This window comes from Phaethon aethereus (assembly GCF_964289735.1).
Source record: "Phaethon aethereus genome assembly, chromosome: Z".
NCBI lineage: Eukaryota > Metazoa > Chordata > Aves > Phaethontiformes > Phaethontidae > Phaethon > Phaethon aethereus.
The window spans coordinates 65,644,627-65,932,984 of record NC_138577.1 but is presented as its reverse complement, the minus strand read 5'-3'; the positions used below and the strand labels follow the sequence as shown (position 1 = coordinate 65,932,984).

The window sequence follows — 288,358 nt, the reverse complement described above, 5'->3', positions numbered from 1 at the left end:
TGGGTCAATTAAGGGGTATGACATTGCCCCAGATCATGACATACAACTTGTAGGTCTTGAGGTCCCAATTCCCAGGCAAGAACCCCCTCACATTTACAGTAAGAGACACATTGGGTAAGGCTATCCTCCATTATCTTGTTAAACCTTCCTTCCTTCGTCCACTATAGGCTAATATTTCCATGGAAAGAGCAAGAAAAAAAAAAGAGTAACCTAGCATTGGAAACACTTCAGCAAGGTTGCGGAGATTCTGGGTTCTCCCAGGACTATTTACACACTTTGTATTGTACGGGTACAGGACAAAAGCAGCCTGAGGAGCAGCATGAAGACAGGTTGACCTGAGAAAGTGAGCCAGCTCTGAGGGCAGTGCAGTGTGCAGCATAGTCACAGCACTGTGGCACTGCCTGGTACTGGGCAGGTACTGAGCACTCTCTTCAGTACAGCACCAATTATCCCAGATAAGCAGCTTTTTTGCAACCAGAGTAAGCATCTGTGGCTTCTATTGCATAGTGCCCCAGTGGAAGGGAGAGGACAGGAAGACGGCAAGGCTGAATACCTTTGTATTTCAACTTATCCCCAAAATGGAAGATTTGCAATAGGGAGTTTGGAGTAATCAGCTCCTAATGATTGTACGAGAGGAACAATGGTTGCACCTTCACCGCCCTATTGCAGCATCCAACATGTCACAGAGACTGTGAGATAGAAAGCCACCCAGTCAGTACATACGCTGGAGACAGCCACCGCTTCACCCAGCCTTTGCAGTACTCTTCGCAATAGTCACTTTCTGAAGACAGCAGACTATTGCCTCCCTCCTGCGCACCACCTCAGAAGCACTCTTCACCAAATGAAGTGTCCGTGTGCCAACCAGGCTACACAACACAGGACAGGGCAGGACAGAGGGCTGGGCCCACTGTGTGCTTGCTATTGAATGCCTCAGAAAGGCTTTGGCCAAGCATCGTGAGAAGAACTGTATCCATCCTACAGCTGACACCCATCCCCTTTTATTTGGTGAGGCTCACAAAGTGCTATGTGTGCTTTCCCCAGCCTCCTCCTCCATGAAGGCTGGTCCTGTAGGGGCAGGTGCTGGTCTCCTTTCCTGATGGGGGCTACAAAGTGTGGAAGGCTGATGCTGGGCTATACTGCCTGTGAACGTTTCCTGATTTCCTAGAGGACCATGAGATCAGTGGCAAGGATGTGTGAGGGCTCCCTCTGAAATGCTGCTTGGTGGTGTCAGAGAAGTCAGGAGCAGGGCAAGTGCGGGAGAGTCTGGTGGGACAGCTGCACTGTCTGAGGACACTCCATGTACACAGTATGGATAGGGCTGGTCCCATCCGCATGCAGCTTTGAGACCTTTAGTGTGCATTTGTATAGGATGTCCTCCCTGGACTGGCACCCAGGAATAGACAGCTGTGTAGCTGTCATCTTCCGAGCCAAGCAAAAAAAAATTAGCTATGCCAAACACCAAGGAAAAGAGACAAATGAACTTCAGCTGAAATGGAATTGCAAGGAATAGTTTTTTAATTACTCCTACATGTGGAATAGTCTAATTCTCCTTTGTAAGATGAGTAAGGCACTGCAATGGTGAAGCTCAAAAGCTCGTACATCCATGTAAGATGCCCCAGAACTGCAAATAAAATATGAGGTTGAATCTGGAAGCCCATGTCAGTAGGCTGCTATACCTAATCTCATTAGCCCTCAGAGCAAGGCTCTTTAGCTCAGGATCAGAGCAAGGTTGACAGGGTTATGTCCTTTCTGGGACACAATTACTTGGCAGCAGCTGAGGGCTTTTTCCAATGCTCTCTGCTCTGGCCACTAGACACATCCTAGCTCAAAAATGGCAGAGCAGATAGAAACATCCCTGTAACAGTTGGTGGCAGAAGGTCAGCCAAGTGTCACCTATCTAGCTTTCATAAGACAAGAAACAAAGGAACTTCCACGGAAGATACAGAAGTAAGCAATTTAGAATTGAGAGAAGGAATTACAGTCTGAACCAAATCATAAGCAGTCTGAATACTTTCTACCTCACTCTATCAGAGAAACAAAGAGCTCAGTTGGATAAAAGTTAATTATAAAAATCTGACATTTTTTTCATAAATTAGATTATATTAGTTGTTACACTAACCAGAATGAGAATTAATACAGTATAGATTCATAGTTCATGTCATAATTAATGATTGTGAGACTTATGTTGGGAACAAACTTTTCCTATTGACATGTTAAACTGTGTAATTGGATTTGTGAAGGTCCTACATGTGTTCTTGAAGCTCCTAATCTGATCAAAGTCAAAGCCACCACTTAGCAGTGCAAGGTTTGTGCTTTTCCATACCTACCCAAGTTATCCACTAATTAGAACATTGAAGTTGAGGGTAGAGACAAGGGAAAAATGCTGCAGGGTTGCACAAACCAAGTGTATTATATAATTTCTGTCTTTATGACCAAAAGCGAGAATACATCACGTGTTACATTAATATGAAGCAAGGGCAGACTATTTGACTTGATAAAAGGAAATAATTTTTTCACCATGTGTTAGTGGTAACACACTAGAACAGGTTCCCAGAGAATCCCTGGGGTTGTTTCTGTGATTCAGAAAGGGCACTGCATAATTCTTTTCCACAGCAAGTAGGTTAGAAGGAAGACTGACATGTCCATCATCTGTTTAAGGCTTAGAACCTGATGACTTTTTGACTAACAGTTGCATTGTTATTGTACATTGCCTTCTTATTCACTACCTTGACTTTCCAGTTAAATAAATGTTGATTTAGAACTGCCTTCAGTCAAATGCAAGTCTTTGGAGGTGACTCAAATAAAAAAATCAAAGCTAAGCTTTATCCCTAGGAGGTGGCTCCTATGTCCGTTAGATATGTGAAACCATTTGAATACATTACCCTTACGCCACCTGCAGACATGCAGGAGCAGTAAAGATGGTTATGGTATCTTTATGGTGACGGTATTACCTACAAACTTGACTTCTAGTGGTGTACTTCCATTCTTGCTAGTATTGGCAGAAGCACTTAATTATGTGTGGCACACCCATTCTACTGTCTCTGAGGGAAATTACGAAAAGTATCTAATGCAGGAAAACCCAAGAAAGCAAGCCAAGTTACAGTAAGACACCTAGAAGTGTTGTTCACACACATCCCAGAAAAGCTCTTTCATTCATTATCTATATAACAGTCTCATTCAGAAGACCTAGAATGGCAGAGGAGAAAGTGTGTACTTGGTACTGAAGTTTTCATCTGCTTCAATGCCATTTCTGAATGTGCTTCCTGAGGGTAAGTTGTGTGAACCACCACTGATGGTAGCTAATTTAATGTATGTATTTTGCTATGCCTCAAATTCCTGTTACATTCATTTTACTGCATTAAAAAGAAGTCCTCAGTAACAACTAGGTTGTAAAGGCTAAGGATAATTCAGTTACAACATACTGATCTGGCACTCAAGGGCAAATTTCTCTTTATGCTATCCTTTCTTTTTACATGACACAATAAAATGTTTCAAAACAAATAGCTGATATATCTACTAATCTACTACACTACTAGTCCGGCCCAAGCAGAATTACAATGTGCAATACCTCCCAGCTTGGAGGACTGGCCACATCCCACCTGTAGTTCCCCTGCAAGCACAGTTTGGATGAGAAGTTGTTGATAACTCTGTCCAAGGCCTGCAGGAAGCTGAAGTAGAGGACACCAGCAACACCTAGAGTCCATTCCAGAAACAAACTTCTTCTCTAAAGGACTGAAGGAACCATGGTCTCAGTTATCACATAGCATGTTCTAACCAACAAATTTTCTTTTTGAGAGTAATCTCCATCCCTCCTCAGCTGGTACAGGCAGAACTGGGCTTCCAGACTCAGCTCTGTGCAAAGTGAGCACAGCCTTTTTTTGCTTAGCGAAAGAGAGCAGTCTTTGGAGCAGAGAGAAAAAAAAGATTCATTCCTTCCCATCTTCACACTCAGTGAAGTGCCCTAATCTCAAGGACAGATCAAACTTTCATTCAGCTTCATTTTTTTCCTGGTTTTTGCATTTTTGGCTTCAGAGGAGCTGAACTTCAACAGCAGAAAAATGTTCTCACCAAAGATGCCCATGGACTGGAAGTTTGGTCAATCTTCTGGTGATAGGATGCCGATCCCATTCATGCAGATCATAAGGCAAAAGGAGGTGCTACCATCAACACTTCAGTGAGCCTGGATCCAGAGCTGATGGGGGGCACTTCTTTCTGGATGTCTGTACCCTCAGTGAAAGGGACACACTGAAGTGGCTGGCTCCCTGAAAAAAATCAGTGTAGAAAGAAGGTGCTACATTAGGTGGGTTAGACACTCACTGTCACTGTGCAGAGCTCCAGTGCACCTGACATTGCTTGTCCCCACATTGCCCAGGGCACAATTCCCCTGGAGAGCTGTGCTCCGGCTGGAGAAGCCTCGCTGTCTGCACACCTGCCTTCCTCCCCCAGGGCTCTACTTCTATTGCTGCAACAGTGACCTCATTTTGCTCCTATCAGGAATTTTAGTCCCTATCTCCTTTACCCCATCTAGTCCCTGGCTTTCTTATTCCATTACATACAGCAGACTTTATCTATAACCCATGAATGGTTTTAGTCTTTTGATGTCCCCTTTATCCATCAGTGCAATCCATTCTACTTTCTACAGTCTACATTCTACATTCTACTTTCTACTTTCTACTTTCTACTTTCTACATTCTACTTTCAGTATTTTCCCCCTCACACGAGTTAATAAGTAAATGATTTAATGATCCTTTTAAAATTTATTTAAGAGATCCACCTAGGAACCTTTAAATTTATTTAAGAGATCCACCATTAGCCTGTATAATGATCTGCAAGAAATTCTTGAAGGAGTAAGATTAGATGAATAACCATATAAAGATGCAGTGTAAAAGAACAGGAATCAAAATGCCCAGAGATACTGACAGCATTTTCAATTCTGTAGCTATCATAACATTGCCATGTTATCAGCTCTGAAAGTCAGCCAGGCAGTGGAGCTCTTGGAAGTGACATTGGGATCATGCATATGTTTGTACACACACACGGTGCATTGCGTATGCTCACAGTCTAACCAGAAGTGTGAGAGCACAGAGAATAGGAAAATCTTTGCCAGATTTAATCCACTTAAAGCCTGTATCAGTAGCAGTGTCAGTACCGAGGGCTTCAGCATGGGCTAGCTACCCATGCTTTATGCAAGCCTCACACCCCCAAACCTATGACTGCTAATTTTTCTCTCTTACTGATATCAACAAATCTAGATTGCTGCCACCTTTTGTACAGCCATATATGCTGCAGTCACACACGATTGCTGTGCAGACATACTGTAGACACCAAAGAGCCTTTGAATGCAGGGTTTGCATACTGTTGCCACAACACATGAGCTCCATCTGCTGCTTTCCAGTAACTCATTATATGCTCCTGCTGATGGCAAATGAATCCTTCCATTATGGTGGAAAAGGGTGACCTAATGTAAGTAATCAGAAAAACAACTAGACAAAATCTTGTAATGGTAACACTATTTAAAAACAGTTGTTAGTTTGGCTGTTGAAGAATAAGAATTCAATAGGTAAAGAGTATATTAGAAGCACTACATCCTTGCCTTTCTCCCTAAACTATCCTGCAGATCTTCCCATCAAGAATGAAAATTACACAACAGCTAGTGATTAGCACCCTTATTTATTTTTTTCAATGCAGCAAGGTTTGGGGTTTTTTTTTTTTCAGATGAGGAATAATACATTTGTGGGTTTTGCAACTCTTCTTTGGAGCAGCTATGGGAACCCAAGGAAGTTCAAAGATCTTTACTAAGGGCTACACAACTCACTATGCAAAGTTCAAGCCTGTGTATGTTCAGGTCAAATTACTTTACAAAAGAAACACAAACAAACAAAGTCTCATTTGTGCTACCTTTACATGTGAGGATGAGAGCAAAGCTTAAGCATTTGGTAAAAAGGGAGCCATATTTGAAGTGTTTGAAAGAGGTAAAAATAGTACCCTGTTCTGAGGATATGAAGACACACACACACACAAACACACACAGAGCCCTTACCAAACCTGCACAAACTACCAAAACTCACTATCCTTCTTACAAACTGCCTTAAAAAAAAGGAACTAGAATTTTGCAACTTCCCCTTCCTTTGGCAGTATTTTAATGGTCCAAAAGCCCAACCTTCACTGATAGTATCTCATACAGGGAAACCGAAAGTCATGTGTTATTTCCAGTTAAACTGGTTATGCAAACTCAGTACATAAATGGACTCAGATCATCAACAGTCGAAACTACTGATGAGAAAGCTACCCTATGAGTGTTGACGCTTTTTAAACCCATTAGGCAGCGTCAAGATGAACTAAGTGCTTTCTAAACCTACAATGAGGGCCTCTTCACATGCAAGGAGTTCAATCTATGAAATAGCAAATGCTTAGGCTGCAGAGAAACACTATTAAGTATATAGCAACTTAACTACTGCTGTTTGTCAGATTCACAATAAAATGGAAAAAAAATTCTCAAAACAATTTTAACACAAATAAATACCAGGTACAGACAGAAAAGTAAGGCTTCTAATGGCCCTTACAACATTTCTGGGAAAACAGATTACATAAAAGATTTCCCAATCTTAGTATGTGAAATGAATGATAACTGGATAGGCAAGTAAATTGCTCATTATTTGAAAAAGGCTCTGTCCCAAAAAAATAGGTGAAGTGGGGAGAAGAAGAGAGAGGGAGAGGTAGAGAATTGTTTGAAGAGCAAGTGTTTACCATCCCTGAATGGATCAGAATATGCGTTTCCCATGCCATCTGTTTAATTCGTGATCCAGCCTATTAAAGCTATTGCAGTAAATCAGACTCTGAAGAACTTACCAGAATTTCTGTAGATCTGGTGCTGGTGTACTAGATGTTTACAAACATGTATAGTTACACAAACAGGTTAATTCCTTCCCCGAAGAATTTATGTTTCAAGATGAGACAGCTCAGGAGCTGAGAACATGAATTTTAATTACCTTACAACTAACTCTTCTGACATCTTGCAAAGTCATCCTAGGTTTCTCACAGCTCCTCCTAGACCAGAGAATTTCTAAAAACATATATAACATGAAATATTTCTAGAGAAAGCAAAACAACTAAAGAGCAAGGGGAAGCTCAGGAATCCAGCAGCAGTGAACTACTGACCTGCTCTTTATGGAAAGTAGTGAGTTGGACTGAATGTGCATTGCAATAACATTACCTTTTCATGAAACATAAGTAGATTACTTAGTTTATCTCTAATTTCTACTGCCCTGTATATTGTAACTATATTCTTGAAAACTAGAAGTTAAGGTTTAATCTTAATTTTTGACAGGAGAATACCACAAATTCTTATTTGTCGTGCTCAGAAGGCTACTTTGGGGAATTAATTGACTACCGTTGGAAGAAACTGAGGAAAAATTCTGTGTATGAACTCAGTAGTTCTTAACCACTGTGAGGCAGTGACCCCTTGAGCACATTCAGTTGAAAGTAAGGACTGAATATGCTGACTCCATAGACGTCTGACTGTATTACCGACACAGTAATGATGATGCTTTTACAACATCCATTCAGTAATCACAGAATCATAGAATAGCCCAGGTTGGAAGGGACCTCAGAAGACCATGTACTCCAAACTTTAATGGAAAAGGGAGCCTACATGAGATTACCTAACACCCTGTCAGCTGTGTCTTGAAAACCTCCAGTGATGGGGACTCTACCACTTCCCTGTGGAGGTTGTTCCAGTGATTATTCTGACTGGGAATTTTTTTTTTTAAATCAAGATGAAATCTCTCCCAGTCCAACTTCCACCTGTTGAGCCTTGTCCTCTCCATGTGGATCCTTGTGAAGAGAGAGCCTCTGTCCTCTTTGTAGTCACCCTTTAAATATTGGAAAAATGTCATGAGGTCCCCCCTAAGCTTCCTCTTGTTCAGGGTGAAAAGACTGAATTCTTTCAGTCCATCCTCATAGAGCAGGTTCTCCAGCCTAGGAACTAGGACCATCTAGGAACCTTCTGCTGTCATCTACAGACTGCTGTTGCAGCAACCTGAAGCAAGTACACCTTCAAGATGAGTGAGTCTTCAAGTCATATTAAAAACTAACCCAAGACATTCAAATCTTGTGTAAATGCTTTGTGAACACTGTGAGTTTGCATCCATGGAAGTAAAAAGAAATTATTTATTGTGGTTAAAGTGTATCCATGGACACTCCGGGTATACAGATACTGTGGTTTGTGCAAGTGCAACAACCATTATTTGTAAAGCCCAATGCTAACAAGGGCTAGCTTGGTTATCTCCTTACCCTCCACCTGAGATGAAGGGTGGTATATCAGAGCATGTGCACCTCTGACAAAAGTGTAATCTTTTGGTAAAAAGTGGGAAGTATTCTAGAATTAAATTGGAGGACAGGAATGGATTTCCTGACTAATCAGAAAGAATCGCATCAAAACACCACCAATGAATTACAGACAAACTGTGCATGAAGTAATAACTAAATGTTCAAAAAGGATAAGCAGCCACTGATCAGGGAAGAATGTGGTTTTAGAGTGACTGATAACTAAAATTTATAAGGTCAATAATGCAATGCTGGTGTTAAAACAGAAATAGCTTGTAGGAACATATTAGTGTATTGGCAAGTTTAAGAATAAAAGCCCGTAACTCTGCACTAACTGCAGTGAATTAAAATACACTGGAAGTAGTTTATTTTATGAATTAAGCAATCTCTTCTTGAAGATCTTCTACCCTCCTTCCTCTCCAGCTCCCACAAGTTTTCCATTAACTTTTATTACAATTTCTAGCTACAGAATCCCAACTGCAAATCAATTCTGCTGCATCCTCCTCTTCAAAAGACTCTTGGCCAGTAGTGGCGGTACTCCTCTGTAGTGGTGCCTCCTCCACTGAGGCACTGCAGGGTACATTTGTGTGAATGACCAAGACACCCAGGAGATCTAGCGTTAATTGCTGAAATCCCTGTATCTCTAAATGAGGGCTGACAAAATGAAGGAATGGAAGGAACTTCATGGCAAGTCTGCCTTTCAACATTTTATGGTCTCAGAAGTAAAAGCTCCAAGACGCACTGGCACCAGAAGCCCTTGGAACAGAGAAAGTGGCATGCCATAAAGAAGTTGAGACAATCATTAACATCTTCAGTGAAGAAGAAGTAGTCTACAGTTATTAAGGATGCAGTAGTTTAATATTAAGCAGACTGGTGTCAATATTGTCCAAGATGATGGATTAGACAACTTTCAATGATCGTAGCAAGAGCTCCTGTGACAACAGAATTATTTCATCTTCAGAGTAAAATCTAAATGAATTGTCAGAGTTAAACCAGGACCTCATATTTGACATCAAGCATGTTGTTACAGTGTATCCTGTTTTCAATGTTTTGGGGAAAGGGGAAAAAATGCTAGACCAAAAATTCCCCAGGAATTTACTGAAATGGCTGCCGTATGCCTGAGCAAGAATATTTTAATGGAGCAATGAAACTCACCAAGGGCCTTTTTCTTTCTGTTGTTATTCAAAACCACACAAAATCATTGAGAAGTAATGAAATACCATTTACTCTATGCCAGCACAAACAACTCCTCCATGTTAGGCAAAGAAAACACCATCTGTCATCTTTCCTCTTCAAGTTATAGAATAAAGAGCAAACTAAAACATTTGGGGGCATAATTTCAAGAGGAACTTTACCATGGTCTATGAGTAACCAATGCCACAGAGCAAACATCTCTGTTGCTGGAGAGGGTGCCTGAGCAGCTCTTGGCTGAGTAGAATTGGTCAACAAGCAAATCCTACTCTCTCTAAATCAGCAATCAATGGTCTACCAAGATCTAATATCCACAAATTGATGTTCACATTGGCCTGGTTTCACCTAAGGTACAAATGTTATGAAACTTAGAACAAGTGGCAAGGTATGTGATGTATTTATCTAGCAGACATAATCTTTAAATAAACCCTGGATATGTGTTCCAAAGATACAAGCATTAGTCCATGCAGAAGTACTGGCATATTTTATGTAGGTTAGACTGAAGAGGACACAGGAGAACTGAAAAAGATTAAGAGAAAAGCAAAAAAACATGTTAAAAATGTGTAGAATTACTTCTGCACAGGAAATAATTACGTGAAGGTGCTTCAGTGAAGATTTCTAAGTGAGGACTCTTCAGTCTGGAAAAAAAGAGACAACTGAATGAGGTATATGAAAGTGGTCAATAATACCCGAATGCACAAATGGTAGAAACAAAACAAGGATAAAAGAAATATTTGAAGCAATGGGTAATAGCAGTACAGAAAAAATAGATTAAAAATCCATGTACCATAAAACCCCACATGTCCCCTTAACATGAATGGATAAGATTTTGTCTACTGGCCTGTGTGAAGTGTGACCTTCAGTATTAACTGGATATATAATGTGGGATAGCAAACTCAGTTAGCTAGGTGTCTAAATCCCTTTCCATTTCTCTGGAAGTAACTTAAACTGCCATCTGTCACATTGCCAGTCACTTTCTGCAGGAATCAAGTGTTTCAAAATTTCTCTACTTGGAGATGGCTTGGGTTGTGTTTAAACAACACAAAAATCCAGAGCTGATTAAAAACTCAACAGCTAAGACTCAAAGAAAAATACCACAGATCAGAAGACTTACTATGAACATAGGAATTAATAAATCCAAGAGCTTCCATTCCATACTCTAGAAAATCATTTAAGAGCTGTGACAAGCCATTGACCTGTGTATGCAATTGCAATACAGCAGAATGAAATGTATCAGTCACAGAGGAGAGTTTCTACGACAGAGATGACTACAGTGGAAGTATTTATAAATGCACTTCATTTTTGTATACTGCATAGGGGCTAGCTGTGCCCCATGATGATAACCAGTCCATAGTCTGAACATGGTAACTGTGCACGTGGATGAAGGTGCCAGTTACACAATTTGAGCAGGTTATTTTTTGGCAAGGCAATGTACAGATTGCTATGGCTGGAATAAATTATACTGGTATACTTATATTACTACATTACTTTTGATCAAAATGTAGATCCACATCAAGAAACACACTCTCAAATTAGGTCAGTATTTCACACAACTTTTACCTATCAGGTATTAACTAGGCTTGCACCAGTTATAGTCTATTGTCTATATGCAGCTGTAAAAACTCAGTGAAAGGTTAAACTGTAGTCAAAGAGACTGAAAGCAAGCCATCAGACTTTTCCACTGTTCAAAAAACTATTTTCGCAGAAATGGATGTTAAGACTTGAGAAAATGGACAGTACAATCCTTTGAGAACATACTTCTATTTCAGAGAGTAATAGAAATGTCATAATGCTTCTAGGCTTTTTCCATGTAATTGAGGAAAACTACTTATAAAAATAATGTGTCATGTAGTTACTTCTGTTCAAGTCCAAATAGGTTAATGTTTATATGTCATACAGCTTACTCCATCTCTTCCATCTCCCATAAGACCAGTGCAGATGGTTTCTTTCAAGGCATTAGCTTTGAAATTATTCGGCTCTGTTCATTAAAAAACAAAACATGCTCACCTCCTCAATCAACCCTGTATGATTTACTTGCATTTTCCTCTTCTCACAATACCTCACCACAGGTATAAATAGCTATCTGCTAGCAACCTAATAAAAACACCACAGAAACAAAAGAAAAAATATACTAATAAGCTGGAAAAAGAGAAATATTGCACCTATTTTTAAAAGAGGTCAAAAGGAGGACCTTCGGAACTACTGACCTGTCAGCGTCACATCTGTGCCTGGGAAGATCATGGAACAGATCCTCCTAGAAGTTTGCAGATGACACCAAGCTGAGTGGTGCAGTTGACATGCCTGAGGGATGGGAAGCCATCCAGAGGGACCCAGACAAGCGCGAGGCATGGGCCTGGGTGAACCTCATGAGGTTCAGAAAGGCCAAGTGCAGGATCTGGCACCTGGGTCGGGACAACCCCTGCTATCAATACAGGCTGCAGGATGAAGGGATTGAGAGCAGCCCTGCCAAGAAGGACTTGGGGGGAACTGGTGGATGAAAAGCTCGACATGAGTCAGCAATGTGTACTCGCAACTCAGAAGGCCAACGGTATCCTGGGCTGCATCCAAAGCAGCGTGGCCAGCAGGTCGAGGGAGGGGATTCTGCCCCTCTGCTCTATTGAGACCCCACCTCGAGTCCTGTGTCCAGCTCTGGAGCCCTCAGCACAGGAAAGACATGGACCTGTTGGAGCAGGTCCAGAGGAGGGCCACCAAAATGATCCGATGGATGGAACACCTCTCCTGTGAGGACAGGCTGAGAGAGTTGGGGTTGTTCAGCCTGGAGAAGAGAAGGCTCCTGGGAGGCCTTATTGCAGCCTTCCGGTACTTAAAGGGGGCTTCTAAGAAAGATGGGGACAGACTTTTTAGCAGGGCCCTTTGCAATAGGACAAGGGTAATGGTTTTAAACTAGAAGAACGTAGATTTAGACTACGTACAAGGAAGAAATTTTTGACAATGAGGGTGGTGAAGCACTGGAAGAGGTTGCCTAGAGAGGTGGCAGATGCCCCATTCCTGGAAACATTCAAGGTCAGGTTGGACAGGGCTCTGAGTAACCTGATCTAGTTGAAGATGTCCCTGCTCATTGTCAGGGGAGTTGGACTACATGACATTTAAAGGTCCCTTCCAACCGAAAGATTCTATAATTCTATGATAAGCTCCATAAACACTTACAAAATGCAGCTTTCATTGGAACAGCTCTTCTGGTGATGCATTTAGGATTTATTTTCATGTTGCATTTTGCAATTGGTTTCTTTCTTCAACCATTTAACTGCTTAATGCTAGCAGTGGCCATGCCACTTTCAGCCTATTTGATACATCTGTGAGCATGAGCTATAAGCGTATTCATAAGCAAAACTTTTAATTAAATGTGATTTGGAAGTTTGATCGATTTTAGAGGGAGATATGGGATGTAGTTACCTATGAAATCAGGAGACTAGTATTAAATGGTATTTCTGGCTGTTCCTATGAGATTTAATTTATTGACCACTGACAGTGTCCAGCAGCTGGACCAGCTTGGGAAGAGAGTGGATGGGGTTGCTTGGACACTGTCTCAGGGTTTCTTAGCAATGTATTTTCAGAGTCACTTCAGGGTGAAGCGTCTCTGTGCATGAACAAATCCTACGTCTCCATTTCATGTTACAACTGCAGGCATTTTTCCCATCTCTGAGACAGTACAGTGTAGATTTTGCAGTGCACAGAAGCCACGTATGTGCTAATCACAGCAATTAACAAAGTGGAGCAGGCTTTGTCAGGGGAAAACCATGCCAGGTTTGACTGGCAAGGCTGCTGCAGCTGCAAGACCCCCAGGTCCAGCCTGCAGCAAAGATGAGCAAACATTCCCAGCAGGCACATGCATGCAGAGCACACAAATGCACCACATGTACACAGGTATACACAGCCAGCCACATAGGTGGGCACAGACACAGAGTAATTACATAAACATGGCACAAACAGCCTCATCCTGCTTTGGTTTCTTCCCTAAACAGCCCATAAGAAGTCCTCTGCAATCCTGAAATGCTCTTGCCCTAATGCATCCCATGTCTCTAGGCAGAAACCCTCCCCAACTGGAGCGGGGGTTCCAGGTTCTCCAGCCTTGACTTTTTGTGATGGGTCTCACGCCTGGGCCATGGGGCTACGGGTCTCCTGGCAGAGCCCTGGAAAGAGCCCAGACTGGATGCCCCCTCCTCTGAGCCCTTAGTTTGGGTTCCCGCCTGCCTTTGGGCCCCTGCGCTTCTCTGGGCACACTGAGACGGGCCTCTGACGGACTGATGGCTCCCGTGGTGGGCCTGGGAGCAGCCAGGGCAGGGTAGTACTGGGATCTTCCATCTGCCACTGCCTCGCTGTGGGTGTAAGCAAGGGTGCATTTAGCCTCACAGGCATGGCCATGGGACCCATGGGTCCCTTCAAGTCTGGATTACCTGGTTTTCAACATACGAACTGAGGTTATGTGAGCAAAACTGTCCTGTATATCTGGAGAAGCTGGCAATATGAAACTATGTCCAAGCTACCATGAGAGCTACCTGCCCTGTTCTCCTCTCTGATATGTCTAGTTTTTTCAGACAATGCAGCAGGAACAGAAGTTCTGTCAGGTAGCCAAACTATGGGGAGAAGGGAAGAGGAGAAAGGGAGGGAGAAGGAAATGGAAGCTATTCTAATCTAGGAGATGCACAGTGAAGATGTGCGGAAGTCAAAAAAGAAAAAGAAGAAAGTACAAAGTTATTAGTACCGTACTTCGATAAAATCAGGAAAAAAGGATGTAAAATCTGTGTCCATTAGTAAGAGTTTCCAGAATTCAAAAGCGTATCTCTAGAAAACAGAATGTGAATTCAGTCACACTTCAGCACAGGCAATTAGCATGCGTTTGATTAATTTTTACTTACATGTTTACAAAAGTTAAAATTCTCCAGGTACAGGCAGCATATACATCATAAAGGTTTTATAAGACTTAGTGCCAAGTTATACATTTTAACAAGAAATACTTTTGGTGTTGATTCCTAGGAAAGATGTTTTGTCTGCTTGTTTTAGATCACTGAACTTTGCTGCTATTCACATGAACTAAAAACATAAGAATTATGACTATACCATCTACTTAGCAATCACTTCACAGCTATAACCATACACTATTTAAAACACAGTTATTACTTTAAACCATTTAACACCATCCAAAAGCTGTGCCAGGTACTATCGAGCACATAAAATCACAGAATCACAGAATCATTGAGGTTGGAAAGGACCTTCAAGATCATCAAGTCCCACCATTAACCCAACACCACCATGCCTCCTAAACCATGTCCCAAAGCACCACATCCACTCATTTTTTGAACACTTCCAGAGATGGTGACTCCACCACCTCCCTGGGCAGCCTGTTCCAATGCTTGACCACCCTCTCAGTGAAGAAATTTTTCCTAATATCTAGTCTAAACCTTCCCTGGCTCAACTTGAGGCCATTTCCTCTCGTCCTATAACTAGTTATTTGGGAGAAGAGACCAACACCCACGTCACCACAACCCCCTTTCAGGTAGTTGTAGAGAGTGATAAGGTCTCCCCTCAGCCTCCTCTTCTCCAGACTAAATAACCCCAGTTCCCTCAGCCACTCCCCATAAGTCTTGTGCTCCAAACCCCTCACCAGCTTTGTTGCCCTTCTTTGGACATGCTCCATCACCTCAACATCCTTCTTGTAGTGAGGGGCCCAAAACTAACACAGTATTCAAGGTGCAGCCTCACCAGTGTCAAGTACAGCAGCACGATCACTTGCCCACTCCTGTTGGCCACAATATTTCTGATACAGGCCAGGATGCTGTTGGCCGCCTTGGCCACCTGGGCACACTGCTGGCTCACATTCAGCCAGCTGTCACCCAGCACCCCCAGGTCCTTTTCCGCCGGGCAGCTCTCCAGCCACTCCTCCCCAAGCCTGTAGCGTTGCATGGGGTTGTTGTGACCCAAGTGCAGGACCTGGCACTTGGCCTTGTTAAACCTCATACAGTTGACCCCCGCCCATTGATCCAGCCTGTCCAGATCTCTCTGCAGAGCCCTCCTACCAATATGCCCAATATTATCCCAAATATGAAAGACAGAATACCTGAGGAAAGAAAATGTACATGAGTATAGAGTACATCAACACTTTCAAGATGTATGTACAGAAAATTGTGTAGACAAGTTTTAAAATTCTCCAATATATAAAGATGAAGCTAGTAAAGTATATGTTATTGGGTCACTGGGCCAAAGCCAAGCTTTACTATTAAAGCAGAATATGTCTATCCACGTCACATCTATCGTACACTTAGAGTCGATGGATCCACCTACTCCTTCCTGCTATAAGCAGAATTAAATGAGAAGCAAACTAATGCAAACTGCTTCTCCCTCCAACATTTTTCTGTTACAGAAATATAGCATAGGAATTACCTATGGAAAACCCACATTAACACACAGTTCATTTCCCCTGACCTCTTCAGGAAAGAAGAGACCACTCTGGCCTTCTAACGCACCTTGCATTTTTAAACGTTGCACAGTGAAGAATATTGCTCTCTTGACACAGTTTCAGCCTCTTATTTCCAGAGCACTGCATAAAAGCATATATCACAGCATTCTTCAAACATATTAAAACACCTTGAACTCTGAGTAGAACCTTATTCAAGTTCTTCCTTGCTGTACACACAGGCAGTTGATGTGACTGAAGTCACTTAAGTTTTTGTCACCATTGGACGCTACACAGAACCTCTCTGACCTCTATCATGCAGCCTTTGTTACTGCTTGACAGGATTACATCCTTTTATCAGCAGACCTATACTCCCCAAATCGTCGAATAACCTCCTACTTCCAGTTGCCTACATTCATGGTTTCCTTGAACACTAATCTTGCTTTGCCTCTATGGGAACCTGGTAGTTTGCATAGACTTTCCTCATAAATTCTTTCCTGTAACTTAACAGGGTGCCCTAGCCACTGGATGAGCTTTTCGTTTGTTTTTTCCTTCCCCCTTGAAGTGATCTGTCAGGATTCCATCCTAGGACAAAGGTGGTCTTCCTCCTGGAAATGAATTATTTCCTAAAAATTCTCTACTGGTTGTCTTTGTCTCATCTGAGGCTGCCTCAAGGAGTGTCCCCATATTTAAAAAAAACAATAATTGTCTACAATTGTCAGTCTATGTTCTGAATTTCCTTGCCCATGCTGTTATTTTCTTCACATATCAAACCCTGAAGTATGTTTTAACAACAATCATCTGAAAAGACAAGACAGGCCTCCATGGTACGTAAGAAGAACGGTTTATTTAGACTATACCACAAGCTTGCACCAAAGCTAAGAAAACAACAGGCCATAGGGCTGAAGAAGGCTTTTAAGATAATCAGGTTCAGTCTTCTGCCATTGTCACAGCTAAAAAATAGTTTAGGTTTCTCGCCTATGCCTGGAAGCCTGAACCAGAACGACGTTGTTCTTTTAGTTTACTTACCTAATACATATATATGTAATTTATAACCAAGATAAAGATAAAATCCATGATGCTAAGTCTGTTTTGGACTGGCTGAGAAAATGGAGGCATTTATTATGTCCATATCATTAGCTGATTAAAACAGAATGTGTGTTAAAACAATTACATCATGTTCAATTCATTAGTCAAAAAGGTTTACTTATTTTCAACTGCTAATGCCATTTTGTCACAGGAAATAGCACAGACATCCAAGATAAATGTGTCTTACTTAACTGAAAAGTTGCCAAACATGCTTTAAGATCTCAGATCTCCAAGTTCTTACCCTGTAAGTACTCTAAGTAGTTTCCATTGTATGATGAAGATAAGGTGGCTACTTTTCTAAGAAAAAAAGTAACATTTAAGGTGTGGGCTTGCTTAAAGAAAAAAAAAAAGGCAGACTGAGAGCTAGACAAAGGACTGTGTGCCATACTGTTCTGTCATCACAGAGACAAATCATGACTTAAAAACTCCAGGGAAAAAGAATCCAGCTACAAAACCACTTCTGGGAAGCAAATGTAAGACATTTAAGTATTTCAGAGCATATACTGTACAGAAAGAAATTACTAAATCCAAGCATTTCAGTCTAGCCTGGAAGTGGTAAGGGTCAAAAGAACTCATGTTATACTTGAGAGTGACCATGACTGTGGTACAAGCAAATAATCTTGATGACAATGGCAGCCCTGTACATAAACACAGTTAAAATGGTAAAAGTGTCTGCAGATTTTGCATATTCAAATTGATTTGTAAAAAATAATACAAACATTGTAGAATCAAATGTAGCAGGAACATGGTTTCTAGTTCTGCTAATGTCAGGATCATACCAAAGCAGAGTAAAGTGCGGCCACAGGGGTTTTCAGGACGTATTTATGGGAAAATAGCACAAAAGCCTACAGTGCTGCCAAGGGGCATGGTAAATTAAATAATTAAAAGAGAAACCCTCAGAGAACATGGATCTGATATTTACTCATTACCGAAAGTGAATCTAATATTTACTCATTATTGTTTCTCTTTTTTGCCTGACCCATGGTTCCCTTAAACCTACAGCAGCTGAAGTCATGGACAGCTTGAGTGGGCAGAGAGTGAGCATGACACACTGCTGTTGATATAAGTCCACTGAGGGGATTGCTAGAAGTGAATGAAACTTCAGCTCTGGCACCATGTGGTTGCAGCAATCGGCTCCCATAACCTGTTCTCTGTCTTTAGGTGGTGGGAGAAAAAAGGGAACACAGTACAGACTAAGATTTTAAGAGTGTAATTGTAGAAATGACAACACACTGTGTTCCCACAATAATCCCAAAGTTGGAAATCTATGGATGGCTGGCAGGAAGGTTTCAGTGCAGCACATTTCTAGAAAAAAAGAAAAAAAATCAGCCTTCTAAACAAAGGATTCTAATTATTTCTGTAACTTCTCCCAGGCAAAGTCTAACATCATGGCACCCTAATATGTAGTACAGAGTCTTTGCTTTGGTCCAACACCTGCCTTTCAAAGAACTGACAGGTCCTGGTGGATTTTATGATTTAACACAAAGAAGTTACTTTTGTTATTAACAGGCTTCTTTTTACACCAAACTAGGAATTCCTCAACATGACCGAGATAGAGTTAGAACAGGCAGATATCCAGCAGTAAGGCCTGCTGATATTACTCCCACACATCACTACAAGCATAGCCTAGTCACAGAAAAGATGAAGAAGTGACTGCTTTAAATTAAGAGGTTGCTTTAGAGTAGCTGCCTGAGTCTGGGAGGAATCAAAACTGCTTCAGGTACAGCTGTCAATTTACCATGAAAAAACATTTCAATAGCAGAAAAAATGGGATCAGTAGTTCTCACAAATAAGTGCATTGTATGTAAAAAACATGAGTTACCAATATGGTGAAGATTTTTTTTTCAGTTAAACTTTTCTGCTTTTATTACCAGGGCAACTAAGTACACACAGACTGACCATGATTATTTAACTAGGCTGCAAAGCCATGAACTACGACTAATTTCCTGTGTGTGACAAAATTCTTCTGCATGCTGCCTCATGATCCTTGATCTGTGTTTTTGGTCCTTGGCCAAAAGACAGCTATTGCACCAGCAGAATGGTACACTTCTTGACCAGCTTGGTAAAGAAGTCTCTTTGCCATTGGCACATCACAAAGGCTGCCTGTCCTAGAAGCAAAAAGTGTCCTTGTTAAAAGGCAGATAGCTAGGAAGGCAGCAGCAAATGAGGAGAATAGGGATGGAAAGAAGGATGAAGAAGTAAGTTCCAAAATGGGTAAAACTAAAGAAAGCCCTTGAGTGTGCCATTGAAGCCTGGTCAAAACATGTACAACAACTGTTTTGGAGCTGAGAAACACTACTTATAAAGCCTTTTTTGGTGAGGGGCTTCCTGATTCACTCAGATGATTGAGTTGTCTGGAGGGGGCAGAGGGACTATTTTTATCAGATGCAGAAAGCTTTCTGGAACTTTAGAACAGGTACAGATAAAGTGAGGGGTTAAAACCGCATATGTCATTGGATATGGGTATTTTACTCAGCTTGCTACACTTGAGAGAACACTTAAAATCCACTAAACATCATTAACTACTATGGTAGGCAAAGTCTTCCTTGGGTTACAGTCAGTACTATGGGGCATTTAAGAGGATTTGTGGGCCAAGACTACCCAGGCAATTGAGAACTGGTCGTAAGATTCCATGTACATGGCTGTTACTGATACTTACTGCTCATGCGCTGCTACTAGACACTGTTGCTACTTACACCATGCTAAGGGTGCAATTGTGACCATTGCTTTTGAAAAAGGAAATGGGATGTTTTAAAACCCAGTCTATTAAGATTACACTGAAGGGACTAGTCAGGAGAGGAACAGAATTCGTTCATTTGAAATCTTCCCGTGGAAAAGTTTATAGCAGTTTCTTAGTATCGGATGACACTGGCAGATAAAGCACAAAGGTGATTTTAAGACACTTCTACCTTTTATTCTTCAAATCAAGAAGAACCAAGTCAGCTTTTGAATCTACTAACTGGTTTTTCAGTAAGCTTTGAGAATAACGTGAAGGTAGATTTTTTGCAAGGGCAGAGTTAGACGGTATACTAATAAAATATACAAACCAAGGATTAATCTTCATTCAGGAAACTCATGGTTCTTCTTCCAGATACAAAGAGACTTCATTCTGCATTTCATTTTCCTACACACCATATTCTGGTGGTATCCAGAATGGAAACAGTCAGGGCTAACTTTTTTACTTTCTGTCTATAGCAAAAGAATAGCCAATACTTGTCCTGACCCACAAACAGCAGATACGAGGAAGATACGGTATTATGGTTTAGTGCAAATCACAGTTAGATCACGCTAATTAAAGGACTACCTAACAGATTTAAAAACTTTATAAGGCTTTAGCAACACTTTAATAAGGAAAATTAGCTACCTTCTCTATCGTATTTGGTTTTAGACGGTACTTTCAAGTGCAGCTGCTCCATCAAAAAGTATTTATTTTGCTTTCCTGCCATCTTGTGGCTTAACCACAAAATTCACTTTAAAAAAAGGTATAACTGCTGGTTTCTGAAGAGATTGCTTTTTGAATACTCTTTGGCCTAAGCTGTCCTCCAGATCACCACTCCTCCTCCCTAAACAACATTGCAGTTTGCAACAGCATGGATTTTTCAGTCCAACGAGTTTCTCCAACAACTTGATCCCACAGAAGGAAATTGTGTCGACTAGCCCAGATCTCACCACAAAGGCTATGGGGCATTGTGTCTCCCAGCGACTGTTCCCTTGACCTAGGTCTGGCTAAGACAGTGACTGTCTTACTGCATTCACATTTCTTATTTAAATATAGCAGTTTGAAAGTGATTATGTGAGAAGTGAGCTGAATTCTAGTCTGGCTCACTCATTAGCAGAGGCGAATGCTACCAGTGCTATACTAGTAAAACACACAAGATTTTTAGCTATGATTCTCACCATCTGGAAAGTTGCACTTGGGAATATGTATGACTGCTAAGAATCCAGTTGTAGCCTTTTGGGTTTATTTCACATTTACAGGGAATGGTTAAGACAGCTGATTTAATACAGCTGATTTAATACAGCTGATATAAGGCAAACAAATATGAAATCCTAATGCCATTTCCACAGTTATATGTGGGCCAACTGGAAGACTCACTTTCCATCACCCTCTGATGGAAAAGCAGCATGTTGTACACTTATCCAAATACAGCCAAAGAAGTTAAATAACTGGCTGAAGATGAGACATGAAGAATATTAGAGGTTTTCTACAAAGTTTTTTTTGTTTTGGCTTATTTTTTAACAAAATCGCAAGAATCACTAGCTAGACAACTATCTAGAATGGCTCCACTGTCTGAACTGGCTAATAGCAAAACAAAGTTCTTCGTTTTCTTCATACCTGTGACATACTTCCATGAAAACAAAAGTATTTTGCCCTTGCTGGATTAGAAAGAGCCTTCTACTACAGATGTATAGTCAGTTATATTTAGCGGCTCATGTGACAGTGAGTAAATTAATATTTGTTAATATTTTTAGCAAGAAATAATCTCCTAAGAGTCAGGATTTCACTGGCTGATGGTCCCAGGGAGTCAGACTTCTCCAGTAGTTTTCCTGCCAGTTGAAATGCTATGCTAATCTGACTGGAAACACCAGGAGTGGTTAAGGGCAAAACACTTGTGCTTATCTATCATTTAGTGAGAAATTTTCTGGGACATATAATTTCAGATGAGTTGGTAGACAGTTTCAAGAAAAAAATGTTTTTAGTTACATATCAGGCCTGCTGTGCAACTTGCAAAATGCCCTGTCCAAGACATTTCAAGACCATGGTTTTCCAAAGCAGCTTCTTCTGGAAGTTCAGCTTCTAACTGTTCTGCTTATAGCTGAGTTACAAACCAGAATACTTGTATTTTATTTCCCTGACAGAGAACATGAATTGGTTGGTTAGAGAGGCAAAAAAATTTCTTAGGAGTCAACTGCAGGTGAAAAGTAGCTGCAGGATTTCTCACAAGATCCTCATAAAGAAGCTGAAGTACCAGCTAAATGAGCAGACACTGAGGTGGACTGAAAAATGGGTGAACAGATGGGCCCAGAGAGTGGTGATCAGTGGCACAAAGTCTGCTTGAAGCAGTGTGCCCCAACGGTCAATACTGGGACTGATTCTGTTTAAAATTTTCATTAACAATCTGGATGATGGGGCAGAGTGCAGCCTTAGCAAGTTTGCAGATGACACCAAACTGGGAGGAGGGACTGATACACCAGAGGGTCATGCTGCCATCCAGAGGGACCTAGACAGGCTGGAGAAACGGGCTGACAGCAACCTCACGAAGATCAGCAAGGGGAAGTGCGAAGTCCTGCATTTGGGGGGAAAAACCCCAGGCAACAGTACATGCTGGGGCCCACCCAACTGGAAATCAGCTTGGCAAGAAAGGCCCTGGATGTCCTGGTGGATGCAAGGTTGAACATGAGCAGGGAACAATCCCACTACTCAGCACTGGTGAGGCAACACCTGGAGTGCTGGGACCAGTTCTGGGCTCCCCAGTACAAGACAGACAGGGACATACTGGAGTCCAGCAAAAGGCCACTGAGATGATGAAGAGACTGAAGCACCTCTCTCAGGAAGAAAGGCTGAGACAGCTGGGACTGTCCAGCCTGGAGAAAAGGCGGCTCAAAGGGCTCTTATATAAATAGCTGATGGGAAGGTGCAAAGAGGATGGAGCCGGTCTCTTTTCAGTGGTGCCCAGTGCCAGGACCAGAGGCAGTGGGCACATGCTGAAACACAGGAGGTTCCCTCTGAACATCAGGAGACACTTTTTCACTGTGAGGGCAACCGAGCCCTGCATAGGTTGCCCAGGGAGGTTGTGGAGTCTCCATCCTTGGGGATATGCAAAAGCTGTCTGGATGTGGTCCTGGGCACTTGGCTCAAGGTGGTCCTGCTTGAGCAGAGGCATTTGACCAAATGACCTCCAGAGGTCCCTGCCAGCCTCAACCATTCAGTCATTCTGTGATTCTATGTGTCTGCAGTGAAGAATAGTTTTAAAGGGCTATAAATCCCATGAGTTTTGTGCAACACTGAAGACCTGGGTCTAGAAAGTCTGAATCTTACCATGAAGCTTGGTGCCTGTGCAAAGGCCCCAAACCTGCAGAACTCTGACATGTAGAGTGTTTTCTACTTTTCACAGTTAAAAGAAGCATCTCTGAAAAAAAAAAAAAGACGTTTTGAACTGTAGTCACAGTTGTAAGTACCTCCCCTGCTTGAAACTAATGAGATCTTTTGCATTAGTGGGCAGGTTCAAGTAGGTTCAACTCTAATGTCCTCGTAATTGCAGCTAATTTTTGTAGTTGCATAACTACTAAAAAAGTCTCAGGGTCAGAATAAATGTGTTGGACTACTTTGGTAATCACCCTGCACTGATACACTGTAGCCTATTCAAGAGAAAATAAATAGTTTAAAAAATCCAGCAAGAAAATGCTGCCTTTTCCTCAAAAGTGTTAAGCAATACTGTTATTCAGTTACATGTTCCTTCTCAAAAAGTTGTATAACAGCTCTTGCCAACCCATCAGTCAAAGGGAATGCAGATGCCCAAAAGAAAAAAGGATGCCAGGCCCCATTATCTCCAGACTTCTGCATGGGAATTCTCTGGCGCCTCTAATTGCACAAGCCTTAGTCAATGCTTGTACAAAGTAGAAAGCTCCTAATGAAGCAGAAAATTAAGGGAAAAATCCCAGCTTTTCAACTTGTCTGTAGCTATTGATTAGCTGGTAAAAAGCAGTTAGAAAACAGGAAGCTTGGTAATACTTATCTTGGACTGGCCTTTCCATTGCCAAAATTCAGAATTGATTCTGGAGAGCTGTATTAATTTAATTCTAAAGGAACATACTGTATCTCCATATGATCAAGCCAGCTCAACAAGCAAGGAGCAGCCTTTGGAGGACAAAATGGAGTGTATAGTGCCTATTAGACAGAACAGGCTTTCTCAACAACTTTCTCAGAGGTTTTTTTTTTTTAGTTTGAGACTTTTTTAAGTTTGAGACTATCAAATACATTATTAAAAACAGCCTGTTAGCTTTAGAATCATAGAATACCAGATTGGAAGGGACATCAAGGATCATCTTGCTATCTGGAAAGGGCACTAGAGACATTTAAATTTAAGAGAAATAAATTGTTCAGAATAACTTTAACAAGAAAACCATGTGCCATTTGTTCTTCCTCCAACAGCTGGAGTTCAAGTTTGATCCAGTAAAATACTTCAGTACTCTTTTGGATTGGAACTAGCCTGTTGAGTGTCATCTAGGAGCAGGCACGTTATATGTTAATGCTTCTATACCCTTTGCTACAACAGCAGAGCTTGGTCCAGTACGTTTGGTAAACTGCACACATTTTGTTATCTCTAACACACTTGCAAGTTGTTAGGGTCAGACATGTACTGTTCCTTATATTTGAAAACCACCCAAAGTATCCTCATTACTATTTGTTATGCATTTTACAGAGCAACAACTTCAGCAATCAAACCTGTCTTTAGGCATGGGTTAACTAAGATTAAATGTCAGTAGTTAGTCCCATGCTTCTCGATACAGTATTATTTCTAGGCTGAAATACCAGGCATTCTAAGACACCATTCATCCTCAGGCAGGTGAATGCAGTTTTCAGAATAAATTTGATTTTATCAAGTACGTTTAAGTTGGGTGACAGAGGTATTTTGGGCTTTTGACAGTGGTGATGGATCCCACCCATCATGATAATCAAAATTCCCCTGTGCAAGATGTTATATGACAAGAGGAACAGATGTTCTTCTGCAGCAATACTGCATACCTCAGGGGCAACACGGCTCTGGTGTAATTTGGGAGTGGTTCAGGAGTTACTGCTGCAGCGATGTGCCACAGAGGTCAGGAAAAAAGAGCAGCAAAGGCTCAGCTATGGCATGGTTAGGAATGTTTAACATTTGCCTCCTCGTAGCACTTTCCTCACAGAGGCACAAGTTCGAGCTGGTAGCACTGTAAGTACTGCTGTAGCTAGCGAAGGAACATAACCCAGGAAATGTATAGAGCATCACTTGCACATCAGTTATCTCAGGTGCTTCACTGACACTTCGCACTGCACAGCTGGCAAGCCTAGAAGATGTGGAAGTACCCATCTCACTGTGGTGAAGAACTAGTTTATAAGCCCTGAAAGCACCCAGTTGGCCCAAATCATAAAATTAATATTGAATATCAGAATATAGACTAGCCAGGGGCTTTACAGAGACTTACAGACTTCCTAGGCTTAAGAAACTTGCTGTATAAGCTTCCAGGGCAGCTTTCAAGAAACCAGGCAGCCTTCCATTGAAATCCGTCCAGCCCATGGAAACATGACACATTTCTACAAATGTGGTTTCATTAAAAAATCATTATTTTCCAATAAAAACTTGTTATTCCCTCCTTTAAGAAAAAGAAGTTTCCCTCTAAAAAAATGAGTAAGCTTACACTGGTGGTTTAAATTAGGTAACAGCCCATGGGGAAGGAAAGTCATACTCAAAGGCAAGAAAACACTGGACTTCAAGAAGTGCAACAGGGCAGGGAATGGAGAAAGCAGCCAGGGACTGGTCAGATGTACACATTTTCACTCACAGGAAGATAACAGACAGGAGTCTGAAGGAAGACAGGATCTCAAAACTGCTCTTTGGATTCTGTATTGTAAAATTTCAAGGATTGCGTGTAAGACACCTTCACTTTTTGTTTAGTATGCCCTTAAAAGCACAATCTCTATTTAGAGACCCATTTTCATTTAAGGAAAAATGACCAAGAGCTGTAAACTGCAAGGGGAGGTAGGGACAGTTCAAAAAGCCTGGTGTAAAGCCATGTATTGAGAACACAACCATGTTCAAAGCATTCATTCTGGGAGTCAGCATTGACAAAAATGAACAACGTACTACCACACAAAAATCTATTGTCCCAACACTCTTTCTAACTGCCTACTTTTTGCCCCATTTCCTTTTCTGCCATTCCAAGAGTTTGGCCTTTTTGCATGGATGTTGCCCAATGTGATACTGACAGACTGAGTTGGGTGAAGTCCAGTGAACATTGCAATTCTGCAGGAAATGTGCAGTTACACATACTTTGAAGTTTGTTTCAGCTGTGGGCTGACCACATGTGCTGCCTTACTCCTAATAAGAACCCGGTCTGCTTGCTGCTTTACAGAGTGAAGCAAAACTTCAATACTTCCTCAAAAGCCAGCTCAATCACCTTGCAAGCACTTCTGAGTGTAAGCGAGAGTATCGGGCTTTCTCACTGCAATATGTCACTTGCTGTGCTCTGCACTGTCTTAAGCCTTCCATGGCTAAAAGAAACATTTTGTTTTCAGTGTCAGCTGCTGTGACAACCCGGGAGCACCGACCCAGGGAAGATGCTCTTCACTGTCCCTGCTCACCACACCTCCAGTAGCAGGACAGGCCTCAGCTGCACAGTGAATCCACAGGACATTTCAACTGGAGAGCTGCAACCCTGTGTAAACCTTATGAAGTCACAATAAAAAGGCTTTTACAAAGCGACAGTAACAGGCCACACGTGAGAAGGCAAGCCCCGGGACAGGCTTTGCCTGGTGACTGAGGCTCGGCCTGCTTCCAAGCAGACACAGGGATGCTGTGCTCACGTGCTGTCGCTGCAGACGACCGGGGCCAAAGGCCCGTCCCGCTGTCCCGGCCGCAGGACTCGCGTCCTCGGGGAGGGGCGGGGACACGCTGCTGCCGCCGCGCCTCGCCAGGCCCGCCTCGAGCTGCCGTCGACCTCGCGCAGACTGCCCTGTGGCACTTATCCCCGCCCCCTCCCATCACTCCACTCCCTCCACCCAATCAGGGCGCCGCGCTCCCTCGCAGCAGCGAACGGGAGGGCGCCCTCCTTCCTCCGGCTCGTGACGACACGCCGGTGACTTGTCGAGAGGTCGCGTGATACACGAGAAGGCGGCCAGCCCCGCCTCCCCTGCCCTCAGCGGGTCGCGCCGCCATTGGCTGCCTTGGGAAGCCGGCTGCGCTCTCATTGGCTGCCAGCATCGGCCGTTTGGCTGCCGGGCCGGCCGGCAGTGCCGCCAGCGGGGGAGGCGGAGGAGGCGGAGGGCCGCTGCCTCAGGTGAGCGCTGGGCGCCGGGGCGTGCAGCGGCAGCGGGGGCTCGCACCCTTCAAGCGCTTCTAACGGCCGCGGAGCTCCAGGCGTGGCCTGGCGCCGTGGGGGCGGCCGTTGGCTCGTGGCCTGCGCCCCGCCGCGCCGTGAAGTTCTGTTACCCGCCCCCGCCACCCGAACCAAGCGGTGTGTGTGTGTGACGGGGGGGGTTGGGGGGTGGAGTGTCTGTGTCCGTGTCTGTGTCTGTGTCTGTGCGTGCGGGGAGCGGGGGCTGGTGGTGGTGGTAGTTTCTGCTTTCCCTGTTCAAAGTGCGTGGGTCTCAGTGGGTCGTGCTGTTGTTGACGTCCCTAATGCGGTGTCTTGTTTTGATGTGCGGGTCTGTGTGTATCTTCGCGCAGGAGGAAGGCAAATGGATCTCCTGCCAAATTCAGCACCCTTGGCAACGAAGCTGCGAAACACCCTGGTTCAGTACCACAGCATCGGAGACAGCGAATGGCGGGTTGCGAAGAAAACTGTGAGTGGTCTGGGTGGCGTCATGTGTGCGGCCCGGTTTGTTCTCTCAAGGAAGCTGTAGGTCACCTGTGGGCGGGAAAAAGCGTATTATGCCGTATACGTGTAACAGTTGGGAAATTCTTGCAGGACTTTCATATGAGAGGCCCTGTGAAACCGCTCTTCTAGGATAGTCTGTCTTTAGATCACAGAACGTGTTTTTTCCTGTGTGCAGACATACTGTGTCACCTCTTCTACCCATTTTCAGGGGAGTATCTCACAGAAGAATCCTACCTGTATAGGACTACCGGCTTTTCTTAAAGCAAAATGTGAGATATTCTTAGCACTAGCAGTGTTGCAAGATGCTCAGTTGTACTTTCAACAAACCAACCACAGCCTGCATGTAGGCTCTGCCGGCCTCTGGAATCTCTTTTGTCTGGAACATGTGAACCCGTCAGCTTCCAAATGTCTTCCTCTTAAATAAAAGCGAGATAATTTTCAATTCTTTCTCTCATATTGCCTCACGTTTCCATTGCCTTCAGAGACACCACATTATCATGTTTTCTTCCATGAAAGAGAATGCAGTTCTGGCTTTCTCCAAGCAGTTTGCCATACCCATCTTTTGAGCTGCTTGGCTTTTCTGAGTTCTGCTTCATCAAGCTAAATAGACTTTTCTGGTACATCAATTCTAGGGTAGGTGAATACTTTTTAGTCTTGTCCTGCACAGGAGGTAGAATTGTATTTTGGTATCTTGGTGTAGCAACATGGTAAGACTAGTGTGGTAAATTTCTATCTTTGCCCTTTTGTAACGATGGTTTGGGTGGGTCTTGTGGGTTTTTTTTCCCCCTTTGTGAGCAGACATTGATAAGAGAGGGTCAAGTATTCCAAATGTAACTTGATTATTTGCAAAAGTAACAAATTCACTGTCACCTCTGCTCTGCTAAATGCTATGTCTTATAACTATTCCATTGTTTTCTTTTAGGAAGTTACCTGAATCTCACTGTTTCAGATCACGTTACTCCCCAGATTTTACTCATGTAAAATTTCCAGTTGGACTTCATTCCTTTTTCCCTTTCTTCCCTTCCTTGCTTCTTCCCTTCCTTCCCTTTCTTCCTTTGTGTTTCTGTACTGTGCCATGTAAAAGTAATTTAGCGCTTTTGCTACCTGTCAGGAAGATGTGTTTTGCCCCTAAATATCTTAAACAGTTCTGGATGCAGTACCTACACTGCTGCTCTTTAGGAGATTTAGTCTTTTATGCTTATGTAATCATGATTCCAAATAAAAAGCTGCCATATGGTACTCTCTTTAACACCGAAATTCAGAGATTTTGTACAGAGATTCCATTTAAATCAGAATATACTGTTTTCCTTATTTTCTCTGGCTATCTTTAAGTTTTATTATCTATCACCATTAACATTATATACTGCTTGCAAGAGACTTCTAGTCAGACATCTAGGAGAGAAGGGTAACTTAAGCTTTTTTGTCTGCTGCAGTCGGCACTTCCTGCATGCATCTACTTGGTGATGTGTTACAGGAGTGCATGCAGAAGTTGTGTGGTCTTTTCTATCTGAATAGTGTCCAGGTAATGGCTTTCCAGTTGCCTTTTACTTGAAAGGCTTTACCTAGTAATGTGGCTTTATTATTCCATATGTTTTCATAGTAAACTGGCTTGGTCTGCTGCCAAGCCCTATTTCTGTGCAGACTTCTAGCATTTGGCACTGAGAAGTGCAATTGACTGATTTATTTTTTTTTAAAGAATGGAAACATCCTTTTCCAGGATGGAAACATTCCTGAAACATCTGCTTATTTCCTTAGGAAAAGTGTACAAAAGTGCCCAGGTCAATGACCTCTGTGGGGTGAACCATAGTTGATGGTAAAGTCATTTGCTTTCCTTCAGAAAAATTGAAGCATTTTCTGGACATGTTACAATTGTATGTAAGTGACAGTTAATGTCATATCTTCCTTTTTCTTTCAGAAAGATGCAACTGTGTGGCGTAAACCATCAGAGGAATTCAGCGGATACCTGTAAGTTTGTCTGCAGAGCAGATATATTTTTAAGGTTCCACAGGATGTGTTTTGCAGAATTTAGAAATTAAGGTTTTGGATTCTAGAGCCCTCGGCTATACAGATTCTCCAGAGGAGAAGCTAAGTGGATCATCTAGCGTGCCTGTACCATTTCTTTTTAGCATTATACTTTGATGCTTTAGCATTGCTAAAAAAACATAACAACAAACAATGAAAATTGTGGAACACACCACAAAAGTCCCATTGGCTGAAGTGGGCCGTAACATATCTTTTAGAAAGATGGTCTGCAAACCACAGAATCAAGTCCAGGTTCAGTAGGTCTAAAGTGTTACTGGGTGAAAACCCAGACAGTGCTTGGACTGCCACAGTGACTATGCAACTGCAACAAGAATGTAAGTCCTGTTAAATCTGCAAAAGCTGATGACTGTGCAGGGCCAAGGGAACACTGGCATCAACAGGTTGTGTTACTTGAACTGCTGCCAAGAGGGCAGTGGCTGCTGTGTGCAGATAAAAACTCCAGGGCTGCGTATACACATAGTGAAACAAAGGACACTTTGAAGAACTTTCCAGATACCTACCTAGAAGCCATTGGCATGTTCACTCTGTCTTCCAGTTCTGAATATAGAGCTGAGACTGGCTGCAGCCAGGTAATTATGAGTGAATATAAGTGAACTGCGCAAGTAAATAGATGAATCTGTTGCTTGACTAGGTACCTACTAGTAATAAGAACAGCTTAGTGACTAAGAAGTATTTTGAAAATAATGCTTCTGATGCATTCTTCCCTTTTGGAAGCTGGAGGCCCAATAACTCAAGTAAACAAAAGATCTGGTGTCTACTAAAAGTATCTGATAATAAATGAATGTTCTGTAATGTCTTATACCAAATTATTGTATTTGGTACTCATACATGCCACCAAAGCATAATGTAATTTCTCATTAGCTTCGTTCTACTACTGCTATTTCTAGTTTGTGAAAAATGTTTTTCCCATTTTATCCCTGCTCTCCTTTCTTTTTTCTTTTAGCATTACTTGTCCCAGCGGGACTCTGTTGCTTCTCTAACAAGTTGTTAGAGAAATGGACATGATGTTTTTTATCTGAGGAAAGAGTTTGCCATTTACAAAATAATGATTGCAGCATAAGGACGAAGTTTCTCAGAATAACATTTATTGCAGAGAAGAATAGATGCACCCCATAGGTCTTTTTCTGTATTGTCTTTCTGATACAATTGTTCACTGACCATAACTCCAGGTATCGAGGTATTATAGTAAGTATGCCTGTGCAAATTAATGGAATATGTATAAAGAATTTCTCACTTTTAAATGTAAACATATGTTTCTGTAGCTACAAAGCTCAAGGAGTGGTGGAAGATGTTACTAACAGAATAGTGGATCATATTCGCCCTGGACCTTATAGGCTAGACTGGGACAGCTTAATGACTACAATGGACATCATGGAAACGTTTGAAGAGGTGAAGATTTGTTTAGATTCTTAAGTGAAATGTGTATAGATGCATACATGAATTTAACAGTACAGCAGAGCAGTCATTCCAACAAATACTAACATTTTTCTGCCCGTTTTCTGCATGGATATGGGATATTGTGCACACATGCGGTGGGTGACTTCAGATGAGGTTTTCTGACTGCACAGTCCTATTCTGAAGTTTGAAGTTCATCTTTCCATCAATGCTAAAGATAAAGGCGTAAAACTTGGTCAGTCATAATTCTTTTGGACCTGGATCTCCGGTAGCCCCTGATAAAATTCACATATAGAGAGTTACAGTGTGATATTTTATATGCCAAGGCCTTTTCATACAGCTTGCTTTCTTCCATTCCACAACAAACTAAACTGTGGGTGTTAATAATGCACACATATAAAAGCTGCAACCTCTCCCTCTTCCTGAAAGGCTGACTTCACTGTGTGGTTTGTGCTGGAAGCCAAAATAGTTCATACTGAGAGGCAAGACTTGCTAAAGAAAGGTAGGTTTGAAGCTGATTACAGAAGAACTGGTAGCCTTCTTTTGGTTACTGGGGACATTCAGTATGATTTCAAAACCCTGTGAACATCTGGCTTAAACATGGGTTGTCTTTTGCTCTGGCTTTTAAGGAAGATTTATATAGCAAGGTATTCTTGCTTATTCTCTAAAATTTATACCAACTCTATTGTCTGATAAGAAAGCCTTTTTTGAAGAATTGTTTGCATTCTCTTTTGTTATTCACTTGGTGGATTAAAAGTACCTGACAGAGCATCTTAATACTGAGAGAGGCCTCTTGTAATTTATTGATTTTTTTTTCAGACTTGCTAAGTAATGGTTAAGCCACATAAAAACCACATGACTTTCTGTTCCCAGGCATGACAGAGTTCTGTAGTTTTAGTCAGTATAATTTAAAGGTGCTGGACATACTCAGCCCCTGCAGGTTCTCCGTTGCAGACTGCAAGGCCTTATAAACTTCCAGCATTTAGATGGTACAGCCCTTCAGACCTCACTGACATTGTTTGCACAGCGTAGTTGACAGAGGCTGCGACCTTTATCCAAAAGGTTAGCTGCTTACAAGCATAAATTTCCCTGTGTTCATCATACTAAGATACTTTTGTTTTCTTACCCTCCTTACTCTGTCACAACAAGAACTGCTGTGTTATGCGCTACACCACTGCTGGCCAGCTCTGGAACATCATAGCACCAAGGGAGTTTGTTGATTTCTCTTACACTACAAACTATGAAGATGGGCTTCTAACATGTGGTAAGGCACTGCTTACCTCTGATTAATTCTTATTTTGCAACAGTTGCTTGGCTTAATATTTGATCCAAATTAAGTTTAGTTCTGTGGTAAGCATTTGAAAGTGATGTAGAATGGTCTCCCACAAGTATTTAAAAAGTATTTTAAGATTTTAAAGATTTAAAGAAGTATACATGTTCTTAGTTTACCCATGAGCCATCCCTGTGTGCCAAGTTTCATTTATGACGATGTGGGACAGGAGTGGTGGAGACAAGTTGAGTGCTCTGACTCAGCTCTTACAACAAACTGGGTGGAGTAACAACTTTCTTGATTTACTAGTAAATGGGGGGAATGTCTTTTAATGTCACAATTTCTGCTTATCAAGCTCTGCTTGTCTGTTGTAGAGTTTGGATGAAGAGCAGGCAACTTCCATGTATGAAAGTACCCAGAAACTTGAAGCATGTCTGTCACTTCTACTAAATTCCCCAAGCAGAAATTTGTACATTTTAAATTCAGTGTACGTTTATTTTTTACGTCTCAGATTAATTTCCCTTTTTTTGTTTGTTTTCCTTGACAGGTATAAGCCTAGACTATGGAGAGGTGAGACCTAACTTTGTCCGTGGATTCAATCACCCTTGCGGTTGGTTCTGCATCCCTCTTAAGGACTATCCTAGCCACAGTCTTTTGACAGGCTATATTCAGACTGAACTGCGGGGGATGCTACCACAATCTGCAGTAGACACTGCCATGTCTAGTACCCTGACCAATTTCTACTCTGATCTCAAAAAGGCACTGAAAACATAGACAAAGAGTAACTTAAAAGCCCATGCGTTTCTTGCAATCAATTTATGTTGTTTAGCTTAGCATAAGTTAGCTACTGAGTTAAGAAGTGAGTAACATTGTTCCTGAATGATACCTGAACCTTTATGTTGAGGGATCCAAACAACTTTACCAAGTACGTTTTGATGTGATACTTAGCATACTTTCCTAATTCACTATGCGAGATTCTGTTTCTTGCTCAGCACTCTGCAGCTGTGTGAGGAGTAGTCTGAGTCTATAAACCCCTGGCTTCCTTGGTAGAAAACAAGATGTCTGTGTGGGCTTGAAGAATGCAGCATGAACTCAGTTCTCACCAATAGTATTGAGAGTGGAGTGCTCAGGATTTTGTGGGTGCAGGACACTGTACAGGCAGCATCTCACTGAAGATGTAATTTTGTAATATATATATTTTTATATTTGCTTAAATTTTTTGATTTATTTAGTTTGTACAGGTGCATCTGTAATTTGTTTTTTAAAAAAAACTTTGATTTATCATAGAGATATTACATAGCTAAGTTGTTAAATGATACTATTCGTAAGAAAGCTATTTGCTCGTTAGCAAAAATAAGTATTCATTATTGGCATTTCTTCAATGTTGTAACTGTAACTTAATTAACTGTTGTATATAACAGTCTCAGTGCATAAAGAAATGCCCTTACAGCTGATCCAAAGCTCATAAAAGTCATCAGGTGTCTTTCCATAGTTTTTAGTGGGCTTTTAAATCACACAGTTGTCAAAATAGCAGACCTCTAATGGATTGTCCGTGATACTCTGCACTTCTAAAGAATTTTTTATTTAAATTTGCATGTAATTGTGTGTGTATCGGGAGGGTGTCTTCCTTAACTGAAAATCCTGGAATTACTAAAGCAACAGAAAGGACCACTAACTTGGTTTACGTGTAGGCACTGGTGTAGTCACAAAGTCACATAATTCCAGTCACAGAACAGACTGGAATGATGCTGGTGCAGCACACTGGAGTGTTCTGTGGTAATAGCCTGAGACTGATCTTTGCAATAAATGAAATTAGCATCTTAAAACATGAGCAACTGAAGGCCAAAGCTCAAGCTGCAGGGTTGCTCAGGTCTGCTGGTGGACAGAGGGTCAAATGTTTAGCCACCCAGTGATTCTGACATGTGTAGCAGGGGCTTTCAAAAGATAACTGTCTGTGCTGCTAGGAACCTGAATTCTCTTTAAAACCTGACATTAAGCTTTTAATGTTGATATGTGTCATTTACTCAGGTGAGATTGTAATTATCTCTATACTTCACCAGAGCTAGCAGAGGCAAGTTTAGCTGTGTAGTAGTTAGGGAGAGTACCTTGGAGCCTTAATATTCTGGGACCAATTGTATACATACAATCCAAGGACTGGTAATTAACTCTCAGAAAAATAAAAAAAAAACAGATGAAAATTGTTCCCTTCCAATATTGGCTCTTTTGACACTGGCTACTGTAGCTGAACTCTGAACAGTGATGACTTTTCTTTCCCATTGCTCAAGCAGAGAGAGAGAAAAAACATGACACCAAATACAGTGAGGGCTTTTCCAATGTGCTTCATGTATTAAGGCATTTAGTACTGTTTAAGATACTTAAAAACAATGGCACCAAACAGCCTTTGGTGTCTTCATATGCAGAAAATGTCAACTCCCTCTTGTATTTTGTGTATTGTGCAGCTCCCTTTAAACTCTTTGGTTACTCTTCCCATCTTTTCTATCTTCCTTGTTTCCCCTGCCATACTGGAAGTTCACAAGATGATCTTTCACCACCAAGGACACTTAAGGAATCGGTGTCAGCAGACAACCTTTTTCCTAAATGCTAGCATCCACTCCTTTCTAGTGCTGGTACAGAGGCAAATATGAAAGCCCTAGCAATCTACTCAGTGGGATGAATGCTGATGTCATCATAGAGGAAGCTGTGTGAAGTGTACCCTATTTATTCTTCCCAGTTATAAAGACTACATGCATAGTGAATCTGCATATTCATGTCTTTTTATAAAACTACTGGGACGGATTAATTGAGGGGTTGTAATACAGACGTATATAGAGAAAAATAATCCATTGCTCCATAAAAAGCACAGTTTAAATCTACACAGAGGCACTTCAGCGCTGGAGGAATGGGTCAAAAGACACCTGGAGGATGATGTTTGTACACACTAGGCACTGAGAAAAGATTAAGAGGTCTCTGTTCCAAACACCTGTTATAAGGGCTCTAACACTCCTAGAGTATCTCCCCTTATTTAGTGTTGAGTGAAATGGCTTTTTATGCGTTCAGTGAAGGTCGGCTGATGAAGCACAGAGCAGTTGGAGAAAGAAGATGTGTGTTTAAAATGGAAGAAAATTCCTAGTGTATGATGATGTTTATTTAAAAATTTCTCCATGCAGGTTTCCTTTTTATCAACAGTTTTTTCAGTAGCAGGCCTAGAAGTGGAAAGATTTTGTGAAAGTAAAGTTTCTGAAAGCAGAGTAGGTCTTCTATTTTGCATTATAGTAATTTATTCCTTAAACACTGATTAAACCAGCTTTGTGTGTTTTAACAGACACAATGTGTTGCTTCTGCCAATGAGTCTGAACACTCAAGTGAATAACAGAATAGAGACTATTGGAGACAGAGAACAAGAGGCAGATTTCTTTTTTTTTTTTAATCAATAAAAGAACATAGTACAATTCTCCAGTTTTCAGATGAGGAGAAATCACAGAAGATGCTACAGATTGTAAGGATTTATTTTGGGGAATCTCACACTTCTAAAAATGTTTCTGATTTAGGAGTGCAATGATTGACAATGTATGCTGATTGTGCTGCTGAAGCAATGCATAGGTGATACCCCTACAGTCATTATTCCAAGCAGTTCAACTATAGACTAATACAGAACTAGAAGAAAGATGTCCAGTTTCATCGTGTGTTGTATTTATTTGAAACCAAACCTTATTTTTAAATAGCTAAGGATAAGAGGAGTGTTAGATCTTGAAGCAGAGCTATTCCTTAACCAGAATACATTCAGAACCAAGAAAGCCACAAAATAAAGTACTTGTCTGATCAGAATCTCTTTTCCCACTATGGCATTGTTTTCGTCCTAAGTTAGTGGACAATCTCGATGAAGCCAAGACGTTACAGCCAGGAAAGCAGATGAAAAGGCAGAGTGCAGGAGCCCAGGTTTTTCTTGTTAGGAGGTAGTGGGAGACAAAGTAAATTACCTAGTATAGATTTTTGTTACCTCACAGCACCAGAATTTCTGCAAGTTTATGAGATTTGCCAGTACTTGAGTTTAAGAGAGTTTCAGTTAAGCTGGAATATAGTTATGTGAAGGCAACTTCTGAATGAAGTGTCCAAGAATAGCAGAGACCAGGTTTTGCTAGGGGAATGGCATATAAATAGACACATGAAGATTATTTTTATATTGCTAGTTTGATTTTTTTTTTAAACTTACTTTTTCAGGGGTTTGGGCCATATGACAGTCTAATCTTTGGCACTTTACACACTCTGCTCTGTGTGTGGATGGAAAAGATGGCTAAAGATAAGAAAATTTTCATATTTGGCTTCTGTTCTTCATCTGAAACCTCCAGCATGGACCTTGCCTGTAGTTGTGCTTTTTATTTTACATATGCGGAAGATAGATAGAGAATGGTCTAAGTTCAGTTTGGGGGCAGTCCAATGTACTCTACCATGGCCTGCTGGGAGGTGGACCAGTACTTTGGATAGTTATTCTGGGAACAGCAGAAGCCCCGATCTCAAATTTGATGAATTGATAAATGTGAAACAAAGTCAAAATCAGTGTATCTTAACAGTGGTTTTAACTGTGTTCAGCACTTAAGAGAATTGTATTTATATTTTGTATGCAATTAAAGAATAAAATAAAACATGGATTCCAACAGACTCATGATGTAGCTTTTTCAGTACTTGCGTAGGCAGATGTAGGATTCACTTATTTTTGGGGGGGGTTATGTCTTATGATGTAGTTCATCTTCAGCTGCATGGTGATTTCTAATGCTATCAATTCGTTTCCTTAAATTTAAAAACCAAAAAGCCCATCTTTACTTAGAAACTTGACCTAGGCCTAGGAAGGTGGACAACTTGGATTTCTGCTAAACTGAAATCTCTTGAAAACTGTACAAATAGGATTTTTTCAAAGCCTAAATTCTAAAATATATTTAGTTTTTTTGCAATGACTCCATGATTGCTGTGGAAGAACTTTATTATTTTGTCTTAGTATTACTTACCTTTTAGCATGTTAAAGTAATGGTATATTAACCACCAAAATTAAGTTAATCCAAAACACATGAGCATGTAGCACCTTGTAAAAGGCATATAGATGTATGTTAGGGTTATAAAGCATGCTGCAACATGTATTTTGACATGTGTTTAATTAGCACTTACAAAAACAAAGGAAGAAAATGCCTGTATCTTATGTAGAACCTTTCCTTGTTTCTCTTACTAAGCCTGCGTAAAGACAGGAGAGTTCTGTGCTGTTTGACTTCAGAGCAGAGCGCAGCAGGCTGCTTCTGTTGCTGGAGAAAGGAGCTGTGACCTCTGAGATACAGCACGCTCCCATAAGGGCATGTATCATCACCCTCTGCAAAGGCGGGTAGGAGTAGGTACAGAGACCATTTCAGATCTTTGGAAAATTATTGAGGACATTAATTAGAATTGTTAAAAAAAATGGTGATGTTCAAACCCATTTCCTGGTGAAAGAATATGAAGATAGCAGAAATTAATAATAAATCTTGCTAAAGATGAAATATTCTCTGGGAAAGAATATATCCTGAAGTCCTAGGCCATAATTCAAACTTTGTAATGCATTCTGCCTTTTCCAGTCCCTGCTGAGCTGTGCTGGTGACTCAGTTTTAACAGTACAGGTAGGGACTGCTTATCGTGGGGTTAACCCTCCTCAGGACTGTGCCACTATCTGTCACTGATGATAACAGCACATGACAGGAGATGCCTGTGCACGTTTCACAGCTGACCCCCACAATAAGAGATGTCAAATCCGGGGGAAGGCACCCCAAATCCCAGCACGTTACCCAGAACTGTCTCTTCCAAAGTGACTTTCTTTAAAATTTGTCTTTCAGTGAGTCGAGTCAGGTCCTCATAAATGTTTCTTTGATACAGGCAACTTAGATGAAGCTACTAGAAGATCAGTTACCGCCCCAAGTGTCATCAGAAACTGACCTTGCTCAGGCCTTCTGTGGGCCCGTTGGCTGTGCCCTGGGGTGCCTGATAGACACCATTTCCTGAGCTCTGTACCTGGGCCTGCTGACCTGCCTGCCAGCACAGACCCAGCCCTGAGGCAGGTTATGACCTCAGGGAGCAAGTTACTATTCTGCATAAGATACCCTGTCTTTCTCAGGGTGTCTGTCTGAGAGCTGCCTTTAATTTTGATTCCGATCAGACAGCATTACGGCTAGTGTGTTGTTGTGACTGCTTCAAGCTGCAAGGCTCTCTTGGGATGCAGGGCAGTGCTCAAGGGCGTGCGTATGAGCAGTTGTGAACATGAGTACTTTGTTATTTGGGTACCGTACAACCCCTCCTCATCTGTTTGCCTAACAGGATTTTGAGCTCTTCACAGCTTGGAGGAAGGAAAGAAATGGCAGCATGCCTGTTAACTGGGTCATAAGGAATGTCCATACAAACCAGCATCTCGTATGCGCACAGGATTAAGCGTGGAGCTCCAATGTGCACAGCCACCTCTGCCGAATTTCATCGTCTCCCTCTCTCAACCAGTCAGGCTAATTTAAAAGATGCGGTTTAAACATGAACGGAAACGCAGCCCGTCAGAGTTGAGATGCTGAAGGTTTCCCAAGACCAGCAGGTGTAGTAATCTTCACCAGCAGAGCGTCGTGGATGGAGGAGGTAGTGGCCCACACCGCAGTTAACCTGAGCCGGCCCCAGCCAGGGCCGCGCTGGGCCGTGCGCGTTCCCTGGCCGCGGGATAAACTTGCCCAGCTAACGGCAACAGAGGAGCCCGCAGTACCAGTGGTTACACCCCCGCCGTGGCCTTCCCCGGCATCTGGCAGTGCAGCAAGAAGTTCTCGTGTGGACGTCCTTCCTGCTCAGTAGTAGAAATGAGAAGCAGTTTGATGAATGAAATGATGAATTTTTTTAAGAAAATCCTGTAATAGCTCGAATAACAAAAAACGGGTTAACCCTTCCATGGGCAGGATCGTTGCTCAGGAGGCCTGTTTGGTGCCTCACAACTCAGGGTTCCCAGCAGTTGAAGGGATTTTTTGTGTTATCTCTTTACAGTGTTAGGTCTAATAAATAGCGCTTTAAATGATACTTTACAGAGGCTGATTGCCTTTTTACTGGGATGGTAAGAAACCAACGCTTCCTGGTGCAAAACAGCAGGCAAGATGAAGAATCAAGTTTTGTATATGCTCCATGTGGGCAAAATATCTTTCTGTTCTGCCTATGACCCAGCCCGTACCATGGAAATAGAGCATTTGTGGAAGAAAAATTGAGGAAACCTGATGCCCGCTGCACGTTCTGCCTGCTACACACCTCTTGCCTGAAAAAATGGAAGTATGATAATGAAAAAAAAAAGTGAGGAAAAGGGAAGAAGCATTTCCTGCATTATTATTTTTTAAATGTCAAATAAAATTATAGAGAATTCACAATGCATGTAAAAATACTGAATAATTTCCAAAACCATCTGCATCCTTGGATATTTTAGACAAAAAGTTACTTACACATGTACAACATGTTGAAGGAAAAAGGTGTTTTAATTGCTCGGAAGGACATCAGAACTACAAAAACCCAGGTCTTGATAAAGAAGCAGACCGTACCAGGCATCAGCAGAAATGCAGATTTTTATTAGTTATGAGGCAGGATGGTTTTGTTTAATTCCCAGCTATCCTGACTTGTAGACAGTCTCTCTGAGTAGTTCTGTCAGGTTACAGACTTGTCAGTTCTTTCTTATGTCCTGTTTTCTTTGAGTTTGTCTTAAGATTACTATAAAACCAGTGTAATGTTATGCTGTAACACAAGCTTCCACTCTCTGTGTGATGTGATATTTTTAAGCGTTCAGTCCAAAGCACAAAAAACTTAAGCTCCAGGGGCAACTCGAAGTCCATAAGACCCAGCTCCTACATGTGCCATCCTTCCACTGTCCCTTTTCCACTCTGTTACGGAGATGGGAAGAAGATGATTTCACAAAACTGTAGTAGGAACCTATGCTTTGCCTCAGCTTGGGAAAAGATTCAGCAGCATCCATGGAAGTGCCAAATGAGACAGTTTTTCTGGAGCACTGTTACCATGCAGAACGTCTTGCAGAGCTTATAATTATTTCTTTTTTACATCCCTCAGAGGTTTTGAAAAATCATCTCCCTACAACGGAGTGTGAAGAGACTCTGCATTCAAGCAGTTTGCAAGTCTGAGGAGTTTTAGGTAGCGGGAATAAGCTGCACCAGTACAAGATAGTGGCCAGCTGGCCAAGCAGCCGTTCTGCAGACCCATGACAGTTGCAAGCCATGGCAAACTGGGCAGGAGGGAACAACCCTGAGGATTCTAAGTGGCAGTTATGGTAACAGAGCAAAGAAACAAAAAATAATCATTCCAACACCTCAGTCTTGCCAAGGCCTACACTTAGGTACTATGCATAGCTTTTGGGCTACATAGCTTTTGGCTACATAGTTCAAGACAGAGGGTAGTCAACTGCAGACAGAAAATCTGTATGCAAGCAAGAAGAGCAGTGAAAGACCTAAGGCACATAACCTGTGGGGAATGACTTGGTTTGTGCTGCTGAGAGAGGAGGACGCTGAACAAAGGAGTATTTTAATAAGCTTTGGGTTCATAAGAAATGGTTACAGAAAACAGATCACTATGACAGACAAACATTTAACTGCAACAGAAAGAGCTTTATAAAATAATTTCCAGTCATAAGAGTAGCAAAAAGATTTGGCAGATTGCACAAGGAAGTGTCAGTGCCTTCATTGCTGTGCATCTTTAAGCACAAGTGACACAAACATCTATCTCACATAACCCTCCCCAGGGCACAGGGATAGCTTTCCAGCCCCCTAGCTCTGTACTCCACCACTAGTAACAGATTTAGTTTGTTACCCAACTGCTAAGGTTTTCACAGAATCACAGAACCACAGAACCATTAAGGTTGGAAAAAACCTTCAAGATCAAGTCCAACCATTAACCCAACACCACCGTGCCCCCTAAATCATGCCCTGAAGTGCCACATCCACAAGTTTTTTTGAGTATTTCCAGTGATGGTGACTCTACCACCTCCCTGGGCAGCCTGTTCCAATGCTTGACCACTCTCTCAGTAAAGACATTTTTCCTGATATCCAATCTAAACCTCCCCTGGCTCAACTTGAGGCCATGTCCTCTCGTCCTATCACTGGTTACTTGGGAGAAGAGACCAACACCCACCTCACCACAACCCCCTTTCAGGTAGTTGTAGAACGTGATAAGGTCTCCCCTCAGCCTCCTCTTCTCCAGACTGAACAACCCCAGTTCCCCCAGCCGCTCCTCATAAGTCTTGTGCTCCAGACCCTTCACCAGCTTTGTTCCCCGTCTTTAGACACACAAAGGGAGGGACGATGAGAAGGGGAAATGCTATGCCAAGTTGAAAGTCATTCAAGACTGTGCTAAATATAAACAGGTAACACCCATCATTGCAACTCCCTATACTGATGACTATTGTTCCTTACCCTATGCTGAGCATTAGCTGTCAGCAAATAATAGATGTAAGCATTTCTAGATTTACTAGTTTATTTAGCATCAGATCAGTCATGCAAGCCACTTACTAAAAATAGACTTCCCCTCATCAAAGCATATTCTCATGGCTTATCAGCCTTTCCATGCAAATACACAAACAGGTACATTGGTTGCAAATACAATACAATGAAACAACAAAACTGTCAATTTTTTTTCTGGTTCCAGTTTCTCTCTGGTTCGTTTGCAGTATCAGAAAATTTACTATACAAACAGACTTAATCTGAAGTAAAAGTGTACAGTTAAACAAGCAGTCCCTAAATTTCTATTTAGTCGGTAACATCTTTGCTGGTGCAAGCAAACAGTGTTGACAGTACAAGATTTCTTACACGTTAAGCAGTAAAAGAAGGAGTCAGGTACACAGGACATGGAGCTAATTTGAGAAAGTCTAATAGGTATATGACATTTTTCATCGTTATTGTTGAGTCCAGCCACCATTGCTCTGAGATCAACAAGCTTCTGTAACAGGCTTATAAAATACTTTGTGTTACAAGTCAATAGCACCATTTGTCCGTTTTTCTTGGAAGCATCAGCACATATCCTAACCATGCAGCATACACTCCTCTTGAATTAACAGAAGCACAAAGCTCCCTGCTTATGGTCTGGCCCTCATCCAGCCTCAAAACCAAGGCCAAGCCAGACACAAGCCCTTAATGTATCACATATCTTCAGGTTAAAATCGGTTTAAGCTGATGAGCTCCTTCCTGTTGGTCTGGAGCAGCCAGCCAGACTCTGCTTGGTGCCTCCCAGGCTTGCAAGGGCATGGTGGTATAGTTCCTTGAGACTAACAAACTGCTTCCCCCATGTGAGACAGACTCAGTGACTCTTCCCCTCTTCTCCCACGCCCTTGCAATCTGGATCAACCACCCTTGCTGTTCTGAAAGACCGTCCTATTTATCTTAGTCTTAGGGACTAGGGTTCACCCCCCACCTCTCCATCTTTCCTTCTCCCTGAGCACGTAATCACTTCACATTTAATTTTCTCACAAGCATAGGCCTCTCAACACTGTGTATTCTGAAAAAAAACCCCCTCCAACCAAACCCTAAAACAATGTCCCTTATGGAACATTAAATGAGATTTCTGCTGTTTAATCAGAAGCATTAGCATGGCTTCTCATGTGGTGTGAACAAGGAAGTGGTTCCTGTTGTGCATAATAGCATGAAGACACAGCTGGGTTTAGCTCTCAGCAGCTAGTAGTTTAACTGTTCCTGTTTCTAATTACTTTTAGTAAAAAATCTGGTTTTTTCTAATTATTGTTTCCCTGCAGCCGAGATGGTAAAGATCTGAGCAGAGCAAACAAGTCACCCACAACTACACTGAGGGCACTAGATTGGTGGTGGCACCAGCCTGGGACCCTCTGCAGGTCCCATGGATCACTGTCATTCCCAAGGAAGATACTTCTCAGGGAGGACACTGCTGCAGCAGGATTTAGAAAATCCTTCAGGGATATTTTTTTCTAAATATGCATACAGTCCATTTGCTTAGTTTCATGAAATGTTTCTTGACAAACTCCTGTTCACCATTAAAGAGTAATCCAGGGCCTATAGCAAGATGAGGAAGAGACTGGGAGCCATATTAATAGCACAAACAAACCAGCTTTGGTGTCTTACAAAAGAAAAGTGGGGTCAGTAGTGAGGTTTTTCCATCTAGAGGTGGCTGGTGCTGGGTACATTTGAGATACTTTCACAAACATGGCTAATGGTGACTTCTGGAAAATAACAAAAATCAGGGAACCTGAGACCTTGGAGGAAACAGTTACAGACACTTTTCACCTTATTCCTTGTCCAGACAAAGCTAAGAAGTTCTCTTTGGTGTGCTCTGTAGAAAAATCATCTGGTGATTTTGTTGTGGGCATTTATTCTTTGGTCGTACTTAGGGATTTGTGGTGGTGGTTGTGCTCGTTCATGTAAGGTTAGCATTTCTAAGTAACACAATCACTCCTTGGGATATATTTTTATCCTAGATACCCTGGTTCTTGCAGGTATGGTACCTATAATTTCTCACAGTGCAACGCAGCTATTTGGAGCTAATATTTTGAGGGTTTTGTGTTTAATGTCTGTAAAAACTGTGCCTTAATCTGCAAAGATATTCTCACCCTGGTGCCTTTATTGCTGTTACTAGGCCAACTGATTTAAATGGACCTAGTCATTTTGGTTAACTTGAAGCAGAAGTGTAAGGTGGAGCTTAACAGTGATGTCTCAGATATATGGCTCTTAAACAGCTATGGGTCTTTGCACTTTACACTTCATACATCCTGTTTGGTCAGTTAGGTGTGGTAATTTGATCAGGCAATTTGATCACTGGACATTTGTAAAACCTACAGCCCCTCTGGCTTGTCCAGTGGGGAGAGAGAGAATTCCTTGGGCAGTATTAAAATAACATTATCCCATCACAGCTAACGTGGTGCCCAAAGCTATTGCTTTGACAGCGGTTGGAAGAGAGCCTCTCTTGGGGCTGTCGTGTCAAGGAGCCATGGATGAACAACTGTTGACTTCCTGCACAATTAATTTAAATTTCCTAGATTAATGAAAAAGCTTTCTTTTGGAAGGAGTAGCTCCAAAGGACAAGGCAGATGATATTGAGGGCTGATATGATAAAGCAGACCCCTACACACAGTTCTGTGGATGAATAAATACGACTCAGTGGCTTCTGGAGCATATTGTCTCTGTGACAGATCACATGCCATTTGTGTCTGTAAATGGCTTGCCTCAGCTTCTGAGTTACCAGAATAACTGCCTAAGGTCTACAACACAGAAATTTCATTTAGGAGAGCCATCCCAGACCCACTCAACATGGGGATAAAAATTAGTCTTTTTTCTCTTGGATAGACTTTCCCTGTGTGTATGTACACAAATGCAATGATTGGCTCCAGGCAGTTTTGTATTATAAAGTGGATCATTATTTACAGTTCCAGACAAAAAATAGGACCAGGTGTTATGAACTGACTTCGCTGTTTCTTCTTCCGACACTGTAAGTGGCAATGCTGCATAAAATATGATGCTAAGTATATCAGCTGGTATTAACTAACAGATATTAGGAAGATCATTGGTTATAGCACACACGATAATTTTCAGAGTTCCTAAGCCTGATGTCCCCCTTTGAATTGACCTAAACCACATCTTCTCCATGAAGGAAAAAGATGCCGTTGATGAAGGAGCTTCCTGGTGCTGAGGAACAGAACCTGGCATGGTGCTGGTCTTGTGCCACGTTGCTCTGAACCCCTCACCACAACCAGCAGTAGCTCATACAGCCAAAGCACCTACAGCAGCCCAGGTGCCTTCATTGCCTATTAGGAAGCTAACTCTAGGAGCTGAATTATTTTCTGGTTCTGCCTGGCATTTTTTGCACAGCACTGGGCTATTTCTGTCAGCCAGGTATAGGCTCTTGAGAAAGGAAACAGAAGGTGCCAGAAAACAGCATGAGCCTAGGAAATGGGGATGGAAAGGAGAAATGCCTCTTGCTGGGTACTAACTGGCAGTGACAAATCACACCAAGGGTGGCTCACAGAGGAAGGTATTTATACTTGACCAGTAAAACCCAGAGTCTTTTGGGAGCACAAGCAATTCAAAGAGCAGGAGTGAAACCATCTGACAGACCAAAGGGCAGCGGCAGATTTGTCAGAGTGGTGTAGCTGAAACCTGCCAAGCATCAGAGGGCTCTTCTCCCACTGACTGGCAGCTGACAGCTCTTCCTGGGTGCCCCATAGGGTCTAAAGCCAGGAAAAAAGATGAAACATAAAGGGCAAGAAATCAAGAAGCCATTTGGCCATGCATGCATGTTAACACTTGTTCTTGAAACCAGAGTTTCAAATGGAAAAACAGAAAGGATGCCTTTCTTTTAAGCTTTGCTCTTTACATATTGTCATAGGACGCTCTGGAACTCTGCAATTTCTCAGACAGAAAAAAGTAGCTGATAGTATGGGAGCAGCTCTATGGTATTTAACAGGAGCTAACACATGCTGTTTAATATACCTTGGCCAGTGAACATCTTCCTGATATACAAGTTAAGGGTTAGATTGTCAGTTCTTGGTCACAAGTGCTGTGGATGGAGTGTCGCTGGGGAGTGACCCCTGGTGCAGTTTAGGGCAGCTCTAACCCATCTCAAAATGCTGTGCTTGTGTTGTCAGCCCACTTTGGCCCATGTCCCAAGCATGCGAAAGGACGAGGGCACTGAAGCACTCTTTTCCCAGCTGTGTCTTGGTATGAAGGAGCCAGATCTGTACCACTGTGCTTGTTAATCTTTCATACCTTGATATCCATTACACTGAATTTCATCCAGCGATGATCCATGTACACAAGAATGTGAAACACTATGGTTTCAGTTCCAGTTGAGTAATGATGGCAAAGGGCAAAAAGTGGCTTAAAAGGTGACTGTGACCGTTAATGCAGACATGGCACTTAGAGACTATTTAGCAGTCTCTGCCTCTCTTTGAAAAATTTATGTATTTGTGTGCACATGTACATGTACATAATTTAATATATATTTATAATTTTACCGATGAGTTCAAAATTGGGCCACTTTGACTATTCCATTCTGATCCTGAGTCTGTACTATGCCTACCTCCACAATATCTGAATGCCTTCCAGCAACGACCAAGTTCCTGACTACATTCATGTTTTTTGTTCCACTCTGGAGGGGTAGAAGAGAATGCAATGCAGGGGAATTTTTTGCTTTTTCTGGGTTTTTAGTTATATGCGTGTACACCGTTCCATCCTTATATAAGTTAGAGGATTCACACTCCAAGGGACGCTCCCCATATTTGCATTGACCCTCCATCAATCTTTACTGAATTACTCTGACCAGAAGTTTTACCTTCCAGACATAAACCAAAATTTTGCTGATGTGGAGAATCTAAAATCTTGACAGTAAAAGCTTATACACGTTGTGGAAATAAGATCTTTACATGCCAGATATAACTAGACTAGCTAATTATGTTATTCTTATTTTTCTCCTCTTCATTCCTTATAATTTTATTTTCTTCTTGTCTTGCAATGCAGCTGATGGTTTTTGTTCAATGCACCATGGTATTGTGCATGGGCTTATCAGTGAAGCTAAATTTCTTCATACAAACGCAGAATCAACTCTCACTATTGTGGCTGTGTGTTTAATTGAAATTAGTCTGAAAGGGAGAAAAGGACATTCTTTGAGCTATTACTGTTTTATAAAGTAACTTTAAGGATGTTCTGAGCTGTCTTGTTTTTTACCTTTGGTATGTTCGTGACTTACTTGTATCCCTGCCAGTGTGCTCTAGGTCTAACTGTGCATCTTGCTTCATCAGCCTCATTCCTGCTTTTCTCCCATGTATTTTTTGCTACTCGAATGCCATGCCTACATAAGCTATACACTTATAACCTGAGCAGCAACAAGGTAGGCTCAGCCACACAATACTGAGTTCTTCACCGGGAGAAATACACAGCCGCTGCACAAGCCAGGTGTCAAGGCACTGTGCTGAGACTCGTGAGTGTCCGTCACCCTGTACGCAGGCAATATGCAGGACACTGCAAGGATATGTTGGGAGTCCTCCACTCTACGCTTTTATATGCCACTCTTAAAAATAGTCCTGAGAGGTACACTGCAGGGCCCTGCAAAACAGCGTGCCCCAGGATGTGTGTGGGAACGAAGGGACAGTTGCCAATAGTTATTAGGAAATGGGTGTTTATTCTCCAGGGTCCTCCTGCATTGGCTGCTCAGCAGATACTGCTGTTCACCTGCTAGGCTGGACACTGACAACGCCTAGCATCTTCTTCCCTTTGCCTGCGGCTGGGCTGCAGACAACGCAGTGCTGTCCTCACCTCCCTTGCGTGTCGCTCGCAGCACGAGTTGTAGGAGAAGGTTCTTTACTTGGTAAGTGCCAGGGCCCGGCTGCCAGTGAGCCGCAGCCTCCTCCAGCCTGGAACGCCCTGCTGGTCTGAGCCCCTTCCAAAAACTTTTGGGCTGCTGCTTTTATCCTGCTCTAGTACCACATGGCTTTTCAGAGCACTTTGCTTTATTCACCGAGGCATGGGGACCTTGCAAAGGGGATGCTGAAGGACATGCTGTATCACAAACTTTCACCCTGATGCTCTTCTGCATTCAAAAGTTTGATTATGGTGTGTCTGTGTCTTTACAGCATGCTTGCACAACGCAAAGTACAAACTTCAGCTAACAAACCAGCACCAGGCTCAGGCAGTGCAGTCCACCATGTCATTGGCAAAATCACAAGCCAAAGTGTTCGAAATGACAGGCAATGTGTTCTATTTTGGAGTGAATCTTTCTGAACTTGTAAAAAACCCTGTTGTTGTGCAAAGGCAGGCCATTGTTGGCCATTTAACAGCCATCAGATCCTCAGCCTAGCTCTCAATTATTTGACTTTGCTAATACCACAATCTGCCTCTAACAGAAAAGTTTTGCCAAATTCAAATACTTCAAAAAGGTGGCAAGGATCCCCCTTTTGTACTTGAAGGACTTTGCTAATATGTTGAACATTTTAAAAACTTAAAGCTTAGGATTTCAACAGAAAAGAGCATCAGTAATTTTCTACCTATTTTATAACCACAGATGTGGAACTGGCCCAATTCCAGTAGCTTTTGGGTGTGTCAATATTTTTCAGGCACAGTAAACTCCCAAGTTTGAATCATGGCAGATGCGAGTGGGATGTGATTTTTCAGACAAAAACAATGCCCGGAACACTCCTTTCTTCAGTTACATGCATACACCCTGGCGCTGCTCTTCCTTCTGCATTACACTGTCATACGTAAGCCAGGCATACTACTTCACGGAGTCCCATATTAGTAATCCATCCAACACAGACATCTTGATTGTTTCCTATTAAGCATAATAAAAGAAAACTAAGCAAAAACAACTGAAGCCCCAGAGCCTTTATGCAGAAGACTGAGCTGCCTCTGAGATTGTGCTGCCACAGAGAGGTCTCTGGTTGCATGGCATTGGTTCATATTTATGATATGCTATCATATAATTTAGCAAAGAATAAGATAATCAGCTGGGACCATTTTTCAGCTCAACAAACCATGTCTCAGATGAAGAAATTTCTGCCTGAACACTCATAGATGCAAAATGACTGTGCAGCCAGCTCCACTTCTGCAGATTAGAAGCAACTATCCTAAATGAAGGAGGAAACGCTACAGAAATCCAACGCCTCCTACCAAACCATCCCACTGACCCAACACAGATGTCTTCGCCACTGTAACCGGTGGCAGAGACCTGCGGCTGAGAAATGCATTCATTCTGCAATCACTTTTCAGGAGATAAGACAGACAATAAAAAGTGAGACAGGTGGATGTATCTATCACCTTCTCCAAAGCGATTAGTCTTGCTGCACTTGTTTTCAAGAGAAAATCTGCAAAAGTATCTTGTTGGCCTGTTGCTCTGCACCCAACCAGCTGTTTCAGCTGACCTCAAAGTATGTCACTTGGGAAAAGGATAGATGCATCTACTTTAAATTTCAACCGCGCTTAATTAGTAAAACTTTTTGTACAAGTTCAGAGGGTTATAAGAAATGGATAAAAAATCTCAAGTACAATACATTCATTGGCATGCATTCTCACCTAGTAAAGACAGTATCTTTAATCTTTCTTTTTATATTAATCTAGATTGCATTTTATTTATCAAACCTACTGTATGAATAAGATTGTATTACCCTTTAATTTCTACAGGAAATGTAGCTACTGAATGTTTTATTAATGACTTGTTTTTTCAATAGCTGATATATTTTTTCAAGGCAAATTGTGCAAGGCCTAACTTAATATAAAAACAAAGCAAAAGAGGAATGTTGAGTGTATTAGCATGTTAGGTAACTATCAGTATTAAAAAGTTTATCAAACACAAATGACATTGTTGTACATCAAGTTATTTTTGCCATTTCTGTAATACATCAATATCATTACGAAATTCATGTGCTATCAAAGTGATAACAAATGTAAACAGTCATATACACACTGATGCATGTTATTTCTTCAATTCCTATCAATTATGTTCAACAGAAAAGTCAAGATAGCTATAGAGCCTGACCCTAATTTTGCAAGCTGATCCATGCACACAGCTTCTAACTTAAGACACAGGAGCTCTGGGTGGATGCAAGGTCTGTGCTGGTGAATCACTTTAAAGGAGGGGTCCTTTGTTAGGAAAATCTGTACTAATTATACTGACAAGTGGAAACTGGTTACTCATGAGGTTAAACTATCTGGGAAGCAACTAGATGATGCTACTTGCTCCCAGACCTTGTATAAGAGTGTTTCCCGAGAGCAAAATCATTAAGTTGTGGAATAGCTTTGTTCAAGCATTTACAACTTGTATAATTGCAGATTATTCCCTTAGGCCCTATAAAAACATCTTCTAGCTGCACAGTTTAGAAATTAATGAACAAATATAATGGTATTTCAAAAATCTGCATCTACTCTAATCCTCTTTTAGTCTATCATTTTGTTTTGCTAACCTTTTACTAGAGAATGAAATGGCAGAAATCTGAGTAATTTTGGTTGCATTAAAATACTGTATATAAATAGGAAAAGTCAGAATAAGGCATTCTCAACACAAGCTCGAGGAACGTACATTTTCACGCCCAGTGGAACTAACATTTCAATTTCTTCTCAGAAGTAGTGGAATGTTTTTTGCATATAAATCCCCAAATACTTTTTGTAGTTTTACAGATAAAAAGCATTATTTTGTACATCAGTTTTAAAAGCATTGGCTTGGTATTTCCTTCCATTTTGTCTGCTGCAGGACTATGAATGTGGAAGGAAGAAGTTCAAAGAAACTCACAACATACAGAAGACACCTACTTCCATAAAACCAAATTATACAGTATTTTGCTTCAAATGCTATCTAGAAACACTGGATAGATGTATATGAAGTATACGCATTATGGTAGGTAGTTATTCATCCCCATGTTTTTACCTGCCGGTATTACTGTAAATAACACTGTTTCCATGACATGCCTTAAGGAACAGTTTACTATTTTCATAAGCAGTCACATGCATTGAAGGTAGGATCACCAGCCAGTGCATTTGGCACCCCAAAGCAGAAGCAGAGAGGCCAAGCTTACAAATCTCTCTTGCTGAATGACAAATTAGCTGGTGTATGAAATGACAGATCTCAGCTGAAACAAGAAAGCACATTGACCTAAGACATTTCTTCTGGAGATGCTTCTGCTTCCTGAGTGGTTTTCTCTTCGGATTTGCTGTCATGGACGGGAGACGGGTTACGGCTGGGCTTGTTGCTGTCGTGCACGCTGTGACTGCTGGCACTGCCGAGGCGAGTTGATGCCACCACAGCTTTTACTGCAGCCTTAAAAAGAGAGGATCAAGCAAACATTCTTTAAAGGACACAGTCTGTCAGCACTGCAGCCTTAGCATCATCCCACTAGGGAACAAAATTGCATTTAGTTTTCATGGTAGTGTCACATTCGGATACCTGCCTGGACCTGGGCAGATTTAGGAGGCCTGAAATACCAGATTTAACTTTAAAATTGCTGCTTTTACATGGTTACAAGTTGGCCATCATGAAGAGATTTTTTTTTTTTCAGATTCACATGCTGCATTTTTTTTTAGAAACTACTTTGCATCTCCCATGTTGAAATTAGATGGCAAAAAGCAAGTTATCTTCCATTATGATGATAACAGTATTATCACTGATTATTCCATGAAAGTTCACAAAGGGAAACAATGTTTATCAATATTGCAGTATTGCATACGCCAAGCACAATGGCGCAGAGCGCACAGGCAGCTTCCTATGTCTATATATATCTCAACATACATTGAGGACAGGCTCTCATATCACATAAAATGTCACAAAATGATGACATGCATTAAGACAGTTATCTTAGCCTTTGTCTTGAAGAATTTTATTGCCTGAAAAAACAAGCACACAGAGGAGAGGGAAAGAAACACTAATCTCTGTGTATGACAACTCTAACTATTTTTCCCTTTGCTATTTTTTTGCTTAGGCATCACAGAAGAAGCAAGTCTGCAGGAAGGGATGAGGAGTATAGCAAGTTTTGTGCATGTTTTGGAGAGGTAACCAGGCAAAAAAAAAAAAAAAGAAAACAGAAAAAGAAGATGCTAATGAAAAAACAGACATTATAAGCATTGGCAAGAAAGAAGAATCAGCTAATATAGAATTTGAAGTTGAAGTACAAGGGATGAGCCAATAAAAGTGGCAATAATTTTGAAAGTGAGATAGTGAGATTACAGATTACAAACAGAACAAGCCACTCAATGAGATATAATGTATAAAGATACTATAATTTACTCTCACTAATCATGTGGATATTTATAAAACAAATTCAACACAATCTATGAAAAACCAAATCATGACTGAGATCTTCAGAGTTATTCTATAAAAATAGATCTTTACATAAAGAAAGCCTGCTGCTGGACTTGTATGCTAGGAAAGAGGATAATTTTATATTTCTTTTATTAACAAAACGATAACTAAAGCGTGTATTCACTACCTGCTGTTCTGCTTTGTTCTTATTTTTTGGACAGGAATTAATTGTCTAAAAATTCAAGGTTGATTTTATATATATATATGCGTGTAAAACTATTACCTTTATAATAACAGCTAACTCCAGTTGATTTCCTTAATAATTGGAGATTTGATCATTTAATCTTTAATAGAAAAGCAAGGAATAACTTTATAAAAAGCAACAGCATTTAAACACAGAAGCATAAATTGGTTGACTATAGTGGCGTAAATAAACTGGGCTTCAAAAAAATCTTGTTGGTTACCAGAAGTGTAAAAATATAAAGAGAATCAAAATCAAAAGATGCCAAAATGGCACACAATTCTTGTGACTTCCTGGGCAGGGATTATAACAGTTCACTCAGAAATACTGAAATTTATGACTCTGCTCATGCTCTCAAATCATTTTGATATAACAACATTGCATGGCATCTTCTGTGAATACACAGCAATCCTGCTGCAAGGCTACAGAAGTCTTTCTGAAGAGAACAATGTTAATAGACACGTTTAGTCAATTCTGCATGGGCAAAGCGTCACTGCGTTATCTCTACAGTGTCTGAGAACTTTGTAAATCACAAAACTTTTTTCTTTGCCCTGTAGAGATTCTCTGTCACAGTTCCCTAATAATACTGAAAAAAATGCATGAAACCAAAGGTAAGGGTCACTGTTTGTGAATTTGGTTTTGCATGGGGATGTAAAGCTCTCAGACAAGATGTTTTTTATTCTTATTGCCCAGGGCTATAAAAGCATGTTCACTGTAGCTGTTGGTGGTAATTTCTGTCCTGAAGTATCCCTGGAAGTCTCTCCTAAACAAACATAAATCTTTAACAACTGAAGAAGGGACTGGGGGAGAAGAAAGTTTCCCAGTGTATGTCATTTAGATGCCCAGCTGCCTGCTTGCACTTAAAAATGTTTCCCTGCTTCTCCCATGGTAGATATGTAGACTAGATGTAAACAGGCATACTGGTGACTCAAAATCTAATGTTATTTTCAGCACAGGTCCCACCTGCACTCCTGACTTGCAGCGCTTTATTTCCAGGTAAAGAATGATATTGAACATTTGCTCTTAGAGGTACTTGGAAATGCATGTTTTGGGCCTGTTAATCTCAGCCACACATTTTATGGACCTACACGTCTGAAAGGCTGACTCTAGATCATACAGAAAGATGGCTTAAGCTCCTGCTTTGTATTGACTGGTATAGAAACTGAGGGTGGTTTACAGATCAAAATATGCTATAGTAGATTAAGTATCTTCCAGATTTATGGACGCTCATGAAGAAACTACTCAGAATTTTCTTCTATCTGGTCAATACTCTAAGGATGTGCAAGCGTTACAGGACAGATAATGGACAGAAGCAAGGAAGGAAGAAGGGAGAAGGGAAGGAAGGAATGTAAGGAATTTGCAAAAGCTGTGTACATTCTTAGCAGTTCTGTCTGTGTAGAAGGATTTTTCAGTCAACCTCACACATTATTTGTTTGACTGCAGACATCGACTAAATCAGCTTCAACTTTGTCATCTTCATCAGTCATCTTAAATAAAAAGCTTCCATACCACCATGGACTGTTGTCATGAAAAGTGTGTGCAAGGTTTCTGTAAGGCTACTAATGTAATTGCATGCTTTCATAGCCAAAGCAGAGACTATGCCCAGGGACTTGCCTTAAGTTTACGCCGGGCATTGAATTCTTGAAGTTTCTTCTGTGCATTATCCATATGTGCAAAGTTTGCTGCCTTTCCTGTGACCCATGGGTGCTGCAAAGCCTGTAGAGTGGTGAGGCGTTTTTTGGGGTCTAAAACAATCAACTTCTTAACCTGCATGACAAGGAAGAAACACAGAAGACTGTTAACCTTGTTCTTCATTTACATTTATTGAGCTTTGCATTTTGGGGCTTTGGTTTTGGTTTGGGAAGCGTGTTAGTGAAATCACTTCAAATGAACACCCCAGAACTGCCCACAGCATCAGTTTTGAGAGCCATGGGCTTAATCCTTATCTACAACTTGCTATACAGTGTCCAAACCTGAAACTCTGAGCTTTACTGTAGCAAAACAGTAGGGACCAGTTTGGACCAAAGCGGTCTATATACAATGAACTAGCAGCTTTGCTGCAGGCTGCTGTTTATCTGGGTTTTGATGACACATGGCAGTAAACGGTGTTTATTTGACCTTATAAAAACTTCACATCTAATACAACAACACAAAGTACTTTGAACTTCTACAGATGTTCCATTTGAGGCACCCTGAAGTACTTTACAAACACTAATTATGTAGTATTTTATGGCACGGTTTGTATAAGTAATATGGAGATGAGCATTTGTTTCTTCAGTGCTAATTACATAACTGAATTGTGCAAGTTATTGTTGACTAAAAATCCAACTCAAGCATACCTATCTTTGCAGATCAGTGTCTCAAATTTACTTTATCCAGTAATAAAAGAATACAGTGCAGTTAGCATGCCAGCTCTTGCATTTTGCTAATGAACAATATTTAAAAGTAATGAGTCATTCCTCACCTACTGAGAAAAAGCTTAAATGGACAGAATAAGGCTGTCAGCAAAAGTGGAGGTGAGGGGCTTCACTCCTTTTTATATTCTTCCTACAAAGTTCAGACTTGAAAACTGCACAAAATATAGAGCTTATTACTACATTCCCCTGAAGGTGGTTGCTCTGCAAAGAGGAAGGATGAAACCCCTCAGAGCTAGCATAAAAAACAGGCATACATGAACACTGTGACAGCTGCCAACAATCTGTGGCTTAGTTCACGGAAGGACTTGAACATCCATGGTTTTCAGTGCAAGATTACAGCACTGAACTAACAGGGGATATTTAACAGCACCATAACATACCAGAGGTAAGAATAAGAAAAGCAAGGACCCATAGGACCAATTAATTAACCAATTACTCTGCCCCCACTCTGAAATGGATTCTCTTTCTCAGCGCAAGAGATACTAGCCAAATACGTATCAGCAAAGATACTCCAGTCTCATTTTTGCTTTACTTACTAAATCCTTGGCATTCAGAGACACGTCATCCCACCAGGGGGACACAAAGTCATATTCACAGTTCAGGATTCTCTTAAACATATACTGATCCCCTCTTTCATCATAAAATGGTTCAAAGCCACAAAGTCTGCAAGGATAAAAAAGAAAGAAACTTATCAAAGATTAATTAGTCTTTGGCTGTTAGAAACACTTCCTGGTATTATCTTTCCCTACTTTGTGTCCTGTAGTCCACTTGGGAAACCAGACCTCAATGTGCTTATGAACTCCTACAGAGCAGAGAAAAATGTGGTCATAAGCATTCATAAGCACTGGAAAAAGCTGATCAAATTATACATTTTCCATTTTCACATGTCTGTAATTTGAACTATTAATATAGGGAGTAATAAAAGTAGCCATGCAACAGTTGATATCTGTTTACCTTCTACATGTCATTAAGTATTTGTAGCAGCTCTTCACTCTGCTGGTCTCAGGGGGAAGTCCCTTGGACTATTTAGTCATTCCTCAGTCTGAAACTTTGCTCATCCCTGCCCTCACAGAATGTGAGCCTTCTCCATTTGTGTTTTTTTTTGAAGTGGGTGCAAACACGATTCAGTGTGGGCAAACCACGGAGCTGCAGATTAGCATAATGATTTTTTCTGTTTTAATCTCCATTTCTTTGCTAACAATTCCTGACCTTGGCTCTGCTTTTTTGGGTTGTTCACAAGCACAGAGTTAACATGTTCATAGAGGAATTATCAGAGTCCCTGTAACTTTTTCCTGAGAGATAGGAATTAGCTGAGGAACCACACTTTACCTGTGAAGTTAGAAGTTTTTATATGTCCATTTTTTGATTATGTTCATCACTGTACATTCTTTCATCAAAGAAAAAATGTAAAAACCTTCAGCAGGTTTTAATAATCAGCCCGCATCTTTACTTAGGTAACCTACATAATATCAAGAAATTTTGTGACTGCATTTATGAATATATCGAATAATACAGATCCCGATGCAGATCCACACTGCTGGTCCTGGGGAAAGCAAAATCATAGAAGTGGTTTCCACTTATATAATGTCCTTTTTTGTTGCTTCATTGCATTTTAATCATGCCTGCACACATAATCAGATGTTTTAAAGTGAATTTACCATTCAACCAGTATGTGTTCTGAGCTAACAGAAAGTTTGTGTGCTACTCTGCCTCCAGAAAATGCAACAAGCAACAAGATGATGACAGGAAAAGAACATCAGACCATAAAGTACAAGAGAGCAACAAATCTAGAAAATTTAACCTTACATTTAAATTTGTTTTTATATTGTTAAACCCAATCAGTGTGCTTACAGTCCAGAGAAAGCAGACAGACATGCAAGGAAGAAATGTGTTTTTAAGAGTGGTGGGTAGGCGTGGGTGGAACAACTGCATCACTTTGCACTGCTGAAGAGGAGAAAACCTCCACTGTGAGCACATTCTGGGTACATTATTGATCTCCAGATCTGGCACAGATGGATTAAAACACAAGGATCCAACTTCCAAATACCGTGTGCTTCAGTAGGTGGGAGCCAGTCACAGTCCCTCTGCTTCTCCCCTCCCATTTTCCTGCCACTCCCACCAGCATTTCTGATCTTGCTTCAGGCCAGCTGTTATCCCCACGGAGCACCTTTGCTGACCATGGTTGTTGGGCCACTAACTTCTGAAACTGGCTTCTGAACACAACGTAACTGATGACATACAGTGAGACCACGCTTAAAACTTTATGTGACTGTGTTGGAAGTCTTCTAAATAATTCTCTATTACTCCTAAAAATATTTTCATCATCACTCACTACTATCTCATATTGTTGTCTTATTAACAATTTCTATGGATATGCATCTACCTAAAAAAAAATTCATTTCAGCAGACAGATTAGACAAACAAAACTAGAGGTGTGATTTCAAATTAGATAAATTAAACCAAGCTAAGTCCCAGCATGGCTGCTCTTGATTTCATTTAAACTAGGATTATGCTGATTAATTTCAAATCAATTACCTACCAAATAAAGCAAAATTAATGTAAACAGCTTCAAAATCAATTAGAAATCACAAGGCAATGGTTTGTGCCTTTTTAAGTAAGTTAGTAAAAAAACACCTTTAATTAAACCCATGCAATTTTGACTACGGGCAAAGTCTCTGTGTTTGTTGACCACTGTCTGCATCTCAGATGTGCAGTAGTGTTTCTAACCTGCTGCAGGAATACAAAAGGACTGGTCCTCTTTGCTGTTGAAACTATAAATGTGACTTCCTTGGAATTATGACAGTTATCATCAATAGGGCTTAATATAATTAACCTCAGGAATAATTGTTCTGTCAAAATATGTGTCAAAGTTTTTCTTAATTACATGGCAAGTCTGCTTTATATTGGTGAGAAGAAACAGTTTTATGCACGTGTCTTCTGTAGCATGGTAGTTAACTCTTAAATCCACTCTATTTTGGAGGCACATACAACAATGAATTTTTTTGACTGTACATAAGTCAAATTTACTCTACTAAATAAAGTACATTTACATCTACACACCCTCTACTAAACTATGAGACCGAGACATGCAACACTGTCCTTTAGGCTGCAGGATTAATCAGTTCGTTAGTGTACATGTACCTTTCTGGTCTCAGCTTCTAGCCCATCAGAAATGTTGACCTGCAAAGCTTTACACTCAGTAGAGGAGTTTTATTATTAAAGCTAAATGGAAGGCATGGCCAAGTGGATTTGACTAGCACCCTTTTTGCCTGGCTTGCTCCTATAGGTCAGATTGGACTTCGAGAGAGGAATCTAATTTGAAATCACACTTCTAGTTTTCAAGAAGGAGAAAGATGTAGAGGAGTATCTGTACTGGTGGTGTCCCACCTAGAGCAGGAGCTCACACACTTGTGTTTACACCAGTGCAGAGGTTTAACATGGCTTGGGAGCATCTCCTGAACAACTGGAAGGCTTTGAAAGGCTTTGTATGGCAAATGCCACTGCATATAACCAAACAGGAATTTGCTGTATGTTCTCACTTGGAGCTTGCCTACACTTGAAAACAAGTTCTGCTTAAGGAAGTCTCTTGATTTCAAGTACAACAGCTATCCCTCAGTTGTTGAACAACTAGGCAAGCCCATGGTTTCATCTACATACCTTTGTAAAGGGCCAACAAAAGGTACCTCTCCAATCGCAGGGGAGGCCCTGCTGGCAAATTTCACACCTGTCTGCCATGTGTGGACCACTAGAACCGATGAGAGATTATCACCTGGCAGGAAATATCTGAGATGTGATCTTCTACAGACTTCAGCCAGGCCTTGAGACAAAGATTCACATTTTAAAAGGAGCCAATAATGAAATAGGAATATTGTAGCCTATTCTTTACAGGCACCCAAAAGAAGAGCTGTGACTTATTTGAAACTTATGTACAGAACAAAAGATGTTTTCTGATATTTCCATCAGCGTTTATATATCCTTACAAGTACTTTTAGTATAAAACCTAGAAAATATAATTCTTTCTTTGCAAAAGACATAAAGAAAATAATTGTATTATTACACGCTGTACTTGCCAGACACAGTTAATGAGTTCTAGAATGGGAAAGAAAATGGGCCTAAATGTATAAAATCCTCCATATCTTTAAAGCATATGTGTAAAATCCCATTTTCTTCCCATAAAAGGCATCCTGCAAGTATCATATACAACTACACAAGCCAGCTTAGCACTGGTGTTGCCAAGGGAATAAATGAAGTTATTTATTCTTCCATAAAGAGAAGTGTCGATACGTCAGATGATACAATTTTCCCTTCTCAATAATATTAATTTGAAAGATTCCATTGATACAATAAAATAATTACAGTGCTTACCAACTGAATTAGGACTAGCCATATTAAGATACAGACACAAGTGCCTACCTTTAGACACAACTGTTTGAAAATTTTGGTCTATAGCTGCAACTTTAATTGTTTAAAAAATATATGTCCAGCATTGCTCACAGCTCTCTGTTAACCGTGTCTCTGGTTGTTTTGTAAGAAGTGGAATACTTAAACATTAATCATTTAACTCATCAGACTAATCTGAAGATAGAGTCTAGGACTGTCCCCTACCTCCTGGCTGAGATGCTGTGAGAGAGCAACACTGATGCTGCACGTGAAGCTGGAGCAGTGTCTGTGGCTGACACAGATGAGGCAGCTGCATTTGGGAATATTCACAGGCACTGTGAAACTACTGCAAGCCCCTTAACTTCTTGCCCTATCTGTAGCTGAGAAGCTACTTAGGATCATAGTATATCTCGCAGTTTGTGTGAATGAAAAAAACCCTATACGATGCTTTCTGACACTCATATGCTTGTATTATAATAGCATGATTCTGCACAGATCTCGCTGCTGTTCAGGAATAAGTGCTATATTTATCGAATATATAACCTGAGTGTTTTGCCATGATCCTCTAGGATTTGACTTATGTAAATAAGATTAGGAATATCATTATTTAAAGTTCACGATCTTGTTTTTTCCAATGGCACAGCTCATAATATCATAAAAACCTGCAGGTCCTTACAAATGAACCACTCCATGGCACTGTTTGCACTTACAGGATGTAGGTGATAATCCCCAGAGACCACATGTCCACCTCAGGGCCATAGGCACATCCCCGTAGTATCTCTGGTGCTGCAGATGATAAAACACTCGTCAGTAAGATTAAAGTTGGATGCAGAAGTAACAATCATAAAGTCAATTTAAACTCCATGCACACTCATGTCTTTTAAAAAGTTAAGGTCTACTCCTTTAAGCCCTTAATTAGGCAAATGATTTCCTTCACTGATTATAAAGCAACAGAAGTCATGTCCGAGCACAGCCAGAATAAAATGAAGAGCAGACTTTGGTTTCAAATTGCTTTTTAGGTCTAGGTTGTGAAAGAAACCCTGGAAAGCTACAGCAGCACTGGAACTGCAATGTGACAAAGGAGGTGGTAATTTACTTCCATATGTTATTTATTTACTTGGTACTTTATTTGGGATTTATTCTTGGTATTCTGTTTTAATTGTGAGGAGAGACAAGAGCATTTCAGGCAATTGCTTTTGCTGCAGTGCAGAGCAGGTGAAAAGGCCAGGCAGTCTCGAGGGACTCTGGCTCTGCAATGGTAAAGAGGAGTTAATCTCTGCCTGAGCAGCTTGACAGACATACCTCGAGGAAAGCTGAGCAGACCGCTGTACCCCTCAGACAGTATCTGTTGCTCTTGTGTGTAATTAAAAATGTACACGGTTCCACACTCAAACAGTGATGTGCCTATGTCATGCACCCCCGGCACCTGCACCCCCAGGGCTCATAGCTCTGTGCACCCTTGAGGTTTGCCTCTGACCTGGGCAAATCTCCCTGGGCAAAGCTCCTGAGGCAGCAGGGTGAAAATGATCCTTCCCTCCATCACCATTTGGCCACAGAAGTACCCAACTAATTTGGAAAAAATAATTACAAAGACACTGCTGAGCCATGGTTCCATGTGTCAGTAGACCTTCTTCTCAGCAACCATTGTATCTGTATTAATATCCATCAGACGTACAGAACGGTGGCACAGCCCCTGAGCCTACTGGCTCTACGATGCACGTGGGATAGCTGCCACATTTCTGGGGTGCGCTGGACCTGCTGAACATCAATGCTGCAGCACGTGTGCATCTCTTCACCTTTCTGCATTACACTTCCACAGCCATGAGCAGCAGGGACAAGAAGGGCTGGGGCTTCCCTAAATGTATGACAGCTCCCTGCTCAGCCTTTGGCTGCCCACCTGGAATGACCCAGGCTGCCGGCATGCTCCTGCTTTGCTCCCAGCCTGTGGGAGATCTCTGTTGGGGCAGCTAGCTCTCCCGGGAATGTGCTGCAACATCCCAGGAGAGCAAGGCTCCCCCAAGCATGATTTTAATCAGAGTATAGATTACTCCCTAATGGCCTCCAGGCAGCTGCCTCAGACTTCTTCAACTTACCTGAAGGATTTACCATGCAGGGAACACATCAAGTGCTTTTACAAAGCATTAATATAGAAGGCAAAGGACATTTATCACTAAGTTTGGTACATACCACTCATACAGCTGTCAGCTGGGCAAATGCTTGCCAGTCTAAGCACAGACTTTCCTTGCTTCCTTATTCTTCTGTTAGGTAAACTGATGAATAGAGAGGGGCTGTTTTTGAGAAGGGACACTAGATCCGAACTGATTTTAACGCAGGTCAACCCATAGCTAACAGGACAGCCTATGGGCAAAACAGCCATTGGCCTCAGAGAAAGAGATGGAGAGGGACCAAAAAAAGAGACATTAACAACCATCCTCCCTGCCATGTTTGTTAATTCCATGTAGGGGGTACTGAAGTAAATAGGACAGTTTTTCTGCTTAATGGCCAATATGCTTCCACTTCTAGAGGATGCAGTGTTTCTTGGGGATGTCTTCTTTTCTCCTCTTTCCACCTTAGTATTGTAAAATGGCCACAAAGGAGACCAAAGATTTGTATGTACAGGACTGCCTTGCTGTCTGGACTGTGATTACACAGCTATACATCTTGTAATTATGATTTTTTAGTATTTCCAGAAGTTTGCTTTCGGTGAATGGATTTGACTGATACTTCGCTGTTAGTTTAGGTTTTGGCTGTAACAGACTGATCATGAATCACTGCTCTGCACTGGCTTGTTTTTATGTCCTACTGTCAGAAATCACTTATGCCCTTGTTAAGCTCACTGAAAGCACAATTTCTCAGCAAGTTAAGTTCTTTGTGACCATCTTGCTTTCAGTCCTCTGCATCACTTTGCATGTTCCAGGGACTGTAGGTTGGTAAGTCTTGATGCCGAAGTATCCAGACTCCAGTATGTGTTTCTGTTGCTGTGTCCTTTCTGGAGAAGCTGCTGATAGCTGGGTGGGCAGGATGTAGGAGTTGGCAGCCTGTGACTATCAATTATTCATAGTTTAATTTGGCATTTCGACAGTATTCCTGCTGGGCTTCCTCTACTTCTGGAAAGTAATGCTTGAGTATTTTCCAGGCTCTAGGAATTCTGCATGGTCAGTTAACTCGGGTTGTAAAGCAAGGATTGCAGGTCCATGTCTGTAGGCACAAAGCTCCTTTCTTCGCTTCTCAGCACAGACATTCAGCCTCATCCCTCCTCACCATGGATGGCATCCCTACTCTGAAGGCTCTTCAATGGGAATAAACCTTATCCTATTTTTATAGTCTACGAAGACAGGCATAAAAAGGGCTAAATACTAAATACAGTTTTATAGAATTTGTAGTGTAACTGTCATGAGAGAAGACAACCAGAACATTAATAGCTAATATTTGAAGTACAGTTTTACAAAACTAAGCAGACTGGAATTCAGTGCTACTCTAAAGCATACTTGGCACCCCTGTGTGCTTGGCAGATAATGTCATACAAGCTAATGGACATGTCACCTGACTTGTATTATCAGCTGTGCTACAAGGTAACAGACTAAACTTATGGTCTTCTCTAATGTCCTCTTTCCTTTGCTTCTACAGTTAAAAAAGCAAATGCCAAGTGTTTAGTTTCCACATGGCTTGGCTCGGCTCTGTGTAAAATTACCTGAGATGCTACCACCAAGCACACTGCTAGAAACTGACAGCCTCTTGTAGGAGAATTCAGGATCTAGAGTTCAGCAAGAATGGCAGAAACAGGTTTCTCCACAAGATCACAGAATCACAGAATCATAGAATCAGTAAAGTTGGAAAGACCTTTAAGATCGTCAAGTTCAACCATCAACCCAATACCATCATGCCCACTAAACCATGTCCTGAAGCGCCACATCCACACGTTTTTGAATGCTTCTAGTGATGGTGACTCCATCACCTCCCTGGGCAGCCTGTTCCAATACTTGACCACCCTCTCAGTAAAGAAATTTTTCCTAATATCCAATCTAAACCTCCCCTGGTGCAACATGAGGCCATTTCCTCTTGTCCTATTGCTAGTTACTTGGGAGAAGAGACCAACACTCACCTCACCACAGCCCCCTTTCAAGAGCAATAAGGTCTCCCCTCAGCCTCCTCTTTTCCAGACTGAACAACCCCAGTTCCCTCAGTCGCTCCCTCATAAAGTTCTTTCTCCAGACCCCTCACCAGCTTCGTTGCCCTTCTCTGGACACACTCCAGCACCTCAGCATCCTTCTTGTAGTGAGGGGCTCAAAATACAACACAGTATTCGAGGTGCGGCCTCACCAGTGCCGAGTACAGGGGCACGATCACTTCCCTACTCCTGCTGGCCACGCTATTTCTGATACAGGCCAGGATGCTGTTGGCCTTCTTGGCCACCTGGGCACACTGCCGGCTCACATTCAGCTGGCTGTCAACCAGCACCCCCAGGTCCTTTTCTGCTGGGCAGGTCTCCAGCCACTCCTCCCCAAGCCTGTAGCATTGCATGGGGTTGTTGTGACCCCGGCACTTGGCCTTATTAAACCTCATACAGTTGATCTTAGCCCATCAATCCAGCCTGTCCAGATCCTTCTGTAGAGCCCTCCTACCCTCCAGCAGATCAACATTCCCACCCAACTTGGTGTCATCTGCAAACTTACTGAGGGAGCACTCGATCCCCTCATTCAGATCATCGATAAAGATATTGAACAAGACCAGCCCCAGAACTGAGCCCTGGGGAACACCACTTGTGACCGGCTGTCAGCTGGATTTAACTCTGTTCATATTTGTTGCTGGGGTGAGCATCCATCATAGGAAGTCCAGCAGGCTTGTCCTGGTGTAAACAAGATCACCAGCCTCCCAGGCCATTAGCTGGTTTGCTGACATGGAAGTGCCTTGCAATCATAGAACCTTTGAGTTGAAAGGGACATTTAAAGGTCATCTAGTGCAATCCCCCTGCAACGAGCAGGCACATCTTCAACTAGCAGGTTGCTCAAAGACCTGTCCAACCTGACCTTGACTGTTTCCAGGGATGTGGCATCTACCACCCCTCTGGGCAGCCTGTGCCAGTGTTTCATCACCCTCATTGTCAAAAATTTCTTCCTTGTATCTAGTCCAAATCTACCCTTTTTTAAAACTATTAATCCATGTCGTATCACTACAAGCCCTGCTAAAAGGTTTGCCCCTATCTTTCTGATAAGCCCCCTTTAAGTACTGGAAGGCTGCAATAAGGTCTCCCAGGAGCCTTCTCTTCCCCAGGTTGAACAACCCCAACTCTCTCAGCTGTCCTCATAAGAGAGGTGTTCCATTCCTTGGATCATTTTGGTGGCCCTCCTCTGGACCTGCTCCAACAGGTCCATGTCTTTCCTGTGCTGAGGGCTCCAGAGCTGGACACAGGACTCCAGGTGGGGTCTCACCAGAACAGAGGGGCAGAATCACCTCCCTCGACCTGCTGGCCACGCTTCTTTGGATGGAGCTCAGGGCACAGTTGGCCTTCTGGGCTGTGAGTGCACATTGCCGGCTCATGTCCAGTTTTTCACCCACCAGTACCCCCAAGTCCTTCTCAGCAGGGCTGCTCTCAATGCCTTCTTCATCCCCCAGCCTGTATTGATACTGGGTGTTGCCCCGACCCAGGTGCCGGACCCTGCACTTGGCCTTGTTGAGCCTTGTGAAGTTCACCCAGGCCCATGCCTCGAGCTTGTCCAGGTCCCTCTGGGCTGCATCCTGTCCCTCAAGGAATGAAGCGCAAGCAGACCGCAGAGGCAGCTGCAACCATCTTTGGCTGGAGGCCCTCCTTCTCTTGTATATTCTGGCACTGGAGGACCCATCTCTCACTCACTTTCTGGTTCTGGAATTCCAGGCAAGTCTCCAGGAGCCAGCTGTCCCTGCTCTGGCAGCGAGGCTGTGCACAAGGTGCCGCACCACTACTGCCAAAAGCCGCCGGGGCCTGCCCTGCTCCGCAGGCAGGCCGGGGCGGTGTCTGCAGGGATGGAGCATCCTACAGGCCCACGCCGTCCTCTCCGGCCTGGGGACGCTGCTGCTGAAGGACAGCCTGCTGTGTGCAGGGGACGACCAGGCTGGCCAGGCTGACCAGCTCCCGCCATGGTCCCGCAGGCAGCGCGGAGTGCTCCGGCCCCAGGACAGAACGGCTGCGGGGGCTCGGCAGCACCTTTTTAATTTTTTTTTTTTTTCAAGATCATTTGTACACATGCTTTCCCCCTGCTGAGGCTTGAATTCTGTTTTTAGAGTTTGGATTTTCTGGGGGTTGGTTTTTGTTATGTCCCCTTTGCATTACTGATACCTGACATACAGCACAGCTATGGCACCATTTGCCAGGTGCTATACATATGGCAGCTGTAGTGCTCACTCTCTGCCCCACTTAATGTCTCCCCAAAGCAATGGAGAAAAACCCCGCATTCCTAATTATTCATGGACTGTTACCAGCACTACATTTTTTCACCTAACAAAACCTCACTCTCCCATATGACAGTGAGGGAACATATTTTTACCTAAATGTGATTCTATGGAAATTTGTTCTAATTCGAAGTATCAGTGGTGGTTTTCTTGCATTGAAATTAGATGCCTTACATTATTAAAAGCTACAAGATTGAGAAGCATGAACCAGCTGTGATTTTCGAAAAAAGAGAAATATGTAAGAACAGGATAACTGAAATGAAACACGGTTTCTAGACTTGTGCACATCTTCCACAGTTAAACAAGTAGAAAGTGTCCTTAAAGGCACCTTAAATATAAACCCAACATCATTAAGTACGTAACTTCCTAATTTCTAAATTACTAAAGAAATTAAAATTACCATCCTTGTGTGATACAGTGCTAAGCTCATGAGTTAGATGTTTGCTCTAAAGTTGTCCATAAACTCATGTTTGTTGAAGTATTGTGAATGCACAGGAAAATTACTAATTTTGGTAAGCAGCGATTCATGCTCACTCTCACTCTCTTGGTAAAACTGAAGCAAACCTGTGATTTTGTTCTTATTTTGTTTACGAGAAAAGAGGATTAGTTAAAAGCGCCGAAGCCTTTTTACTGCTGAAAGAGATGACTAGAGCCACACCAGTCACCTCAGTTGACAAGATCTGCCACAAAGCGCTCCTTGATGCTGCACCCATAATTCTGTTACACAGATCCCACTCCCACACGGACCAGAATGGTCTGAGTCAAAGCTGCATTTGAAAGCATGTATTTACTGAAATGTTTTGGGTTTAGGGGATTAATTTATGACCCTACTCTAAGGAATAATTTGATTTCCCCTAGGTTAAAAAAAATAGTTCAAGGTAAATTCACTGTAAGCAATATTAAAATATTTGTAATTGTTATGAACTCCATAGATTTTTAGTGTTTTCCGTTATGCCTTTCATAGTCCAAATTTCTGCTGATGTCTCTCCAGGATTATTTTAGTAATTTCGGAATTTTTATGATGGTCATACTTATTTCCATGCAAGTAGTGAACTTGCACTATAATATATGTTTTGACTATTAAGCTTCAGTGCTAGAGAATATGACTTCAGAAAAATTTAACCCAGTGCCAGTTGTCAATTTTAGTTTTTTATTTCTGCTTTTTAGGAGCTTTTTGAATTTTGACTTTAGGAAGAAGCATTTCACCTTGGAAAGAGAACGTGTAACATCCTCACAATAAGTGCAGAATACTGTAAATAATAAAACAACATACCGCAGTACCCTGGAGTTCCACAAACTGTCTTCATGGTCACCTGATCTTCCACAATCTTGGAAAGCCCAAAGTCAGCTGTTAAGATTGTTTAGGAATATTAATGCTCTTACTTCCTTGTAAAATCACTTTTTTTTTTTTTACATTGTATAAGTAATTAAATGAACATTTATGCATTAAATGAAGAGTAATATCATTTCCAGAGGTGAGGATCGATTTAAAGAATCTACCCAGTCTGCAATCCAGAAGCAAAATTTGTCCATACAAATGAGAATTCCTGGCTCATGCTTGACAAAATGTAGCTTGTATGTTACCCTGAAGACTGCACAAAGCCAATAAAATGCGATGCGTAAGGGTGTACAAGCAGTGATCCAGAAATGCATTTTAGGTATATATTCAGCCTCCCCTCTGTGAGCAATCCAATACAATTAACAGAACAATCTTGGGTTAAAAAATTGTGCATCAGTGATTTCTTGGATAAGGGTCAGAGTACACAGTCCCGGCAAGACAAATTCTAGCAGTATTTTGATAGATGGCTTCTAGGGTCAGGAGAAGTACTGATCACCCTTTTTGCAGTGTTTCCACCCTGAATTACTACTCAGACAGCAAGAGCCTTCATGACGTTTCATGTCATACTTGCATGACTCATTTTTTAGAAGACATAAGAGTCTTCACAACTCTTTTAGTTTTCACTGAGAAATAAACTGAGCTTCTTCAAATTTAAATTTAGGTGATGACATTCTGGTCTTAACGCAAAATAAAAGTAATTTTGCTTTGTTACAGTGAATATAAAAGGGAATGTTTTGACTCAAGATCAGGATAAAAATATTATTTTATAGTATCATATTTTATTCTAGAAATGCAAATTAAGGTTTTCCTAAATGGAAAATGCTTCAGAAGCCTCTACACCACTCTGGCCATCAAACCAAGGCCACTGAGTACTGCATTAAACTATAATGTTACAGCTGTTTAGAGCCTCTTTTCCAGGAAAGATAAGAACTAGGATAAAATGTAAACTGAGATACCATCATCCTGAGATGCAAGACTTTCCTAGAAATTTATATTAAATTGCTTGAAAGTAGTTCATGGAAATCAGGCTCCCATGCTCCCCGGTAAGGGAGCACGAGGTGGTATTTCCAAACTGGTTACATACAGCTCAAGAGCACTGCACAGAACTCCTCTTTGCTCAGGCAAAAACTGGGCATACCCAGCATTTTTGGAGGTCATGCCCTTTCCAAGCATCTACCATCCCCAACAGAACTTGCATAATACATGCCCATTCAGGAATGCCTGGTCTCACCTTGTCCCTCCTAATCCACCCCTTGTGGTGCTGACTATGTTTCAGATAGCTTCCCTATGGTCATTGTGAAGATCACTTCTTTTTAACCCTCAAATATGCCTTCAAAACAGAAGTCAGCCTTTCTCAGTTTGCTTTCTACCACTTATCTAAGCAGTTGTACTTTCATACCAATGAATGTTTCCTCGTATAATACTAGTTTAACCAAAAAAAAGGGCACAGAAGTGGTGCACACAGCTGTACGCTGATCTCATGATCGTTCTTGTTCCTGCTGAGCACTTTATTCTCTGCCATGTTCTGCACAATTCTGGCTATAAATTCTCTAAGCAAGCATCTAGTTTTGTATTGGTTTTAAAAACACCATGCACAGCTGTGCTGCTGAAGAAGTAACATGTTCATCTGAGTGTAAGCATTAGCTTTGAATAAGGTGGTGGTGAGATGTATATACTGTAAACATCGGCACATACTATTGGTACAAAGGAATTAGGGCTGCATATATTTAATACTGCTCACCGATTTTTAGTGGTGCATCTGGTGCTGGCGTTGCATAGAGTAGATTTTCTGGCTTCAAGTCACGATGCACAATCCCATTCGCATGCAGGTACTAGAAAAAAAGAAAGTAAAAACAATTAAGTGGGAATAAGTTGTTTGGGTGAAGCATGAGTTAACAGCTTCCTGATAATCTATAGCAGCAGGTTAATAATCTGCCACGTGTGTGACACAGAGTCAATTAACTAATTTTCAGCAGCTTTTTTTCTGCAAACCTGCTCAGCACAGGATCCTTGGATGCATATTGTAATCTGAACAGGAAATTAAAATTTGGGAAGGCAAAGATAGCATCATGTCCATTTAGAAGAAAAACATCTCAGAAAGTGTTATTGACGTTTCAAATACAGTGATTGCTTCTAGGAAGTAATCTAATAGATGTTGAGATATCAAAGTCTGGCTCAGAGGAAGGTAGTTTCTGCACATTATAACACTCTGAGAGGTAAGAAAATGGTCATAAAATTAAATAGGCACCTTTGAGTAGAAAAGATGCAGTATGTGTCCTGTGCCAACTACAAAATCCTTGAGGACCCTGGCACAGATTTCTCAAGGGTTTTAAAATCACCCAATTGCAGAGTCTCAAAAATCCATTTGTCTTACTGAACCACATGCAGTACATGTGAATTCACTCACCACTCAATTCCTTTAAAGATGCTGTTTCTGCCTTGCACTAATGGAAAGAAGAGTTTCTGGAATATATGGCTGCCTCTTACACTGCTATAGACAGACATAGGAAATAATATACAATGGACAAAAAAAGATAAACTAATGAAACAAATTCTGTATTTCTTCTTGACAAAACATTCAGCAGAAACCTCAGAAGCCTTGGAAGAAAGATGCTTAAAGGCAGAATCACATTATCTTATTTGAAAGTCTCTTGGTCTACATTTTAGTAGCATCTCTCTCAGCTGTGTTTTCACTATTAAAAAAACAGTGTGTATGCATGGTGATGCAGCACATGACAAATGGTTGAATATTAATCTAGAAAGCACAGCTACAGGATTCACTTGAGTTAGCATCTGAGGTGAATTATTGACTGTGTATCTCATTGGAATTTTAGTTTGTATAAATTGCCAATGATTAACGTTAAGAAAGAATACATTACACTTTCCTTGGGCATCGTTTTAGTGACACTGAGTGCTTTATAAGTTTGTGTTTCTTACAGTGCAATATATGTTTTTTGTTGACTTTCTCTAAAACCCTAAGTGGCAGCATTTGTCATGACATGACTTGTGGACAGCCAAAGACTCTCGTCTCCTTTACTTCATAGTGCAATCTAAGTGCTTGTCCCAGCTGTGTTTTCTACAATGAGATAGCTAACCAGTTATCCAAAGTAAAAACAGGCAACAATATATGGAAACTGATGGATTGCATGTTGCTACATCATTTAATGCAGTCATATATGCGTGGCTACACACAATCATGTCTACCCTGAATAAAAATGTATGTTTATCTGTCAGTGTAGCAAAGATGCTCCCACAGCATAACACCAGTATGTTTGGCATGCAGAAGTAATAGAGGCATACAGGGAGTTCATCAAAAGCAATCAAGTTGGAGTGGACAGAAAGAGATGTCTGAACTGATCTGTGTTCATGTGCTGCAAATCAGTTTAGCTGACTCTGTAGGAGTGAGAAGGATCAGACATTTCATGATCGCTCGGTGGAAAGCAGACACTTCCAATTCATTCGTACAAAAAAAAAAAAAGGACAATTTCATGCAGAGAAATGTTCCAGACAAATCCGCAGTCTTTTAGCAGGTCCTTTTTTGCACATGCCCATAATCTTAAAAACATTTTATGGTGCGAGGCTGAAAATATTGAAATCGCATTTTTGTGGGCGGGAAATTTGGAGAAAACTTTTGGAGAAGCTGTTCAACTTTTCCTCCCTTTTAAGTTGTAAAGTGAGACTGGCTTGCAGGCATCCTTTTCAGACACAGAAAGAACCATAATCGACGACATCTGCTAACCATGCTTGTGCCTCATGACTGACGGATTTTTTAACAGATTTGTATTTTTCTGTATTTTTAACAGAACTTGCAGCATGGATTCTTTTTTTATTACAAACACCTAAGAGCCCATGTAGGGAAATTTCCCTCCTCTACCCAACCTGCCATTTGCAGAAAACTTGCAGGACAGGAGTGTCCAACAAACATGAATTCCCTCAATAACCAAGCCCATGTCTTTCAAAGATTGACACTGCAATACTCCAAGCTCACTCTCTCAGTGTCCCCTCCTCATAACACCCGCAGCTCCTGCCCTCTTCACCACACCTTCTCTCATCTCGCCAGCAGCCTACACCAGGATTCCTGCCCACCCATAGTACATACACTCTGACCTCTCCTTGTGGTCCACATAGATCTCGTCACAGTTTCTAGAATCCCTAATCTCAGTCCCTGCTGCTCTGTCTTCTCTCTCCTACCATTTCTTTTGCTTGACTTCCCATTTGGGCATGAGATGATACCTGTGGTGCTCAGACCAACCATGCATGCAGCTGGGGCTGCCTCAAGCTGCCAGGTCATGGGTTTAACAGACCTACTGTTGGCATCTCATACCTTGAGACCCAGCCTCCTGTCAAATTTTGTTGAGGTTGGCTGATAGGGTCAATAGTTTTGTTGTGAACCAACAGACAAAAGGGCAAAATGGACAAAAAAAAAGCCCTAGTGTTTTCACTGATGCAGAAATTCCATTCTTCAACCATGCAAAAGTACCAGCTAGCTTTGTGGATCCCCAGCCTTACAAGGGCAGAGACTGCTGGTTGGACTTCTCTAAAAGGTACCTGCCTCCAAACAGCCTTGTTTCTAAAGGTCTCCAGCACATGCAGTGACCTCCTGTACTCCAGTCTGAGCCACCTGTCATTCACAAAGCGCATGTCCTGCTCCACTACCCACTATGAATGGGACCTTCCAAGACTGTGTCCATTTTATGCATTGCTCCCTTACTTCATAAATATCCCAGAACTTGTTTGCAAATTTTCACTAGTCCCAACAACTCTGCTCCGCAAGTAGCTTAATAGCTCCTGGTATTGAAGACTACTTGGTAATTACATTATCTTGTATATACATGAACATTATTCTGAGTTAAACTATTATCTTGCTTTAGAAACAGATTTAGTCAAATTAGCACAATCCACTTTGTATAACACTTATTTCAATTTATGTATGCTCTATTTTGATTGCTCTTCTCTTTATATCACACATATTTATTTTGATAAGTGGCACGTTCCTTTGCAGGCAGTGCTTCTGCAGCGTAAGTTCAAAGATAATTGTTTCTCTCTCCCAGTTTGGAGTACAGCTTTGGGCGCTGCATACTCTCATTGTAAAATAGATAACCTGTGCTCTATTATTTATATGTTGTATCTCTTAATGGCTAAATGATGTGATTAAATGAGAAGATCAAGACTCAGGTATCAAGCCAGAGCAGTATACTGACTTACTTTATGACCTAGGCATTGCTGAATTACATCACCTTCCCCACCTATAAGATACTGATGAGACTTGAAAAACATTTGAACAGTTTTTAGATGCACAGTGCTGCACAACGGTTTAACATAGCATGCACATAAAATGTGATGATGACACAATACTCTTATAGTAGCTACAATGTCCTGTTTTCACTTTCTTCTGATTTTCAGTAGATAGTGCCAAGCACTGAAATAAAATAAAGGCAGGGCAGTTCTCTGATTGCAGCTTTGCTGATTTGTGTTAGTGAAATAAGGTGGATACAGAAAATTTATATTTACATCAAAATTCTGTATTTCTGGGGCGATATTAAATGCATATATTTAGCTCTAGTTATGTCCTGTAACATCTATGTACTAAAATGTAAGATTTACTTGTAAAATAACAGCGCTTGGTCTAGCCTGATGAGATGTAGATGGAAGAGAAGCCTCCACAGGATCTCACAGCAAGGCCCGTGGAAGAAGACCTTGTGGAAAAAGTCTTCTCCATGCATAGCAGTTTCATCCGAGCAGCTGGCCAACAGCATGGGAAGAGAAATTATGCTTTCTCATGTACCTCCTCCTCTTTTTTTTTTTTTTTTGCACACCACATCAAAGCAGGTGCTATATATAGGGACAGTATTGATTTTCAGGAACATATCGCTATTCCACTTAGTGAAAGAGAATGAACAAGAAAAAGCAAAATGGAAACACTAGAGATTCTGAGTAGTCTGTATGAAATTAGTGAATTTAAATGCAAAGGAAATAGAATAAATACTGAAAAAATTATTTGCACATCCTATAATCACCCTTCTTTTTCAATAGCTTTGGCCAATGAGATGTGAGTAGGCCAAGCGGGTGAAGCAGCTGTGCTTCAGGCACACAGTAGGGTACCGCGTTATTAGTGTAGAGCATCTTGGATAATCTGGGATAAATGTATTCCAGCAAAATTGAGTATGATAGTCTTATTACTCTTTAATAAGTGTTGAGGACAGACTCAGCATGACACTAGATAGGAATAACATACAGGCTCTTTTCTGAAAGACTTAGTGGTTAAAATAGAGGCAGCCTTCATCTTGGCCATCACACAACAGCAACTTGTGACTGAACAATTGCTGTGACTGTAATTGTGACTGCAGCAGAAAGATTTTTTCTTTTTCTTTTTTTTTTTTTAGGCCTCTTTCTAATTGCTGCATGAGAATTCCTTTTGCTTTTTGTTTTATCTTTTAATAACTCAGGTTCCTACCTAACTTGAGAGATTTTATGAAAAGAGGACAAATGAAGACTGCTTAAAATTCTGGCCTTTTTCTTTAATTTTAGTTATGCCACCTATTACACAGAAGGACGAGGACAAGGCTGAGGTACTTAATGCCTTCTTCGCCTCAGTCTTTAATAGCCACTCCAGGTATCCACAGGATATTCAGCCCCCTGAGCTGGAAGACGGGGATGGAGAGCACAATGTACTCCTCATAATCCAGGAGGAAGCAGTCAAGGACATGCTAAGCCACCTGGACACCCACAAGTCTATGGGGCCTGATGGGATCCACCCAAGAGTACTGAGAGAGCTGGCGGAGGAGCTTGCCAAGCCACTCTCCATCGTTTATCAGCAGTCCTGGTTAACAGGGGAGGTCCCAGAAGACTGGAGGCTTGCCAATGTGATGCCCGTCTACAAGAAAGGCCGGAAGGAGGATCCTGGGAACTACAGGCCTGTCAGCCTGACCTCTGTTCCAGGGAAGATTATGGAGCGGTTGGTTTTGAGAGTGCTCACAGGGCATCTGCAGAACAGCCAAAGGATCAGGCCCAGCCAGCATGGGTTCATGAAAGGCAGGTCCTGCTTGACCAACCTGATCTCCTTCTATGGCCAGCTGACCCGCCTAGTGGATGAGGGAAAGGCTGTGGACGTTGTCTACCTGGACTTTAGTAAAGCCTTTGACAGCGTCTCCCACAGCATTCTCCTGAAGAAACTGGCGGCTCGTGGCTTAGACGGGTTTACTCTTCGCTGGGTGAGGAACTGGCTGGATGGCCGAGCCCAGAGAGTTGTGGTGAATGGCGTTAAATCCGGCTGGCGGCCGGTCACGAGTGGTGTTCCCCAGGGCTCGGTTCTGGGACCAGTCTTGTTCAACATCTTTATAGATGATCTGGATGAGGGAATCGAGTGCTCCCTCAGTAAGTTTGCAGATGACACCAAGCTGGGTGGGAGTGTTGATCTGCTGGAGGGTAGGAGGGCTCTGCAGAGGGATCTGGACAGGCTGGATCGATGGGCAGAGGCCAACTGTATGAGGTTTAATAAGGCCAAGTGCAGGGTCCTGCACTTTGGCCACAACAACCCCATGCAATGCTACAGGCTTGGGGAGGAGTGGCTGGAGAGCAGCCCGGCGGAAAGGGACCTGGGGGTGCTGGTTGACAGCCGGCTGAATATGAGCCGGCAGTGTGCCCAGGTGGCCAAGAAGGCCAACAGCGTCCTGGCCTGTATCAGGAATAGTGTGGCCAGCAGGAGTAGGGAAGTGATTGTGCCCCTGTACTCGGCACTGGTGAGGCCGCACCTTGAATACTGTGTTCAGTTTTGGGCCCCTCACTACAAGAAGGATGTTGAGGTGCTGGAGCGTGTCCAGAGAAGGGCAACGAAGCTGGTGAGGGGTCTGGAGCACAAGTCTTACGAGGAGTGGCTGAGGGAACTGGGGTTGTTCAGTCTGGAGAAGAGGAGGCTGAGGGGAGACCTTATCGCTCTCTACAACTACCTGAAAGGGAGTTGTGGCGATGAGGGTGTTGGTCTCTTCTCCCAAGTAACTAGTGATAGGACAAGAGGAAATGGCCTCAAGTTGAGCCAGGGAAGGTTTAGATTGGATATTAGGAAAAATTTCTTCACTGAGAGGGTGGTCAGGCATTGGAACAGGCTGCCCAGCGAGGTGGTGGAGTCGCCATCCCTGGAAGTGTTCAAAAAACGTGTGGATGTGGCGCTTCAGGACATGGTTTAGGGGACATGGTGGTTCTGGATTAATGGTTGGACTTGATGATCTTGAAGGTCCTTTCCAACCTAGTGATTCTGTGATTCTGTGAACTGTGGAAAAGTAGGGCTGAAATGAACCTGAGTCATCTACTCCTATCTATGCTTCTAGGCAGCATCAATTACATCTACAACAGTTTGTCAAATTTATGTTTAAAGGCTTCTGATACTAGAGACTCCACAATTTCCCCAAGCAATTTATTACAGGGCAGCCCTGTCTTGACTGTTACAAAGCACTTCCCTGTGACTTACCTGGGTCTTGACAGGGGCAGATGAAGCCTATTACTTTGTTTTTTATATGCTGTAGAGGCAGAAAGCAGATTATTCATTTTTTTGCAACAGCCTTCTGTGTACTTGTTACCAGGTGCACAATCATTCTCTCTAAGACTAAAGGACTCTAGTTTGCTCAGTCTTTTCTTACAGACCACCCTTTCTAGACTCATGATCATTCTTGTTGCTCTCCTCCAGGCTGTATCGGCTTGCATCAATGTGTTGAAAATGCAAAAACGTATTTTGGTTGCAGCTTGACAAATTTTACAGGCTGTATTCACAAATTCATTTGCTATTTTTGCAACATATCCCACTCCTCTTTGCCTTTTGATCCAGTGTAACCTTCAGGTTCTTTCTATTTTGTTCCACTACCTTGTTTTTACTGTTGACTATTCAAGTTCATGCACAATTTTGTCCTTGACAGTACAGAAAGGTCATTGAATTTTACCAAAGTTATTTTATTTCTAATCCTACTCTCTAACATACTTGCAGTTTTTCCCAATTTTATGTTGTCCAAAATTTTTTTAAGTGTACCCTCTATTCCATCATCGAAGATTGTCAAGAAAAACACTAAAAAAGCAGACCAGAGAAGGTTTTTCCTGAACCTCCACTCTTGATATCTTTAGATACACTGATAGACATCCTCTCAGTTCAGACAACCAGTCTCCAATCAGCTTAAAATCAAATCACCATGACCACATTTTCCCAAGTTATTGTGAGACAGTCAAGTAAAACAAGTACCAAGAGCTTTACTTATGTCAAGTATGTATGAGAATTTCTGTTGATCCCCTAACAGCAATGTCTCTTATCCTGCTTGAGAAAAGAATTAAACTGATTTGTCATGGCTTTATCTTGACAAAAACTTGCCTTGCTGGTGACCTCTCTACTTTCTTATCTCTGAGGTGCATCATATTCCTTTGCTTCATTATTTGCTGCAGATTTTTTGGGGTGAGTTGAGTCAAAGCAGCTGGTCTATAACTCCTTCCTCTTTAAGTGAGCACTACATACATCTGCTTCTCTGCCCAGCCTCCATCAGATCTGTTACCTGTTAAATCTGTTTCAGACTTTAAAAGCTTACTCTTTAAAGATTGTACTATGAAGGTCACTGGGTGCAACCAATTAAAAAAGAACTAAATGATTTGAATACTCTCTGACTTAGTCTTTTCTTATTCTGGGCTCACATTTTGCTGCTCAGTCACCGCTGTTAATTGTGCTAGACATCTAATTATAGCCAAACTTTTGCTGAAAATTAGCGGGGAAAAAAAAAGACAAAACCACTCCTGTCTTCTCCTAGACATCTTTCAGTAGGTCTCCTTCATCTGGGTTTCTTCTTATAAGGATCATTTATTTTGCTACTTTTCTTATCTCATGCTAGATGCATCTTATTTTCTGCCCTGGCCTTTCTGATTTGATCTTTTGAACTCCTGCTATTCTTCCAGCTCAGGCTTAAACAACCTGATGAGTTTTCTGCTTTCTGTATACTTCAGGAATGTTTTTACTCCAGGATGTGCTGTCCCTGAGCACCAACCTTCAAGTGGACTGATGGGAAACCAGCCGACTCCTGACCGCATTGTTACGCTCCCAGGGTCCTGCACTCTGTCTGACAGGCACAGGGCCACTGCTGGCAGTGTTGCAAGTTCCCTTCTGTCAGCAAGTAAGGGAAAAGTCCTAAAATGCCTTTATTTCCACTTGTGAGTGCGATTGTGAGCTGCACAGCCTTTGGGTTTCATGATGTCTCCTCATTAACCAGGGGATTTTGATGTCAACTGGATCTCAACTCTGGGCATGACCTCCAGTGCTGCAATGAACAGAGTTGGTACAGCAGAGACAGCTCTGGCAGCAGCGAGTGTCCTCATGATTACTGTTGTGCACATGCCCTCACTTCTTTGTGGACCTGTCCTGTTCACTAGCTCTTGATCTGGCTTTCAGACCCCTCCTGCTGTGTATGACCCAGCTCCCTTGCGAGGTTGCATTAGACAATCAAAGAGATAGTTAAGGGAGCTCCACTTGCACCTCTTGTTCACACCCAGCTCACACCTGCCCTCCTGGGCATTGCTGTTTTTGTAGGGTACCGCACACTACCCCTCAGGTTATCGCTGAACAGCCACTGCTGTGGAAATGCTCTGGGTCAAGGACCTAGTGCTCCTTTTTCTCCTCAGACAAGATGATGGTTTTCTGTGTGCATTGGTTTAGCAGCAGGGAGAAACCTGTGGTGTGCTGTGGCTGGGGCAGTGGTTTTGCTGTAGGAATTTCTGTCCAGGATGCCTATAATATGACTGCCACAGTCATGAATACCAGATTCACTCACGTTTTCAAAAGGAAAATTTTTACCAATTTTATTACTCTACATAATATATTTAGGACTTCCATGTTGAATTTATTACAAAATCAAGCCTGTAGGGTCCCGAAGGGAGAACCAAAGCCACACAAACAAATTAAGTACTGGACATCTTCAGCTATAAATGCAGTCACTACATTCTTAAAAAACTGAAGCATGTTTTTTTCTCCCTTTTCAGGAATGTCTAGCCTTGTAATTAAGCTCTTCCTGTAGCACTTGCAAAAGCCCTTACAAAAGTGTGTCAGCGCATAATGAAAGCTACTGCACAGTAATTTAGTTTGGTTACAGCTATATACTGCTTGATAGAGATGTGGTTAATTGATAAAGTTTCTGAAGAAGTGAAGAGAAAGTTTAAATAAACTTTTAATAATCTAACAGGGCAAAGAAAAAAATATACATTCCTATTTCCAGTGCCTAGGAAGGTGATTGAGCTCACCTTATGTATGTAGAATGGCAAAGCCAGTCTCCGTATAACTTTTAGTTAAAATAACCATTCAGCACAGATCTTACAGAGTACGGAGAAACAAATAGGCATCATTCAAAATACACTCTAGTCATACACTCCACATTGGTGTAGACTTTGGAAAAACAAGACATATGCAGCTTGGGGGAATGGAGAGAAATCTAAAATTTCAGAGTTAGTGAGCATCTATGCCCTGTTATAATATTCTGCATGTATAAGCCAATTTATAATTCACATGTCCAATGACTGCACAAAAATTACAGATTGACATGAGGATATGATATGTGACCTGAAGGTACTGTAGTCTTCTAGACTAAACAATATAGTTCCTCTGCACCCCAGGTGCCACATCTTTAAAATTGTTGTGACATGTAAGCTGTGTTTTAGATGTCTGAGTGACAATAGCAAAAGGGGAATGGGGATATAGAATAATTTGTTGTATAAACTCTGCTGTTCCCACTGAATTCCATGTAAAATTTATTAGGAAAAATTTCTTTATGGAGAGAGTGGTCAAGCATCGGAACAGGTTGCCCAGGGAGTCACCATCACTGGAAGTGTTCAAAAAATGTGTAGCCGTGGCACTTCAGGACACAGTTTAGTGGGCATGGTGGTGGTGGGTTGGTGGTTGGACTTGATGATCTTAAAGGTCTTTTCCAACCTTAATGATTCTGTGATTCTGTGAAAATTCCACTACTTCAACCGATTCAGGCTTTATTTAAAAGCACAGTAATATGGCTGCTGTGAGCAGACTGTTTCTGTGCTTCCGTTTATCTCTCAGGCAGCACATAACTTGGAATGTAGGACAGGACCTGAAACCCTATATGCTTCAGCTTTGGGAGCTGGATAGTTTGATTTCTGCTGATTATAGAAAAGTGCATTTATCTGAGTTGGTTGCTTACAGTATAAACAGTTTATTTAGGGATTTTTTTTTTTTTTTACAAAATAGAAAACAATAATTGAAATTATCTTGGAAATGCGGGGATTGTTTTGATAAGTGTTGCAGAAGTGTATCTGAGAATTCTTGCTTGAAGAACTTTAAAAAAAAGACACTGTCAGCGACAGTGTCAGAACCGAGCTTCACAGGGATCAACAAGGTTTCAGTAATAACAATGTGAAATCAAGTGATATACATAGCATAATCTTCCTTCTGCCACTATTCCCTTACTGCAGACACATTGGCTTTGGGACTGAATGAACAGAATACCATTTTATCATTGCAGAAGACAAAACCAACATTGATTTCTTTTCTGGATATATTTCAGGAAGTTTTGCATTTTTGTATCTGGATAACAATAAAATAGAGTCTTAGAAAAGCATGAAATCATGAAAGTTTCTCCAGACATCTTGCAGAAACCCTATTCTTTGCACTTGTCTTGCTTTTACTGGTTGCTCTGGGAAATCGGAGTATGCCATTATGTCTACTGTTTGATACACTGACTTCAAAACTTTTCCATAAAAGTTCAATTGGTTTAGTTAAACTCATTTAACAGAATATTGCTTTAATGGAACAAAGAGTATTTGCTTTTGTACTTTGTGTAAGTATGCAGTAACACAACTAATTTGGTTTATGAGTTCAGATAATAAACCTGTGTATTATAAAAAAGTATGAAGAAAGGCATCAGCATAGGTGCATAAATCCAAATAAATTTTCTTCACTGGTCTGATAGATACCAAGTTATGAGATAGCTCAGAAGGGAAGTTCTAAATTAGGCAGTAAGGTTACATAAAGTTTTAACTGCAATCTCCACAGTTATTTTATTTCACATTTGGAAACAGTTTTATCTTTTGAATGTTCCTGCTTTTAGAAGAGTGCAGCGGCCTTAAGGATGACGACGCTATACCAGGTGTGATCACAGCAAATCATGTACCGTCATTCCTGTACAGTCTGACATATGCAGAAGAGGATAACGCACACACCTTCCCACACAAATCCCAAATGAGGGCTTTGTGCAGACAGCTAACTGTTTGCAGTGGCATGAAATTCTCTTCTTAAACTGTAAGTAGGTCACAGCATCAGAGTAGGTAAAAGAGCTTTGCTATAGTGGCTGCTTCTTAAATCCTTCCATAAGACCTGCCCACTTGCAGACTATCTGAATTCAGTGAAGGACTAACATACATTAACAATGATGTGCCTCTGCTTAAACTCTCTTTTTCGGCACGTCTGGGGTGCAGAAGACAAAGGTGGTGTTTCTCTTCCTGCAATTGCCCAGACCGGGGAACCTTCCCGCTGCAGTCTCCACACCTACTGGGCACCCGCCATGTGCCTGCACTCTGTCCGGTTGCTCACCAAAAAGCTGAAGGATGTATGTCCTTTTGGGTAACGCCACAAAAATGCAGTGGGCAGAACTTACTTAACATGTGTGACTTGACCTGTCGGAGCTGCTGAGGTGCAGTACACTTTTTTTTTCCCTCCACAAGGAGAAGTTGCAAAAAAAATAACAGGAGGACTAAAAAATAAGAACAACCCACAAACAACACCCTCCCCAAAACAAAAGCCAAAAAACTAGCAGTCCTGCCCTTGGTACCGGCACCCATTTCCTCTGTAGTTTTGCACAACTCACAGAACTTCTCTGCTTGACTTACAACCCTGCGAAGTGTGCCAAGGTTTTATGGTTTGTACAGTGGTCTGAAGACAAAAAAAAAGATGTGCACATTGCTATCACCTTGTTCCACTCACTCCCTGTCTTCAGCATTTGTTACTTTATTGACCATAGTCATGTTATAAACAAGTACAAAAAAGCCATAATAAGAGTTTTTAACTTCAACATACGAAAAATATTTTTAAAGTATTAGAGATACATTAATTTCAAGATCAAGCTAAAAAAACCCCTCAAAATCTTCATAAATCCACTGTACGTGCCTTTGCAAATCAATGCCACTATAGCAAATTTAAAGGCAGGGAGGAATTTTGCAAAATCAGGCTTCTTCCTTAATGGTGTAAAACTGCAAAAAGTATTTTAAAAAACTGTCATCCCTGTATAGAATACAAACTTCAGCAACTTTGCTATAGTTCTAGCAAATCTAAAAAAGGAAGTAGATTCTGTATTCCAAGCACATTACCAAAAAGCAAGTCATGTTTTTGCAAGCCAGTAAGGTCTTTGGTTTTGCTATTAGGAAATTAAAAAGATAAAAACGAAAACCACAATCTAGAACAGATCTAAGCTGCTGTCAACGATACGTGCTGCTAGCTCAGGCCCCGATAACTTCTGGCATTAGGGAGCCATTTAGCTGATGGAAAAGCTATTCCTGGCAGCGTTAAGGTTTCACTAACCACAGAGATTTGCTAACCATATCTCTATTATACCTATAACGGGGCCATAAGGTAATGCCCTACTTAGCTACAGGTGCACGTCTGTCCATTCTACATCAACATATTTCAGTTTTCTTGCAATAATTTAATTTTTTGTATTCTAATCAAAGCACTACATTTCATGGATTTTCTCTCCGTTTTTAAGAGGGGTATTTCATAAAATAATGTAAGTCTTAAATGGGTAGGTCTGAGTCTATACTACTTGCTTTTGAAGAATAAGGTGATTCTGTTCTGCCTATACTGTAGAGTTACACCATTTAATTAGCCCATGCCAAGGAGTGCTCCTGGGTGCTAAAAGTCAATTGTCTACACTGTTCAAGTTTTTAGAACAGTCTTGCACAATTAGCACTGACCAAAACAGCTCCCTGTTAGTTAAGCCAAAGACTAGTCCCACCAGGCAGTTTGAAACTGGCCATGTAGCTTTGAGGGCTGGCACAAAGATATTGGCGTATAGATGCTGGCTGTTGCAAGCCAGTTGGCATCGCAGAGAGAGGGTGACCCCAGCTAATTTAATAGCCTCCACAGAGATCTCATAATTAAAGGAGTGGGGTGCTAGTAAGACCGGACTGCTGGAATTTTGCATCAAGAGCACAGCAGGGCACAGAAAGCCTCACATGCCTGTTTTGGTAGGGTCAGACTTACAATCGTTTAGAAGGTGAGAATTCAGGGTAATAAACCAATGAAGGAGAATGACATTTCTCTTGCTCCTCTGTGAAACTCTCTTCCTGAACACATATATAAAAAGTCTATAATTTTTAACACATCATTGTATCTAATTAATACTTATATTTCTGCATTTTAATTCCTATTTATGCATAAATAACACACAGATGTTGTTTTGTGTTAATTATACCATTTTTCTTGAATTGTGAAACTTTTCCTACATGTAATGGCATCGCTTGCTAAGCCCAATATTGATCTTACATTTAAGAAATAAATGCCTAGACCATATGTATATAAAAAAAGAATTTCTTATTTTACTTTTTTTTTACAGATTTTTTACAAAACATAGTTTTGAACAGCACAGTCCTCAAGTTGACATGCACAGAAGTGTTTCCCTTTATTCATCTGCCAGAGGTGAGCCCTCATCCCGTGCAATACAAAGGCCAACATCAGTCTTACAGGTGACATTACACTAAGCCACAGCAGTGGTGTAGCAAACTTGGACAATATATCACTTCTGGCAGCAACACCGTACCTCAGGAACCTCCTCACTCAAGGTACACCTTGCAGGCTAGATCTGACAACTATCCTGCCCTTTCATGCTTTTGCAACACAAAATTTACACTCAAAACCAGAAAAGAAATGTACTGTAGCTCTACCATATGTAGCTTTCACTTCACCTGGGGAAAAAAAAAAAATCTTCATGGACAGTTATTTAGTATATAGTTACTTAGTATCCCCAAAACAGCTACAATTTGTAAGATCCATTTCCGTTATAGGTTTCCAAGCCTGAATTTGTCTCCAGGTGATGACATTAAGAGCAAACATTTTTGTTGTAGATGACAAGGTACCAGCAATTTTTGTGAAGAAACCATATATTTAAAAAATATTAAAATTGTAAAAATTAGCTTCGCCTGCAAGAACATAACTGGAAGGAGTTAAAAAATTCTCACCTAGTAGAAAGAGGAGGACGTCAGGATGATTAGGCTGTGGATATCTCTATGATGTAGGTGGCTGCTTCCTTTGAAAAGCTATCTCAGATTGCATACTAATATAATTATGAGTTTCCTGGAAGGGAATATTACATGGTTTGTGCAGGATCCTGAATGCAAAAGAACAACTCACATTCTACCAGGAAATGTGACGACCTTATCAAGGCGCTTGGCATTCACTTTTTGAACAACTGGAATTCTGAAATACCATGTGCCACCCAGAGAAATGCCAAATTGTAAGCCTGAATTTGCCATCAGCTCCTCTGTTTTCAGAAAGATCAGTACCGGATCAAAATGGGACGTTTACTTTCTGACTAAGAAATAAATATCCCTGTGGTGGTCTAGTCCAGAACTTGAAGCAACACTGACGATTTTTAAAACTTGCCATGTTACTGATGTCTAACGTACAGAAGGCTACAAATATTCTCCTTTATGAGATCCACTAATACTGGAAGACACAGTAAGAGATTTCATTTAGAATTTTATTTTTGTCAGTGAAAAATTTTCAGAATGCTGTTTCCACACATTTTTCCTAGTTTCTACATGGGTCTATCTCCATTTAATTCCAAACTTTACTTATTATAATGGAGATATCCAAAAGAACCTACCAAAATTAAATTCCTGATTCTCAGTTATTATTGTGCCATACTCTTACCAGGGTTTGGAAAAACCTTGTAAAATATTTGACGGGAACAAAACTGTTGTGCTAGGTAACATATTCTACCAAAACTCGCATCCATGGAACCGAGAAGGAAACCTTGGTATTTTGACTTTACTTTGTCAATAGAATGTATTCCCAATGCAAGTAAGCCAACCTTTTCCAATCTGCAATCCTCAGGGTTATTTCTCTAGGAGACTTACAATAATTTGTGACAAACTCGTGTAATACGAGCGCTTTCCGCAGTAAGCAGTCATAAAATATGGCTACGAACGTGCTGCGACCTCCGCTGTCTACCTCGGGTTCTGTAGTTAGAAAAGCTGCTGACAGCAGAGGAGCCTGGGGTGCAATTCTAGCTCAGGTGTAAGTCTTACAGACCACCGGTAAATAGTAATTTTCAGTGAGGACTTACAGCTAGAGAAACCATCAGCCACACATGACAAACTGCAGTGAATCCTATGAATCAGTGGAATGTTTCTGTTAATCTTCAAAGAAATCAAAGTGTGCGTGCTAGTTTTGCTGTTTGTACCGCACTACCATCATAATTCAAATATCTTTGTAGCCTTGATCAGCCTGCAGTCCACACTGTAACTCTCAAAGAGAGCTGAGGCCTTTTGTTTTAAAACTGTGGAGTCAAATGCAATGACCGTCACTCAGTCGCATGTTATCACAGAGACAGGGTGGCAACATAATTTTCTTTTTGTATTTTAATTTAGGATTGTGCTTTTCATATTGTGTACAAGAGACATAAAGATTAGGGACAGGGTTAAGTTTATTCCCACACTAAAAATTAGCCAGAGGATAATCAGGAATCTGTCTGATCCACAGTTTGACCTTCATTGACTAGTCTGGCAATCATTATGAGATATACAATGTATATACAAATTCAGTGGATGATGCTATTGAAACCTCGTTTACAAAAATTCTTTTACTCAAAATCTCAGTAAATAAAATTAAACCATGTAATGAGAAACAAGAATGTCAACTGGCATGAAAAACTTTTTATAGCACATCTCTGAATCTAAAATTAAATCACTGTTAACAGGAACAAGCTATTTTGGCCTCATTGAAGTAAACGGCTAATTTCCTGTTGATCAGAGTGAGAAAACAATGTGACTGAAGACCTATAAGGAGTCTGATCAAAAATTATGTCCCCTCCTGTCCTGGTTTCAGCCTAGAGCGAAAGCATTTGCCGGCTGGGGCTAAACCACGACACCTCCTAACACCCCAGCTTTCACCACCTCATTCTTCACAATGCCGTCGTTTATGGGTGTTTCTAATCATAGAGGCTTCTGAGTTGCTCCAGCCTGAATTATGAATGTGTAACATGATGAAGAAACACACAGTTAAAAATTCAAAGCCTTTCACTGTGTTGTAAGGTATAAATAAGCAAAAGAAGACCAAGCTGCTTTTAGCCTTTGCAGGTTATGGTTGAACAGATTTGCTGGACTAAAAAGTGCTAATGGAAGATAAATCAATGTTAATTTTAACATATTTCAGAACATGGGGTGCCACTCCTACCTCAGATGAACCTCTTAACCTCAAACCACAACTGCACTGGGCACAACAGCAGATGTGAATATAAACACCGATGCTGAAGAAGAAAGCAATCCTCTGCCTATGGACTATTTACAGAGCAAAAAATCCTCATCTTCAAAGATTTTGATCATCTAAACTTCATGCAACAATCACAGAAATTAATATGTCTGGATTTCAGTAAGGTGTCTGATATTACTTCAGATCAGTTACTGCTTTAGCTGATGGTTGCACTGAAGGAAATGGAGATTAGTAGGAGAAATGCAAAATGGGCAGGAAATTTAATCCAAGGGCAAAGCAGGTGAAGTATTTCCAGCAGGTAGAGGAAAGTACTTGGGGTGGTAAAACCTCTCCTGAAGAACCAGGGATCAATGGAGGAATGGAGAGGCTGCTGTGTGATGAGACAATGTCAAATGTGCTTTGTTCAGCAAGGCAAAGGTTCGAAGGAGGATTTGACTGCTGTCTATAACTACATCACGATAAACACCAGGCAGGGTGGAAGGAATGGGCTTAAACTAAGGGATTCTTGGCACCAAAAAACCCAACCAGAAAGTAGCTATGAATATCTTTAGGCTAGAAATGAGAAAAAGGCTCCTCACTGTGAAAGCTGCAAGTATTCAGGGCAACCTTCCAAGACGTGTGGGGAGGTAAAAGCGTGACCTGCTTCTAAGGTGATGTTCAGTGCAGTTATAAAGAAGACTACACGATAACGGCTTCTCTAAGGGCAGCAACTGCAGCTGAGAGCTGAGAGGGTATGTGTTGCCTGGGTCTGTGACCCTGCAGAGAGAACTCTTTCATCTTCCTTTGTGCGAATTGTCAAACCCAGCCAGATCATCTCTCTCAAAGCGGTCACCGGCGAAAGCCACCCAACCTTCCCATTCAATCTCAGGGGCTCAGTGCTGGGCAGGTACCTCTGCTCCCTGCCAGTGCGGCAATGACACTGACAGCCAGGTGCCCAGACCCCTTCTTGGGGGGCTCAGGAGGCTGCGACCTGCTTGAGACCAGCTGCCTATCCTCATTCTCTTCCTCCTCTTCCTCCCTGTGGTGCCTCTGCTCCTCTGCCCACCACAGCCTGCCCACCTGCCTGCTCTGTACCCCACTGCTCCACTGCCCTGGGCAGTACCTGGGCACCTAGTGGTGGCTGCAAAGGGACAAGAAGATGGGGAAGGGCAAGGCAGCACTTGGGAGTGGGACACAGTACATAAGGACAGGAGGCACAATGTCGCACTCTGGATGTTGAGATGTTGCTGCAGCTCGGTTATCTACAAAGGGAAATTTGCCTTTAAGGTAGATAGAGGTTAGGTTGCAGCAGTTTCTCTCTGAAAATAGTAATTTTCCATTTTTCCACTTTAAAGACTTCTTTTAGCGTGTTGGGTAATTTTCTTTGCCCTCCCCCCCTTTTTATACTACAGCTTTTTGAGTGGTTTTTAGTTGCAGTTTCTAGTGGCTTCTGTGGGTTGTGCTGCTTATTAGAAATAGGATTTGATGCATGGGTAATCTCACCCCATGCATGAAGTCCTATTTCTCAGGTAAGATCAGGCGGCAAGCACTTATGCAGTGTGACTGGAGGAGGACACTCAGGTTGGAAGTAGGAAGGCCAAAAGAGAAATTATGAACTAGGAGGACTTTGTTCCATCGATGAACTGGAAATGACAACTGCGTCCTTATTTAAGTATTGATCTCAGTTCAGTGCTTGCCAGGGTGAGCATCCTCTTGAAAGACGGTCTCTGCACAGCCAAGGCAGCAGTACACAAAATACTGCAAATAAGTAAGGGGAAACGATTTTCCTGTCTGCTCTGGAAGAATTTCAGAAGAGGAACATCATTTGTCAGGCAAGAACAGCTCGGGCTGCAAGGTTGTTAACAACATGTCAAAGGGGAAGGATTTAAGGGGTTGCTAGCTCCAGTTCAAGGGGGAATGTGGAACAGAGAGATCTTGGAGCTCTGATGAAGTGATAAAAAGGAAAGTTGCTGCTGAAAATGACATCTTTCAATCTGTGAGGCTCAGAGAAAACTGGCAAGCATATGTTTCACTCAGACTTTTGGCAAACACCAAAGACAGCACTGCAGACTATGAAACTGAGCTTCTGCACAGTTTTGTCTGTGACAAGTTCTCCAGTTTATGCACATTCTTTTGCTTGTGGTTTTAGTTTTGGATGATAAACGTTTTTTAATTTAGCCCTTATAATTCTGCTAATAGATTGCCTATAATACATCTTTGCTTCTGTTGTTGCCTTTTTTTTTTCCCCTAAGCTGGTTTCCAGGTAGCTTTTTTCCTTCTTTTTCCTGTTCTTCATCCCGTAGGGCAAAATACTCAAGCCATTTGAATTTTCTTCTGATTTGGGGGCCTGCCCCTCTTCTCTACTATGACAATGACTCTTTGGTTTAGCCTGTCCACCAGCTTCTGCTCAGGTCTCTCACACGCCCTTGTGCTGCTTCTGTTACCCAGATACTCTCAACAAGATCTGTATCAAGCACCAGCTCCCATCCACCTTTACGTATCTTTCAGCATCCTGACAGCACACCCTGTAATACAGACAGCTCTGCCACATCCCTCGCACAGCAAAGATAAATAGTTTCATGTGACTGCTAGAGATGAACAACATTCAGTACTGGCAGGTCCACTGAGGTCTGTAAAATATCAACGTCTCTCAAGGGTAGTAATCATTCCTGCTACTGGACATCTGTAGAACGTTGCTGAGCACACAGATGGGGAGTCATCAGCTAGAAAAGCAAGAGGAAGAGAGAGACTTAGGTATATTTATACACCACAAGAGGTACTACTACCTCCTAGATGTACCAGACGAACTCCTAGCATGATGCCATTTTTGCAAGAGACAAATGCAGTCCTTGAATGTAGCAGGAGAGGTATTCCCACAGAGAAAGGTGCTGCTGCACAAGGCTCTTGCTAGACCAGATGCCAAAACAGGCTGACGGCTGCGCTACCGTATGCTGTTACACCAAACTTCTATATTGAGACTTTTCTGGACTGATGAACAAGCAGGGATTTTTTGAGAACATGAAAATTCTCATTTTCTCAAGAAAAAAAAGTGGGATGTAATATTTTAAATTTATAAGGGGATATGTGTGAAGATAAAGTCTAGCCGAGTGATGAGGAGAATTTGTTCCATTTTGAATTATTTTACCTTGAGCACAGGTGCCTACAATTGTCTCTGGGATTGGAGTTCTCCCAGAATAGTTGAAATTAGGTTCAGAACTCCCAGTAAGAAATCTATTAACCCTGAATACCATGTCCTTATGAGCAGAGATTAAACATACAGGCTTATTTAGCTGAAGTTGTAAGCTTGGAAGGGAAGAAACTGCTGTTTGTGAAGACAGCAGGTAAACATCTAGAATGGAGGAGATGGAAGGAGGAATGAAAACCCACAGCTGTTCCCCAATCACTGGGATGAGAACAAGTTTTCAACAGGAATTCAGGAGCAAAAAACTGACTGGTCTTATGATCATGGCTTATCACTCTGTGAGAAGATATATATACGATGGCAACATCGCAAAAGAAAACTGTCTAAACTAGAACTATGGAGAAGATGGAAACAAAAGGCTGAATTTCAGATTTGAGGATACTCCCCAGGCTCCAAAACAGAGTCTCCCCTGTGAAAGCAGGGATGTTTTTTTCCAAGCTGTGGAGTCAAGAAGGCCAAACTTAACAGCTCTGCTCCACTGTCTTCAATGCAGCATTGATGATCAGCATGGATGAGGGACCCAATGACAGTAAAATTTGTACTTCTATGTGATGTATGCCTATGTTTCAGTATGGGGCATGTATTTTTTTCCCCTGCTAAATCAATGAACAGAAAGTCTGGGGCTTCAGATGGTAGTTACATGCAGTTAGCATTCAGTTTCCCTGAGCTCGCAGAGATGAGAGTAGCTGTGTTTAGACAAATATGATTAAACAAAGACTGAACAGTTTCAGATAAAACAATGTTGTCTCCAACCAAGGAAACAGACACTATCAGGCACACCATCAATGTAAGATTTAGCAGGAATAGCTCAAAAATATAACATCAATGAAAATGCCAATAGTTTCCACCATTAAAATGACATTTACTGCGGTTACCTCTTGGAAGAACTTAATTATCTTAACCTCTACAGTGTTTAAGCTATCTTTATCCCAGGTTTTGGAAGCTTTTATCACAGAATTGTTAACAGTATGCATATAAACTGTGGGGAAGAGCTGAATATTTTCCACACAAAAATATACTACAGAGACTACTGAGAGCAGCCAATGTTGTTATGTAATATCATGTTACATGGATGACTGTGTGCATATAAATACGTACCAGCTCATAGTACACACTGAGTTCAGCCAGACGTGTTTTTCTTAGAAGAAGGCACACGCATTTAACCAGTTATACTTAGCGCTAAATTAAGAATGTGCATCACACTGACATCCCTTCCACATGGAGCTCTGCATTTGTGCCTGGTGCTGCACATCAGCCCCTACTACAGCTGAGGGACAACACCCTCCACCAGTATTTTAAGACACCTTGTGTGGTAAGCTGTGACCATCTTGGAAGAGGACACTAGCTGGCTGCCTACCACATGGCTAGCCTACGCAGTGTTGTGAAAGCAAAGGGAGAGGTCATGCAATGAGGGATACTGTGGCTGCCAGGAAAGCATTACGTTTTAGCTGCTCTCTGCTGGCATGCCTCTTTTAAAAAACTCTGAAAAAGGGATGTGCAAAGATTTCAGCTGAGGCTTTATTTGCTTTCAGTGGCTGGTGAGACGGCACATAGGTTTGTATTTCCCTATTCAGAACATCTTTCTTCCCTTTGCATAACCCTTCATGAAACCGAGAGGGATTGATTCTGGAGGTATGATTACCCACTGTGAACTAAGTATGCCACAATGAGTTAATAAAATCCATAGGAAAAAGTGTAGCTCTTGGAAAATGCTTGCCAAACCCAAAAAGTATTCTAAAATTCAGGACAGGACCTGAAATCTTAGTCTAAAGGGCTCCAGTCTTCGAGACAGCTCTACTCGCTTCAGCCAAAGCCTATCAGTATATGATACTGAGGCTATACATATTGCATCTTAAAGACTGAATATACTTCTCTGTGCACTGCACATTAGAATATGCGAATCTGCAATGTCTCGGTCCTATCCTCAAGACAAGCTACATCTTTTCAGGAGAAATGCCAAAAGCAAAATAATAAAAAAACAAATAATAAAAAGTGGCTTTAATTCTAGCAGCGGAGAAGAACTATTTTTTGTAAATGGCTGCAGGTCATTTGCATTTATTTTTTCCAGTCATATCTGAAGGCATCATTTTCTTTGCTTTAAGAACATTGTCCTCTCAAGGAAAATCCTGGGTAAAACATTTCTGTTGCAATGGTGGTTGAAGGCAGAAATACGTAAGAAGAATTCAGACTAACATCCACTCTTACTGTGCTATTCTCTATTGCATGGCCTTTTAAAATATTCCCTCTTCTGACCTTCTCTAAATGGAAAGGAAACAGAAGCTCACACAGCCTGTGGTTGACAATTGCCTTTAATTCTACCAGTCAAGGCCAAAACAAGAGTTATATCCACTAACAACATGGAGGGTATTATCAGCCTTGCAGAGGTTTGGGGGTTTTTTAATTATTTTAAATCTGGGAAGATGAAAGTTTGAATATTTCTTTTCTTCTTTTTTATCAACCAACTGATGCCCCGAGAAACCCCCAAGCAAGGCAGCGTGCATGGCTGCTGCTCCTAATACTTGGCCCTTCTTTCTGGAGGGGGCAAATCCACCCCAGACAGATGCAGAAGTGGGCAGCAGGACGCTGTGGAGCAGCTGCTTAGTGACACCTCATTTTTGCAACAAGGTGCCTGGCATGCACACACTTCTGGTGGAGGAGTGTACTTTCCAGACTCAGAAAGGGCTCCAGTAACCCAGCATGGCCTCAGCTTTTTTACCCAGATTTGATGCTGGGTTTATTCCAGTTTGTCCAGGTCACATCTCACAACACATCTGTTTTCTAATACAGCCCTTTCCTCTTTACGTTGAAATAGGGTAAGGAAACTTAATCGAATGAAATACAAACAACTTTTAAAATAAATTTACTTCTAATATTGTATTTCAGTAGGTTGCATTTATTTAACACGCAGAATGCTTCGGTCTGAGCAGACTTATTTGAAATACAAAATGGAGCTGTATTGCTCAATCACATCAAATAATTTTCTAAGTTAATTAAAACACAAGTTCTATACACTCACAGTCAGTGTTGATGTCTAAGGAACAGAACAAGCCCACTAGTATTATCAACAAAATCTGCAGCTGAATTAGTCTACCTGTTAAACTAAACACACTACCTATTAGAAGGAACACTGGGGTATTGTTTGCTAGCAATGTTCCCCTGCTTAGAAAAAAGAAAATTAACACAAAATGCAGGGGAAACACAACAAAAGAAGACCTATGCTAGATCACAAGGAAAAGTGGCCAAGTTCAAAGTGCCCTTCCACACGGTTAAAGTACCTTCATTCACCAATACACTGCAACAGTTATCTTTAACTATTATGACTACATTACCTGTAAGATGAAATCTGCCCATAAAGTGATCATCAGAGCTGTCTGCCCCAGTGAAATGTCCCAGTGGCAGAAAATCCTCTAGGGTGCCCTGAAAATATTGTCATCTTGCTCAGGTCAAGGTTGTAAGGTCAATGACACTCCTGCACTGAAGTGCAGTGCCGATCAGAAACTCCTCCAAGCCTATGTGTAATGTCTATTATATTTACTACTTTCTGTAAAAAGGCTCTTTAAAGCTTCTGTAGTTTTAACTTGACACCTAAATGATCCTTGGTAATGGGGGTGGGAAAACCAGGGCCTTGTGGCCAAATAATAGGCAAGGGTAATGAAGGAAGTTTCAGTGCATATAATGACTTACTGGAGCTTCTTTCCCATCCACTGCAACAGGGATACCAGCTCTCAATTCAAAGCAAACATTACTAGGGATAGAAGGTAACCAGGGATTGAACCTCCTGACACTGGACAAAAAACATGCAAATTATCAAAGAAAGTCATATCTTTCACTTTGAAAAACATTAGCTTCCCCATAAGTTGCAAATGATGTGAGTAGTATTTTCCTGGGACAGATATAAAGAACAGCATAGAGGATTTCAGAGCTATCTCATCACACATTATCCTTTGGTTGCTGTGCATTAGTAAATCATTATTTAGTGAAAGCACACAATGAAAATCAGCCAGTCATTCTGACTATAAGGTCCCATATGCCCATGTCATTACAGAAACAGCAGTCCCTGAATCAAATTATCATGAAATGTTAAGTACAATTGCTTGCATTGCCAAACATCACAGAAAGAAGGGTAACTTAACAGCTTCTCAAAAGCACAAATCTTGCTTGAATATTTCACTCTTGTGTACTTCTTTGTTACTTTCAAATAAATTTTACACATTTAGGTATAAAATTAAGAGGAAATCACAATGGTTAGCAGCTGAAGAAAACTACAGTATGTAAGGTGCTACAGCTTATTCTGAAATGTGATGCAGTTACTCCCACTGCAAATCTCAACAGGTTTAAGGGCCTGTACCTGCAGAGGAAGGGAAGGACAACAGGTATAAAGTTAGATTCAATTTTGTTTCAGTAGAAAACATTGCATCCAGAGAGTGGCTCAGAGCCGGGTCTTTGATCTCCCAACATTTTAGACGCATACTTTGCAGTTCTCTGCTGGCATGCTGGACTGTGTGAGGAAGGGTCCAGACTTTTAGGAACTGGAGAGCATCTATGGTCTCCCATCCTGCATTTTCTTGCATCCCTTGATCAACCCAACAGCATGAATGCAGCTGTCCCCTCCTCAAGTTTACAGGAGGAATGACAGAGAAAGTCCACATGGTCTCTGATACCCCCAAGTACACCGGTGAAGGATTCTATCTCCCCGCCCCGGCAGATAACTTCCTTCCCCATGTGCAATTCAGAGATCAGAATATTGATAAAATACCAACTACTTTTTCTAATCAGAAAGAAGTCTGCACTCCTGAGTGCTGCAATGTTAACAGAACAGCCTTAAAATACAGCAGGAGAGCAAAAAACACAGCTGAGAAGGCCAGTGATGGACGTCTGCAGTCCCTGCTGGCCAGGGCACACTTCTGCGTACGCAGTGCTTTTCACACCATTTTTCATGAGCAGGTTTTTGTGGGCACTCCGGGGTGTTAAGGGTCTGATGTTTGAAGGGTTCCCAGGTTCTCTTCATCAGCTCCGGCTTCAGATGAGACTTTTGGAAGGGGCTGTGTCAGGGATGATTTTAGCTGATCTTTGGGGAAGGGCTATGAAAAAGGCTTTTTTATTCTTATGATTGCTGATGGGAGGGCCAGCAGGGAAGCATAAGGAACCTTACTTGCCTGGTGTAATTTCTTTTTACATTTCCAAGGCTGCATGAAAGTATTTCAGCCAAAGACCCTCGCCAAGCACGCAGCATATTGGACACGGCTCTGAAACCCCAACTCTCCAAGGAAGATTGTAAGTGTTTGAAAACAACAGCCTGCTGAATTCTTTCTTTTCTTTTGCTCAGCTGTGCCCTAACACATTAAAGAATTGAATTTTCCTTCCCTAGATCAAACACATCAACTCTATGATTTTAAACATATCAATCAAATCAAAAACTGACAGAAAGCTATGAACCAGTCCATGATTTTTCATTATTTAGATACACTGGTCTGTATTTCATGCGGAAAAAACAATTCTAAGAAACAATAAATGGAAAAGGTCACAACAGAAAAAAAAGTCCAGGAGGAACAGTAAGTAAAAGGTAACACAGTTAGAGATGAATAATTTACTTTTAAAAAGCCACATGCCCATTCCGTGTAACAGTTTAACTACATCGTATTGAGTACATCAAACCTGAAGGGTGGTAGCATTTCACGAATCTTTGCTTTCATAGATTAAAGGCTTTCTGGGGAATATAGAGTTATCTGAGTTACAGATCTAAACCTATCCAAATCCAGCTGGCTCTGGCGTTTGTTCCGTGGGGAAGCTGGCGGCAGGCTGGAGCACGGGGAGGCACGCAGCCCAGGGCTATGTCTTCCACATCTGTGGTGGGGAGACCAGGAGCGGGGGCCAGACTGCCAAAGCCATGCTGTGGCTGCTCGCCTCCAAAGCCTGATGCAGGACCTGAGCCGCAGAGCACGCTTACAGCACTGTCCTGCTTGAGAGGGCCACCAGGAAACAGCCCCAACACCTGGGCATTAACTTAGGTTCCTGGGTTACCTGCAACAGAACTTAAAGAGACCCCCAAAAGAGACAAGCTTTATTGGATATTTCAATAGCTATTTCTCAACGAATGCTCTTGCAGCAATGTTAGCCCACTACATCACTCTTCTGTTTACCTTACCTGATAGTTTGGAAAGTACCTTCATTATGTTATCTAAACATTTCTTCCTACCACTAAAACACAATCATAAATAACTGCCATGCATTCCTGAAACAGGCAGTCAAGGGTCTGCTCAAACAGATACCTGCTTCAGTCCGCTGCCTCCCGCAGAGCATTAGCAGAGATGGAGAAAAGGCAGCAAGTCTGAAAAGGAAGCAGGTCTGTATTCTGCCTAAACAGGGCATCCTTTGCAGACCCCTACTTTGAAATTTAGCTTAGGAAAGTGGCAGCTTGAACTCCTCCACTGACAACACTTGTGACGACCCAGCACAGGACAGAAGCAGCCTCACGTGGAAGTGAGTGCAAAAACAGGTAGGGCTGGAAATGGTTATTTTATATTCAAAAGTGACATACTGGAGCTGATCCTTACTGCAAGTTTCAGTGACCACACGGGTATTTAAAGGCAAAATACATAAGATTTTATTTTTGAGTTGGCTTCCCTGCATGTTACCAGATTTTTCTTCACACTGTCCAATTACAGAATTCAAATCTTAATAGCAAGTGGAGCTTTTAATATTATTTGCGGACTTACTAATTTCTTTTGACTGGTTTGTCCTTGTAGATATCCACACACACAAAATTATTGCAGGGAGTCATGCTTGCATGGAAAAAACAGATAAATCCTTCAAAGTAGTGAGACCATCTGTTATTTGTTAAGAGTATTTTGTCTAAAACTATGCTGTTCTTATCAACAAAACTCAGGTTATGTTCAGCTGTTTGATTCACCAATGGATAAGTGAGCAGCAGAATCCATAATTTTCAAAATAAATAGTGCCAAGACTTCAATTTCTGAGTAGACACTGAATCATTGCCCACCCTTTCAAATGTATTTCAACCCTCTTCGAGAAGACAAACCTCTCCATTACATTTCTCCCTCATCAGTTTTGCCACTGAATCCTTACATTCGAGCAAGGCAACAGGTGATGGTAAAACAATCCCTCACGACTGCTCTGTCCTATCGCAGATGGGTTACAAGCAACGTGAAGAGTTAACGCTTTGCTGTTAAACAGAACTGCAGTCCTTTTTTCTCTCTCTTATGAGAATGCTGCTGCCGTGGTTTGCTGCATTTGAGGGGCATACACGTGGCATTCGTCGCAGATGCACAGAAAGGAGCCTGCTGTGCTGCAATACCCAAGAGGGTTCATCACGGCGGAGACCGTTTGGACTGCTGAATATGAGCAAACGCTCACGTGAGCTGCGGCAGCCTGTTCTGCCCGCTCCTACGCTCTCTGCAAAAACACAAAGCCGAGTATAGAGTACAGTAGGAGACAGTAGAGGAAGGAAACCCTATTTCCACAGATCCATGACATTAACAGCATTATATTAATGTCTTCTAGCCTTTCTTTTCTGAGGATGAAGGTGTAAGGAGTCTGTCTGCTCCCTCCCACTAACAATTTTTCAGCCTAATGACTAACTCCAACTACATTTTTCATGAAATTAACAACTTTGAGACTTTACCAACCAACTCTCTCCCCAGGTTGAAAAAATTAAGCAGCCGGAAAGAGAAAAGGAGACCTTTTTAGTCCCGTCACCAAGGGAAAGACTACAAGACAAGATGCACTTTCAGTATACGTCTGAGTGCTCACGTGGTGCTCAAATTAAAGGTACATCAAAGAAGTGCGCTTGCAGGAAGGGAAAACTCTTATTTATAGAAAGCTCTTATTTATGAGATACGTGGAGCTGTTAGTTTCTCGTTTGCGAGTTTGTTCAATTATCCAACCTTCCAGACAGTCACACGTGCAAACTTATTCTAGGGTGTTGTGTCTGCACAGAAAATCATGTTGGATTTTTTGTTAGCAACAATGTTCCATAATATATCTTATCACATCATAATGGAATTTACATTAAATCTTGATTTTTCAATGAAAGATAATTTTAAGGTTTTTAAAATAAAAGTTTTTTATTCGATGGCTTTCAAAGTTTTTACAGCAACATAAAAACATGCATCAATGTGTCACATAGATAGAAGAACATCAGTGAAGGAGGCACAGTCAGGTGCAAGAAAAAGGATCAGCTTGCACCCTGATAGTTTATGGTACCTAGCTCTACAATTGCTAAATCTTGCACACTAAAATAAAATCCGGAATTTCCATATTTTATCACTATAAAGTATGGTAATACTTTATAGATGGGAAAACACAATGGTACAACAAAGTAATTTTAAAACACAAGCAATAAAAGAGTGTGTATGTTTACTTCCTAACTGACAGCATACTGATTTTCTGCTATTGCTGCTTATTAGACGGACTCTTGCTAAGCAGGGTATTTGGAAAAGCACATTCCAATAGTAAAATACATTATTTGTTTGCACTCTAGCTCCTGCCCATCATTACTATTGTGGAAGAACTTCTGTCAGAAAATCCACCAAAACTCCCACATCCAAGCACTGTTCATCAAACAAGTTTCTCACTGCCCAGAAATTGAACTACCATTGGCTGTGCACTACGTTCAGGCACCACGTAATAAATCTGTAAGGCCTATGCTCCTGAAAAAGCCCTTGATCACCCATTACTTGAATCGAGGAGATACCCTGGTTCTTACATATGTCCTCTCTCATTATTGCTAGCTGATGAAGTAACATGCACCATAATGCACTCCAAATCTACTGCAGTGACAAGCATGCAGTGGCATTGACTCCTGAAAACATCATCTTCATTATTCACCTCTGCTACAGTTTGGATCTTCAGACACAGGAGTCTATAAAAACCTAAATGGAAGAGAAGGGGTGTGTGCAATGTAAAACCAAGACACTCCCTGGTTTTGCTGATAGTTATTGAGAAACATTGAAAATGGAGGGAAAAGGGTTCAGAAAGCAACTTGCACATCCCAACAAACTAGTATGAGAACATCATGTAAAACAGGTCACACAAAGACATAGAAAGTGTCGGGAAAGAGTAAGTGAAAAAGGGAAAAACTGGACTCATTACAAGTTCCAAAATATCCACAGTTGCTGGCATTTCAGGGGATCAGTAAGGAATCTCAAGGGAGGAAGTAAGGAACCTTGTTTCACTCATGCCCTCAGGGCCACAGAAATGGAGCTGCTTATCTGAAACAATGACTGATGTATTATTATATAGTCTGTTTAAGAGTGGTAAATGTCAGTCAATCTTAGTTCATGTCACCCAGATTGGCACATCAGGAATGTCCCCTGAAGACAGCAGAACTTCTCTTAGCATTTCTTCAAACCACAAGCATGGAGATTTGGATAAGTTTCCATAATACTTAATGAAAAAATGTAATTTTATAAATAGCCATTTTGCTGAGAGCATGCTATCTAGTCAGTCCAGTACTATGAAATTGGAGACTAAAAATTGCACACAGCTATAATAGTACTATTGAGCAATATTTTTACAAACATCTTTCATTTCACAGGTTCACTTGCAATTTACTTCTGAACAATCGGTGTATTTTGATCCTTACCAGGATTACTGAGGCAGGAACAGCAAGACACAGGGAGACAAGCCTGTTCTCACTTAAATCTGCAGGCACAGCAGGCTTGGGAGACAGAAAAACACAGCCCTGTGGGAGGGGAGAGCTGAAGAAAGGGGCCTCCTTAGGCTTCAGCAAATCTTTTCAGGGATAAAGCACTGACTTCTGCAAAGGTGCTGCTACTCTATGCCAGTTTCTGAGGGAAGAAATTTTCTGCCTGGGTAGCATACTGCAGGGACGAGGGCTGCTCCTGTACTCTGGCTGGTGTCTGGGCAGGGGAGACGGGGGAGGCTTCTTGTACACAGATGTATTCAAGCCCTTCTCAGAACCACAGAAACACAGAATCTTTGATTTCCAACCTTTTCCACATTAAGGCTGGAAAAGACCTTCAGTATCATCAAGTCCAAACATCAACCCAACACCACCATGCCCACTAAACCATGTCCTGAAGCGCCACATCCACATGTTTTTCGAACACTTCCAGAGATGGCGACTCCACCACCTCCCTGGGCAGCCTGTTCCAATACTTGACCACTGTCTCAGTAAAGAAATTTTTCCTAATATCTAGTCTAAACCTCCCCTGGTGCAACTTGAGGCCATTTCCTCTTGTCCTATCACTAGTTACTTGGGAGAAGAGACCAACACCCTCATCGCCACAACCCCTTTTCACGTAGTTGTAGAGAGTGATAAGGTCTCCCCTCAGCCTCCTCTTCTCCAGACGGAACAACCCCTGTTCCCTCAGCTGCTCCTCAAAAGACTTGTGCTCCAGACCCCTCACCAGCTTTGTTGCCCTTCTCTGGACACGCTCCAGCACCTCAACATCCTTCTTGTAGTGAGGGGCCCAAAACTGAACACAGTATTCAAGCTGCGGCCTCGCCAGTGCCGAGTACAGGAGCACGATCACTTCCCTACTTCTGCTGGCCACACTATTTCTGATACAGGCCAGGAAGCTGTTGGCCTTCTTGGCCACGTGGGCACACTGCCGGCTCATGTTCAGCTGGCTGTCAACCAGCACCCCCAGGTCCCTTTCTGCCGGGCAGCTCTCCAGCCACTCCTCCCCAAGCCTGTAGCGTTGCATGGGATTGTTGTGACCCAAGTGCAGGACTTGGTACTTGGCCTTACTAAACCTCATGCAGTTGACCTCTGCCCATCAATCTAGCCTGTCGAGATCCCTCTGCAGAGCCCTCCTACCCTCCAGCAGATCAACACTCCCACCCAGCTTGGTGTCATCTGCAAACTTACTGAGGGAGCACTCGATCTCCTCATCCGGATCATCAATAAAGATATTGAACAAGACCAGCCCCAGAACCGAGCCCTGGGGAACACCGCTTGTGACTGGCCACGAACTGGATTTAACTCCATTCACCACATTCTCACTACACTGAATTCTCCAAAAGTCATTAAACCTCTATATGTTTCCTCAAATCTTGGAAAAGTTTTAGGGAATTTAATGTAACACTTAACTACATGCCTTTTAGCCCATAGCCAAATAAGCAATGTAATGTCTGTCCGCACAGGTATCACTTTATCAAGGTTGCACGGTTTGCATGAAGAGCAGTAGTTACTGGGGACATCCCTGCAGTGCCAGTTAGCATTTCTCCTCTGTCTATTCATGCACAGCTGGGTGCTTATCTACTTTGGTGTTTCCCCTAGGGTGATTTCTGAGGCAAGACCTCCTCAGTCTCCATTGGGATCTGCCATGAATCCTTCTCGACCCCTTCTGTAGCATCCAATTGCTGTATTTTTATTGTTTCTACACAGTGTATGAGGCTCTCAGGATGCTTTAGGAGCTTCTCCGGTTCAGAATCCTTCAGAGCCTTGCCAGGCTCCTGTTGTGACATGTATGTTTTGTAGATACAGACTGTACGCTATTTACATTCTACAGGGACAGATATTTGGATTCCATGTCCTGCATGACAGTCCGCACAATACATGCAATAAAAATTATAATAAAAAAAGAGCATTAGCAGCCTAAAGTCTGAGATAAAGGCAGTCTTTTTCCTTTACTTGTGCTTTATTATTTGTTGACAGTGTGGTCAGTAACATACAGAAGAGAAATGAGTGGCTCTCTAAAGCCAAGACTCAGACTTATGCCCAGCATCAGCATGGTTTGTTTCCTGTGCCAGGCCATTCCTCCTTTTGGAGAACTTCTGTTCCCAGTAGGAACCCACTAAAGGGGATGGCCGGGCCATTGCCAAATGATGACCCAAATATCAGTTAATCAGGCAGATAGACCTAGCCTTTGGACTGGGTCAGTACTCTCCTCACACAGTATTTTCAACAATCTATCTTATAAATGAAGGTACAGGCAAATCACCCATTTGCCTGAGATGAATTGGGAAGAGGTGAAGAGTCCTAAGTCAGTGCTTAGACAACAACTTCCCTGTAAATGTCAGTCTCTTGGAATAAGAATCAACTGCCAGCACTGGCTCAAAAACCACAGCATTTGGTGCTTTGTTTGCGGTGTGTTACGAGTTAAAACAAGAGCTAATTAATCAATTTCATTGCTATTTCCAAATATTCTTCAAAATTAATACTGTAGTAACTTCTTTCCAAAACGAGAGAAGTACACCTTAGTTAGATGAAAGTGTAATTTAAGATGGTAACAACTTAGCAAATAGGACCCTGACATTTTGCTGCACTGGACGTTAACTGTAATATAGTAAATCTGCAGCATGATCATTAGTGCTTGTTCCATTTCCTCTATTAGAGATAATGGCAAATACAATACCCTCATTTCCTTACTGCTGATGGCAGTATCGCCAGACGGTTTTGACTGTAAGTCGTCTTTTCTCTGTGTGCTGCAAAAGGAGCTTTGCACTCAGCTTAAAACAGGTCTCCAAAAATGTTTTTGACAAAATAATTCTGAATCAAGGTACTGACAAATCAGGCTTGTGTGGTAATAAAACTCACTCTATTTCCCTTCCATCAATTTAAATACATCAATAACAAGAAAAATTAATTTTAAATCTGAGAAAAACAAATGAATGTAAGCTAGCAAAATGGTGAAGCTACTCATTCAAAATGGCCTCACCCTCGAAACAGGTTATCCTATGTATGAAACCATAACTTAACATTGCTTCAGAAATAGCACATTTAGGACACAAAATGCATTCCTCTCCCAGGCAGTGGCAGCACTTCAATAGGTCTCCCATGTAACTTGATAGTTTACCTACTTGCTTATTTGTTCTTGACAGCAATGTGCTGGAAAGGTCTCCCTGGGACACTCACGAAGCCCGTGTTAAAATGTTGTCACCAAATGGAAGAAAAGGCCGAGACAATTTCCCAGCATCCATGGAGCCATCTCTGTATGCGATGTGTTAAATCACCCCTCCCCGAGCGGATTCACCTTCAAGCCTCGCAAACAAATTTTGAAGAAGTAAACGTTTTGTGCCTCGAATACACCAAGTGGCAATCATTTTTTTAATTAAAAAACCCCCAACAACAATTCCTTAGGATGGATACTGTTGCTTACAAGCAGGATCTTATCAGACAGTATACACTTCTCATTACAGAGACTAATCTCCATATTTTGTCCTGTGCTGTCATTTGCCTACATAAATATAATTTTATAAGTATAAATGTTTATAAATAGCAAAATTATAATTATGTCAATTCTCTTTCCTTACTGTGACTTCAAGTGGATGGTAAAATGCTTTGCAGTAAGCTACCTCTATAGCAGGATCCCATTTAGTCACTGTCTTGTATCTTCCTTCAGGACATGACTTCACAGTGAATTCAAAGTATCTGTCAATTATCCAAACTTTGTTAAATCAGCTAGTACAACCAGTGTATCTGCTGTGACATTCCTTGTCTTAATTTGCATAACAAAGGAATGTTCCTTTGAGACTTTTTGAAAGTCGCTTCACTTATATATCCATCTTCAGGTCAGACATCTCTTTTTAACTCATGATGTATAACTGTTATATACATAGTGATCATTACGACTACTATCACGGTGAGTATAATGTAATCAGAACGTATAATTCTGTCACATCCACAAAATTAGCTTGATAGGAGTAGATAAAACTGACATTATTGAGGCTTACATATTTGAATAAATTCTTCAGGACGTCTGTTTGACCTACAGTCAGTCATATACAAGTTAAAAGTGACTTGTGTACTAGGTAAGCTGCTTTGAAGCTAAAAAAGATGCAATACAAAAGAAAGCAATTCTGTTGTGTTGGTTATTTTAACTGAGATAGTTGGAAACCTATCATATGTTGATATGTGTGGATGCAGGGGAAGAGAGGAAATTTGGCATGTTGCATGTGATGGAGAAAAGGCAGGCAGCCCACTAGAGAAACCACCTTTTTGTAATTCTCCAGTCAATGTCACTTTCACATTTGAACAAAATGAATTACATTTAGCTAACAGGAACAAACTCTGCATATGTCCAGTCATGTTAATGTCTTATCATTTATTAATGTTTTCTAAAAATTGGGCTTGCTTAACATTAATAAAAAGTTAGCTTTTTAAAAGAAATTGTTGAGGAATGCAGCAGAACTTGAATATATTGTAATTTGAATTTTACTTTAGTTTGCTACAGTTATCTTTAATATAAATTCATTTGCTCCTAAAAACCCTGAAATAGAACAAATGCTGAAAGACTCCCTGTGCATTCCATTAAACTCAGTGACCCACTGGGTCCTATGTAGTTACATTAGCCTTATGACAAGCCCACAAGCAGGACCAAACAGTAATAAAAATATAAAAAAGTTACACCAAAAATTCTTCACATGTGCAGATTTCCAAAACAAGACCACAGAAGGCCAATGGATTACCCCTCAGAAGACATTTCTGAAAAAAGCATGATGGGGCCTGTTATGGGTTGCTGGACGCATTCGTTCCTTTTTCTTCACAATTTACATCCTTACCACAAAATGGGAAACAGCTCAAGTCTGAATGCACATGGGTGTTTACACAGCACTTGTGAATTTCCGAGATTAAAAGCCACCATGTTCTTCACCACTTTCCTACTGAACACTGGAAAGCAAGCATAAGTCCTAACCTTTGAATGCTATTTCAAAAAGACTTTCCTTGGTGTTTATCCTGAACAGGAGCCAACAGTGTTATGAAATTACTGTTGCTTCTTGGATGAAGAGCACACAGCAGTGTCAACACTATAGCTACCGCAAGCAATCCCTGCAAGCCAGGCTGAGTACATGGCTGGTCACACAGAAGAATATGTTTTTCTCTTTATCCTTTTCAACAAGCCAAGAGAAAATATCGCCCAGTCACAAATGGTAAAAAGGGTGTTGTGTTTTGTTTTTGTCTTACTCTTCAAGGTGAGAGGACACCACAGGAGGACAGTTCCAATTGGAACAGGTTCTTCTCCTTTCCATGTGGTCCAGGCAGGTTCAAAGATTTTTGTCTCCCAGTCCTCTTCCTGAGAACAGGATTGTCCAAAACACCAGCTGCTAACACTAACAGCTTCTATGAAGAAGCCCAGAAACATGTACAGTTTTGTACCTATTCTTCTGCTCTTTTCTCATGGTCTAGAGTTTTAGGAGACTGGACAAACAGCTAGGGAGCACACTGAACAAGGTTTGTTGACAGAAGCACATTGGAGAGCAAAGACTGCTGCTGAGTGAAGTTATGTCAGTATTTTTCCAGTGAGAGTTGCTGAATCGAGAGCAAACTAGCCGGCAAAGATGAGGACCATGTCAGAAAAACTGGTCAGGAGACAGGGTGTCCATTACAGCCTGTCAAGACTTCATGGACAATAAGGCACTCCATAATCACATCTTGTGATTCCTCCACCTGCAGCCTATTTGACATGACTGAAGTGTCAAGAACCACCCACTGTATTATATGACCAAGTGTAAGACAAACAAAACCCAACAACAAATATATAGGGAGAAATATGGTGGGCAAAATAATATATCCACACAGTCAGTTTTCCAGAATATTATAACTTATAATGTTATAAGGAAAATGTATACTAAGGACTTTGTGTCATCCATTAAAAAAAGGCACCGGATGCCCCAAGATAGTCTTTGCTACAAAAATCAGAATGAACAGGACAGCTCATGAACATCTTGGGCCACCGGCACCAACTGCTCTGAACTACTTCCAGCTCAGGGACACAGGTATCAACATCACATCTCTCTGAAGGTTCAAGTTCAGTTTCTGTGAGTAATTCTTACCTCCTAGGCAAACTTAAAGCTAGCAGTGCTCCATGCCCCCTCAGTGACAGGAGATAGCTGAAGAATTAACACAAAGAAAGCAAGCTGATTCAGTGTCTAGGTTTTCTACGTTGTGGTTTTCGCTGCATGAATTACCATAAAAGTAATACAGAATTTCTCCTGCATATTGACTTTTTTTTCTAACAAAGAGAACAAATACAAGCATCCCCATTATGTATTTCACCAATTACATTGCAAATGGTGCTTTTAACTGCAGATAGCTGCTGTGCCTCTTCTGAACTCAGTGTTCACCTGCCTATTCTTCCAAAACAGTGCCACGCAAATTTCCCAAAGTGAAGAATGTGCCAGAGTGCAAGTGTTAAATCTGAAAATCAACGATCTCTGTGCTTTTCTTCCCATTCCTGTTGTTGGGTTAGAAGAACGGCAAAAGCAGGCCATGCTGTCAGAGAACACGATACGGCATTATAATCCTTAGAACAGAATTGCAGCTGGAACAGCAAATTCCTTCTTGTCTTACAGTATCAAGCATTGGTCCTTTTACTAACAACTGCATATTCAACCAACAGGCTGAATCTGGCCTAAACCTGCAAGTTTCTGAAATACCACTTTTGAGCAAACATTCTGAAAATTTGATGAAATTTTACATTTCCCTTTCTTCCGGGAAGGAGAGATTGCTGGGTTTGAGTAGCTTGAGATCAGAACAACTGCTGTTTCCTTACTGTACCCTGAACAACACTTATGCCAGGAACAGACTCAGAAAAACACTCCCTACTGCCAACGGGAGAATGGAAAACATTCAGGGTTCATAAGGGAATGGGGAAAGAGCTGAAGGTGCAAATGCCTCCTCTATTAAAACGGAAATCTTTTGCAAAATATTCTAAAGAGAGGAAGTCAATGTTCTTCAATATTTACAATCATGCATAAGATTCTTCCTCATACCTAAAGTATTCCCAAATTTTGTTACCATTTTACGTAGGTCTTTATCCTGTATTCTCCTTTGTGGACTTTAACTTCATTTTCTATAGAATTGAGACCCAGGTTTCTTCCCTATTTGTCTCAATACATTTACTCTTCTTAACAGTGTGCCTTTTTAGGCCTGGCTAAGTATATATTGATAATGTAACACATTTGCCTTGTTCAAAATTTCAGAATTATGAGACATTTGTACCTTGGTTAAGTTCATCTCATAGCTGGTGGCTAAAATCCATTGTTCACCTCTACCTCCAGCAAGCACTAACTCAATGATTGTATAGAAAAAATTAAACCTTTTCTTAATCATTATCTAACGTCCACTTTTCTTTGAATGTTAAAACCCCCAAATATTTTAATAAAATCTCTTGGGTCTCAGCCACTCTGATTACCTCATTTGGTCTAAGCTCTAATTGTTAGACACACCACTGCCTCAGGGTCTATAAAATATACTTGCAAGCTGCACATTCATGATAAGTTCTTAACTACTATCATACAGCTCATTATTGGACAGATCAAAGTTCACTGAAATGAATAGAAAACTTTAATCTAGATTTTCCCTCTCAAACCTGCAAGTGGCTAAGTGCCCCCAGAATTTGCAATCACAGCTGAGAATTCAGCATGCTCCCTGTGAATTTAAGCTGACCAGGAACTGAATGGAAGTGCAGGCATACAATAAATCTGGAAGTGGTAGAAAATTGAAATAAAAAATAGAAATGAAAATCGAGGGGGTCTTACCTACAGCTTCAGGAAAATGTTCCTATCTAGACAAGATAATGGCCAGTCATAAGAAAACAACCTATTACAAAATGTGATGGGAAATTAACTTAGAAACTGCGGGATGAGTTCAAAACTACATATAGAAGGCATGCAAGTAACTACCCTAATTACAAAAAGCAAACTGTTAAAAATAATTTCAAATTTAAATATAAGGAAAAGAGTAATTTAACCCTCAAGCAGAAACCCATCATTCTGACACTAATGCAGAGTAGGCAAGAAAGAATGTGGTTTATTTTTAGTGTCAAATACAAGATTTAGAAAGTACACATTAAAAAAAATCAGTGTAATTTTCTTAAGTTTGACCAGCTAAAAAGTAGGTATCTCTTACAGAAAAAGTCTATATCTTTTTCTGACCAATATTTCAAGGATTATTTGAACTTTATAACATCATTCTGCAAGTCAGACAGTGAAGATCTGGCCTCAGGACATCTGCGTGTGGAAATTCATTAATTACACAAAACAGAAAGACTGCTACAAGAATAAGCATGCAAGGAAACCACACTGTGTACAACTGACCTTCTAAGAAGGAGAGAAGGGACAATAACGTGCCAAGAGAGACTGCCTTCAAATGCATCCTCTCGCAGGAATGAAATTCACCCTGTTCTGAGACGTCAGGTAGCAACAAAACCTCCCTGCGTGTTCTGAACAGTGCAGCAAAAGAGCTAAAAAGATGAACACTGGTTTGCCCTAGTTTTGTACAAGCCTTTTATCTTATGAATGAAGCAATCTCCCATCTTGAAGAACAATGGAAGAATAATGGAAAAGGCAAAGGTGCAGAAGAGAGAAAAAAGGGTAATCTGTTCCCACTAAGGGCAAATACAGTCATGAATTGGGAACCGTGGATCAGATGTATCCAGAAGAAAGAAAATCATGGAAAAGCGAAAAATGGATGCAGTGGTCTTCAAAATAATACTGATTTAGTTATTTTCTCTGTTCTTGGGAGGACAGATGTCTGATATATTTATGCTGGTTTGTGACCTGGAAGATTAAGATTCATCTTCTGTGTGCTACTCTGACTGCTTGCTTAATTCTTGGTAAGCCAGTTAGAGCTAGGCTTACAGGTACCCTGAAGTTACAAGAAACAGACATACCTAGAAGCTTTATGAGATGTTTTTTTAAGAGTATTAGTCCGTTTGGTTTAACAATTTCAAAAGAAATTGAACAAAAATGCTTAGGTGCTTTTAAAATCCCATTTTGCACTTTTGACTAAATCCTTTATAAGTGTTTAAAAAACCCTTTGCGAAATGAAGACGTAATACCTCCTCATGTCGATGACCCGCTGTGAGGACAGATCCATTAATACAGTAACAGCTCTTAACAAGGGATTTATAAAACAAATAGATAGGCTAGTTCAAGAGAGTTCAGCAAAGGGAAGGCTGAATGCTTCTCTTGCTAACAACAACTTCTAAAAACTGCAGAGGTCAAGAAGCCTACCTGGTGCCAGGAGGTATTCATTGGCATGGTCTATTGAGGGGACTGTACAGTTATTTGGTTTTAAGAATGATCTATGGATATAATTCCTTTTATTCTGGACAGATTACTCTGCTGGAGCAGTATTTTCCAGTTTCTAACAGCAACTCCCATTCTGCTCACAAATGCCATTCTGTTAAGTTTACAGCCCCAGTCTACCACAGTATTTCAGCTGGGCTGCAAAGATCCCAAGTTGGAAACTGCCACTTCCACAGCTTTCCAGCTTTGGCTTAGGTGTTCAGTGTCAGCTGTAAAAACAAAAGTCAATGCAGTCCATCCTAGCTAGGGACCTAGTACGAGGATCTATAAAAATCCATATTACTGCATGTTCATAATAAGGTTGGCTTTTTAGCTTTTGTACATCACTGTTCCATTGATTTCAACCAGGCTATGACAATTCATAGAAGCTGAAGATCTTCACCTGGTTTCTGGCTTTTAAGAATAAACAGCTGAAACACCTTCTGAAACATCTTTCAACAAAACCTAATCATCATTTTTGCAAAAGAATGATAAACAATATAGAACCATCTTAACTACGGTACTTCCACTGGAAGAAAAAATTGGTCTTAAAATAATAATCTAACTCAATTTTAAGAAGTTTATACAAATGCATTATGCTGTGCACTAAACAAATAATAATTTAGATTGCTTTGGATGAGAGTGACTTAGTAATCTTCAGATCATTCAGAAAGTAGCATGAAGTGAACACAATGGTCTTGCAGTATGTCTGGTTACTGCAGTAAACACCACTTATTTAGTGTGAACAGGCTTACAAGTAATACCAAACCATGATTTACAGGAGTTTTTCACAACGAGGTATTTCGCTACCACCCTAGGTAAATATGGCCAAGTTGGCCGGGTCCTTCTGAATAATTGCATTACTGCTTTAACCACACTAACTTTTCCTCACCTCTAGGTACCTTCCATAGATGTCAATCATCACCACCAGTCCTACCCTGAGGACAGCTCTTTTGACACTGCATCTCCATGGAAGATCTGTACAGATCCTGCCTCACCACTACCATCCTTCAAAAGAGCCCTTCAGTCTGACCTCTCTTTTTATCATGTGATCAACAGGGGTTTTTTTGTTTGAAAAGTCTGACAGTCTGGAAATACTGACTGACCCAAAGTCAGTCACGTCCCATCTGCACTATTCGCAGACCTCTGAGCACTTGTGTCTTCTCCAGGATCTTTGCAGTCTTTCTGCTACCTGCCTGCTTCACCCCAAACATCTGCTGCAGACAAGCACACAGTGCCACTGGACAAAATCCAAAGTATCTCCTGCTGACTCTGAAGTCAGACTGCCAGGCACAGCAGGAGGCAAAATCTTTAGCATCTATCTCTCCTTAGGCCTTGCTAACATCTTAGTTTCACAAAGTAAAATTGCCTCTATATTACTTTTTGTCTGAAATGCTCCAAGGGTCCCAACTGAACTGTTTTTTCTTGTCCAACGTGTCCCCTCTCTTCTGCACTGGAAGTGATCAGTGGTAGCGTATAGACTAGATATTTGACAAATTAATTTCTTAACTACTTTCCTAGCATGTGATTGCTGGTTTGGAGAACAACTGGTGTGAAATCACATGGAAGATCTACAAATGACTGAAAAATATGGATAATGTACAGAAATACTGTATGTACCCACAAGAAGCCTTCATCTTCTTGTCTCAAAAATTTTTATATGTTTCTCTAAGCAATAGAATGTGAAATAGTTATACAAAAATTCCAGTGTTTGAAAACCACACAAAATGTACAGGAAGACGGTATATTAGGAACTGTATAAACTACTGGTGCTAAACTTTTTTCTGATCTCTCTCAATATTACTGTGCATGTTCATGCAATGTGAAGAGCAGTGAGAATTTATTTTTGGTTAGATATGTTGTAATGTACACTATCCACTTTCCCAGTAGTCCACAATTCCTTGCAATGGACCTTGTTTGTGCAAATGCTCTGGCGTAGTGGCAATAACTGTGATGGGTCACCGTTAGGCAACAACTGCAAATGAAGTGTAACTATTTTCACAACAATATTTGGCAGGAGTCTCTGACTCAAATTCTTTTAACTCTTTATACCAGCTAACATGTTTGGCCAATCTATTATCTTTTTAAGATGAGAGGAAGAGTAATGCGTTCTCCTTTGTTTAGGGTTCCAAATAAATTACTGTGACATATTCTACAGAAAAAAGAATGAGAGACTATACAAGTGCCAGGGATTTTTTTTTTTTTAGGGCTAAAATGATCAGTGCTGAACTCCACGGGTTTTTGATATTGGACAGAGCATGCACTCCACTGTAACAGACAACTTAGAGCATTAAATGTATTGCTGACTGCCATCCAAAGTCACTTCTTGCCCTTCAAAGTGCCACAACCTTAAAAAAAATCAATACAAAATTAATTATAAGAGGGAACTTGTGTGGACTGTCTCCAGTGAACTCTGCTTCTTTCACACATAAGTATTTATTGAGCCATTATATGTGAAAGATTAGGTACTGAGCATATGATGCTAGATAATACTCACAGCAACCGCCTCCAGGATTTGTTTAACAGCATCAGCAGCATCTCGTTCACTGTAGTAACCCTTTTCCACAATCCTACAGAAAAAGCAGCGAGAGAAATTGTATTCAGGATTACGCATTAAGGTAAAAGCTTCTTCTGAAAAATGAGCTAGAAAACAATCAAATTTAAATATGAACAGGACTCTGGAGTACCCCTTAAAAAATAGAAAACAACCCTTTTGCAATTTAGGTTACCTTTGATTCCCAGTTAAATGAAAAACTGGAGATAAAATGTCAACTAGATAAGAAGCTCATAATATATACGCACTGAGTTGAAAGGGTTTGGAATTTATAAAAATTCAGGGATCTGAATTACTCTCAGATAAAACTAGGTATCCTTTAGGAGCTGCTTTTTTACTTTTGTATTTAACTTAAGCTTCACCCCCTCTTATTTAGTTAGTTAGCTATTAAACAAAAGCGCTGTGCTATGCACACACAGATCTGAATTATTCAAGAGAAAAGGCTGATGGAAACATTTACTAGCTTCAAATTATCCCTCAAATATAATGGGCTGAACAATTGTCTTTCCCCCCCCACACCAGTAGAAAACTGGGGCCTCTGTAGTCAAAGAAACACAGTTTCATTAAAATTAAAACTACTTTTTTCTTTTCGTTTTAGCCTAAATAGCAGTATACTATGTTTATTTTGTATAGATGGCACGTAATAGCTCGATTTTGTAAATGTGCTGACCATGTGCAGCTTATGGTGAGTTCAACTATATTTATGAGTTCTGAAGATCCTGAAAATCCAGTTTTCTTTCTCCCTTTGCTTTTATATCAGTTCAATCTTGTAAAAACAAACAAACAAACAAACCCCCAACTTTCTTCTTTAACAATGTTATTTCCTGGAACCTTACCATGACAAAGATATTCAGAAAAAATACCGAACTTTTCTGTGTTAAGGTCATGTTCTGAAGTGGTGTATTTCAACATGTTGTATGCTATCCTGCATAGAAATGGCAGCAGTGGTTAATGCAGATTTCTGGGTTGCCTCCCCCCGCCAAGCCCAGCTGTGCTACTGCAACTCCTTTAGAAGCACACCAGCAACGGCACAGGGTTTAGGGGTTGACTCAGGATTTGCATCTCATGTTCTCCAAGAACTGCCATTACAGAATGAAGCATTATATAAACGCACAATTCAGTTAAATAAAGTCATCAGAAGATACAGACTTGCAGAATGACATGTAAGAAGTTAATAAAAGGATCTATCATTAACATGTACTAATGCTCCATTTAAGAAACCCAATAGTCTTTATACTGTTGTATCAAACTACATACAGTATTTATGAACTACAATAGTTACCCCTCAGAGGGTTACCTTAAAGGGCAGACCTTTGACCTGAAGTTTTGATTTTTTACTATATTCATTTTCCAAAGCCCAAGAAAACATAGACAGATGTTGTCTGGAAACAGAACCTGTGGTGCCTGTTATGCAGTCTATAAAATGATCTCCTGCAAGCACACAGGCCAGTTTTAAAAAACAATGTCCTAAAATCCCTATGAAGTAGGAGAGCAAGAAGCCTATAATGTCTAAAGTCAAAAGTCATTGGAAAGACCTTCTGCTTCAGGGTCCAGAAACAGACTCTGCTTGTGGTGAGAAGGGTATACCCCTTTCTCCCCACTTCTCCTGTTTTCCAGTTTCTTTTTATCACTTCTCTTCTCCGAATTACCAGGCTGATATTGAGCTACCTTCAGTGGAACTCCTTACAGCTTTCGAAAAGCTGACAGAAAAGGTGTTGACTCATGTACATACAAAAAGCATTACTGCATACTCATTAGAAGATTAAGTGCAATAAGGAACAGTACAAAGAAGATAATCCATCAAAGACAGATGTAACAAGCATGACACTGCAGAAAATAGTCTATACAGCCATATTCCTAACCAGCTGCAATTACTTTACCTTAACACTCATTGTGTTCACAGATAACTAAAGTCTATTCATGTGGCATTGGCAACAGCAAGCAATCCCTCTCAAGCAGGAGTTCTATTTCACCAGGATTTCTTGGCTGCATAATTGTTTGTCCTTATTTCTAGAAGGTGTTTTCTTCTGTGAACCAGAAGAACCATATGCACTGCTTTACCTCCTTTACCTCCAGCCCTTCCCTTTCTTTGGTCATTTGTTTAAAACATCAGGGAGAGTTTTACTTGAACTTACCACCACAAGGGTAAAACAGTGAAGTTTACTCGATGAGACATTGTGTTAGGCTTTTAACCTCAAGTTTAGGAAAGAGGTTACAAAAAAAATGTAAGTTATGCAGTAAAATGCAACCTTATGTTTGAAAGTAAGATTCCTCCTTAGCTATTTCAGGCTGAATTACCCTCCTGTGGTAGATTACACAGTGATACCTGAGCCCCATTGACCCTCTTGCTTGGACCTTTGCTCCCCCAAAACATACTGGTTTTTCTTCTTCCTCATTTTTAATTCAAATAACATATTTAGTGTCAGCCAGCAAGTTCCTGTCTTTAGCACCCATAAGCATTTTTGAGAATATTGACACCACCCCCACCCCACCTGCCTCCTTCCCTGCTGGTATTTTGGGTGATAACTTGCTCCTCCCACCGTGGCACAAAATGCATGTTAAAACACCATCCTTGTTTGACAGGATTCCATGTATTAAAGACATTCACATAGTCATTCTGTTAAACTTACAATCTTTAGCAGAGCATGGGATACTGCAATAAAATTTCAAATTTGGTCACAAGGTAGTAAAACCAGGAAGACTGCTCTGCTAGTTTGACCCTCTGCTTTCAGATTGCCATCGATTTTGGAATATATGCCACAATGCACGACAGGAAAAAGACATGCATCATGGGGCTGCTGCTGTGGAAGTGCTGCACGTAGGCTGAGCTGCCAGGGGAGCGTTGGGTTTAATTCCAGCATCGTGCAGGTGTATGTTCCCTGGGAACAGGCCATCCTGCCCATGCCTTGAGTCCAACAGCTGCAGGATGACCTTGTGCACCTGACCTCAGAGACATGCAAGGCAGAAGACAGAAGGTTTTAAGATTTCAACAGGATTTGAAATTCTCTGATTTTCCAAGGTATGTGACTAAGATCAGGGAAATACAACAATACAGTTACAATTCAATTTACATTTCTCCCTTCACCCAACAAATTTCTTTACATTACAGTAATGAAATTACAGTATGGTAACCCAGTATTTGTTGTATCCTTTCTTTTTCAAACAGATAAACTTGGGGGAAAAAAAAGACATCACTTAAGTGCAGCTAACTTCTTTGTATTTTCCTCCAACTCAACAAAGCAAAGAAAAGATGAGGTTCTTATCTTTCTGCCAATGCCCGACCAATGCAGGAAAGAAAACCACCAGTTACCTGAGGCCTGGAAAGGAGAGAGATCAAAGGGATGCTCAAGACTGCCCTCCTAATCACAGCGTGTAGAAGACCAGCCCACCTTGACTTAGACAACTATATGTTAGTATGGCTATGACACTGCTCTCATTACTTGCATTAAACACATTACAGAAAGAAGTACATAGACACTGAAGATGAAGCCATTGTGAATTTACACTTTACCGTAAATAAATGTAATGAAGTGTGGGCCCATATTTCAGGACAGCAATAAAAAACAACTGTAGAATTATTGTGCAATGCACATGAATCATCCACTGATGTTACATGCAAATAACATGCACTTGCAAGCCAATTTCAGCTTATGTCACATGCAGTTAACTTGCTAGTTTTTCAGAAGTCTAAAATCCAGACTTATTGAGAATACAAACCTAATTATTAATTAATAATAATCTAGCAAGTTGAAAACCTAATCTTCTGTAACAGTAAATAAACAGAAAATAACAGAAATAAATGAAGGAAGACATACTTGCTAAAGATGAAAATTTATTTCTAAGGGTTTTTAAAACTAAAACCTGGCTATTAAGCAGTAAGGAAGAGTACTGAAAGAAGATCATCACATAGTTTAAGTCCTGTAACAATGCCGTGGGAACATTTGCATATCTATTTTTTGCTTCCTCCCTGCATTAGTTTACATAAGACAAATAGTAGGTGTGACAACTTGCTTTATTATAACAACACTCCTACCTGAGACCCATGAAGCTCCTTTACAAGGATTTTTCAATTTCAGCCTGCAGATTAACAATGACTCATTGCCCTTTTTTCTGCAGGAAACCTGCAGCAATGTCTTATTTTGTTGTTATGGAAGCAAAACCAATTATTTATACCAAATTTACAGAATGATCTTTAAGAAAAGCATTGATGAAGAAAGATTAAACCTTTGTTGAAAGGACAGAAAGATAGGAACAGTAACAATAAGGAACTAATTAAACACTCTCTTTGACATGCAAATGAAAGAGCCAGGTAGGCCAAAAGAGTGCTGGAGAGAAAAACTGGGAGGAAGACAACAGGAAACCCAGAAGAAGGGATACAGAAGGGCTTAAAGTCAAATTAAATAAAAATTGGAAAACACTGAATTTGGCATTGCAAAACATCCAGGAAATTCAAGACAGCGCTTCAAATCAAAGATGACATTCTAAAGGAAGCAAAAATGCAACATTGATGAAATAAACCATTCATATTCTAATCACATTTGTGTAGAATCACTTTTTCATGCTTGTGTGTACACATTTATTGAAATATGCCAATTCAGTTTTTTACACTCGTACACAGCCAGACATACATCTAACAGAGTACTTACTGATGGACACCAAGCTACATGTCTCCTAAAATACCACCTGATTTAATCGTATCTTTCCAAGCACATGTGAACATATTTGAGACAAATCTGCCTCCAATGAGAAGCGGGGGAGTATTTCCCAAAGGCCCCTCCTCACCCCTCCTTCCCACTACCGCTGGAGGTGGGGATACCCCTCATGTGCAGCCCTGCTCCCCTGTTCCACGGTGCACCCCTGCCTGCCTGCAGGGCCCAATCACCCCACAGAGCCCACCCCACTGTGCCCCCCAACCCAGATCCCATGGCTGTCCCACCAAAGCAATGACAATGCCCTCTCAGCTGCTGCCAAAGCTCAGAGGTGGAAAAGCCTTGTGCTGTCAGATAACGGAGCTACAAAAAATTTAGTTCTGAGCAAAACCACCCTTAGCATCAAACGGTCCCCAGCAAGCCCTTGGAAATGGTATAATGTATTTCTTGTGATCCATGCTCTCTTATACACAGCAGGTAATTGAATTTTGGCAGCTTCCATGTGATCATCAAGCACATGTACGCATTCAAGTGTTTAATAACTTGCAGTAATGCTTGCCAGCTTCCATCCAGCCTTTCCAGCATTTCTGTTTCTTGTGAGTACTGCAAGTTTTCTGGCAATGTAAATCCTTTAGTTTTGCAGACAGTTTTCAGTGTAACCTCTGGACATCCGCTCTTCCACTTTATCACAGAAGTGCAATGTTCCCTATGTTGCTTATAATGTTTCCATCATGCACATCTTCATCACAGTCTACATCAGCAAAAGCATAAAAATGAACCAGTGTTCACCATAATTCTGCGGCCTGCAATTCTGCAGACCATGCACTGGATTTTACTCCTTTTGGGACATTCTTCTTAGGACTTGGCACCGAATCTAATTACCAGGCTGTAGAGACACTCCAATTGCCTACACAAGAAGATTACAGAGGTTTTTAAGAAACAAAACCCCAAACCCTGGGACTCCAAGGATAGTTGAAGGATATTGCCTGAGCTCAGGTGAACAATCTGCCAGCTCCAGCACTCCGTACCAAACCAGCACAGCTATAGCTGCCATGAAACTTTAAACACATGCCCCAGAGCTCACTCTGGCATATCACTTACTTCCCAATAAGAGTGAAACAAATGGCCATCAAATTCTGAAACTGGGCACTGCTTGTATAACATACATTATGCTTACATCCCTCTATGTCACAATTCTCAAGAGTATTCATATTATCGTTATTCATTTCAGGATTATATCAGGTTCACCAGTTCCAGTCCTCCTTTGGTGGCTTTGGCATCTCTTACAGTGCATGGATGTGTGATATATCCCTTACTCCAGCGGCCAAAGTTCAACGTTGAACTGAGAAGCACATTATCTGAAAGGATTTGCTTTTCAGGCTTTCATAAAAAAATCAACTTAATTGTCATTTAGGACAAGCATTTTGGTTCTCTGAATATTTAGGATAACTGTACTTCTTCCTAAAACAGTTTGGCTTCCTTTTGTTCTCTCGTCATAATGTACATAGAAAAAGCAATGAGAAACAAAATGTACAAAGCACTCACATCCTAAGTGATTTTAGAATTTCAGGAAAGGTGTTGAATCAAGGCATAGAAGACACATCATTAATTCTTGGGTCATTCCGAGAATTCCTATATATATATCTATGTAGGGTATAGTTATACAGGCTGTAGGTATACATACCTTAACTTGTTACCTCCAGAGAGCAGTTAAAACCTCTCTGCATTTCAAACAAATATGAAAGCTAATTTTGTTAATAAATGAGGAAATCAGCTAATGCTCGATCAGCTTCCTATTTAACTTAACAGGTGTATCTCTCCTAGTTTGTCTGGCATCCAGACCATGTATTTCTTTATTACGGCAGTGAGGCTGTGGCAGAAAACTGAGAACACATGTCAAGAGATGCTCTAATCACAAGAAGTCTTGGTATTAGCAATACCTAACAAACTAAAGAGCTTCATAGGCACTGATGTGTCCTACTTACAAAGGGCTTGCCCAGTTCCCAGAGTGGGCTAGCAACATAGAGGTTGGTCCCAAATAAGACATACCCATTCCAACAATTCTTGCAAATTTATCTCGAGCAATAACCACAAAAGGCAAGAGGACATTTTAAATGAAAGTGTTTTAAGTGAAAAGCCTTCCACAGTAGAGTTAAGAACCAGGCAAGCTTTCATGTCACATCAGTTCACATTTAGAGAGTGGCAGGAAGCCAGCCAGTATTATAATTGCACCATCATCATTGTTTGAGTCATTTAATTGTCTATAAAGCCAAAAGTATATTCCCTCTGGTTCCTGGTGTTTCACCAATTCTAAGTTCATACATTGACCATACCGTAAGCAGTATCCTATGCACAAACATTTACAAAAAAACATTTGTATCTCTCATCTTGAAGAGAATATTGTAGTCGGTAGATAGTGACTGACTTGGAGTAATTCTGTCCAGTGACAGAAAGTAAGGCACTGACCACAAGAAAGTGTAAAGGCTTATTACAACTCTGTACAAGAAGGAAATACCAAATCATATTGGAAAGGCTATACATGAGCATTAACACACAGTTCTTTATTCTTATATTACTGTTTTTTATCATTACTGAAGCTGAAATCAAGAGACACTAAATGAGCTATTATGACATCAAGGAGCACTTTTACCACAGCTAATTTGTGTATTGTCTTCTGATTTCAGAGAATAGGGCATAGCTGGTGTAGTCAAGTGAGATCTTTTCTTTTTTTGCCAGTCCTGATTAAGGGGACTATAACTTGCTCATGTAAAATAGAGTCCAAAGGACTTCTCTGATCCCTGTTCAGAAGACAGACTCCAGCACAAATGAAACCAGAGCTCAGAAACACATAAAAGATGTCACTCTGCTGCTAGTTTATAAAAGACTCACAATTTAGTGACCGATTAATTCCTTGACTATTTTTTATGTCTGTTAGCAATTCTAATTTCCATAAGCAGAAACAAGAAGGTGTGCCTGAAGCCTTGGAAGGCTTCAAGAAATTTTGTCCATAAGAGGTAATCATTCCAGCATCTCTTAAAAAGGCAAGTTCTTTAGAATAAGTAATTAATATTTTTATTAATGTACTCTCCATAAAAGAAGATAGCATCAGCTTGAATCTGTATTTCAGAGGAAATTAGGAAATCTGAAATTGGAAGCAAGTCAAGAGACTGCCAGCTGTAAGTGGTATTTTTAGACAATGTTTGGTGCACTTAGTAATAAGGTGAAGGAAGAAACAGAAAAGTTTATGGTGAAGATGCCAAAGTACAGACAAGGAGAATGGATGGTATAGATTGACATCATTTGAAACTGAGAAAAGAAAGAGTCTAACAAAAACTATCCTTATCAATCTGCAGGTATTCTTGAGTAAAATGAAGCTAAAGTAAAGCTGACCTTTTTTGCTTAAATTAATATTTCAAAAACAAGTATATTGGTGATTTAGCTGAAAGGCAATAGATATTAATAAAATCTGAATGGATGTTGTGGTTCAACCCCAGCCAGCAACTAAGCACCACGCAGCCACTCACTTCCCCTTAGTGGGATGGATGGGGGAGAGAATCAGAAGACTGAAAGCGTGGAAATTCTTGGGTTGAGATAAAGACAGATTAATAAGTAAAGCAAAAGCCGCAAACAAAAGCAAAGCAAAACAAGGAATCCATTCACCACTCCCCATTGGTGGCGGGTGTGGTGGCAAGAGATGGCAGGTGTTCAGCCATCTCTAGGAAAGCAGGGCTCCATCACGCTTAACGGTTACTTGGGAAGACAAATGCTACCACTCAAAACGTCCCCCCCTTCCTTCTTTTTCCCTCAGCTTTATATACCGAGCATGATGTCATATGGTATGGAATACCCCTTTGGTCAGTTGGGGTCATCTGTCCTGGCTCTGTCCCCTCCCAGCTTCCCCGGCACACCCAGCCTTCTTGCGGGTAGGACAGCATGAGAAGTTGAACAGTCTTTGACTGCCTAGCAACAACTGAAAACATCAGTTCGTTATCAACATTATTTTTGTCCCAGATCCAAACCACAACACTATATCAGCTATCAGGAAGAAAATTAACACTACCCCAGACAAAACTAGCACAATGGAAAAGACCATCTTCAAAAAAAGTTAGCCCATAGAAGACAGATATCGGACTTCTCTGTGCTGCAAGACCTATTACTGCCTGTAACAATAAAAAGGTTGATTGTTAGAAGCAAAGGTAGATCAACAAAGTGACCAAGAATCTGATGAAATACACCATGCCTTACAAAAGAAAGTCAAAGTTAACAGTACCAAGAAATTACATTTAAGTAAAGAATGATGAAGGGAAAGAGGGCAAAAAGAAGAGGCAAGCGACAAATATAACTGAAACAAGCTTAAGAAGAATCATCATTATTCTAAAATGGAAGGACAATAAAGAAAATTGAGGAGGTAATAATCAGAGAGGATAACACAAAAAAGTGAGGCCACTGGCTACTTATTTAATCAAATCTTTGAACAGTCTAAGGTTTACTGATTATTAATAATAACGTGTTAAAAAAAAAGCAATTAGTTTGACAATTGCATTTTATATAGATAAATGAGATGAGTCTATTTTTTTTCCAAGAAAACTACATCAGTTTTTGTGGTGTCAATTCAGTCTACATTCCCTTACAGTCACTGCATTTAAACTCTTTTTTCCACTGTGATCTTCAGTTCATATCAAAATGTTTGATTCCATTTATTTGAGCTCAAATTCCGTCCCATTTATCTGAAAGCACCTAGAGGGTTAAATCCAACTCTGTCTCTAGATTTCTCTTGTTAAATGGAGAAGAGCTGAAATGGAGAGCAGCTTTCTGACTATAAATCTGCTTTTTAGTTATCCACATAAGGCTTATAACTCTATTCTGTATGCACAATATGATGTCATCCAAAAACCTAATAAAGCCAAATTTAATCACTCAAACTTCTCATGTAAAAAATGGTCTATGGTCTGAACTATGGCTCTGCAATACTCTTCATAAGAAGACAAGGTGAGAAAGAAGATGCAAGAGAGGAATGAAAATTGACCTTTGCCTGACACTTTTCTCCCAGTCCTGAAATTTCCTGTCCACAAGTGTAGTGGAAACACAGTCCTTTAAAGACTGTTCAAATGTTAAGAGTGGCCACTCTGCTGCGCCTTTGAACAGCTGGGCTGATTTGGGTTTTTTTTTTTTCAGCTAGCTCCTGCCTTGGTGAGGTCTGGTGTGATGGCAGCCTGCCCTCAGTATCGTGGCAGTGTGAGAAACGTCCGCATGCTGTTGGGTACACCACTGCTGGGACACTCAGAGCCATACCAGAGGGTCATCCCTGAGGACTCTGTCAAAACACTGCTGGTTTAAATGCTCTTCAACCATGCATGTCTGTTTTAAACACACAGGAATGAAAAAGGAGGGCCAAGCAAATGCCAAAGTCGTATGTGCCAGCACTGGGCTAGAGATGCGGCATCTGGAAAGAACTAGAATATCAGTTAATTTAGACCTACTGCAGTTTTCTCTCTGTTTTGGTCCGTTCATCCATTGGTCTGTCTTACGTCAAAAGCTCTTTGTCACTGCTCACTTACTGGGCTGGCAAAAACCATCATGCAAACTGGCAATAAATATTTTAATTTACACAAACTTCTCCAATTTAGTGTAGAGTTTGTATTGTATTTAGTGTATTTGTTGCGTTTGGGATGGTGGAATATCAGGGTATGACCTACAATGTGATTTATGAATTTTAGGAAGCAGATTTCTTTTTAAAAATACAACCAAACCCAACCTGATTTCAGCTGTATTAACTCAGATGTGTAGCTGATACTTTTGTTTGAATTTATCTCTTTTTGGGTAACACACCTGAAAAATTGTCATAATGAAAGCTCATTTTAGCAATAACATGGATGATTTGACAGTAATATTAAATATGGTGAAGGAAGTGAATAATTTTATTACCCAGAACTTCTATCTTAGAGTGGCATGAAACCAGCAGCACATCAACAATGCTAATAGGATTCTAGAAAACTAATCAGATCTTGGGTATTTATAAAATCATCTACAAGATAAGGGGAATATGTAAATGAAAGAACTTACTCATCTGCAGCTCAAATACTATTCAAAAGAAGAATGGACATCTGGAATGGCAGAAAACTAGAGTAATAAAACAGTTGATATAAAAAGTACTGGCATAATACCAGAATTAGCAGTAACAGTAACAGCAATGCAGATGTTTACAGTAAAGAGATCACATGTGTTTGTGTAACAGATCCAGTCATATCATCTACGGACAGCTAATTTGAAAGAAGCATGAGTAACTCCTCCAGGGTACAAAAGTTGCTTTGCTGCCTGTGTATGGATGGTGGTTTACAAAGTCACGTAGCTGTGCACCAAGCACATAAGGTCCTCCAAACCCTTGGGGTGGTCCCTGGCCATGTTGGGGTCCTATCTGCCTACACGCTCTCTGTACAGGGTCTTGTCTTGAGGACAACTGTAGGGTGGATCTCAAGACAGGGTCACAGCTCTCCATCCACATCTGACACAACCCCACTGCCCAGCAGGAGATTTTCCGGGGTCATTTTGATTTCTCCTGGGATGGGAGTCATGCAAACACAGAGGAAAGAGTGCACAAGGCCTCTCTGTAAGTCAGGTTATTTCCTTCATGCATGATAAAAAGATGTGTGGATTGAAAAAATTAAGCATGAGAGGGAAAGTCTGCCCTAAGGCAGAAAGCTGAATTTACTATACTGTGTGTACAGCACAATGAAAGTGTTAATCCTTCAGCCCATCTGAAAGAGAGGAGAGCAACTGCTAACGCTTAACTGGAGTGACAGTGCAAAATATCTTGGCTGCATATTTCTATTAAATTATTTTTGTTTTAAGATTGAAGAGTGAAGTAATACTCCTATTACTAGCTTAAGAGATGAAGATAGTTTTTTATGGTTTTTCTTTTTTCAAATCACAGATCAGAGAGAACTGCATTGCCAAAGTTTCCAGTTCTGTTGTATACAGAGAAAAGGAAGATGCCAAATTCAGAAGACCTCCATAGTATTAATGCTCATTTGTAGCATCACAACGGGGCACTGCAATTCTAGTCAGTGACTAAATGGCTTTGCTTCTTGTCAGGCAATGCCAGACAGCTCGTCCTAGCCAAACCACTGGATTAAACACACAATTTTTGGAAAAGATCAATCTGAGATCTCAAATCCCATAATCACTGCTGAGTACAGATTACAGAATGTTGAAAATGTCATAATATTGAATCCCAGTTCCATCAAATAATGCAATTCCCCATCCTGGATCCTATGGAGTCCTCAGTTCTATCACACAGATGGTTGCTTGCTCAGGAACCAACCATTCCACTGGCATATTTGTGTTTTCCCTTTGCAAACTCTTCTCATCAAAGCCTCCTGTAGACTATCCAGCCTTCCTGAAAACCACCCAATCTGAAACCACATGGATACATAAAGGGCTGTGTGAAAGGTAGGACATCTTGTGCAGGGTCCTCTCTAGCTCAGGACTGGGCGCTTGCTGGTCGTTTAACTTGCAGCGCATTTCTCCTGATTGCTCTAGCTGAGTATTGAGAGAGCATGCACTTTTCTTCTGTCGAACTAAAGATGTTACAGGAGGAGTTGGTTTTGGTGTTATTGTTCACAAATATTTCATCTCAAGGTTGTAGCTATGTCCATGGTACAAAAAAAAAGTATGCTTTTGTTTTCTCAAGTCCAAGATACTTTCAGATCAAGTCTTTGATGCGTCTTTGTATAACAGCCGTATAAAATATTAAACTTTAATCACAGAAGAAGAAAGATCAAATAACCTGTCCTTACATGAACTGGAAATCACCAAAACCAGTGAATTAATTGATTTACCCAAGCCAATATCAAATGCTTTTCATATCTTCTCTTGCTGTAAAATCCAAATCCCCATAAAACATTATCCCAACAGTATTACAGAATTATTTCGCTTTATGCATATGTACCTACACCACAAGCATGTGCAGCCTTATGAGCAATACTTTCAGAATTCTACCAAAGAGAATTTCTTTTTTGTTTCTCTGCTTACCAAATTATTATCTGACATAACACTATCCTCCTGGCAGGCTGATTGCCATATACCCTATTTTATGATGACCTCTCTGTGTGATTTTGCCAGTTTTTCCTCCTTTTTTTCTGCTCTAGCATACTCTGATGTTATGCACCTGCTGGGCACCTTCTTTCAATAGTGTATGCTCTTCAGAATTTACTGACAATTTCCTCCATTTTCAACTCATGTATCCTTTTAAAAAAAATCTCCTGATAATCACATTTCCAAACACATTTTAAGGCCAATTCCTACAGATATTTACTCATGTGAATAACCATATGCTGAGAAAAAAAATCCAATAATTACTAACGCTGGGATTATGTGCAGAGAAGAAATTTGGACTGTAACATCCCCTGGGAAAGTACCAAGCAAGATGTGTACAGGTAACTTACCTGTCAAATAGTTCTCCACCTGTAACCAACTCCAGAATAAGACTGATTTCTGTAGGGGTCTCAAATATCTCCTTCAGTTTTATCTGGTAAAAGATAACAAAAAGGATTAGTTTTGCTTATTTGTCTTCTTGCTGAGCGTATCACAGGGCCAGCAGCAGGAAACAGGCTACAGTCAGTAAAGCAGAGGATGGTACCAACTGAAGTTGGTGCACCATTTACCTTGCAGTTGAGCAAGTTATCATGCTTCTTCTCTCCCACACCCCTTTTCTTTTGCTAGCTTTACCTCCTTTGAATTATCTTTTTTCTTTTTTTTTTTTTTTTTTTTGTTATTTTTATGCTCCTCATGCCTCAACAATCTCTGTGTAACCCAGGAGTTTAAGGAGCTACTTTCATTAGTGCTTGTCAACACCTGTCTGCCAATCTTTCAGAGTAACTGAACGTAAGTCCTTACCCCACTCCAAGGACTGACAACACCAACTTCCCCTTATATTTACCAAGCTCCTTTTGCATAGTTTCTCACTCAATTGTCAGAAACATCAATAATTTATTTTAAAGCGTAAGTATAATTCAACAGTCTTCAATAACGAGCTGCTAACATGCTTGTTACATGAGGAGAACCCAAAGCTTTAATCTAAGACTCTCCCAAGTCTGTATAGGTGAACCACAACAGTCATCTCTCAAACACAGAAAGAATAAAAAGAAACCCCAACAAATAAACAAATGTGAAGTGAAAGAACAAGGCTAAACTTACAATATTTGGATGCGAAAGGCGAAGAAGAACTCCAATTTCTGTGCGGACAATTTTCTTGTCTACCTGGTTAAAAGTAGGGAGAGAAAAAGTGAAAAAATTATTTCTATGTTCACCATGGAAAATTCTTGCTGCACCACAGGGAAATACATATGAACAGCATTTCTAGATCTCCTAGGAAAATAAGTTGATGCAAGACACACAAGCCAAACATACTGTAAGGAGTAATTTTCCTTTAATATGAGACAGAAAAAATAACAGAAAAGCATCTGCATATAGCAAAATGATTACAAATATAAGTTACACAAAAAGTACAATATAGGAAACACATCTGAAAAAGGTGCTAAAATTCCTGTTTTAATTTACATTCTGCTCTTCTCTAACGCTACTTATGTTGGTTTAGTTTACACCAGGATAGCTTCCTTTTGACACACTGTTCAGCAGCTGTGCTGGAAAAAGGTTTCTGCACATAGGATGTGCACATCAAAGCAGTCTAACATACTGCTTAGAACAAAAAAGTGATGCAAAGGTCAAATACCCCCAGCCACAGACAGGATATAAGGTTTAACTTCAATTTGCTTCGGATATTTCTAACAAAATGGTCTGTTAATGCAAAAGACACTTTGGTTAAACCTCTGAGAGCATTAGCCCTTCTCCTTCTTTCCCTTCTCAAGTTGCAGTCATTAACAATCCAGGCACAACCTATGTCCTGTTGGGGGACATCGGTCGTTGCTCTCAAGAAATGCAGACCTAGGGAGTATTTCACTCAGGAAAGACAACTGCAGCCCTCCCGGAATGGGAGATGCTTAAGCAAGCAATAAAGGAAAATGCTCGTAAGCAAATTATACATGCTTTTATGTTGCTAAGGTAATTAATAAACTTATGAAGAAACTATCTGGTTTGCAAATATTCTTACAAACCAGAGAAATCCTACACTGATGACAATTATAAACTTACTTCTTCTACAGCACTCTTCATCTCAGGGGTTACAAAATGAATGAGAGTCAGCAAGTTAAGTCACTACCTGTTTCCAAACTGATGACACAGATGTTGTCAAGAGAACATTTTGAGGAGGGGTTGTGTGGGTTTTTTTAGTGGAGGCTTTTCATCAAACATATTTTTGTTTTTTTCTATCATATGGGAAATAAACAGCCATAATACATAAACCTTTAAAAGGGACATAAAACTACCTTCAAACTCTTATTGAGGAAGTCACATGCTTAAAATGTGATCCCTTTTTTTTAATCACCTGAAAGAAGAGATGTACTTCTCAGTATCTTATTTTTTCCAGCAACTACAAAATCCAAGTATCAGTCACATTCAGAACTACAGGATAGGCAGAATTTGATTCTCCCCTTGTGTCAGTCAGGAATGACTCCAGGTTAGCAATGCCACAGTGGAGAACTAGAGCCCTCAGGGATTTCTTGAAACTCATTGACAGCTAACCCCTTTTAGTGGCTCTGCCAGAAAACAGAATGAAAGAAAGAAAAAACAACTTTGTACAGATTCATGTATGTGAGAAGCAGCAGAAAGCAAAAATCAAAGAGGAATGAAATATTCCATTACCTGAACAAAGGTAAAGAGCATGGTCAATAACTAAACCTTCATAGGTAAATGCCCTCTTTGGGATGAAACACAGGACCCTTTAAGCTTTGTAACCATTACAGGCTTTATAAACTTTATTGCTTTCTACTCCAAATGGTAGTGTTTCTTTGCTCTTGCCCGCTACACTAATACTGAGCAGCAGGTTTGACGAATGGTCTCCTGCGCAGTTTTCCCAAAATACTGGGAGCACCAGACGGTGGTCTTACTCAGTTTCAACATCCCCTTGACATCAGTGCTGTTCTTCAACTCTGGGTTACTTTTGTGACTGCAAATGCCCAGCCAGGGGCTTCAAAGCTCACTGCTGGGTAGCAAGGGGCTCTTGATGATACAGAGAGTAACAAGTCTGGACTGTTTTCATATGCTTTGCACCTCAGAGAAGATCAGAAAAAACTCATGTACAATTTTGTAAGGACAGCCATCTCCCCAGGAGAGCTGTTTAGACTGAGCCATTTGCCTTACCCAAAAGCACTGCTACAAACTGAACAACCCACAGTTTGTTTTCTGCGGTTTTGAAAATGTTTGCGCATCAAGCGTGCCTGGCAACAAGCATGAAGGAGGCTGTCCAAACTCTAAAGATGCTTCCTTTTGACACTGAGTAATTACAACTGAGAAATGATAGAGGTCTCTTCTCATCTTGCCGGTGGCAACAAATTAAGTGAAAAGGTGAACTGAGACTCAGTTTCGAGTCGTTGCTTTCCTAAACCTGCAACGGCAGGCGAGTCCCTCTGTGACTGAGTTCCTGACCTGACACAAAACAGTAGACTTTCATAATACTTCCTCAGGTGGTGGTATGAGGAAAAGGTACCTAAAAATTCAAGGCGCTAAGATGCAATGGCAAGTATGCCACAGAGAAACACTTAGAAACGTTACATATTTATAAGCATCCTGGAAAATGGCTATTGGGATAGATTTTACAACAGAAGCATGCATGTATAAGTGATATGAATTGTTCCAGAGTAAAAGCATAAGCATATGTAGTCACAGCATGTTATTACAGACAGCCTGTTCCATCACTTTTATTTTCCTGCCTTCTCCTACACTTAGAGCTGTATCAACACTTACCTTGCTTCAGTTCCTTCCAGTAAAATGTACCTACTTATATCAGGGCCCAGCTTGGCCTATTTTTAGTTTGGGCAGGAGTATCAGCAATTCAACCACTTACATTCCTGACAAATTATTTGATAGGATGAAAGAGTCAGGCATTTCACTCCATAGTGTATGTTGCTAGAGTAAGAAATTTTAAAACTCGCTAATTTTATCAAAATATCCTCTTACCACAAATGTTTGGGCAAATTAAGTATGTTTGGTGAGATAAATACAGTGGTCTGATTCATGTAGATGTCATAACTGGCCAAAATGAGGCTGTGAAACTGTTTCTTTTTCCTCCTCCTCTTTGGATGCAATTTAAGTATGCAATACAATATGTAACAGTTTATCTGAGCTTTCCTCAAATTAACATTACTCACAGGAGCATCAGTGAGAACTTTGTGAGTATATCACAGTCAAGAATAATAAGGTCACCAGAACTGGTCTGTTTGTGAAGAGAAATAACCACCAAACTCCAACTTTCAGTTGTTTCCCGGTTCCACCAGTTTAGCCATTATCCTTCTACAAGCATCCATTATTCTTTGCTTTTAATCTGTGCTAAATGGACTAGAGTATGCTTTTGGTCAAACATTTCATTAGTATAATTCGATTTCTACTTAAAAGACTACTTTGCGGTAAATTTAACACTAATTCCATACCAGGTTGTGTGAATGACTGGTTGAGTGATTTTAACAGTGGTGTGATTTTACTGAGCTGTATTTTCTGTTTGCAAACTTTAAATTACAAGCAATCATGAGGTATTCGCTGTGACAGGCCTATGAAGCACCATTTTGCTGTCGTACACCCGTGTCAATTTGAGAAGTCATTTGCCGGGTAATCCGGAAAGGGTTGTTTACTAGCTCTTCACCGCTCACCCCCGGCAAGACGATTTCACTGCTGTCGACGAAAAACCTAAATAAAGTAGCTAGACGGCCTGCAATTATTCAAACCCACATCCACATCCCGCGGCTTGCCTGTGGGGACACGCACACGAAGCGCTAAAACGCAGCGCGCCGGCAAGAGCGGCTGGTGGGTACGAGGGAGCCCTGCCCCGCCGGGCGCTCCACCAAGCCGCTCCACCGGGAGCTGTGGCTGCAGCACAAGGAAGCACCCGCACGCTGGCGCTTTAATCTCGCTCGATAAGGGACCTGCAGCAGCCAAGATCCAGCCACCTGGACTTGGGAGCGAGAAGCCGGCGCGCTGAGCTGACGCGCCCGTCGGTGCCGCAGCCGGACGCGCGGCTTTGCGGTGTTACCCGAGGGCCGCTGGAGAAATGGTAGCACGCTGCGTGCACCCAAAAGAGCAATCGCACGTCCTGTTTACAGGCAGACAGACGCAGGATTAACAGCATTAACAGAGTGTTTCACAGAACCAAGGGCCAGGAGGTTAGGACAGCATTTGCAAGTGTGGGTAAAGGCTGAATTAAATCCACCCCCTTAATTTACATGAAAACATTTACATGAAAAAAAGTGATTATTCCTGGATTATTCCTAGTATTTCGTCTCTCTGGGTATTTCAATTCTCTAGAATTAGGCATTATCTATTTTATAGATATGTGTCTACAAACACTGTGTCTTTGAAATTTGATACTGGTCATGCAGTGAAGTAACGCTAGGTCTATAATCAGTCTATTTCTGATTTATAAATTTCAGACTATTTTGGCAAGGGAAAGGGCTGGAAAAATCCTTAATGAAAGCTGGGATTCTTCTACATTTCCATGCCCTGAGACGATGAGGTGGAGTAATGCTACAAACCCCTGAAATGTAAAAAGTGTTGCTTCTATCTGAGGTAAATGAAACAAGACAAAATGAACTGTCACTGTAAAGAGATTCGGCTGCTGCCTTGCAATATGGTATGCCATCCTGAAAACAGGTGTCCAACAGATGTGCAGACCCCTCAAACTTAGTAGAGAGCAAGAAGCAGAGCACATTCCTCATCCTGCAAATCCAGTGTCTGCTGCCCTGCTTCCCCCGGGCACTGTGGACATGGAGGGACACGTCTGGCCAGGTGTGACTGCCATGTAGGCTGGGTGACAACACTATGTCTAGGCAAGTGGTGTGAAACAGCCAACACAGCTCTCGAGGAACCTCACAGCACTGCCCACTTCAGGGAAGCTGTCCACCCCAGCTCTGCACAGCTCCTTATTTAATATCCCACCTATTGACTCACATGAACACCTCTAATTTGAGCAATGAATGCTTTATCAAACCAGCAGGTCAGGCACTGAGCATCTATTTCTCTGTACTTACAGGGAGCATGCTGCAAATCGTTATTGGCTTGCCAACACATTCTATTAAAACTGCTTCCAAGAGGTAATTTTTATGTCCATCTCAGCTAAAGTAACTGCTGTGCAGCCTAAACCTTTCAATATCTTATGGAGTCATTTGCTAATTACCATTTATAATTTTGCCATTATTTTGCCTTCGCACAGTTAATTGCCACAATTACACACAGGGCTGCTGGGTTATCCAGGTTGAAAGGTTTCAAGAACAAAATAAATTAGCTTGAATTCACATAAATCTTTACATGAAGAAGATTCAAAGTACATATTTTCTGTACAGTTTTAGGTTTTAGTTTTTAATTTCAGAATGTCCTGCATAACAGGAATTCCAGTTTCTGCCCAGCTCATACATCGAATATCCTCTCAGAAAGTCTTTCAGACAAGATATCAAGATTAAAACATTCTGAAGAAGTCTTATGAATGTGCTTTTTCATCTGTATAAAGCTGGGTAGTACCACTGAAAATCATGCATCTGCGCTGGCCTATGTATCAAAGCAAGGTAAAGACATCAGTCTTCACCGTAAGTGATAAGGAATCTTGGGGGATACAAAAAGTGGTATGACAGAAAAACCTCAGAACGAATGAAAATAGATGCTTTATATGTGATCCAGTCTATCTCTCTGAGTTACTCCGGTGTAATTCAGTAACCAGCATGGCAGCAGACAGTGCGTAAGAGCAAAATTAAAGCAAGCTGACCCTTCTGAATGAAAAGATACATCTTTGTTACAACTAGGGCATTTATTTAACAGCTACTTCAGGTTATTTGATTCCTTGCACGACCTTTTTTTTGAATGAAAGTAAGAGTTTCTCAAGTAAAGAATTCCTCCTGTTTTAGGGGCTGTTTTTGCTGTGACATTGCTTGACCTTCTCAGCAAGGTCAGCAGCTCTCTCTTTGTATAGGAGCAACCTTTGTACTCCTGATGGACTAATATTATCCCTTTGGAAAAAAAAAAAAGGTTCAAAATAATATTTTTTGTGTTTTAAAGCCAGACTGTTCTGGCTCTATCTCCATTCAAGCTGAACATGAGGCCCCTGAAGAATACATCAAATAATACAATAAAGCACAGCAGCAACTGCACAATCCTGCAGCATCCAGACAGAATAGCTGGATTTGTACAAGCATATGCTTTTAAAAAATGAAAGAGAAATACACTATCTGCATATGATAGTACTGTTAATTTGTTAAATGTCAATTGTTCAATCAACAAAACAACAACTCTGTTTCTCAAAAAGCACAGTACACTTGCAGGCAAACCATCAGATGGATAGAGATGATTTGTGGGACTGTATAAACTTCAGCACAGGAAATCGCATGCCGACATATCTGATTAACAGGCCCTGCATCTTGCAATATATGATTTCAGTGGTAAAGTTGACCAGATGCAACTAATATTCCCCCAAGACACAGAAGCCTTTGTCAATGGATTCTACTGCTCACCCATGTTAACTTGGTAGCATCATCAAAGGGTGAAGGATGGGTCCACAGGCACTTATAACTTGCACAGTTATGGCCATTTGCAATAATACATTTTATGTCAGGGTTCAAAACAAGTTATATGTTCATTAGAACAGGCCTTATTACATGCTATGGTCAAACTATCTGACTAATTTGGTTGTTATTTCTGTTCCTGACTCATTTATACACAGATTTCTGCAAATATGTTTGATAATTGTTGAACAGTTTATGCAAACAAATTTCAGGCTATTAGGTATTCATGAGCTGCTCATTTCAGCTATGCACTATTTATAGTGTGTTACTGCCATTGCTACTGTTCCCAAAGCTGGGTGGGGGAGGACACATTTAAGATGCAAGAACAATGTGTAAATCCAAAGGTAAGTACATTTTTTTTTTTAGTTCAAAATAGTCACATTTATAGGATTATTTAGAAAATTGTACTTGCCATTTTCTTGGCCATTCTTGCTTTTCACCTATACAGTTACAATCCAAAAATTTCCTCTCTTCTCAGTGAAAATTGATTAATCCAGCTTTTATTCTAAGTGATGTAACCAATTTTAGACATCTGGCATTATGTAAAAAGCTTCACATTCACACCATACCTCTGAACAAATAAATTGCCATATAACAATAGTAGAAATAAGTAGTCCCATAGAAATTGAGAGCGATTTGGTGATAGGACATTTCCTATCATCCTGCACAATATTCTATCTTAAAGCTACTTGAATTTCTTAGGAATCCTCAGCTGCATGATAAAGATCTGGAGTACTTTATGTCTACTTATATTATTAGCCAAGTGCAATGCTTGTTGCAATTTAAGAAATTGCACATAAAGAGCAAGCTAGTGTACCCATCCTTCTCGGAATTAACTCACACTTACAAATCCACGTGAACCTTCACTGTTACCCAATGAAGGTTTGATGCATCAGGGCTACTATTAATATTGTAATCTCCATCACAGATATCAAATTATTCCATGTGATCAATGTACCAGTTTTGGCTGGGATAAAGCTAATTTTCTTCATAATAGCTTGTGTGGGGCTATGTTTTGGGTTTGTGATGAAAACAGTGTTGATAACACAGGGATATTTTAGCTATGGCTGAGCAGTGCTTATGCAGCACTAAGGCCTTTTCTGCTTCTCATGCTGCCCCAGCCTGGGGGTGCACAAGAAGCTGGGAGGGGACACAGCTGGGGCAGCTGACCCCAACTGACCAAAGGGATATTTCATGCCATATGACGTCATGCTCAGCATAGAAAGCTGGAGGAAGAAGGAGGAAGGGGGGGACGCTAGGAGTGATGGTGTTTGTCTTCCCAAGGAACCGTTATGCGTGATGCAGCCCTGCTTCCCTGGAGGTGGCTGAATGCCTGCCTGCCCATGGGAGGAAGTGAATGAGTTTCTTATTTTGCTCTGCTTGTGCATTTACCTATTAAACTGTCTTTATCTCAGCGCATGAATTTTTTCACTGTTACCCTTCCAATTCTCTCCCCCGTCTCACGGGGGGCAGTGAGCGAGCGGCGGTAAGGGGCTGAGCTGCTGGCCGGGGTTAAACCACAACAATCAACTATATGCTGTACTACTCCATTTTGTAAGCAGTAATGTAGATGATGACTGGGGAAGGCCTAGTTGTGAGTCTGATGATCAAATGAGGCTATTTTGTTCAAATATTTCAGGTGGGATGAAATCTTGACGTCAGGTGCAGATTGAGTCTTGCATGTTTTCTCTGATGAACCACCCTGAATCTCTGGACCTGGCTGCTTAAATGACACCTATGCTAGGAGACTTGTAACCTGCTGATGCTAGACTATTCTTCTGGTAGGCCAGCCCCAAACACTGAAAATGATGGGTCCTGAAGTCACTTCAGTGCTGCTTGATAATATAGAACCTGTAACTCTATGCTTACAGGAACTGTATAAAAGACCCCATGCCCCAAAACTGCTTAAAATTTACAGATTATATGCTTTACACAGAAAACCAGTAGATCCTCAAAGGAAAGCAGGGAAGGAATCCCTGCAGAAACTTTTCAGGGACTGAAAATGAAAAATATAGTTGGAAAAGGACACAGAGAAGTATGTAGAGATGTTGAGATGATTAAGAGATGTAAACAGACATGTGAAAGGAAGAACTTATAATGAATTTAGAGAGCCCACTTCATAGATCAGGAACTGTGAGCTAAGCTTCTTGTTAGCGCTATGTGTCAACAAATAACATTAGAATTTACAGGACTGGTTTTACCCCTACATCTCTCCAGTGCCTATGGAGGATGTCTCAACCACATTAATGACAGCACTTTAACTTGCCTCCTCTGCCAGGACTTATGAGCTGTGCCAGAAATAAAGAACAAGTGTGACAGAGCAGGCTGAGAGCAGCAGGAACACACAGTGACTTCCCTCTCCAACAGATCATCCCAACCTGTGAATTCTGCACACAAGATCCGCAGGGTGCCTTCCATCTCGTGTTGATCTTGTGTTCCCTGACATTTCATACAATTTAGGAGTAAATGGAGGAAATGCTGAAAGTAGGCAATTGTAATCTAGGTGAACTTGAACCAGAACAGGTAAATACTTGAATTTTAGGGGGCTTGCCTATGTCTCCTTTTATGGCCACTGAATTCACATGCAAATTTGGCAAATCACACAGAATCAGACCTAAAAACCACCCCTGATGCATAAAGTGTGACTTGGGGTGCAATTTTGGTACTTAAAAAAAAATGCAACCCCTGAAGACCCTGTAAGTTCTTATGTTACTGCAGGTAAAATCTGTGGTTACTTCAGCTTTTGGTGAGGTCTAGATACCCAGTGATAAGAAGCTATCTGTGAACTTCAGCCTAAGTTTTTTGAGGTCCTTATTACAATTGCAATACTCTGACCATGCTGTTATAAACTTTGGGATTAACAAGATGTGTATGAATCTCAGTAGTAATAAAGCTGTCTCTCTTGGAATATATTTCACATATCCAGTACATGGGAGGAAGAAGACCTGGCTTAAAACACACAAGTTCTTAGGTGACATAACACACAAATTAAAAGATGACATTATAGTGTGTGTCTGCTATAGCCTACCTGACGAGGAAGAAGAAGTGGATGAGGCCCTCCACAGATAGATAGGAGCAGCCTCACTTTTGCAGGCCCTGGTCCTCTTGGGGAGCTTCAACTACTTCAACTACTGGAAGGACAACACAGCAGGACACAAGAAATCCAGGAGGTACCTGGAGTGCATTGATAATAACTTCCTGCTCCAAGTGACAAAGGAACCAGTGAGGAGAGATTCTCTGCTGACCTCATACTCACCAGCAAGAAGGGGTTCATTGCGGATGTGAAGATCAAAGGCAGTCTTGGCTGCAGTGACCATGAGATGGTGGAGTTCAGGATCCTGAGGACAGGGAGGATAGTGAAAAAGAAAGATCACAGCACTGAACCTGGGTTGAGCAGACTTTGGCCTCTTCAGAGATTTCCTTAGAAAGGTGACATGGGATAAGGTCCTAGAAGGAAGGGGGGGTCCAAGAAAGCTAGTTAATATTCAAGGATCATGTCCTCCAATCTCAAAAGCAGACCATCCCAGTGAGTAAGAAGTCAGGCAAAAATACCAGGAGGCCTGTGTGGATAAACAAGGAGCTCCTGGCCAAATTCAAACACAAAAAGGAAGCATACAGAGGGTGGAAGCAAGGATGGGTAACCTGGAAGGAATACAGAAACATTGTCCAAGCATCCAGGGATTAAGTTAGGAAAGCTAAACCCTAAATGTAATCGAATCTTGCAAGGGATGTCAAAGGCAACAAGGAAGGCTTTTATAAGTAGACAGGTGAGAAAAGAAAGGATAGGGCCCACCGGTAAATGAGGCAGGGGACCTGGTGGCGCAGGATATGGAGAAGGCTGAGGTACTGAATGGCTTCTTCACCTCAGTCTGTAATAGCGAGACCTGCCTTCAGGAATCCCAGTCCACAGAGAACAGCAGGAAAGGCTGGAGCAAGGTAGACATAACCTTGGTGGAAGAGGATCAGGACAGGGAAGACTTAAGCAAACTGAACTTGTGCAAGTCCATGGGCCCTGATGGGATGCACCCATGAGTGCTGAGGGAGCTGGCAGATGTCATCGCAAGACACATTACATGCTAAATAATCTTTGATTGGTCATGGTGACTGGGAGAAGTGCCCAAAAACTGGAGGAAAGCAAGCATCATTCATGTTTTCAAGAAGGGCAAGAAGGAGCATGCAGGGAACTATAGGCCTGTCAGCCTCACTGCAGTCCCTGGGAAAGTGATGGAGCAGCTAATCCTGGAAACCATTTCCAGGCACAGAAAGGACAAGTCAGTCATCAGGAGTATTCACCAAGGGCAAGTCATGCTTGACCAACCTCAGAAACTTCTACAATTAAATGTCTAGCTTCATAGTTGAGGGGAGAGCAGTGGACATTGCCTAGCTGGTGACAACATCTCCCATAAGATCCCCATAGACAAGATGTTGAAGTATGGGCTGGATAAACAGACAGTAAAGTGGGTTGAAAATTGGCTAAATGGCCAGGCCCAGAGGGTGGTGATCAGTGGCATGAATTCTAGTTGGAAGTCAGTAACTAGTAGTGTAACCCAGGGGTCAATGCTGGGTCCAATCCTGTTTAATATCTTCATTAATGATCTGGATGATGGGGCAGAGCACACCCTCAGCAAGTTTGCTGATGACACCAAACTGGGAGGAGGGGCTGATATGCCAGAGGGTCGTGCTGTCATCCAGAGGGACCTGGACAGGCTGGAGAAATGGGCTGACAGGAACCTCATGCAGTTCAGCAAAGGGAAGTGCAAAGTCCTGCACCTGGGGAGGAACAATCCTCCCCACCAGTACATGTTGGGGCCCACCCAAATGGAAAGCAGCTTTGCAGAAAATGACTTGGACATCCTGGTGGACACCAAGTTGAACATAAGCCAGCAATGTGTCCTTGTCCCAAAGGCAGCAAATGGCATTGTGGCCTGCATTAGACAAAGTATTGCCAGCAGGTCGATTGTGGTGATCCTTTTGCTTTACTCAGCACTGATGAGGCCACACCTGGCCTACTGCACACAGTTCTGGGCTCCCCAGTGCAAGAGAGACAAGGACGTACTTGTCATGGGGCCATGAAGATGATGAAGGGACGGGAGTGTCCCTCCTATAAGGAAAGGCTGAGATATCCGAGTCTGTTTAGGCCGGAGAAGAGAAGGCAGATTTTACCTGTGAAGTAAAGCATGCAGGAGGTAGTTATTGATGTGTCGTCGTACACATATGTGGTTCTAATTGCCTGGATGCAAATACTTTACACATATACCTCCTAGCCTCAGTACCTCATGTGCTCCTCATCCATAAAACACAGCAATGCTAACGTGTTTTCTCACTGTAGCGTTGCAATGGTAACACAGTAACGGCCCCAAAAGAATAACTGAAATTAGTTATAGTGGTGAAATGAATAATTTTCCTGCAGTTCTGATTAACAGAGTTTTGGCTTCTCATTTGTAGGAATTAGGGCTTTCATCTGCAGGAATTAGGACTTTTCCCACAAATTCTTGACAGCCATGTCACAGAGTTCTTTTGACTGTGTATTTTCTTGTATTTTTACATTCAAATCCTCTACCTTTTATGTTTGCCACTCAGTCCAGAAACCTACAATTATTATCATGTTATTTCTTCTTGTAGCACTATTCTTTTATCAGTGTATAAAGAGCTAAAACCTGTATGAGTGTTATGGATCCTGCAGAAAAAATCTAAATTTCTGCAGACTGATATTCCTGAGAGTACTGCTTAGAGGTCCTCAGAAGTTAGCACATCATGTAATCTTTGCAATTCTAAACTAAATTTGAAATCAGAATTCTCTCAAAAAAACTGTAAATGGAAGTGGCTTTGAATACCATAGGATTGAAATACTAAACAAACCATCTTATTTATGTTATTTCTTATTACTTATGGAAATATTTCAGCTGGTTACAACTACATCTATTGAAAACATGCCCAGTTGGAGTTTCAAACATTTGCTCATTCAATATATGCAAAGTATAATGGAATAGCTTCTTGGAAATGAACAGTAGCATTTGAAGGCTGCTTAAAACAAGGGGGAAGAAATAACAAAGAAAGTGGGGCAGGTTTTTTACACTTGTAGGAAAATATTTTATTAGCTATTTTTTATTTATTCAGGTTTTTTGTTGGTTTTGGTTTTTGGGGGATTTGGGGTTTTTGTTTGTTTGTTTGTTTGGGTTTTTTTTTATTTTGGGGTTTTTTTTTGTTTTGTTTTGTTTTGTTTTCTTAAGGAAGCCTTTCGTAAGTGATTTGAGCAGAGACCAAGTTTAATTTGGCAAAAATTTGGGATGATCTTCACCCATACACACTAGTCCTGCAGCCATCAACTATCACAATATTCAGCTTAGAAAGTTGTACTGAACTTCAGTTCCAGTCTTAAGAGATGCTCTGACCAGGTGACATATCTCATGGAGATCAGACAGTGATGCTGGCTTCATGATTTCTCAAAGAAGCTTCTGTAACTGGAACCCACAGGTTGTGCCTCTTACACAGTTGCTGTGTTAATTTCCACCTCTGCTTTTCCATTCCTCCCTACATGTGGTCAGTTTTTCTTGTGAAGGACATAGGGCAAAAGGAGACCACCTCAGCCAAAAAGGATGTGTTTTATCTTGAAATACACCAGTGTAAAGAATTTGTCAAGTGAGTACATGCTGATTACGGAGTTCTTGGTAAAACAAATCCTCTCTGTTATAGACCTCAGTTAGATTTGCCTTTCTGAGGGGCTACAAAGAACTCTGTTTCAGGCCAGAGGAATAAACACAGGATGCTACATTTTAAGTTGTACACTGTTCCTGTTTTATTCCAAGAGCTGAACTGCCAGTGTTGGAGAAGACACTGGGGTTTCTTATCTTTTGCCCTCTTCTCTTCATTTTTTATGCAGGCAGCCAGTTTCTCCCTTAATTCTTTGCTCGACAGCATAGAACAAGTTCAATCTCTCTTCCCCAAAATGAATAACTGTCACAACTGTGATGACAGGATCACAGAATACGCTTGTTGAAGACAACAACTTCCTAAAATGCAGAAGGAAAAGACTTTCAGAGATCCCCAGCACAAGTCTCACAGATGATCTATCTGTGCAGTAGCTCTGCTTTCCCGGCAGCACAGCTCCATCAAAGGCACATCTCCAGATTTCTTTAACAGGCTGTAAATAAAGAAGGGTTTCTAAAGAGGAGGACTACAAGCGCAGAGTAGCCTAATATTTACCTCTGCACCTCTGCTCAGCCCTTTTGGAGGGTTGCATCTTTGCTTTAGGCATTAAATATATCCTCACACAGCAACACATTTCATTCCTATTCCCTGTCTTGCCTCTCTACATTTATGTGCACCCTAGGCACACAAAGCTCCTCTAGGCTTGCTTAAAGCCATGGAGAAGACAAATCTCTGGAGGCAGGAAGAGAGCAAAATGTGCATGGATGGGTTGGTGGAAGAAAATGTGCAACTCGGATCATTTCACAAAGTTCCTGTTAAGTTATTCAAAGCTAAATGTGTGTCATTCTTTCCCCGCTTTTTTTTTTTTTTTTTTTTATGGAATTAATCATCTAAGGGGTAAGATTTAGTTCCTCAGAACTACTTATTCAAGGCAATGTATGCAGTAGGTTGAGCTTCCGTGAACCACATGAGTTGAGCTCTGTATGTTCCTCTTTTCATTAACTGATCTTTGTGTTTCTGAAAAACAAGCTGTGAACACCAGAAATGAGTGTTAGCTAATTACCTATTGTTGTGGTTTAGCTGAAACCAGGACACTTATAAATTAAATGCAGTAAGGAAAAAAGAGATACAATACATACATACTCTTTGTTCTTAAAACCTTAACCCAGGGTATGATATAGGAAGGGCACAGCAATTCAATCTAAATGGTGACAGGTAGAAAATATTGTTCTATGTTAAGTGATTTTTACTCATCACCTGCACTACAATGTGATATAATACAATAGAATCTAATGTAGATGACATGTTAAACAACTTTATGTGTGTAGGACAGGCTTTTTCAGCTTCAGAATGGGATTTTTGCCTTTTCTGAAGGTTGTCTTGTCAATACAGACAAAAACCACTTTTTGCTTTCCAAGGACTAAACCAGAATTTTACAAAGCTATTCTTCAGTAAAATTTCCACTTTGGTGTTTATTACACAGCTTCTGTAGCAAAAAACTATTGGTAACTTACTGCAGAAAAAAAAATAATTTTTCATCTCTCTCTTCTTTTGTAGAGCATTTATGTGCTATGAACTTTCTTGTTCTTCTTTAGACACTATCCATTTTACGGACTTAACTTTTACTTAAAAGCCCTTTCTTTTGTAAAGTAGTGAGTCAGACTGTGGAAGCCAGATTTCCCTTATAAATGAGGGAAAAATGGAAATAAGCAGTGGAAAACTCAAAGCCTTACTGCCTTATTTCTTTATACAAAGTAGTTTTGACCAAAATATTTCTTTCATCTTTCAGAAGAAACATAACAGAGTGAACTACACATGAATGAGATGATGACATGGATGACTAAAAATGACCAAACCAGGAAAAATAATGGAATCTACATATGTAATAGGTAGTATTGTAGATGGAGTGGTAATTAAGAAATTACCATTTCCTTATAATTACCAAGCACTGACATGTGTGGTATGTGTATGTATGTGTGTGGATGGATAACAGAAGAGAATCTGTGAGCTAGTTGACAAAAATATACTTTTTTAATGGTGAATACTATGTGCAGTTGTCTGTTTTCATGGAGAATTACGTATGACAATATTCGTTTTACTTTTTGAAAAATGTGAATAAAATGAAAACATTACAAAATAACACAATGTGTTAATTAATACCAGCTTTGCAAGGAAAAAAAAGACATTAAATATACATATACATGTAAATATATTCCAAACATTTGTAATCTGGAGAAAAAAGAATACTGTCATAGTACTTCAGATAAATTGGAGTATTATTTCAGGCTCTCGCTTTCTCTGTGGATCAGGTATGTCTGCTAAACTTCACCACTCTCAGATGTCAGTCCAATAAGTGCACTGACAATTACTGCACCACAGAATATATATATAGTCTTATTATAAAGTCTACAGAGAAACAGCCATAAAGAGGCAGGAATCATTCAAATTGTAAATCCTGTAAGGCTATGTGGCAGCAAATGGAAATTTTACTTTTATATCTATAAATATACATCTTCTTTTTCTCCAAAAGTCAATAAAAGATCGATTTACTAATTCTGACTATCTCCAAGGGTCCCCACCTGTGCTGTGGCACCTGCCTTCTCAATTAACTGGGGAGGCTCAACCAAAAGCAGCACCCCTCCAAGAAAACACATCAAACATTTGTATGAGCCTCTTTATTACCGCTTAATACCACCAATCCACTGCAACACAAAATTAAAAACCCATCCAGCTATACTCCCTGTATAGTTGGGAATATATAGAGTTTATAATATATATATATGTGTATGTTTTTGTGTGTATGTATATATGTTTGTATACATGTGTATATAATATATATGTGTATGTATACATATATATGTATATCCATGCAAACATGAATGCAAATGAGACTTTTTGTGTATGCCTTTATAGACCATTATAATCTCCTTTGGACCCGAACTCTAGATATCCAACCCCACTTACCCAGGAGGGAAGCCTGTTACTTTTACATTTGCTCACACCCCTCTCTGCTCCAGAGATATAAACAGTTTGTTGTTCTCAAATTGTCTAACTGACTAATACAACTAGATTAATCCCAGCACAACTATTTCCAGCGTATATGTGTTGCTTGAAAACTGTTGCTCTGTTTCTAAGCTGAGAAGAAGTTCAAGTGCCTGAACATTTGTCTGATTTTGAACATCAGTCGGTCTGCAAGAAGAATACTGCTTCATAAATACTGATTTTAATTAAAGTACTGAGGAAGTATTAGTTAAGCATCACAAACCCTGTGAGGGAGGACGAGAATTCTCCAAAATAGTGGTCTCTGTACCTGCATGCCTCATTGACTGAGACACAGAGGGCCTAATATTTCATAATAGTTAATCGCTCTTTAGGGGACAGTGCCTATCAGTTGAAACCTAGGAATACTAACTAGGCTATCCTTCAAAGCATTGCTGAGAAGCAAATCGCATAAGTATATCTTAGTTTTAGGGATGAGAAGGTTGAGACCAAAAAAAATGCCTCAGCCAATTGCACAGGCTGAATTGGGAATACACCGACCCGCACTCCAGTCGACCCAGCTCAGCATCCCGTTCTCCTTTCCACAGAGCATGTTGCTTTAACGCAATGGCAGCTCCCAAATTACTTCAGTTACAGTTGTTAGCACTTGGTAGACCTATAATGTAGGCAGGCACTTGGTGTCTATAATTTAGAAACCATGGAACAGAGGCCATCTGTTCTCCTCGCTATTTTTAAAGCAACTTGTCCAGGCGCAGATAGGAAATCTAAGGCAGAGGTGGATCTAATTTCTTGGAAGGCATTCACCTTGCCCAGACCATGAGACAATCTCCAGGCTGACCCTGGTTCATATGCTACCCAGCTTTCTCCAAAAACACCAAAAGGAGGCAAAGGTCTGCAGATGAGAGGTTTCATTTCATAAATAGCACACAAACATGTTTGCTCACTTCAAGAACCCTGTGTTCTTCTAATATGATCCATGTTGTTTGCAACAACTATTCCAGAATGACTAGTTGTAAATCTCACATAATTTTTAAGTCTCTGCTTAGAGTAGTAGCAATCGTGTTTGTAAAGTGTATCCTAAAGATACTTAATTTTTCCTAAGGACTGAGTCATCAAGCAGAGGTAAATTGTGTAGTGAAAAGCAAACCAACCTCATATTTGCAACTGCAAGTGTGAAAAAGTTCATCACTGTACTTTGCTCATTTGATGAGTTTTTCTGAAGTGCTATATGATCTGCTTTTGCTTCTTTGTTGCTTCATGAAATGGATTTCTCCACAAAGAAATTACATTATTCAAACCTTTATATTTGTTACCTGTGTGGAATTTAAAAGAACTGTTAAACATAGCAAAAATCAAATAGCACATATATAACACAATCCTACATTTCAATTATGTCAGACGCTGAGCACAAAGGTTGGATGAGCAAATCAAAGGAAATAATTTAGCATGCTTATTGACCTGTCCCATAGATGTTTTTTTATAAACATATTTCTTTTTGTATCTGTTAAGAACAATTCCAAAATTAATTTCTTACCCATTATCTGAGAGTTTTCTTCCCACTAACACACATATCAATTTTTCTTTGGACCTCTTTAGCCCTTCTAACAGTTGTCTCTTAGCTGCTTCAGAAGTTATGGTTCTAATTTGCCTGTCACTTTCCTAACTTTGACAGTCAGACACTCCAGTAGTAAGAACCACAAGTGTTCTTTGAACTAAATTTTATTCATCAAGAGTGTAACCTAAAGGATTCAAAACTACTCCTAAATTTGGGCTGCATTTGACAAAATCAAAACAAAACAGGGAAGTGAAGCATTCTGTTTCAGTGATTTTGAACCAGCAAAAAAGCACTTTTGTCCTCCTTTTGTAACTGTATAAAATTTTAATTAATGGTTAACAATGTTTAAACCTCTAAATTGAATTAAAATATTCCCCAAATATTATTTCATTTTATTGACCAAAAAAAGGTTTGTATAAACATCTTTACTCATGTTTCTCCTTATTGGATTAACTATCAATCAGCAAAAAAAAACCAAAACCAAACAATAGAACTGAGCAAATAATCTAAGAATACTATTTTATTAAGCTAGATGGTGAAGGAATACTAATTACAGAATCTCCTGAGAACTCACATCTCTCCACAAATGTGTATTTTCAGAACTGGCTGATATGTCTTACCCAAAATTTTATTTGCTCTTAAATGAAAATGCATTAGTCAAGCAAAAAGAAAAATAAATCTTATTATTTAAATGAAAGGAACAATGTTAGGCATTTTACGTTTCTTGCAGTCTGTTCCTAGCACAGTATTGCAGTCCAAAAGTATCACTCGTTTCTTATCTGAGCTGCTCCCATGGGACAAAAATAATAATTTCTAATGCTTCAAATTACAGTGCTGTAGTGATCAGCATTTAAAAATCCAGAGCTGCCAGTCAGCTGCCAGACTCATAATCACACATCACTTGCTACCACTTCCAGAACAATCTGGACCACCCTATCCCTGATCCTTGTTTTTACAGCCACTCTTCCTCGGCGAGTTAGTCTTGTTCGGTGTTGTGTTTAAAATCAGTCAGTCTGAATGGAAAAATCAGAGTATTTGCTCTTTTAACATCTTCCTTTGTCATCTTCTAATTTCCTGTGCTCTTCAGAGCTCCCTTATGTGCATTTAAGAAAGGAAATTGAAGAAATGGGACTTTGCATCAAAAGCAAACAGTCACAGTCGCTTTTTCTCCCATCCTTTTTCCTCCACTATTGAAGTGCCATCTGTTTTTTCTAACTTTAAAAAAAGCCAACAGGAAACTTAAGCTGATCAGCATTTTGGTATATGATTTGGCCCACACTTGGTTATTTTTACACTGAGATACTCTGAGCAAAGATCAGGCCTCCTGCTGTGGGAGCACTGTCACACACAGTTAGTTCTGTCTCTGTGATAATAATTACGTCTCCAAATTGGAACGGAGCTACAGTAGCTCATGGCACTCAGACACAAGCAGTGGCACATCCTTACAGTATCACCTCCCATGTTCTCAGTTATACAAATAAGCTCAGTTGTGTAACTGAATCACTTCTTCTCATAACAATAAACGATTACACAACTCAGTTGTGTGAATTGCTTAACCACACGGCTAATACAATCAAGGCTGCATTAAGCCAAGCAATTGCTGCTGTGCAAACAACTTACATAACCATATTCTTATATTCTTCTTGCTTGTTATTTCTCCTACACTTTTTTAAAAAAAATATGTGCTACAATAAGTCTGCCAAATATTTAAATTGAATAGTTTCAGACACAAATAGATGGATGTAGCATTAACGTGACCATTGTGAACATGAATTAATCTCCACAAGGGCAACAAAAAAAAGGCAAAGAAATGTTTTTAAGCAACATCATTCTTCCTAGTGCATCTCTGAATGACAATTATAAGAAAGTATACTCCTAAAACATTATGGGATTGACATAAAGAAAAACATCGACATAAAGAACTGATAAAAACTTAAAAATTTAAGTTCTCTGCATTTCCATTGGAAAGACCGGGCATAGGTTGCAGCAATGCAAACTCCTCTCATGCTCTGCTTCCTCCAATGCACCACATGCAAATTCAAAAGCAGCACACACAACTGAATTCCTGTGCCAGTTTAAACTTTGGCTTACTTTCAAAGATGATAAGTTAATGCCAACATTTTACTCCCACGAGCGAGTGGAACCCACTCGTTATGTCTTGCAGAGACCACCAGTTAATTCAGCACTTAGACACGTTTACGCCTACCCACCCATCATTATGTTGCTACATGTGAACATTCCTGAACTTTATGGAATAATGGATGATTTAACACTGGAATAAACTGAATCAAAACCACTCATGAATAAAAATAATGTCCATACCTCACAGATAGCTTGCTTCCTCTCAAACTTCTCTTCCCGTTTTAGGAACATGAACTGCTCTACCCTATACCCCACATTCTCTTTCTGCTTGAATTCTGTCAACCCGTTACTAGTCTTTCCTCTCTAGTCTCTCTTCACGCTTTCCACCATCTAGTTTGTAACACACACGAAAGTAGCTGTGGTAGAAGGATGACATACATGGAGCTCTAAAAATAAGTGATGTCTCAACTGGTTCTCTTGCAATTTTGCAGGGGGAAAAACCCTCCACAAAATATTTAATTTTACTTGAGTTTGTATTAGTGTTTTAATCAGTTTCTGAAAAAGATAAATCATGTAATTATATTTTTGAGCAAAACAATGTATTAAAGAAAAATGAAATCACAGAACATTTAAATCATTCAGAACATGTGTCTTTTCCATAGTGATAGCAGAAGACATTTTTGCCTAAAAAGTTTTGCCCAAATCTAAGTTTATATAGACAACAAGAGATGAAAGTACAAGCAAGACTTGTGGGGACGAAGCATTCCCAGAAGACTACTGTTACCTGTGAAAGCTGTTTTAACGATGAGGAGCAGAAGAAGCTTGGTCACAGAAAATATAAGCTTAGAGGGGTCCTTAATCTAGCCCGTTTCCCCCACATAAAGAAACTGCACCCCAGAAAAACAGAGGAAATCCCAAACACATCCCAAAGTAAAGCAAAGCAAAACAAAACAGAACGACTTACTGTCTTCTTCAACATTTTGACGGCGTAAGGTTTCTGGGTCCCTTTCTGCCTGCATCTGTAGACAATGGATGTAGCCCCACTAAATTTAAAAAAAAAAAAAAAGGAAGAATAGTTGCATATACGCCTCTTTGAATATGTCAATAAACACAGTTACCTAGCTGAAACTACATTTTCCACTCCTCACAGTTTGGGCAAAAATACCTCATTTTTCCCCACAGATGTAAAAACAGTGTAAAAACTGCTTTCTCTTGAACCAGTGAACCTCAGCAGTTATTCAGCCAACAGAATTTGCAAGAGCTCAAGATGCCTTTTGGTCACACCTTTTCTGGCTCTTGACACATCCTGGAAGTTTTCTCACAGTAACAAGGAACATAATCTGGCCCCAGACCTGTGACAACATATCTTGTCTTTGTTAAGGCAACCCATTGGCAACAATTCGTTGCATTGTGTTTTTTTACTAACCGTTGATGGCAGTAATGAGGAGTGAGACAGAAGAGAAGAGAAGAGACAATTGTTGTGCTGCTCCCTGCCCAGTTGCCCAAGCAGCCAAATGTGAGCAGGACTTTTGGTTAATTCAGTGGAAATTGGTGGGACTTGTTCATAGCAAAACTGAATTGGGCTTACATATTCTGGTTGCGTTCAAGGCATACTCACTTGAATGTGCTAATAACATAAAATTATGGCTCTGCTGGTTGGAAGGCACTTCTCTGAGTGGGAGGTTGAGCTAGACAGTCTCTAGAGGCAGGCTCAGCTGCTGAGGTTACTTGCTGTGCTCTAGTTGTTACTGTCAAGTAACTTGACCTGTACTCCATGAATTAGCTGAAGAGAGGAAAAACCTCCAACAAAACCCTAATGGTTACAAACAATTCAGATACCTTTATATTCTACCACATTTACTTTTAAGTGCCGCTGAGCAACCCAGTGTCAGTCACCATCAAAATGGATGGACTGAAGTGCTACATGTTAGCACTGCATTTAAGACATTTTTGAAGTCTCCTGTTCTCAGGAGATTTGTTGCCCACTCTAAGGCTCAGCAATTCTGAATAGCTGCAGATTTTTAAGCTAGAGGGGACTGCCATTATCGTATACAACTTCACGAATAACATACATTGCACAGCCACTCTGCAGTGAAAGGATTTCATATATACCACACACCAAATTTCACTGTAGATCACTCTGAACCAAAAGCAACCTATCACAGTATGCCTACAGGAGATGACCACGAGCTGCAGAATGACACAAGCAGCTTTGTTTTAAACAGTGAAATGGTATAACCATGTTTGTCTATATGAATAAATCTGTGACACAGGGTTTATTATTCTGGGTGCACTGCTGTACAAAACCACCATGCCTGCTCTGCCACTCCTCCCTCCTCAGCACAGGCACAGGTGCCCGATGATGCTCTGAGGAGGGATGTGTCCGTATTTTTATGAGTACATGAATGAGCACAAGAACTAGCATTTGAGTGAGAAGATTTATTTCAGAAAGACCTCTTCATCAGGAAGGGTCACCCATGGCAAGGGTTACGCAGCTTAATCATCTGAGGGCTTGTGTGCATCAAACACACGTAAAATAATCTTCACTTTACCTCAAATGCTAAAATTATTTGTCTCTCATAACAGCATATTGATAAATGTGTGGGAGTACTGCAAGCCTCAGTGACTCCCTGCATCATTACATGAATTTAATTAGAACTCCTCTCCTTGGCTAAGTCTCAAAAGGCTCTATTTAGCAAGAAGAAAAAAAATACACAACATTAAAAAAAACCCCTCTAATCTTTTAAGTACAACCAAAAATGTTAAAAGCTAAAATTCTACGGACCTGTTGTGATAAGGTTTATATCGCCAGTATTTCACTACAGCACTGTAGTGGGGAAGACACCACATAAACTGCAAATCATTCTCGTACCCTGCTTCACATATTCAGAGTGCAATATAAACATTAAACTCATTAGTCTACATATGCTCTTACTAAGTAGGCAGCAAACCTTCCAGAAATTATTTTATCTGGTTGAGACCACAATTAAATAAGCTGTGCAGCTGATGATCCAAATAAATAGATTACCATTCCTGTGCACATCTCCAGGAGTTCACTGCTGCTGCGGCGATGGAGGGCTAACACTGTCTCTAAGTAAGGCTTTTGTCAGTGTTTGCTTTACCAGTTTGTAACCTGGCTCTGCAAAGTCTTCCAGGTGAATAAAAACCTAGCCACTAGAACACCACTGATGATTTAACAGAACTGGCTTAGTGATGAGATGGATAGCTACACCAGCAGAGGTAGCATGAACCACCTTTAACAGTTAATTTGACTGTACCCAAAGCTGGAAGAGAGGCAGAATAATTCTTGAAAGAGGGATACAACAACCCGGAGACACAGGAATTTATGAAGGCATGTCCAGATGAGCAGTTTGCCATCAGGCTCGTTAGTCACGATTCAAAACACACAGAGGGTCTAGTTGAGAAGTTATTCTCTATTGTAAAGATTTCTGACAGCACGTCCTTGGAATGATTTCGGGAAAAATTATGACAAGATATCACAAGACCTGGGATGATTTTTAGAGAGTTCTCTTTTGGTTTATGTGCCTATGTCCAGCTCTGACAGACATGTTCCCCCCAGCCAGGAAAGCAATCACTGCTTTCCTCCTCCATGTGAGAAACCAGCACTGGGACTCAGGAACAGGATGGCAACCTGCCTACATCACGCCTGGTGCAAAGCTTCGCAGACAACTATTACTAGTACCAACCTGATTCCCTGTCTCTTTCGTGGTAACAGGATCTCTTTGCTTCTTCCCATTAAAAAAAGACAGGGGGGAGCAGCCTGTGGGTCTTAATGTAAATACTTGAACAGAACTACCTTGTGCAAATAAGGGCATTTTGCTTTGCTTATTTTGGCATCCTGATGGAGCTCAGTGAGCCTTCTGCTGAATCAGCACATACAGCTTTCCTGAGCCTTTATGACTTGGAAGGTCACCAAAATAATTGGAGAAATTCAAGTTTTCATCACCAAAGCAGAGTGGGAAGCTTCAACTGCAAATATCTCACGTGCGACTGAAAAGCTCAGAGAGCTGCTAATAGTAACCTGTTGCCCTTATCTTAAGTTCTTCAACACCTAACCTTGAGTGCCATCAGCCAGGCTCTCAAAACCTGGTCTGGAATTTGTATCAACTAAACATTTCGTTGATGCATTTGGTCAGAAAACACAAATATGCAGAAACCAAAAATTCCTGTGGCAACATGCCACTTTCTACAGGCATGAAATTTATGGCTAGATAGGCAGACCACAAGCCTTCTCAATGTCCCGTCCTCTGCAGGTGGTGTTCCACTTCATCTGAAGGATAAATATTAATGATGCTATAGAAAGAGATCACCTATACTCGGTGGTTAAGGCACTTATTTGATAAGCAGCAGATACCAACACTAGGTAATACGTAATCCTACAGCATGAACAGTTTCAACAGAAGAAACTGAGAAGACCATAAGCCCAAGCAGCTAATAATAGTTTGCAGAAGTACAGTGTCATTGACAAGCAACCCATTCCCAGTTCAGATTAGAAACCAGAAATTGTCTCCCATAGTCCAGATGAGTCCAATCACAAGATTACTCTTTATATTGTAGAAACATATTTAGAATTGATCCTGCCAGCTCTTACCTCTTTGTGGTTGGTGAATATGTGCATACATACATACATACACGCATATATATCTTTTCCTTCCTTCCTTCCCTCGCTCTCTCTCTCACTCTTTCACTCTCTCTTTCTCGCTCTCTTTCTCTCTTTGCATATACACAACCTGTTCCAGTGCTTCACCACCCTCACTGTGAAAAATTTCTTCCTTATGATACACTCTAAATCTACCCTCTTTTTAGTTTAAAACCGTTACCCTTTGTCCTGTCACATTCATCCATTAGTCAGATACCTGCATGAAAAATTTCTTCAAAGTTCTAAAAGTACCACTTAATATGTGAAATTAGACTAAAATTCAATGACTGATCTCTGCACATTGTTGTTTTCCACATAAATTTGAAAAATGTTTTAAAAATATTAAATATTAAAATATTAAATATTAAAAATATTAAAAATGTATGTGTAAAAGTTTTCGTACCCCTAATACTTTGTTGAGTATTCTGGATTATTTTTCTTATTATTATCCTCAGGTGTTATTGAATTCACAATTAGTTTTGAAGGACACTGTTCTAGAGATTGGGCGACAGCACCGTAGCGCTCTGCCTGCGCTAGGGAGTCCAGACCACGAAGCTGAGAGAAAAGGCATGTCAGCACAGATGGAAGGAAGGCAGAGGCCCCCAGGAGAGGTGTTAAGGAGGCAGAAGTGATCAGCAGAATTTGCACATAAAGGAGAAAATTGCAAGATCGGGCTGGACCCATGGTGGAGACTGGCAGAGGGAGAAAAGTCAAGGCAAGAAAAGACACAGAATTTGGGCCAGGATGGAAAAAGCCTTTTCTTTCCCACACCCACTAAAACCTTCTGCCTCTGAAACAGACAGACAGACATTTAATTGGTCACAGGTATGCAGGAAATGTGAATTCCTAGAGCTGCAGTTTTTATAATACAATAAACAAACAGTCTCTGGCAGCATTTTCACGGGAAGTAGGAAAATTGGTCCTTTCAAAAGTAGGTCAGCATGTCTATATCATGCCCACTCATCTCAGGTATTATACATTTTGAATAAACTCAGTACAAATACAGTCCTCAAGGTAATCTCCTGTAAATTTCATTTGGATTAAATTCCTTAAGTTCTGAATTGATTTTTGAAAAATAAATTAGTTTGTGCTTCGTGCAGTCAAAGAACAATTACAGAATCTAGTTTATCCAAACAAATCAGGTGAAAGAATGAATGGTCCCAAGAAAACTGTACCTATTACAGAGCCATGGAAACCTGTGCTGCCAAAACTGCAGTAACAGATTAAAGTCTAGTATTGGTTTCCATAACTGTACAGTTTACATATGTATAAAGTTAAAATACACTAATTCACTCTTTCTTATATATACAAGAGAAGGTCAAAATGGATTTATAGGAAAGAAATCACTGTTTCTAGACTTCAAAATTAAATGTCCTGTTTGAAGTTAAAGACTGGACAGAACAAAAAAATCATTAACAAACCCATTGACATACATAAAAATGAAAATTACATTTAAAAAGAATGCATATTCCATGGAATTACTACTATTGCCTTTATTTTAAAAAGCACATATATGTAAATTCAGAAATTCTCACAACTTGCATTTCATGCAAAAGTGTATCAAAACAAACTTTCTTCCTACAGTGAACTTACAAGAAATTCTTGATTATTCAAATCTGATCTAAAAGCTGCTTCTAAACATCAATATCTACATATACAGGACTTGCAGGCAATTGTGCACAGCTGCAGCCCTCTCTTCCCCCTCATTATTTCACAGCTTGTAAAAAGAATGGAAAATTTTGCAAGACTAACATAATGTAGGGGAAAAAAAAACACCTTGAACTCCCACATTCTGTAAGGAACACTGTAAACTTTGAGGAAGGCAAGACTGGTGGAAAAAACATACATGGTTCTGGAAAGGCAAGCTAATTCCATTGCATTCCAGAGTTCTGTCTGGTTTGATTTTGACAAGAAAAACATCCATACCTTTTCAGATTTTGATTCTATGACTTTTAGCTTCTGTGTTGATTTTCTAATGTTTGGGCTGAAAGGACTTTTTAGCAATCAATTCATGTTCAGGCTGGCCTGCAAAGGCAATGCTATAGACGAACAAGATATTTTCCATGTTCAGCCTTCACTGCATTCAGCAGACAAACAAAAGGAGACTTACATAAGCACATTCTCAACAAAAGACATATGCTGTTTTTAAATAAGCGGTAGTCAAACTAGTGCTTGCCAGTATTCTTGAACCTGTAACTTCCACAGATAACAATTTGTAGAAAGGTAATCCTTTAGAATGTGGGCCAGGTTGCAGGTGAAACACTAATTAAAATGCAGCAGCCCAAGCCACCCTTGCTGCGATGGCTGGACCAGTAGCTGCGTATTCCTGCTGGGACTGCAGCAGCATATTTCTCACCAGCTTCCAGTGGGGCTCTTCCCTCAAGTATTGCAGGAAATTTGTAGAAAAATACCTCTATCCCACAAGGAGTCTAAACACTTCATTACACCTGGCATTATTGCCTTTTAAAACATTCAGCTAGGGCTTAAATTAGCTGCATTCCATAATATCATAGAATCATAGAATCACAGAATCATTTGGGTTAGAAGGGACCTTTAAAGGTCACCTAGTCCAACCCCCCTGCAGTGAGCAGGGACACCTTCAACTAGATCAGGTTGTTCAGAGCCCCGTCCAACCTGACTGTGAAAGGGATGGGGCATCTACAGCCTCTCTGGGCAACCTCTTCCAGTGTTTCACCATCCTCATTGTCAAAAATGTCTTCCTTAGATCTAGTCTAAACCTACCCTCTTTTAGTTTAAAACCATTACCCCTTGTCCTAGTGCTACAGTCTAAAAGTCTGCTAAAAATTCTGTTCCCATCTTTCTTAGAAGCCCCCCTTGTGTGTTGAAAGGCTACAATAAGGCCTTCCCAGAGCCTCCAGGCGGAACAACCCCAGCTCTCTCAGGCTTTCTTCATAGGACAGATGAATAGCACCCATGTCAACATTCAATTATTTCCCTCACCTCAAATACTACTTCTTAAGTTTCTGTTTAGCTGGCGAGTAAACATGGAGGACCAGAAAGAGACCACCAACACTGCATGTCTTAACGCATTTTGACAAATCTGGCTTCCCTGCCTTTTGTTGAATGGAAGACTACAGCTGACACAGACTTACTAACAGAGGAGGAATCATTATCTCAGACCTTAATTTGAAAATATAGAAGCAAAATTTGAACTACTTTGAATTTCAGAAGTTACTGCTTTACTGTGTGTATGTTGCTCTCCTCAGTGTAACTCCTGAAATGGAGATATGAAGATCAGAGTACTTCATACAGCACTATGGAAGAAAAATGTATAGAAAATATATTCACTCTTTCTTCTTTTTCCATTAACCCATTTTAAAAAAACGGGCTAGACCGCACATAAGAACAACTGCATTTCTAAAACAGTAGGGGATTTTTCAATAGGAAAACCAATTGCTTTCCTACTAAGTCTAAAAAAAATCTTGCAGCTGAAAGTTAGCTGAAAATGAAATTCTAATAGTGCCAGGTTGACTTTTTGACATGAAGTTCTTGCAGTCCAATACATTCAGAAACTGATTTTGAATATTTTATTTAGAACAGTGTTTTCTTTCAGACTGATCTTCTCTTTTCAGGGACAGAAGAGTACTTACCTACTCATGTTTAGGGAGTTCAATGAAACAGGGAGAACAAAGAAAAGGAGGTAGAAGAGTACATGGAGTAAACTCCTATTGCTTCCAGCAGTATGCAGATTTTTGTCCTTGGTACTGAACTTTGGAAACACTGGGGCAAATTTTCAAAACCAGGTGCTTAGACTACCTGCGTAAGATGTAAGACCCAAGTCCTTGGATTGGCAGTCTCAGGCCATTTCTCATATTTTTGTAACAGTCAGAAAACATAATTTGCCATAATCATAACAATAACCTGCAGACTTAGACTTGATTGTAATTCTATTGCGATAAAAAAGCTACAGTAGAAAGAGGAAGCTGCAGCAGGGAGCATACTGATACTATACATAAAACAAAAAAACACATAACCTGACAAAATTAAGATAGCATTCTGTTAATATACTCTGCTGCAGGTTCTGTCAGTGGGGGGTCATTTCCATCAGAGCAATAAGTTTTGCAGTCCTGGTAAGTCTGATGACCAAACGTGAACTTACTGCAAGCATGGGGGAGGTACCAAGTCAGGTCTGATCTTCCAAAACTATAAAGCCCGACCTTTCTAGCTGGGCAGACTTTGTTTCTGGTGGCTAGGAAAGACCTAAGTAGGTCTAGCCCTTCCGTAAATGTTAGGTTTCCTCCATATACACACAAGATTAGTGCTGCATCATCCTGAGCTACCCCTGCCATGAGAGGGCAGCTGACCTGAGCTACTCTCTACCTACCACCCACCTTGGTGCCATGTCCCACCCTCCCCAAGATGCAAAGCGGGCAGGAGGCTGTGGTCACCACACTTTCCTTCTCAGTGTTATAAGAATGACATGCAGTCTTCAAGAAGGAAATCTTAAAGGCGCAGGAGCAGGCGGTCCCCATGTGCTGTAAGAAGAGCTGGCGGGGAAGGTGACCGGCCTTTTTGCTGGGACTCAGGGAAAAGAGGAGAATTTATCACCTCTGGAAGAAGGGGCAGGCAACTCAAGAAGAGTACAAGGATCTCGTTAGGTCAAGCAGAGACAAAATTAAAAAGGCAAAAGCCCAGCTAGAGCTCGATCTGGCCACAGTCATAAAGGATAACAAAAAATACTTCTACAAATATATTAACAGCAAAAAGAGAGGCAAGGAGAATCTCTATCCCTTACTGGATACGGTGGGGAACATTGTCTCCAAGGATGAGGACAAGGCTGAGGTACTTAATGCCACCTTTACCTCAGTCTTTAATAGCCAGACCAGGTATCCGCAGGGTATTCAGCTCCCTGAGCTGGAAGACAGGGATGGAGAGCACAATAACCCGCCCATAATCCAGGAGAAAGCAGTTAAGGACATGTTAAACCACCTGGACACCCACAAGTCTATGGGGCCTGATGGGATCCACCCAAGAGTATTGAGGGAGCTGGTGGAAGAGCTTGCCAAGCCACACTCCATCATTTATCAGCAGTCGTGGTTAACAGGGGAGGTCCCAGACGACTGGAGGCTTGCCAATGTGATGCTCATCTACAAGAAAGACAGGAAGGAGGATCACGGGAACCACAGGCCTGTCAGCCTGACCTCTGTACCGGGGAAGATCATGGAGCGGTTGGTCTTGAGAGTGCTCACAGGGCATGTGCAGGACAACCAAGGGATCAGGCCCAGCCAGCATAGGTTCATGAAAGGCAGGTCCTGCTTGACCAACCTGATCTCCTTCTATGACCAGGTGACTCGCCTAGTGGATGAGGGAAAGGCTGTGGACGTTGTCTACCTGCACTTCAGTAAGCCTTTGACAGTGTCTCTCACAGCATTCTCCTAGAGAAACTGGTGGCTCGTGGCTTAGACAAGTTTACTCTTCGCTGGGTGAGGAACTGGCTGGATGGCCGAGCCCAGAGAATTGTGGTGAATGGTGTTAAATCCGGCTGGCGGCCAGTCACAAGCGGTGTTCCCCAGGGCTCGGTTCTGGGGCCGGTCTTGTTCAATATCTTTATCGATGATCTGGATGAGGGGATTGAGTGCTCCCTTAGTGAGTTTGCAGATGACACCAAGTTGGGTGGGAGTGTTGATCTGCTGGAGGGTAGGAGGGCTCTGCAGAGGGATCTGGACAGGCTGGATCAATGGGCCAACTCAACTGTATGAGGTTTAACAAGGCCAAGTGCAGGGTCCTGCACTTCGGCCACAACAACCACATGCAACGCTACAGGCTTGGGGAGGAGTGGCTGGAGACCTGCCCAGCAGAAAAGGACCTGGGGGTGCTGGTTGACAGCCAGCTGAACATGAGCCGGCAGTGTGCCCAGGTGGCCAAGAAGGCCAACAGCATCCTGGCCTGTATAAGAAACAGTGTGGCCAGCAGGAGTAGGGAAGTGATTGTGTCCCTGTACTCAGCACTGGTGAGGCCGCACCTCGAATCCTGTGTTCAGTTTTGGGCCCCTCACTACAAGAAGGGCATTGAGGTGCTGGAGCGTGTCCAGAGAAGGGCAACAAAGCTGGTGAGGGGTCTGGAGCACAAGTCTTATGAGGAGCAGCTGAAGGAACTGGGGTTGTTCAGTCTGGAGAAGAGGCGGCTGAGGGGAGACCTTACTACTCTCTACAACTACCTGAAAGGGGGTTGTGGCGACATGGTTGTTGGTCTCTTCTCCCAACTAGTGATATGAGGAGAGGAAATGGCCTCAAGTTGAGCCAGGGGAGGTTTAGATTGGCTATTAGGAACAATTTCTTCACTGAGAGGGTGGTCAAGCATTAGAACAGGCTGCCCAGGGAGGTGGTGGAGTCACCATCTCTGGAAGTGTTCAAAAAACATGTGCATGTGGTGCTTCAGGACATGGTTTAGGGGGCATAGTGGCATTGGGTTAATGGTTAGACTTCATGATCGTGAAGATCCTTTCCAACCTTAGTGATTCCGTGATTCTGTGACTGTGGTGGGTTGACCTTGGCCGGCTGCCAGGTCTCCTCAAGCTGCTCTACCACTTCCCTGCCATCAACAGGATGGGGAGTGTAGAAATATATGATGGAAAAGCTTGTGGGTCAGGAAAACGACAGGGAGATCTCTTAACAGTTACTGTCAGAGGCAAAACAGACTCAGCTTGGGGAAATTAATTTTAATTATTGCCAATTAATAACAGAGTAGGATGGTGAGAAATAAGAACAAAACTAAAACCAGCATCCCACGCCCCTCCCATCTTCCCAGACGCAACTTCACTCCCAATGCACAGAACTGTAGAATCACACAGAATCATTAAGGTTGGAAAAGACCTTTAAGATCATCAAGTCCAACAGTCAACCCAACACCACCATGTCCCCTAAACCATGTCCTGAAGTGCCACATCTACACATTTTTTGAACACTTCCAGTGATGGTGACTCCACCACCTCCCTGGGCAGCCTGTTCTGATGTTTGACCACTTTTTCAGTGAGGAAATTTTTCCTAATATCTAAACCTCCCCTGGCTCAACTTGAGGCCATTTCCTCTCTTCCTATTACTAGTTACTTGGGAGAAGAGAAACTGTGGGATGAATAAGCACTAGACGGCAATGGACTGCTCCAGCATGGGCTCCTCTCCACGGGGCTGCAGCTCCTGCTAGGAACCTGCTCCAGTGCAGACTCTCCAGGGGGTCACAGCCTTCTTCAGGGCATGTCCACCTGCTCTGGTATGGGATCCTCCATGTGCTTCGGTGTGGATATCTGCTTCACTGTGGACTTCCATGGGCTGCAGGGGGACAACCTGTATCACCATGGTCTTCACCATGGGCTGCAGGGGAACCTCTGCTCTGGTGCCTGGAGCACCCCCTCCTTCTTCACTGGCCTTGCTGCCTGCAGGGCTGTTTCTCTCACATTGTTCTCACTTCTCTCTCTCACTGCTGCTGTGCAGTGTTTTTTACCTTTTCTTAAGTATATTATCACAGATGCACCACCAACGTCACTGATGGGCTCAGCTTTGGCCAGCGGTGATTCTGTCTTGGAACCAGCTACAACCGACGGTGTCTGGCATGGAGGGTGTTTCTGGTGTCTTCTCACAGAAGCCACCCCTGCAGCCCCCCTACCAAAACCTTGCCACATAAACCCAGCACAACAACCCTGAGGGAATCTCACCAGGAGTCAAAGTACACCATATTTACCATGCCCACCTTATCCCCTAGGCCATAGACACTCTGCAAAACAAAACACAAAGCACTCACTGAATCACACACAGACTCAAGCCATGCCAGTATTGCCTCTCTCTTTCTTACTGCTCTCTAAGCTCTTAAAAATTGATCATTTAATAGCTTCTTTCAATATTTCTCCAGGTATTGATGTGAGCCTTACTGAACTACAATGTACGGACTCAATCACCCTCTATGTTTTTTTCACTCACCTCTATTTTGCTTTTTTCTGGACTTTTGGGACCTCATCTGCCTGTAATCACTTCTCAAGGATAACAGCTGAGGATTCAGGTTTTCCTCCAAAAAGTTTCCTTCTTCAGCGTTCTGGGGTGAATATCACCAACTCATCACTGACATCAGGACTCTGGCTTACCTAAATACTCTCACATCTGCTCTAATTGGGCCTTTAATATTCTACTAACCTTTTACAAAGATCCCAGCTTTCTCTACACAATGTTTTATTTGCTTGTCTTCCCTCTTAAGTAAAAGACTTAACTTTTTCTTCTTTTTCCTCTTCCCCCTAGCATATTTCTCAAATCTCTTCCTTGGTAAATTTAAGCAACCATGAACTTTTAGCTTTCTCCCTTCCCAGAGCTACTGCTGTGTCCTCTGTTCCATGATGCTTTTTCTGCTTTTTGTGAAATTCCATTTTTTATCTTCCTATTATTTGACAGCTCCTGATGCAGGTATTTATACCTACGGGAACTTCAAGAGGCTGTTCAGAACGACACAGAAACCATTCTTAGTGACAGCGATGACAATATCCTGGTAACTAATGACAGACACATTCAAGTGTTAGGGTTAGGGTTAGGATTCTAATCACAGAATCATAGAATGGTTTGTGTTGAAAGACACCTGAAAGATCACCTAGTTCCAACCCCCACCCATGGGCAGGGACACCTTCCACTAGACCAGATTGCTCAAAGCCCCATCCAACCTGGCCTTGAACATTTCCAGGGATGGGGCATCCAGAACACCCCTGGGCAACCTGTTGCAGTACCTCACCACCCTCACAGCGAATAATTTCTTGTACATATACAGTAAATTACATTTTCAAGAAAGCATCACCACTACTCAATGCTTGAGATGTGGGAGCTCTTTTCTGTAGTTATGAGAGTGAAATTACTGTTTCCCAGGAGAAGATCCCAGATTTTCTAGTCCATGAACATCTTTTATCTTTCCTTAAAGCTCTCTATACCAGCCACGGACCAAGCCACTGTTTAATCGGGTATGTTAGAGAAAAACTGCAGTTTCCAATGACTGCAATTTCCATTTTTAAAGGACTGAGGCTTTTTAGCTGTCAGAGCTACTCTGTAATCCAGGACAATGATTCTAATCTAATCTATGTCAGTCCGCACTCCTGTACATAAAAGATTCAGCACAATGCTGTATTAAAAATTTAAAAATAAATTAATTCTTTCATATTTTCCCCATTGTGGTGAAATTTCACACAGCATACTCCAACGACATATCTGAAGACCGGCATTTCCAACCTTTATTAGAATGTGAAATAGAATCACAGTTAAGCAACATAGTCTGTATAGGATTTACAGATTCACGAATTATTTTTTAAACATATTAAAAAGAAGTTCCCCATGTACTTTCAGAGAGAGGCTTGAAGTAAAAAGCATGTGGTCAGTTAATGCCCATGCACTGGTTCACGCGCTCACAAGCACCACTTGGGTTACAGCCATACAATTAAATGTCGATGTAAGGAAATAGCTGGTGTGCGTCCTGCGCAGCGCATGTCCTCTGCAAGGCATGGGCTTCAGCAGCCACATCAGCCACAGCCTGATGCCACCACACCCGTGGAAAGAGCTGCGATGCACAAGCAGGGAGGAAGGCTTTGACACAGACTTCCATGGATCTTCCTGAGGCTGCTGTCAGACAAGCAGGTTCTTTGAGAGGGCTGACCAACCGTGCTGCGCAACACTTTGTGTCCCACATGGAGACGATCAAGCGTTGCGTTCATGTGCCGAGCATCTTCCTCTGAATAAGAACCAAATAGTGGAAGGTATCATATGCCCCTGCCACACCCCCTCACCATTTTTTTTCTTGATGTTTAGAGAGAAAATGCCTTTAATGAGATCTTATGTGCTGCCAACTACTGAAGTCAAACCCTGCAAACTTAGTGAGCTTTACGTATGTCGAAATGCTGCTTCTGAGATGGGACTTTGTGAGTCTCATTTGCCAAAACTCATCCAAAATTGAACAACAATTCTTGTTTTGAAGATTTAACAGAGTATTTACAGAACTCATCGTGATCAATAGACCATGCATCCAGTTTGCTTAATTATGTATTTACAATATTTTCATATGCAGTGCAGGTATCTAGTTAATAATGTTTTTATCTTGCAAAAGATATATCACAAAGTTTTAGCATATGTCAGTTACGTAATGAATTTTAGTAAGGTCAGGCTCTCTAAAGCTTTGGCTTCAAAAAGGAAGGCAAAGTGTAATATAATTTTAAATTATTTCATACATCCTGGGGAAAAAATGTATAATTTTTTGAGGTTCACTATAAGGCCGAGAAGTTTATCCAGGTATTCATTCAGAGATTCTTTCCTTATACCTCCATCTGTAATCTTTGAAAATATCTTTTTTCCCCCCACTGAATAATAAGCCTGCTGGCTATCGCATTTGGGAACTCAGTTTTTATTAAAACAACGTTAATGCTTTTTAAACATTGAATACACTGACAAACTTGAAAAACTGTTGCAAGCACACAGATCACAGAAATTTGTCCTGACAATAAAGCCAAGTGGTTATGGCTGACAAAACATTAATGATCATGGCTAAATGCAGCTCTCACCCTTTAGTGCGAGCAGTTTATATTACATTTTCTATCAAGGCCCAAGAATCCAAAAAGTGTTGTGCACAATGCAGACCACAGTCTCAAGGACACTGAGTGCTCTGCCCCTCTCCTTCTGCAGTCTTCTGCTTCTTCCATTTACCTGCTGGAGCTATCACCAGTTCTGTAACTTACTACCCACGATTCGTACTTGTCTCTGCTAAGCATCTCCATACTTAGGGAAGACTGTGCACCATTTATCTCAGTAACTCTCCCAATCCTTGTTAGGGTCAGTTAGTAAATTAGGTAGGTAGAACGTGAACTAAAATGCCTCATAGTAAAAATGTTATAGCCTTAGGTTACACTTAAAAGTCTATCCTTTCCCTGGTTATATCAAAAATGTGGTTCAGAGTGATGGAAACTAGGGTATATGTACAAACTAATTCAGGCACTCAGAAATGTTTAGCCATAGCAAAAGAAAGCGATGAACATAACCTCAATATGACTTGAGGGAGATGGAGGGATTATGCACACAGCCATGGGGCTGTGATTTTATCACAGGACACTGGAACATGCACAGCATATAAGCTGATGCTAATGAGAGTTAAACACACTTCACCCATCTTTTTTCCCCTGGTAAACCCCTACAAGAAGAAGACAACTGATTCAGAGCTATCTTGAATCACATGGTACCACACTGAAACCAATAACACTGGCAAAACCCCTAATATTTTCCGTTTTCCTGGGGAAAAATTTTATGGAAATAAAAGAGACAAACAGAAACATCAGAAGGACATCATTAAGACGTTTTTCTAGTAATTACAGGAAAACAGAAGTTTTCAATAACAGCATTACTCTTGGACACCATTTTCCCCGTAAAAGAGAAGTTTAGCACTCTCTAGAGTGGACAGACAACCTCAAACGCATTCTGCTGCTGCTCAGGAAGGTTAGAAACACCCTACATCTACTTTCAAAGACAGCAAAAAGTTGAAGTAGGATATAAAGAGTGAAGAGTAGCTGAGTTACACAATAGCCTTTCAACTGTGCACATCTGATGTAGGTCTGAAGACATAGTTTAGGTCAGAAGTGGGACATGGTGATGTCATGCAGTTGTATGTGTAGACAATGACTGCACAATGTGGAAAAATACGTCAGTTAGAAAAAGAACGAAACACACTCAAAGCAGGCCAATGTTAAAAAACCTAGAACTGGCATTCCAGGGCATAGAAAAACTAAGTATCACCTGTCTAGCTGTATCTATTATTTTTTCAGATACATAAGCAATAAATCTAATCCAAAGCAGATGTTTCTGAGAAGTGTTTCCATCTGTTATATACACTTGTTCTTACACAAAGCTAGTTACAGGCTATTGCAAGCCACTTAGGAGTTTCAGGTCATATATTTCAAATTAACTGCCTCATTTCTCATTTCTGAATAGGCGTCTCCAAAGCCATTGTGTCAGTCCCCTCAGGGAAAAACCTGGTACCTGAACAACACGCTGCTGTCCTACATCTACCCCAACATCTCTGGATTTCCCCCTATGGCTGCACTTAGCCAATTAGAGTACTTTGGAAGTCCCTCGTCTTCGGTAAGCCCTTCTGTATCATCATGAATGCAAAATTTATCTACAGGGGAAATTTGCCATCAGCAAGAGAGTAGTATTAGGACCTAACTGCAATGTTGTAGTGCAAAATGTGTGAAGATGAGTAATTAAAGTATTAAATTTATGCCTTTGTTGCTCCAAAAGTAAAGAGCAAAAGACACTTCCCTTTAGTGGCATCAGTCTTCTAACATGGGACTACTAAGGCCTTAAAAATAAAACAGAAAAGGGAAATTAAAAAGAAATGAGACATGTAGTTCAGATACCTCTTAGCTTTTATCAAAGGGCAGAAAAACCTCCTCAACATAGACCTCACAAATAGCTCCCATAAGACCTAAGCATACTGTGGGGGTTGTTTTGCAGTGCTGTGCTACAATAATAGAAAATTAAGTAAATTTCCCAAATTATTGCCCAGAGGCAAAAACTGTCCGGCTTGTTAAAATAGTTTTTGTGCCAGTCTGTGCCAGGGATGTGATTATCTGAGAAACTGACTTCCAGGTCCTGCATTATTCTTTCATCTGAGTTCTTGAGGGAAGTTAAGTCAGACTAACTTCTTAACAAGTGACCTTTTTGAAAGGTAAAACCAAGGTGTTTAAATATACATGTGTTGCACCTCCTGTGAAAATCGCTAACTTCTGACATAGTCCATCTGCTAATCTTTCAGCGGGGTGGGCCTGGCTACAGGCAGAGAAAGCAAATGCTGCTGCTGCTTCTGCAGAGATGCTGAGGTAGCCTGGCCATATGGTGAAACTCCATAGAGAGAAAGAGGGAAAGAAATCCTAAAAAGGTCAACCTGACTCAAAAAATCCATATTTCTCTGGCTCATTCACTTGGGTCATGAAACAGCTCTTAGTTTTGGTCACTGGATGGCTCTCAAGGGATAAGCACACAGGGCAAATATTATGAAGTTATACTCGGCAAATACTTCAATATATTGCAATTCCAAACAACGTTCTTGTTATTTATTGCAAATCCTCCCTCTCCTCTCAAAAGGAAAAAAACAGGACAGATGGAATTAAGATATTTCTAGTGCATTTATCAGCAGGAAAACGGAAGTACATTTACAAATATCCCTTTTGCCAACCACATGAGAGAAGATGAACTGTATTACTTGTATCAAACCAGACATTATCCTTTTGTTGAAGTGGTCTGAGACCGTATTGCCCTTGCTTGGGAATCCACTATTGGTTGACTGTGCTTCCACTCAATTGTTCGCTGCCCATGAACTCAAATGAATCCTCTCCACTTCGCAGAGGTACAGTCAAGAGCAGCGAACACAACGGTGAACTCCAAACACTGCAGGAAGTTGAATCCATTCTTCACTGCAGCGTGGAAGTTAAAACATCTCACCAACACACAAGGACTGGAGGCAGCACTTTGCTATCTAGGTCCATGATTTTTAGTCAGACACTCTTTCATCCTACATTTACGAGAAAGCAACGCACGCTACATTGCATCACCAGGCTACAAGTGGAACAAAACTGCTAGTGTGGGCCACAAGAAGGTGAGAGAACAGGAGAGTACTATTTATGGAAGTAGAACGAAGTGCAACATTCCCAGTCAAAGTGCATTTTTTTTACTCATTTCATTTGCACTTTCAAACACTGAATTATTCCCCACAAAAGGTAATCTAAAGAAAACTTTCCTTTGCTTTGTTTAGTGCTAGTGTTTTACCATCATCATAATTTCTAGAAATCTGTTTGATTTCCTGGACATTGGCATTTTCCGCAGCCTACTGTGTCCTAGTAAACATAGAGGAATTTTTATTGGAGAATGTCCCTTTTCACAGCAGATAACATCTTACAATCTCACGCCCTCTCATGGATAATTCCTCAACCTCTGGTAATTTCCTTATGCCAGAGTGTTAAAGTGTTGTAAAAGAATACATGTTCTGCATAAAAGAGTTTTCTCTGAATGCAGTTTCTAATCAGTTGTATTCTTTCTCCTGCAAGTAAAACAGAATTATCAGCCTTATCATACTACCACCTTTCACTTGTATTTGCCCAGTATTTGACATTCAAAGGAGAAACAGATTGCCAAACCTAGGCTGCCCTTAGGACCAGGCAGCAAATCGTGCTACCAGAGGGCATGGCACAGCCACACTGATGAGTCCTCTGACGAACAGAGGATCTCCGAGGCTTAAACACCCACCCACGCTCGGGCACGATACTCTTCTGTGGGAAAAGAACACCATGCCCACATGGCTCTTGAAATTGCTTGTTCTGACTTGACTCAACCTAGGCAGTAAGTTTTTGACTGTTAAGAAAAGTGGGCAAACAGGAAGACATCTTTAAAGGAAACTTAGCAGGCACTCAGACAATAGTATCAAGATACCAAATATTTTAATAAGCCATGGATGGCAAGAGAGAAAAATACATGGCAAGTTGATTATTATTCGCAAGGAAGCAGAGATAAATATTGCACCTAGCTTTACAAAAAATTAAAATTTAAACAGGAAATCCCAACCATTCAAATCTGAAGAAAGATATATTTGCTGCTTGTTCAAAGGCACCATCACAGAGATAAATGATCAGAATAACCAACTTCTGATAATACTGTTAACGTTATTCAGGACCTTAATGAGCTCCAAGCTTGTACTTCACAATATGATTTTTATGATTTTACCACACATCTGACATATTTTATACACAGTTATTGGCAACAGTAATTACAGAAGTTGTCCTAGATTTGTACACTATGGCTTAAATGTATTACTTGAATGTATACATTCACTGCAGTCATACCGCAATAACACAGGCAGCAAAAGTAATTTCCAGTTATGGGGAGCTTCTAGTCTCACTTGTTGATTTCTGTGAAATAGCACAGATTTTGTGAGGGAGGACAGAGAAGACTTCATCATTCCAATTCTTTTTTTTAAGCAAACTGTGATTGGAAGAGACTTTGATTTCCAGTGTCTCACTAAATGTCCTTAGCTTCCTGCTGAAATGAACAACTATTGCGAACCTACTACTCAACATGATTTTGTAAGTATTTTTAATTAGGATAATTGTTTTATATTTAAATATTAAATATTTAGATAAAATATTATTATAAGTATTTATATTAATATAGTGTATATTATTTGTATTATAATCTATAATTTATATATTACATAGAAGAAAAACTTTATACATAAAATATATTATATATTTTATATATAAGAAAACATTTTAAAATAATATATTTTAATTATAACAATAATTTCAATACAAAATATTTAATATTTGTAAATATTAAGGAAAAAAATAAACATAAAATCAGCAAATTTCCCATTTAGTACATCACGCAACTAACCACCTCAGTTCCATCTTCATTCCCCTTCTTCCACCAATGGCCTATGCAATTTTGTAAGAGCGTCACATTTTGTTCCCGAAGGTGGAACACAGCATTCAGCACATTTTCTACAGTTATCAGAAAGGTCTACTGCCCGTATCATTAACAAAATCCAGAGTTTGTTTTTCTCCCCGCTCGCTCTAGTAATCTCCCTGACTAGAATTTAAAGATGTGAAATTACTGCCCTAAGTTTCAAATCTACTCCTATCAATCATAATGGTAGAAAGTCAGAGCTTCATAGTTTGTCCATCAGAGTGAATTTAATTTGCAAAGAGTTAACAGTAATTACCCATAAACAAAGATTGATGGGTCATTAGTTTGGGTGCATAGTTTATAGCAGTGTAGTTTGTCCAATAATGAAAAACACTGGCTGTGATTAATGAAAGACCCTTGCCTCTACTAAAGTAAAAGAAAGGAGGACATTAGCAAAAGAAGAAGTCTGGTTTTGTAATTTCATTACTCCATGATCAGAAAGATGCATCCATTAGTCTGAGACAGGAGCACTGCCCTAAGAGACAGCATCTGAAGAGGAGGGTGAGCTCACGTGAGAAGCACACTCTGCCAGCTCCCAGTGCAGAGAAGCGGAGAGGAGATTGTGCAGTGGCCAGACCCAGGGAGGTCCCACTGCCCCCCAGAAGGCGTGGGACCATGGCGGGCAGCCTCCTGCCCATGGAAGGACTGGAGCTGCAGGGCTGCCCTGCCTTACAGGCAGCGCTGCCACTGCCACCAGTGATGACGAGGGGCAGCCTTCCCATCCTGCAGCTACCACTGTAGTGACAATCCCCAAAGCGGACCTTCTTGGTCTCACTGCAAGTTCACTGCTACATGGACCATTTGTAAGCACAATCACTTCAGTTACAGAAACTGCAGAAAACACAGCTATTTACAACATGGTTGCCTATAGCAGGCTCACAGACTTTTGACTGGCGTTTGTTTTTTGGTTTTTTGGTATTTTGTTTTTTGCTTTGGGTTGATTTTCAAGTTTTGTTTTGGAGGTTTGTTGGTTTTTTTTTTCCAATCTGTCCTCAAAAAGTTAATTTTGTAAGGGCTATTACAAATGAACACACAAAGTTATTTTTGTACGCCACAGTACTAGAAATGGGCAGTACACAGCAGTAATTTGAAATTGTTTCTATTTACTCAAATACTCCTGCAGTGCTACACAACACTGTAAAGAAAATCAGTGTTCTGGTTCCATTTCAGAAATTTATGCATGAGTCCAAAAAAAAAAACCAACCCAAAACCCAAAGGATTTTGTTTCATAATTATAGTTATTTCAAGTGATGTTTGTATAATAGTGAACATCATATTCCATACAGTAATTGTAAGAGGGATAATATTATTTTAGTCATGACAGTCTAAAATGGCAAGCTTTGCAGGAAGAGGTAATATCTTATTAAGTATACTGACATTATTGAAAAATACAGATTTTTTTGGTTCTTTCTTCAGATACTACATCGGTTAACATGATCTCAGCATATGATGAAAATGCCTAAGGCTTCCATGTAAAGACCATTTCACTGAGCACTAGAAAAAGTTTAGCATATGGCAACCCTTTCAAAATTAGCTGTCGTACTGATTTTTGAAAGCCTTTACTTCTCAAGCACATCTTAGTTTTAGAATGAACCTACTCTTCACCTTCTCACTGGGTTAAAGGGATCGAAGAGGTTATACAATCAGGAAGAATTTGGTAAAAGCACCTAAGATGTCAGCCATCAGCACAATGTATACTGACAGACCAGTTAAAACTTTCTCAAGCATCAATGGCACATGCCCAAAGTTAGCTGGGCTCTTTTTTTGATAAATTTTCTTCCTAGCCTAACCCAGAGGAGAAGTCTCAAGCGCACCCAGGGAATTAGTTCTCCTCAGAGAGTAACAAAAGAGTGAAAAAGCAAACAATGTCAGTTCAAGGGAATTTAGAAAGTTGTGTTACTGCGAAGTAAGACCAGCAACTGAGACAGTAAGCATTGAACTCCTCTGGCTAACATTAACTCCTCACAATATTTACATCAGCTCTTGTTAAAACACAGGACTTTGAGTAATTCTTCCTTGTTAGCAGACTCATCAGATGCCTCATTAGCACCGTCTTGCTCTACTTCATCTTTATCTCCCCATTTGTGTAGCAGTCTGAGACGCTAAAAGAAGTGCTGGATACCTTTTCTGAACCACCAAATTACTTGTCTGACTCAATACAATTTTCTTCTTTTAGTCCGAGTCTGTACAAAAACAGTGAGCAAAACTCATCTGATCAAATGTTGGTATTTACTTCCCCGATAATCATCTAAATTTCCTTTGCAGTTAAGAGGGAGAAATGGGCAATTCTGGAATATGATTCATTCAATACTAAGGATGCATGGAAAAGGTCAAGTAATATGCCCTCAAAATGTTTTATTTTAACTCTGATCACCAAGGAAGTTTTATATAGGCAACTATAACAGTAACTGTCTGTGATTTGGAGAAATTACCACATCTTTTTTAAGTATTGCAGCCAATATAACAATGACTTGGTGAACAAAGATCACAGCAGTCTCTCCTCAAGACTCTCAACAGCAACAGAAACGTCACTATGATGCTCTTCCCTCATGAACCAGAGGTATTCAATGTCTCTATCAAGCAACAGTGTTTGATTGTCTCTTGATATAGCCAATACCAAACAATTCATGGACCTTCCTATCCTCTGCCTCCCCACATCCCAGGCAAACGAAGACAAGGTGGTGAGAGGGGCGGGTGGTCAGAGCATGCAGAGTGGGCCAGGACATGTGCTGATTGAAGAGTTGAAGAGTAAGAAAGTGAGAAAAAGGACTTCGGAATAGAAGGAGCAGCAAATAGCAACTAGAATATGTAGATAGGCTTATGGTTTCAGAGTCTGAGGAAACAGAACGTGCAATGACAAAAATGTAGAGCAGAGAGCAAGAGCTGGAGAAAAAACTGCAAGCAAAGTTTGAGGGGAACAAATATACTGCTTTTCAAGCTTAGAAAGCTAAGAATAGTACAGGTAAGAATAAAATAAAGTAAAGAAAAGCTTAAGTCTTCATTTTTTCTTTCTTTTTTTCCAGTTTAGCTCAATCATTAATATCTTAGAGAAGATGTAAAACTTGCAAAACAGAATTAACTGTAATGTCAATTTTTTAAAGCTCAATGCAGCATCATAAGTGCTAAGTGGGAAAAAAACAGTGCCATAGACTTGTTACACCCAGTGACATTTCAAATATTACACATTCAGCAATTGAGGGAAAAAAATCCACACAAAACATGTCAGTTGCAGCACCTCCATCAGGCTAAAGTATCAAACCCCATGCTTGCATGTGAGCATAACTCATGACACCTTCACTAAAATATGGTCTAAATGGGACCGTGCCAATGTACACACCTCTACTGTGCAACCTAGCAGTCTGTGGTCTGGCAGATGCTACTGGGGCTCACTCAAAGTGAACAAATTCCTCTAAATCAGATATGCCTGAACAAAGGTGAAAAATCACCATCCTTAAAGAACACCTGCCTGCCATTCATGCAAAAGCAAACACATTGTGCAAGCTGAAAAATACCCAACTTTTAAAGAATGCAAAAAGTAACAATATCAATCTACCTTTAACAGGCTGCCTACAATCTTCCCTCTCAAGCCCATCCTCTCTTGTACAAGTACAGAAATTCCCACATGTAAACATAAGTAAAAAAGAAACCATTTTAATTCGATCTTCTACTGCTAACAATAGATTTAGTAAGCAAACTTTGCCCTCTTGCACTGTCTTTACCTACCTACTGGCATTCTGTAAATGTCAGCTTTTTATGCCAACCACATCATTTGGTTTCAAGCACACTTTGCAGCATGTCACTTAACATTTAAATAAAAAAGGAACGGCTTTTATTATTGCTTTTGTTGTTATTGATCAACCTATGATCAAAGGTAGCTTTCCCACCATGGTAATGAAAGAATAAATCTTAGAGTAGCTATCAGTCACTCATGGCATGATGAGAAGACAGAAGGATCTAAGGTCCTAGACAAATCATGGCTGCACGTGACAGCGGTTCTACAGGCAATGGCTGGAATAAAGTTATGAACTCTTCAAATCTTCTTACTATAAAGAAAAGAAACCAACTGAGTTCATTTATACCATAGAAGGCTCACTACTGATTGCCATGAATTTTGAAAAAGGACACTGACATTACACGACAACTGGATAAAACATGATAGCTCTCATGGAGTGAATATACAATATTCACTGTGAATATACTTTTTATGGAGTGAATATACAAGGCACTCTAATTAAATTCCACTGCTTTATTAATAAGATGTTCATTCATCACGGAATTTTGTAGGTACTTTTGGAAGCACTTTCACACTTCCCTAGCAGGTCAGCCGTGGATGTCATGGCTAAAACACAGTGACCAGCAAGCCTAGTGAGGGTTCTGCCATTTCTAACAGTAAAATGTACACTGCACATTAAAACAAGGTTTATTGAACAGTGCTAAGAATGGCTTATCCAGAACTCAGTGACAGGGAAAGGATGCTGTACGTTTTTCTACTACAGGACTTGGAAAGAGGTGTCTGTACCAGCTCGCTCACTCCTTTTAACCTGTGGGTTATAAAAAATTGTAACATTCTAGTAAACGTACGTATTTTCTTTTAAAGGCTGCCGGTTCGAGACATTACACAAGGGAACAATGGCTACAGCAAGAGCATCGTGGCTGATTTCTTAATAGCCACCATCTGCACCAAATGGGTAGAGTGACCTAACACTGACATAAAATGAATGTACTTTTAAACAGAACGCCAGGGAAAAAAAAAAAGACACTCCAGAAAAGCAATGTGACAAATACTTCAAAAAAATAACCTAAGTAAATGGGAAGTGATTTTGAAAAACCTGTACAATCATGCATCACATCACCAGTACTATCTGAATCGACAACTGCGAAATGGCAAAACAGCAGTATCTTCTCTTTCTAGTTGGTTTATTAATGTAGCATTATGACAAGTATGATGTTTATAGCAAAATTATCTCTATTTGTATTGTTTTCCCCTACCCCTGTGTTTTCAGAAACAAAGATATAATAACCTTGCTTAAAAGCATGATGTGTCCACTATCTCCAGTTATTACATTAATGGATGACCTCAGGGGAATACACTGAGTATCCAGCACTCATGGTTACAAAAAAAAAAAAAAAAAGAGAGCGAGACAGATCACAAATCCATAAACACAGATTTAGCTTTAAGCACAAAACTGCAGAAACACACTTTGATCTTCCATATTCATTTGCAGTAACTGCTTACTGCTAGTATATCTTCTAAAATATCTTTGATTACAGCTAACTGGGAACACTTTAAATGCTAAAATTTGCTGGACAAATCAAGCCATTTGAATAGATTCCTGACAGTTCGTTCATTGTAGGTTAACACAACTAATATTTGTACTGATGAAGAGCACAAATATCCAATTTCAAAAGTGGGACAGAAAATCATTGTTTGTTAAACATCACAAACCAGACCTAGATAAGCCTCATGTGCTTTTAGAACAGATTTGCGTATATAAAATTAGTCTGTTAAGATGCTAAGATTGCAACCTGTTGCACAGAAACCTTCAAAATTGTTCCACCTCTTCATCAGTCATGTATTACGGTTTACAATAGATTGAAAATAGGAAATTAAAAATATACACAATGTAATTCATGGTGTTTGTTTCTTGTTATGCCACCTAAATTCTGTGTAACCACTTTCTGGGAAAAGGGAATGACCTATGGTTTTATCTGACAAACAATTTATCTATTTTACATTCTTAACTCTAGTTATCCCACAACTGCTACAAGACAAAGCTTTCTACTTGAGCAACATACCCTTTTCCTCAAGTTAGATCAAGAGAAAAATAACAGAATTGTTTAAAATTGTTTAAAATGCTTTCCGTGCACACCTCATTTCACCAGGTACCTATGACTCAACTAATAAACAGTACCACTAGTATTTGTTTTATATACACTTAATTCTTTTCTATAACTGTATTCACAGACTTGAGTCAACTCCTCTGTCCTCTCCACATAGCACTTGAAGGGAAAAAGCACTGTATTTTTAGCAACCTTCTCCTTTCCAAACCACTTTCTCTTAGGAACAAATGTTCTTTTAACAAATTTCTGTTATTAAACTGATGTGTGAAAAAGGCTACAGAAAAGATTTTGGTAGAGTGCACACTTCCCTTGCTTACTGAATTCCTCATGATAACCATGAGAATAAAATGTAAAAGGATGGTGAGACATCAGCCTTTTAAGAAATTAATGCGCTGAGGAAATTTTTGTATTAAGACCTGTGTTTCCTCTCCATACAGGAAAGCAACTTGTTAGATTTTTTCTTACATCTGGAATAGGTATCCTCTAAACATTTCCTGTCTTTTTCAAATTTGAACCCTAGCCATTTAAATGCATGTTTCTGTCTTCAATATATCATTAGGACTGCAGAGGTTAGCTGTCAGACTGTTTTCCCCATTGTTTCTGGGTCTGTTATAAAAGGAAGAAAGTATTCTACATGGTAATCCATAGCACCCAATTATCTTATTCATGTTTTTCTCATTACAACAGCAGCAAAAGGTATTTAACTAGAATTACAGCAGCTGCTGTTTGAGAGGGTTTCTCTTACAATCATTCTGTTATATTTGAGAGCAGAAATGAACCAGATCATCAGAAAGCATTTTTTTAATTAATGCTGTTCACCACTAATTAGGTGACTGATTAGACTCTGTAACCTCTTATCTACCCAGTTTTAAATTCTATGCATGTCCCAGGCAGACAGGTAGGGGTTTTAGGTGAAAATTCCAGCAGACATAGACTTACGTGGATTGGCAGAACACCAAGAAAATTTGGATGGATGAACTTCCCAACCTCACACCACGTCTCTGCTTCAGACAAGAATTTGCAAAACAATTGGAAAATGTATCTGAAATGGTGAGCAACAAATTCATATATTTAGGAGATGTGGCATACATTTTCCATTTTTTTGTGCACTATGTAGATTGAAAGAAGAGAAAACTGAGAATCCAGCACTTGGCTTTGCATTTCTAAATTAAATCCAAGCATGTGTTTCTGATCATCCTTCAGTCACAAGGATCCTAAGACTCCAAAATAAATAGCTATTTTTAAATCATGCTAAGGGGGTAAAAAAAATTACCAACCTTCCTATGCATCATTTACATTCCAGTAAAATACATAACTTTTTTTTTCAAAATATATTTGATGTTGTCTCACCTTTCACTGAACGGTATTTAATTTATTATGACAATTTCCTTGTTGATGCTATCAGACAGCCAAGAAATAAAAGGAGAATTCATCTTTTAATTTGGTGACTTATATGAATCATTAACTCAAACGTAATAAATTCATAAAAAGTAGACTGGATCCTTATTTAGATTGCTTGCATTTATTATGACTGGAAGAAAATTCTAACTGTGCAGCAACTCATTAGGTGAGGCCAAAGTCCTGCTGTGTTTTCAGGCAAATGTCAAATGTTTCTTTTGTTTCTATACACTCTGTAATTCTGGAATCTTTTTGCAGGTCAATAACAAAGAAAATTAAATTTCTTGGCGTTGGTAGAAAGTTGCTATTTATTTTCAGGCTCTTTTCCTTTAAAGAGTGCTACCTAAGAAAGAAGAAATAGACCTCTACTGTTGCCTAAGGTCTGTACCTTGCAGTAACACTCGTTCACTGTGAATACAAGCACACCTTCAATTATTTTAGGCTCAGTCATTTCAGTAATAGCTTTTTTGAACTAATTTTCACAATTTTCCATGGTGACTATTTACTTTCAGAACCTAAAAGTTTGACTCAAACGATTTATGTACAAATACTGTCTTAATTGCATATATGTCATCAAAAGGCATTTATCATCCATCATTTCAGATACAAAGTTTCAAGATATTTTACTGATGTGCTAAACACATCTTACTCTCTATATTTTAATATTTTTGAAGTTCTAAACATTTCTGTATGTATCTTGTATTTTTCCAACCAAACAGAAGTGACTGACATTCTTTTTTGTTTGTTTCTGTTTTGTTAAAGGCATTTTTTTTTAAACTTTGTATCACAGGGAGAAACACCTGCCCAGAAAGCATTCTGATCAGCAAGACTGGTTCTTCAAAAATAAAAGAAATCAAAGCTCAAGGTCAGCTGAAGAAGGAGGGGCAGGAGGGCTCCAGGCGCTGGAGCAGAGGGTCCCCGGCAGCCCCTGGGGAAGCCTACAGGGAGGCCGGCTGTGCCCCTGCGACCATGGAGCTCCACGAGGGAGCAGATCTGCACCCGCACCCGGGAAGGAGCCCACGCTGGAGCAGCTGGATGCCCAAAGGAGGCCATGACCCCGTGGGCAGCCCACACTGGAGCAGGCTCCTGGCAGGACTTGGGGCCCATGGAGAGGATCTCACACTGAAGCAGGTTTGCTGGCAGGACCTGTGACCCTGTGGGGGATCCAGGTTGGAGCCGTCTGTTCCTGAAGGACAGCACCCGTGGGGGGACCCAGGCTGGAGCAGTTCTTGAAGAGCTACAGTCTGTGGGAAGGACCCATATTGGAGAAGGTTGGAAGGGCTGCCTCCCATGGGAGGGAGCCTACACCAGAGTAGCGGAAGAGCATGAGTGAGAAGCAGTGGTAGAGACAAAGCATTATGAACTGACCGCAACCTTTTGAGTTGAGCCTTGGAAGATGGGACGGGTGGGGGAAAGGTGGATTTTAGATTTGTTCTTATTTCTTACCATCATACTCTGTTATTAATTGGCAAGAATTAAAATTAATTTCCCCAAGCTGAGCCTGTTTTGCATGTGACAATAATTTGTAAGTGATAGCCTTGTCCTTATCTCAACCCATGAGTTTTCCATTGTATTTTTCTTCTCCCCATCCTATTGAGGAGGGAGAGTGATAGAGCCATTTGGTGGGCACCTGGCCAAGGTCAACTGACCCCATCTTCAAAGACTGGTTTGCAGTTTCTGTACCACAGGTAAGAAAGAACCATCCGAGATAAATCTGGGGTCTGGCTCAAAATCCAAGGAGTATAATGTGACTTCAATTACATTTAGATCAGAAATTCAGCAGATTTAACTAGCAGAGGAATCAGGTTTTGATCAAGCTTCTAATAGAAACAAATGACAAAAAAAGCTGAACCCATTTTAAAATGGAACATTACTGACATATGAATAGTGTTATGAGACTGCAAAAAATGGTAGAGTATTGGACTGAGACACAGGAGGTCTTTTCCAGAACAAATGTTTTAGCACTTCTTTCATGATATAGTTTATTGCTCCAGATGACAGCTGATGTACAACAGACTAAGCTTCAGGTAATTAGTCTTGTACTTGGAGTCAGAAAGGACTGGGAGCTTCATTTCTGTTGTGGAAGTCAAAATTTCTACCTTGATATTACAAGAAGATCTGGAGAAGATGAGATGATCCTAAATCTCTAGTTACACAAATGCTTTTCAGGAGGGAACATCGAAAAGTCAGCCAAAACTGCTAACTGTAAGCACAGACTTATTAACCTTAAGAGCTCTAGAAATAAGACTCCCTGGTGCCGTTTACTCTTTTAAAGATGGAAAATAAGAATAGTTTGCAAGAGATTTGCCTTTAACTCAGAATTGAAGCTGCTGAATAACATGTCAGAGGTCCCTTGTAACTGAATTTGACTCAAGAATATAAATATACGGTTTCTGGTTTTAATATGATGTACTTATTTGCCTTATGATTGTACTTAATGCCTTATGATTTTAAAATTAAAGTTGCATATTGATTTTAAAAGGAGTTTTCCAAATTATGCGTGGCTGACATTGATGGCAATGTAGATTTACTTAGTGAAAACATCCATATATTGAAGAGATATGAACTAGGACTATTAACCAGAAAACTGACTGTAGATAGGGTCTGGAGAAATTCAGGGCCATTCCATGCAAAAGAACAGCATCATGTAGAATAGACTGCTGGAAGCCATGACTACGGGAAAAAAAAAACAAACCTACAACAAGTAAACAAAAACCTTAAGTGTGTCCAAGGTACACTAAAGATTATTTCCACAGATTAGCACTGTAAAACAAAAATTGAGGTTAAGAACAGCCCAAGTAAGATGCTCCTTCTGGGCTATATTCTTTCCACAATCCTAACATTCACCAAGAGAGGTTTTCTGACAGTTCCGCTCTGGCAGCTATACAGCTTGCATATGTGTTTCCTCTTCTTGGCACAGGAATCCTTGAATCTAAATGGTTCTGCACCACACCTTTATAGCAGAGCATCCATGTTTTGAGGTAACCATAAACATCCAGTAATGCCACCTATTGGAGGTGCTCTATTAATAATGTTAGACTAATTTAACCTAGTTTAACATTAAGTCATTGGCTAAACAAGCCACCACATTAGATGACAAATGTGATTTGGAGTCTATCACCTTTGCTTCTTACTCCATCTCCTCTTCCAGCCCTCCTAAGGCCCGAGACGCTCAGTGAAGCTAAGTGCTCATAATATACTACTACAACTAAGGAAAAACAAAATTCAGAAAGTGAAAACTGAGCACAGCCAATAGCATTATGATAAAATTCATTTTATACTATTGTTCCTGTTCTTCCTTTCTTCTTACATTATTTTGTTTCAGAAAATATGTCCCAGTGCCTTAGTACCTACAGCTTTCATTGTGCGTGCTGCCTTCCATTTTACAGAAGCAACAAAACACATTATTTTCAAATTCCTTGGTCTATGGTTGTCAAGTTATAAAACATCAAAACAAAAAAGAGCAGCAGCACAACCAGAAAACACACAAGCAGGACTATTGTAGAAATACAGAACTTCTGAAATTGAATACACAAGCCACAACTTGTTTGTTTTTCTTTTCTTTTTTTTCTGAAATGCATTAGGGAGATCCCAGCTGATTCGTCGTATTCAGAGCTCATGGCCTCAAACCACCAACGCTCTGCCTGTTTGACCTATGTGCCTGTGGGTTCTGCCTTTCCAGTGGACAGGGAGTTTCCTGGGGCAGAACGTCTTCCTTGTTGCATACTCCATAGTTCCACCACATGTTATTGCATTAAACAAAGGAAAGCCTTGGTGAAACTCCATGACCTGTCCTACACAGGTGGTTAAATTCAAACAGTATGTTCATACTTTCTGACCTTAAAAATACAAAGAATATCCCTATTGCTGAAAGGAATTGTAGCATATATTTCCACACATACCTAAGCTATACCTAAGTATAATCATCTTGGATGCTAACAGAGCTTGCAAACAAAATACAATACAGACTTGCTCAGATATAAATTCTGACTTCATGTTTATGTAAAATATAAATCTGTTCAGATCTGCTGAGTCCTACAGGCACATATCATCATCATAACTCTCTGGCTACATTTCATATGAAATACTACAATTGGAAACCATGAACACCATGTAGAATTCTGTTGAGGTCCTCCAACTTGTGTAGCCAAGAGAAAAAAATTGGAGTTTTTTTTAGGAAAAAATGCTATTGGCTGAGAACAGCACTAAATTAACTGTTAAGATGCTTTATGAAATGGTAGTGGCATGTCACGTCCTTATTTTGAAAGCAAGAAACGTTCATGACTGGATTAAATGACACTTAGGAAACAACATTCCTATATTGCCATTGAGAACACCAGGCAATGAAAGACAGAACTAGCTTTAATACCTACTTGTTATTGTTTTGATAATTGGTGTGGTAGTTTCTTTATTCCTTCATGTGGTCAACTCACTGTTTCAATCATCCATAGCATTGCTATTTTATTTTAGGTGAATAGGCAAAAGCTGTGGTTGCACCTTTTTTTAGGGCAAAACATCTCCTTGAATTTACAAATATGTGTGGCACAACTGGCTGAAGCAAAGAAAACAGCAACAATCACATTCTATTACCACAATGCATCCTTCAAATGAGTTATGACTTATTCTCTGTATTCAGTAAAAAATGACAATTAAGATTCTTTGATCTCTCTTTTCTTTAATAGAGATATAGGCTGTTTTAATTTGCTAGTTCAATACTTTTGTCTTTTTCCCATCTTACAAGCTAAATTTGCAAAATTTTAAAATTCTCTTAAAAAGCATATTTCTACAAGCTTGAATTGCTCAGGTGTGACAATCTCTCATCCCTAGACAATATATCTTACCCAAGAAAACTACCAATCATAACACAGAACTAGGTAAAGGATTCTGATTCAGTGAGGTGTTCAGATGATTAGTTTAAGTATGGGGGAACTGCTTCAAATATGGTTGAGAAAGAAATGTAACTAAAGAAAAAAAACAACTGATAATAACAATACTGACAGGGGAGATCCAAAGCATAACAAGGCTTTGGGTCTGAGGATCGTTGGCATTAGGAAGAGCAATGCCAGCAGGTCAAGGGAGGTATCACATCCTCTCTTTTCACCATTGGTGAGACACATCTGAAATGCTGGGTCAGTTCTGGGGTCTCATGAAAAGACATGAACTCACTGGTGTGAGTCCAGAAAAGAACATGATTTAGTCCAGCCCTGAAGATGACTTAAGGTTTGGACCATCTGACATACAAAGAGAGGCTGAGAGACCTGGGACTGTTCAGCATGGAGAAGAGAAGGTTCAGAGGGATCTCATCAATGTGTAACAATACGTTATTGGGTTGGAGGTAGGGTAGTAAAGAAGATGGAGCCAGACTCTTGGAAGTGCTGCCTAGTGACAGGACAAAAAGCAAATCATATAACATGAAATAGAGGAAATACCATTAAAGTGTAAGGAAAAAATATTTACTATGAAGTTGCTCGAACACTAGGACAGGTTGCCTAGAAAGGTTGCTGGAGTTTCCATCCTTGGAGATACTCAAAACTCATCTGGACAAGGTCCTGGGCAACCTGCTGTAGCTGCACCTGCTTTGAGCATAGGGGTAGGACTAGACAATCTTGAGAGGTCTCTGCCAGCTTCAGCCACTCTGCAATTGTGCATTCCACAGTAGTTAACATATTCTTTTATGAAGCTCTCATCTGTTGTATTTGTCTCAGTAGAACCACTAAACTCTGGTCCAAAGGAGTCAATACTTTCTGGATGCAAGTAGAGTTATGTTATAAAGTCTTCCCTCTGCTTCCTCAATATTTTCTTATTACTTTCTATCTTGGAGATCTGCTAAGAAAGACTCTTGACTGGTAATGACTTCTAAAGAGAAACTCCCTAGACAGCTTCTTTGAGATTGCATCAGAACTCCTGATCTGGAGGGAGTAAATTTTATGAGGTTATTTGGATGGAGGAATCTACTTTTTAAATAGATCTCCTTTCAAATTCATAGCTTCTCTCCTATTTACACTTAGTTTCTAGTAAAGTCAAGTCCAGCTCACTATCATGATCAGAAATCAATTTCAGTCAGGTTTTTTATTGAAACTATCCAACACACTTAATAAAGAGCAAATCAGGTAGCCTTTGAGACTGAGATAGAATGCATCATTCTAATTCATTTCCTAAAATTTAGGGAGTAAGCAATAACTGAAAATTTGTTAAATTTTTGGTTGGTGTGCATCGTCATGAGAAACAAAATAGAGAAAAAAAAAAAGGAATGGTTAGATTGTGGAAGACTTTGACATTCATTTTTAGTACGAGTTCATTTTTTCAATAGTCCAAAAGTAAGAACATACCATTCTAAAACCAGAGGCTCACCTATCACTTCCTTGGAGTCCATGAAGCTAAGTAACTTCACCTAAGATGGTATTTTGATTCATCAAACCTAATTTTTAATATATTTAAAGTTTTACATAGAAGTTTAGCTCTCATGGAGGACAAGACACTGAAAAAGCAGAAAAATATACAACCAAAAGCACCAGCTGATTAGCGCTTTCAAACACTCACAGAGCTCATCAGGATTTAATTAAGAAGTTTAAGGTAACAGGACTGAAATCACATTGCCAGTTCTCTGAGCCAATTACTTTCCAGCCACCTTGTAAAGGTTTAAAGCACTCTCTGTTTTACAAAGAAGATGGACAATATGTGATTGTACATCTATCAGTGATTAATGATAATATACAGAGAAAATATGATTTTTTGAGATGTTAAATGCTTTTGTGTGTTTTGCACACCAATCTTCCATAAGTTCACATCACCCATGGGTTTTTAAAGGTGCAAAACATCTTTCTATTTTTTCTTTCTCAAAAATCTATCTGTACTTTTTAATCACAAGTAGATCTGACAACACATTTTTGGCCGACATCTTCTAACATGACAACATGAAACAGACGTATAACAGAAAGTTATTACATATTTTGGCAATCAGACAGATTCTCCTTAGCAACCACTCAAGGCACAGAAAACATGGTCCTGGACAGGATTAAGATTGTGTGAACTCATTGTACATTTAAGTCTACCAAGTGCCAACCTACAATATAGCAGATCACATAATTGCAATGCAGTATTTAGAAGAAGAACAGATGCATCCATAGGAAAACTTGATAGGTTTATGCAGCGGAAAACCACACAATACAGGGAACCATGGGGTTAATTATGATGTTCTGCAGTTTCAAAAGCTGTGAACAGCGACCTTTTGCAAGGATCCAAACTGCCACGGTAACCTGTATGAAAAAAAATTTAGCAAAAGCCAACAGTGTGCAAAATCATCATAGAAAAAAACCCTCAAAAACTAACTTAATTTTTTATAAAAGGCAACTTTTACAGAAATAATGTCACCTGGTAGTCACAAAAACGAGAATGACAAGGGTTTGATACTAGCCACCAACAGGATGTGGCTTAACTTAACTTTCCCTAAGGACTATTTTTATCCAGTGATGTTGTCTGAGAAGGAAGATAGTTGACATTTTATTGTTTTCTTTCTGATTCATCTATTATAGATGTGCACACACAGAGATAGTAATAAACAGAGACAATTAAAAACACTGGGGAAATAAATATACAAGCTATACTTTGAATTGTAATACAAACCAGTAAGACTCCTTAGATTTTCTTTCAGGGTTATGCAAATACAAATGCGCTGGCAACAGAAATAGTTGTGTCAACCTAGCAGTTGATAAGCCTCAGAAAAGAGATTGGAAGAAACAATATATATCCTAAAATGGAAAGAATGATATTTGAATACATAGGTAGGTGTTAACAATCAAGAGCAAAACAACTGACACTGCAAGTTGTAAATGTTCAAGAATAAAATAAACATTCAGAGGAGAAGCAAATACATGGTTTCCCAGATGCAAAATATACTTGAAAAAGAACAGAACTCCCCTCAATTTCAGGGTCACACGTTAAGTCCCATAGGGGCACGATGGGCATGTTTCTCCCCCCCAGTATTAATGGACTAAACCCAAACTATGATGGCAACAATAAAATTCTTTTCCTCTATTGACAGCTGCCCTAGCTTGCCAAAAGAAGTTTTTGCTTAAATTCCAATATATGAATATTCAGATCACAAAGATTCTGCCACATAAGTGCTGTAAATAATGGTTTTAGAATGACATAAACAAGATCTTTTGAAGATTAAATTTCTCTGTCAACATTTTGAGATTTCCTCTCTGCATCATCTGCATATGTAAAAGCAAGAAGCATTTAGTGTTTATGCTATGGGTACTTGAAGGATTTCACACTTCTAGGATATTTTCCCATTTTTGCTGCTAGGAACAGGCAAAATGGGACTTAGTTTGATGTGCAAAAATATATTTCTGAAGACAAGGTGCTTTTAATCTTGCATTGCCCCATATATTGGATCTGGAAACAGTAATTGACTTTGCTGCTGCCAGATGAAACTGAGCATTTGGACACTAGCAATGTTTGCAATCAGATAAGCATTAGAGAAAGAAAGCAGATTTTATTTCAGTGAGTGCTCTGAAAATGCTAACTCTCAACAAAAATGGAGAGAGGTAAGGAACTCCACGGGACAAAGAAGAGCTCCAAAGCCATCTCACATTGCTACCATTTGTGTAAGAACACTTTGCTATACTTCGCTTAACAGTTAAGAACATGTGAAAAAATTGTCTGTAACCTCAAGCCCACTCAAGTTGACCTCAGATTTAAGATGCAAGATGGTGTGTGAAGTTAGAAGGAAGAATTGCACAGTTCAGAAACCAATCTGGAACGCTCCTTCTCAGTTGGCATCCCCTTTCAGTTTTCTTTCCCCAAATATGATAAGAGCTGAATTTTGCAATGAAATTCAGGGGTGGTTGATTTTGTCCTCCCCTCATCATAACTTACTCTCCTGAGGGTCTTCCCAAAGGTCACAACACAGGTAATTTATTTTCATACATTCTAACCCTACAAGCAACAAGACTGTTGTTATTTGTGTTGCTATACATATAGTGCCTTACACTGCCATGGTTAAAAGCTTTTGTATACATACTACATATACACAGCTTGACAGTTCCTACCCCACAAGGGGTGAATTCACCCAGCCAATGTGTACTGGGCCACTGCAGAAGGCACTGTAATGAGGACATAGTGATTTCAAGCAGAGTCTAGGCAGAGTTTAACCATAAACCTGGGTTGTGAAGACACACGTGTTAGTACAAGTGACTGCTATATAACCTCAGTACATACTCTGGCATTAGTATGCACTGACTTTAATACTACTTGTATGTACAGCTTGCAAGAGCATGTTCCTGTGGAGATGTGCAAGAGCATAACGCTCTCAGCAAACCTTGGGATACCACCTAGCATGTTCGGTATTGTACAGGTAAAAACACTCATAGCTTTGCTTACTTGATATGCTGTAAAGCTGTGAAGAACAGTGAAACTGTTGAACCTCACCACAGACATGATCAGTATGCAATGAGCAACATGAAGTTGCTTGCCTGATGCCGCCTACACCAGGTTACCCAATGCCTGAAGGGACATAAGATAGCAAACACTTTTTCTACCATTTCTATTCTTCATCAGCTTTGAGTGTCCATGCCTTTCATGCTAACATCCCAGAAGAACTGACACCTCCTCAGTGCAAAATATCATGAGATACAAGAAGGTGAGTAAGACCATAAATCAATGAAGAGTTCATGAGTAATAATAAGAAAATGACTCGAGGCCAGTCTTAAACTTCCTTTCACAAGAACGGAACTGAGAGGGATGGTAGAAATTCTTTTGTATCATTTCATTTTAGATAGAAAACCACCAGGGTAACAGATCAGATGCCAAACAAGCAGGCAAAGAAGTTTGGCATCACATGGCAGTCAGAAGCATAAGCTGACATCCTGGTAGCTAAAATCAAGGAACAAAGGTTCTTAAAAGTAAAAATAAGCCAGAAAAAGCAGACAAAAAAGAAGTGTAACGTGATCCCCTTTTTGGTCTTTTGCTTTAACTGCTACAGCAGCATTCTGTGTAGAAATAAGAAAGGCAGAACTGCATTGTCAGGTTCAAAAAACAATGCTAAAATAGCTAAGATAAAAGTGATAGCTGTATGACTAGATAGAAAATCCTGCATTAAAAACAAAACAAAACAAAACAAAACCATGCTTAGAAGAGTTATGTATAATATAGGCCTGAGGGATGGAGAGGATGTGATCTGATCAGAGAAGGAGTAATGGATAAAAACTGGAAAAAAGACCAACAGCTTCAATGTCCAGGCATCATAAGGAAATGTCAGCTATAGAGGCAGGAGATGACACACCAACTTAGGAGTCAGATCTTTAATTTTTCAACCCTAAAATGATGACTGAGTTTGCATTAGTGAGACTATTCAAAAATAAACTTTAGAGAAAGGTAAAAGATAGATCATTCTTATGGAACCCTTGTATAAAAAACGAGAGTGGATTTGGAGGATCCTGTGGTGGACCAAGTGTGGTTAGACAAGTCTTAGCTATTCTATTCCTAATCCTGATGATTATTTTGCTTTCCTGCTAATAAAACAGCTGCTGGAGCCAAAGGAAAATGGGTCTGGACCTACAGAGGTCAGCTTTTGTCAACTTTCTCAAAATCCTCCCACCAGCCACCTAAACAGTGGGTTCTATAAATGACACTCATCTGTTTTTTTGATGTAGCAGGATATGTGAAATCAGATAAGGTTGTTAAACTAATAAATTACTGGGGTGCATAATTTCCCAATATTCTTGTGTGTTTGGACTTTCCAAAAACCTCATCTTTGTTCCACAAAAATCCCTTAAATTAGCATTTTCCTCTCTGCATTTCCAAATGTTTCTTCTTATTCAAGCTCTAACACTTCATCCTTCCACCCTTATGTCAATAGTCCTGTAGCTCCTGCAATGCTTAGGTCTTTCACAGCTAGCTTGTCTCTCCAGTTTCCGTACTGCTATAGGCAGAGAAACAAAACACCACAGAAACTCTTGTCCCTGCCTTCTTTGGGCATCACACATCTTTTTCAGAAAAGCAAAAAGCAAATAAACAATTTGTGTCTCATTGACCACCCCTGCACCTATTCCTCCAAGGGAAGGTCATCGCTTTGCCAACGTTGTTGCTTCTCTGAAAGGTCATCCAAACTCCCCTGGTTCACCACAACAAAAGAAGGCTCCAACGTCTGAGCTTTGAGCCTGACTTTTGTTTTTGCAATTTCAGAGCCAAACTTTAGACTAAACAAAATTTTGCAAGTCTAAACTTTATTTCACAGCATGAAAGCCAGAGAATATCATATGGCCACATTTTCTACATTTGATGAAGAAATTATTTACTCCATTGCAGTCCATATGCTTATATATAAAAACCTGATCATTTCACCTGCAAGCTGATCATCCCAGGAATTTTATTTACAGACTTGCATAGGTGTGTGCCTAAGTTGTTTTGGTTTGGGTTTTTTTTCTCCCTATGGGTACTATTCCATTTGTGATTTATATATAGATCAGTAATTCTATTCTGCACCCACACGGTGAATGCCAGAAAAACTGGCATTATTTGTATCACGAGCATCTTTTATAGGTAGTTACCAACTCTTTGTCAGTTATTTCCATGAAAAGCAGAACTACTCAATTTGTACATTTGCATGATCTGTAATGAATCTTCTTTATGAAGAATTATGTGGGATTTTGCAAATCTTTCCAACAGAACATTAAATTGAGTTTTCATCAAAATAGTATACTGAGATCATAAGTATGCATCTAAAACAGTAACCTACCTTTTAGTTAAACAATAGTTTCTTATGCTGCTTTTGCACTTATTCAGTAATGCCCTGCCCTGTTCTTATCCAATCTCAGCAAGGACTCAGCAATGTCACTTAAATGAAAGCCAAGAGGACAGAATCTGGTCTTTCTACCTGTGATTCCCACATTTCAAACACTGGGGAAACTGGTGACTGGTGAAACAGTGATGACTAGAACTTTGACAAGTCAGCATCTTATAGAAATATCTATGATCAACTGGGTTTTGCTAGTCCACTTAAGGGAATATGAGAATTCCCCTGCCCCAAAATAAGGTCTGCTTTCTATACCATCAAAATCTGGGTACCTCTATGACATGTAATGGTCTGGATTAGGCAGGAAGTAACATTAGATGATCTAAGGATCCTTTCTGGCTTCAGACTAAATCTATCAATACCAAAATTAAAACTAGCTAGTGTAGAAATGTTAACAAAACAATCAGCTTTCTGCAATTGAACATCATCAAGGTTCTTCTGCTTCTCAAAACTTTAACCAAGGAAATGAGTAATTCATTGTGGCTTATTGAAATAAATTGTGTTCTGATTTCATATAAGAGATATTTGTTAATATCTCAATAGTAAAGCAAGACAAGCAGAATGCTTATCTTCTAGCATAAACAAAAAAGGAACTTGCAGCAGCTTCAAAGCAGGAGGATTTCAACCACAGATGGCTGACTGCAAAGATGGGTATCAAAAAATAATGTTGACTACTAATTTGTTCATGCAGAATAAATTAAGTGCAGGCTTGGCAAATGCAGACACGTTGCTAGCAGAGGTTCTTCCAAAATGTTCAGACCTGTCTTTTCCATCTACCCTGTTCAGATGAAATGAGACTGGACTTCTTCAAATGCTGCACAGCATACAGAAACTTAACTTTTAAAACCAGTTTTCTCAGGCTGGAAGGGGAAAGACGCATGTAGAAAGGACTTCTGTTCTGTTGAAGGGAAAAAAGGATTGTTTATCATTGACATATTTTCCACTCGTGTTGCAAAGGGAGAAGAAAACTGCCTATGATTTACAGAGGAGGTCAGCATGTAAGACTTCAAATGTTTCTAGGATGACAGGGAATAAAAATGCTCAGGTATGTTATTTTGCTATTTAACTTGAGCAAACTGTAGAAAAAAATGTTCTTTCCCTTAAAAGCAAGCGCAAGACTAGACGTGTTTCCAAAGAGGATTAGCTGTAATTCTTTGCTCTTTCTCCTTTTCCCCTACTACTTATAACCTCCAACTCCCACCAACTTCTTCTGCCGTAAGTAGCCATGCATCTCACAGATGAAATTATTATAATAGCAAATCTGTAATAAGCCTGATCAAAAGAGTGTTTAAATTCAACTAAAGTTATTTACCCAAATAACAAAGTTTTCACAGCTTTCTGAGTTCTGCATAGCACTGCCATCCTTACTTACAAGGGAAAGAAACTAATGGCACCATATGACAATCTTTATTTTCTCAGTTTCTCCATTCGAAACACCTGCCCCTTTCCTCTTTTTCCTCTAGCAACAGCTGTGACTTTTCTTCTGCTCCAGCATAAGGGTCCCACGTTCTCTACGCCCCACTCCCGCCAGTCCCACAGCCGGCGGCACGGGGCGGCTGCCGCCGCTCCCACGCTCAGCACCCTGGCCAGCGCCGCCCATCCGCCGCCGTGGGTGATGACGGGAGGAGGCCTGCTCTAACGAAACTGTGACGTCAAACAGAGATCATTTATCTCTGACCTCATTGTTCTTGGCTAGTAGATCAGACACGTTAGTAATAACACATGGGTGCCCTGATGCTGTGCTCTTTCAAAGCAGCTGTTGTTACTCAATGACACTGAACTACATAGTAAGAAAAAAAATTTCCAGGGTAGATGTTATTCGCAACAGGAAGGAACTGGTTAGAGTTTTTACAATTTTTGATGTAATTGTGGTGAAAGGACGAGGGATGTAGTGTGTGTAAATTGTCCACTTTGTTAGTGTTGTGATGATGTTATTTTGATTTTGAATGCGGAATTACTCTTGTTGATCTAAGTGAAGATTATGTGATGAATGTATATTTTAATGACAATTCTGGTTTATTCTGATAATGATAACAACTGGTTTATAAAATGATGCTGCAGGCAAGCAGCTACTGACCCAGGTTTTACAGAGCTGTAATTATTCACTCTGTTTTCTCCAGTTTATGCTCAAATTTCATTATGCTTAAAACAGTCCCCTTGGGAAAAGCATCTGGAGAGTCCAGAACACATGTGTTCCAGATCTGCTACATAAATGTATATCAATTGTAACATAAACAGACCATGCTGTAGAAAAAACTAAGACTAATCTCACCCTATTGTTCAAATACAAACTGCTGGCATTGTTTTTTATGGAGGGGAGCCTTACTTCTAAAAACACTAAAACAGATTTTGCATATTTCAGTTAGGAAAGATTTATCAACACATCTTACTCACTGTCCTTTTATTAAAAGAAAAATGTGGGCAACCTCAACAGTTGATTTTGATCCCTTATCCAAATTTGGTAGAGTTGTAATGTTTCTGAATGACAGGTATATAAACGCTGCTGTGTTTCAAATCACACATTTTCTGGACCTCCACTGCTACTCAGTCTCCACCCCTCTTCCATGCAGCTTTTGAAAATAATGCTCCTCTGTGAGTTACTGACAGAAGACACACCTGCAGTTACTCTAACTTTTTAATTTTCCTGCTTATTTACAGATTTTGATTCTGAGTTCATAAATCATTGAAATTATCTTTCTCCTTAGGAGAAAAAAAAAAAAAAAACTATACATGCAAATAGTTAAATTTCAAGTCAGCAAAATCACAAGTTGTGGTGAAAAGCTCCAGATTACATATATTTAAAAAGCTGTTTAGAAATTTAAAATAATCTCACTTCTGAAATAAAGTGTGCTTTAGGTTACATGAAAGTATCTTTTCCCACAACAGAGACTTGGAATCTACTAACTTTGATGTCTGATCAGATGACTATATTAGCAACTGCTTCAGTGGCACTGTAATTTGTAGGAGTTGTGCACTAGTCACATGAGCAGCACCTGCCCTCAGTAAAATGCAAGTACCTATGCTGTATTATGTACTATTATGTACTATTATGAAAGAGAGACTTAATTCACTACATTTTACTAATCATTGCAGCACCTTACAGAATAAAATTAAATGTACAGCAGAGAACTGTGGCCACTTATCTTGCAAATAGTCATTTTACTCAACATATCCAGGTGCTGACATTGGAAATTGTGCTTGTTTTATAGACTCAGAGAAAGTGTGACAGATTTTTACACATTTCCTCTGCAATGCAAGAATGAACAGATCAGAGGGTGAGCTCATACAGTTTTATCTGAACATCCTCAATTTCACTGTGTTATGGGGCCCTGATCTATTACAGCTTTTAAACCCATGCTTAATTTTAATCATAAGAGTAATACCATTGACTTCAGTTCTCAAGTGCTTTCACAAGTTGAGGCTTCAGTTCAGACTGAGCAAGCATTATTATTGGTCAAGCACTATTAGAAGGAGTAGGAAAAAATCTCTTTTATAAAAATCAAAAGATTTAATCCAGGATGCAACAAAATACAAGAAGAATTTTTATATCTGTACAAACTCTACAATGCTATCCACGGTATTGCTTTTCAGAGCAGAAACGCATCTTTTTGTTCTCTCTTCTTGCAGGTTTCTATTTTTATGCTACCCTCCTATCTGCAAAAGCCTTTCACTCTTAAAAATAAGCTTATTTTGTCATTTAAATCCCCCAGATCTCCATAATTTCCTGAAGTAAATAGTATTGGTTCACAGCAAACCAGTAATTTTCACAACTATGATCAATCTGAAAGCTTTTCCCTTTGTTGCAAGTTTAGAGCAGATAAGTGCAATTGCATAAACTTTTAGTAAATAAAATGTGTTTTAAAGGAAGGCAGAAAAAAGATGCATTTTGAAGAAAAAATTTTTGAGTCTTCTCCAAAGCTTAATTTAGAAAAAGCTCCATGAGAACCATACAAGTAATCAGAAAAAAGGGAGAGATGCATTTTCTACAATGTTTTCTTGGTATCGTTGGAACATCTAGAGCCTCAAAAAGTCCTATATCTTTCCTGTGATCCACCCCTTTTCAGATTAAGTTCAGAATATATTTGAAAGTAAATTTGGACAACTTTGATAGCATGAACATGAACAGGCTTAGCTCTAACCATATTACTAATTAATCCTTTGCCATCTGGGGGTTACTCTTCTCCATATATTTTTAGGACCTCAGTCAGTATTTCAAGATATTATGAGGAAAGTACTTACAGCCTTACTAAAAATTTGTTCAATGTAACAGGCCAAAGAGAGAGAAAATTATTTTGAGAGCAGACATTTGACAACTACTAACTCACCTATTTTCTGTCTGTCCTCAAGTGTCTGTATTTGCCTTTTTTCTGCACTTTAATATTAAAGGACTATATATCTTCTCCTCACAGTTACAATCAGACCCTCATTGAATGAACTGTTGTAATTGCAGTTCAAGTGGCAGATTTATTTCAAACACTGTTCAATAAAAATATTTATATATTTAAGAATATGTGGTCCTGATAAATCTTTCAAAATAATCTTGATTGTGCAACTGTCTGGTCTTCATGTCAACAAAACTGGACAGCCACCTGGTGACTACTCTTAAGTTTTATTTATTATTTGAATGAATGAGACCTTTCATTTCACTATGTATTTTACTGAAATGTTTAAAATGTTCATCTCATCTTCTTGATGTTCTACTTTTATAGAACTATACAAAAAGCCTAACATGTTGTTATGAACTTTCCTAAATGTTTTTCACTGCATATCATACCTTTCACTCATCTCAGGCGACACTACTGTTGGACTAACAGCCTCTACTTCTATATAGGCTAGCAGGAGACTCCGCAACAGATGCTAGCTTTACACCAAATTTATTCCATGCATGCTTGGCAGCTGCACCATAGCAACAGCCAGGGAATCAGGAAGAGGAGAAAGCAACTTTCACAGCTTGTCATAGCTGCCATTATTTACTTACTTGCATTCCTAACTAAAGTTGATAATTTCTTGAGTAAAAGGCTGGACACAAACACACGCAGGCTGAGTGACGTTACTTCACAATGCACTATACTAGCTTATGAAACTGCAATTAAAACTAAATAGTAATGAAACTAAACTCTGTATGAGGTCACTGTATGAAAACAGATTGAGACTACAGTTACTCAGATCTCCACAATACAACTAAAAATGAAGTCCACTATTATGAACCACTTAGGGTTTATTTTTATATCACCTATAGCCAGATATTTCTGAAAGTAAAAGTTGATATAATTAAAGGGTTCAGCAGGGCCTTGCAGAAAGAAAGGTTACTTTGGGATGTGCATGGATATTGCCATCACATGCCATTATCCACAGGACAGAGAATCAGGTCGTAAAAGTGAGTGTAAGCAGAAGTTTATGTTGTATTAATTTTTGATGGAACCTGAATGCCTGAAACATGCCAACAAATAAATCTACATTGAACAAGTCAACATGCTGTCTATACTTCTTTTGTGTGGCATTTTCTCTGAAAAAAAAAAGCTATTGTAAAGCAGTGATATAAATTGGAAAAATTTGTCCTTAACATTCAGATGATAATGAAATAATGGTACTTGAGCACTAGCACCCACTGCATTAGCAACTTCAGAATGTGGAAGTAAACTTTGTAGATGATATAGCACTGCTGTGGCACCACTTTAGAATCACCTGTACATGTACTTCACAGTGTTCCTCCAGAAGTGTCTCTTCCTTTAAAAACTAAAGGTAACACAGCCCTCCTTTTCTGGTTTCTTTGTTAAGAATTACAGAATCACAGAATCATTAAGGTTGGAAAAGACCTTCAAGATCAAGTCCAACCATCAACCCAGCACCACCATGCCCACTAAACCATGTCCTGAAGTGCCACATCAACACTTCCAGAGATGGTGACTCCACCACCTCGTTGGACAGCCTCTTCCAACGTTTGACCACTCTCTCAGTAAAGAATTTTTTACTATATCTAGTCTAAACCTCCCCTGGTGCAACATGAAGCCATTTGCTCTCGTCCTATCGCTAGTTACTTGGGAGAAGAGGCCAACACCCATCTCACCACAACCTCCTTTCAGGCAGTTGTAGAGAGCGATAAGGTCTCCCCTCAGCCTCCTCTTCTCCCGAATAAACAACCCCACTTCCCTCAGCCGCTGCTCATAAGACTTGTGCTCCAGACCCCTCACCAGCTTCGTTGCCCTTCTCTGGACAAGCTCCAGCACCTCAACATCCTTCTTGTAGTGAGGGGTCCAAAACTGAACACAGGATTCGAGGTGCAACCTCACCAGTGCTGAGTATAGGGGCATGATCACTTCCCTACTCCTGCTGGCCACACTATTGCTGATACAGGCCAGGACGCTGTTGGCCCTCTTGGCCACCTGGGCACACTGCTGGCTCATGTTCAGCCGGCTGTCAACCAGCACCCCTGGGTCCCTTTCTGCCGGGCAGCTCTCCAGCCACTCCTCCCCAAGCCTGTAGCATTGCATGGGGTTGTTAATTGTTCCTTTAATCTAGATTTCTTACAAAAATACTATTTTTTTCTTTCTTACCATTTAGAACAGAAAAAGCTCCATAAAGGCTAATTTCCTCTCAATTACAGACAGTAAAGTCTGCTTCTACATTCATGGAAGTAGAATGACTCAGGAAAAGTTGTATTAAAGGTTCAAGAAAGTTAAATCTTATATTCACAGTGTAGGGCAGAAACACCACTTTAAAACAAATTAAAAGCTTCTAACATAACCATCATAAAAGGATTAAATCATATTTGAAAGTTATTGCTTTCTAGGAAAGGAAGCATTTTTACCATCTGGAATTTTTCCCACCTCTAGAAATGCAAACAAGATATCAAATTATTGCCAAACAGAATACCATTTTTGTCAATTTCTGATTTTTAAAAACCTTTTTTTTATTGTTCCCCCCCCCCAAATCTCTAGGGAAAAAAAAAGACATCAATTCATAAGCAAGTTTTTAATGAAAATTATTTAAGAATATTCTGAAAGACACGGTAAATTTATATTTGAACTCATAATAACAGTCATTATTGTAAAACAGCAATGGTATAGTTGTGTCTCATTGAGAAAGTGTGAACTTGGCTTTTTTAACATAAGATCTCTTACAGAGCTGAAATGCCTACTTAAATAAGACACACAAACCTGAAATGGGCAGAATTTGAGCTAGCCAAGGAGCAGAAGTTAAATAATTTTTTTTTTTTGAAAGATCAGAAGTATACATGAAAGCACTGTTGTTTTCATAAGAATCAAAAAATCTAGTATTCCAAAGCCTCTGGTGAAGTGAAAAATTTTGTGTTACTAATGCTACGACTACTCAGAATTTACGGTTTTAATTTTTTCTTCCAAGGTATGTGGTTGCTATCAGATGTAGATATTATCACTATTTCACTCTTGGGTTTCAGCCTGTCACAGATGAAACATCAAACACAAATGGTTATGTGAATTATTAAGAGTTTGTGACATCTCACAGGACCTGGAATTCTTCCCTGTGAAATGAAAATTATTAGTCTATACTGCTTAATGAATTACTTTCTTAACAGGCCCAAAGAAATATATTACCTCTGTGTGTCTCCCCATTCAGACAAGGAGTACAACTGCACCCAATATCTTGTGGAAAAGAAGCATAAGGCTGTTAAGACTAAACAAAACTGACAGCATACTGTATGCAAAATATACTGACAATGTGTTTTACTTTTTTTATGTTTACATATAGTTGCTATATAATCTAAGTTTCTTTTTATGGAAACTAGTTCCATGAATCTGTCTGGAAAACTCATCTGAACGAGTGTAGGTATACAAGATATCTAGCATAATTACTAACAGACTGCTCAGAAATGGAGGCAAATCTCCACATTTGTGAATGGTGTGTTCTGCCATTTGTGAACAAATACGTCCACAAAGACTGTAATAAATCATAGTAACTCTTCACTAAGCATTACAATCGAAAGTAATTATTACCACCAACTAAATTAATCTTGTCAGCTAATATTTACTCTATATCGAGTTGACAGTTCTACTGTACAGATGGCCAAATTTATAAACCAGTCTCTTTCCAGCTTAAAGAGAAGGTACTGATTGGTACATCACTAAATAAAAGCTTTTTGAACGTTTCCAGCAACAGCCACAGATTCACAACAGCTGTGCAAGGAAACGTTGCCTTATCAGTAAACTACAATGAATAATAAAAACAGCATTTTAATAAAAGAAGTAAAATCCCCATAGCCTAACTTTGTGCATGTTAATAGTTCCAAGTGTTTAGAGGTGGCGCAGCAGGATCCCGTCGGGAATGAACAACAGAACTAGAAGTCAGGAAAGCAAAGGGTTATTCTCATCTGTACCACTGACCTGCCCCATGACATGGTATCAGCTTTATTTCTGCTTTATTTCTGTTCCTTGCTGTCCCTTGAGAATGATAAATATGGATGATAAATATGAATGATACCTCAGATCATTCACTATAAAAACTTCAACTGCTATATATACACACTATGTGACTTAAATACTACTATATGCAATATTTCAGATACGAACGCAATACCCAAGAGATTAAGTATGTGGCTTCAAGGAAGAAAAGTGCAAATAAATAAATAAAATAAAAAAGGAAAGAAAAGAAAGTTTGTCTATAACATACATTTGTTCACTGCTGAATACAATGTGGTTTCAAAAAATTACCAGAAAACTATTATATAGTCACAGGGTACACACTATTATAGATAATAAGTTGAATATGGGATTTGCTGTTTTGAAGTGAAACTCAGAACTAGTAAGATGAACTCAGGCGGGCAAATGTAAGGCAGAGGATCATTTAGGGGAGTTGACAGAAAACACAGCTATAAGCAGCAGCGCAAACTATTTCAATGCAGCACAGGGGTGGGGAAGTATGATAAAAGACCAATGTGGCAAATTGGACTCCTCCTCAACCACAATGAAGAAAAAGCAGAACAGTAAAAAAAAAATCAAAATAACAAACAAACAACACCAAGGCCCCAAATAAAATAGGTCATATTAGTAAAGACGATTGCAAAAGAAAACAACGCTTGCACAGGCAATTCCTGTAAAATAAGGGCAAACAGTAAGAGTTGTACCAAAGGCAAGGGAGAGTTGTGAGGAAGACCAAAAGCAGTGTTGGTCCAGAGAGAAAGCAACAATCATAAAACCTCTACAAGGCACAAGTTTAATGCCTTTATTCCACTAAAGGGTCAGATTTGTTCAGGTAAGCAGAAGAATCATAACAGCTTTGTAACAGCTTAAGACTGGGGAGAGCATATATCAAAGACTGCCAAGAAAAATCACCTGTTACTGAATTTGCTGGCCTTTGTAAGTTTTATCTCAGAATGTTACAAGAGTGATCTCAAGAAATTTCAAAGCTATAAGTAGTAATATTTGATAACTCAGGGAGAATAAGTGAGGAAGTAGACTAGAAGAAAGCCAAATTGTCACTATCTCTGAAAGAAAAAAAGAATATAAGAGAAAAACAGAGTCCAGACAGCTTCACACCCTGGAGAAATACCAGGGGAAAAAAACAACTAGGAAAACTATTTGTCAGCACCAGAGGATGAGGAGGAGACGATCGGCAACCAACTTCCATTTTTCAAGAGCAAATCACTATTAAACTGAAAATTTTCTCCTACACTCTAATAGGCCTCATTATTGCTAGAGGCAGCAAATGCCAACACACGTTCCCTTCCATGCAGCTTATGACATCGTCTTGCACAACCTGCTCAGCAATAACACAGGGAGACAGTCTAGGAGAAAATGCTATAGGGTCAGTACAACACTGGGTAAACACATTGTAATAAAACTTAAAAATGGTCTGATAGTTAGACATAGTTATAATTTGTTCAAATGGACAGATGTGTCATTGGTCCTGTGTCTGCAGTTGCTCAGTGTTTTCATGAATTACCTAATTAAAAGAGGTCATTAGTGGACAGGTCATAAGTCGCTTAGCAGGATAAAAATGTGTTTTTTAGTATGGACACTACAAAGCTGGGAATGTACACTGGAGACCACACAAGAATTAAAACTGTTGTTGATAAACTAGAGAAACTAGCCAGGAAGACCCCTCCCCAACCAATTAACGTTAAAAGATGTAAATACCTTCCTGAGCCCTTCCTGAGCCAAAGTGAACCTTTGTTCTCCAGATGGAGCTATGTCACACGACCTGTCTCTCTACACCCACATGCCCTCTTCAACACAGAGGTGAATCTTGGCAAATCTGGAGACAGCTGAACACATTTCCTGTTATTTCATACTTAGAGAGAAATTTGCTTTTGTCTCAAGTTTCCTGCAAACTACTGCTAGTACAAGGAGACACTTGATGCTGTATGCTAGTGCAATTTGAGCTGGTCCTGGCACTCTGGAGTGCCTTCCATTATTCCCCATTCTTTAGAAATTGGATTTGTTAGTCTTTCAGGCATACAGCAACCTTCTTTTCCTTCCTTCTGTGCAAGCATTTAGTAAGGGTACCAAAGAAGACTGCTGCACATCATTTATTAATGGTGTCAAAAATTCATTCTGAAAAGGAAAGGAAAGACTTAAATAAAAAGCAAAAAGAAAGTTTTTCTTTCCTGTCTAAGGTAAGGCCCATCTGAAGAGTTGGAGGCAGATATTTGTGTTTTTAAAGAACAGAGCTTAGCTGTGGTCACTGGCATAATTTCAGCTCTTGTAAAAGCAACCTGGTGAGCCATGTGAGTCACACACAGAAGAATTTTACCCACTAGGGTGAACTGCCCAGCAAAAAACATACTTCTCAACTGACGTAAGATAGAATAGCTCCAATACAGTCAATTATGATTTCTAGTTGATGAAATCCAACTGCTTTTTCTTCTGTAAAAACCCTGCCTCCAAACACACCTGTATGCTTGTCTGAGGATATAGTTTGTCACTTCAGCTTTTGTTTGTAAGTATTTATAAACAGACACTAACAACTCATGGAAAATGTCAGCTCAAGAGCTAAAGGACAATGTCATAAACATTTTAGTATAAGCAAACACCACCTTAAAGACAGCAATCATACAAAGCAGTACCATATGGAAATGTCTGGAAATATTCTCCCTGCAACAATGGAGCACAAATGCTAGGAGGAAATCCAGATAAAAGCATAAAAAACAATACATAGAAATGGACTATGCGTTTCAGACCTACCTATCAATACCTTGCAGGTTTCAGCACAGGCCCTGTATGAACACCATCTCAAATATCACAATGCAAACTACTCTAAGAAAGAAAAAACAATCTTATGTGCTTGAAGTACTTTAGAGCAAATTACCACACCTAAGTACAAAATTAACTACCTCTTTCAGCCATAGGACTTCAATAGCATGGAGCATTCCTGATGTATCAGACTTTCAGTATTTTCCCACAGAACATGCCCATATGTTGCAGTTTCACTCAAAAGGAATTATTCAAACTAATGTAATTACTACAAAAATAAATCAGGAACTTATTTCAGTCTTTTTTACCATGTGAGTTATTCTGGTAGCATACCAGATGAACAGATAAGATCAATAGCTTAAATACATTGTTTTCCTCCACTTCCTGACAAATGCACAATATTCAGAAGCCGTATTTTACACAGACCGGGTCACATAACTACACTGGGAGTGCACAGTCACAGTTGATCTCATAAAACACTTTGGTAAGGGAACTTCAAAAAGCAGGCAGGGAACAGACTGACAACTTTCTGGGTTGTCATAATGAGACATAAATAACTTGCATTTGACATAGTAGAGTTTATTTGCCAATTGGGTGAGAAAAAAAATAAAGCCTTGCAAAAAATGTTAATTTTTTGGTGGGGAACATGACAAGAGGGCCAAGAAGATGTCTCAGTGTTGGATGACAAGAATGTCCTCCTAACACTTTAGGAGTGTTAGACAAAATTTTTTTTTTAAAAAGGTGGAACGGGGGACACATTTGCTGGTAGAGCTTCTACTAGCTTTCTTGGGAAACAAGCTCTTTCAGTTCTGAAAGAAACAGGTTTTACAGCTTCCAAGGTTCAGCTTCTTCATAAGAGATTTGGCCTCCACCATTCTTTCCCAATCTGCTGCTGTTTTGTCAGTATGAGAATAACTACACTTAGCACTTTCACTGCCCTTAAGTCCCCTGATTTACCCAAGGGCATTGAAGAAGTGCCAGCCTTGGCTGATCAATGTAAAACTAAATAGATGTTACATACACAAAAAGTTGATACATGTATCTTCATGCATGCATGCATATGAAGCACTCGAGCATCTGCAACCACCAAACACACAAAATGCTGCTGGCAGAGACAATGATAATATCTCTTCTTTGCCAGCCTATGCAAAACGTCTCTAGACCACAGAAACTCTCCACTGACTCTCTCATTAAATGCCACCTTGTGAAGCTTGTTAAACAGAGCAGAGCATCCTTTCATCCTCAACATCACTGAAATTTTAGTTATGCAAAACAGATTGCAAGAGGTTTCTCCATGCACCTGTGCAGCTACTGTAGTCTGAATGAAAATTATTGAAACCCACAACTGCTTTCCAGAACCAAAAAAAAAAGTCTCCAGATTTGCAATGGTGCATATACCGTTTCTCATGGTATATTCTCATTGCTCATTTCAGCTGCCTGAAATAGACACCAAGCCCAATCGTTCCCAAGAGGTGAGGAATGCCACCATCCTGGATGGGGTTCAAAGCAGAAGACAAACCAACCAGCTCTTTTTGTGTTATGAGTGCTGGCTGCATGCCAGGGCCAGGACTGCTGCACTGTCACAGAAAGTAGACCTGAAAAAGGGCAGAGAAACTTTCTGCTCGGGCCCCTGATTCCTCGATCACCAGATCTCCTGAGCCGCTTGCTGAAGGGAAGAGACAGAAGATAGCAGTAATAAAGGCAAGCAGAAGCATGCATGGAATCCAAGTATTAGGGAATTGACCAAGGAGACAAAGGCTGAGGCATGTGGGGGCGGTGGAGAGGAAGAAGAGATGATGAGCAACCGAGAGGTCCATTAGTACAGACCACTCAACAGAGATGGTCCAACTCTTGGTGGTCCAGTGCCAACTATATTCCTGGATCACTTCATTAAATCTATCCTGCAGTTTCCCAATAGCTCATCTAAATCATTCTTACTGCAAGTTAAGCCAATGACTTGTCCTACTTGTTGCCACTAGTTGTTGTGTACTTTCACCTATTTAGAGATCATACAGTGCAATTATAATGAGTCCTCTCTGCGAGGATCTGTACGTACAATAACAATATAACCTGTAGATTCTAATACCCAATCACAATTAAAATTAATACATTTTGCAAATGGGATTAGAAATGTTTTCTGACAAGACTGAAAATTCACTCATCTTTTTGAAAGTCAATGGAAAAACAACAAAATGTGTGTGTGTGCGTGCCCGCGTGTGTGCACATTCCATATGTGCCTATATTCCTGATGGCCTGCTGTTTCTGAAAGTTCTTTCTCCAAGATATTTGAAATGATGCAATGAAATTGCCATAGTGATATGCAGAAAGATACTTTGAAGATAATACATTTTTGTCTGTAGAAATGAGCATGAATACAGAAATTATTTGATCCTTATCAAATCAAGCTCTTTGGAATAAACAAAGTTGTGACTTATTCCACACACATTCCTAAATTCAAGTCTGTAAAAAACAGTTTTGCAAATCTGAAGCTAGGCAAATTTCCAAGTTTCAATTATGTTTCAGAATGCTGTTTAGATGTAGGTATGCTTAACTGCAGATCTGCCATAAGAAAACAGAGGGTAAAAACATAAAATCAATTTATCTAATGTATCAGTATTTTTATATTTTTCTAATTTGGCTTTCAGAAGCTGTTCCTAAGAAACTCTGTCAGAAATGTAATCACCTGCAATGCTTAGATGTTCAGCTTCACCCACACATAAGTGCTGTATTGGAGCAGCTCTCCCACTTCTTCCCTTTCAGTGGACAAATTTTTAATTTATTTAAAAAAAAACAAAACCAATGAAACTTGTATTTAATTAACAATAATTACAGAACAAAACAGCTCATTAAAAACAATTCCAGTGAAAGACTCTTCCAGTCAGATTTAAATGATACAACACCATTCTGTAAACAGAATTCCATCTGTCTGGTGGCAAGATAGTCCACACAACCTACATCCAGAACACTACAAATGTTCTGTTATTCAATAATTTGATGACAATGTTTAAATTTCAACTCTAATAGCTAATTTAGGTCTTTTATCCTATTACATATAATATTACTCAAGTTGCAATGACAAGCCAGAGGAGTTGGCCTGACTTGCTTTATTGATATTCTTGGATGCATAAAATTGCATTCACATACACACCATAGCCAGGAAGACAGAACTCATCCAGAAGAAAACAGTTTACAGCACAGCTCTTGCAAAGGTGCTGCACAATTTCTTTAGACATGAATCTTTTAATGTTAGTTGTACAAAGGGCTCTGGTTTAATCCTGCTGTCAAAGCATCCTCTACAGTTAATGGAGACACTTTCAGAAGGTGACACATCTATTTGTAAAACAGGTGTGCAACACAAGCCAGATGAATTACTGCTCTCTTCTTTCTAGTGATAACAGCAGGGGTCTATGTAGCTTGAGAAGATATGTAGATGCATTGCATCTTTTCAAGGCACTAGGTAATTAACTAGATAAAATTTTGCATCTCCTACGTTTGATCCAGCTCTCAGAGTTAAAAACCAGACTGGTACATTTAAAAAAAAAAAATAAAAATCATGCTTTCTTTCAGGGTCTTCATTGATCATCTTTTCCTTTGACTTACTCTACATTCAAAACCTTCAATGAATGGTCAATACTAAAGATAAGCTGAAGATCTAATGTCACTTAGTGCCACACTGTCCTGGTTTTGTCTGGGGTAGAGTTATTTTTCTTCCTAATAGCTGGTACAGTGCTGTATTTTGGATTTAGTATGAGAATAGTTCTCATAACACACTGATGTTTTCGGTTGTGGCTAAGTAGTTGTAGTGCTTATACTCAGTCAAGGACTTTTCAGCTTCCCATACTCTGCCAGCGGGTAGGTGCACAAGAAGCTGGGAGGGGGCATGGCCAGGACAGCTGACCCAGCCTGGCCAGAGGGATATTCCCTACCGTATAACGTCATGCCCAGCATACAAAACTGGAATTGACTAAGGGATGGGAGTCAGTGCTTTGGGATCACCAAGTGGTGGTGGGCAATTTTTGCATTGTGCATCACTTGTTTTTGTGTATTCCCTTATCATCATCATCATTATTATTTCCTATTTCTTTGCTGTCCTATTAAGCTGGTTTTATTTCAACCTGCAAGGGTTTTTTTTCCAATTTTCTCCCCCATCCCACCTTTGAGGAGGGCAGGGCGAGCGAGCGGCTGCATGGTGCTTAGTTGCTGTCTGGGCCTAAATCACAACACATACAAATGACATCATATATTTGTTTACTTCAGAACCACCACTGTAACCACAAACAAAACCAACAGACATTCAAATCATATTTCATACTGGAAAAAAAACCCCAACTAAACCAAAAAACAAACCAAATACTTCTGGTGGCCTCATACATGCAGCTTTGTGTCTCTATGGTGTGACTACAGTATGTATGGGCACATCGATGACAGCTTTAATTTGGCTTGAGAAGGTAGCTGTTGTAGTGGCAAATTAACAGGAAGAACTTCAGTGAATGCTGAGTATCCATGCAGCTGTTCAGAAGCTCCAGGAGGATGGTACCGTGTGCCTTCCCTTTGCCAAAGGCAAGACAATGGGGGCTTCCCAAACAACTTGCATGGCATTGTGTAGTAGAAACCACCACCACTCCACTACAAGGAATCTGCTAAGTAGGAGGAAGAGAATGATAGAACTAATGCACAGAAAGAATCATCATAATTTAAACATGCAGATGGTGCAATAAAGTTCATAGTGGCTGAAGTGGTGAGCAATGAATTTACTGTAGAGTAGCAGGCAGACAAGAAAAGTCTGTTTTCCAAGTACTCTGATTCTGCTTAAGTATCTGCTTTTAATGAGAACAACTGTGCCTACCCAAGCAATCATTTGAATGAATTGAAGACAATTTTCAAGCTACCATTTTACTTCACTGACTGATGCTGAGAAAGTAAAAGAACAGGCTGAAGTCAATTTTTAAAGTTGAACTTTAGGAAAGTTTATGTTACATGAAAGTGTATTTTATGTTATTTTTGATGTGTATCGAACTTTGTGCATGCTATTACGGGCAAAATTTCTTAAATACAAACAAAAAATATGTTTTATAACAACAGGGTCCCTTTTGTCATTTAAAATAAACCCTTTTTAATGTTAAATGTATTTTAAGTTTAAAATGAATCAGCTTTGTTTCACAATGATTGTAATGACAGTCTGACCTGAAGAGCACTCTCTCTACAGGGACTAAAGAGTACTCCCCTATCCACAGCTTTTCACACTTAAAAGTCACAAAATAACAGTCCCAGTTGCAGATTCGGCTCATACTTGCGGGAGGAGGAATAAAATCAGTGAACAGCAATCATATTAGTCACCCCAACCCTGTCAGAGTTCAGTCCTATGAAACCCAGAGGGAGAAGTCTGCATGGCCAACTCATTATTTTTGTATTTCATGTTAGTCTTTCAAGACTAGTTTAAACAGCATCAGTAGAGAGTCTAGCCCATGAGAATCGTATGAAAGAAAGGTACATTTAAAACCTGTATTTTGCATTGGAGTTTGAATTTAAATCATTGCCACGATGGCATACCACTACCTCACTTCAACTCTATGGCAGGGCAAATCATTACATGAGTCCCAGTTCAAAGTAAAGCCTTCCACAAAGTCTAACACTATACAATAAACAAACAGTTTGCATTACATAACACTTGTTTTATTTTCCAGTCTACTCTTCAAATTTTTGAGGTCAGTTCATTTTACATGAACGACTCTTCTTTTGGAGTAAATGAAAATGTTCATTTCTGAATGACTGAGGGATCAGATTAAAATGTATTGCTGCCCAGCAGAAGAAAGTTCTAACAAAATTCAAGGTTGTGGAAAAGGCAAAATCAGGATAACACACTTCTGCATTTTCTTTGAAAAACTTAAAAGTGAGAAAAAAATTCTCACATGGCTTTCGTCTGCACTGCGCACAGAATTTCAATGTCACAGCTGGGGAAGAAAGGAGGATTTTTCTTCTATGTTATGTTATTACAAGGGTGACCCTAAGAAAATGCACGAAAGGAGAGTTTAGCTGGAGAAAGGTAAGAAATTCTCAAGTGACTGGTAGCTACTCCCAGATATTTAATAGCAATTATGGACTGCAGCTGATGGCAGAAGTTTGACAGTCTGAGAAGAGATGTGGAGTCAGCAAAACACAGGCATGAAAGAAGGAGCAGATTCAATCCCAAGCATCTCTTCTAAGTACCTCTATACAAGGTGGAAAAGGAGGGCAACACCAGTAGGTGTTGCTGACAGTGTCTCAGACATTTCTGATGGCTGGAGCATCTCAGGTGTGGGGAAGTGCACACAGTCCTTGAAAGGCTGCTGTGCACAACTGCTGGAGCTCAACATACCTTCAGAGTCCTTAATATGATCAGGCAGGGAATGAAGGTGTGCATCCCCTGTGCCCTCTGGCTAGGGTCAAGAGCACTTGCACCATGTAAGTAATTTTGGGCAACCCAGCCTGCTGAGCTGGAAGACAGAGATGGGGAGCAGAACAAAGCCCCCATAATCCAAGGGCAAATGGTTAGTGACCTACTACACCACTTACAGATACACAAGTCTATGGGTCCAGACGGGATTCACCCAAAGGTACTGAGGGAGCTGGTGGAAGTGCTCACCAAGCCACTTTCAACCATTTATCAGCAGTCCTGGCTAACCGGGGAGGTCCCAGTTGATTGGAGGTTAGCAAATGTGATGCCCATCTACAAGAAGGGCGAGAAGGAGGATCTCGGGAACTACAGGCCTGTTACTCTGACCTCAGCACTGGGGAAGGTTATGGAACAGATCATCTTGAGTGTCATCACATAGCATGTATGGGACAACCAGCTGATCAGTTCCAGACAGCATAGGTTTATGAAAGGCAGGTCCTGCTTGACCAACCTGATCTCCTTCTATGACCAGGTGACCTGCCTAGTGGATGAGGGAAAGGCTGTGGATGTTGTCTACCTGGACTTTAGTAAAGCTTTTGACACCGTTTCCAACAGAATTTTCCTGGAGAAATTGGCTGCTCATGGCTTGGATGGACATACTCTTCACTGGGTTAAAATAAATGTGTGGATGGCCAGGCCCAAAGAGTTGTGGTGAAGGGGGTTAAAACCAGCTGGTGGCCCATCACAAGTGGTGTTCGTCAGTGGTCCGTATTGCGGCCAGTTCTGTTTAATATCTTTACAAATGATCTGGATGAGGGGATCGAGTGCTCCCTAAGTAAGTTTGCAGATGACACCAACTTGGGCAGGAGTGTTGATCTGCTCGAAGGTAGAAAGGCTCTGCAGAGGGATCTGGACAGGCTGGATCAGTGGACTGAGGCCAGTTGCATGAAGTTCAACAAGACTAAGGACTGGATCCTGCACTTGGGTCACAACAACCCCATGCAACGCTACAGGCTTGGGGAAGAGTGGCTGGAAAGCTGCCCACTGGAAAGAGACCTGGGGGTGCTGGTCAACAGCCAGCTGAACATGAGCCGGCAGTGTTCCCAGGTGGCCAAGAAGGCCAACGGCATCCCGGCTTGTGTTAGAAATAGTGTGGCCAGCAGGAGTAGGGAAGTGATCGTGCCCCTGTACTCGGCATTGGTGAGGCCGCACCTTGAATTCTGTGTTCGGTTTTGGGCCCCTCACTACAAGAAGGATGCTGAGGTGCTGGAATGTGTCCAAAGAAGAGCAGCAAAGCCAGTGAAGGGTCTGGAGCACAAGTCTTATGAGGAGCGGCTGAGGGAACTGCAGTTGTTTAGTCTGGAGAAAAGGAGGCTGAGGGGACACGTTCTCGCTCTCTACAACTACCTGTACGGAGGTTGTAGTGAGGTGGGTGTCAGCCTCTTCTCCCACGTAACAAGCGGTAGCTCAAGAGGAAATGGCTTCAAGTTGCACCAGGGGAGGTTTAGATTGGATATTAGGAAAAATTTCTTCACTGAAAGTGTTGTCAAGCATTGGAACAGGCTGCCCAGGGAAGTGGTTGAGTCACCATCCCTGGAGGTATATAAAAGGCATGGAGATGTGGTGCTTAGTGGCGGACTTCGCAGTGTTAGGTTCACAGTTGTATCTCAAGAGCCTTTTCCTACCTAAATGATTCTATGATTCTATCCAGGCAAAACTTAAAATGCTCCATTTACCATCTCTAATGGGACTCAAGAACAGCTTCCAACACTCTTTGAAAAGATTTTTTACTTAAATTCAGAATGCTATGTTGTCTATCACTGAGACAAGCTGGGACAAACTTTTCCAAAGAAAAGTAAGTGTTACATTAGGCTTCTAAATACATTTCATTTTCAGCAGTGCATGCTCTCTGTTGGTTCCCATTCATTTGAAAGTACAAGGAACCATAAAAATCATTACATGTGAAAAACATGCAAGTTACCTTCTCATCTGAGGTGTGCCTGCGTGCGCACACGCATGTGCTTAAGGCATCTATATTAATTACAGAGGGTTCACAACAGCAACTCTTAAGTTTTAGGGACAAAAGTTTAGCAAAATGCTAAACAGTTTTGCACAATTAGTTTCAGTCAACACTGTCACTTAACTGTTTTACTTCCAAGCAGTTAAACAACACTGAGTTTCTTCTACAACAAAAGCAATACTGTAATGTAAGGTCATAGATTAACACTGACACAATGAAAGCTGACAGAAAGGACTAAGCAGCCAAGGATCTACCAGTCAAATTAGTGATTAGTAGATACTGAAACACTCCTTATATAGCTTTGCAGGCTAAATGGAAGTAATTTAGGCACGCATTTCACCATCCAATAATGACAATATTTTTTCCAGCCATTCAGTCATATGCACCTGTCTTACAAGCAATACTAACAGATTGTTACCTGAACCGTTTCCAGCACCACAGGAACACAGTAGAATTGATACAAGACTTGTCATTTTCATTCACCATTTCTATACCAAAAGCTATGCCTATTAGCTAAGAATTCAACTTCTATCCCTCAACTTACCAAACTGTTCTGTCCCTTTCACAGTTCATTAAAAAGACAGATGAACTCAGTAGTCACAGCATGGGGATGTAGAATAATTTCACAAAATTTTTGCTTTAGTCATACAGATTTTTCCTTAGCTGGATTTAAAGTAGCTAGCACCGTATGGACAGAGATAAAAACCAGTAAAAATATGTGAAGACCTTCACCTTGCCCAAACTGTGCTGAAGAACACTAAAAGGAAGGCGTAGGATGAAATCTCACAAAGATGAACAGCAGTCATCTGCTTCTTCTCTCTTCCCTCAGATCTGCTATTCATGGGCATTTCCCTCAAGGGGCAGAAGAGCAACCTCTTACTTGTTTTTCAGCAAAGGAAAAATTTCCTGTGTTGAAAGCAATATCTACAGCATTCTGCAGCACAGATTAGCCACAATACAGTGAAAAGCAGCTGCACTGTGATTACAAAATTTTAATTTTGTAAAGAGTTTTTGTCTACTGAACATCCTGTGATAAATCTGATGTTGAACAAACAAAAAAAAGTTTTTCGAATGCTAGAACCTTTTTTTACTCAGAAAATAGATGGAAAAACGTCTTCAAACCTCCCAAAATGAAGAGAGAGAGAACAGGCAGAATTGATTCTGAATATCTGAATTGATGTATATGCTTCTCACAGATGGAGGCAGGGTATTGGTATAAACAGACCTTTGATCTGACCCAGAACAGTCATTCTTACACTGTAAAGGCCCAAATAATTTAGGATGACCAGTTCATTTTAAATTTTCATTGCAACATATATACATTCATTAGTCGGTATAGAGAAAACAGGATTTTCAGATGTGATTTTTTTTTTTTGAGATTTTTGAAATGGCTGAAAGTCTGAAACCAAATTCTTCATGTTTCCAAACAAGACGTCTCCACAAGCAGAATGGAAAACATATCCATGCTATCTTTATAGTTGATTCTTACTGAAAGGCAAATTTAAGTTTCCTTTAATCATGATAACACACAAATCCAGTATGCTACATGCTTACCTCTGAGAGCAATAGCTCCAGTTTAGACACATTTTCCACTAGCCAGGCATTAAGGATGTAGAAGACCACAACATTAGCCCCCAAAGAGATTTTGATTTCGATTTGAGATAAGAAAGTGACTGGGAAAATTTGGCTGATCCCTTGGTGATGTCAACAGATCAACATTGAACTTACTTCTATCACCAAGCAGACACTGAAATTCAATGCAGTTATTCTGATGATAAGCAGGAAGAATTCTCCTGAGTCATCAAGAGTCATGAGCACGAGTCAAGAGTCATGGGCAACCATGTTGTACAGTCTCTCTCACAAACTGATCACATACCAATCTTAGGCAAATTTCTTTTCTCTCCTGCTCATATTTAAAAGGCTGTTACAGAACTACAGATGTTAAACACTTTCTTCTAAATTAAAATTTTTATTGTAATCGTGGTCAAGTTACTTCTCTCCTCCTTTGCATGCAGGTGGAGTCCTTAAATTTAAGTGAATTATTCTACCTCACAAGTGTGGTTCTCTGTTGTCACCACCTTTCCCCAGCACCAATCCAATGACTAAAGAAGCCAAATTCCTTCACAGTACGTTTTCAGATAAAAAATTTACAAAAAAGTTTAAAGAGGGTTTTTCATAATACATATGAAAGCAAGCATTTTCTGCTTGCTTTCATAAGGTTTCATAAACCTGTTGTTTTCAGTTTCAGCAAAAGTTCACTTTTCAGAACTGCAATTATTATGCTGGCTGGATAAAAACTGAAGATAAATCAGGTCCTATAACTCACAGACACACATTATTTTCAAACACCATCTAAAAACACACTATTTTTCATTTTTGTTTGACAGTTACTGGAGCTGAGTCCTTCTACATTCAGGAAGCATTAAATTTTTCCACACTTAATCCACATTCCAAAAATGGGACGAGGAAAATGGAATGGCAGTAGAAACCTATCTGCATGATGAAATCTAATCCCTCGCTTCCCCTGAAACATCAAGATTTCTGTCAGCTTTCTGACTAGCATACCAATTATACGCTGTTTGGCACTCGTCGCAAGAAAATAGGTGTAGAATGCCCAATTTTTCAGCTTAAGTTGCACCCATTTAATACAGTGGAGAATATATCTTCCTCTTTGCATAAAGACGATTGAGACTGCTTTCTGAAGAAAGCACTAGGAGCTGGGGAGAAGGAAGGTGAGAATAGCCCTAGAAATCCTTAGCTAAAGGAGCAAGGAGTCACCAAAAGAACGTGAAGGAAGAGATTAATCCTTGGTATTGGCAATGCTGCAAAAATTCTGGGGTTTTCCGGGTTCAATTTAAGTGAGATAATGGCATAGAGGAGAGCAGTTTTACAAACCATTTGCTTTTAGGGGATTTTTCCTCCCTCTCAAGAAAATTTGCCTATGCAATCTAACCTTCATCAAAAGCTTGCCAGAAACACACTGCTCTTTACTTCAGCGTTTCTATTTTTTTTCTGGCAGGCATGTTTGAGCAATATTCCTTTGGTTTTCTATGCATCTTATTCAACATTTTAATTATTGACTTTGGTGTAAACTTAGGAGTATGCTGATTCAGTTTGCTGATGATAAAGGTGGGGAGGCATTGGCAATACAGGAGACAGATGTAATATCAGAAAGGAAAAACTGTACTTACTACCTGGGGCGTAGGAGCAAGAGAAAAAGGACAAAATTTATCTGTATTAACTGCAAGATCATGCATTACAGACAAATAACAGAACTTTGCTATAAAATGTAAGTCTCATCAACTGCGAACAGAGAATAAAAATGGAAGACATACAATTTGGGCAACAAACAACAAGACAGCTACAAACTACCAAGATAGCAGCTGTGAGAAAGGCAAATGTTATCCTGTCCCATTGAATAATTTTTATTGTTCTTATTAGAAAAGTCTGAGAATTGCATAACTGGAGTCAGCAGACAAACACAGCTTCTGCAACCTCCTTATGTTCCAGTAGGGAAATATATCATAGAAAAGCTGCACCACTTTTGGTGTAACGTGTAAAACATGGTCCAAGCAGGAATCAAAGACAGAAGGTGAAAACACTTAAAAGAGGGACTTGCATCAAAATTCCCATAAAGCACCATGGTACAAGAGATAGACGTAGTTTGTTCTTGCAATCTGGTTACTTTGAGTCAAGAATGTCTTTAATGTAAAAGTGTGTGTAAATTTTAATTAGAAATTGTTGAAAAATTCCATGCTGTGAAACTGTCCCTTATCCACATAACACCAATACTTCAATTACTCATCCTAACTCAAAACAAAAACAAATGTCAAAATACTGAAATTTATGATGGGATGGAAATTCTGGAGTTTCTCACATCTGCCAATTCACTATTGTAAAGATATGAATATGTGGATAAAACAAACTTTAAGAGGTGTGACTCTCAAATATTAAATATGGTCTTCCAATGGCCATGCCATTGTGGATGACTAACACATCTTGCTAATCATTGTTATTTTTTTTTTACTGTGACTGGGGAAAAACACAATAAAATGGTCTTACTAGGTATTCAGTACAGTTAAAACACATGGTTCATAAGAAGTACCATGGCAAATTATTTAAACAAGCTATCTGGTAAATATTCATTGTATTCATTCACAAATAACAAACATAACTAGTTCACAAAATAGGGACTGGCAGGAAAAAGAAAGTAAGATTTGCTGGGCTACTTATTTAAAGAATAAATTTCACCATCTTTAATTTAGACAGTCATCTGCAAGGGAAATATATCTAATATGATTGTTTCCACCACAAACGACATTTCATCTTTTCTAAAGTCATGCAGAAAAAGAATGTGAAGTGGTTAAAATATTTTGGTTTCTTTTTTGTACTATATAGATGTTGCAAGAACAATAAAAATACACTGGTATAGATCAAACCAGCTGAAATCACTTTACTGTAACACGGGCTATTGTCTTTTAACTAGACAAGCTGAAGATTCAAATGGTCAAAAAGATACTGTTGTGCCGAGGGGGAGAAAGTGCAGGAAGAGATGACCAAGGTTGTTTTCTCATTTGAAATTAATGATTCTCTGAAAATAGAAGAGTATTCTCTTTATGCTGCTGCCAATCAAATCAACTCTGTGAGCAAGTTTTTATAGTAATAAATAAAGCTGCCTTTTTTCACTTAGTTTTATTCCTGTTCCTCCTACTTTTAAACACCTATGATATGCATTATGCATAGAGATGGGGTTTGAATTTAAATTTAAAAAATAATTTACCTGCATATTTATTATGGAGGTATTACAGAGGTGGAGATGGTTTCATATCTATCACAGTCAGAGCAGAAAACATGCCAGTGAATTTTAGGATATCCTCTTTCATTGCCAATTTTCCATTACACATTGACCCAATCTGGCAATTGATTACTGATCTAACTTAGCATTCATCAATTATTTATTTTACCACCAATCCAAATTCTCTTCTTGTTTGCAGTTAAGATATTCTTTACTTAAATTGCTGGAGAAGGGAGAATCACATGCAATAAATTTACTGGCCTTCCTCTCCTCTGCAGGAAACAAAATGAATTTATCACGGTCTTTTTAGTGTCAGAAGTGTTGCTCTAATATTACCAGTTACCTGCTCCTCTAACAGTATTTTTTTAAGACTAGACCTGGCTTCCTCTTTCATAGATTCATAGAATAATTTGGGTCGGAAGGAACCTTTAAAGGCCATCTAGTCCAATGCCCCTGCAGTGAGCATGGACATCTTCAACTAGATCAGGTTGCTCAGAGCCCCGTCCTACCTGACCTGGAATGTTTCCAGGGATGGGGCATCCACCACCTCTCTGGGCAACCTGTGCCAGTGTTTCACCACCCTCATTGTCAAACATTTCCTCCATAGATCTAGTCTAAATCTACCCTCTTCCAGTTTAAAACCATTACCCCTTGTCCTATCACTACATGTCCTGCTAAAAAGTCTGTCCCCATCTTTCTGATAAGCCCCCTCTATGTACTGGAAGGCTGCAATAAGGTCTCTCAGGAGCATTCTCTCCTCCATGCTCAAGAATCCCAATTCTCTCAGCCTTTCTTCATAGAAGAGGTGTTCCAGCCCTCTGATATTTTGGTGGCCCTCCTCTGGACCCACTCCAACAGGTCCATGTCTTTCCTGTGCTGAGGGCTCCAGAGCTGGATGCCGCACTCCAGGTGGGGTCTCACCAGAGCAGAGGGGCAGAATCACCTCCTGTGACTTCCTGGTCATGCTGCTTTGGATGTGGCCCAGGGTACGCTCAGCCTTCTGGGCTGTGAGCGCACATTGCCGGCTCCTGTCCAGCTTTTCATCCACCAGTACTCCCAAGTCCTTCTCGGCAGGGCTGCTCTCAATGCCTTCATCCCCCAGTCTCTTTCAAGTTAATTGCCTGCCAGTTAGCTTACAGACTGGTGTATAGTGAACAGTGAGCTCCATAAGCATTTGCAGCTTCCATCAGGCTGCAAGGAATCCCAGGGGGAAAAAAAAAAAAAGGTAGTGGGGAGGAGAAAAACACCCAGATTTATTATGTTTCTTCATCTGATCAGCCAAAACTTAGTCACTAAACAAAATCATTACTCATTTCCTAAATGGTCATCAGTATCTACACCACAAAGTGCTGCTTCCCATTACAATATCAGTTTTGCAGCCCTTCCCTTTTGAATTTTACTAACTAATCAGCCAGCAAATCATGAGGGTTTGAAGAGAATGTAGAAAGATGGATCATTCACTGCCCCTGCATTGCAAGGCAGGGCAGAGGGAGGCATCCAATGACGTCAGCAGGTGAAGCCATTCATGTACACAAATCTTATGGGTTTCTGAACTTAGGTTATAATAACGATGTCAGAGTCCTCAACAGGTTTTGTTGGGGACTGGTTTTTGTTGTTTTCAGTTTCAGCAAATCATTATTCCACAATATGGAAAGCTGACAAGCAAATGTTCTCCATCAGGAAAACAAGCATCTGTAAAGCACTGGATACCAGACCAGAATTGTGGTTCATTAATCTAGAAAACATGTCATTAGGATAAAAAAAATAAAGAAAAAAATCAGAACTTATCCATGTCAGGCTTTATCTTGAGGCCTTATAAGCCTTCATAAGACATCTGCCTTCTCTGCAAAAGTATAAAACTATGTAATACCACCATGTTAAAAAAAAAAAAAAAATCAGTATGTGCCAAAAGAATTGAAATAATTTCTGGGCCAAAACATGTTCTTAAAACACTCTGACTGTTCCACAATCTTATATCAGTGCAGGGCACCTAATAAATCAGAAACAGCGAACACCATCTTGCATATACAGAGAATCTGAAAGAGGTACTTTCTCAAGTTTAAATAAAATTCAAACAGTTCACCTCCAAAAAATATAAGCAGCTACAAGTTCTCATCATAAAACTCAATGTTGCACAATTTATGGTCAGTCTTCCACAGAAGGGGTATGAAAGTCCACTCCTTTCAACACAGTATTAAATATTTTACAGCTAAACACATAATAAAAATCACATAGCACATTCTTTGGTACTGGCAGTGTGCCTCCATTAACAAGGATTATGTAAAGGAAAATCTGTATGAATATTAATTCATAAGTACTTCAAGATAATACCAGACTTCTTATTCCATGGATATTCATTAAGATCTCGCACACTTTTTTTATTTCTATTCATTCATGAGTGCAAAATTGATCATTGTAAGTAATTTATTTAGATAAATTGGAACTCTGCATTTCATTTCTGAGCTAATCCAAACTTCTTTACATGAATTTGTTATCGAGTAATGTTAGCATTTGAGTTTTTAATAAAAGAACAAATGTCAACACGCAATTCACAATTTGTGCATCTGATTATGTGACTGATCTGATTGACTGACACCCCTCAGTCATATAACGCTATGCTGTCTCATTAGAAAAGGCAAAATCAAGACATTTGTAAAACATTTTTGTTTATGCAGTATTCAGTTCTGCTAAAGTCTGTGGAGCAATCAGGGCCATCTTCATGAATAAAACCACATTCAACTGAATATTTTAAGATGCCATATCAGTTCCCAAAAGCAGTGAACCTGGCACACATGGATATGCTTTAAAGATCAAAAGACTGAAAATAAGTAACAATATTAGTGTGTTTATAATGATCTGAATTGAGAAGAAACTATGAATACTTGCAAGAAGGAAAAATTATTGTGAAGGGGGAACTGCCCCCCCCCCCCCCCCATTTTAGAATGATGTCTCTTCCTTCAAACCAAGCAACTGTTTTTTTTCCACAATGCCTAGAGAGACGTCAGAGGAGAGATCCATCATGTGTTTCTAGCAAGGAGATTTTGGGGAAAAGGACTGTGGAGAAGATATCAGTTCTGAGGTAATGTTGCAGTTCTGGCACCTTATCTGTGGCATATGGATACTCACAGCAAGGTATGCATCAGAACACAAAAGGGCTTGAATTTTAATGTTGTTGGTTTTCAGGCTGTGCATTATAAATCTTGGACTTGTTTTTTACCACTGCTGTACCCCCACAAAAAAGCCATGATAAATAGATAGTATATTGTCAAAGGGCAGCATGTTTTTTATTTTTTTTTTTCCTCAAAGGGATTCCTATTTTCCTTTTCTTTTATTTTACATTTTAGGGTTCTTGAGTTCTAGCAGGGATAACCACATATGTGAAAGGAAGACAATTTACAAACTACAGCATGATGTTTTTCAGGTGATTTCACTTGTGTCAAAATTAGCATACAGTTCCAACCATGTAATTTTTCTCCTGTTATCCCCTGCAGATGAAATTCAAAGAGACAAAAGCTTTGGTTGCTATAGTTATAAATGGTCCCTTTCAAAGTCATATTGCTGTACAATATCCTAACTTAGAATTACTTTACATGGAAAACAACAACACCTCAACAATCTATTCTCAGGGCAACAGATGCAAATATTGATGGTTCCAAAAAGTCCACGCGTTTTAACTGACGGTAGCCTATGATAGTAACAACACCATTTTTACATTCATTCTGTAACCAAAAGATATGTTTGTAATGTGTATTGGTATAGTATTGTATCACCATTACTCCATCTTTCTGTTTTAAACATTATATACTCTAAGAAATTGAGCACATATAATGTACATGTTGATCAAAAAGCCCACAACTGGAAATGGTCTTGTACAGCTCATTCTCAATGATCTTTCCCATTGCATCATGCTAACAGATGTTAACAGATCTTAAAAAAACCCCACAGCTAATCAGGAAAAAAGAAGTAGGCTTCCATGTGTATGACCACAACCTTCCTACACAGTCTGGTAACTCAAGGCAAATGTCAATCTGTCCTTAAGACATATAATCCCCAGGAGTTACAGTACGTTTGGGCTGCTCTGAAGAACGTTGTTAGCTGAGATACCATTCTGAACAGAACCTTCCCTACTAAACCTCTCACAAGAAAACATGCATTTACCTTCTGAAACAGATCTTATTTCCTAGGTCAGAAAGAGCTTGGAAAGTGTCACAGGCAATGAACTGCAGTGTTGAGATAGAGCAAAAGAAGGAGTATGCTTTTCTTGCCTTGTTCAGATGAGTTCCTGTAGGTTTAAAAGCTAACACAGATAAGACTCTGGGAAAACACATCTTGTGCACTTTTGCCAAAAGAGGGGTCACTCTTAAAGACCTTTATTAACACTGAGATACAAAAGTAAGGCAAAGATGACAACAAGAAAACAACACGCTTCCACAACACAAAAATCAAATTCTTAATGATTCACTAGCTAAGATTTCACAGAACTGCTAGCTCAGACTCCAAAGAACAAGGAAGAAAAAAAGCATTCCTCATAAATTAGAGACAAGTTCAGTTTTTAAAACAGTAACTAGTAAATTAAAATGCATTTTTTGGCAATGACTGACTGGCTGAGGATACTGACAATGCAAGGCCAAATGAAGGACCACTAACAACACATACAAGAGTATTTCCAAAGTACCAGTGACTCATTATAAAAGCTCTCATTCCTACCTTTTTTTTTTTTAAAAACGGAAGAGATAGTGAAAACATAAATATTGAAAAAGACATTAGACAAACCAAGAACCAAAAGCAGCATCACCATTTGGAAATATATAGAACATTTGGTTATGCTTTCTCAGAATGAGCATCACTGTACTGTCAAAAGAATATCCCTTGTGAAATTAGTGATTGTTCAGAAAATAAAGGCCTGCTTCTTGTGAAGAGAGGAAGTGTGGTAAGAACGTCTAAATGAAGACGTCAACAGCAAATATGCAAGTTTATATGTTTAAATTATGCTTCATTGTGAAAGCACAAGGTACATGTTCTTTTCTTTTTATGCAACCTTAACTCCTACTAATGGTTCGTATGTATTGTACATACATAGATGAAAACAGTATTCTGATCTTTGCACTTTTTTTCCACACAACATCCAGTGTCAGAAGAGTGCTTTTCCAAAGCTCGGCCAACCTCCTGCCTAGCAGAAGACCACAGAAGAATCATTGGGGTTTACCGTGATAAAACCAGCTCAATTTGTTGGACTATAAACAAAACTAGGGCCAAGGATTACTAATTTTTTTATTTCCTGACTGAACTTTTCAGACGATATTCAGTAAGATAAAACTTCCTTGATCTGAGTGACTGAAGACAATAGCTAGACCTTCCTAGCAAGTACTTGGACTTCCACAGATAGGGCACATGCTACAGCAAATAGTGAGTATTTTTTCACTGACCACCATTCATAAGTGGTGGTCTTTTCAAATGTGGCTACTTACTATGTGAGCAAGCATTTAAACACCTGTTACTGGTAGAATTCTGCCTATGAGACTATGTCCATTACAATCCCTTACACAATACTATGTACACTTGGACACGCACCTAAAGACACCGTGGAATTAACACGTATTTGCTTCTTGCTTCTTGTACAACTACGGTACAGGGCTTCAGTAAATTTACCTGCCCTCTCTCCAGAATCACACAAGTTTATTACACAACCACACATAGGGAAATGCTTTCAAATGAACTTGAAAATACTTACTCAATTTCAGATGTACTGTCTGTGTAACAAGCAAGAAGAACAACTTTGTTATCTCCAACCCTTGCAGACTACTTCAGCGTTTCTCAAGTATGACAGTTCTTGTATTAACATAAGTGATACTATTACTTTCAACTCCTAAAAGCTCAATGTGCAAAAAGCTTTTTCAGTATTCCTAAGTGCACTTACTTCAAAAGCTGTTAACTTTCTCCATTAGAAATCCAACTTTTTTAATTTAAAAAAGGTAAACAAAACCAATGACAAGAATGCATCATGGCTGACAGAATAAATAAAGTGAAAATAAAGAAATAACAATTCTCTAATGTAATTCATTATTAATGGCTCTTTTTTAAGTACAAGAAAGCTGTGAAAATTATACGGATCTATCCTCTATTCATTCCAGCTTTTCAGAACTGCTCCAGCACCTTAGAAAAAGTGTTCCAGCACATAGAAAAAAGGTAACATCTCAATTTATTGACAGAACAATGCATTGAGTACACAGACTAATAAAAGTACAGAGACAATGCAATGCTCTGCAATGACTAACTACTGTTTTACTGCCCACTCTAAGTACTGAATTTTGATTTATATAATATATATTCCCTTTGGCTTCCAAGTTAATTAAAACTTGAGCAGACAGACATTGAAGTGTGCATTATGTTGAATGCATGATATTACAAGCCTCCTATTAATCAACTTGCAGATTACCTACAGTTAGATAAGATATACATTATATATCTATACAGTAGATATAGATACAAATACAGTATCACTAGGACATATAATCGAGGTATGCACTAGCACACTAGCAAGTAGTGCAGTGCAGTAGGAACACACCAATGTTACAGATGGTGGCAACATGCTGATAGCAACACACAAACTTTTTGAAGGTTTTTACACCAGATAAGCCCAGATCTGGTCCTGTGAACTGAATGTTCATGAAAGGTTAGAGAGGGTTAAGTGCTCCTAAACTGCATCTTCTGGTTCAGCTACATTGTCTGCTCTGTGCACTCCAGGAACACTCCTTGATGCAAAGCAAAGCACTGTGAGAGGAGACAACTGAGACATTTAGATCACAAAACTCACTACTGATCCAAATTAAAATCTCAGTGTCAATGCACCCACAAATTGCCTTTTAAAAACAGGAGTGGTGCAATACAACATTACAAAAAAAATCTCAGTGCTCCTGTAGTTGGAAACATGTAAATACATGCCAGTATCAGTTGTCTATTTAAGTTCATATTTAGAAGAAGAAGAAAAGCTTGTTTCAAACTATTTTTATACAATACAGTTATGACTTGGATATTATTAGTTATATCAAAAAACAAGTAATCTGCTTATTTGCAGAGGTATCAGGGCAGTTTCTTCCACAGAAACAAGCATTAGCATATTCCTGAAAGAAGGCGGCTACAATAGTGTTAGCTTCTTTGACGTGACTGTCCACAAACATTGACAGCTAAACATTTTGTCCATAGCTGATCAAGTCAGCAAACCTATTTTCCACCACGGCATGATAGAAACAATGCCTCAGTCACAGTATTAACAGGAATCAGATATACACATAAAATGAAAGTGAAAAAATGCATATTTTATCACCTATTTTCGGAGACCCAGTGAAGCAGTCATTGAGTTTGCAGCTCTATGCAAAACTCCTGGCTGCAGCAGAACAACGGTTTTGCCACAAATCGCAACAGTAAAGAGATTTTGAACAACCGCCTGTAAAACGTAAAACTCATTTTCTAACGAAAACGGAATGTCAGCTGTGCCAACAAATACTCAGAAAAAGCTTTCTTCTTTTCTAACAAAGAAACATGGAGAGAGAGATAATGTTTAGACAAGTAACTTAGTGCCTAATATAGGCATTTGGACAGCAGAGTCAATAACTATCTCCCATGGCAAAGTTTAAAATATCTACCCTAAGAGCCGTTCCTCTCCACAATTAGAGATGCTCCACTGAAATGGTATGTCTACTCTCAATTGGTTTTTATTTACAGAATGGTAGAAGAAATTTGCTTCTCTTGCTTTTTCAACACCCAGATTTTAAATTCTGAATCAACCAACTGCTGAACTGAACCAGACAGAACTGAAAAAAATACTGTCCCTGCACTGAGTAAAGAACTTTAGTTGCCAAAAGTTGCCAGGCTGTACATAGCAAGTTGTGGTTTCTGGCACCCAGCTGAGGAATTTCATCCAGAGCACTGGGTTAAGAACCTGTAGAGCCTCCACCGAAAACACTCACTGCTTGGTAGTAGTTTTTGTTTATGACTTTCTGTAGATCAATATGCATTTTGATAGGGACTGACCTCCTCCCTCTTAGAGCAATGTCTTGCTTAACATGAAGTTGTTAATGTTATCATGTTCTTGTCTGACATCCTCTTGCTGGCCAATTTAGCATTGGATTGTCTTCTCCACCACAGCACTCCTTCAGTAGAAGGAGCAAAATGCATGTTCAAAGAGCCTGCAGTCAAATGCTTAGGGGGACTTTCAGGGGGAAAGATGAGATGGACAGAACCCTTCAAGATAAAAAGGAAGTGAAAGTCTTCAACTATGGCTATGCCAGCTGGTGCAATGCATGAAGGAGACCATTCTCCACATCCACCTGCCACCTTGGCCAGCACCAAAAGGAGATTAAGCCCTCTGTTATCTCCTGTCTTGCTACCACAAAGTAAGGTCCAAGGTACCTACCACAACAGTCACAAACAAGGCCTAAGACCTACCTCTTCAACAATCTTCCCTATCAGCAGGACCTGCCTGCATGAAAATGGTTGCTCCTTGCCTGAAGTTGTAAGGGTAACAAGCAAGTTGCAGCTCACAACACAATGTGACTTGGAGGACAGACAAATCTACACAGGCAGTTTCTGCTCAAAGATAATTCTGATCCTGGTTCAGCTAAGAACTCCACACTCACATGCAGACAGTTAGCACCATGTGCTGTCACCAACATGCCTGCAGCTCTTTGGAAAATCCTCAGGTCCGGTACTAGAAGTCACAAACAAGTAAGCAAAAGGTGTTACTGAATGAGGGACTGACCTACTTTAAATGCACTCCAAAGCAAAAAGAGCAAGTGATTTTCAAAATAAACATGGCAAGCAGTCTGTATAACAAATGACTCTTGAGACGAACAGAAACACCTTTTTTGTTTTTTTTTCAAATGAAGGAATGGAAGGGAAAATAATTGGCATACTTTCAAAGCAAAAACTGTTTGAATTTCAAAGCATCAAGTGCAAAACTAATCCATTTCTAAATTATGCTTATGTGAAAGAGTTAGCTGATTTCATCTACTACTGCCATTACAAAAGTAGATGCTACTATGACAGCACTCATAAATAGGATTGACAGAGTAAGACGTCATTCTGCACACCGAAATCTTGAGTTCAAACCACACATTCAATTTAAACTCTTTCTCTGCTAAGAAGTCATCAAGGACAGAAACAACCTATGATTCAGCTCATACTGTCAATTCAAGCTAAATTGCAAGCACTGAATGTCTTTTAGTTTCAGGTCCTCAGCAAGGATCACACAATTGAAAGATTGCCCATGAAGGAAAAGGTAACCTTGGAAGATCCTGATTTATCATTCTTACACAAAGAAAAATGCCTGTAACTTTTCTGTGTTTTTTTTCTATTATTATTTTTTTATTTAATCTTTGAAACTGAAAGAAGGCCCTAAGGATTTGGTTGGAAATACTTCCAGCTGCTCTTGACCATATAATAGATCTGCAATACAGCTACAATAACAATATCAGACAGTTTCAACTCAAATAGTTATGTAGTTTGGTGCAGTTAGGCAAGAGAGTGCATGCTAAGTAAAATTCCATAACTAAAATTCCAACAAAGAGAAATTCCTTTTTCATAATATTGCTGAGTATCAAAAAAAAAGTTACTGAATTTCCTCTTCACTCAAATACTATTTTTAGACTATTCCTGAAATCAGAAACTCTGATACAGCATGGGTTATAAGGGTAACAAAAGGTTTTAGTCTTTAAGGAACATACAAGTTTAGAACCTAAAATTACTAAAATATTTTTCCAAGGGAGTGTGGAAAATAAGCTTTTAGATGAAATACACCCAGAACAAAATTCAAATGTCCACAGTTGACCAATGTTGCAAGCTTCAGAGGAGGAACAGATACTCTTTGTAAAACAAAGACCAAAGTTTCATCTTTACAGAATTTTGAACCACAGTTACATGATACACATAAAATCCCCTTGTCAGAAATGGACTAAAAGGAACGTAAATGAGCCAGGCATTCAGTAGAAAATAAAAATAGCTGTCCTGGGTCAGAATAAAAGCCGAGAATACTACCTCTAACAGTGGACAAACACAGATGCCTCAAGAAGAATACAAGAATAGAGCAAACTTGTATCAATACTGTCAAAGAATATTCTCATAATTTTCAACAACTTACAGTTCAATAGTTAGTATCTTCATGTTTCATCAGTCTTAATGCATTTTCTGAATGTAAACTTGCCTAGTTGCCCGTTAAACCCATGTAAGCTTTTAGCCTAGTATCTAGCTAGTATCTAGCTTAGCATCTAGCGGTCAGGAGTTCCACCACTTAACCAGACACTGCGCTGAAATGGCCTTACCTCCTGTGGTTCACTTGTGACTCGCTAGCTTTGTCAGATGCCCTGCAGAGCTTGCATCAAAGAAAACAGCAAACAAGCACCTCTAACCAGGTGTTCCATCCACGCCACACATGTCTCCAGAGACCTCTGTCTTAACCTCATTATAGGATTTACTAGGGAAAGAAAACAGGCTAACATGTTATTTGGGGTATTTTTGATCACTAGCGTGTACAGAGATGATATATAGACCTGTACATTACACTGTAAAGATTCAATCAGCTCTCATTTTGATATGTGCAGCCAAATGGCTTCTCCTCCACCCCCACTTTATTTATCTAAACTGAATTTCATCCAGTATTTAAATGCCCTATCAGTCCAATAAGGTCTCTCTGCAATTTTTCATGAGGCAATGCTGTTTTTAAAGCCCTCAATAATTTAGTAAGTCCAGCAAATATCACTGTATATTGATATTGATATATATCACTATATATCAAAAAGCCCCTTTATTTATGAGCATGTTGAGCCACATGGACACTGAACTGATCCCTGTGGAACTCCACTGTTGAAAGATGACTGATTACTCCTGCCCCAGCTTTTAGGCTTTTTTTTTTTTTTTTTTGCAGGACCTTCCCCCTCTTCTCCCGTGACTCCTTAGTTGCTCATACAAGCAGGAATTACCGACTACGATGGCTTAGGGATTTGTCAGACATAGTCTGCAGAAAGGGCACTCCTTTGCCAGACGTAGTCTGCAGAAAGGGCACTCCTTCCAAAGGGGAACTCCTGTACTTGGCAACAGCTGTCCAAGTGCAAGTCTTTGCAGTCTGACAAAAGACATCTTCCAGTCCCTGTATTTGTTAAAGACATTTTAGGATAGTGTCTCCCATTGGTTTAGTATATTATTTTGATTCACTGCATCTAAAGGGATCAAACACCCACGTTTTTCAGCCTCACCTGATATTCTTTCACCACTACTAACCTAAGGAATTAATATTTTTTTCAGACATACTCAAAATCATCTCCAAAATTAAAAGGTTGGAGACAAGGTTACCAAAACAATAAAGTTTTATATTACACTTAGGAACTAAGAGGGTTTGTTAGATCTCCTTTATAGAATTGCTAAGATACACCTGGGCTATCAGAGGGGGGTGAGATAAACATCAGCACTCTGAATGCTGGCTATGAAAGGACGCCAAAGCTAGCCTTGGGACCTAAGGATCAAGGTCTTACTGACTTACCCATTTAGTGCAATTTTCCCTCAGAGCACGTACCCCACCGAGTCCTCTCTCTCTTCCCTACCTCATAGTCTTTGATTAAGACGGTTCTATCTCCTGTTTTCTTTCTGCTTTTGTTTCAAAACTTGTTCCCTAGTTCTATCCAACAGCAGAGCAGATTTAGTATCTCGCATCCCTACACTGGTTGGGTGTGGTTATCTTCCTTCTTCAAACCTCTTGTTAGGGTTTCAGCATCTACTGCCTTACCTTGCAAGGTAGAAGAACCCACTGTACCTCAGCTTTCATTAACTCTTCCTTCCTCAGGCAGAAGACTTCACATTTTAAAACCCCTTCTCAAGCTACATAATAAACCCATGATGTATCACCAATACAGACTATTCTCAAACGAAGCCCTCAGTCACCAGCACACGTGCTGAAAGGATTCTAGGCAGACCACATAAAACAGGCGACAGAGTTGGCATCAACTGCTGTTGTTCAGCAGTACACACTTCTTTTTTTGTCCATTCTGGACACAAAACTGACACAACAATATTTCCAGCTTTACATTTTTATGTTTTTGTGTAGGTGTACAGTGAAGTCAAGTATAAATGTGGTAAGTGGACATAAACCTATGCCTATTTAAATCTGGCTGGCACAAGTAGAAATAGTGGCAAAAGGTAGCAGAACATGCTTAAGACCTAGTCAGCAAGCCAAGAATGATATTACATTGTGTTTCTACAGCCTCTCCTACCCCTATCAGTTACAGAACAGCAAGCACAGGTATGCTTTGTAGCAATAACTTTCACTGTGTGCCCTTTCTGCAAAAATACTGTACAAAGGCAACCATGTTATTACCTGCAAATTTCCCACAGTCATCCAGGATTTTAATACTCTATCATTGGCAAAATTAACAATTTCTCTTTGTTACCTACTAAGTTACAGATTTAAGTTATCTACGGCAAACCCTTAAAAAAGCTGTAATTTACTTTTTTTTCCCCACATGTTATTTTCCACCCACAAATTCAACATGAACCAACACCTGTATTTAGGGACTAAAAATTGCACATTAGATGTAGGAAGCAGCATTCTACACTGGACTTCAGTTTTATAAAATCTGAATGCTTGGGATCTTTAAGTTGCCAGGCAGAAGCATCAGGGCAGTAGTGCAGAATTCATGAATGAACATGTACCAGCTCACGCATCTGCACCACACTCCAGTGAAAAGACTCTGCTTACAGAGGCCTGTTCACAGACTCTTGTCTCGGGTGGGAGTTTTGTCAGAGCAAGGTCTAAAGGTGCTGATAATGGCAATAACGATAAAAGGTCTCATATGAAGCGAGGCTGTGAATAAACTGGCATTTTAGTGCTCTCAAAGTGATGCCTACCATTCAGGTGATTCAGTATTGGGTGTAGAGTCTGCAAATACACAGGTAACCTAAGCTGCTCGTCGGGACCAGCGTTTACCGAGCCGGATTGACGCCTTCTCCTGAAAAATCACTCGTTTCTTTTGGGGATTTGCACAGCTTGGCTCCCAGGAGGTATAATTTTCCTTGGAAAGACTATGTGCCGTGAAAGCCAGCACGCTCTACCGGTGCCGTTCACAGAAGCCAAAGTTCTGCCGCTCTCGCCACGCAGTGCCGGCGGGGAGGGCAGTCCCGCCGACCCCGCCGGCCCCGCCGCTCCCGCCCCGCGGCCGCCCCTCACCGTCCCAGCTCGGACTCCAGCTCGAAGTAGTGGGCCAGGGTGTCCTTGTTGGAGCCGTCGATCCAGTAGTCGGGCGCGGCGGACCCGGGGCGACTGGCGGCCGAGGAGCCGGAGGAGGACGAGGATGAGGATGATGAGGACGAGGAGGAGGAGGAGGAGGGCATGGTGACTTTCAGCATGCCGGGACGCCGGCCGGGGGCTGCCCCCTCCTCCGCACCGGCTGCAGAAAGCAGAGCGACAAGGCGGCTAGCTGGTAGCGGCACCTCACCTCCCTCGCTCCCCCCCTTCCTCTCTCTCTCCCTCCCTCCCTCCCTCTCTCTCTCCTCCCCGTCTCTCCTTCCTTCCTTCCTTCCTTCCTTCCCTCTCCCTCGATCGTCCTCCTCCTCCTTCTCCCCCTGCCCCCCGCAGCGCCCGGCCGGGCCGCGCTGAAGGGGCTGCGGCGGCGGCTCCCCCAGCCCGGAGGGGCGGCGGGGGCGCCTCCGGCGGGGCGGGCCCGGCGCTGCGGCGGGGCGGGGCGCGGCGGGGGCGGGCACGGCGCAGGGAGCCGCCCCGGGCGGGGGTCGCACCCCGGCGGCCCCGCCGAGGCGGGTGCGGGCGGCAGCCGCTCGCCCCGGGCCTGGGACGGTGGGCGCCCTGCGAGGTCACCAAGAGCATCCTGGCGCAAGCGGCCGTCGGGAGCGCGGCCGCCCGCAGCGCCACGAACGCCGGGACCGAGCTCCACGGGGGACACAACTTCACATAGGGAGAAATGGCACCTCGATCTGGAGGAAGCGCGGCGGCTTCTGCCGGGGTCGGGCGATCCGAGCCGGCCCGGCCGGCGATGGGGCTGGGAAAGGTGCGTTCCCCGTTACGTGCCGCACCATTTTGCCAGTTCCAGATCTGGGATCGGTTATCGGGGATGCAACAGGGGAGCCCAGGATTCCCCTCTCGGCGTTTGCTATGAATTTGTGGAGGAGGGTGTGGAGGCAGAGACTGAACAAGACAAATAGCAGTGGGAAAGAGACTGACAAATGCTCCAACATGACTGCAAAAATCCGAAAATACAACTAAAAGAAGCCATAAAGAACTAAAATTGCCATGCTGCAATGCCACTCTTAATAGCTTATGAAATCTGCAGGTTATGAAATGCGTGCATTTATAATAAAGTATGTTGTACCCCTGACTGTAAAAACCTTAGCCATAAGTGTCTGTATAAGGGCAGTTTCTGTTGGTGTAGCAGTGAAGTAAAACAGCAGCAGCTTGTGTGTGTGCTTCGCATGCATAGTATGCCAGATCAATCCCACTCACATCCTCGCCATGCTATTACACCCACTCCTGCTGTCATGCAAGCACAGGCAGGAGGTAAAATGGACCATGTGTAAGCCTGTGCAGCAGAAGGGACAGAAGTATTGTCCTCTAATTTTCAACGACAATCCACTAGCCTGTTTTTAAACATTGTATTCCTTGCTCAGATAAAGCACAATATCCTGTTCAGTGTTGTGTTAATTCAAGGGTATTAATGTTTTCCAAGATGTTTTGTTTCCCCCCATAAACAAGTCTGTCTCTTACTGTTCCCTAGCTTCCTCACAGTGCCCAGAGGGGGCAAGTAATCTTAACTCTGAAACTCTTAATTTCTCAAAGACCTTAAAAAAAAATTCTCCTTTCTGCTTAACCAGATAATACAAGAAATATCTGCTAATCTGGTCTTTCTTAATAGTAGGAAAGGATAAAAGCAATAAATGACATAGATAAAAGAGAGGTAATGCCTGTTGCTCTCAAGTTTACTTTTTGCTGTTAATAAAATTATAATGTTTTGAGATTTTATCATTTTCAAACCCATATTTGAAAGTCAGGGGAAAGTAACCCAAAGTTCTATTTTGCAAACCAAGTGCTATGAAACTCCAAATTTCCTTTGAGTCAAACTTCGTGCCCAGCACACCTACCATAACAGGGCTGAGATCAGCAGCGGAGCAGCAGACAAACAGCCTTTTCACTCTTGCTCATGCCTCCTCCCAGCTCCCCAGCTCAGTCTGTGTCTGCTGGTCAGTGTGGAACTTTTCTTCATAAAGCTTTGGTTGCTAGGTGACATTTTTTCCTCTTTGCTTTACGACATTTTCTGAGAGCATCTCCTGGGAGAAGAAATGGTCACCAATGATGAAAATCCCCCACACACACAAAATGGCCTATCAGCACACTTAGAAGACAGTGGTGTTCCACACAATATTTTTGTTTAGTCAAATACCTAACATATTCTGTAACCCAAAGAGCACATGTATTTCTGTTGTGGTGAGGTTTTTGTAACAATTATTTTAGTAAGGAATATGTTTATCCAGGTACCTGCAATCAAATTCACATCTCAAGATGATCTAGATAGGCTTAACATGAGCCTTTATGTGCTCCTCGCTAAATGACATAGCTCCAGGAGCTTTTTTTTTTTTTTTTTTTATACCGGGCTACCTTTGTGAAAGGCATTTGACTTTTCTTAAAACTCTGTCTCAAAGTGTGCTGGATCGCACTATGCTGATAACCTAGTACTTGAAAACTGACTGGACCTTATTCTCCAGGAGCTGTATTTCCTTAAAAAATTAGAATAACAATATCCAAATGGAATTGAAAAAAGTTTTCAGATTGCACACTGCGTGTAACCAGCACATGAATGCCTCTCTCAGTCTCCAGGAAACCAAAGGCAGCATTCCAAACACAAGGTCAACAATACAAAGATTTGCAGTGTCATTATTGGACATGAAATTAAACCACTGATAAAACTTAATTTCTGTATTTGTGACACATTATGTGTGAAATTTCACTACAGAGCTACAGATATAATAATCTTCCTGCCAAAAACCCCAGGTTACAAACTCAGAGGAAAAAGGCAGGTCAAGGAGGCATGCATCTTTTGCAGATGAAGCAGTTCTTATGAACAAAAAATATATGCAAGAGATGTCCAGCCTCCTGCCATCCATAAATTTAAACCCAAAGCAGGAAGTTAATCTGGTGCGCTGGCAGAGGTGGGATCAGAAATCTTTGTGCCTTCCTTAGTGTTTGTGGTTCTGTTTTGTGAATGCTCTTGTCCTTTTGTACAGACATCACTGCATTAGGTTGTAAGCGAGTCCACACTTTCTAGGGTTAACTTCAAAAATAAGTACAGGATAAGAACCTTTTAAAATTGGCTTCTGAAATTTTCATACAATTCTAGCAGCTAGGCCTTGGGTAGAAACTCAAGAACAAGCAAATTCTGTCCAGAGTTTTGAATAAGTAGTTCCCAGTTTGTGGGCATCATTTGAAAGAGTAGCATGTTAGCCCCGTGCCAGCTTAGGCTAGTAGTTCTTCCTGGACTAACAGCAGCATATATATTCAAGACACTTAAGCAAAAACTATTTGTTTGTCCTGTACCGCTATCTTTTTAAAAAATAAATAATGCAGCAGCCTATTGAAGGTACAATGTGTCCACACATATATTAGAAAAGGTAGTGTCATCTATAAGAAGCAAACTGACAGGTAGTGTGCTCATTAAGAAACATTTCTCTCAAAATGGTTTGTAGATAATAGAGCTTCCCTTTTTGCACCGATGATCCAGTATGGATTCCACGTTTGCACCCATGCTAGACATGATGTTTATCTGCTATATGTGTAATGCAAATTAGGTCTTCTGAAACAGAAGTTACTCAAACTATGTCACATATAAGTCAAAGTTCAGATCAGAGGAAATCCCAAAAGCTTTCTTTTCCCTTTCCTGTCACTGATTTCCCCTGCTTAATACAAAGCCTTGCATTACATTTTATTCTCTGCAACATCTTGCATCTTGCGCTTGACTTCCAGTGCCTCTGGATGATTATGCAAGCTTCTGCTGAATGTCCTGTCAGTTCGGAATGCCAAAACTTTCTGATAATTTCTTTGTTTTTCTTTATGTAGAGGAAATCATCATTCATGCTGTTTTATATGTAAATCTAAGCCTACTTAATCATTTATAGAGCTGATGGATAAAAACAAACTCTTCCATCGGCTGTGTATGTGAAGAGATTAAATCAGGTAAGGATGAAGACAGTGCAGGGAGAGGCCAGCAGAAGAGTGAGGAGATGTGTTTATGCAAGAAAACAAGGAAGAGGAACAGGGATATCCTTTGCAGAGTGGCAAAAGGGGAGAAGGACAGTAGCAACATGCCCTTTTGCCTCAACCCCTATTCATACATTTGAAGTCAAGACCATTTTTTTCCGGTGTCTGGGAAAAGCAAACATCTAAGTGGGAATAAAAAAAGTGATTGCCTGAAGATGAACTGTTAAAAAATAATGTGATTCAGCCACCCTTGAATCACATTATCTGGGTCCCAGGTATCAACAGGGTTATTTTACAGTCATTGCAGGAGGACACATAAAATGGTTATCTTTGCAACATGGTCACGGCACTTACCTTTTCTGTCCCTCTTCAAGTGATTCAATCAATCCTTTGATTTCTAAAATGTAGAAGAATACTTGAAGCATTCCCTTTCATTTTGCAGGATCAAACAACATCCTTTCGTTTACTAAAGAAAATAAAGCTGATCCACAAGCCTACATGAGTCATTAAATCCAAATAAACCAACTCCTTGCGGGCAGGCTTCAAAAACCAAAAGTTGACTAGTAGGACCCACAGAAGTTACACATAGCCCTTCCTGATTGAAGTTCACTTAGCTGCTTCTGCCTCTCTAATCCCTGCTCAAACAAAATCAAACAAAGTCAAACAAAATGGAGTTCCTCTGCCATTATTTGCAGCTCAAGAAATTTCTCTAGGATAAAATGTTTCCTCGTTTCTAATGCAGACCTTTTTTTTTTCCTCGATTTTATTTATTCCCCCCAAGAATGCTACTATGCAGTTTAAAGTCACTCCATTACAGGGTGGTGCAAAAAGAACCCCCTCCTCGCCCTACCTGCAAAAAAAAAAAAAAAACCCACACAAAAACCAAACCAAACCAAAACAAAAAAACACCACACCCATGAAGTGAACTCTAAAATGTACACATAAGAATACAAATTTTCTGCCAGGGTTAAGATGATGCCAGCCGTACAAAAAGTTGAAAAAACAGAAAATATTATGAAAACAGGCATGAAGAGTCCCAGCCAAGCACACTCAAAATAAAAAAGTTGTCAATGTTTAATATTGTTTCTTTCCCTTTCAAGAAGGAAAAGACAATTTCATCATTGTTTTGGTGCTTGGAAAAAGACTTCTACATACAGGAAATAATATAAAAACTGTAAGAGGAAGGCAAAGTTAGCAGTTTCTGAGAAATAGTAATTTGTATGAAACAAACTCATTTTGACAGGGTAGGCTGGAGTCCAACTTCAATTCAGTCATAAATCAGTCACTTTGGAGGAAGGCTAGAAGGAGGTTTAGGCATGAGAGCATTAGCAGCTTGGGTGGATATGCAGTGAATTGAAGACTACCGAAACAATACTTTAAAAAACTTATTTTTTTCTAATTCCTGCAGTTTATATTTTGTCCAGCGTCAAAGTAAGCACCAAGGAATCATATGAAGGGAAACAGCTGCCACTCACCTCATTTTAAAAGTTACTCAGTGGCCGTGTGCCTCCTTTTGCTGATTTGTGAGCAAAAACCAGCTAAAAATTCAGCAGGTCCCTCTGTGTTACGTTGCCCAGCAGAACGAAGCAGTCTAAGCTCTTTGATTTTCCTGTGTAACTATATCCAGATTCAGCAGTGCAAGATTTCTTACGATGCATGTAAAGCGCACTCTTCATTTCCAGCACCTCGGCACCTTATCGAGCCGCAATGTGTGTTCAGCAGCTGGCCCGTTAACCAAGTTAATAGCCATGGCTGTAGTCACAGAACTAGAACTCAAGGTTCATCCCTACTGCCGTGCCATAAGGCAGCTAGCGTACTAGCTCGGCTAGCTAGCAATTCTTGCCCTTCCAGTTGTATTCCTTTACTACCTCCCCTCATCCCAAACAAATCGAATCCCACTGTGCTGGGAAAAACAGTTACAACCATCAGTTCTGACTGTTGCTGTCCTGCACGGAGCAGATCTTCCCCATTTCACTCATTTGCCTCAGATTTGAGTGGCTACAAGTTGAGAGGGCTCTAGCTGTGGTGTAGGTGCGTCTGGGTTTCTTGTGACTGGAGCGCCAGTGAAAACCGGGGGAAACACCAACTGCATTTACCCAGGACACGGTACGGAAGAGGAAAAATCGCTATAGTCATTTACTTCAGTGATTTCTGATTGGATTGCTGCCGGTTCTGAGAATTCTGGAAAACTGCAGCTTTTATGGGCGAGGAAATGGCTGTGGTTTGTTGATACTGTTTTGTACATCCCTCTGATTAAGCATCCAGATAAGGCCTCGCTCAGCTGCGATCGAGCGGCTTTGAGTGCCCAATACTGGTAACAGACTTGCTACATGTTAGCAAAAACATTTCTATAAAAGATCAAACTCTGCAGAAAAAAAACCCTAGATGTTACGACAATCATCCAATTTAAAAGTAAAGGTTAACTATTTACCTACATATTTTGATCAGGGCTAGACTGCATCTTTGGTCTTCATGAGGACAATCATGTTAAGTGACTTCTGCTGATGGATCTCACGAGATAGCAGTCGTGCGGAAAAACTTACACAGAAAATCCAAAGGAGTCAAAATGCCTGCACTTGAGTATTTCAGAGAATAGTTCCTCCATTTATTCCCCTCTAGACTGAACATTTATGTCCTTTTTTTTTTTTATTTTACAAGTCCCTTCACTCTTTGGATCCACATGGCCCTAGTCATCACTACTGATCTCTCTCTGACACACGTTGACCAGAGACACAGAGCAGAAGAGCATCCTTGTCCCAGGAAGTAATGTTTATAAGTTTATCTGCAGACAAGTGCAGAGGAAAGGATTAGGAAAACACAATCTTAAACTCATATTGTCTCACCTAAATGCTGATTTCAGGCCTGCTTGAGGCTCCACCTTGTCTTCTCAGACATGTAACTCTAACCTTCAGCTCCTCAACAGTTCTCATATAAAAACCCTGGGCCTCCAGGATAAAACTCACCTCACTGTGATCATCTTTCTCCATCTTATCCCTGGATTTGTCCACAACCATTCAATTTTGATGCTTGAAAATTTACTGCAAATATTTTAACTCTCAGGGACAGGAACAGGTTACTGTTAGGGAAAAAGAGGACTTAGAGCACCTCATCTGCTACCTCATAAGGATCCACATAAAGACGTTTACCCTGTATTTATTACAATTCAAGAGTAATTCTTGTAATTCAAGAGTGTACACAGGGATACCTTACGCTAAGCTGCTGAGGAACTGCAAGGTCTTGGCATCATTTAGCAACTCAGTATCATTAAACCCATTGACAGAGGTGCAGGGCTATATACATATAGCATAGATAACTTCTGCAATTTTCATGAAAAACAACTTTGTCGGAAACACCTAACAAATTCAGTCATGACTCAAGATCATATGAGATTATACTTTCACAGAAGATATGCTATATCTTGTAAAACAAAAAAATCTGAATCCCTCCAAGGCAAACCAGAGCTTGGTACTTCCAAGTCACAGCACTGTATTTTCTTCTCTAGATGATATACATACATATTTAAACAAGTTACACCATTAAAATTGTGCATTTCCAAGCACAAGAGTTGAGTTTTATTTGCAATTTGTGAAAATCAGCTGCAGTTCATTTCGTATAAATTCTTATTTAGTTAAATTTTTTAAATCTGTCCCTTTCATTTAATTACAGTGGCGGGAATTAACAATGATGATCACATTTGCAGGCTGAACAAATATATTATTCTATTATCATACTTGCCTCTTCAGATAGTGTTTTTTTCCAATAAAATTGAACAAGAATTAAATGAAGAATTTAATCTACCATAATTAAACAAGCTGGTAGAATTCCCAGTTGAGCTAGATGGATATTATGTATAGAGACTATATATCAGAATCTCCACCTTCATGTCCCAGTATGACCTCCCTGTGTCAAAAGCAAAGCAAAAAGCAGAACAGTTTCATTGCTTATGTAAACAGTTTCTTGTTTATTTCTCACTCAATTTGCTACTATATATACCCTTACCACAGTTTAGACCCTTGATTTATGTAATGTATCTAAAAGCTTTGGTAATATCTGACTCGTACAAATCACTTTGCAAGGACTTATAAATTCATTTTGTTGCCATTAAGAATTGTAGACACATTATTTTTTCTAGAAAAAATTATTAGTGGCATAACTTTTTCCTTGAGTAGTATTTCTTATTTCTTTTTTAAAATCTGAACTGAAATACAACCAGTGTAATATTGAACACTGAATTCAGTGAAGAACTCTTCACTAAATCAAAATGCTATGATCACATATGAGTATATTGTTCAATTGAATCTGTCCATTTTTTGCTTAAATATTCATTGATGTTCAAGCTTCATTGGTCTGGTCTTCATGGTAAAGTTTAGTTCACCCAGAGAATATAAATGATCTGTCAGCCTTTACAAAAGTAAATGGCAAGATATGTGTATGTAAAAAATCATGCATAATTTGAATGCTGATCTGCCTGTAATTTCTGTAGGTGTACAGAAAGCTTTTGTACTTATAAAAGATTTCTTCCTGCTTCCATAGAGCTCCTGTGCAGGAAGGCAATATTAAAATCACTAACCAGTATATTAAGCCAACCAAAATATTAAGCACACTCCAGGATATTCTTGCTGCATGTTCCTCAATGCTTCTTGCCTTCTGTGTCATAGATAGAAGCTTTTGATGTTATTTTTTTTTTTCTTGTTAAGGGTTAAACAATTATTTGTATGATTTAATAATAGATCAGAAACTGATGTTTGTTTTGCTTATACTTACACAGTGCCAGTGACTCTAAGCATATTACCAGAGGTAAGTGAAAGAAATATTTGGCCAGCCACCTTGCAGGAAGCTTAAAACTGTCACCAGTTCCCTTCCAGTGTCAGCAGTTCTACAACTGATTTGGAAAAGGATGATGGTTTTGCAACATCAGATGAGAAGTGCATATATATATACCGCCGTATATATCTTCTAACCAGCTAATTGTTCCTTTTTCTACACAGTTTCCAGAAAACAATCACACAAGACTGCTTCCATTTTACTTCCCACTTTCACATTTCTCTAGGAGTTATAGAAGACACTGTTATGAAAAGTCAGCAGTTATGTAGACAAACATCTTCACTCATACGGGGAAGGAAATGTGAGCTACCTAAAGAGAGCTGAAGAATAGCAGAGCTCATTACCACAAAATCACAGAATCACTAAGGTTGGAAAGGACCTTCAAGATCATCAAGTCCAACCATTAATCCAGCGCCACCGTGTCCCCTAAACCATGTCCTGAAACACCACTTCCACACGTTTTTTGAACGGCGACTCACCACCTCTCTGGGCAGCCTGTTCCAATGCTTCACCACCCTCTCGGTGAAGAAATTTTTCCTAATATCCAATCTAAACCTCCCCTGGCACAACTTGAGGCCATTTCCTCTCGTCCTATCACTGGTTACTTGGGAGAAGAGACCAATACTCTCATCATCACAATCCCCTTTCAAGTAGTTGTAGAGAGCGCTAAGGTCTCCCCTCAGCCTCCTCTTCTCCAGACTGAACAACCTCAGTTCCCTCAGCTGCTCCTCATAAGACTTGTGCTCCAGACCCCTCACCAGCTTCGTTGCCCTTCTCTGGACACGCTCCAGCACCTCAACATCCTTCTTGTAGTGAGGGGCCCAAAACTGAACACGGTATTCAAGGTGCACCCTCACCAGTGCTGAGTACAGGGGCACAATCACTTCCCTACTCCTGCTGGCCACACTATTCCTGATACAGGCCAGGATGCTGTTGGCCGCCTTGGCCACCTGGGCACACTGCCAGCTCATGTTGAGCCGGCTGTCAGCCAGCACCCCCAGGTGCCTTTCTGCCGGGCAGCTCTCCAACCACTCCTCCCCAAGCCTGTAGCGTTGCATGGGGTTTGTTGTGACCCAAGTGCAGGACCCTGCACTTGGCCTTGTTAAACCTCATACTGTTGATCTCTGCCCATTGATCCAGCCTGTCCAGATCCCTCTGCAGAGCCCTCCTACCCTCCAGCAGATCAACACTCCCACCCAACTTTGTGGCATCTACAAACTTACTGAGGGAGCACTCGATTCCCTCATCCAGATCATTGATAAAGATATTGAACAAGACCGGCCCCAGAACCGAGCCCTGGGGAACACCGCTTGTGACCGGCCGCCAGCCGGATTTAACGCCATTCACCACAAGTCTCTGGGCTCGGCCATCCAGCCAGTTCCTCACCCAGCGAAGAGTAAACCCGTCTAAGCCATGAGCAGCTACTTTCTCCAGGAGAATGCTGTGGGAGACGCTGTCAAAGGCTTTACTAAAGTCCAGGTAGACAACGTCCACAGCCTTTCCCTCATCCACTAGGTGGGTCACCTGGTCATAGAAGGAGATCAGGTTGGTCAAGCAGGACCTGCCTTTCATGAACCTGTGCTGGCTGGGCCTGATCCCTTGGTTGTCCTGCACATGTCCTGTGAGCACTCTCAAGATGAAATGTTATGTTTTGCTGACTGCATTTGGAAAGAAGTGCTTTCAACCTGAAATGAGAGAACAACCAAGAGTTTCTTTGCTGTTCACCAGACTGAAGACAGCATGTGTGTTTGCTCTTTGTCTGGGACTCGCTCTGCAAGAGGCTTCCTGGTTGGTTGGCCAAACCCCCCACAAACTTATTCAAGGCAATTTGAAATCAGTATTTTGGGGGCTTGTGGTAAAATGTAAATTACTTATTTCAAGTAACCAAAATACTTCATTTGACTCAGTTCTGGTTACCTTTTTCAATATAACTTCTATAAGAAAAAAAGTTAGTTTTGAAGCAAAATATTTAACTTCAAAAGTACCTACACAAACCATTTGATTGTTTCCAGCACTTTTTTTTTCCATAAAAAATTATTTACTGAGATTAGCTCAGAGTACATTGGGTACCTACCAAGGCTTTTTTTCCGTGGAGAAGGTGTTGGTTAAAAAGTCCCCAGTTTTACGACAGACAAGCAACAGCAGCACAGACAACAAAAAGAAACTTAGTTCCCAGGAATGTAAAGCTTAAAAGACAGGAAAGTGAAGAACCATCTATTTGGTACATTTCTCTTGGCTATGGCATTTTACATCTTTCAGTGTCATGCAGCTTAAAGTGGCAAAACACAACATGCTTTTGGGTAGCACTCACAGCCACCTTCTTGGGTAACTCTTCCCTGTTGGGCTGTCAGTGGGAAAATTGTTCAGCGGGTCGTGAGTCGAGAGACCAAGAAAACCTCCATCAGACACTGCAACATTCAAACAAGTGGAAATAATAAAAAGAAACGTGAGTGTAAGTGCTGTGAAGGTGTGAAGGTTTTCCATGAGCAATGACATTTAGACTTATAGGGCAACACAGCTAGGTTAGCACCTTGTCTTGAAAAGGACTGAATGAAGTTGGTGCTGTAGCATCACCATAAGTACTGCATCCCCAAATATTATTTTTCTCAATAGACCTACAGTTATTAAGTAGGAAACTGATTTAATACTTTGGAGACTACACAGGTCATCTGTACCTTGATCTGTTACTTAGTCTTCCTCTGCCCCTAAAATTGTACAATATCTGTGAGCCAAATCTTGATGTTCTTACAGGCAGATCCGAGATCCACTGACATCAATGAGAGTCTTTGCTCTCAGAAGTCAACATTTAAATTGTATATTTTTCCTTGTACCAATCTTCAATAGCCTCACCTGGGACCTGATGCTTCACCAAAGGAAAAACGGTTTCCTAGTTAAAAAGGTGCTAATGGAAAATAAAAGCAAGACATAAGTGCAAGATTTGGCCAAGTCATACTTAGCATTTTCAGGAAGAGTAATGAAGAGAGCATAACTGCCAGATAGATTCCTAATATCTTCTGCCTGTATCCTTTACGTATTGTGTGCAGCTTTTTCACCAAAAATGGTTTCTTCAGTACCCTGCCTGCATTTTTACTAACCGCATGTAAATGACAGGAACAGCCATTTTAGAATACTAACAAAATTAAGTTAACTTGGAAGCCACATCAGTCACCCTGTTGTTAGAGGAGAAAGGCAAATAGAATACTGAAGTTCAGGGTATCCTTGGCTTTACAGCAATTCACTCCATTATAGAATTGATGGGATGCTTTTCTCAAACGTGCAAACTTACATCTGGGCTTCTTGTCTAACTTAACAAAACCAGAATTTTCCTATGAAAGTCACTGTGATGTGCATAAAATATTTAAAATAAAGCAATGAATCTAGGTCTGAAGAATAACAGATCACTGAGGAAGAAACGTAAGATTGTCTTTATTCTAAGTAAAAACCATGCCAGTAAGCAAGTTTAAGGTACAGTTTAAAAGTGCATCTTGTGTTTATGATCAGCTTGTCTTAAAGAATCTAATCTTCCTGCTATACTATTGTCAAATTGGTAAATCCTCAGCAATTTGGTCAAGAACTGTAGTACTTTTCTAGTGCAACATGGCAGTTTATACACCTAGGATGACTCACTTCTGCAGAACTCTAATATTGTTATTAGGTCTTGGCAAAACCCAACAATTTCAACCCAAACGTTGTTCTCAATTAAAAAAAAAAAAATACCAAGGCCAGCTCTTGATTTAAGACCACTTATGGCAGTGCTTTTCCTCTGGAATTCCACTCACCACGACGTATGTATTTTCAAGGATACAGGTTATACTGCTGATACTAGACTAGCGATAGATTTTCTGAGCAAAAACCTTTTCTTCTTCTCTAACTGAACCCCAGAATCACTCTCAAAAAAAAAATAAATTTTCTACTACATAGATGCATCTAGGAAAAGACAGTGCCAAAGGCTGCAAATGAGAAGAGAAAAGCCAAATTAAGTTGTGACAGCCAGACTAGCAATACAGAGCAGAACAGAGGCAAAGAACAGTTCCCAAACACCCTATATTCGACGTATGCCTGTCACAAATTAGAGACAGGCAAGCAGGATGCTGAATGCCTGGTCCCACTCACGTCAGTGGATTTGTTGTCATGGACTAACAGCAAAATGACATGTGTAGATGGTATCCACGCAGACCATGCACAGTTTCATAAATAGAGGTGCGTGTCACCAGCTCTAGTAAACAAGCTTATCTGCTTTTGGTTTGGTCAGGGCTTCGATTAATGTCATTGATATTACTGGAACTCAAGTACTTGCGTACATCTTGCTGAACAAAGTCAAAGGCTAGGTGAATACAGGATTGATGAATACAAACTTAGGTCCTGACCCCCCGTAGCAAAATCTTAAAATTTTAAAGGAACAGACTTAGTTCCATGCCACTGGATCATCCAGCCTGCCCCATCAAATTCCTAAAAAATGCAGATTGTTCAAAGCAGCAGATACACGAACTGCAAATTTTTTTTTATAAACTATAGAAAGTGTCACACACAACCATCAGTCTCTACCATGTTTTCTTAGATTAAAATAAGTGGGAAAAGGATTGGGTACACATACATTTAAAAAAAAACCCAGAAGCCATCTATACCTGTTACAATCTTCTGCCACAATCATGTTTACATACTGAATTCTTAAACATGCTGAGTTTAAAATGGAAGCACTGCCAACCCCTAAACAGGACAGCAGCAGCAGGATCTCATATAAGTTTCAGTGAAGAAAGACCCCAGGGGCTGGCTCCACAACTTACTGTACATTTGTTGGATAGATGTTCTGCATGACAAGATTTAATTACTTCACAGGAGTCTAATTCATTAAAACACATCTATGAACAATCGGCCATAGTTCACATACATGAAACACAGGCAGGTTCGATTTTTCCATGAAAAAAACAACCAACTGACAAATGAAAAGCTGCTCCTGGAGCTGAGTCATTTATACCTATTATTGAAAATAAGGAGTCCTCTGTGACGATGCCAAATTTAGTGCATCCAGCACACATGACAATTATTTTTGTGGGCAGTCCGTCACAGCAGTGATGCAGTATATTTTGTGGGCCATGCCGGCTACATTTTAGTTTAGAAGTCTACTGGTCTACAGACTGAATAGGTACAAACTGGAAACTGGCTGAGGAGGCAGGAGGAACAGATCATTGCAGGTGATGGAAAACCAGTTCCAGGCACCTGCCCTTGCTGCTGATGTCCTCTGCCTGCCGCACCAGCAGGAGCATCTGCAGCTCTGAAGGGCAAGCGTGACGCGGCCAGTCCCACCGCCACGCACGCCCGTGGCTGCCCCGGCACTGACACGCCTGCCTCTGGGGAAAGAAGAAGGGAAAAAGGCCACCATGGAGGGGAGCAGCTAATCCTGGCAGCAGGAAGGAGAGCTTTTTTGGTGGAGGGTGAAGAGGCAGTGGACGGGCACAGGCACTGAGACTGCTGTGATGCTCCATGAGGTAGGGGAGAAATGTTCATCAGGGACCTCATTTGGGAAATGAAGCAGATACTACAACAGACCAAATCTAAAATTCTCAGGCCTCAGTTGTTTCAGGCAACATCCAGTGGCTGAGTATGTTCCCCATGCTGGTCTCCCCGACTTGCTCTTCAACTGCTTACAGTATACGCAAGAGTTTTAAAACCAGAATGCAAACTAGCAGATGAAAGCAGAAGAATACTAATGAGTACATGTAAGTTACAAAATTATCTTCAAGTGGTATCTCGTTTTCTCATTAAATGATAGGTCAAAACCATCTGTTGCCTCCTGGAAATGTAAGGAGTTACCACCAGTTAGATGCTATCAATATGCTCTTTTTTCCCCCTTCCCCATCCAGAGCTTCCTGATCTATTCATGACATACGGTTTATCATTAAAATCTGGCAGTCTTAAGTGAATTTACATTTTTGCATCTCTATCCTGCTTAAATCCCTGAAAAACTGTAATACTAGTAGTTAGTGCTCCCATCATTGCTATTACTGATATAGCATGCACTCCTTTTGTAACAGCATTAGCTAGCATGGAATTTTATTCCAAGCGGGGGTCAAATAATTTACTGTGTGGAATTACCAAACATTATTTAAGACCATGAGAGAGCAGAGTTGCTGAAAATGTTTTCTGGCCTAAAAAAGATAAAGGCAGAAAATATTATGACTTAACATGGCTGCAACTCTTTGCTTGGTGAGGTTCTTCATTTGAAGGTCCAAAGATTTTAAATGGGTAATGCTCTGCTCCAGTTCAAAAACAAATCCTGGACAGATTTTAATCTGTGAACACGTAACAAGAATCAGATAACACATTGCAGACAGCATACAGAACATTATTAAAAACTTACTAGGTACACAAACATGTCATTACCAGCACAACTGACTCTAATGATATTTTGCCTTTTCATTACAGCCCTACAGCCACTGCACTGTATCCGAATTAAACTTTCAATTTCAAAAAGTAAAAAAAAAAGGGAAATTTTTATTGTTGTGAATGACATTTATGGGAGAAAAACCTGAAAATTTAGCATCTTGAAAGTAAGAATGAAAAAAAAATTCAACAGTTGTTTTATACAACTCAAGTGCTTTATAAATCTCAAGAGCCTTCACTGGGGAGATGCACCCACCTTTTCTCCCTCTGCCACCTCCTACTGAAATGAATGGCAATCTCCTATTGACTGATGGGTCTTGGATTAGGTATCCAAGCACAAAGTGCGCTACTAAAGAGACCACATTTTCTTGTTCAAGCACTACAGACTTCCTTCTGCCATTATTATTAATAAGTCACTTTTTAACAACAGCTGCACGAGTGAATAGGTTTTTTGCATTCGGTATCACAGATGATGCCTGACCTCCAGCTCCACTACATCTTATATCAGATTTTCCTTTTCTTTCTCAGACAGTATCTCAGCAACGGTGAAGTCATTAGCTTTTGCAAGGTAATCCGATTCCTTCACATAGCTATAAAGTGCCATAAAAATATAATTTTTAAAGCATGATGATGCTTACAACAGTGGAAGAATGTCTGGACTTTTTTAAAACTAAGAAATTGGTCCTGAACAGACTGACCACATCTCCACCGAAGTGACTTTTGCCCCTGAGGCTGTCCTGGATTGGATGTACTAAGGATGGGGAACCTGCACAGTGATCCAGTGCTGTCGGCAAATATTCAACAAGAATCTGACTTAATTATCAGAGGTTCCAGACGTAAAGGGGAAATGGGTAGGGTAACAGCAAGCAATTACTGTAAGGCCTAGGACCTTCAGAGCAGATGGAGAGGCAGGAGAGCTACCTGCCACCTTCTGTGTCAAGAAGGAGGGGAGCTTATGGAAAGTAATTTTAGCAGATGGCTTAGGAACCGGATGTGATTTTTAACACCTGATTTCTACTGATCAAAGCAGTTTCACACCAGTCCTACTTGTAGATACCTTCTTTCAACAACACTACATGCCATGTAGCCCTACTCAGAATGGTGCTGATGATAGAAATAATTTCCCTCCCAGACTGTTCGTTTGTTTATGTAACTCCTCTTGTTCAAGTCATCAGACAGAAAAGTTACTTGTTTGTGCCTCTGAGTCCCCTCAGAGCCTATGACAACACCCTCCACACCTCTCACTCCCCCATTCACTAGATGGGGCCAGCCACCACCACTGCCTTGTTACGTCTGTGTAGAATTTCTATGTTCTTTCATGTTCTGCCCACATGCATGGGATGGCAGTCTTTTAACCACCTGCCGTCAGAAGATTATTTCACTGTCCACAATACAAAAGGCCAAACATTATAATTGTTCAGGAATCTTAATATGCCTAAATTTGACACCTATGATCAAGAGCAGCCAATATAATTTTTTAGCAAACCATATGTTTGTTAGGTCCAGTGATGTGTCCACCAGTTCCTGTAACAGAAATTCCTGGCAAATGTTTTTCTCCACAACACACTCAATCTGAAACAATCTAGGTTACTGGGAAAAGAAGGAGCCTTGGAAGGCATCCAAATTACTCAATCATTCTGACAGTTATGGGAGGCCAACTGCTGGAAAGATTTTGTGAGAGCTAAATGAAACTGTTCTAACAAGACATGTACAAGCACAATATGATACTCTGGCACAGAGCAGGCCACAACCTTTAGGTGCCAAAATATTACTTGCATGTTGAGCAGGATGTTCCCTACTAGTCTGCCACTTTGTTTTGCTCATTTTTTTTAAATTCCCTTTAACTCCTGGTAACAGTAAAACACTGAGCATTGCTTCACTGATGAAGGAACTCAAGAATACATTACTGATTTATTTATAGACACTGAGAGATGGTGACAGATCTGAGAACAGAACTTAAAACTTTCTGTTCCAGTTCTGCATGCAACACAAGAAAATTCTGCTTTTCCACAAAGACAGTCTTAACTGCAAGTTTTTACCTTCTTTCATCTTTGCTCCTTCTTGTGATCCCTGACTAGTGTATTTGTCCTTACAGGAGTGGAACTGATCATGGGAATTAGAAAGACTTCAGGCAGCTCAAGCTGCTGATAAAACAGCTAAAAAGATCAGACAAGAGCAGTGTGAAGTGGTACTGAGAACAAGTACCTTTAATGGGAACAAATACAGGCCATACTCTGTAATTTCCATTAGCTCTGGGTCAGCGCAATAATCTAGCATAATAAATGTCACATATAATTTATCAATATCCAGCATTCACTTTACAGCACTTGAACATTAACATTGAATATTCTTTTTAAAGTTTGTACACAGTCCCAGAGAAGTTAGTGGGTTCTCAAATACTGCAAGTGATCCCATTAAATAATAAAATCATTTAAACTTGTATGCAAAAGACGGAACACAATAAACTATTTATATTCTCAGTGATTTTTCTACCTGTTTAAGTGTTAAAACACCAGGTCATACTTTGCAACATGGGTGCTCCAAGATAACAGTCTATCACCAAACATGCTTCATCAGCTGCCAGCTAGCTCTTCTACAGAAGGAGAGAAAGGGTGCTTTGATCATGACATGCCAAATGGAGCTGTCCACCATTACTGCTAATGGCTCCACACACTGCAAAGAACCTGCAAAAGCACAGTCTCCCTCTTTCAGAGGGTCTGCAGAACCTGAAGACCTGTCCTTTTGGGTCAGGATCTCATCCAAAGTATTGTTTACTATAAAACTTCCAAGGAAAACCAATGTTATTGTGAAATGGTCTCCCCTGCAATGAAACGAAATGGAGATTCTGGAGTTTGACAAGCTGACAAAGGCTCATACATTCTAAATGAGCTTTTTTAACTTTGTTCCAGAAGCAGTACTTGCTAGTTCATGAAGTATCTGAAAACAACAATTTAAGTTTGTCGCCTGCAGTTTGCCTCTCATTTGCTGCTTTGTGAACATTTTTTTTAAGATACACTTAAAAATCAGAATAGGCATTCCAAAATGTTTGCCTGTGTTTTCTTCCCAGATTAATGCACTGCCAGCTGACTAAGAGGATGATGCAGCCAGTGACTTACTCTCTGATGTTTAGAGTTATCCCAAGCTGCCTACAACTCAAGAAAAAGTCAGCCTTCATGGTTGTTTATTGAAGCATTCAAAACATGAAGTCATATAAAAATTATTTTTTGTGTTCTAAATAAGTGTGCCTACACTGCTCAGTGTTTATGCACACGTATATCTACATTGCTTAGGCAGAAGTTTTTCCTTCCCATTACAAGGTCATCTTTGCAACTGTTTCCTTTTAAATTTTACCCAAACTAAAAGACCTAGAAAATCAAGGCCTGGGGGGACACACATACACACGATGATACACAACCCAGGATGGATAAGGATTAGTTGTTTGCTGCTTTTTTCAGTGAAAGAACTAACGGGAATAAGATAAATTTAGCAAGCAGCCAGCCTGAAGGCGAGAAAGAGGAGCTAGCTGTGAGCAGGTAAGCTGTGGGGATGGGATGACATGGGATACTGCAGATGCCAAAAATGTAGACGGATTCAAAAAAGGCCAGGCAGATTTATGAAAGACAAATCCACTGTTCAATATTCCAGAACAGGCCTCAGATAATCCATTAATTTCAAATTGCTAAAGCCCGAGAAAGTATTTCAGAGAAAGTATCAGATATGTGTTTCACTTTTCCGTGGCACCTGCTTTTGGCTACTTTGGTCAGACCTAACAGAGCTATTATTATTGTTACATAAAAGTTTCAGATTTGTTATCTGAGCATAAAGCAAAACTTAAACACCAAGTCAGATAAAAATATGATCTTACTGAAGTGATTTTTCCCGTAGGTTATTTTCCTAAATAACTTTTCAGTTCATCACAACACAGAAAAACTTTGGCCAAGAAAATCTCCAGTTGTGTGGGCACTTCCAAGACTGATGGGTTTGACTTGGAGTAAGGCATTTGCACAGCTAATTAGTTTGTTACTAATTGCTTATGTATCTATTCTGAAGCCCACCAAGTTTAGAACTCCGTATGGTACCTCACTATGGCCTAAAAGTTGCAAAGAAGTCTGACATGGGGTTTCTGATGCTATGTGGTACAAGTATGATTGAAGTTATATGCAACTAAACTCAGAAACTTAGGGGAAATGTTAGGCCACTTCAGCAATGCATCACACTACTAGATCCACAGATAATGAATATCCTGAAAACCAAGCACACTAAAAAGTCAGGCATATGACAAAAGCGTATCTTCTCATCTTTTTGTTGCTTCTCCGTGTATATTTACAGCCCTTCATTATATGAACTTCAGGGATATGACTTGTGGGCTCTAAAGCAAATAGGCAGGGCCCCACAGCACAGGAAGAGAAGTAAATGCACAGCTGCACCTCAGCTTCAGCTCTTTCTCCCCCTCGTTTAAATGTAAACTTCCTTTCATCATATATAAAGAAATGGCTGAGTGACAGGGACACATTCTTTACCATCACTTCGGCTATCCAGATAGTAGTCTTCATAGGGGAAAAGGAGAAAGAGAGGGGACAGCTTTTAACAACATTATGACTAGATTTGTCAGGACTCACATGACAACACGATGACTCACACGACTGAAGTGATTTGAATTCACAGAGTAATTCCTCATTCATTGCATTTTTGGGCAGAATCAAATCCAGAGGTTACTATCTATCCACTATTACTCAGTAGGAGTGAGTCTCACTAGGAGCCAGACTTGACTATTTAGTATTCTTTTATTCTTGCTAGAAAGAAACTGGTTTGAGTTGAAGTAGAGTAAGGCTGTAAGCATTTGACTGGGTGGGTAACTCATTTTGCATAACAGTGACATATCACTCTATTTTCCTTATAAACCTAAAAGTGCTGTTGGGAGTTGAGCACAGGTGAGCACTGAAGGCTTTTGCCAGAGATGGAGAAGACAGGTTATTACGAACGCCTAGGTAAAATGCTTGAGCAGCAATCTTCACAAACACAACTGGTCAGATCTCAAAACCATAGGTCACAACATGGAAACTAAAAGATGGGGTTTGCTCTTGTCCAGCTTACCATGAATGCAGAAAGCTTGATTTTCATCACTTCTCTTCCTCCACTCCCAGCTTTCCACAGAGAGGACTAATACTGAGTGGTAGGACAAGGAGCCAAGGGTTGGAATTCCTCTGTACTACTTCTAGTTGTTCTGCTGACTTGTTAGAGGACTTTCAGCAACAACGCATGTATCAAGACTGCATGATGAAAAAAGCAAGACATAGCAAGATAGCACCAAACTATTTAGGCCTTGAAGTCACAACTGGGAACCCAAACTCTAGGTAACACTCCTGCATGACAACATACAGATATTTCTACATGGTACTATGCTACATGGTCCATTTCCCTCAATGTCACACAGTTCTGATAACAACTCAGTTATTCATGCGTTTCTGTCAAGTTAAATTTATCAAAGTCAAGTGCTTTAAGTCTTTGGATGAAAGGATCTCCCATTGAGCAGGTGGAAATTATTACCAACATTATAAAATGAGTGGGTGCTGCTTAGATTGAGAATTAGCTCTTCATAATGTGGTTACTATCAAAATAACAATGGGAAAAGAAGCACTTGCCTTTCTAGTTAGTCTTTTAACAGGAACAGAAGCAGACTGTAACAAAGGATAACTGTTACAGTTTGAATCTTGCAGTGGAAATTAAAGAGATTAATGGAAGACATAAGATTTTTCCTTTATATTAGTACGATCTGAGGAACAATCCTGTCATTTTAGTAAGACACCCTCCCTTTTAGTTGAGGGAGAAAAGCAAAACCAAGCAGCGCAAAGAGAGAATCTTGTTTAGAAATATGGAATATAGATGAGAAAATGCTGAATTTACCAGATGTGTCCAAAATGTTTTATGCCCTGCTCTTAAAATTTCTGTAGATGATACATGGAAGCAGTGGGGTGAATACTGCAAGAACAATTTCACAGAAATTGAGAGAGGATTGGCAGAAACAATTGGAAAGGTCATCAATTAATGCTAGTAAACTTTTGCTTTTCTGGTTTGGGGATGATGATAGTTATAGCTGAGAAGAAGATCTTGAGTTTGGGGAAAAAAGTAAAAGCTGATTGGAAAAAAAAGGAGGAAAATTATACAATTCTCTTAAGCACAGAGTTTTTATATTTTACTAGATTTAAAATCCATTTTCATTTGTCTGTTGCTCTATATATGTTACTTCCAATACCTAGTTATGTTACTATTTATGAGAGGCAAAAAGCCTGTGGTCATCTAGACACATTTCAACAGAATAGAGACTGGAACATCATTCAAAACTGTCAGTTGTCCATTACTACTTAAAGGCAATGGATTATTTCATTTAATATTCTCCAATGCACATAAAACAGTTACTTAGCTTTTCTGAAAGTAGTCCTCAATCATGATTAATTAAGATTCAAGGACTTTATTTAGCAATATTGTCTTCATAAGCTTTGCAGAAGTCTCTCTTATTTAAAGCTTCTACCCCAATCCCTTTCCAAAATAACATGCTATTTTATTGTGGAAAGACAGTAGAAAGTTAATTTATGGCTTATTATAAAAAAATAAATTTCCTGTTATTACAGCAGACTGTCTTATTGCATAGAAGCCTGTTTCTTGTCAGTGGCTAGAGATTCACTGTAGAGATCTCTAATCAACAGGAATTCGTCATTTTAATTGACAGCTCACTTAGGTCTGTCAGTTATTAAAAGCAGAGAGCTAATACAGCTTAACTGTTACCTAGACTATAGCATCTCTTTTAGGACTGTAACCAGTATTTAAAAGAGTATTTAAATCAGAAGAACAAATCTGGAATAGTGTATAAAGCTGTACTTCGGAGGTGCTGTTGTAACCACCCATCTTGCTGATGGAACACACTGAGATGGTAAGAATATTCTACCACCACAGTTTGGGTTTGGCTCCTTCTCCACCATCAGCATTAGCATCAACACTCCACTCCTAGGGACCAGCCCACAGCTCTTGCTAGATTAAGTCAAATGAGGTCAGATTAATTTTATCTGAACTATTTTTGTCTGATGCAACAGTCATGGCATTATGTTTCTGTCTAGTCTGACCAGGCATTTCAAGGAGTTCATGGTCCATGTTTAAGTTGCATATCAACCTACAGGGCCAACTTGTGCTAATTCTAGAGCTCCATCTGTATTTCTTAGTCCAGAGACTTAAGTGGAATTGGGGTGACAAAGGCGGGTTACCTTAAGATTACTGGTAACATCTGTAATAATCTGGGGCTCCAGGATTTCCTCCTCCAACACATCAAGATGATATATAAGCTGAGGAATGACTATCTGAACTGTGCTATGGTTCTGCTTGAAAAAATCTACAAGCTTTTTCAAAGCCTCTCCTTTCAGCACAAAAGGAAATGGCATGTGCCAGAAGAACAGCACCTCCTCAGTCATGTCAAAATAGTCTGTTTTATATATATATGCTATAACCAAGATTTATTCGTTAATTGCCAGGCACTAGGCTCACTTAAGAAAAATTTTCATATGTGTGGAGCATAGAACCTAAACATGGTCAAACTTACATTAGCATATACTGTTTCCAGTATTGTTATCCCTTAGGATTAAAGTTTACTTCATTGTTTTACCTCTAGTATTTATCTGATTTTTTTTTTCATTTTGATAATTTCAGCATTTTCTTTCTTTACAAAGCAGATTAATCAAATACTTACATAGTAGGTTAACAAATTTTCCAAGCTCACAGAAAGAGACATTTTCATGAAAAAACAGATCTTACCTTAACCTTCTATTTTGTAAAGACAAATCTGTTCAGGTCTTGACAACCCTTAGAAACATTCAGTACATCTCACTAATAGGTTTCTGTTGGGAAAACATTGGTACATTTTCCACATAATTTTATCAACTACATGCTTTGACAGTATCTTCGTATTTGCCCACTATACATAATTTCTTTCTGTTGCCCTTTAAGATCTTGACATTGGCAATTACAACACACAGACACAAATCCCAATTTATATATAGAATATATATAATCAGAGCCTCTCAGAGAGGCTGAATTCGAGTTTTGAGTCCTCTGTGTATGAGGAAATCATTGCTGTGTGGTCCCCTAAGGAAGGCCTGGAGACATCTTGCAACTTGCATGTTATCATGCATATGATATCCTCCATGTTTAACATTATCCATCGGGGGCCGCTTTTGGACTGTTCTAGGGAGAATTGCCCATAGGAACTATGTAAGGCATAAAGGCAAGATCTTGCAATCACCTTGCTGTAGAGAAAAAGAGGGCTTCTACAGCATGGACACAATGATCCTACTGCTAGGCAGGGGAAAGGAGGAATGTGTGGATGCCTGTCTCTATCCACTATGGGCTTTCAGCAATCAGATCCTTGCTTCACTGCTCTTTACTTCACTGCCTCCCATTCCTCCTGTGTAAAAACAGGCTTTGCGTTCCTCTCTTCCAAGAAGTATTTTTGTTCTATCTCCTGCTCCAGTATTCAGGTATCTGCTCTGATCTTTTCATTAATTACTGTTGGAGATGCTGCAAAGGGGACAGCATCACTAGAGAAGACATCGTCTCCTGTGCCAAGTACCACTCTCCTGGGGTCCATCCTCTTCCTGAGCACTGACAATCTTTCTTACTTCTGACTGCACAGGTTCTTTACACCACCTCAGGCATTTTCCTTCCTAAGAAGTGATATTTAATTGCAGTAAGTAACCAGCTCCTGAAAAGATACATCCCAGGCTGTTTCTTTTACCATTTTGAGATTCTTACTGTCTCCAAGCCTAAGTAGCAGTCTTGCTCCACAAATACATTTCTAGACACTACCTTTTCCCTAAAGACAACAGCACTTTGTGTCTCTTTCTCAGCTGGCTACACGCTTTTATGGTTTCTCTTAACAGCGTTTCTTGGACCTCTCACCATTCCCAGACTAAGTGCCTTGTACCCTAGGAAGAGGGTCTTTGCTCAAACACAAATTGTGTTACCAAATGGTTATAAAATAGTTAGGCTGTAGAAGCTATTGTAAAAAGAAGGAAGATCTATAGCTGTAGCAGGTGACATAATATGATGGTGATACATGAGAACGAAACCTCCAGGTATAAAAGGCAAGAACCCGTAAAACAGTCAAATGTGTTGTGGCACCCACCAATTTTAGAATAATTTTCCCTATCAGACATTCAGTTGAAATACTTTCAACTCTTTTGGCAGTCTAATTCTTCTACACCTCACTGCAAATCTCTCAAATGCCAGTAGCATTATTCAACATTGCTGCATCTATTTATTAAGCTTCTTTGCTATGGCATATTTAACAAAATAATAATGCATTAGGCAGAATTAGAACGTGACTAAATTCATCTCTGTAATGCCTATTATACTGGATTACTAAAAAAGTAATTCACACCTCTGTGCTGTAAATCTAGTATCACCCATAAGGCAGCTCAGTAAAAAAGGTGCATGGCACATACAATGCAATAAACAAGCACCAAAATTTGCAAAATCTTAACTGACAGCATTCCTGTTGACTTTAACAGTAGCAATTTGCAGTGTTTAATAATAGACTATTAAGTAAATACATATTGTTATACTTGCACTGAATTTAAATCATTAAATTTAATTAAATCATTAAATTTAATCATTAAATTCATGGCTCTTCCTTTGTCCACCTAACAAGTCATTTTATCCTAGAAGGCAACGAGCTTGGTCAAGCATGATTTGCCCTCATGTGTCTCTGCTGGTTCTTCATCATCTTGCCCGTTGTGTGATGGAGATGGATTCCAAAAGCACATGCTCCATGATTGTTTCAGAGACTGAGATAGGTTTGATCAACCACTAGTTCCCTGGATCCTCCGCTTCACCTTTTTGAAAAAAGGGCACAACAGCCTCAATCCAGTTGTCAGGGACCTCCTCGATCACAATGCTTTTTTACAGCAATGGTATTGCACTGGACAGCATTTGTGTGCAAGTCCTGTACAGTCCCATGGTTATAAGGTGACTTCAGAGCACTGTGCTCTAAAGTCTTTCTAACCCACTACTCCCTCATTGCTGGCAGGTCCTCTTTTTCAGAAGGGATGCTGGTACATACAGAAAATGGAAGGCAGACTTTGCCTATGAAGACTGAAGCAAAAAAAAGGCATCAAGTATTTCTGCCCTTTCCACATGCACCAGCAGGATGTCATCCTCAGCCATCAATATGAAGGGAGCTGCAGGGATTTCTGTACAGATGCTGTTTATTCTAGCACCATGAATAAACCATCTCAATTAAGCACTGCTGCAAGCACTGCTGAAATAGCTTAAGTTTATTTTGATTTTGTTGAAATGGGATTCTTCAAAGAGAATTGGGCAGCCACCCCTCACCCTTTCATCAACCCAAAGTAATGGGCAAGTATAAAGGTTGATCTCAAATGTGAACAACCACCAGCTGCACGACCCTGCATGATCAAATCTTACATTCAATAGAAAATGTAACCTGACACACTCTGAGAACACATTTACCAGGGCTTTAAACTTTGCCCACTTGACAGGAAGGGACACGTTGTTTACACCAGCTGATGACTTTTCAGTTCAGCCATGCCAAAGAGATGCTAACATTTCCAAAGGAATAGGGAGAATCACTGGTTTCAAGAGAGGAGTATACACCCAAGAGTACTGAGAGAGCTGGCGGAGGAGCTTGCCAAGCCACTCTCCATCATTTATCAGCAGTCCTGGTTAACAGGGGAGGTCCCAGAAGACTGGAGGCTTGCCAATGTGACGCCCATTTACAAGAAAGGCCAGAAGGAGGATCCTGGGAACTACAGGCCTGTCAGCCTGACCTCTGTACCGGGGAAGATCATGGAGCGGTTTGTCTTGAGAGTGCTCACAGGGCATCTGCAGGACAACCAAGGGATCAGGGGGATTTGGCCAACCAACCAGGAAGCCTCTTGCAGAGCGAGTCCCAGACAAAGAGCAAACACACATGCTGTCTTCAGTCTGGTGAACAGCAAAGAAACTCTTGGTTGTTCTCTCATTTCAGGTTGAAAGCACTTCTTTCCAAATGCAGTCAGCAAAACATAACATTTCATCTTGAGAGTGCTCACAGGGCATGTGCAGGACAATCAAGGGATCAGGCCCAGCCAGCATGGCTCCATGAAAGGCAGGTCCTGCTTGACCAACCTGATCTCCTTCTATGACCAGGTGACCCACCTAGTGGATGAGGGAAAGGCTGTGGATGTTGTCTACCTGGACTTTAGTAAAGCCTTTGACAGTGTCTCCCACAGCATTCTCCTGCAGAAACTGGCGGCTCGTGGCTTGGATGGGTTTACTCTTTGCTGGGTGAGGAACTGGCTGGATGGCCGAGCCCAGAGACTTGTGGTGAATGGCGTTAAATCCGGCTGGCAGCCGGTCACAAGCGGTGTTCCCCAGGGCTCGGTTCTGGGGCCGGTCTTGTTCAATATCTTTATTGATGATCTGGATGAGGGGATCGAGTGCTCCCTCAGTAAGTTTGTAGATGCCGCAAAGTTGCGTGGGAGTGTTGATCTGCTGGAGGGTAGGAGGGCTCTGCAGAGGGATCTGGACAGGCTGGATCGATGGGCAGAGGCCAACTGTATGAGGTTTAATAAGGCCAAGTGCAGGGTCTTGCACTTGGGTCACAACAACCCCTTGCAATGCTACAGGCTTGGGGAGGAGTGGTTGGAGAGCTGCCCGGCAGAAAGGGACCTGGGGGTGCTGGTTGACAGCCAGCTCAACATGAGCTGGCAGTGTGCCCAGGTGGCCAAGAAGGCCAACAGCATCCTGGCCTGTATAAGAAACAGTGTGGCCAGCAGGAGTAGGGAAGTGATTGTGCCCCTGTACTCGGCACTGGTGAGGCCGCACCTTGAATGCTGTGTTCAGTTTTGGGCCCCTCACTACAAGAAGGATGCTGAGGTGCTGGAGCGTGTCCAGAGAAGGGCAACAAAGCTGGTGAGGGGTCTGGAGGACGAGGCTTATGAGGAGCGGCTGAGGGAACTGGCCGCTGGAGGAGGCTGAGGGTAGACCTTATTGCTCTCTACAGCTACCTGAAAGTGGGCTGTGGCGACGAGGGCACTGGTCTCTTCTCCCAAGTAACCTGTGATAGGACAAGAGGAAATGGCCTCAAGTTGCGCCAGGGGAGGTTTAGATTGGATATTAGGAAAAATTTCTTCACTGAGAGGGTGGTCAGGCATTGGAACAGGCTGCCCAGGGAGGTGGTGGAGTCGCCGTTCAAAAAACGTGTGGAAGTGGTGTTTCAGGACATGGTTTAGGGGACACGGTGGCGCTGGATTAATGGTTGGACTTGATGATCTTGAAGGTCCTTTCCAACCTTAGTGATTCTGTGATTCTATGATAACCACTTATTTAGTCAGCTAAGCTTACAAAACCCTTTTGAGATGTGAATCTGAATAACCCTCAAGGAGATCCTGGGGTGCTAATGGATGGGATGAGTTGCTAAATTCACATCTTATTCTGAGACCATCGTTGGGCAACTGAAGAGACAGTGTTAGATCTTCAGCTACGTAGCTGTAAGGCAACTAGCAACTTGGCTATAGGCTAACACAGGATGAAGGAATTCTCTGGACCTCATTTAAGTTGGCAAGTTTCTTTTTATTTCCAAGACTTTTCAAACATAGCAACTGAGTGAGGATTCTACAAATACATTATTTTTATTCGACCTTATTCTGATTTATTCTATGCATGATTTCAGGTAACTGCCAATCAGCAAGGTGGTCCGATCTTTCAGGGGTATGACCTTTAACACTGGCATACTCTTTTAACAGTCACAGAGCCAGCACATCAGTCCTTCTAACACACTGCAGAGTCAGGGCAATAGTATGTACCTCTACTTCGCCGATGTTTTACAAAGTAGAAGTACACACATCAGTAGAGAAAAAGGTATCTCCCAAAGACTGCCACTAACAGGCAAAGAAAATGTGCAACAGAGCATCAGAGAGCTCACTCAATCCTTCTGGGGAACATGTAACAGCCAGCATAGAAAGATGCTAGTTATTCTGTCCTTACTCTTTCCTCAGTTTATCACTACTTCACAAAAAGAAAAGTTACTAGGACATTTAATGACAGCATTTTATTCTCCTGTTAACACATACTGCAAATCCATTGAGAAAGTAAAGCAGACTCCTTGCACTGACATCAAGGCAGTGATTGGATTCCTCATCTCTAAAAAGGTAAAATATTTTTTTTAAAAGACAATTTTTAATCAAACAATTAATTCCTAAGAGGCACAAGTTTTACAACTGGTGATAGGCTGAAAAGACTAATATGCTAACATACCATGCTCAGGAAGCATCTGCTGATGTCAACAGTCAGAAACGGAAACTACTTATATATTGGTGATCTTTAAACAATGTTAAACTCCTTCAATACAGCTCATCATCAGAGTTCAAATATGCCAACAAATAACTTTGACTCTTCTACTTCAGAGAATGCAAATGAGCATCTTCCAGTTTCCTTACTCTGGAAAAATGACACTTGCATTACAACAACTTGCAGAGTCTTGAGATCTTTCCTAACATTTCTTTTGAAGAAGCAATAATTAAATTTTAAACGTACAAAATGTTCAAGTGCTTTAAGTCAGTGGTCAATGCATCTGTTTACTCTCATTTCACATTTGCATGTTTTTCCTCATAATACCTCTGTTTTTCACTTGAAACTAAAAGGAAAGTAAAGACTGCAGTGAACACTAACTATGGCTCAGCAACTTCACTGTTCAGAGTTTGAATCGAGCCAGCAACAAATTCAGGGAACAAGGTCCAACTAACTGGTTTGGTGTCAAAACAACCCTGAGTACCAAATCAGTCTGGAAAGCACAACACAATCAAAAGAAAATAGTGGAAGCACTGAGATGTAACTTGACAGGACTGCTGTGTACAGGAGATGACAAGAGAGCAGAGAAAATCATAGTGAAAATGGAGCACCGGAATACAGGCAGGCACAGGTGAGTAACAGACTTAAGAAGCCGGGAGGAGTGCTGTGACACACAGCGATACGCCGAATTGTAACAGCAAGCTGCTCGTCACAGCTAGCCTAAAATGCACTTGGCATTGTCTAAGAATGGCAAAATCTTCAGTAGTTGTCCTGCTTGGAACAAAACCTAGGATTAAGGATGCCTATATCCCTCAATCCAGCTAATGATTTTTCTCACACCCTATTGGATATGCTGTTACAATGCCAATAGGCTAAAGTGAGTTCTTATGGGTAAAGCAAAGCCCAATCTATCGAATTCAATTATAATGGGTCTTGCCACTTGTAATCAACAACTTTTGGCTAATATCACAAGATATTGTCCTTGATGTCTTGGGTGAAGTAGTAACACAGGAAGTAGCAGGTGAAGTATCTGCTTGCATCCACTAGCAAGTGGAAATTATTTTTGATTTCTGAAGAAATTATAGATGACAAAAAGTTGCTGACCATTTTGACGTGGGGAAAGAAAGGACAAAATAAAAGGCTAAGAACAAGAAACAATCAGAGTTACTGGTGTAAGACTGGAACCAGCTTTAAGAATAGTCAAACACTCCTGAAATAGCAGTGATGACTAGGAATGTTGAGAAAAAGACAAAAGAATAAAAGAGCTGGGATATCACTAACATCTAAAGACTATTTTCTGAAGGAAACAATTGAAGTGTTCCAGGTAAACTTAAAACACACCTATATAAGATATATACAAAACTGCATTAACACATTCAATGAGATCATCCGGACTGCAAATATTATGTCAACAGTATTATACATAAACTGTTCGCAAAAACTTGCTTGCTGGGTTCTGCTTTCAGAAGAATGGCCTGTTTGACAAAAAGTATGTCTTTTTTTGTCCAGATTACATTAAGTAGTCCAGAAAAAAAGAAAAATAAAGAAAAAAGGCCCCTGTACAAATATTACAAGTTTTGTAGACAAAGCTTGTGTATACAGATTTAAACATCTGTTCCCAAAAAAGGTTCTTGTATGTCAGGGAAAAAGAACATTTGTGCACTCAGTAAAATGAAGAATCTCCACAAGTAGGAAACCATTTCACAACTGTTCTGTGGCTGAAAGGCAGCAAAGCATGAAGAGTACAGCACAATTACTATTTCTCACATTCAAGAAGCAGGAGGGGCATACAACATTAGAAGATAGCAGGTCTGGAGTATACAAACAGAAATATATTATTTCGCTTAATATTTAATTAAATAGTAGGTCCCATTGCTACAGGATGTTGTGAAGGATAAATGAGTTCTAGAAGAGATTAGATGAACTCACAGAGAACAAACAAGTCTGCCACAGAATATTAAACACAACTGTTAGAATATAGCCGACTGCTGACATGCTAGACCCTTTGCATCGAATTCCTTGCTCCAGCTGGAGGCTGGACACTAGAACTGACAGACCTTTGCTCTGATCCAGAAGAAAAGTTCTTTATCTACTGTTCCATCTACTGGGGCTGGTCTGCAACTACTGACATACTCATCTTTTAATATTCTAATGTCTTGGTTCAAAAAAATTATTCTTTATGACCTTCTAAATGAGTTACTGTAACACCTATAAGCTCAGAGGTTTATTATTTATTAATTACATTGAAGTTTGAGGGATTGGGACTACTTCAGATCCATTCAAGAAATTGGGAGTAATGGGTTCTTGCAAACTATATCACCAGAAGCTAATCATCTATGGTACAAAGGATTTTCTTACACCTCAGTAGTAAACTTCATAAAAAAAAAAAACAACTCAGGTGTACATCATTCCCACGGACTCTACATTCTCAGTCCTAACTGGCTAAAATGCCAGTCTGTAAACTGCCATAATACTTCTCTGTTGTCTTGAAGTTTTAACACGAGTTAAAAGTTACGGATAAAGAACAGCCAGAACACAGGGAAGCTGCAAAAGCTGACTTCCCCTCACCTCAGTGCTACATTGATAACTGATTTTTCTTGCAAATTTGAGCACCCAAAAGGATGCTGATCTCATGATACATGTGGAATTGTCACTTGTTTCAGGCAGTATTCTGTACGCTACACTGCACATACATGTTTACAGGTAATCTGTTCTAGGATACATGACTAAAAAGAGTTCCATGTGATGGCATTTAAAAAAAAAAAATCACATATATAACACCAACAAAACTACACTATTGTTTCAGTCTTATGCCAAATGCAATGAACCTGTTTTTCAAATTTTCTCATCAAAATTGCATGTATTTCTATTAGTCACTCTGTTGGCCTGTGTCTGGAGCATATGAAATATAGCCAAGGCCTTGTTCAAGAAATTCTTCTGCTGTGAGGCAGTATTTTCAAATAGCAAAATTTAAGTTTTAAGATAATCCCCTTCATGAGTTCCCAAACTCTGCACAAACCTTATTATTGGAAACCTAAATATCAATTCACAAAAATGACACATGATTCAGTAAAAAATTCCCCCCAACCCAAAGTTTTTATTCCAGTAATCTTTATCTCCTTAAGAAAATGATCCTAATTCTTGTAAGAAATGGAGCCTCCAAAAAAGCTGTTTGTAAAAAATGGGTGGGTTCTTTTGGTTTTACTTTTGTTTTTTTCCAAGTTCCATCATTTGCAGTGCAGCTAGAAATCTCTGCTTTCAAAAATAGGTGTCTCAGGCAAAATAGTGAACACAGCTTGCCAAAGAGAGAAGCAAACTAATTTTACAAACTTTATAGGAAAAGTGCTCTGATTGCAAAGGAATGCAATTTTTATATTAATTTGCTTTAAACTGATGTTAATAAATTCTTAATAACTCAGACTTTGTTTTATTTTTGCAACAATAACTGTTTATTAGGCATAATGTAGGTTTTGGTCTCCTGCACAGAAATTACATTCCCACTTTTTTTTTTTTCCCCCAAGTCATCTCTTCATTCTGATTTACATTTTTGGTCATGGAGTCATAACATAACTAGTCACATTACCTATAGCAATCCAACTGTTTGTTCACTGACAGCACAAACTAATACAACATGAATATTTAAGCTGCACATATTAATTTTTGCTCCAACTGAAGTGAATAAAACTACTCAGTTATGCATGTTCTAAGAAATGTATAAAATACAGCATCAGAAGTCCCAGTATGATTCTTGGAATCCAGTATTTTTGGTAATAAATTGCACTATTATTCCAAGGGGAATTTTATATAGACAAAACCCTTAAGTATTTTACAGCAAAGCACTTTTCATATATGTTAACACACACAGGCTCCGATTGAAGAGAGACTGCAAATGAATCCAAGTTTCCTCAAGTTGCACTGACAATTTGGATATTTCTTCCAATAGGTTTGGCTCTGATGAGAGAATCTTAAGATGTAACTGAAAATGAAAACAAGCAGTTAGTGAAATAAATACAAATAATAAAAATCCTAAAAGATCAGTTTCCTCATTCAATTCCAATACTTTCCTTTCAGGAATGTCCCAGGTAGGAGAATAACTCTCTTCCTTCAGTTAATTCCCTCCATTTAATGCTGCCTCCCTTCCGCTAGTCTTTTACAAGCCATTTCACTCCCACATATGTATGAGATGGAATAAGGCAGCAAAATGGCTTAAATATGTTATTGCTTTACTAGATATTCTGCTGCTGCTGAATCTATCCTGATCGCACACTTTCCTAAAGGGTAACTTTCTCCTCTTCCCAACCTGCATCACAAATTCCTCTTTAGGCTAGAAGGCTAAACAGATTCCTTGAGGTGAATCAGGATTATTAGTTTGATTATCCATGTTACATAAAGCAATAAGACTCTATACTGATACAGGGAGATGACATCTCTCTAAATAGTAACAGCATGAAGAAAAGAGACCTCTCAGTCTTGTAGAAAAGCAATATATTAGAAATTTTAGGAAAGCAAACTTCCAGCTCTTCAAGGAGTTAGTCAATAGGACTCCCTGGGAAACTGCCCTCAGACAATGGAACGGAACAGGGCTGGCAGGTCTTTAAGGGTGCTTTCCATAGAGTGCAAGAGCTCTCAGTTCCCATGTGTAAGAAATCAGGAAAGGAAGGCAAGGGACAAGCATGGCCGAGTTGACACCTGCTGGGCAAACTAAAGGGTAAGAAGGAAATACACTGTGGAAACAGAGGCAGGAATCCTGGGAAAAGTACAGGGATGCTGCCTGGTTGTGTAGGGATGGGGTCAGGAGGGCCAAGATGCAGCTGGAGCTGAACTTGGCAAGGGATGCAAAGAATAGTAAGAAGGGCTTCTACAGGTGTGTTAGCCAGAAAAGCAAGGTCAAAGAAAGTGTACTCCCCTTGGTGAGCAAGACTGGCATACTGGTAACAACAGCAAGGAGAAAGCTGAGGTACTCAATGACTTCTTTGCCTCAGTCTTCACTGGCAGTGTATCTTCCCACACCTCTCAAGGGGATGGACAGGGACTGGAGGAGCAAAGTCTCTCCCACTGGAAGAGACGATCAAGTTCAAGATCACCTGAGCAACCTGAACATGCACAAGTGATTTGACAAGATGCCTCCCAAGAGTCCTGAGGGAACTCGCTGATGCAGTTGTCAAGCCACTCTCCATCATATTTGAAAAGTCCTGGCAGTCAGGTGAAGTCCCTGGAGACTGGAAAAAGGGAAACTTTGCACCCATTTTCAAAAAGGGTCAAAAGGAAGACCCTGAAAACTACCAACTTGTCAGCCTCACCTCTGTGCCTGCAAAGATCACGGAACAGATCCTCCTAGAAGCTATGCTAAGGCACATGGAGGACAGGGATGTAATTCAAGACAGCCAGCATGGCTTCACCAAGGGCAAGTCCTGTCTGACCAGCCTAGTGGCCTTCTATGATGGAGTGACCACATCAGTGGACATGGGAAGAGCTACCGATGTCATCTGTCTGGACTTCTGTAAGGCCTTTGACACGGTCCTCCAGAACATCCTTCCCTCAACACTGGAGAGATATGGATTTGATGGGTGGAATGTTGGGTGGATGAGGAATTGGTTGGATGGTTGCATGTAGAGGGTAGTCGTCAACTGCTCAATGTCCAGATGGTGATCGGTGATGAGTGGTGTCGCTCAGGGGTCTGTACTGGGACCAGTACTCTTTGATATCTTAATCAATGACATCAATAGTGGGACCAAGTGCAGCCCCAGCAACTTTGCAGATGACACCAATCTTAGTGGTGCAGCTGACACGCCTGAGGGATGGGATGCCATCCAGAGAGACCTGGACAAGCTCGAGGCATGGGCCTGGGTGAACCTCATGAGGTTCAACAAGGCCAAGTGCAGGGTCCAGCACCTGGGTCAGGGAAACCCCCGGTATCAATACAGGCTGGGGGATAAAGGGATTGAGAGCAGCACTGCCGAGAAGGACTTGGGGGTACTGGTGGATGAAAAGCTGGACATGAGCCAGCAATATGTGCTTGCAGGCAACTATACCCTGGGCTGCATCTGAAGAAACGTGGTCAGCAGATTGAGGGAGGTGACTGTATCCCTCTACTGCACTCTGGTAAGACCCCACCTAGAGTACTGTGTCCAGCTCTGGAGCCCTCAGCACAGGAAGGACATGGAGCTGTTGGAGCAGGTCCAGAGGAGGCCACAAAAATGATCAGGGACAGAACACTTCTTCCTATGAGGACAGGCTGAGGGAGTTGGGGTTGTTCTGCCTGGAGAAGAGAAGGCTCTGGGGAGACTTTATTGCAGCCTTTCAGTCCTTAAAGGAGGCTTCTAAGAAAGATAGGGACAGACTTTTTAACAGGGCCTGTTGCTATTAGGACAAGGGATAATGGTTTTAAACTAAAAGAGGGCAGGTTTAGACTAGATCTGAGGAAGACATTTTTCATAGTGAGGGTAGTGAAACACTGGCACTGATTGCCCAGAGAGCTAGGAGATGCCCCATTCCTGGAAACATTCACAGTCAGGTTGGACGGGGCTCTAAGCAACCTGATCTAGTTAAAGATTTCCCTGCTCATTGCAGGGTTGTTGGACTAGATGACCTTATAAGGTCCCTTTCAACCCAAAGATTCTATGATTCTATGATTATTACCACTTAATGGATGGAATAGCTATTTTCCTGGCTATAACTTAAATCTAAGAGTCTTGCTAAGCTCAGAGCTGTTTTACTTGGAGTCTGCCACAAAAGATATTAGTGTTCATGTTTCACAGGGTGAGTTTCTATTATTCTGCTGTAGTCCAGATTGGAAGTACATTTCTGAGGCAAATTACCTATGTGTCCCTAATGTAGCCTGCAAGAGTTAAATTTCTTTTGTATGAAAATAAAGAGAAAGATAAATTCTAACACCTAATATTGCAACTATTAATCGTATTCAGTCAATATAACCAGACTAATAAAAACCAGAGTAATAGACATGATAAAAAGCCACTGGTGAATGAATATCAAGACCCCAATCCTAATTCTTTCACTCTACAGGTCTACTTCTATTCATTTGCACTACTTGTTCTTCTTGGAAGCTGCCCCACGTTTTATTTAACCCCAACAAAAGAAAAGAGCAAGTCAGATTTGTCCAGCATTACACACTATCTTTAAAACCATGCAATATTGCTATTAAGAAATACTCAGTTAAATAGATGGTATTACATATGTCTGAATGTTTTAACAACTTTGCCCTAGTAAAATGTTATTAATTGCTTTCCCACAGTTTCATAAGTCAGAGTATCTTGACAAGGTAAGCATTTGTATGTCAGAAGGGATTAAAACTTCTGCAGAACGTCTTTCTCTCTGAAAGCAACTGCTACGGTATTTCATCACAATAATGTTCTAACTTCTACACACTTGGGAATAATTTCACTAGCTCTGTAATGCTTACAGGTAATAGAAAAAAAGCAGCCCACTGACAGGCAAGTAAAAGTGGGGCTTACAATGTCTAGTGATAAGTCCAACAAAATGCCTATTTTATTTCCCCATTGTACATTGAATTCTTTTCTTACTTAAAAGTTAGCGTATATTAGCTTAGCAATTAACAATCATAAAGAAGTTAGGTATGTTACAAAAAATAAAAACAATTCTTAGTAACAAATATTAGAATAAAACCTGCCTGGTGTAGTCATCTTCACAATATCTGGTTTTTTTGCAAGTTTTTCTTGACTGTGACCAGATGAATTGTCAAATTATCCAATATACTCAGTCATTTTAAAACCATTCTCAACAAAAAAAATCACTTAATTCTTTCAAGCAGACAATTTACATCCCTCTACTGTACAACCATCATTTTAAACAGGACTAACATAAAATTTTATAAGAAAATTGTTACCTTTAGGAATAGTGCAAGGTATGCTTGAGCAAGTTCAAAGTTGTACTTCTTCTTCAGCATCATCCCGATCATTCTCAAGAAGCTTAGCATCACTTCAATTGAGCCACCACCTTCAGGAGCCAAACCCCTTAGTTCTATCTCAATATTAGATGGTCCCAAGCCTTTCAGTAAGTTAAGTGGAGCTGTATCTGTATTAAAAGCATTGAGGGATACACTATCATTAACATTTGCAGAAAAGAATCTTACAAATCCTTCATGTGGACAGGTTTATTCCTAAATTCTTAAGCAGTGACTGTTATGTTTCAAGTTTCTACTGTTTCCTTACTTTTTTGTTTTCCACAAAATGCCATCCTGCCTTTTAATGTCCTGTCACACCCTACAGAGAAGTACATCTCTAATGACAGTTGCATTTTATTTGTATGTTCATGTTGAAAAATACAAGCAACATCTTTGTATCTGTATCACTTTTTTTCCCCATTTCTGTCTTTTAAACTAAAGAAAATTTCCTGTTAACCACATAATATTGTCATTTTAAATTTCTTGGCAAAAAGGACATATATACTTGTGACTTAAAGCTGTTGCTGCAAATATATTCTAGAAGAGACAGGGTACTACTTTTACTAGGAGTCTTTGCAGTGTTTAGTCTTACTGACATTAAGTTAAATGGCGGATCATCTGGTGCACCTAAGATAATAATTACTTTTGTTAAGTTAATTCCTCCTGCTTTTCCTGGGACCTGGAGGGTGCTTGGATGGGGGAAATCTTTTCCTTGGTAGAAATACATGCAATTTACAAACTTTCCCTCCTCTTCATTAACATTCTTCCTCAGGATTTCTACAATCCTACCTGACCTTTGAGAATTCCATCCATTTGCTTTAAAAATGCAGAAATAAAATATGTATGGTTGCAAACACAGCTGCTGGTAAAAACATTTTTTAAACATGTCTTCTAATTAATATTTCTTTTGTTAAGAAGTTGCAAAGAAGTGCAACTTCTTATACTCTTATATCATGGTAACTAATGGTATCAGTCATTGGCTAATATTCCTTATGTGGTATAAATCTGTTTCCATCTGTATTTGTTTCCTATGAAAATCTAGCTAGTTTTAAACGTAATTGTGGTATTTACAGTACTAAACAGATGCATTAACTAATTTTTGTGCTGTGATATTAAAAAAACAAGTATGGAACGTATTATGAAGTTGGTGCACACACAATATGGAAAAGGTGCCTAGCTCAACTGGTGTTCCACAGTCATGACTGGAGGTACCAAATCGTGTCTCCATCCCAATGGTAAGGCAGGACGGCATCTAGTATAATGCTATTTATTTGCATAGTCTAATCAGCTTTAGAAGAGATGCTTGTAAGCTAGCAAGCACACAGCCATATTACCCACCAGCAGCTTCCTGAGTCAGGATCAACAGGCTCCCTGGATCGGGATTATAGCACAGACCCTGGAGCACACCTGCCTTACAGCAGAGAGGTGGTCGGAGGGAGCCTCATGAGACCACTACTGCAATGCATCATGGAGCACACTTGCTCCCTGGTACAGCTAGCCTCTAGGTGCTTGGTTAGGTTTTGAAATATTCATCTGATATTCCACTCTTTGCACAACTCTGAAGCAGCTTAATAGAATACTATCAATTGAAATACTAAAACCACAGCATAAAAACACACCTCATTTGCAACAGATAATAAAGTTCTGCACACAAGATGTTTTAGGTGCAGTTGAGTGAGCTGATCATCTCAAAAGAGTTTAAGTAGGGGTAGAAAAATTCCCAGCAGAACTGCCTTGTGGACAAGCTACCAGTGACTACCCATTTACATTTCCAAGCCAGCTATTTTAGCAATCATTTCCAAAAGTCTAAATTTCAGTTATTCTATAGCAGCACAAGTTAAACAGGGAAAACAGCAGGTATATTCCACAGGCAATTTAAGTGACTGAATTTCAGAATGAATTGAATGTTTAAAGAAATCAAACAGCTTATTTTTATATCAATTATTTCTTCTGAGTCACCATCACTGGAGGTGTTCAAAAATGTGTGGATGTGGCACTTCATGACATGGTTTAGAGGGCATGGTGGTGTTGGGTTGACAGTTGGACTTGATGATCTTAGAGGTCTTTTCCAACCTTAATGATTCTATGATTCTGTGGTAAGTAGCACTTGAAAATAGAACTTGCTAAGCAAATTACATTATTCATGTGTTAGTGAATCAGCAGACTACTCCTAACTAGATCATTCCCTTCCTTCTTACCCTACAAATAATACATAGTACCTTACCCTACAAATAATACATAGTACAGGTTCCCTTCCTTCTTACCCTACAAATAATACATACCTACCTAATCATGGCAATCTCAAAAAAGTCTAACCATTTTAGGAACATTACCTTCTTTCTCTGTATGGATTTTAGCCAGAACTAGGCTCCATGCTTGAGGCAAGCTGGAGTACCAACAGATCTTTGATCTAGATTGGCTATCTATGTATTAGTCAACTTTATACATACAAGGTCATTCTCTTAGTCTTTGCTACTGTACTACACATACATTTTTTCCACACACATTACAATTCTAGCATTAGAAATCAAACATATATAAAAATATTATTAGCATGTACATTTTTAGTGAAATATCTTGTTAACTTACATTCATTAGTGCTCAGGGCTTCTTCAAGATGAATGTAGAAATCAGATTTCTGTGCCAGTACTCCAAGGTTTACTACCTTTGACTAGACCATGAAAGTATAACAGAGTGTACATGAATATGAAAACATACTTTTACATCTCAATGAGATTCTTTTCCTACTGACAGAATAGAAGACTTTAAGAAAGAAAGCATTAATGTAAATGCATCAAAACTGGTACTTTAAAGTCTTTAGCAAGATATCACTCAGCACTAAAAAGCATTTAAGATTTTCTTGTAAAATACACTAGATAAACACTATTATATATTGAATCTTGTTTTTACCTCTGTATCATTTTCTTCCTCTGGAGCAATGTATCGAGGTATAAGACCAGGAACCGTTGGGATGAAGAAAGGGGCTGACTTGGGAACTTTTGGTGGCTCTCTTGGTTTATTTTTTTTCTGTTAATTAGATATTTGAATTAAAATCTTCAAAGTAAGAACATGTGCGAATTTTCTTTGTCAAGAGTTTTATTTTTAAATATTATGAAAACTGTAAGGACTAATTGAAAAGTAAATATATAGGTTAAATATTTTATCACTAAATATGAAGCTATTTAGAAGAAAAACAGCCGCTCTCCCAAATCCCAGAAACTGTGAAGAGCACCATATAGTCTTCTACTGCAAGATCTTGAAAAATACCTGAAAAGCAGGATCAAATTTTGTGCTTAGGTAAGTCACCTCATACAAGAAGGGTGAATATATCTGGATGTATACTGCTATTTTGTGTGCCTTCCCTCTTTTTCTGACTATGGAATGCCCAACAGTTATTTGGAGGCATAACCTAGAACAGCTTTACAGGCACTTATTAGCTGCATTGACATGGAAATATCTGCCTTCAGACAGCTATTTTGCATGCTGCAGAAATAGTAATGGCAGAAGTTATGAAACCATTCCTCCTTCTCAAGATTTCTTGAACATCCAAGAGAATGATTAAGACAACTGTCTGTTCTACATGACAGAAGAAATAGCCCTCATTTCACCCCCTTCTTAAAATCTACAATCCAAATACTACAGTAGATAAGCAACGCTGTGCCTACTATCATTACCTTGATAACATCGAGACTGAGGAGATTCTTCCACCTTGATTCTGGTAATGAGGAAAGGGTCACCAGCTGCTCTCCCAGTTGCTCAGGCGAGACATATTCTATCATTTCATCACATGTTTCTTTATCTCCTGCCACATCCACATCTTTCAAGAACAGGTATTTTTTTTGAACATGCATACTTCACTTTTTTTTTTTAAATCTTAACATGATTATTTCTTTTGAAATGTTTGAAAAACATGCATAACAGCTATCTGTATCGGTGCTAGCATAACATATAGCTAAAAAGCTACACAAACAATCTTTATTAACTCTATGAAATATTAAATTGCAACAATTATAGCTAAAACACAGAACTGGATAAACAAGATTTTTAAGACTAACAAGATTTATCTGCTTTGGCTGAAATGATAAAAAAGCAATTTATAGAAGTCCTAAGAGAATAACAATGGATTACCTTTAAAATGTTATTAACTGTTTTAGAATATATACACAGCAATGTTATTTCTGAGTTACAAATCTGTAAAATCTTTGCATTTAAATATGCACAATATTCACAACCTGTTCAGAATGACTGAAGTAGCACATAAAAATGAAAAAAAAAAACCCTCAACATTAAAGCACAATATCACATAAAAAAAGATACTAGTCTGTCATTAGGTTTTCTCTAGACTTCCTACATGGTCTTGACTAAACACCTCTAACTTTCCCTTCCTTTTTGCAAAATATTACATGGCTGAAACCATAAACATGATAGAAAAGCCTGAAAGAACAAAGAAATGTGAACTGCTAAAAGCTCTGAGGATCTCAACAGGAACTTTACATTTGCTGAAGACAGAAAGTGAATTAAAGTGTTCAGTCAGAATCAGTTTATAGGATTAAAACATTCGAAGTTTTGGGATGAAATCCTGTCTCCCTAATTTAAATATCTAAAATAAGTATGTGCTTAATAAAGTAGTCATCATCAAATATATTCCTCAGTCTTTTATGCAGTCAATAGCTAGGTGTGTTTCACTTCCAGACAGTGATCTAAATGTAGGCACTGCTGAACTTGGGCAGACAAGATCTCCATCTAGAGGCCTTCAGAAGCACAACCATGTCTATTAAATGCATCAAAAAGGCAATTTAGGCCTGCCTTTCACTGTCAAACTAGCACAGGTACATGGCAGATCAGCTGAACCCAGTTCTCTTGCCAACAAGACAATATACAGCAGTGAAACTACCATGGCATTAGGTAGACAAAAAAGCTGGACAGAGTGGAACAAAGAACCCCCCTTCCCACCACCAAACATAATGTTAATTTCAAACTGGCCTCACAGATGTCAAAAGGGAAGGTATTTACACAACTCCGGATTAAAGAAAGCCAGCAAAGAGCACCATGTTTTTATTACCTACAAAATCTCCTTGAAGATGTGGAGGTCGTCACAATGTAATTATTTATGTCTGAACATAGAAACATGACTAGATTTTAGTAAATATTATTAGCATATGAGGATATACGTAAAAAATAGCAGAAGCAATAGGAACAGTCCAGAGAAAGAATGCTAAGACAGAATGAGTTTTTGCTGAAGCAACAAACCATCTTCCATTTGAAATATAATACCAGACTGAAAATAAAATACTTTTTCATCTGAAAATTACCTTGCACAGGGCAGGTGCTAGGGAGTGTCACCATGGAAGGTTCATAATCTGCCGGAAGGGGCCGTAAAGAGACAAGTGAATACAGAGAACGGTTTGACCTGAAAAATAAGACAGGCATTTTAAAAAACATTTTCAGGTGAACAGGAACAAGTATTTTAGACAAAATTTTTACTGCAGTCTAACACTACTGCACTATGGCAATTCTCCAGGTTCTATTCAAGATTAGTTTTGCTCATCTACTAGATAAACAAGAAATGAAACATAGCAATATACATAGCCTGAAACAAAAGTTATGCTGAAATATTAATGCCAAGTACATTTAATACATATGGTATTACGATTACTTCACTCATTGCCAGTTACTGTACTTCCTCAAAACTGCAAAACAGCCTATCTAAAAAGCTTGCTTTGTACTGCGTATGTACAATACATTATATTACAAATAGAAATGATTCATCCTGCTTTCACAGAATTTTAGAGTAATACTCTTAGCAAATTTTCTTGAGGTTTGGAACATGCACACAGGTCATTCTAGCAAATTATTTTTCTGTCAATATAAACCATGGCTAGGTAAAAGTATTTGTCATTACTCACAATGAAGTACTTTTACTTAAGCAGAGAAAGGTCTAACTATTGAACGCTCCTCAGCCAAAACTACAGGTAACAAATGTAATCTGAAAGATTGATCGATCGCTCAACCAATCAAAAGAAAAAAAACCCAAACCACTTAAAAGGTTTGTTACTTCGATACTGGACCTAACCAGTCATTTGCTTTAAAGCCGTATCAGGAGGAAACTGAACTACAACACATTTTACATCTGTGCTGACCTACCATTAATAAACAGAAACAGTCGCAACTTCCAAATTCGACTGGGAAGTCTCTGGCAACATTGTATACCAGGACAAGAAGGAAAGCCCTTCCGAAAGTAACACTATATGAGCACTGACATTTCAAAAGGGGTAAAAAAAAAATAGTAGAGTCAAAGGGAAATTCTAGGAATGGCATAACAGGAATTCCTTAAAGTAGGAAACACTTAGAAAAAAGAAATCACTTGATTATTCTGATAATTATCTTAACTGCAAGAGATTTCAAGATTTACGGATCACAACAATACAGAATACCTGTCTTAATTACAGCCAGAGGAGACAAAACCTGGAGACGATGCTTTGCAGAACAATTCTCTATTTGTGACAGAGGTGATTAAAAGAATTCTTCCCTATAAGAAATTCTGTGTAGAAATAGACATATGACGTACTCACCACAAATAAATTCCAAGATCATCCACATGTGTTGAAGCTAGAAAATCTCCTGTAGGAGACATAGTAAGGCTCACAGCCGCAGAGTCTACCAAAAAACAATCTATGAGGCTAAGGACAGAAAACACAACAGAGAAATTCTCAGCAAGGTGACCTTGTTTATCCATGCACACTTGAACTACAGCACAAACATGACTGAATGCAGGCAGGACACTGGCAGTATGTCTATAAACCAACGTATTAGCAGTATTCAAATACGGCATATAAACTTGGCAAAGGAATGGCACTGTGCAACAAACCGCTCACCTCTGTAAAATTCTCTAAAATCAGCTAAAGCTGGTACATTTATGCTACCTCCTTAGACACCCACGTCCTGTGGAAAATATGATGAACCATCTGTCCACATGTAACTCCTTATGCCCAACATTAACCTTTAGTGGCCATAAATGGCATACTTCCAATCAGCCCCATGCTGCTCTGACCTCATCTTTTAATGCTCTGCCATTAACTGTCAATTCCCTCGCTCGAGAGACTTCACATACAGCTGGTTAACACTAGGACTTCGTGTTCCTAAAGTAAAGAATGAACTGTGAACTGCAAAATCTGACCATCTGCAGCTGTCTGTTTTGACATTAGTGCATCTCCAGCCTGATATACCATCGATACTTGAGCATTCCTTTCACTACTGCCCAGAACTGAAAAAATACCACCAAAAGAGAAAGTTAAAATGTGCAGTAGTATGTAACGATTTTAACAATAAGCCCCTTTTGAGCTCCTGGATGATGCACACCCTAGCAGGCTTGACGGAAGCCCAGGTTCCTAGCACTACTTGTCACCTGTTGAGGTATAAATGTCAGTTACTTCAAACTGTAAGAAGCAGTTGAGTTTGACAACTAGTTCATTGAGAGAAACAAAAGGAACAAGTGGAGAGCTTGAGTACTTTGTTCTTGTTCACAGACCAAAATCAAACGCAAGGTAAGAGAAGTGATGAGAGCAGCTGGTTCTACAGCCCTGTTCTGTTCACCACCCATAGGAAAAATATGGATGTAACAAAGCAGTTTAAAATGCAAAATCTTGCAGGCATGTATTTTCTCACATACTGAGCATTCCTGTGATGGTTTGACAAACCATGTCAAAAATAAAAGCCATTTTTTTCCCTGAACGGAATGTTTTATTCCTTCTGCATGCTGTTAGACACAGGTTACAAGTAAAAAGCAATTGGGTAAGAGCCACATCGTTCATCACTTTCAACATGAAATATCCAAACACTAAACCCAGAAATGCCAGAACGTGTATAGGTTACAGTGACACATTTTGCACACAGTGCTCAACAGCTAGAAATTTTGCCATAAGTACTGTTTCTAGCTTCAAATCCATCTTTTTATCACAATGTTTATCAGCAACTGAGAAACAGTGTTCAATAAATCAACCACAAAGAACAACTGCAAAAGAGAACTTACATTAAATTAAATTTTTCTACTCACAGAATTTAAATCATGAGTAAAATTACAGTCGCTCTGTGTGTGTGTACTCAATCCACCAGAGGACAATGAGAGATGTGCCTGTAATTTTTACACCAAGTGTACAGTAATTGCTAGGTGAATCCTGCCCGGGGGCTAAAGGCATTCACCTTTACACTTCCTGCCTAACTGCAAAAGTGAGACAACGGAAAGTATAAAATTGCTGATCTCACAATATCAACACGTTTCTTCCACCTCTGTGTCTCAAGTACCCCATCCACACTATAAACAGTCAGCTTGTACCCTTGATTCCTTGATTTGTCTATGCAAGCTTGCACTGCAGAAAGAAAAATCTGCATAATGCCAAGGTTCCTGCTTGTAATGATTTCTACAGAAATAGCTCATTTTTTTCTCAATTTTCAAAAAGCCCGACATGCAAAACATGCACTAGGAATACTCGTATTATGTAAAGACAGTTAAGCAGCATTCCCAAGTGAAAACAGATGCTCCTTAAGTAAATGGTATGAATCCTATTAAAGTGAGATGGTATTTTTTGTAACACAGGACTTAGTAATCTAAAAACACATGCTCCATCCTTTTATAAGGACAATATCAAAGCTGAGTTTTTAGAATGCACAGTTCATAATATGGTTCTCCTATTCATGAGCAAATGTACCATGGTAGAAGTAAATCAAGCATCTGACTTTTTATTAAAAGCTGTTCTTCCTTTTCAATACACTCCTCTGCCTACAATTATGGGAAAACCTTTCTCTTAAATTCTGGAAGAACAATTTAATCTAATTCCTTTCAAAAACGGCGTTTGTCATGTACCTGCCCAGATTTCAGCTTGACCAGAATTCCTTCAGTTATTTGGAGAGAAGAGATAAAATATTTACCTATGTGTTACACACAAACAAGAACTACAGTTAGAGTACTTTTAAAAAACAGTATGAATGGATTCTTACTGCAAAGTGTTATGTTAGTAAAGAAATGAAAGATACAAGTAACATTTCCAAAGTTTTGTAATTAATGCCACAATTTTTTCTAGGCATATCTTTTTGGAAGGGAAGGAGGGTTAGAAAGAGGAAGTCCAAACAGAGTGTCAACTTCCCTCCTATTTATACCTGAAAGAGGACATTTACTGTCAATCTTGTCCCATGTTAGACCAATGTCGTTCATCACATAAGAATCAGTCATTGTTTGTTGAGATTCAACACACTTTTCATAGTAAAATGAAAACTTTTAGAGTATACAGAATTATTTACCAAACTACACCAAGAAAAGTAATGAACCCAAATGAACCCAAATTCAGTCCCAGGTATGACCAGAGCTGCACACCCTGTAGCACTACTTTAAAAAAACTATTTAATGTGCTGCTAAAAGAATGCACTAGCAGTACTCAATTACTTTTCAGCCTTTTTCTTCTGGGCTCTGGAATTTCTTGTACTTGTGTACTTCTTGGCCAGATTTCATTCTGAGAGAAGACTACTCACAGTGGATCATAAAAGAGTATTTTTGGCAGTTGCAAGCATGCACAAATGAAAAACATAACTGAAGTAAAGCCTTACTATGTTGCTAAAATGAATGTAAGTGAAAACAGGTTCTTCTTTACAAAACCAGCTGGATTTACAAAATCCAACTCTGGGGCCCCCAGCACAAGATAGACATGAAGCTGGAGCAAGTCCAAGAAAATTATCTGAGGGCTAGAACAGATTTCCTATGAAGAAAGGCTGAGAGAGTTGGGGTTGTCAACCTGAAGAATAGAAAGCTCTGGAGAGACCTTCTTGTGGCCTTTCAATACTTAAAGGGGGTTTGTAAAAAAGGCCAAGACACACTTTTCAACAGAGCTTGTAGTAACAGGACATGGGGCAATGGTTTTGAACTGAAAGGGGGTAGGTTTAGATTGGCTATAAGGAAGAAATTTTTTACAGTGAGCATGGTAAGACACTGGAACAGGTTGCCAAGAGAAGTTGTGGACACCCCATCTCGGGAAGTGTTCAAGCTCAGGTTGGACAGGGCTCTGAGCAACCAGATTAGTGAAAAATGTCCCTGCTTATGGCAAGGAGTTTGGACTAGATCTTTGAAGGTCACTTGTAAGTCAAACAATTCTATAATTCTGTGTGTACTTCAGCATATCACAAAGCAATTCTCCATAAGAAATCTCTTGCCATTTAGATTATAGTGCTGCTTCCAGACAGAGAACAAATTCACACTCATTCACACTACATGAAAACTCCAGGTTTCATCACTACATCTTCAGGACATTGTTATTCTGTATACCCAGAAAAAGGCACATATTGCTAGCATTGCACACAACTAAAATGCAGGGTACTGAGTTGTTACACCATGTACAACTTCAAGTATCACATAGTACAGGTTGGTGACAGATAATCAAGTCAGAAGGCTTTTTGCCACTTAATAGACAGAAAGATGACAATAAATTTTTGCTATATGTTTTTAAACTGACTCACCATCCAGAAGGAAGGTCCCAAGTCTTAATGGTACAGTCCATTGACGAAGTTATTAGCCAACGACCATCAGGACTGAAAGTCTAAAATAAAATAGTCAGTTCAATGGCACAACTGACAAGTTAGTCCCTACAGGAGGTCCTGTTTTACGCAGTTCAAGATTAGAGTGCTCCAGGATGAAATGGCCTGGCCATAAAATAAAACTGACACCATTGTATTGAAAATGAGAAAAGGACAAAAATGGAAGCTCCTTCAGAACAGGTTTAAGTATATGACACAGGATACATCTGGTTGTTAGTAAAAGCACTTTGGTCCTCGCTTTTACGTTAATGAAAACCACTGAGCATAAAACTGAAGAAATCAAATACTTGCTTACTAGCACTTAGAATTAAATCAGAAGCTAAAAACTATTTCAATGAACACTACAAAGCACTATTACACAAGATGTAAAATAAGGAATTATTAGTGCATTGCATAATCTCAGATCTGTTTACACCTTTTATTTACCTGGCTCATCTTTTCTATATATACCAGTTCTGTATAAAGGCTGTTGCACAATTTTGCTCCTCAGCATGGTTTTCATTATTCCTAATGCTTTATTTTTTTAAACACAAAATTAGCTTGTTGCAAAGGTAGAATAAAATCCCAAAGTACACTAAAAATACCTGGCCATTCGAACACTATACCTCTTAACCTGAAAACTAACATCGCCAAAACTGCTGTAGAGCTGAACTACAACTACTCACAGCTGAACATAATACTCAGCAACTTAATATATGCAGAGAAATCCACCATCTTTAATATGAATTAGCTATTTGTATATGTCACCTATCACAGAAAATGAGTTAACAATTACCATGTCATTAATCCGTCCATGGTGTCCCGAGAACGTCCTGACAATCTTCCTGGTTTCTATATCCAAAACACTAATACTGAAGTCATCAAAGGCAATTCCCAGAATACCACTGCCAAGAATCATTAGCACATATGATAGTGAAGAGACAAAAAATAAAACCAACATCTTAACATTGCTCCAAAAATTTTCATCCTGAGGTAATCTCAGATAAACACTATTACATTCCTTCAGTCTAATAAAATGTCTTGTAGTCATTTTGTTCTGTCAATTAGTAGTCAGTTGTATTCCAAAACGTCAGGAATTTAAACTTTATTAGAATATTTGGTTGCCATCCTAGACTTATGTACTTAGAGAAAAACAATATGCACATGACATTGCTTCAGTTTCTTACCTGTCTCTGTGAAGCAGGATTCCACTTGGGGAAAAAGAAAGCTCAGTGGAGTACACTAGATCTTTAGTTTTGAATTTCCAAAATTTAATTAATCCTTCACTACCAGCTGTGATTACCAGCTGGTTTAATCCATCCACTGCTACTCCCCTTATGGCTCCCTCATGTGCTGCAAATCAAGGGACAAGAAAGTTGCATTTCAGAATTTAAACACAGCATGGAAATCAGCAGAATGCCAAACACTGTTTTGTATGTCTTTGCCTAAATACACTAAATGACCAGTAAGCATGTGACAATTCTAAAGCCACCTGAAAAGACTGCTCGAGTATTAGAAGTTTCTTTATCAGTACAGAAATCAAATTATTTTCAAGTAAGCACCTAGAATACAATACAAAAGTTTTGAGTAATTGAAGCTGAATATTAGCTTTTATTTCTGATTTCAGTTTGGGGAGCTTTTTCTGAATGTGAGATTTGAGGGACTTTTTGGATCACTTATGGAATGCGTCCAGAGGGCCTGACCTCTCCAGACAAAATTTACAGCTTCAGTTATGGCACAAAGTCTGGGAGTCCTCCTAGGCTACTTTACACTGCAGTGTAAAGATAAGCATAGCTCCTCTGGTTTTGAATCAATTTTATTTCTTAATCTATGCCTAGGGCTACTGGTGAGTAACCAAACTTTTATAAAATTCATCCCACTAACAAGCAATGACATTATAAGATGACCACTTCATGTTTGCTGTGCTAGATGGCTTTTAGAAACTCAGTAAAGTTTAATGGTTCATCCGGACACTTTTTTTGTTTCTACAACAAAAAATTCAGATCATGAGGGCCCTATTACAAATTGCAGACTTACGAAGCAACAGCAAGCATACATGAGGATACATGACGTGAAATGTATATGTATGCAACTGTTAAAAGGAATTTAAGTCTGAACACTGACACTTACATTAAGTCCTAAGTTTGCAGCTGGGTAATTGAAAATAATAGCATATGCAAAGATCTGGGCTTCCTTATGATTTCAATTTCCCATGCATGTAAAGTATTCTTTCATTTTTAAGTAGCAAAGACAAAACGTATAGGAAAATTTTTCTCAGGGATAGAACTCTATAGCAAGAAGCCAAGCACTGGAAATGTGATTATCTCAAAAAGAGATGAGGCCAGAGGATCACATTTTAGTGCTAACCATTTTGGTAACTAACAATTTTGTCTTAGTTGAAACCAAACATATGCTAACGTCAGAGCTGTTAAAACTAGCAAGGATCCTGTCCTTCAGACTAGGTTTCAAATTACTTCTGATTACACTGCAAGATAGGACAGTGTAGGGTAACTAGAGAAACTGAAAAGATTCCCAAATTCAACTCAGAAGCTATGTTAAGTTTCCTAGATGACAGAACACCAGGTTATTGCTGTTCTGTTAAGCATTCATATTTTAAAAGTGTAGCAGTTCTCACCTCTTTCTTTGCCATAACGCCCTCTGTGAATGCCAGACTGCATGTTATATACATCTATCTGTCCAGTTGACAGCCCAATTACAGCGAAGTTCCCACATGAGGTAATGTCAACTGCCTTTCAAGGGGAAAAAAAAGAAAACCCACCTATGAAAACAATTTTTTAAGTGTATATTTAATTAGCAAAGTTGTTAGAAGATATATAACATACCAGGAATACAAAATACTACTATGTTTTTATTAGACTTCTTCAAGGAAAATTGCACAAAACAACAGATTACATCTCAAAAAAGTAGACTGAGGAACTCTTAAAATAAGCAAAGTAAGTAGATGGGAGTGCATGTTTATGAAGGATAATGAAATACTGACTTAGTCACATCTATAAGAAGTCATATCTAACATCAACACTGTAACCTAAATGACTAATCCATATAGTCAAGACATCCACAAATTCAATCCCTAAGGCCGACTGCACACCTCTTTCAATGCCCGTATTGCCAATGGCACCCCAAAATAGGGTAAATTCACACAGAGTCTGAACAGTAAGAAACAAAGAAACAATGGTCTAGATGTCTTGGAAAGATAAAGTCCAAAGAATCTAGTCGTTAAAGAAAACCAGGTATTTACAACTGAACTGATCTTGTCTACCACTTAACTACTAAGCATAAGGTCAGAAAAACAATTTTTCACAAGATACAGTAGTAGTGTGAATGCCTAACACAAGAAGTATGCAATAGTAACTACCTGTCTTGCAAGCTCATAAGCTTCAGTAAACATATCTCTTTTGTTGAGTGTTTGACTTTCACTGTGTCCAGCTCAAGTTGTAAAGCATTTTAGAACAAATATTCTGCCTGCAATTTGGAAATACATTTTTCCATATTGCCAAAGAAAAAGCATCTTCAGCAATTTGCATTCACAGAGCAAGCTGATCATCACAGGCATATAGTCAACTCTACATCACTATGACAGATAAAAGGTAAACACCAACCACCTATCTGAATCAGAAAATAAAATCTGCACTTAACCTGGATGTTTAAGGAAAAAACGCATATGCAGCTTTTTTCTTAAGACCTTATGTATTACAAAACAGCTAGTAGGACACACTGAGCTGGCAGAAAACACTTTGCAAAGCAACTAGAGCACATCTAGTCTAGATAGTGCTTTTACATTCTAAATATTGCTTCTGTAAAAACAGAAATCAAAATAGCATATACATATGCTGAAGCAGCATTACCCTAAGTAAACTTACTGTTGCACATATATCAATAGGTTTGTGTTTGCTAAATTCTTCTGGCCTCAGTTTATGAGCTCCCATGGAAGTTTTCTGATAGTTCCAGGTTGTACAGGTTATATAGCCTTGATGGCAGGCAACAATACTATCCCAGTCACTCTGATGTGCCACTTCTGCAATGTAACACATGTAACACATTTCCTTTTAGAAACAATCATTCTAAAATCAAATAAGCTATTCTGATATCATAAGATACCTTTAGACAGAACAGTTCATATTTATTGTACTTGTTGGGCAGTCAAAAGGCTACCATTCAGGAAAACCACCTGGTAAACCACTGTGCATATGCTAGTGTAACTAAAATGCTAACAAAACCACAAGCATTTTTTTTGGTATGTTTCATGTCTTTTTGTACTTGAATCTATGTGGTTTGAAAAGCATATTTAAACTTAAGTGGTTTAAACTGCTCAATCTGTACATACTTCCAGCTGAGTCTCTTAACTGTTTCTTCAGCTGCTGAAGCAGCAGAAGCCACTAGGTTAACAATGAAAAGCAGGGCTTAAGAGATAAGTCTGCTTCACATAGCAAAAGACTTTTCTGTAATTGTAGGAAAATAATTCCTCAGACGCTCAGTATCCAAACTTTGTAGTCAAATATGACATATGGGAATCTAAATAATGAGCAAGTTTGCTTTTCTTTTCCTGGTATGTATACATTAAAAAAAAAAAAATTGAGACCTTGAAATTGGGTGTTTCTAGAACTTCAAAGAATGAAATAATCAGATACAAACTGGTTCACTTCACCAAAGACAATCTAGCAAAAACCAAACAACTAATTAAAATGTACTTAAATAAATGTTTTCCTATGTCTCCAAACACATTTAATGTAGTTCTACTACCTTAAATCAATCAGGCAGGTCTAATATTAGTTTTAAAAGTGCATTTTTATATATTTGCAACAAGGATGTATAGATTGTCTGTATCACTGAAATCTGCAATTATAAATATGACATGTAATCATACAGGTACACAAGATTGTAAATCCAAACCTTTCAACATATGAAACAATCAACCATCCTCGGAAGACAAAAGAATAGCTACACATAAGACAAGAGACTTCCAGTCTGAAGAGGAGGTCATTAAAGAAACACATTTTGATGAAGCAAAGATAATTGCTCTCCTGCTTCAGAAAGTTAGGTTCACTATTCACATACTGAATTACAACTGAACAGACTAATTGAAATTTGACTTCAAAAAGTGACTAAAATAAAGGAACTGGGGAATCAAAATCAACTACTATAAGATTTCCTCAGCTGACAAAGACCTTTATGCCCCCTAATTGCTCCAGCCTAGAATATGTACACCAGAAGATTCTGGCTCCTGTGCTGGAGATTTGCAAGTCAAGAGACAGTTAAACATAAAGACATTTTTGAAATAAAATGCTCTTTTTTGAAATAATAGAAAAGTTTACCAAGTAAAATATCATTTTAAACTGTCACTCAACAGCTTATGAAGGGCCACAGAATCTTAATAATCTCAGCTTGGTACAGCATGGGCTTTCAATACAGTAGTATCTTGAGGGTTAGAACACAAAATGAAGACACGATGAGCTCTGTGATGTATCTCAGAGACTACTTACCTGAAGCAAAGATTGTAATTGGTGGAAGTGCCATCGTATCAAGCTTAAGACCTTTCTTTTTTGATTTCTTTTTGTTAATGGAACCTGAAAAAAAAAAAGAAGTGTTTCAATTTCATGGCTAGGTCTGAGAATAATGGTTTCAAAAGGACTGTCTACTAAATGTAAATTTCCTATTAAACTTAATAAAATTGACTTATGTTAACACAGCACTGCTGTTACCTGCAGTTTGAAGAGCTAAAAACATTAACAGAGTTCCTGTCAAAATTAATGTGATGGTGAGTACATCACCATCCTATTACATTCACAGATGTACTACTCAACACATTTGTTCCAGGATCTTGTGTTGACAACCTAATGCAGAGGTCCCCCCATCACAGCTAAAACCATAGGCATACAGACACGACTACACAAAGCAATATATAACACCAAGCCTTTCAATAGTCAAAGAGTCAGGAATCTCAAATATATGCCCAAAGGAGATGTTTAAATACTAAAATCATGCCAAATGTTTCCCACAGTGAAATAATACTGTCAGGCTACAGATACTACTTTTCTTAAGTACAAACAAATCTGAGACTACAACTTTATATACATCAGGAAGGACTGAATTTGCAGAACAACTAAGATGAGTAGTTCTCATACAACAGTTCAAGTGAAAATAAGGCCTAATGTTTTAGCCCCTGTTTACATAAATACTTTTCAGGGCTTTTTTCACCAATGTTTGTACTTTCACTGAAATACTTACCACGTCCTAAGCTTTTATTGAACTTTTCATGCACTGTTGAAAAAGACTGCAATGTTCCATCTTGGCCTGACAAAATATTAGCAGAGAACATTGAAGGGCAAAAATCAACTTTGTGTTTACTCATAACCTATCTAAGCAAGAAAAGCAGAAGATTAGCACTAAGAAACCTCAAACACTGTAATAAAGTATTTACTAAAAATTCTGGTCCAAGAAACAAAACCAAATACTTTTAAGTAGCAGAACTAATGGACACTAATTTTCTACAGCCTATATCTCATTCCTATTACTTTGCCCCACACATCACTAGAATGACACCTCTTTTACAGACATTTCTCCATGTTCAATTATTCTGTGTCCCTTCATTTCTACACACAGTATCTAGCTGTTTTCCTAGCTTTTGATGATTAAAACCTTAAATAAGCTGGTATGTCCTTCAAATACCTCCATAATACTTCCAAAACTTTTCGATGACCCCATATACTCCCTCACCAACTAAAGTATTTCTGTCTTTATCCTTTGCCTAACCAAAACATGCAGTGGATGGTTAAGAACTACACCGTGCTTAGCCAGTAAGCTAGACAAACAAAAATGGCAAAAGTTGAGCTGTCCATCTTTCCTGTAAACAGAACATTAATAGGACTTCCCTCCTCTACCCAGTGACCGACGTTCACAGAATTCACCGGAATTTAATTTAATTTAATAGAGGAACAGAAGGCTAGTGTGAACATCGTGAGGTTCAACAAGGCCAAGCACAGGGTCCTGCACCTGGGTGGAGCCAACCCTCGCTGTCAATACAGGCTGGGGGATGAAGGCGTTGAGAGCAGCCCTGCCGAGAAGGACTTGGCGGTACTGGTGGGTGAAAAGCTGCACAGGAGCCGGCAATGTGCGCTTGCAGACCAGAAGGCCAACTGTATCCTGGGCTGCATCCAAAGAAGTGTGGCCAGCAGGTCAAGGGAGGTGATTGTGCCCCTCTACTCTGCTCTAGTGAGACCCCACCTAAAGTACTGTGTCCAGCTCTGGAGCCCTCAGCACAGGAAAGACATGGAACTCTTGGAGTGGGTCCAGAGGAGGGCCACAAAAATGATCAGGGGGACAGAACACCTCTCCTCTGAGCACAGGCTGAAAGACTTGGGGTTGTTCAGCCTCGAGAAGAGAAGGCTCCTGGGAGACCTTATTGCAGCCTTCCAGTACTTAAAGGGGTCTTATAACAAAGATGGGGACAGACTTTTTAGCAGGGCCTGTAGTGACAGGACAAGGGGTAATGGTTTTAAACTAAGAGAGGGTAGATTTAGACTAGATCTAAGGAAGAAATTTTTGACAATGAGGGTGGTGAAACACTGGCATGGGCTGCCCAGAGGGGTGGTAGATGCCCCATCCCTGGAAACATTCAAAGTCAGGTTGGATGGGGCTCTGAGTAACCTGACCTAGTTGAAGATGTCCCTGCTCATTGGAGGGGGTTTGGACTAGATGACCTTTAAAGGTCCCTTCCAACCCAAACCATTCTATGATTCTAAGGCTCAAATTTAAAATTAGCCAACAGGGCCACTTTGTGGGGGATGTGGACAAGGCAGAACCAGAAACTAACAGAAAATGAAATTGCACAATGCATCTAAAATTAAAGGCACTGAGATGACTTTTAAAAATCAGAAGAATGACAAAACATTTTTACTAGGCGAAACAAGTAAGGAAACAGAAGATTAGTCAAAATGAATTTAAAGAATCTGAAAGACAATGGAACAATTATAATATTCAAGCAACCCTTCCTTGCTTCTACGATACAGAAGTAAGGCAGGATGTATGTACTGGGAACTAGGAGAAATGTTAAGCAGGATGAAAACCAGTGACATCGGTGACATTTTACGAAGCTAATTTGTGAAGATGCCTGTTCTACGGAAACCAGTAGCGCCTGAAAGAGACCCTACAGCATTGCTACCTCATTTCTGTTGTACAAAGTTTAACCACTGGTTCAGAAAGGAATGTAGAGTCTGTCTCCTTACACTGCAGATACATCAGATCTCAAATGCTTGAGACCCTTTTCACTTTAGTAGTTGCCTCTGTGCCCTCAACATATGTTTCAGTACAGTTAACAAAGCAGTAAACTGCAAAGGCAAATGTGAGGATTTTTAAGCAACTCTTAATTGTTACTGTGGTTCATCTGGTGTGACCTGAATTACTGTCAAGTAACCAGTTACTTGAATCCAAGTTACTAGTTGGATGACCAGCAAGAGATTTTAGCACAGGTGGTTTTAGCACAGTGTATTGCTGTACCATATTAGGTGTTATATCCATCAAAACGTAGCATAATGTTTTCAAACATTGCCCATGTAGACAATTTCATTACTTCAGAGTAATTAAAGATGAGGGGAAGAGTGTCTATTATTCCATTACTGAAGTGTTCTGGGCCACGAAACAGTCTGATCTAGTATTTAATTTCCTAAGGGTTATATTTATAGATTTTTAAATATGCTAGTTTCTCACATGCATTTTTACACTTTTAGATTAATATGTTGGTAACAAGCAACCTTGGGAATATATATTATAGACACAATTGAGCTGTAACAAATTACAAAGACATTGCAACCCACAAAGCTTGCTTAAACTAGTGGGAAAAGTGGAATGGCTCCTCTAAGTTACTGAATACATTACACTATTTACTTTTTCCCTGTCACAACAGAATTTCCTTAGTTGTTATAGGTTTTCATTTTGACCAGTTGATAGTTCCTTACAAGATAATGAAACAATTTTTATTCATCAAACATATAAAAATGGATGAAAAGCTTTTCTGCTTGTAACTACTTTTCAGCCTACTCGCTGATGTATGTTCCTCTAGGGAAATGATGAAACAGTTTGATAATAAATGATACTGTCTACACTAATCACTATGCTTCATAATTACACATAAGTAACACAGGAAATATAACCTATTGTATTAATAAAACAAAGACCCTTAGCTCTGAATGTTTTCTTTATCACAGAAGGATATCAGACCAAAGAATGAGAATTCATACCTGCACTAAGAATTTGCTCTCCATTTTGCCCATGGTATCTGATTTTTGTTGGTGGTGCACTATGTCCCATTCGGCTTCTCAATACACGTCCTGTACCACCAGGTCCATCAAAAATCCACACCTGCCTCCCCCCAAAAAAGCAGAAAAATTAAGCTGATAAGCATTACCCTGACAATAATTACATCTCTTGACAGTGCAACAGGCTTAGCCAGGATCTGGTGCAGCGAACTTCACACACTGGGTTTCATCCTTGATCCTAAAACTCTCAAAGCTTCCACCACAGCAGCTGATTGTTCCCACTGTTCATTCTATCATCCACCTCTGATGCCATTAGCATGCAGCACCAGGGACTTTTATCAACAGCAACTGCTCATGACCCAGAACATTATAAAAGCAAATCAAGATTTGAGATAGTGCACCCGGATATAAAGTGTGTTTCTGGAAAAGTGGATCCAAAGCTTTGTTCTTCAACGCTATCATGAAGTGATAAATGAAGCAGTAACATCACGATAGCAAATCTTTAAACTGCCCCATTACAGATAACAAGAGCCAGCAACTTCAGTGACTTAATGTTGTATTTGTTTCATTCCAGAACTGCTACTGCAATCCAAATTAAACATTTACACTTTGGAGTACTACAAGAGATAAAAAAAATAACAGCAGAGAGCAACAGCTATTACAACTTACCCGTATAGCGTTATCAGCACCATTAGTAATAAGAAGTGGCTCTCCAGGGACAAACGACATACCAGCTATTGCTGTGGAATGGGCATCTTGCATCTGACACATTAGTTTCTTCTCTTCTAAGTCCCACAAAGCAATATGTCCAATTGGGCTACCAGCTGCCATTACTGGGTGTCCATCTGCTCGAAACCAAACAAAAACCACAAAAAAACACCCCAAGAAAACCAACAAAAGATTTGCTTGTTTCCATTCAGCTCATTCTTATTGACTTCTCACATCTGAAAACTGATGCAAGAAGAGACTACAATCACAAGAAAAAAATTCTCAAGCTGATTCTAAAAATAATCTATGTTTTAACTGAAATATTCTAGTATTTCAAATAGAAAAGGCACAAAGTTCACTGATAATAAAAACAGGATTTTTTTCGTATCAGGTAACAACAAGTATATCTAAATCCAGCCACCGATGCTAGAGGTTTTGCTTGAAAGTACAAGAGACATTGTACCTGTACCATTTTCAAGTTACTTTATACCCCAGATTCTTCCCCAAATTTATTAGACTTCACTCTTTGGAAAGTGAAAACTCCTGTATCACCACTTCAGAAGTTATCAGTCCTTTTTTTTAATTTCTCTGAACTTTATGGCTCAACGACTTGCAGAAATAAATTCCAGAAGTTGATGACATGTTTATTCAATCATGCTAAGCAATAACTAAAACGTCAATTCACAGAATTTTAATTTTGTTCTAATTGTTCCATCCTGTTTCATATTAAAGAGATAAACATATCACACTGAAGTCTAAAAATATACTACAAATATTCAAGTTTTAAACTTATCAAGATAAAATTCCACCAAATATCCTGCATAATTGGTAACTAATCTTTTCACTTCAACAAAAGAAAAAGCCAGTTTCCAATTTGCAATTACAGACATCATAGGTAACTAAACCAGACAGTCCTAGGGTTTTCTTTTTTGGTAAAGCTTCTCAGATATGGAAATTTGACAAGTTCATTTTAATTTAAATAAAGAATACTTTACTCAAAGACTAAAATGAATACCCAAATTAAAACAAACAAGTTATATTTACACTAAATTTCCTAACTAAAAAGATAGGAAGTGTGAGAGGTCAGAGAATGTCTGAAAGCCACACATTCAAGCAGGTAATAGTAGTTATTTAACTGCATTAATACTTTGAGTTAAACAAAAAGGCATTCTTTCCATGTCTCACAAGTCTTTCCAGTAGCAGTCTTCCTCAACAGGGTCTGCATCAATCTATATTCTGTTAAGATTTGCAAGTTAGTCTATTCAAATGAGAGATTAGATTCAGTATCAACAGCTCTGTAGGCAGGATCAACACTAAAGTAACTAGCTTGAGGAATTAGTACATGCTCATTAGACCAAAAAAAAGCTGTGAATATAAACAATGGTTCCCAGTTATATTCATTCAGTAGTCACCCGACTATTAACATTCTAACTTTGTTTTGGAGGGGGAAGACACTATGGAGAAGTAGGTTTGGATACTAACTTAGAGAGTACTGATTACTCTGCACTAGCTCTGATAACTGTGTAATGTGCTAGCTCTTGGCACACTGTAAACATAAACTGTCTTACATTTCTTGGAAGAAGTAATACTTTATGTCACAATTCCTGTGCACTGAGCTAGTACACAAGAAAATGCTATAAAGCAGCCAGTATGATGAAGATGCATGATCTCCCTATTTACTGGTAACTTTTGTAGATTATCTGCAGCCTCTGAAAACTAAAACTCTCAGGGCAAATTTTGATTCTGAAATGTTTTATCAAAACGTATTTTCCTACCTGCCACTTACGTTTTAGTGATTTTATCCACATTTGCACTACTTACCTGTACGAAAAGATATTGCTGTGATGGGACCCCAGTCTTGTTGGAATTTCATCAGAGTTTCATCAAACTTAATATTATGTACAATGATATGACCAGATACAAGACCAACTGCAACAACATCCACTGCTGGAGCCTGAAAGAAAAATTGAACAGCAACTGAAATGAAAAAGGAAAAGCTTGTTGCTGCACTACTAATACCAATACATAAAAGACAATGTATGTAAGCCCAGGACAAATAGTAAAGAAACAAATAAGGCATCTCGTATGAGATCTTCTATGTATACTACCTCAGTGCATGACTGAACGTCTGGTAAATCTAAACAAAAAGAAATGAGAGATGCAAGATTTTGTGCTTTGGATCCATACATCCAAGTATCCATTGGATGAAGCAATTCTGTTTATAGAAGATGTAAAGCCTTTGAAAAACACCTCACTTCAAGTTTGCAGTAGTTCTGGTAGGCCACTATACACCCTGACACACACCTCCATATTTACAGGTTTTATCCAGGACAACTCCAGACCGTTTTCAAAGCTGTCATCAATGTTACCAGTACTTTTTAATTAAATTTTATCTACAAAAATACAGCAAATATATTCACAAAATCTTTTCTTAAATCAGCTAAATCTACATTTTATTAACCTCTAAAGCAAAATAAATTTAACAAAAAGCTACCAGTGTAACAGAAGTTACACGATACACATGCATCCTGCAAACAAACTGTTTCTGTGAATTCATTACATCATTCAGTGAGTAAAGATTACAGACATGATGAACACAAGACTATAGGTATCATCAACACAAAACAGCTAGGACGCAAAATTTAACAGAACTAGGACTCAAGGAAGGGCAGATAAGCCTTCAAGTTTACCTCTCTTCAATGTCTCAAATGCTCAAGAGATGGTTATTAAAATTACTTGAGAGAATACATGTCATCTTTATTGCTTTAATTTTAAACAGTGATATTTTGCCTGCTGTTCTTGATCAGTTATGTAAGAAAATAAGATACCAAAAACACTAACTTGTTCAAGAGTTGTGACCGCTAAGTGCCATCCTGGAAATGAGTATAAGAGTTTGCTGGAAAACAAACAAAAAACATGAATCAATTAACCTTTGGGGATTTTCCACAACAAAATAGATGCTTTATATGGACTTACACAGAAAAGTCCATCAGTTTTCTGTTCTTACAAACAAGTTAAAAGGAAAAAAAAACCTAACAACTGTGATACTAATAAGTAAGGTTAAGATTAAAACTTACGGTTAATTTTTATTGAAAAAGATAGTGCCATGCATTAATACTGAAAACGTGACATAATTACATAACGTATTCATTACATAATTAATAGGGAGGAAGAACCCCTTCTATGCCAGTTGCTCCCCATGTGTTTCTGCTCTTCAGAATTCTTAATATCAACATAAAAAGCCAGTCTTGGTCCAACTTCTAACAAAAATAAATCCTTCATTTGCTGGGCAATTTCCCTAAATAAAGAGACTAAAACATCTTAGAAGCATATCCCATCTTGTTTCTTTCAGAAATGGCAATATCCAAAATGTGAAGCAGGACTTCACCAACAAGGCAGTCATGCAGTACTTACTAGGGCTGAAATTATGAACACAGTATTTAAGCACAGATATGATTAAAAAAAACTATTCCATCACCACAGATATAAGTTGTCATTCTTAAAAGACTACCAGCAGCCATGTGTTACCACGTCTCACTTTGCTTTCTTGCCAGAGACCATCAAACTTTCCCTTGAGTTCTACCAATTTACTTTTTTGTCTAATTGTGCCTGCACCTATCTACAAAATAAACTACTTGGGGAACAAACAGTCAAAAATAGATATTGCTTAACCCAGCAACATTACTAAAGAGCAGTAACAGTCCCGTAAATTTTTACACAATTAAAAGAGAAACTAAGCCATCTAAGGAAGACTTTTTGTTACCTAGGATGTATTGCATCTCAGATGCTGCGACAGGCATTGAAGAGACATAAGAGTACTATGAGACATTTACTTTTCTGCATTTTTAGGTTATTCCTATTTGCCAGTTTATATAGCATATCCAGCAACTCCAAAACATCAGAATATGAAACAAAAAAATTAGCAAATAGTTATGAGAATAAAACACTGAGCTACGCAAGCTGAGTTAACACCTTTTTGCAGTATTGCATACATTATCATGCAAGGAAGTTCACTGTAGCTGTCATGAGTTAGAAAGCAGCTGATTGTGGCAGGAATGAAATACTGCCACTATGGACAGTGCTCTACCGGGACGTGCTCAGAGGCAATTACATGTCTACACATCTCTTATTTGAGTATAACAATCAAATGCTAGTAATTACACCTCCATGCTACTTTCCAGCACTTCCTTGGACTCACAACAAGTAAAAAATTAAGCTTGGAAGAAGGGAGGCAAAAGGCCTGAACATGCATTTACTAGTAATTTAATTAATTTTCATGGGAAAGCTACGTGATTCCAAGAAATTAAAAAAAAAGTAATTACAAAAAAATTCCTGAACAATCTCTGGCATTTTTCAGTGAGAGTAAACACTACGCAACTTGAAAGGCATCAGCATTCAGGGAGCAGCAGCAGCATTCTTTGTTCCTGGAGACAGACCAACTGAAAACTTGTGCCAAAGGACTCATGAGGTAAAAGATTCCATGTTCAAAATTTATGGTACTTAGAAGTATTATTTGTTGCGTATCAAACTACTTGGAGCATGAAATGTATCCAAGTTATACAGAATCTTACTTGGATCTTATATTCCATAGCTGCAAGCTCCCTTGTTCACTCCCAAGAAGAATTTTATTCAAATAGGTGCTGGGATGCAGAACTGCAGAAACTGCAAAAGTGGTCTTATCAAAATCCACTTGAAGATACTCCTCTGCAACAAAGTAAGAAACAATGTTAGTGTGGCTACCCCTACAAATCTGCACGCTTGTCATCCCTTGGCAAATGTAAAGGCAGAACTGGTGTTTACTCTGTACAAGTCTCCTAACTGGTGTTTCTTGCATTAAAGGATTAGCTAACACGTAACAGGACAGGATAAACTTGTTTACGTTATAACATCTGTTGGCTTGAAGGTATATTTTTTCCCTATAAGCCTACCTAACACCACAATGCTGGCAAAACTGTAGTGATTTATATCTTTCTGAAGGATTCCTGCTCCTGCCTGAGCAAAACACCTCATCTGATTATCATGCCTTTTGTTTGTTATAGCAACTTCAAATCTCTAAAGACTGTCTGCAGTCACTTTTGAGATCCAGCATCCAAGGAATGACATTGGTCACACCAATGAGAAAGCTTTCTAAAGAAAAAAACCTCAGGGCAGGATTTCATAACGCACTTTACAATGGCATGAGAAGATGCTGACGCAATCAAAAGATTATTCGTAAGAATTTAGTCTTACCCAGACTGGTAAATATCAAGGAATGACAGGATTTCAGAGATGGTGATGAAGCTCTGTACCACAGTCTTTACCAGAAAATGGAACACTAAAATGCAATTTCTGCATAAGCATATCTCTTTATACCTATAGGGAACCTTACTGGGTCTTTGCATGTGGTGCAGGATCCATTCATGAAAAACTACTGTAGGATTAGGACTCCAGAGTACTATGTAAACGGTAATATCATTTAAGGATTTTTTTTATTTTCTAAGAATAAACTACTTCTGAACCTGTGGATTTAAAAAAATCTTTTTTTTTTAAATCACTATGTTACAATGCTATACCAGCCCATAAAGTAGCAACAAAAATAAAGTGTCTCTCACCTTCTGACTGTATATTCCAAACGATAAGAACATTATCGACATCCACAGAGATGACATGATCACCAAAAGGCTGCAGAAGGTGTATCCTTGCCTTGTGACCTTCGTAGGTATGAACCACCTGTAATTTCGAAATAGAAATGGTTTCAATATAAGCTGTTCAGGTAGCATATCATGTTAACATAATACTTGAGGACAGGTAACACATGTCAACAACAATTTTAAATAAAATATATGGAAAGGCCACACAGCTTTAAGTGGAAGATAATTTTCTCTGATATTTAAAACTGTCAGAAAATATATTTCAACTAAATATTTTGATTATTTTGTTTAACTTTAATTTATGTGAACAATTTATTTTCAATTAACTACCTAATTATTGTAATTAATTCATAAAACACAGGTCAGTCATTACAAAACTTGCTCATCCATTCTCCTATTCTAAGCTTTTTATTCCTCCTTCTATAGTTTTTGTTTCCCTAAAATTTAAGGTACTGAATATCTATGGAAATAGACACTTGTAGAACATTAACTGTCTTGAAAACACAAACACTACACAACTGTTTTGTACTACTAAGCAATAAGTAAACTAATAAAAACCTCTTTGTTCCTGGCAAAAGCATGGAGAATGTTGTCATATGAAGCAAATATCAACATGCGGTCTGCTGCCAAACATGCAATGTCTTGTGGCAAAGCATTACCTGTTAATCAAAAAAAAGAAAAGTTCAGCATGTTTCAGGTTCATAACAAAAGAGAAAGCCTGACAGTGTATTTAATTTAGCAATGGTGACCCATCAAGAAAGCTCTCCTGTTGAACATTCTGTGGGATTTCTTAGAGAAATGCACACACTTCAGAATAAGGCAAATATTACCATAAATAACATCACACTGGTAACAACATTAAGTAACATACCTACCACAAGGTGGTTCTTTTAAAAAAACACTTAATAATAAATTACTGAATTACCACTGTAAGTAAAGGCACACGTTAACTTCATTACAAAGAAGTTATCCCAACATAACACTTCTGTGGACTGTCAGATCCCATAGCCCACTGGACTGGAACACAAATGAAAAACTGAAGTCTCAGCATTAGCAATGCATATTAGGTTAAGCCATTCTGCCAGATCTAGAAGCTAATGACCCACTCCTGCACCCGTTTCCTGGTTATAGCTAGAGACATCAGGAATTCACTGCGCTAAGCATACATCTCACTCCCCACCTTGTGGCTGCTTCAGAAAGAGTATTTACTATTGTGATCTACTACTTTACTAGCTCAAAAAGAGTCAAAGCTCCAGACCACATTAAGAAGCTTTTGGTGTGGTCCCAAACAGCAGAAAACTGAAAAAAATTCTCTAGGGAAAAATACTCTCAATCTAGGAAAATATAAAAATGCAAATCATAGCGCCTAACGACTGTACAGAGAAACATCAGACCAAAAATCAGATTCTGTGGGAGTGTGCCTATGATACAAACTTACATGATCACATAGCAGCCTTCCCCAAAATGTTGCTTTGTACTATTAATTATTATCAGACACAAAGAATCCTGTAGCCTTTGCTGTACTGCAGCACAGCTTCAATGGGAAGAACTAAACTAAAAAAAAAAGGCTGCACTTTATGAGAGGTCTCATTTATTTGACCACATTAGACATCTTCCCTACATAGTGCCTTTGCAGTGACTTAGGCCTACAATCAGGTTACAGATACCTGCTACTCCACATGAGCTGTATGCAAGTCCACTTAGGCCAAGACAGTTTTAGGCACACCCCAATTAAAAAGTTCAGGGCTCCAACCACTAACATCAATACACCAACAACACTGCACAGAGAGGCACATAGCTCACTTCTTCAATCACAGTTTTGTATGTAAACATCTCAATTTCTCAAAAATCTTAAATGATTACATCTGTAAGAAGATATAGCCCACGGAGAAGGATTTCACAGAATATGCAGTGTTTTCACCATTCTGTAAGTTAAAAACAGAAGTTATATTAATGTCTTCACAGGTGTATTCACTGCTGATCTTCTAAATCTAGTCCCAGTTGTGCGACAGTTATTTATTCTCAAGTTTATAAGTTCTCTGTTAATAAAAAATATTTTGCTTTATAAAGTCCATGCAAAAGTTCGTGGTATACTGAAGTAAAAGACCTACTTTTCAAGACAGCATGCACCTCACTGAACCATCTAAACGTCAGCTGGAAGGGACCTTTGAAAATCATCTAGTTCAACCTCCCACCCAGCTCTTCCCAAAGCTGGATTATCACCAGTACTATATCAGACTAACTGCAGCTATGCCCAGCTGAATCTTGAAAACTTCTGGGGAAGGAGACTGCTCAAGCGCTACACTGTACTACAGTTCCCTCTTAGTCAGAGGCATTTTTTGTGACCCTCTCAAGCTGCAATCTGTGGCTGTTGCCCCTTGTTACTCTGCCTACCATTACCACCACAAATTCAGCTCTGCCATCTTCGTAACTGCCCTTCAGGTAACAGGCTGCCTCTAGGTCACCCCACATTTTTCCTTCCATAAGGCTAATAAATCCAGTTACTTCAATGTCTCTTCTCACAGTGACACTCCCAATTCCTCAGCATCCCTCCTGAAAGAGAAAGGGGAGTGGTGGGAGGGGGAGAACCACATTGAATATCGCAGTCCAGGTATGGCCTCAGCAGCACGAAGCACAGGAGAATAACAGCTTTCCCTGATCTGCTGGTCATGTAGCTCAGTACACGGCTTGCCTTATTCAGTCACTACGTTGGTCCACGTTCAACCTGGCAACAGCACAGCCCCAGCTCCTTTTCAGCAGAGTGCCACACAGTCAGTCAGCTCCTGGCTTGTTCTGTCCCAGATTCTGGGATTCTGCACTTTCCCTCCCTGAACTTGGTGAGGTTTCTGTTGGCCCAGGCCTTGCATTTTGTAACATCTTGCGAGACTGAAGCTCTGCCATCCTGGGTGTCAGCCACTCCTCCTAACATAGTATTGTCTGCAAATTTTTACAAAAAGTGCACGCCGCCTCATCACCCGGGCTATTGATGAAGAAGCTGAGCAGCATAGGCCCTGCTGTTGACACCTAGGGTGCTACGCTTTATTACTAACTGCCAACTGGATGTCAAGCCACTGATTTATACCCTTTGTATCCAGCAGTCCAGCCAATTTTTAACACTCCCTGAAGACTTTTACTCCCATCTGCACCTGCTCTGTTCCTGTAATTATTTTCCTCCTATAACACAGCCTTCTAGTAACCACAAAAACCACAAAAAAGGGGATCTGGAATTAACTGCTTTATTTATTGATCAGTCCTTGAAGCCTAGGGCCATTCTTGGAAGAACAAGATGACAGGAATAGAAGGTTCACAAGGTATAACCCTAAGAGAACTAAGTTACAATTGCAACAGCAGTCTTACTTCCAAATTGATATCTGATATTTCTGAGACTCATTTCAACATATTTCAGTGTAAGTATTAGTACATACAATTAATTTTCCATTTTTGACTTGATAATCAAGTGCTGATGTCAGATGTGTTAAAAAAAACAACAAATGAGAAATGAACAATCTGCGCATACTTACTCACAGCAACAATACCAAGCTTCTTCACCTGCAAGGAAAATGTTAAAAAGGCATTTTTAGTGATTGGTTGCAATGAATTCGCTCTAAACAGAAATTCAAAATTCTAGGAACCACCCTAGATAAGGAATTTGCATGCCTCACAACATAAAAAAAAATTCATCTTAGTATACAACGTATCTAGAGGAAAACTCACAAACAGCAGGTCAAAAGGAATGGGAAAAGACAACCATTCAGCAACAGTAAGTTGTGCTTCTTGATATACTTTACCCTCATGCACAGGAAACTAAGCACATGTTTAGCCACCCTGCAGACCTTAGGCAAATTTGTTTTCGTATCATCTCTTTTTCTACTTTATTTCCACTACAACCACACTGCATTATTATCTTATCTCTGTTCACATCAAATTTGCTTCAGTTACAGTCATCTTTGCCCACTGATATTCATTACTATTTTAGTTGAAAGTCTGTGGAGAAGATCAACATGCATGAACACTAAAGACTACCATAAAGTTACAGGAAGATCTATGCTGTCTGCACTGTGCTGTTCACTAGTATCACTTGATTCAGTTGTTTTGTAACTGTTTCTGTACACCGAAAATGCTTTTATTGTTGAGCAAGAAGCGAGTCACTGTCACAGGCTTTCATCTTGCAGAACTGAATTATGCTCATCTGCTTCCGTACAAGAGAAGTTTTAATAAGTTCCAACGCATTGCCTCCTAAAACTGTAGCCCTAAAACGCTACACCGCAGCTATCCAAACTGCAAGTGAGCTTTGGGCTATCTAGCAACGAAGGAAAAGCTTCCGCATTTGGACCCTCCCCTGCCCGATGGATGGGCTGTGCCGCACCGGCCAGGGCACGCAGAAACCCGCCAGGGCTGCCCGCACGGCTAAACAAGCCCGTTTTGTCCTGTTTAACCAGCAGCTTCTCTTCCTCCCAGTCACCCTCCGGCGAGCAGTCCCGACTGACGCCGCGGCCCTCCTCACACGCTCCCGCCTCACGATGGCGAGGCTGGGGGGGCCAGGGGGTAGAGGATTGGGGGGGCGGAGGAGAAGGGGCGGAGGAGAAGAGGCGGCGGCCCGGCCCTGCCTCATGCCCGGACGGGTGGCCTCCCGCCACCCCAGCCTCCCCAAGGCGCAACGCCAGCCAATGGCGAGGCGGGAAAAGACGCCGGGGAAAGGAGAGGGGGACCAGGGGCCGCGTACTCACGTTGTAGGTATGGACGCTGCGCCCGATGGCGGTGGCCAGGTAGAACTCGCGGTGGCGGCTGTGGTAGCGCAGGACGTGCGGGACGTGGCCGCTGAAACGGCCGAGCACGCGGAACCCAGCGAACAACCCGCCACCCTCACGCGCCATCTCCCCCGCACGCGCCCGCCGTCCGCTCGCAGGAAGCGTCCCCCGTCCCACTTCCGGCCAGCCCGCCGGCACTTCTCCCCGCCCCCCCCCGCGTGCACCGTCGAAAGCGGTCCCCGCCGAGTTCCGCTATCGGGGGGATGATGCCCGGCGGTCCCGTTCCAGACGTCGGTTTGCCCGGCGGGTCGCGGAGGCGAATGTCAGCGCCGCCAACCCGGCGGGCGCGGTGCCAGGCAAGGCCCTGCCGCCACCAGCACGGCAGTCAGAAGACCGTCACCCACCAACGCCTCTACAAACACCCCCACAGCCACGACTGCTTTTTTTTTTTCCTTCCTTTTATTCTTCTTTTCCCGCCCCGCAAACCGCCAAGCCCGGCTCAGGCGCTGGCGGCAGGGGCAGCCCCGCCGCGGGGGCACGCAGCAAGGCGGAGGAGCGCTTCGT

At 40.1% G+C, this 288,358-nt stretch overlaps 3 protein-coding genes across 3 annotated transcripts; 1 reads left to right on the top strand and 2 right to left on the bottom strand.

Annotated features, from left to right (window-relative positions):
• Positions 1-27,338: 27,338 nt before the first annotated feature.
• Positions 27,339-33,074, top strand: STARD4 (StAR related lipid transfer domain containing 4; the record flags this gene model as incomplete). Its single annotated transcript, XM_082013055.1, has 5 exons — positions 27,339-27,557; positions 29,508-29,557; positions 30,898-31,024; positions 32,180-32,294; positions 32,848-33,074. Exons 1-5 carry the CDS (start codon positions 27,453-27,455, stop codon positions 33,072-33,074), a joined length of 624 nt encoding a protein of 207 aa, XP_081869181.1. The 5' UTR covers positions 27,339-27,452.
• Positions 33,075-50,918: 17,844 nt separating this feature from the next.
• On the bottom strand, positions 50,919-220,722 carry CAMK4 (calcium/calmodulin dependent protein kinase IV; the record flags this gene model as incomplete). Its single annotated transcript, XM_082012961.1, has 11 exons — positions 220,387-220,722; positions 144,613-144,691; positions 123,906-123,968; positions 123,155-123,237; positions 110,005-110,077; positions 68,606-68,696; positions 66,799-66,873; positions 59,810-59,885; positions 55,256-55,382; positions 53,917-54,069; positions 50,919-51,083 (listed from the first exon to the last, which is right to left on the bottom strand). The coding sequence occupies exons 1-11, from the start codon at positions 220,563-220,565 to the stop codon at positions 50,919-50,921; spliced, it is 1,164 nt and encodes a 387-aa protein (XP_081869087.1). The 5' UTR covers positions 220,566-220,722.
• Positions 220,723-252,747: 32,025 nt separating this feature from the next.
• Positions 252,748-287,920, bottom strand: WDR36 (WD repeat domain 36; the record flags this gene model as incomplete). The annotated part of the gene is made up of 23 exons (XM_082013226.1): positions 252,748-252,934; positions 256,823-257,010; positions 259,469-259,550; positions 259,790-259,906; positions 260,554-260,696; positions 262,192-262,289; positions 263,452-263,559; positions 267,380-267,459; positions 268,233-268,341; positions 268,624-268,789; positions 270,072-270,186; positions 271,318-271,472; positions 272,938-273,021; positions 273,683-273,748; positions 276,691-276,811; positions 277,378-277,553; positions 279,238-279,370; positions 280,258-280,312; positions 281,988-282,120; positions 283,008-283,125; positions 283,605-283,705; positions 286,568-286,595; positions 287,774-287,920. 23 exons carry the CDS (start codon positions 287,918-287,920, stop codon positions 252,785-252,787), a joined length of 2,673 nt encoding a protein of 890 aa, XP_081869352.1. The 3' UTR covers positions 252,748-252,784.
• Between the last annotated feature and the right edge of the window lie 438 nt (positions 287,921-288,358).